This window comes from Falco punctatus (assembly GCF_963210335.1).
Source record: "Falco punctatus genome assembly, chromosome: 3".
NCBI lineage: Eukaryota > Metazoa > Chordata > Aves > Falconiformes > Falconidae > Falco > Falco punctatus.
Genome location: NC_137582.1, coordinates 99,259,300 through 99,547,657, shown reverse-complemented (window position 1 = coordinate 99,547,657; position 288,358 = coordinate 99,259,300). Strand labels below are relative to the sequence as shown.

At 42.3% G+C, this 288,358-nt stretch overlaps 1 long non-coding RNA gene across 2 annotated transcripts; it reads left to right on the top strand.

Annotated features, from left to right (window-relative positions):
- The first annotated feature begins 55,024 nt into the window (after positions 1-55,024).
- LOC308060149 lies at positions 55,025-236,286 on the top strand. 2 transcript variants are annotated; one of them, XR_013926620.1, is made up of 3 exons: positions 55,025-118,456; positions 180,701-234,064; positions 236,154-236,286. It is a non-coding gene; the product is annotated as an uncharacterized lncRNA (long non-coding RNA). The 2 variants fall into 2 exon arrangements; XR_013926621.1 differs by lacking the exon at positions 236,154-236,286 and having other exon boundaries at positions 180,701-228,358; positions 233,873-233,983.
- Positions 236,287-288,358: the final 52,072 nt, after the last annotated feature.

Below are 288,358 nucleotides of genomic sequence, written 5' to 3'. Positions count from 1 at the left end.
AAGCCTCTTTCCTCGGTGTCTGGGCAACTATTTCAAGCTCTGTCTGAGACCCCTGTCACCTACAGGGTAGGGCGGGATCTGCCTTTTTCATGGAAGACACAGTAGTGTCTGTTCAGAGTCTCTTACCAAGGTTTACTCAAAAGGTATTTGCTTCAGATTTTTCAGTATGCGAAAGAAATTTGCTCGTCAGGTGTGCCGTTAGCAAACTGGGACAGTTGTGCGCAGGGCAACAAGCAGAGAACCCTCACGTGTGGCTCCACATAGTCTGTGTGGAGCTATTTTAAGGAAGGTGGCCTGTCCACCCAACTAAAGCTGGTATGTTGATGTCAGCAGGTTGAGATGACACATCATGGCTATAGAGTTCCCTTTTCACATCCTACCTGCTGTCCTTCATACAGGGTTCACACTGACCTCCTTTTCCATATGTCATGAACAGCCCTGCATGGAACGCTGTTTTGGGAGGTGGTCTTAGGGAAAAGGGAGTGTGGGAGAGGCTCTATGAAACGGGCGGGATTTTAGATCGCTCTTTATTGTTGATTGAGAGTGAGGAGATGAAAGGAGGCCCAGGGCTGAGAGTTATATTCCAGGCTTTGAACTGGGATAAGAGATGAAAAATAGTACTTTGTTATTACATGTCATTGCATCCCTAGAGTTGCCCAGTCGGTGGGCTTGGGCATGAGCGGGTTCATATCAACTTTATGAACTGTATTAACTGTGTGAAAAATGTTCTTGTGTGGTGTGCGTGTATACATAAAATATCCACCCCCCCCCCCCGATCTGATTACTAATAACATCATTAAAATTAATTAATTTGTGGGAAAATTCCATTACTAAATAATGTACATCTCTCTGGAATGAACAGCAACAAGAAACTAAGCATTCTAACCTTGAAATTCCAGTCTATTTCTTGAACGTATATAATTTTAATATTCCTTTTTGGGAAGGTGGCCTGTCCACCCAACTAAAGCTGGTATGTTGATGTCAATGGGTTGAGGTGACACATCATGACTATAGAGTTCTCTTTTCATGTCCTACCTGCTGTCCTTCATACAGGGTTCACACTGGCCTCCTTTTCCACATGTCATGAACAACCCTGCAGATACAGTTTATATATAGTCAAGGCTAGTCCATGTGGCTCACAAATTATGGAAAATGGCTACTGGTGTTTAGTAGGGCTCTTCAGAAAAAGAACCAAGTCACTTTCTTCTGCTGGGTCTTTGTGTGTTCCACCAATCCCTACATTCTTCCTAGCCGGTTAGTGCTCCATGGATGCATTGGATATCTGCCTGGGACCTTCACTTCTGGAGTGCAACCAAGTGGAGGTCCCAGCAACAGAATACCCCCCCAGAATGCTCACAATTGGAGCACTACCAGCTGGACGTTCCCTCTGGTGATGGATTCCTGTCCAGGACCGTCATCATCTGGAGCACTATTTTCTGGAATTTCCCACCTTGGTGGCCGAGATAGGACTCAATGGCAATATGAGAGTACTGGCCAAGGTCGAGGAGAGGGGAGATTGCTCCCTGTAACCCAGCCAAAGAGTCAGTCCTGGAGGAAGGATGACTCCATTCAGTTCAATGCATTTTGAGTTAGAACCTCAGTCCTGCAAGATCCATTCCCTCTTCCTCTGGTCTGTCATGGCAGGTGGTGCCCTTAAACGCTGCGTTGCAGCACAAGTCAATAAAACCCATTGGTGTCCCAGGCAAAACCCATCAAAAGGTCCCTGGACACCTGCCCAACAATAGCTGTGGGCACAGACTCTGGGCTCTGATCCATACGATAGATTGCCAAAATTTCGTTTCAACTAAGAGAAAACTGTAAAGGAATGAAGGCAGTGGGTTGATTAGCATTGATAATATGTGGCCTTGCCTCGAAGGCAGTGGGTTGATTGATATGGATGATGTGCAGCTGTAGCTCCTTCCTGCTAAGTAGTGAAATAACCCTGAGGATGATGGGATAGGCATTTGGATGGAGGAGGAGCAGTGAGGGATAGGGTGTTGGATGGAGGAGGAGGAGGAGCAGTGAGGGATAGGGTGTTGGATGGAGGAGGAGCAGTGTGGTCTGGCCTCTGGAGGAAGGAGAAACCATATGGACAGTAAAAGCCTTGTTGCAGCCTCCTAGTTTGTTTGTGCTGCAACAATCGGTGCCCCGTGTGAGGCCAACTGAGTTGGACTTGGACTACAATAGAAAACTATGGAGTGATGGGTGAAGCCAGCCGACAGGGAGGAATTCCATATAACACTGGTGTGGAGGCTAACATGCTTACCCTGAGGGGCGTCCTGTGGGACCAGGAGGAACTGTAACCTCTGCAGCAGAGCCCAGTTAGTAACTGTGGTCCTGTCTTAAGAGAGTCATAGCTACTCCTTCCAACAGGGCCTTTAGGTGCTGAGCCCATTAGCAGTGTTGCTATTCAAGAGCGGAGGGAGAGCAGATGAATTTTTCCCAGTACAGCTGTATTTTATTGAGTAGGGTTTTATTTGTTAGTTCATTTGGATTTTTATAAACATTTCTTTTCTCCCTTCAGGGGATAAAAGATACTTTTCTTTAAGCCCTCAGGGACTTAATAGCATATATATACAGATGATGTTGTTGTTGTTTGGCTGACCCATGTTGTGCTGTTTTTTCCTAGGAACTACCATTTTTTCCAAAGCAGATTTAAAATACAGAAGTGAAAGCTATGTAGCTGATTATCTTACTGCATGATAAATACTGTGCTGGAGTTCATGTCTTCTCCAATGTACACTTCTTCCCCCACCCCTTCCCCCCACCAATTTTTCTTTTCCTGTGGGTAACACGTTGATAAAGGTGGTTTAGGGCAGATGGTTTGAGATTAATAACCATTAAGGAAGCTGGTCTATCCATAGTGCTTAATTTTAAATTGATTTATCTCCAAGTATGACCTTGTGCACAAGTCAACTTGTAAGATCAGAGCCCTCCTGTGGAACTTGCTCTGGATTTACATGAAGTTTTTAACCATCCAAAGTCAAGTTTTATTTTTCTAGCTATTAGTCTAAAAAATGTGTTTAATATTTTAAAGAAGTTTGTTTGATTTGGCCATAGTTTCTATAGAAAATCACCAGTATTATCCTTCTCTGTCTTCCTTTCAGATGTGGCAGCTGTGATTCCAGGCTGACTGACAGATAAGTCTAGATGATACAGAGGGTCACCTGATAAGATCTATAAACTCTCGGAAAAAGATAAGATTAAGCATGGTGAGTTCCAAGAGGCGTCTCAAGCTTTATCCTAGCTTTTGTGCAGACTTCTCTGAGCTAGTGTGTTCTTAAGACTGGAGTGAGAACAGAGGATTATTCTCTTTCCTAGGAGTTGTAATTAATCTTGATCTGTTGAAGACTTTCAGTTGGCCCAGCTGTCCTCTTCAAATACCTTATTTGTTAAAGGATAGATTGTTCTTTGCTACTGTGGCTTTGAATTTCCTAAGAACTAGACAGAAATCTTACTTCAGTTGATGGTAGAATTCTCATTGAGTCATTTGGATAAGACAAGCTTAGGACCATACTTTTGTCTAGAAATTCTTGCTCTTATAGCACAGCCTTCTCTGGACCCAATTAACTTCAGCTTGAAACTACAAAAAAGGTAGAACTGGAATTAGTGTGTGTTTGCACATACATACATATACTTCTGAAGGACATAAGTTTATAATATTTGTCTCTAATTTCCCCCCAAAATGTGTTACCTGTTTGGTTTTGCAGTAGTGCCTCTGTTCCACAGAACAGATTTTGCAGTGCTCATCCACATGCTTTAGGATGGTTAACCTTTTCTTATAATTGTGAATGCTTTGACCATGACTTCCTACTCAGTATCATTATGATTTATTAGATCTTAACCTATTGTTATAAATTTGTAATCTTTAATAATTCCTTTCCTTCCTAAAGCTTGCAGGGGGAAAATAGCTGCACTCAGTAGATGCACTTACAGAAAGTCATTCAGAAATTAGATGTACTCATAAGATGATATTTACAGATTAATTGTCCATGTGCTCTTGGCACATGTTTGGTGGAAAACTGAGAACCTCTAAGGTGGGGTCAGTTTGGGGTGATTTTACAAATAGCTCACACATTTGTTGTGGTCAACTACAGCTCATGTAGTTGCGACCTGTGATCCTTATTCAATGTAGTGCTCTGAAGTCCATCCTAATAGCAAAACATCCATTGTCCTCAACAGTGGAAGGACTAGTGAAGGTATCAGAAGTGAAGCGTGTGTTTAGGACTCTATTTGCATTTTTTCAGACTGCAGAATCTAAAGACGTGGAGTGTATTTGCATGAGTTACATGTATGTGTACTTGCACTGTACATGTGTAGATGTAGTATAGTAACAGTGCAGTCACAGACTGAAAGTATTTACCATGCATCTTGGATCTTTTTTTAGCGTTGGCTGGCTTTTGTCCACCGCACCAACAAGACCAAGTCACTTGATATAAATTGTTAAGAACTTAAAGCAGAATTTGGATGTCTGCCAAGTGATATTTGGATAAGTATAAAGAATGAAGTCCTTTTTGGGGGGTGTTGGGGAGAATGCCAAAAGTTTTTCCATGGACCTTAGGCATCACAGCTTTTTACTGGGGTGACCATTCATAAAGTGTTCATTTGGATATCATGAAGTAAAGTGTTTCCCTCTCTCCTACCTCCAGTTTTCATGCGTCCTTGTCATATTTCTACTTCTTCCTCTTTTTCTGTCTTCCTTTCCCACAACTCCTGTGTGTACAGGTTTGATCTGTAAGTGACCCAGGCCCTAGGTTTGTGATTGACAACTTAATAATTTGCAGTTTTAATGGTAGTTTTCTTCAATCTCTAAGGAGACAAAAGGTGGACTATGAAATGCCACAAATATTGGAAGGGGAGATTGTTAAATCAGCCCTAATCCCATTGCTGAACTCAAAATAGCTTTAACAGTAAACATGAAATGTGTGACTTCGCTGCGTGAGACATATTACTTAATGCCAGGATTTGCAGTGTTTGCATGTGTGTTGGGTTTAATTTCTTTTTGCTCTGAGAACTGAAAACTTGAACTGACAGGAGCATCAGAATTTAGCTTCATAAGTGGTGAGACAGGAGAAGCACTCCTAATCTGCAGTGGAGAAACTGCAAGCTGTAGGGCTCTTTTGCCCCGGGGATGACTATGTTACAGAAGCAGTACGTGGTGACACGGTGCTCTTCAGGTACTTGTTCGGCACAAACTGCATGGCTTATTCATATTTTTTCTTCTTTGAATAAAATACCTGTTTTGAACTCATTGACCTCCCCTGCGTTCTATACCACAGTATCACAGACTGAGGTGGATACACACATGTCTGCGTGTAATAGTTTCAGCCCTGTTCGTATGTATGTACTCACATGTGAAAAATGGGGATGGGGGTGTGTGTTATCACAAATACAGGCATGATCTGGCGTCGTCGTCTATGAGCAGGCAAACTCTAAGTACTGTACTGATGACCTTTAAAAAAAATGAGAATTTTTTATGGTTAGCAGCCATGACTTTCAGAAAAAAAAAATCATAGTGTTGCTGTTAAGGTTATTAACTGCTTTAGAGATTTGCCAGTGTGGATAAACCAAAAAACCCTCTTGTCATTTGGCATACTAGCAAATGCCAGTGACTGTGCTTTCTTTGCACAAACTGAAGATAATGCCAAATCTCGTGACACCCTTGCATACCTCTCTGTTATGCTCTGTGAGGATACCGCATTTTTCCTTCAATCTTTGCCTGATTCAGAATAAGGATTTGTATACTAAATACCAGGTTTAAATACTTAGAACTGCACATGATGCTTTCGGTAATGCGTGGATCAAGCTACTGGCAGCCTCCAGAACTCTTGCTTGCTCTGCCTGGCACAGGTCTTAATTGTCTCCGCGCATTAATCAGTAATAGCAATATGGGAATTAGTTAATGGCCTGAAATCAGCAGCGATTTTTCATTGGGAGACTCATCTCAGCATTTTGTGATGGTTATTAAGTGTACTCCGTGTATATGTATATGTGACGCTATAGCTTCTGATTTTTATACAGATGTATTATCGATTTTAGACTCGAGGTCGCTTTGTATCACTTCAGGGAATTATTGCTTATATATATGCACCTGTGGAAGGAAAGCAGTTAGGTGCTCAGTTATGAGAATAGAGTCTAAAATGAGTCACACTGGAATTTGACTGTTTCTTATATTAACTTGTCAAAACACTGGATTGTAATGGAAAGCTTGCAGGAACACTTTCTACAGATGTAGAATGTGCTTTCCCTTTTGTTAATTTTCAAAGTAGTGGAAGAAAATAAGATGGACAGTCATCTCAATTTTTTCTTTAGATCAGAAAATGTAATATTTTGTTCAAACATTTTAAATAGAACAATTATTCTTTTGTTTTTAAATATAATTTTCAAGTGAATTAACTGCTTGTGACAGGCACTTTTTCAACAGTTGTGGAGAATTAAGTCCTTTTTTAACCAAATGATATAACAGTGTCAGTCAGAGATTTCTTTATCTGTTCTCTTTAGGCATCATGGCTTTCTTTTGGAATGACCATTCCCAAAAGTAAAAGGAAAGTAGTAATTCCAGACACCCCCTCACTCCCCCATTCCTTTTTTTTTTTTTTCCCCTGAGGTCAGTTATTCTCTGCTAGGGTGATTGATGCTTCTTCACTTTGAACTAAGCTGGGATTGCTGGCTCACTTCTTGCCCTTGAAGAGCATGATGGTAAGAACTTTTGACCTGGATTGCATCTTGAAGTGGAGGACCAATATTAAGATGCCATTCCGCTGATTTTTTTTTACTGCAGTTGGAAGCTAAAATATTAAATAAACAGTTTTCTCCCGTTCTTTTCCTCCTGTGTCTGTCATTAGCAGTGTACAAAGGTTCAGTGCAATCTTGTTTAATAACAGGAATAGAAAAAGGAAGAAATAGCTACACACTCATTAGAAACAAAATCAATTATTACTTTTAAAAACTACCTGCTTTCAATTAAGCAGGAAATTATCTAACCGGTTACTTAATTTGCTCTGGCTGGCAGTCTCTCAACTGCTTTATGCTGAGTGGAGCATGAAATTAAATATGTAACAACTGTCCTAATGGTTATGTTTTTAGAAAAGCAGCATTTAGAAATGGCATTTTGCATAGTATCAAAAGAAATAATGACATAAAATAAATTACTGCTGCTTCGATGCATTTGATACTGAAAAAAATAAAAAGAAATTACTTATTCTCTTATTCTGATTAATAACAAAACAATCTTTGGTTTGAATGATACAGATCTGTATTGGGGAATTGGGTTATTTGTTTAGGTGGTTGTTACCCTTCCCTGCCCCGCTTTCAGGTTGTGTATAACGGGTAAGAGTGTTGGTGTTAACCTCTTGCTGCTTCAAACGTTAAGCTCCACCCTGTGAGCATCTATTCTGTGTACAGTATGCCTTTTGGTAAAATTATCCTAGGAATCTTTGAGAGATTTTGAAGTTTTCTCTTGGATTCAGTTTGCTGGAGCTTTCTCAGGGTACACGCTGTCTGTACCTCAGCTGAGCCCATGCTGTTCTTACCGCTTAAGAGAGAATTTCGGAGCCATATGTGGCAGGTCATTATCTGATTTTCAGAGACATCCTGTTGGAGTCCAGTACTAACCACATGTCTTTAAAAAAAAAAATTGGGAACCTGGTACAGAGTGCATTGCACATTAGGAGAGGGGTCAAGCCAATGGTCCAAGGTCAGGTTTGTAAAAGTGCTTGAATCATCCAGTTCTTTGTGTGTATTAGCATCACCTCACAGCCCTCTCCCCTGCCCCCCAAATTCACAAGCATTTACAATGGCAGAATGATCCACAAAGCTGTACTGTGTGAACTTGGCTATGCGGCCATCCAGGAAAAATATATTTCAATTTGAATGTAACACCTTTGATTTGATTAATTTGGTGACACAAATACATAGACTTCACTGTATTTATCACTTTCAGTTTTCTTTAGATTTAACAGGAGAGAAATGATTTATACTATGATACTAAGTTAGAATGAGTCTTTTTTAAAAAAAAATCCACAAGTATATCGAAGTTATATAGATCACAGAGGTTTTCCTTTTTTAAGAACAGTTATATAATTTTTATATATATAAAATAGATAATTAAAATTTTCTGATGCCATAATTATGACGTGAGAAGCAGTAACTCATTACATTTCCCAATACCCATTCACAGACTATTTTGTTCTCAGATGGGTTTTAATGCTATCTGGCTTCCAAAGAAAATAAGTGTCATTTTGTGTATTCTTTAATGAACACATTACTGTTCTCTACAAACTTGTGAATTTTAGCCACGAAAGCAGTAAAATTGTCAGTCTTTGCTTTGGGTCATGACTCAGACATTCATTTTCTGCCACAGCTTTTGAAAATGCTTTGAAATTTTGGGGGAAAGTGTTGGTTCATCCACCAAGTAATCCACCCTCATCTTGCAGAAGTGAAGGCTGTGGTGATCACATCAAAAACTCATCAAAACTCATCAAAAAGCTGTCTGCATCTCAGGAAAATTATTGTCAGTTGGCCATTAGTCTGCCAGGCCGTTGTGTTTTGTTTCTTGGATGGGGGACAATTTGTTAATTGTCCCAAATAACAAAAATAATAAATAAAATTGCTCCAATTAAGTTGGGTCAGAACTGAAAAAGAATGTCTGGCTTTTCATTTATGTTTAGGCCCCTTTACCCTGCTCTGGCATGTAATTGAGAATCCGTCTCCAAATCTTCAAGAATATAAAATGACTTTTATGTTCTAGTGACACACTTAATGAAGAAAGTGGCAAAAAGAAAACAACTCAAGGAAATGAGCTCAGATGTTCCAAGTACTTAGAACAGCATCCCTAGATGTCACCCCAATTTTCTCAAACTCCTCCAGCCACAGTCTTGGGCAAAAGTCATCTTTCCTTGTTCCTGCCATTGACATCGGTTTGCTTTCACCATAGCCTGCAATCGGAGTCACTGATCTGGAAACCCACCTGCTTGCTTTCTGTGATGCCTTCGGTTGGAGCTGGTGGTGTCCTGTCAGCAGCTCAGCCAGACAGAATCACGGCGCCATCTTCGTTAGGGTGAGAGCTAATTATAAACAAAGGCATTAGTGTCAATAGCGGAGCGAGAGCTTTGCTGCAAAATGTTTTGCAGAGTCAGTTGCTACGCCTTTAGTTTTAAAAATATATAAATGTTAAATGAATCTCAAATCCGCCTTTATTTACATAAAATATTTATACATCAGGCAAGACAATTTCACAACTTTAAAATGTATTTTCCTGTTAGATTAATCTTTTCATATGCTAACCACATTACAAGTAAACATTTTCATAGTCTCCACTATATGAATGTGGCTAAAAGCTTCCTTGTTATTTTATAGTTACAGCATTTCAAATGTATCCCTTTTTGACGTGGTTAGGCAGCCTGCCAGTTTTACCACTAAATTATAGCAGAGAAAACACTCAGTAGAATTTGATTAGATTTCTTCCTTCTCCCCATGAGTAAGGCGAAGCAAATTTATGTTCGAAATGCAAGCTGGGTTCTCAAGAATTGAATGTAGATCCATATTTGTAGAGTTAAAAATGCATGCGAGTTTTGTGGTGGAAAATACATCTTGTTTATAGTGCTGCTTTATACTGCTGTTGTGTTTTGTTCTGTTTTGTCACTGTCGTCTGTAGAATGATTGAAAGGCGTCAGACTACACTAACGTTAAGGTTTGTGTTTCCGACAATTAGTGATTAATATGTCTTAATCTTTGCTATTAATAAGTGACTATATTAACAAAGTAGCTATTAAGCCTGGATTCATCCCAACCACTTGCAAGCATTTACCTTAAGGGATCTAATTTACAAGTGTGTTATCTACAGGCTGTACTTGTGAGGAGGAAGGCTGTAAGTAAACCAGCCTGTGTGTACACGGTGTGGCAGGTGTCCAAGCCGTGAGATTGATTTGTCCCAGTGAGGGATCTAGCTGGTGCTGATGGCAGTTCCTCTCTGTCCAAGGTGGTCAGATTGCCTTGTAGTAACTGCGGCAGAATGGGAGAATAGATCATGCGTGCCTGATCCCGACCCGATACAGAGTTGGAACATGAGCTAAGACAGCACCTGAAACTGGGAGCCCAAGCTCCATGTCTACATACCCTTGTCCAAAGATTTTCAGTGGGATGAACTGCCCCTATGGCCATCTTTTCCCATGAACTACAATCAGACCCATCTTCTAGAACTTACTCTCAGCTGCTAACTTGAATGCCTGGGTTGGATGGTTTGTGAGTTATGAATTCTGGTGACCAAAACTCCCTCAACAAACATTTCTGAAAGACCATATGCAGTGGTTTGTGATCACCATCTATTATACGTTTGATAGATGCCTGCATGTACAATTCGCTCATGAGTGTACGATCAGTACAACGACATGAAAACAAACTTGGTTTTATTATAGTTGTTACTCAGTAGCACTGTTTTCATAATATATTTATGTTCTTTAAGGACAGGCGAGACCATTGTGAACCACTGTTAAATAATATAAACCAAGAAATTTTAGTCGTCAGCCTCTGCAGAAGCCCATTCTGATGATCAGTTGAGTTGATGTATTTTACAAAAAACGTAGTACAAAAGCTAAAGTGGATGTAACTGCTTATTTAATCCCCATTCTAAGAGGCAAGCACAATAGCTGGGTAGGAGCCTCTTATATTCTGTAAATCTTTTATAGGAACAGAAGGGTTCAGAATCTGACATTGTAAGTCCAGCACATTTCACAAGTGATTATTAAAAACGTACACTTGTTGCTGCTTGCAATGTGTGCTTTTAGTGTTAAATTGAACTGAAACATGGTTCCATCTCCTACTGCCAAGCAAAGGGATTAAATGAATAATTTTAATATAATGATTTAATTGTCTACCATATATAGATATGACATTAAACAAATCTTTAAAATTTTATGTGTGAGAATGTACCTAATAACAAAATTTAATAAAGGCGACTGTAATGCATATGATTCAATTAATTAGGGAAAAAAACATTCTGTAAAACATGAGTAGTTGATGTAAAGATGTTTCATCAGGATTAGCTTGGCTGTTAGGTTAATAGAAACTAGCGTAGGAGGAAGAGACGTCCCACCTTATAATTTTTATTTTTTTTTTAATAAACCCCAGGAAAACCTTTGGTTTTTCAAATCGAAAAAGATTTAAAAATTTGGTTTTGGAAATGTTCATCAAGACATCAAGGGGCTGTGCAAATGGTAAAAACAGTGTTTCAGTAAGCCACAGTAGCCTAACTATTCTGAGGAGAGAGGTAGTGTGTATAGCACAGTGTGGATTACTTATTCATTCTTTATAAATGGCTTTCATAATAATGGACCAATTCAGAGCCCGTTGGCATCAGTCAGTGCACCCCTGCTATTATGATCAACTTCCATTCCAACTCGGAGCCTGATCCAGAGCCTATTGAAGTTGATGAAAATGTTGTTACAGCTGAGGCAGTGTAAGGACCTAAGCAAGGTGTTCTGAAATTAAATATACTACCTCTTTTTCCAACCTTTTTCTCAATTCTTCTGCTAATTTTGACAGCATCCAGCTCGAGAGAACTTCAATTGAGCAAATATTGTTTCTGAGTGTGGGTTATTCTACTGAATGTTGAAAATGTGTCCTGCCTGTAAGTAAGGAATAGATGAGATTGTCAGAAGAAGGAGCACAAAAAGTGTTGGGTGTGTTTATAGATAATAACATTTAAGTAGGGCAGCAGAACATTCATTTAACTTATGGTTTGTATACAAATAAAAGATGTAATTGACTTAATTTATATCATCATGGATCATTGGTAAATGTGACCTGAAAGGATCTATATTTTGGTCTGAAGCTCAATGTGATCTTATTCCCTTTAAAGAGAATAATAGTAATCAACATCTTGTAGCCTTTGGGGACTGAGGTACCATCTGTCCCCTAAAGACTGGAATTTTTCAAGCATTTATTGACATTGGTGTTCCCATTGACATGAATGGGATTGTTTGTGGGACGGAAGTTACAATTTCTTTTACCTGTAAGAGTTTTCAGAAAGACATCAGGACATGATTTATTGATCGATTTAAAAAATGTTAGTGCCCCACAAGCCTCACGACACGAGCAGTCCAAATATAATAGAAAGGTAAATAATGAGATGGAAAACTAATCCCTTTTTGCCATTGGTGTGAGACTGATCTAAAAGGACACTGCAAGAGGATGTAGGGTTACTCAGTGAAGATGCAGTCAAGATAGATGATCTTCACACCACTTATTAGTGTATTTGTGTGTCATCTTTTGGAGTGGTTGAACTCAGTAGGTATGAACTACAGTATGTTACTTATATGTGTCCTGACCAATAGTCAAGTTATCAGAAATTTTGATTCCAGAGTGGAGATACTCAAGAAAGACAGAATAATTTTTGTCCATAGGATGCTGTATCATACAAATGCCACTTCCCTTCCTCAGCCACAACAACTTCCAGTACAGTCTTTCTCTGTAACAAAATTAAAACGTAAAGGTTGTGTTCATACACTTACACTAAGTCCATGCACAAACTCTCTGATAGTCCTCTGCTAACATATGAGCTTGAGACTGGGCCAAACTACCCATTTCGCAGGGTGGGGGGAAAACCAGGGGCAGGGGTGGTCTGACTCTCCTTCGAGCTCTGCTCTTTCTCTGCATCTCTTGGTTGCAGTGTCTTAGGTTGACTGTGGTGCTTTTACTTCATAGAATCACAGAATGGTTTGGGTTGGAAGGGACCTTAAAGATCACCTAGTCCCACCCCCCTGCCATGGGCCAGGACACCTTCCACCAGCCAGGTTGCTCCCAGCCCCGTCCAGCCTGGCCCTGAGCCCTGCCAGGGATGGGGCACCCACAGCTGCTCTGAGCAGCCTGGACCAGCGCCTCACCACCCTCACAGTAAGGAATTTCTTCCTAATATCTAATCTAAACCTGCCCTCTTTCAGCCTAAAGCCATTCCCCCTTGTCCTGTCACTACAGGCCCTTGTAAAAAGTCCCCCTCCAGCTTTCTTGTAGGTCCCCTTTAAGTATTTCTTTGGCTATATGTTACAGCATCTGCTTGGTACTTTCTTGCTTTAAACCCAGCAGTAATAAGAACACTAGCCCCATTACATGCTATAGAATTGCAAAGAAAAAAGCCCCCAGTAGTCTAATAGCAGTGGGATTGCAAACAGATTTGTATAATCCCACAAAGTATACAAGCTATAAATATTATGTTTATTCTAAAGGAGAAATATAAAATGCAGTCACCAGGCAAAATATTTATTTTCTCTGTGTTCACATGTGTTTCTTCTTCCTTTTGTGACCTCAATGGGGTAATATCTAAATAGCTTGTTCTACAGCATCAGACATGCTGTGTGAAGAGGCAGGAACAGGAGTACTCACACCATGCAAGGATCTTGACTGGTTGATCAACTCTTGCTACTTATGATTAAGCAATAAAGTGAGAGGTACAGGGTATTTCCTGGGGATTAATAACCAATAGGGAGGAGTTAATGGCCTGAGGTTCAGCTGAGGGCCATTAACCCCAGCTGGTCATCAATCCTCATTAAAAACCTCTGCAACTCAGTTCACCAAACACAGTGAAGGACAAACCAATGTTTTAAGCACCTTTGTGATTCCCCTCTCTGTTGTCTCCTTAAATTAATTCTATTTTAATTTCTATTGTTTCCTGGGGTAGACTTTGCCTTTCTTACTACAGCAGAAGTTCTATTCAGCTGAGGGTTTACGTGATCAGGAGCTGCGCAATAACCATGGAGTTCAGACCTTTATGCGCAAATGGGAGCCCTCAGCACTACAGCAGCAGAATAACAGGCATTTTAGATACTCCAGCATGAACAACAAGGTAAATAATAAATTTCATAACATAGTGGTTTGCAAAACATGATTTATTTTTTTTTTAATAATGTAGCACTGGGGTGGGTTGACCTTGGCTGAGTGCCAGGTGCCCACCAAGCTGCTATGTCGCTCCCCCTCCTCAGCAGAATGGGGTGGCGGGAGAAAATAAGATGGAAAAAAAACCACTTGTGGTTCAAGATAAAGGAAGTTTAATGAAGCAATAGTGAAAATCATGTGTGCAGATGTGAAGGAAAATGTAAGATGTTATTCTCTCTTTCCCATCAGAAGCATGTCCAGCTGCTTCCCGGGAAGCAGGGCTTTGGCATGTACAGCGGATACTCTGGAATACAGACACTGTAAATAATAAATGCCCCCCCCCCCCCCCCCCCCTTTCTCCTTGCTCTGAGCTTTTTTTATCTGAGCCGATGTCATAGGGGCTGGAATGTCCCTTTGGCCACCCTGGGTCAGCTGTCCTGGCTGTGTGTCCCCTGTGGCCCCCACTCTTCCCAAGAGCTCGCCCACCAGTGCAGGAGGAGCCAAAGCACTGTGGTGCTGCCACCACCTCTCCAGCAACTGGTACCAGCACAGCGCTGCTGGGGGCTCTGCCAGACCCTGTACAAGCACGACGTTTTCTGTTACAACAAAGAAAATTCTTGATGGAAGGGCCCTGGTTCTTCCAGTTTTGAAGCTGTTTAAGCTTTCTTTTACTGTGTTTCTAAATATTTGTTTTCCTATGCTTGGCAGTTATTTGATACATAAAACACCTCCTAATTCTGCAATCCATATTGATAGACTTAAAAAGCCAAGTATTGCAAGTATGTTTCATACTAGCTGATAAGCACTGGAATATATGTCTGTTATAACTGATTTTGGGGTTTACTTTGGTTTTGAAACCTATGTGACTTTTTGTTATGCTAGATATCTCTAGAAAGTTAATCTTGTAAAAGCAACACTATAATGGTCAGCATGGTGTTTACTATATAGTAATTTTGTAGATATTCCATTACTCTTAGTTATTCCAAAGTCAGATTATGTTAGTAAAATATGAAGCTATGTCAATATTTCTGAAAGTATTTTTGGAAACTGATAAAATCTTGAAGTCTTTTTTTCCAGGCTCTAGCCCTGCTTCTGGTGGTACTAATACAATACCCCAGTAATATCTGAGAGCTCAGTTGGCTGAACCTAAGGATAGCTGCTTCTGTTCACCTGAAAATCAGCAGAAAAGTCTCTGCAGCCCTTATAGCTTTGCAGAGATGCTATCAAATGTGATTGGTAGGGTTCTGGGTACGGGAGGCAGAGAACAGAATGAAGGGATGTAATGTGGCAGCAATGCAGTGAAATCAATGAACATTTTTTTTTTCTTTGATTCTAGTGAAAGCAGATAAACTGATGAACTCTTCACCCTGTGCATGGGCTAGTAAAATGAGAAACCCTCCTCTTCTGGGCATACACAAATACCTACATGTTTGAAAGAGGGAGAGCACAGGATACTGCAGATGAGAAATGTTGTTTGTGTTAAACCCATTCCTGACACTGTTGAAAAGATCCTCCTTTGCAGAGGAGAGTGTGTACCTGGTGAAGAACGCTGCTGTGATCCACCACCTGGAAAAGTTCACGTGAGTCTGCCAGGTGGGAAGAGGGCAGTGCTGTTTCCATGCATCACAAGGATGTTGGATGTGCAAGTCATGGGAACCGTACAGGAGAGACTTAGATCAAAGCAGCTGTTCTTTGAACGTGGTTATAAAAAGTTTGTCTCAATTTGTCTTCTATTCAGAAGACTCAAGGCAAGTAAACAAGGTGACTGTGATAAGTCTATTTCCCCTGCACGGTTTGAAAACATACCTTCATATGTTGCAGGACTTCACTGTAACTGTTCCTGGGTGTGAAGGCAGGCACTCACAGGGTTATTTGCAGAACCATCCCACTAATAGACACATGTTCCATGGCAAGGTTGAAAAAAGTCACCTGGGCCTTTCTATGCTGTATTGTAACAGCTGAGGAGAAAGTGTCCTGTATTAACTCTCAGCATCTGGGACATGAGGAGGATTCTTAACCAGCCCAAAAGTGTTTTGAAAGGAATTTCAGAAGAAAAAGATGCTTTGAAAAAAAAAAAAATTCACTGTCTACAGTTTTACTTACATATATTCAATATACGTGGCAGTTACTCTGGAAGACAGAAGTCATAAATAGCAAAGCTTCCTGACATATATATATATATATATATATATGGATATATATCATCAGGCTTCTGAATGCTATTTCACTATATGCCATGACTTGGACTCCATTACTAATCTTTGAGGTTGCTCGTTAGATACCTTTGCTGGAGCACCTGTCCCCTCTCCTATACCCTGCTCACGTGGCTGTTAGTCTCACCAGGGCTTGTATTTTCAGTTTCAGGTATCAACAGTAGAATCCCATGTACCAGGTCTGCCTGCTACTGAAACCAGCAAACTTGCTTTAGACACACATTTTGAGACTAATGCGTGCTGTAACGTTTTTTTGTGTGAAGCGATGTGCTCTGTAAGGCAAAATATGTGCATTTCTGTACTTCTGCATATCTTAAAATCTGCTACTCTGTTTCGGATGCTGTTACTCTTCTGTTTGTTTCTGTTTTAAGGGATGATAAATAGTGCTTCAAAAATACAGGTACTAGGGCATGCATTGAGGGTCCAGCCCTCTATTTTATATACAAGGCACCTCTGTTCGTTCACTAGGTGCTACAGAGAAGACCCTACCTGTTGAAGGGAGAAAAGCTGGCGCTTTATTGCGTGGGGAGCCTGGGCTGCGCAATCGTGGCATTGCTTTCTGAAATCTGTAGTGCAGAACCAAGCATAGTGCAGCAGAAGCTGCATATGAATGTGGTAGGTGAAGAGCTGTGTTTGTGCATACGGGATAGCTGAGGAACAGGGAAAAGTAGTTTCCATTTGATCATGACTACTGAGTGAGGGTACATTAGTTAGATTGCTCGGAGGACCCAGCTGACTGGCGTCAGTGTGGGTTAACGTTCATAATACAAACGGGAAATGGGAGGTTTCAAGGAGACATCAGAGTTGTGCAGTCATGTTGATTAGCAAAGAATTGAATCCTTATTTTTGCTCCTTTTAAGTCCTTTGACATCCCTGTCCAAGTCTGCAAGTGAGCTGAGAGATTCCAGCTTGTACCCCTATAGCCTTTGCTTCACTTACCACTTACTGATCCGTATTAGAGGAAACTAATTTTCCTTGTTTTGATGTGACTAGGTGAGAACCTTCAGCCTTTTTCACATCCTTCAAAAAGGCCTTCACCTTAGCTGATGTCTCAGCAATTTATTTACAGCCCTACAGTGTCAAATGTAGGGTTTTTTTTCCCTTTTGCTGAGTTCCAGTGACTGTGCTGCAAAACCTTCTTTTTAAGGCCAAGACATCTTAATGTTTTGTGTTGCTGTTCACTTTTTTCAGTGGCTGGCCACCAAGTTGTGGGTTTTTTGTTTTTTCACCTTCCCCCTAAATGTCTGGCTTGAAGGACCGCGTGTGGCTTACGGCTTAACAGCTTCTGTGCTTTTCTGATCAACTGACCTACTATGTTTCTTAAGTATGAAGTTTCAGTGATTTTTATATTCATCCTGTTTCAGACTGGTCATGGATTTGCTGCAAAGTCCTTTTTAAAAGAAGAAATATTTGGTTTACACCTTATCAGAAGCTTATGGTTTCTTCTGTCTTGTTCATCTCTTCCTTTAAAGTAATTTTAAGTATTTTTTCTACTTTAGTGTCTTTATGCTGAGTCATTCTTGCCCTTCATATTCTGATTATAAAATGCTGGTATCATTATGGTTATCTTTGTTTGTTTGTTTGTTTTTTTGTTTGTTTTTTATTTCTCAACTATAGCTTTCAACTTGGGGAAAAGTTACAGAATTTTGGTCGGTAGTGGTATGCTTGTGCTCTCTGGCACTGCTATGCAGAATCACTTCAGTGAAGTGATTCTTCTTCACAGAAGAAGAAACACTTCATTCTAGGTTTATGCTTATAGTAACAAGAAGAGAAACACAATCTATGTCTTTCTCTAGCAAAGTGTTTTAACATGATATGTCGTTAGCCTAGACAACATCACTACTTGTAACAGGATAGACAACTATGTTGGGATACATGTGGTTCTGCTACGCTTCCTTTTCATACTCATGAAGCTGGTTTTTTTATCCCATCAAGTCAAAGGACTCTTCAGAGGTTAGAATTCTTCCCGCCACTTCTAGCTTCTATGAGAACGTGTTGCACTGGCAATCTTAGCAAGAATATGATTTGCTATCAATTAGTTTAATGAGTGCTATACAGTGGATTTATTATAATCCCCAAATAACATCTAAATCTTTTTTTGTTGTTCCGTGTCTCCCAGCTGTGTGTAATACTCAGTCCTATACCTGATAGCTTTGACTGGAACTCAGTTGAACAGAGTGAGTGTAGCTCAACTCAGTTCATGAGTATTTGTTAGGAAACTTTTTTCCTGATTGCAAAGATTTATTTCCTTCTCCCTTCTGCTCAGCATGGAGGATGAATGTGCAGAAAATGAGGTGCTGAGACAAGATGCTGCTGACTTTGGATGAATATTTAGAGATGAACAGATGAAACTGGCTGTGGGCAGAAGAATGTCACCTTCTTTAGCCTGGAATGTTTTCTCTTCAACATTTTTAGATGAGCAGGATTTCAGATCAGCAGGATCTGAGACAGGGTTGATGTGAACCCTTGTGGTGTTAAGGTCAGTTGCCCACCTCTTAGTTCTGCTTTTGAGCCAGGGGTCTTGAAAGCCCTGCATCTTCAGTCTTGTGGCGCTTGGCTTGTTGGGATTCCCAATTTTTGTTGCTGTGCAGCAAACCTGCTACGCAGACTTCCTTAGGGATGACAAACCTTTGCAGAGCTATCAGATTGGATAGCTCAGCTGGAATTCCCACACTTTCTTCTCCCATGCCAGGCACCATATGAGACTGGTTGTCACATAGGCTTGGCCTTGTCCATGTAGAAAGGAACTTGGAGGTCTCGGAGGCAGGATTTGAGGAATGGCAAACCCAGGAAGTGTTCCCAAGGTCAGTGATTCTGGGACAATATGTCTAATGGGGCTGTTTGAAAGCTGTAGGTACTGGGACCCTGTGTAGCTGATGATGAAAACTGAGAATAATATTTAATATAATAGCAGATATTTAAGGAGGAGACAGAAAATTAACAACGCTTAATTTTGCTGAGATCCTGCAGGCAGTCTTCACTGGGCAATATGACTGAATTTTTCTTTGTGTGTCTGGTTTGTAGAGAGGTTAATACTTCCAGACTTTAGCCTTGCTCATGCTGAAGTCTGGCATTTTCTGTGAATGAGGAGCCCAGCTTTTCAATTATTCCAGATGCCACCCAATGTCCAAATGTGTTGCATGTGAGACCATTTTTTTTCTCCAAGTTTCTGTAGGGATGCAGGCACTGTAGCAATTCCTTCTTGTTGCTTTTGTGGAACTTCAGATATGATTTTATTGTGTCTTTGACATGTAAACAGAGAATGCACCTGCTGTGTATGGTAAAAAAATTCTGTAGGTACCTATGGGGTGAGGTTGCTGAGATGCATTGTAAATAATTACAGCTGTTGGAGGTGGAGACATCTGCTGCGGAGAGCAATGGAGAAACTTCTTGGTAGGATTCAATGGCAGATGTAAGAAAATGCATCTTTTTGTCTAATTTTTTAATCAAACTTGCAGAAGACAGCCAGGATTGCTGTATGGGTTGCACCATGTAGCTTCAAAAAGGAAAAGAAATTATCTCATTCCTTTGTTTCTGGAGGGCTAAGGGAGTAGGTGACTTGCAGCTTTAACTAAGCGGAAAGACTGCAATTTGTTAATGATGGTAGCCAATAAAAAAAGAAAAGAGAAAAAAAAGAAAACGCACATCAACAACCCAACAACCTCTTTACTGTTTTTGGAGAATGCAAATAATCTGGTATTACTACATACCTTAAAACATACGTGATCCCCATAATGCTTCATATAAAATCAGAGGCTTTATTTTAACCTACCCCAGCATAAATTGGGAGTCTATACACAGACAAGGGAGTTACTGTCATATGAAACTAACACGAGATCAAAATAAGCTCCAAAATATTGTAAATATTAGAAGACACTGATGTATATTGTTGATTATAATTCCAGTCACTGGTTATAAACCTCATGAAATGAATCACCTCATTTATAATGCATACCATGGGACAACATCTAATTTGGTGACAAGCATGGAGTCTAGCAAAGATTCAATAGAAATATCTGCTTAAATGACTATGTTGGCATCTAATTACATATATTTTCTAAAGCATTGTTATTTAATATACCTGTTATTAAATTTAATTTTCACACCTTCAGAATATTCTGGTAAATAAATGCCCTTTTGTCTGTGAAATGCAAGGTTAGTATTTATTTTAAATTGTGACTGGTTTTGTGAGAAAGATAAGAAAATCAACGTATACTGTTATCACTCCTCACTTTTGAAACAACAAGGTGAAGGCTATCCTTGAAAAGTAATTGATATTCCTGTACAGGTTGAAACTGATATATAAACAGATAAACAGAATGCTTCCAGTCTGTGCTGTAGCAGCAAAAAGCCATGCCAGGGATTGTCTTATATGGCCTTCAGCTTCAGACCAGGTCTTGGACCTTTTGGACCATTCTGCTAGTTTATTCTGACCACTTCAGATGCCTTTGACTTATGTAATTTTTAGCCACATAAGTACAATATAAAGCTATTAAAGTGATGCTATCTAAGTTAACTCGTCTACTAAATGATTGTAAGAATAGGTGTATAAATAAGGGCTCAGTTGCATGTAACTACTTTGCACTAAAATGTCATCTACACCTTGGATAACGTGCAGCCAAGAAATGCACTAAAATTGCACTCCTTGTGTAGCTGAGCTTGTAACAGTTGCACAGTCTGGTAGAGGATTTTGTAGTGAAATTTGGTCTTTGCAGATTGCTACGGCTAGTCAGAAAGCGTAAGGAATGCTTCGGTATTGTTGGGAGGTAATATAGTGGTGGTTACTGTCTGAAGTAAAGGCTATAAAAATATAATGATGCTAAAAATCTAATTCCTAAACTTTTGGAAATTAGTTTTGGTCTATAGCATGACTATAAAATTCCATCATCTGTGGTCTGGTATAAAAATCACATCTTGTAATCATTTGTTTCTATGTAGTTTTGGTCATGATTCGTGGTGGTGGTGGCAATGTGAGGTAACTGCTGCTATTCTGGCTGCGGAGTCGGTGCTGAATGTGACCGCGGCAGAGTGAGCTGTGGGGCTCATTCCTTGTTTCCACCAGCAGTGTTTGCTCTCTTCCAGTCTGTTTTACCCGTGGAATTTCATTACAGACAAAATTATTATACTGGTGTTACCCAGCACATATTTTGAAGATAATGGGGCCGTTGAGGTGGAACAGACCAATTGTTTGTGACTTGTTGTAAGGTGGGGAGAATGCTTTTCCTAAACGGGTGCACAAAACCTGGGACTCGGGGATCATTCAAACTTGTTCACATGGGGGAATCTTACATTGCTGTTCTTGCAGAGTCACTCACTGGGTGAGATTTGTGCATGTTCTTGGAGGCTGCAAATGTTTTGTCTTCTAATCGAATAAATAGTAAATATCCTTTGTGCTCCTCATACACCTGTATCAAGTCTTTTGGTTGGTTGGTTGTTCTTTTCAAACAAAATCTGTATGAAGGGAAATAGTTCTTTCATTTAATTGGTTACTTATCTTCTGCACTATTCTGAAATGCTCTCCCGAAGCCCTGAAATTCTGTACTTGCTGCAGGCTGGTGCTGCAGTTAGAGTGGGTGCAGTGCCCTGGAACTGGGGGAGGAAGGTGACCTCCCTTAAGGCATGTGTCGGAGATAGATGAGCTTCAAATAGGTTTCTACACAAAGGGAAAGAGGAGGGTGATAGCTACTGGAGGATCTCTCGTGTGTAGGGTGGAGGCACCCATCTGCTGTACTGACCTGAAGTTTTAGGGGGTTTTCTGCTTACCAGGTGCTTAGAGCCAGGATGTTGTGGAGAGTCTGTTGAGGCTGGTCTTCTGAACTGTCACCTCCTGCTGTGTACTGAGCACCAACAATACTGGCAGGGAGACACTGAGCATACCGAGAATGGCCGCAAGGCTCTGGGGCTCCATGGTGAAGGTGAAAGGCTTGGGAAGAGTTGATGGATTCTGTGAGTCAACATCTGGCTGTGCAGCTGTGGTCTTTGAGGGGGATTTGGCTTTTGTAGTCATGGAAGCTTCTGGGGGTTGAAGACTGCTGGGAAAATATGAGATCCATCTAAGTGGGGCAAGAGCGTCTCTGCCAACAGGCTGGAAAGCCTGGTGGAGACAGAGCTGTAAACAGCAAGGAAGTGGTAGACAGGACCAAGAAGAAAATGGTGCAGGGTGACAGTTACACGAGAGTGACCTTAGGAATGGTTGTGCAGGGTGAGCAGAGGAGCTAGAGCTCTGTGTGTGGTCACGCAGCTACAACACTCTTTGAATTACTTCAAAATGGTGGGACAACTTGCATGACGAGTGCTGCAATGAACAAGTTCTTCACAAAAGATGGGAGAACAGGGATTGAGGGAGTTTCCCTCTCAGTGAGGAAGCAGTTTGGATATATGAAGCTCTTTGTGGGGCAGAGGACAGGCATGTCGAGAGCTTGTCGGTCATGTTAAAGGGATAGGCCATTAAGGGGTGCATCGTGATGGGAGTTTGTTACAGAGCCTCATCTGATGATGATGAGACATACAAAGTCTTTAGACAGCTTGAGGGAGACTGGCTCACAGGCTGAACCTCTCTGAAATCTGCTGGGAAAACCGTTGTGGTTTAACCCCAGCTGGCAGCTAAGCACCACTGGCTGCTCGCTCCGTAGGAACAGGCTGAACATGGAAGGATGGGATTTGCTGGGTGGGGTGGGTGAATTAGTGGCAAGGGACACAGGTAAGCCTGAGGTGATTGTGCCTCAGTCCTCACTAATGAGGCCTCATGGGCCTCTGTGCTTAATGAAAGGGTTCAAGAAGGGAAAGGAGTCCCATCAGGGGACAGCAACAGTCAGGGCTTGAGAGAACTTGACACATAAAAGTCAATAGGACATAACTAGGTGCATCCAAGGCTCCTGAGAAAGCTGGTTTGTGTCTGCGCAGGGTTGCTTTCAGTCATCTTTGGATGGTCATGGAGACCGGGGAAGAGCCCCGATGGCTGCAGAAAGGCAATGCAGGCAATTGCAGGCTCTGCAGCCTCTCTCTGCTCTGTGGGAAAAGCATGGAGGGAGTCCTCTTGGAGCACATCTCTGCACAGATGTGGGAGAGTGTGTTTGGGAACCATCAGCATGGACTGGCTCTGAGGAAAATCTTTTCCCTTTTGAGAACAGTCAGGAAGTGGAATAGGTTGCTTAGAAAGGATGTGGAGCCTCCATCCCAGGAGGTTTTCAGGACTCAACTGGATAAAGCCCTGAGTAAGCTGGTCTGATTCTAGCTGACCTTTTGAGCAGGTGGTTGGACTAGAGGATTCTTGAGGTCCCTTCCAACTTGAATGAGTCTGTGATTCAATGATTTCTATAATGCACAAGATGTCAAAGATGGGCAGATTAATCCTGTTGTGCCGTTTGCGTGTGTGGCATGGCAGAGTAAATACACCAGGCAGAGGCATTACCTTGACTACATGAAGATGCAAGCCTGATGGGCTGCATCCATACTGCTGTTTAAGTTGGGGAATCACTCGAGCCTGTTATGAAAAGAAAACTGCAGGTGATAAGAAGCTGAGGAACAGAAGTCTTGCTGCAGGGTCTTTTATCCAATACTTTTCTTTGTGTGATGATTTTTTTTTTTCTCCTAGTGCTTGAATTTTGTTCTTTAGTGGCCATGGCCCATTGTGTTAGGGATATAACTGCAAACAGAATGGCAGCAGATACATCTATATGGGATTTTTAAATGGAGTGAATGGCATTAATGAACATATGACATGTCCATTTGTCAGAGTTGGAAAGGAGGAAGACAAATCACAGATTTGTAACTTAGAAATTAATGCAGTCATGCAAAACTTCTGTTATGTGGACTCCAAGGATCTAGCTACAGTTGAATTTTTATACTGTGATTGGCATTACACAGATGGGAAAAGGGGATAATATGATGAAAGAAGTGTCAGGGCAGAAAAGCACAGAAAAGTGTGCTAGTGGGTTTTCTGGTTTTGTGCTCTTCCCAAATGGTGCTATTCGTGGGTCATCTGCATGAAGGATTTACTTGACATTGCAGAAAATGTTTTCTGCATTCAGTGTAGGAGCATTCTCTGTAACTCTATTGTAGCTGATAGCAGCTTTGGACATAATACAATGATAATTTAATTGTTTACCTAGTATGAATCTTGCATGAGAAACTCAAGTGAAGACAGCTTGAACTGAAAATAGCATCACTCTGGTTTCTTAGAGAGATGCTTTTTAAGAAGTAAAAATGTGGGGACTGCAAAACAGTTTTCAGTTTGCACTCCTCAGTGAAGACTCTGAAAAGGCTATTCACATTAGCCTAGTACTGTGCAAAAAAGGATTCCTTTCAAACTAGGATCTGAAAATAATCTGGAGTTCAGTCCTTGCACTGACTCTGGAATGAAGCTGTTTGCCAAGTTACTTGAGGAGAGTGCCTTTTCTTTTTTTTCCTTTTTTTCTTCTTCTTCTGGAAAGATGTGTGCGCTGCAGTTAGGCTCTGCGTGTGGGAACCTAAATACATGATGCAGCAGGGAACAATGTGAATCTGAAATGTATCAGAGCCGTTGCATGACACTGTCAGAGCAGTCTGTTTTCAAAGAACCTGCTCCCACCCAGAAGCCTGTGACTTCAGAAATCCTTTCTTCAGTAAAGAGCAGTTCATTGCTTCCCACTATATGAGAGGAACAAATATAGATGATCTAACTGGTCAGTTTTCTTAACGACAGTGACAGTATAGCAGGCTTATGTGGTTGTGCTATGGGATGGAGGGAAGGGGCTTATGTACTGTGGGACTTGATTGCTGCAGCTCTGAGGGAACTCACGTGTCATTTCTCCAAGTGCAAACACCTTTTGTGGAGTGGTGCCGCTGGAATAGCTGGAAAAGATCCTAATGCTGCCTAAAATGGGATCTTGCTGAAAAGGCATGTGTTTACAGGCAGAGGGAACTTTCTGGAATAACAAATTGGTTCCAGATTGTTTCAAGGAATGGGTAAAGAAAGTTCATGCAAGTCCTTAGTTTGGTTCTGTATCAGCACACTAGTGTTGAGTTTCTTGGTAGCTCCAATTGTTGTTACTCCTGAGGGTCCTTAAGGTCTGCAGCCCAAAGACACCATGCTAAGACAACCTGCATTATGCCTTTTTTACAGGTGGAGCAGGGGCTCTGGAAGAAGTGACTGGTTTGTAGTAATGTGAAGTCTGTGGTCAAAAAGGAAAACAATCTCAGATTCCTAGTTACTACCTTAACCGTCATTTTTCTTTGAGGAAAAAATCTTCAGCCTTATCCTATTTACTTAGTACTCTGTTGGCAGAAATGTTCTTTTGTAGCCATGTAGATGTTTTTCTGATGTCAAATTGGATTCGGTGACACTGTATGTTGGGACGTATCAGTAGATCCCTCCTTCAGGCCTGAGCTGCACTGAAATGTTTTCCATATTGGAATATGAAGTTAGTTGAGGCACTAGTGACATAGTTGCTGCTATGGCCCAAGGCTGCATGAGTGGCACTTGAAGTGTCTTATGATAATGGTCAAAAGGCCACAGGAGTGGCCTTAACACAAGACCAATAGTTTATGGCTTTAAGTTACGATATCAAAGGCTTTCATTGTTGCATGCCATTTCATTAGTACATAGGTATTAACACAGCAGTGGGGGTGTAAGTGCTGATAGCATCTGATAGCATGCTATTTATTCAAATAACACTTAGCTTTCTGCCTGTAGCATTTGGAAGGATGTTCTTTTTAGCCTTGGGGATCCTTTGTCTCTTACTCCCTGGGTCTGTATCCACTGGTTTTGGGGAAGCAGGGGGAGGCCAGAAAAAAACACACCACCACAAACCCAACCAAAGGTAATTATCTCCACTAATAGTCTGTCTGCTTGTGCTTGATTGAAATGCAGCCTGGCTCTCCTGTACCACTGATTTATTCCCAAAGAGAAGTTCCCATTGCCTACTAAGCCAACACCTTTGGACAGGCACCATCTGGCCAACTGCTTATTAACTCCCATGGTCCTGCCTGATTCTACCAGTAAAGGGACCAGTCATGGAGAAAGCAAACTAGAGGGATGCTGCCGCAGGCCCCAAGATCTCTCTTTCCTAAAGAAAAATGAATTCTATGCAGCCTCCCTAGCACGTGCCATGTAAAAATAATTAAAAGGGTACGGAGGAAAACCAGCTAATTTAAAAGGCTAAGCACAGAGTCCTCTGATTCTTTAGACTGGCCAGGCTTTTCCTGTGGGGAGGTCAGAAGTCAGTTGTGTCTTTATGCTGTCATTTCAGTTGCCCTGTTTTGAACCTGTGTGGATGTTCCGCTGAATCCATGTGCAAGTCAGGGCAGCCGTGGTTTCCCATGCACGCTCACACCCGTGGGATCTGCTGCCTGGCAGTCCCCAGTGGCTTCCCTCCTCCTACAGCAGCAGAGGTGGATTCCATCGAAAGGCATTTTTAACAGATTGACTTTTTTTTTTTTTTCTAACCCTAAAAATCCTATGAGGGCAGAGTAGGTTATCCAAGATGTGCAGGTTTGAAAGGTGGTGTCCCATTTCTGCCATGTGTTTGAATGGAAGCGTAAAAACCAACAAAAACTTAAAAAAATAATATGCTATAAGGTAATCTAAAATTGTTGCTGGCTGGAAGAAGTATGTTCGCTGGTGGGCTCGTTTCATCAGAGCACTATACACTAGGGGCTTTAGTTTCTATTGGAAATTCATATGAAATAAAGGAAGAATCAGCTTGACTGCTGTATGCTGTACCTGCCACCACATGGATCTTACTGCATTTTTAAGTTGAAGGAATGTGATTGGCTTTAGGAAGGCAGTAGAGGGTACTTGTAAACTTACAGAAGCCATATAGCATCTCTGAAAATTCTCTTGCCACAAAATTTTCTGAAAGCTAGGAATCTGACAAAATAGAAGAAATTACAGAGTTTTCTGTAATATTAATATGAAAAGTAGTATAAGTAACTGTTACATGGTCACTGCCTTACTACAATTTAAAAAAGAAGATATTTGTTTCTGTAATCTGTAGCTAGGTAGTTTCATTGCTAGACACTGTGATCCAAAAATGTTTTCTTTGTTTGAAATTCTCTGCCAAAAATTTAATATGGATCCTCAGATATTTCCAAAACTGTAAGTCTGATAGAAAAATGTATGTTCTTTGATTTCTATTCCTACGGTCAAGTATTTTGGAGATTGGGGAGGAAAAAAAATTAATCGGAAACAGCAACTGTCAGCTTGTCGTGCCATAACTCAGTGTATACACACACTTAAATCCTCCTATTTTTCTGCCTTATACTTAGGACTGTACAGGACTTGTTCTCACCTGCTTGTACTTGGAAACTTGTTCTGAACAAATACAAAACCCCCATGTAACAGACTCGGGTACCTTCTTTTCTTTCCACTTCCCTTTTCTTTTTCCAGAGGGACTTTGCTATTTTTGCCAAGCAAAACACACAGCAGAATTTCTGGCACAGTTTCTTCTGCTGGGGAATGAATGGTACAACTCGTAATCACTAACATTGGGCACAGATGCTCAGAGAGATGATAAAATGGAAAACTGACCATAAAGCAGATGCATTTTGGTGTGATTCCCCTAATTCAGGGTACTTGGAAATTTTCTATTCTCAGTAATTAAACCAGAGAATATTACAAGGAGAAAGGGAATGGCTAAAACGACTGTCAGTAAGTTACCTTCAAAAGGTGTGGGTATGTAAAATATTTTGGTCTGCAAGTCTGGTTATTCTCTCTCTCCCTTATCTGTGGAACCACGTTTATCTTCTTTTTTTTTTTTTTTTTTTTTAATAAAAAAGTTACCAAATAAAGGTTGATAAAATTGGCTTCCTCTTTAGCCTATGCCCTTTGCAACTTCATTTTTACCGTGCTTTACAATTGTGCTTGAGCACAGGTGTGGGCCAGAAATGTGCAACTGCAGTAAACAGCCATTTGAAGTCACCAGGAGTTTAGTCTGTGTGAGATCACTCGGGCTCAAGCAACATATTGGAATAATCTCGGTAGATGTTTGGTGTTAAGCAGTTCCATTATATAGTACATACTAGGAAATTTCTTAACAGATCTGCAGAGATGAGCAAACTACAATTATTCAGCACAGCCAGATTTATTGCTGAGCTAATCTTCCCGTTTAAGTAAACAGAAAGTATACTTACCCCGCTTTGTTGTTTCTTTCGAGAACCTATGCCAATATATTGTCGCGTCATCCCCAGAGTATTGCTGGAGCATCGTTGTGTGTCATGGGGACCAAGGAGACTTGAACAAGTGTGCTGTGGAGAATGTGATGAAAAGGTTTTATTGGAAGGATGATTTCAGGAGGGGAAAATGAGAATATCAGCTTGGTAAGAACATTATATGCTTGCTTATTTTAATACTTTGAGGCAGTAATTAGGACCTGGAAATCTTGCTCTAAAAGAAGTCGAGGCTTATGGAAAGAGTGTGTGTGTGTGCATACCTATACGCAACATTTATATTTATAGACACAAATGTTCCTGCTGTCTCTGTCAGCAAGGTTAACGGTGTTCACAGTGCAGTATTGCTTGAGGAGTCTATAACTGAACAGCTAATGAGCACTAGGAAAAAAGGCAACTCCTTGTTTGCTTTTAAACATCCATGCTAATGTTTTGCCCACAGAACTTTTCAGATACACTTTTTTTTTCACCTTCCAATCTAGACGAGCATTTTGGAAAGATAATATTTCAAGCAAGAGTAAGTGCAGGATTTTTACTTCTCCTTTCTTTCAAAAGCACATTTCAAAGCAGTTTTGACAGTGCTTGCTACATATACGAGTGCATGTCTAGATAATCTGCTGTTTGCTACCACAGAGATGTTAGTGAGTGACTGTGTAACTAGAACCATGCCTGGCAAGGCCTAGTAGATGTAATTTTGTGGAAGTTCTATTGACTTGGTAGATCAAGTGTGGTTGACACTTTATTCTTTAAATTCTTTCCTGATACGTTCTAATATTAAGGGCTGATTCTGGAAAATTGGACTACTCAGATATACAGGTGAGACTTCAGGGTCCTCACGCTGTGTTCATTCCTCCCCTCACACTGAAGATCAGAGTATCCAATAATATATCTAATAACCTTGACAATCTGGTTAGGTCAGAGTCTCTAACATGTAAAGCTTGAAACTTCTTAGTTAATTCATTTAAATGCTGTGTTGCTCACAGACCTTGGGACCTCGGTGGCTACTTGTGTCCTTTCCTTGATCCTATGTCCTCTTAGATGCTTGAACCCACCTACCCAGCTACTCTTCTCCTTTCTGACCAGTGAATCATGAGCATCCTGTGGCCAGCTCTTGAAACCTGGTCCTCACTGTTCCCAGCAGTGTACTGAGTCTGCATTAATTCTGTTCAAGGGTTAAACTGTAAGGTAAGACCCAAGCCTTTGAGACCTAAAATGCAACTTTCATCTAGTTTCTTACACAAAGAAAACATTCTGTTAACTCCAACCAAGCCAAAACCAAATGCTCTTAACTCTGGCCAGTTTTCATAATCTCAGTGTCAGGGCCAGGTTTCCAGTGGCTGATCCAAAAAGATAAATGAAACACACATGAGATGTCTTAAGCCAACAGGTGTTGCAGCTGCTTTTATAATGTGAAGCTGAAGAAAACAAAATGCCTCAGATAATCATATATGAACCAATTGTTCTGATATGAAAGTGTTTCCAGTCTTCTAATAGCCTGCTTTGGAAGGCATCACAAAGCGTTGCGGAATGGCTTTGAGTGACAGTTACTCAGAGAAGTTACTGCCCTCGTAATGTAATTTTCCAGTGTCAGTATATAATTAGGCAGGATGAATAAAGAAGAGTTCCCATTGTGAAATACGGAGAAGCTTCTGTGCCCCTCCCAGTCCAATGCTGCTGAATAAATCCAATTTAACTTCCAGTTGTGCAACTTCTGGCTTTCTGAGCTTTGAAGCCTGTACCAAGTGTGCTGCACAACTGGTCCAGCTGACTTCTGCGTTTGATCTTCAAGGATCCCTTGGAAATAATATCTAAATTTTTAAATGTTCTTCCTCCCTCTTTGTTTCTTTTCCCATATTTTGTTAAATCTGAACCCTGTGCTTCTGAAACATGTCCTCCACATAGAGCTGAAAGACAAAGATTTCAGCAATAACAGCAGGACAAGCTGCTGAGAGTCCCATTTTTCACCACTGATGTGTCTCACACCCAACGTCCTCCTCCTTGGGGGATGCCAGTCTGTTGCATCAAGTCCTCTCAGATGATAGAGATTCTTGGCATATATATTCCTTTTAAAAGGCTGAAATATCAAGCAGCTGTCAGATGCTATTGTAAAAGACTAATTCTACACTGTGGAGTCAGCACGCTTCTGTAGGTGAAAGCTTCGGTTTGGCAATGCCTTCCAGTTGCTGTTGAGCTAAACAAAATTTGAACTGTGACTTGTGATGTAAAGCTTTATGTTCTATTGCTTTTCTTCTGAGAGGCTAAGTTTACAGGATGCTCATGGATTTATTTAAACTTCCTTAAGAACACTCCTCCTGTTTGCTGTCTGTACTGGTGACAGTTGGTGTGACCAGTCCCTCAGCAGATACGGGCATTTGCTAATTGCAGATCTTGGCAGCAGTTTTAACAATAGGGTTTCAGGATGGGAAGATCATATTTGGAGATAATATCTTTTTTGCGAAATGGGTAAGCATGTCGAACGCTTCTTTGTAGGAGACAAAACCATTCCTGTAATTGTTCTCTGTGATAGGAAATTAAATTCCTGTTCTTTATATGAAATGGGTTTTCACTGGATGAAAAACACTTGGTTCAGGCTACAGGTTACTGAATGAGATGTGGGAAAGGAACCTACCAAAGAGAATGTCTCTAAACAGAAAGCTTTTTGCAACTGGATGGTCAGAGGATGCCTGAGAGCACTGCTCCGGCAGCTGCAGGTTCTAAACGCCTCCAAAGACCAGCCCGCAAAGGGCAGGTGAGCGGCTTGTTTATGGGTCAGTAGCGGTTCATTGTGTTTGTGCTCTTCTGCAGAGGGAAAGCCAAACAACAGAACGCCCACGGAACTCTGCTGCTCTGCAAAGCTCTGTGCATAAGGCTTTGTGACCTCTGTGTTAGACGTGGCGGTGATGATGGTGGCCAAGGCAGCAGTCCTAAACTCTCTGGCAAAGCAGCAGCAGTGCAGCTGTTGGTAAAGCACATCGTGGGCTGACAGCGTGAGCGCTCGGGGCGGTTTTGCAGTGCCTGTGCATGGTGTTCCCTTGCAACAGGGCTGCTGTTTTCAGTCCTTCAGCCAGCTAGTTTTAAGCTTGCTTGGATGTAAACATCTCGTGCTGTGACGTAGAGCCACCTGCAGATGTAGCTTTTTAAAAGTTTGTGGATGTTCCTCAGGAAGGCTCATTTTCTGGTGGGAGAGAGTGATCATACTCTCCAGGTACCTGTGCAAGTCCCCCTCCCCCTAACTGAAATATTATTTTTAGGGTGAGATGAATCACTGTCTGGAGATGCTTCTCTCTCTGTTGAGGCAGCCTAGATGTCTAGTTTAGATTAGATACTTGACTTTTAGACAGCTAAAGATACCGAGATGAATGAAATTCTCTGGACTATTTCCTCTTTGTGCTTGGAGAGTATACCCACATGCCACAGGGGATCTTGTTCCTGCAGGATTCTGATAATAAGAAACGAGGGACTGATTTTTCTCTTCTGGATAAAACCCAGAATCAAGGTGGGGAAAAAAAAAATCCTGTATATATAAACCTTTTTTTCTAGAGCAGGCTTCCATTCTTAGTTTCCATATCTTTCCCTTTGTGTTGGGTGGGGATCATGTGTTTGCAGCTGCACTTAGAGGTTTTTTCCTAAATGTTTAAAAAATTTACACAAGTTATTAAGATTTAGAAGCCCCTGTACACTTAGAACTAGCAGGGACATACCTCAAAGGCAACTGCCTTGTATAAGCAGAGCAACTTGGTAATCTACAAATAGGCACAATATATGTAAATTTGGATCCTAAAATTAAGTTTACGAAGTAACTGGCATCAGAAGGGTATATGCCCTGGTTGATTTGCAAGAGCTCGTGTTCTACGTCTGCCTGGTTTGCTGGGATGCTTTTGGAAAGAACAAGCACTTGTTACGGTCTCAAACATAACTTTGATTTCTTCTTGATCTTTTGTAAAAAGTAGGATTTGCCTTATGATTAATCAGACATCGAAAAAGATTTAAATTTAAGAACTGCGTTGATTCCTTGGGGGAGGAGCATAATTAGAGCAGAATTTAACTCAGCTCAGTCATTTGAAAACAAATTATCCATCCAGAATATCAGAGCTTAAAAATAATATGCACACTGATCAGACATCAACAAATCTGGGAAGCCCTGCAAATGCAATCCACAAGGTTGCTTTTGCCAAGTGCAGCTTTTGTAGAGAAAGAGGAGTTTCAGAAATTCAGAAATTCAGAGTTTACAATCTTCCCTTTTTATATGTAGTAGTATGTGAGCACTGCAAGACTTGAGCATGTTTTGGTATGTTTGCTATTTGAGTATCTTCAGTCAGCTGACCTGATTGAAAGCAATGTGTTATATTAAATGTTTTGAAGAGTAATACATGACTGCGATGTCAAGGAGACCTGCTAAACTGTCTCTCACACTTTCATAACCGGGGAAGACTTAGATCCCTAGAACTAACCATGTAATGCACAGACTTACATATTAAAATGCATGCATATATATATATATATATATGCTTCTATGTGAAATATTTGCATACCATACTGTTTTGTCCCACCAGCCTCAGATGAGGTAGTCTGAGAAATGAGAATGTAACCTTTTTTTTTCATAGGGCTCTAATTCATGAGTGGTCGTAGAATGAAGTCTGTGTACTCCAAAATGTACTTACAGCAACTGCCTTAGAAAAACTGTTGGAATGTCTCTAGGGCTTGTTTCTCCATGTAAAACAAAACAAAAAACCCACAAGCAAACACCAAAACACTCAAACCAAATAAAGTACTTGATGGTATTTCAACTTGAGAAAGCAGGATCTGGAAAAGAAGAGGATGTCCAAGACAAGAGAAAGTGACCCAATGGTCTTCTGGCAGTGATGCTGTTTACCAAAGTCCTGCTTTGCCATCCTGGGGGGAAGGGTGGTAATGCTCTGTGGCTGTGGAAGGTGGGAGCCCCACTGAAATCCTCAGGACTGGGTATTTTGCCATGAAGCCAAGAAGGGAAATACCAGGTCTGCTCTGCTCTTACTGCCTTCTCCAACTCAAAGGTTGAACTTGTGTTTCTTGGAGAGCCTGGAAGATGTTTGTAAGTGTGAAAGAGAAGTTGGCTGGAGGGCTCGGTTCTAGTAGGAGGTTGCACAACAGGGAAGAAACTTAATGTTGTTTTTGCAGCTTTCCCTGTGCCTCATGGGACCACCCCACATGTTTCTTAGGATGTGTAATACAGCAGCAGATATATTCTCCTGGTCAGATTCTTGAAGAGTTTTTAGAGGTCTCTTGAGTGTCAAATCAACAGTTGCAGGGTCTAAACATGAATGAGCTGAATAACTGAAACACAACCTCCAAATGGCATTGGCATCATGAACTTTCAAATTGGAACTACAATCCTGAATATGTTTTGTGAGGAGCTACTGGGTATTCTTGCTGAACCCTGTAGGTTTATGTGCAGGTGACAAAGCCAATCAATTAGGCTTATGTGATTTGAATAAAGTTTTCTGCTCAGCCCACAACCTAACTAGAAGCTTTTGAGGAGTCTACTGATGTTTGAAGTTTGCCAGAGGGGATGATTTATAGCTGAATTTAACATTTAAGATCTTTGAAATGAGACATTAAGAACCAATGCTTGTGATAATGTGCGTTGAACATTGACTGTGAATTCTTTGGAATTTAGAAACCTGAATTTTCTTGTGTATCAACGCTGCCTGTGGGCTACCTGCGGGGAGGGGTGGGAGGTATGAGAGAGAGTGCTAGAAACTTGTTTTCCTTGGATTTTTGTTGTGTGTAACTGCAGGATAATGCATTGTTGTGCAAAGGTCTGAGCCAACTTCAGAAAAGAGAGCTTGTGCGTTGCAAGCCGTAGAGCTTCATTAACACTGAGTGCTGTGCTCAGGCTAATTATCCCAGCTAAGAACAGGCCACTCATAATGTCACCATTGTGCCAGTTCCTCAGTGGCACTTCAAGCCACCTGTTGAGAGAGGGACCAGGGCTGCCAAAGGGTGTCAAACTGGGAGGTTGCACCAGAGCAGAAGTCGCAGGCATTTGGAAACGCTGTAGATATTGGGTCTTGGGTGGTGGGAGCAGCTCTGCAGCCTTTATCCTCCTCTCAAACTTGACGTACCAAAAACAGCTGGACCAAAGGTCTGTTTGATCATCCAGCCATGTGCTTGGGAGGCGAGATCAGCAGCGCTGCACCTTGCTGGGTACTTCTCAGTGCTGAGTCAGTGAGCTGGAAGCCCACTGCATGACTCTCTGGGCTCCACCGTGAGAGTCTGGCTTGGTGGCAAAGTGAGCAAAATAATGGCAGATACCCGGGCACCATATACCTTTGAAAACAGTGGCTTCGAGGCCAGCAGGAGGCAGTGAAAACCTGTAGAACATCTCTTCATTCTTCTTGTTTTTGGTTTGGTTTTTTTTTTAATTTTCCACCCCCAAAAATTTTTTCCTTCCTCCTCAGGGGCAAGATGTCTGTAGATCTTGTCCTTTGAAATATACTGTTATGAAAAACTGATTAAGAGTCCTAGTAAAACCCAGTATAGGAAGAAGTATGAAGTTCAGTATAAACCCCCTTAGATTCCAAAGATATTTAAGCACCTTTTTTTGACTGAAGATCTGTGGGTTTGGAATAAAGCAGCCCCCATGTCTGCTTTCACTGTGAGACTGGGTGCACAGTGCAGACCCCATACGTCATACTTTGAGGGAGTCTTTTGGTTTAACGAAATGTTTGTAGTGTTCTAAATTGGGGAAAAAATGGACTTATGGCTTCAGTTAGGATATTGTATGCACTCAGAACAGTAAGAACTACACTACAATTGTAGATATTTATTTTTTTCCTTCTTCCCCCCACTGTGGATGGAAAAGCATTGGCTGCCAGTAAATGCAAAGGGCTGGCAGTTGTCCTCAAGGTATTAATGGCAGGGATTAAACCAATGGATAAAAGTCACAAATTCTTTCTTAAGAAATGTAAATCATTTGTTACAGGGTTTTGTTAAATTTCTAATAAGCTAGTGTATTTCAGGAAGGGTAAGGCTGTTCTCACATAAATCACATAGATTTTAAAGCCAGAAGAGATCACTAGAATGCCGTCGCTGTAGTAGAACAGAAAATAAAGTGTTTTACCCAGGTGTTTCTTCATGTAGCCTGTATCTTTGCAAGAAGCTAAGCATATGGTTTTGGAGACCTAGTCTTGATTTAGTCTTCTAGTAACAAAAAATCCTCTCCATCCTTCCCTAAGTGAGGTGTTACACTGATCAATTTGACAGATTAGTACTGTAGGTCCTTGATCTGTTTTATCTGGCATAATTTAATGTGACTGCTGAAAAGGGCATTCCCACTGTCATCTATTTGCTTTATTTCTGGGTCTCCCTTGTGCTAGCTCTGGGGTTTGTGCTTCCTGGGTGAAACTGAGGTGGTTTGCCAGATGAATTTCCTAACCAGCAGAAACAAAAAAAATTACTTGTTTCTCAGTTTTCTCAGTCCTTTGGTGTGGTTCCTCACACCAATGATAGTACCGATGCAAATGGAGATAGTGGAATGAATGGCTGTAATATGGAGGAGGAAGATGGGACTGGCCCCTTTAATCAGCAGCACTGAGTGGTGACAGATTAAATGGATTATGGAATTACGGTGTGAAACATAGCAAGCAAGTAGCCAACAGCTGACACTAGACAAATTCAGATGTGCAAAAGGTACTCGTGTGGCCAAGAAAGATAAAGAATCCTTTGCTATCTGACACCTTCAGTTGGAAAATTTTATTTCAGAGGCAGAGAATTTTGTGACCCTCACAGAGCATATAGCATGTTTGGGTTTGGGGTTTTTTTTGACAGTTTGGACTGAATTTAGGAATTGGAAGGACTATCAGTTTTCCTACAGAAAGGGTGGGTGCTTAGAAATGTAAGGATACCATACAGGGGAGCAGAAAAAAAAGACAGCAGAATCTTGAATCCTCATCCATGCTGTGAAAAATCTTACTCTACAGAGGACCACCAGGCTGTTGCATCAGCAGTTCAGGTTCATGTGGCTTCTAACTCAGTCAAGAAGCATTTTTCCAGGCTTGCACTTAATTTTCTTACTTCCTTGCTTTGAACCTTATTTATGTGACAAAGCAAGACTGTCTTGTGGGGTTCTTGGCTGGCTGATTCAATGCAGGCTGAGTTGAAACAACGGGAGTGTGTAATAGGCATTTGCAGAGAGATGTTTCTCTGCAATGTTTTCTTTTGCTGTAATAGGAAACAAAGTGTGTGAGTGCTGACAAGTGGAAGAGGTTGGACAAAATCTCCCTTCTTTATTTTAACCATCCATACCTTTGCTGAAGTAAACTGGATAAGATTGACTTCATTCTGAAGAACAGTTGGCAGATGACCAACACGTTATTAAGGAGCCCTGATGAAGACTACTTTCATCAAACCCATCGATTTCCAGCAGGGTCAAACTCCTATTACTATCAAAGCTGTTAGGTTAATCCTTACATAATAATATGGTTTATACCTTTTGTACTGCACCTGTATTGAGCTCGAGGCGTAAAAGTGGCGTGACAATGGGCAGACTTTGTTCCAAGGGCTCGCTAGTTATAAATCTGTGACTTTAAATACCCTGCAGTCTTTTGCGAACCATATTCTGTAGCTTTCATTAAAAATCTAGCTACATCTTAAGGGTGAAATCTTGGACTCTGAAGTTGCTATTGAAACATCTGGTTGGCTTAAGTGAGGCTGTGATTTCTCCAAGACTTTATCAAACAACAAAAGTTGCAGCAGGCTCAGTTAATTAAAGCCTTGTTTTAAATTTTTGCTGTGATTTACCTTCTGCAAGAGTATACCTTTTATTATCAGTAGTTGCTTGGCATCTTTTCTCGCAAGTCAGGGGAGATGCTACTAAGCAACTTTAAACTGTTATTGTCTGTCAGAGGATGACAGATAATGCCCTGATGAAACCTGGGCACTGAGCTCACAGGGCATTTTGCCAGCTTAGCATAGCTATTTTTGTGGCAATGTGTGTTTCTAGCATGACTCAGTATCAGCAATGGCAACTGTAGACTAGAAAGACATGCAGATGCATGCTTTGTGTTGGCTTTTTTTTCGTTTTGAGGTCCCTGAAACCAGCTTAAACTTCAAATACGTTTTCATCACTACTGCTGTCTGATTGGGTCTAACAGGAACCTTAATGTGTCTCTTTGAGAAACGTGCTTGCATATCTATGAATTTTAGTAAACAGGGTAGCTTTCCAATTTATGTATTTAAAGAATTGGTACCTTCAAACAGAAATTCACAGAGAGGCAGTATCAAAGAGACTGGAGAGTATGGGCCCCAATATATATATATGCATAGTGACGTATGATAAAAATGAAATTAATATCTAAGTGCCCTGAAAGCAAGTTATGAAGAAAGCATTCAGGTAGCTGCTTCTGTAAGGAAAGCTTGCATGCTGTTTGGCATTCAGGCAGGACAGGCTTGGAGAGGAATAATTATTTTGGAACTGTTACTGCTGCTCTGTTTGCGGCTGTGGTGGCAGGCTGCAGCATGCTGTGACTTGGCTGTTGGTTTCCACTTCTCCCTGTCTACCTAGGAGTTGTTACTTCTGTGTTGAAGGACCTATTCCAGTAGCATGAGAACCCCAGTGGCTTTGCAGGGATGCTTTCTGCAAGCTGGAAATAAATGACTAGTGTGTCATTAAAAAAAAATAAATAAAATTGCTGGGATTAAGTGGATAGCTAATCAAGACCCTGGCCTAAAAAAAATATGCTTGCAGGTCAATGCATGTGCTGAAGGAAGCGACTGAAGTGGTTTTGCAAAGTGGGCTGCTAACCAGGCTGTGAATCCACCTCACTGATGGAAGGGCTGGAAGTTTGTCACTTGGCTAGAACTGGTCCAGTGATGGAGTCCTGAAGCCCTGTTTCATTGGAACTAGTAGGACAAAGAGAATCTGAATCCAGAAAGCATATTTATCTGGAGACTGGAACATAGTAAAACACAGGGAAGCTTACAAACTACTTGCATTCTTATGTGGAAGCATTTTGCATTTTTGAGTAGGGAACTCACCCAGGTGTGTGTTCATAGATACTCAGGCTGGCAATGGAAGCCAGCCTTAAGGGGTCAGGTTTGTCAGTGCCCTTACCAAACAGAATTTTGGAATTAAAAAACCCCAAGCAAACGGTCGTTTCTCCCCAGAAGCCCACAACTCTTATTTCCCTGAGATATGCATGGTTTGGCTTTTGCTTCTGTTTTATGGAGAACTTCCTTATTTGTAGGTTTTTGCTCTTGCACGTATGCCTATTCTATACTGTGTCTCTCTAACAGTAAATCCTTAAGTTTCCAGAGCCTGCTCGTAACCCTTTGAGCATCGGTAGTGTTTTTTAGTCAATATGTAAGCAGAAAGAATTTACTAAGGTTTTCCTAAGTGAATCTTAGCTGTGTAGCCCCCTGATATGAAGGGCTACTATTCTACGTTCATCTCTGCATTTATAACAGATAAGATTAAATAAAAATTCTATGTCAACAGTTCAACTCTGAAATGGTCATGCTGAGAATACCTGTGGAAATATTCCTGAACACTGGATGTCCCAGATTTTTTTTCCTATAGTTTATGGTTAGTGTGTTTCAACTGATTCTGGAGAAGAGATTAAGGGCAAACACCTATACTGCGTTCAAGCCTGAGGACTGGATTTGTGCTCATACCTAGCATATCTTTGTCTCCTCATCTTCTGCAGACTGGTTCCAATCAAATGGACCTGCTCAGAACTGGTCATTGCTAGTGTCTACAGACAAGATATTTACATGCTGTTAAAAATGATCAAAACTTAGAGCACTTGAAAGTACTTAACGTGTGTGGCATGCAAGCAACACATCATTCTGTTGCCAAAGATTTTGGTGCCAAATGCTGTTACAACTTGATTTATATGTTCAAGTTGAACAGTATAGTTTGATATGTTCTGGTTAGACTAGCTATCCATATTGGAAATCTCACCACCCCACCACCCCCACCCCCCCAAAGGCAAGTAATGTGAACTTAAAGCATGATTTCCCTTTTCTATTCATTTTCCATTTGCAATTATTAGTGGACGTGGCAATGCAGTATTCTCCTGGAAGGAGCTGTGTGTAATCTGAAGTCAGTTACTCTAATCAAACAGCAGGTTGGGACTGGTGTGCTTGCAGAAAAACTCAATTTGCCTTTTCTCAATGCCAGATAGCATCCAGTGCTTCAAAAGGGAGTTCAGTTGTAAGCAGGCACATTGGCCAGCGGTTCTGTGTCTGGTGCTGGTGCTGTGGCATAGTGCTGTGCCCTGACCAGAGCTTAGCCCTTGGCAGTGGAGGTGGTTTGTCTCCAGGATCAAGTGCTCAGACATCCTGGAGCTTGCTGAAGTGTGTCCCCATCTGCACAACTGCCACCACCAGAATGTTCTCTGCTTTCAGATTCAAACTGATTCGCTTAATTGAAAGTAATTCATATTTCTAATTGTATGTCATGTCTGTGCCCGTGTAATGGAAAAGTGCTATTACAGACACGGTAATTAAAAAGAGCCTACATATTAACAGAGAACAGAAACTGTCTATTGAGGAAGGTAATTAAAACTCTTTGGAAATTATTAATATATATTAAACATTTATTTTTGAGTGATCAGAGGTGTACTCCTTTGCTCCCCTAAAAATAAATAAAAGACTTGTAAATGGTCAGATTACTTTTAATATGAGAAATATATGGGCAAGAGCTCCCAACCTTGAGTGACTTGAAGTTCAGCATGTGTTGTGACTTTATGGGGAGCTCCTACATACATGCTGATTTTGGAAAACTGTCCCTGTAAGTAAGTACTGAACTGTAAGCCACCAACAGCTGGAAAAAAATCTCAAACCCCCAAAGTGGGATCCAAATCCAGTCTTGAAGGTAGAAGGATGCAGGTTCTGTGGTCACTTGCTCAGTGGGGTTTTCCTACCTTGGTCTCTGCTTAAGTGTTATGAAGTTGCTTGTGCTGGCAAACCAGCCCAATGAGTGTGTAGAATTGCTGAGGGTATTCTCCATTAACTAGAATTCATAAGGCTTTAAAACATGATTTATCTAGGCTAAATACAGTTGGCTGTGCCAAGACAGGCAGAGCCACTTCAGTTCGCTAGGGGAGGACTAATGATTTCAGCTGTCTTGGTTGCAAATTACAATTATAATCTTTGTCAGGAGCAAACTGAGAGGATTTTATTACCTGCGTTTTTGAGGGGGGAGAGAGAGAGAAAGGAAGCCAGTAGATTCTCATCCTACAATGAGTAGTTGCTGAATTGCTGGTTGGGTTTCTTTATCCTATACAAAAATTGTGGAATTTGGGATCCCTTGATGAAGAGGAGATGAGCCAAGGAGGAGTCTGGGCCTCAGCCCTTTCTTCGAATCACTGTCTCTGAACCACGGAATGGTGCTCTGCAGGGCAGGTGTGAGTGGAAGCGCTGGAGTGCTGTGATCAGGAGGCCAGAGTAGAGTCAATTGCATGCTTTAAGTTCCCAGGTAGTAGATGACATGAGATTTCACAGGTCCTAGGTCATTCCTGGTCCCCATACATAGTTTGTAGATTGTTCCCGGAAGGAACTTCTTTGCATGGAGACCTTAAGAACATAGGAAATGTCCATGGGCCGTATCAGGGGTCTGTTGAATCCAGCAGTCTGTGTTGGAGAGCAGCAGGAACAATGCTGTTTAGAGAGAACATGTGATCCTGGCCACTTTCTGATGCCCATTCCTCTTGCAACCCAGCAACATCTGGAACTGTTGTATTAGGTTGCATCCCTCTCTAGTCTTTTAAGTATTTTTTTTTGTATATACTGATTTATTTTATTTTTTTTAAAAGGAAAAAGAAAACATAGGGGAATTGTGAATAGTCTTTGAAGGATATTTGTCCTCCAACTTGCCTGATTTCAAGACCATAGTAATACATTTTGCAAAATCCTCATTAGAACACACCAGTTTGGAGTGCAGTTGTTCAACTGTATTGCAAAAATAAGTGCAGTTCTTGAATTTGCATAATTCATCCATTGATGTGCTTTCTGAATTGATCCCAATGAAAGGATGAGGTTTTCTGATTTGCTGTCATTTTAGATGGGGTGCATCAAGTCAAGAGATCAAGCATGTTTTATAAATGTGCTCCCTTCTCCTACAAACACCAAGCAAAAAAACCGAAACCTATTTATGGAAAAGCTTGGATATTCTCCTTAAGGGCAAAAACAAACGATCCCCTTGGGGTCATTCTAATACAACTAATAATTCAAAAAGGTACGGTCAAAATCTTATCCAAAACAGCAATGTCTCTGCTGCTGAGGAAGAAACTGGCTTGTGTCTCTATGAGGTGGTCAGCTAGTGATACAAATTCCTTCTCCCTACTCCCAGAGCTTCTGTGTGGCACTCTTCCTTTATACAAAGACAATTTGCTTTTCATGTAGTAATGAAGAACAATGTTTTTTAACAGACAAAGGCACTTCTAGTGTATTATTGTGCTGTCTTTTGAGTAGCACTAGATGCTGGGAGAAATGGTAATTCACAGTGTGAATGCTTCTTGCCAGCAGTGTGGGTTAGAACTGAGCATGTACAATCTATGTTGCATAAGGTACAATGGTGAACATTGTGAGAGGGAGAAAAGCCCAAATTATAGCTCTTGCTGATGGCCAAGAAATGAGCTCTTTGTATTTTTTTTTTAAGACGAAGACAGCCCAAACAAAAACCCAAATATTTTCCTTCAAAGTGTGTATGTGGCTAAATTTAGTAACAATATGTTCATTTTTAGTGTTTGCAAATTCATACAAAAATACACAGCTATATTGCTGAAACACCTGTGTTCCTCTGTTTTTCCTTGTAAACTGATAAAAGGCACAGGTGGTTTCTCATTAACTTATTTCACACAAATATAAATCCGCTGCACAGTTTCTCTTGCTGTAACTATATAATCCAAGAAACATGATTGCTACTGATTTAATGTAATCAGTGTTGTGAGGGGAACATTCTGAGCCCTTTGTGAATGGCTCTATTCTGAGGGGATTTACACCCCATGTAAATCTGATTTAAATGGGAGAGTGGTGGAATGTGGCTTTCCTATTTAACCTATGCAAAAATCTATATTCTCCCACCTAGGTTTCTCACTGTGTGATGGGATACTCAGCTGGTACGTGGTGGGGGAGGGGAAGAAGGCAAGTTCAATAAGGACAGAGAAAGTAGGTAAGGGACTATCTCAAACAGGCAAGTTATACATTTTGATTCAATATTCTGATATTCTTATCAAGGCTTTCCAGAATGTGACACTGACTCGAACTGCAAACAATAAGGAGAAAACAGCAAACATGTATCAATGTCTTCAGTGTTCTGCAAGGATTTCCTTTTTTTTTTTTCTTTTAAAGGACCAATGTTACAGCAGAAATAAAAATCTAGAAGAAAAACAGTGAGCCATCTTAACACGTAAAAGCAAATGTGTTTTTAAAAATTATTTCAGCAGTTTAAAGATATCTTTCTGTTTAAATTTATTGAACTATAGCCAGATTTATTCAATTAAGATAATACACTTCAAGGTTAACTACCATTTGCTGTTCACTTAGGCAAGCTATTGTACAGTTATGTAAATTTCATGAACAGAGACACGACTTGAGTGTCTTAATTACAAGCAAAAAGTGTCATTTAAATATGAATAAGTGAATAGTTGCCTGTATTTCCTGTTCACATTCTGCTGTCATCTTTAAGACCAAGAGCTAACTAGCCATCTATATTGCACTTTCAGTTTTTCCTTCTGTTTCTAAAAGGAGAAAAAACCCAACAACCAAAGAACACCCAAACGAACAAACAAAACAAAGCCTGTCATATAAATGCATGTAAAGCAGATGATGCGGGAATGTCCTGCTCTTGCAGTTGTTATTAGCACAGTGAATTTTAATTTACCCAGATCACAATGAATAACAGTAAACAAGCAGTATTTTTCTGTGGCTTTCTCTGCATTTCAACATGATGTCTACATTGAAATCGTACCATCTCTAATTTCTGGGGAAGACCCTTTGGTAGTAACTTTCTGACAAGTCTGCTAAGGGCTTATTTTGTATGCTTCTATTTTCAGTGCTGAGCGCTATTATGAATTCTTCTCATTTATTTATATTCAGACAGTTGTGTTCAAAATAGTCTGTTTCCTTATTAATTTATAGGCAGTCTAAATTAAATTTTATGTAACAAAGTTTGGTAGCAATATTCCCTCATCATCTTTAGGACTGAATTGCCTGGGTTCCTATCGTGTTAACAGGGATTATTTTTTTTTTTTCCTTCCCATTGTTTTGAATTGTTTGCCTCTCCAAAAATGACCTAGAAAGAAATCTGTTGTTAATCACATATCAACGAGGAAGGGATGATTAGTTAATAAAAAACATGCCTTGTTTCTGTGGACCAAATGGCTAACTCTGGCTCTCAGTACGTACAGAGTCTCTTGAAAGACTGTTCCCATCCTTCAGTGATGTAGCTGCAGCTCTCCCCGAGGAATGAGAAGTTCACTATTCACCCTGTGCTTGCATCACCCTTTCCAACATGTTCCCACTGATACATTAAAGGAATTAATTGCTCATAATGATCTCACCATCTGTTAACAGAGGTTCATACCTACAGGCTGGTGGCATGTGGTGGTCCTATTCAGGCATCAATAGGCAATGCTGGGGGAACGCTTTCCCACATTGCCTTCCATTGCGCGCTGAAAAGGGGAGGAGAGCTCAGTGTTGGCCATCTGCTCCTTGTCTTTCTGTGCGAGAGACCTTGATGCAGTCCAGCCTGGCTCTGATCTGACTCCAGTCCGATTGGAATGTGGCTGATCTGAGAGCCTCTCAAAGCTGTGAAAGTGAGTCAAAAGGAGATCCCCATTGTCCGGCAGGGCTGAAAGAAAATGATCACTTTAAAATTCATAACTCCCAGGTGCCCGCCATCTATTCATGGGAAAAACTCTCTGAACTTCTCTTCATTAAAAAGAGAGGGAGCCGGCTAAAAAGAGAGAAAAGGAAGTAGTTTGTGGGAAATGTGCAAGGGATTTCAGGCTAAACAAATGAGGAATTTGGAATTTTTACTCGTATTAAAGGAACTGTGTAAGGAAAGGGAAGCATTTGTAAAAGCAGGGCCTCTGCATCAGGGGCCCTTCCCTGGGGTCCTTTAGCAAAATAAAAAGGCTTTTTTTTCCGCCCCCCCTTCCCCCCTCCTGCCCCCCCCCCCCCCCCCCCCCCCTCAGGAGTTTTTCCTCCCTTTTCCTCTTTCTTACCTGTGTGAATGAGTGACAAGTACATGAATTAGGCTGTCCCTGTTTTATGTGATAAATTAGAATGCAGTCAGCCTGCCCCCCTGCCCTTCTCCTGCATGTATTTTATTGTTTAGGCTGCATATAAAGCTGACCTGATAACAAATGTAAACTGAAGCCAAGCATCCTCGTGGAGAATTAGACTTTCGAGGGGGTGGAAAGGTTGTTCAGTCAGCTTGCTGCTGAAACTCTTTCCTGCCCCCATGTCCAGTAGGCCTCAGATTTGGGTTTTTTTCCTCTCCCTTGCTTTCCCCATCTCTTACCTCCTCTGAATGTGAGGTAGCACCGAATCCCTCCTTGTTCCTCAAGCATGTTACATGTGCTTCCCAGTTGTGTGCTTTTTTCCACGGGGCCTCATGATATCTTGAGTGGATTTATGCTTGTTCCTACAATGTGAAACATATTTTCCCTCTGATGCTGTTTATGTGGCCAGAGGTGAGGAGGACCACAGGGACCATGTGGCAGATTTGAAGGCAAGAATTGACTATTTGACCACTCTTTGCCCAATATTTCTGCAGCAAAGGCTGTTGAGTTGCTCCTGGTAATTCCAGTTTGGAGCCTGTAACTGTAGGCTACCTCCTGAGTATCTTTCAGAAACAACCAATTTCAATGCAGTGGTTTTCCCGGAGTTCATCCATTGGTAAAATGTGTAGGTTCTGATCTGGGGCTGGTTTCCAGGTAGGGTACGCATTTCAAGTCTTATCCCACCCTTTGTGGCTGCTGGGGTTAGGTGTATCTGGCCCCTGATAACACGAAGCAAGCTGCGCAGTGTCTCCAATCCACGTCCATCACCTCTCAGGGCGCAGTCTCTTACCTCCCACCAAAAACATTTGTGTAGTTTTTGACATGGCATTGACCTGCCTCCCCTATTCCAGGAGTCTTTTACCTTATGATGCACTGATCTCCTTCATTTTCCCCTCTTGTATCGTTTCACAAGAGTAGTAGTGATGTACAGCATCTTTTCTTTGTCATGAACCTTCCCACCGGGATGGTGGCCTGTCCACCCCAATTTTCCTTCAAGATATCTTTGAGATGGAGCCAGCTGCCTCTGATTGCTATTTATTTTTTGTTTATTCAACAGCATGGGAGGATTGGTAAGCACTGTTTACGCTCTCTTCTTACCCAGAAACTGCTGAGGAGATAGGCAGCCTTCACCAAACAGCTGAGAAGCGATGTCCCCCCAAGAGACAAGAACATTTTTGTTGTAAACTCATAATAACACGCTGCATCTCTGTTCTCTACTTTCAATCTCTGCGCCAGCATTTCCTTAGTGTCATCATTAGTTTCAATGATATTGTTTGTCTCTTCTCTCCACATCTTCAGTGTCACTGTGTGTGTATCCAGCAGGTGAAGCCCTCTTCTCACCATAACCAGAGTCAGCATTTGCGTAGTAATTTCTGGAAACAACTAAGCAGCACCTGACTCTGGTTTACCTTGTGGTGTTGGGAGGTGAAGTTGCAATTCACACTTAACAGTCCACACAAAAAACAAACAAACATGCACCAACCACCCCCAAAAAAACCCACCAAACCCAACCAAAAAACCCCTCCAAACCCCAGAAACAAACAAAAACCCCCCAAACCCCCACACATAAAAACCCCAACACAGACATTCAGACTTTGCTTAATAAATCGCTATCGTCAGCCTGAACTGTGCTGCTCTTTTAGAACTGATACAAGTCTTTAATTTTGTGACCACTTTCTCATCTGGAATGGCTGCCTGCTTTCTAGAAACTTTAGATATATTTAATATCTTGTAATATTTCATTCTATTTTTTTAAAACAGTCTGTTGTAGTTTGTACTGCAATATGCGATGATGTATGTAGCTATCCAAGTGATAACCATATCTTTTTTTTTCAGATATGTTTTTTCTTTTTGGTTTGTTTTGTCTGCGTTGAACTTCCCTCCCCCCCCCAGCTAGTGTCTCTTACCAGAAATTCATGAGCAGAGTGGTTAGTATCAGAGCTAACTGAGCAGAAAGCCTTAGTGATCTAAATAAACTAGAATATTTTCATTGCAAATAACTGGAAATGTAAAGTTGAGCACGATATTGATTCTTACTATTTCTTTACCTTCAAGACCAAGGAAAAGTAGGAGCTTCTGGTGCTTTACAGAGTGTACAATTGCTGTGTGTAAATGGTGCCTGCCCAACAGTTTATAGTCCAAATCTACAGGGCAGAGGATCAGTGTTTGGAAGTGGTGTGATGGCAGTTAGATGGAGTGTTCAAACTGATCTTGGGCAACATATGCCCAATCGACAAAAAAAAAAAAAAAAGAAAAAAAGAAGTTAATTACTACTACAGTTCTCTGGTGTTGGATAGACCGATTGACTTAGTATAAAGCTGTGTGTGAACTTTATGTTTGAAAGGTGGTAAAGAGCTATATAAACAGCAGCATGTTCAAACACCAGTTTTAAAGCTAGGAGTGGGGAGCACAATTCCTGCAGGGAGGAGTTTGGCAGGAAGAGTGCGCGATGATCACAGATGGAGGCAAGAAAGCAAGCGGCTTATAATATCAAGGCTGTGGTTCTATGCTAATGTTTTTTCAGGAGCAGATACAGTGTGGACGTTACACAACATACTACTGCTCAGTTTTATTTGCTTCCAGAAGTTGCTTTCTCCCTGTTGCACAATTCAAGTGTTTGCACTGTCATACTTTAAGGAAGATCTGTTAAGATAGTCTGTTTGTGGATTTGGGTTTTTTTGTTTTGTTTTGAAATATTTTGCAAAGTTGTTTGTGGTTGGTTTTGTTTGTTTGTTTTGTTGTTTTTTTTTTTTTTTATTTGATTTAAAAAATAAAAAATAAAATTAACAGAATCCTACCAAGGATACAGCTAGGCAAACACTTGAGTCAGCACAATTGAAGGATAGTAGCCCCCAAGAGAAGTACAAGTAAAGGAGATACAAACTTAAACCAGATCAGTCGCTGGTGGAATAATGTGCAGTCACAGCTAAAGATCACACATCTGCTAAGGAAGGTAGGGACAGATGCTGTTGGTTCTGGTGACGTGAATTTCAGCTTAATGCTTGTTTAATTTTTTTTTTTCTTTAGCCAGTGCATCAGCAACAAAATTTGAGGAGGCTTTTCACTGAAGTTGATTTTCTTTGGGACATGTTGTCTCATCCTGCCACGAATATTTTTTGCATAGTAAATACTTGATTGGAGAGGCAAAGTAATTCCATGATCATGACACAGAGTTTGAGAAGTGAATGTGTTGTACCAGTATTTCAACATAAAATCTTATGTGAAATCTTAAAAACATAAAAAAATCTTTGTTGTAGCATTTAAAGGGGAAGACATGGGAAGAATTCCTGGGAATGTCATTCCTAGAATCTGAGACACCTACCACTTTGAGAAAACGCCGTGTGGTGAAGCTTTACTGTCAGTAAACACCACGCTGGTTGCCTTGGAGAATTTGCTTGCTGTCCTCTACAGTGCCCGCAAGGTGATTCTCCCTCGTTTATAGAACCTATACAAGGCACTCAGGCACAGCTCTCAAGTGCAGAAAGACACATAAGGATAAGCACTTATGGGGATTTTTCAAGGACATTGAAGTGGTTTAAGTGTTGTTGAATTCCCTTTGACTTCGGACTCTAGCTTGTAAAGCCAGCAAGACTGCTACCTGCAACTTCAGGTCTCCGCCTCGCTGCTCTGAACGTGCTGACCTTTTGTATCCGATCCTTTCGGCCGGGTAGGATGGAGGGCGCACAGGACTGTAGGAGAGTCCATGGTCAGGGCACTGCCTGAACGATAGGTGACTTGTCATGTTTGGTGCTTTCTGTAACCCCAGGGAAGTGACCAAGCTTACCACTCCCCCCCCCCCCCCCCCCCATTTTTTTGTGGTACACTGCCTGTTATTGGTACAAGATATAGCAGCCCCAACAAGAAGTCTTGAAAGGGGAGATGCTTGGTGGCTAGATCTTCTGGTTGTGGTGAAACAGCCGGGCTGGGGACTTCAACTGGGATGTCTACCCCAGGTGAGCTTCCCAGTTACTGGGCTCTCATGAGATGGGGGTGGGAGGGAAGGTCACTGACCAGGAATGGCACCTGGACATGCGATAACTTCCCAGTGACTCTACATTTTGTTGAATGAAAAATGTGATTTTGGTAAGAAAGTTCTGCACGAGCTCTGTTCCAAGTCAGTTCACGGTAAAACTCATTGTACATAGCACACTACTGAAAGTGTGAATAGCAGTCAGACCTGAGCTCCTTTCCATTCTTCTCTTCTTCCTTAGCTATGCACTTGGAATAGCAGAGAGGGAAAAATGATGAAAATGTGCTGTTCCGTATTTGATATTTCAAAGGCTATTAACTTCCTCAAAACAAATTCCTTTTGGAGCATACAAAGGCTAATCCGTTTCAGCTTTAACTCTCTGCCGCATTCTGTATTGCTGGTTCTGATTTTATTTTGGATAAATAACTGGTACCTCTCCTCTTTTCCCTGCTCTTAAGTGTCAGCCCTCAGGTGACAAAGCCCAAGATTTTTGCTTTAAAATAAAAAGGGGAATTTAAAATACTAATGTTAAGTTCTTAAAATGTGGGGAAACTTTTAGTAATAAAAAATAATGAATAATTTAAAATATTGAATTATTTAAATTAATTTCCATGGATTTTGATGTCTGAGGGTGGTTTTTGCTGATGTTCTTCATTCTGGATGCATACAGTCAGTGGCCAGTGCTGCCTTAATCTGAAATACTGCACTTTGTTGGCAGGTGTCAGTAACTTTGTGAAAAGACAGAGGTGTTTATGATGACTTGATGATCATAAACAGTTGTTAGGTTAGTTCGAAGTCAGAATTACTGTTTTGGGAAAGAGAGGCAGTAGGCTGAATACTTTTACAAGAGAATTCTTACAGTAACTAAACAAGGTTGCAAAACATTTGGGATAATTTTGCTTGAACCAAATCTGTGGCAGGGATTGGCTTTAGAAACTTGTGTATAATGTTGTTGTGGTGGAAGTGAAGTATAAAAATGTATACATATGTAAATAAAATGTGTCATTTTGGATCTATTTTATATATGTATATTTATTTCAGGGATGTTCTTAAAGAAATAAATTGTTTGTTTTAATCTGTTTTCTTCACACTCAAAAACAGCTTGCCTGGTTTTGCTGGTGATTGAGAGGAAACTTTTTCTCTGTATTGAGACCACCTAAATTCAGTTTGAGGGGTCAAAGTGTTAGTAAGGTTTTATTTATATATTTATTTACAAATGAGAACAAGATTATAAGATCATGTCCCTCATGACCTCTGGAAATGAAGGTGTTGACTGTACTCGTGCCTTAGAGGAATCATGATCTAACTAAAGAACTGTGGCTCAAATGGTGCCCTCAGATTCCCTTGGTATTTTGGAGAACTTGCTTAATTGCACTGTGCCTCAGATCCCTGCTTGTAAAACCAGGTTAATTGCATTTCTTCAACTTACATGAGTATGGAAAGTTGGGATGTTGTTGTGCCGTGAGCTCCGTAAGTGCTTGAGAGCGGTGGTTTCTCTGTTGCAGAGTTCTGACAGGAGAGTGTCTGAAGGTCCATCTTGCTCATTGCTTGGTCTCCAGCAGTGACCAGCTGCAGGTGTCCAGGAGCGGTGTGGGAGCAGAGCAGGCATGCAGTGGCACTTGCCTAGAATACTCCCTGAGCCTCCAGTGATGCTCTTGGATTGCTCTGAGCTACAGGTGATATATTTCTGTTTGATAGCCTTGCTGAAGTTTTCTTCTACAGGCAACCTGAAGTCGTGCACTGCTGTTGATCCTCTTATTTTTGGGAAAAGTGCAACGAAGTGAGTCATTCCATATGGCAAAAATATGGAAGTTTATTAGGCATCAATAGGTATTTGTGCATGAAGTTTATTGGTGAGCTGGTTGTGGTTGATTACGAGTCAAGTCAATTTTTATTTTGTGTCCACGTTAATATGCATTTTGCATTGTGGTAGTTCTTGATGTTGTCCAAACACAGTCAGATTTATGGCCTGTTTACACCACAGGAGACCCCAGTCCCACTGAGCCATACCTTTCAGCCTGTGCTCCTGTCTGGGTAGCAGAGCATGTGGGACAGCAACTTGTGCTGGACCACTGCTGGTCACCTTCTGTGGACAGAGCAGACATGCTGACGGCTGTTCGTTCCTTTCAACAACTCACTGCTGCTTTACGTTGCACTACATCAATCTGTTGAAAGCAATTCGTGCCAAGCATGGAGTTGAAATGAATCAGTTTACTACATCTGTTCAAATTCCAGAGTACAGCTAAAGCATTTAAATCCCAGGTTTCCAGTCTGGCCATTTTGTCAGGCCATGGCCAACTCATACATAAATATGGAGAAAATTGCAACTAGAAGTGTGAAGGTTCTGAAGCCTTTAGGGAACAGTCACTTCCAAACAGTTATTTGCCAGGGTCTGCCTGTGTTCTCCAAAAGGCCAGTTTACAGAGCTCCCATTACCTCTCCACCAGCAGGTTTTGCTTGCAGGTGGTGCAGGAACCACTGCTGTCTAGGAAGGTTTAGTCTGGGATAGACAATATGGTTGGCCACCTTGGGGCACTTGGCCCTTCACAGAGTACCAGTAGATCCTGATACTTGCTTTCAGAAGTGGGTACTGATATGAAGAGGTAACCAGTGTAAAGCAGGAACAGATAAAGGTGCTTGTGAAGTGTTTAGAAATGGATGAACTGGACTTTATGCAGCTTACTTGGTTGAATTAAAGAAGTGGAACGGTTTTGTACAGGGAAGACATGGCATGCTGAGTGAAGGGGCGGTTTGGAAGGAAATGAGAAAATACTTATGGATCTGCAGCCTGCTCTAGGTGGACCTGCTTTAGCTGGGGGTTGGACTAGATGATCTCTAGAGGTCCCTTCCCACCCCGACCAGTCTGTGATTCTGTGAAGCATTGGATGGGGATGTAGCTGGTGGGACATGGTTAAAACATGGGAGTAGGTATGTTTCAGGTGCATTAAATACCAAATTTATGCGTTACAGTGAAGAATTAATGCTGAGCTATACAAGGGAAAATTTTAAGCTATTTTGAGCTCATCAGAATAGGGATTAAAGGCTTGGGAGGTGCTGTCTCCTGATTGTAGATTCTTCCTTCGTTGGGGTGATACAGCATGATTACCTGCCTAGCTGGGGTTGACCAAAACCAAAGGCAAAGGAAAATGAAAGTATACTTACACTATAAACCTTCAGGTATGCTTCCTTGTGTAAGCCATTTTCTGATGTGTGATTGTACCCAGTGATTTTGGGGATATAAACGCTGAGAGAAAGCTGTTCCACTTCATTTTATTGGGAAACCAACAAAACCTTTAGTAAAGCCTGGCAGCAAGGTTACTTCCCTCAGCTGTGTAGAATAGACTTGGCAAATCAGGAAGGTAAGTATGCTGTGTTCTGTGAGCAAAATGATCAGAAATTAGTCTGTAATAATTGCCTACTTTCTAAAAAAGCAAGATCTTTCATTAAGATTTGTAATACTAAAAGAAAAACAATAATATCTTGGCTTGATGCTTCTGGGGGAAAGGTATAAGAGAGAAAGCCCCTACTGTAGCTTGTCATAATGAATGCTTTGCTTATTTCTAGTGTGATGTTTTAAAATAACAATCACAAAATGAGGACTGTAATATTTCCTGAATGCACATTCTGTTTTCTTAAATTCAAGATTAATTTTATATTTTAGTGGTATACCCCTTCTTTCTTGCATATGGACTTCCTAAGTGTTATAAAGATGCTCAAAATTTTCCACACCATACTTCACTTGTTTGTGCAATACGGTGTAGAAATAAAATAAAATAAAAAGAAAATATAAAAGAAAACCCAACAAAACACCCCGCACCACCACCAACTGGAAAACCCCAGTCATTTTTGGAGGCTTTTCAGAACTGCTTTTCAGAGATAAGTGAGGAACCGAAGTGCAATGCATCAGATTGGTACTTTGACTCCCATGATAGGTATACTGAAGCTTCAACATTAGGTTTAGGACACTGGGGATAGTATCTAGTCAGACATTTATTCAGAACCTCATTCTGCCTCTGTCTATAAAGCCTCAATGTGAACATTGCCAGGTAGGTCTGTGGCAAAAAGAGTAAAGAAGTGTCCTCCCTTTTAGACTCACCACAGAGAAGAGCTGATTTTGGTGCCATGTTCTGGGGTTCACTAAGTCTGGGTTACTTTGATCTGGTAGGAGGAAAACAACACCTACGTCAAGGAATGTCCTCTTACCACCTTCCTGTCTAATGAGCTCTATCACTCTGTGTGTGTGTGTGCATGTGCGCTAATTAGCTGGTGAGGCTAAAGTGCATTGGGATACCTGAGTCTGCTCTATGAAACATACTTTATAAATGAATTCACTTTGGAGGGGAGACCTGAGAAGGTACTATTGGCAAAACAAGATGGTTTTATATTAACAGAATTAATATAAATTATTACTATATTAATAGAGGTATTAACTGAAATAGCTCTGGTTGCTAGAAGTATTTAAGTTTTGAGTCTAACTTGTGGATATGTTGTCCTTTAGTGACTTGGAATTTCCTTAAATTATATGTATTGTTGCTTCAAATGAACAAACACACCCCTCCCCCCAGATACCCAGAGGTAGAACTTGATCTTCCAGGCTTATTGTTCTGTTTGCTCAACAAACCATATTTTAAAAATGTTTCTCCAAGAAAAAATATTTGGCTTTGTAAGAATTTCTATGTAATTATTAATTCTGTATTTACTCGGTGTTGTGTTTCTCCACTGAGTAGTGTATCTTGGTATCAAAACTTTTAGCATAAAGGTTTGTTTTCAATAGGTTTCTTTGGAATAATCGTTCCTTCTTTATATCATATACAGAAGGTGAGGAATTATTAAAGAAGCTGGTTCAAACATGTATTTTAATTTAAATGCAGTCTGGAATTGCTTGTATTGTCCAAGAAAACAAGGAAATAATCATCAATGTCTTAGCTGGGATGTGAGTTAACATTTGCACCAGCCATAGATTTTTTTCAATTAGCACTCCCTTAGAAAACCCATTCCCCCAGCTTTTGTCAATGTGCTGTAGGAGAAGAAGAGCAAATAGATTGGAAATGCTCCGCAGCCCAGGCTCCTGGGAAAATGTAACAGGTGTTACAGCTCAGCTGGGTATGAGCTTTATGAAAAAGACCCTCTCAGACTTTACCCATAGAATTCACTTTCCTAGCCAGAGCTTCAAGTAGGAAGAAACTAATGACTTCATTACCATCTCAATTCTGGGAAATGCTTCGTCCAGACCTGAATCATTAAAGGAAAGGTATAGCACTCTGTGTGACCTTACAAGATCAAAATGTTATTTAGAGCAATTCCATTAGTCAAGGCTATAAACCTGAAAGAACACACCCTTTTGCGTTGGCTTTTAGGCCATAAAATGTGTGTGTCATGGGGGGTGGGGGGGCGGGGGGGGGGAAGTCCCCATATTCTGCACTCATTGTGCAGCATGATTTCCTATGCTTTCTTAGAAAAGCCTCTTCCAGCACTTCTTCCCTTCACCTCGTGTTGTGACACATTTAATGGCTCTTGTCGTTCTCACTCGTCTAGGGGTTTCTAATTGGGGATGATACTGAAGCCAAGAATGATGTCAAATTTTCAAGCCCTACAAAATGAAATATATTTCTTTAATGCTCTAGTAATTAAAACTTTTTTTTTTTTTTTGTATGGCATCTTTTGCTAGCTTAAAGAAAAAACAACAGCAGGACCTACAGAGGACTGACTTTGGGGTTATTTTCCTCTTCTCCATTACTGCTTTTGCAGTTACAAGGAAAAGAAACCTGGCTTGGTGACACTATATTCTTACTAGCTGGCTGGAATTTCTTGACATAATGCTGGATTTGAAACCCTGGTGCAACAATCTTTCAGTAATAGAGCAAAATGTTCACCTTTTGGGTAATTTTAATGGACTTGGTCAATAAGGAAAAACTAAATGTGTTTTTCCACACAAGGTGCCATGAAGTCTTTTCTCTTCCTGCACAAACATACCTCCACAGGTAAAGGTGGGCATAAGTTAACACGAAGTAATGTGTTATGCCTGCTTTAGGAAAAGATTCACCAAGAGGGAATAGAGGCATGGTGCAGAGTTTTGTAGAAGGTTTGAAGCCTCTGTGATATGTAGATGTCTGCAGTGCTTGCATCTTGTGCCCAGAGGGAAACTGTATGTCTTGTACACCAAACCAGTAATATCAGTCAGTCAGTCTGGCACTAACGGGTACACAAAGAGTGTTTGTTTTAGTGGACGTGTGTCTGTCTTGGTATTTCTTGGAAGTGAAGCCTTTTAAAAGGTGAGACTTGTGCAGTGCAGGACAGTTCACTGGTGGTCTCATAGCTTAACTTCATCCAGATGTGTCTCTTCGAGGTTGTTGCAGTGGTTCCCAATGCATTCTGGCCCCTTTCCTGAAGTATTCTTGCCTTGTAGCGATCCATTTCTGCAGTGAAACTTTTACAACCCATTACAGCAGTTGTTTTAACTCGCTCGAGAAGGTAAAATCAGAGATTGGAAGCTGGAGCTTGACATTGGCATTTCAGATGAAGTCTTGCTAATTCCCCCCCCCCCCCCCCCCCCCCCCACACACACACACACACTCATTAATACACCCTAGGGTTTCTTTTCCTTCTTGCTGCCCTGTGACATGGATTGCTCATTTTCATCCAGTGATCACCTGCTTTTCTTAGGTTCTTTTCCTTGTCCTTTTCTAGTGTTAAACCCATAGTCTCGAGAATGGGATTAGCCCTTAAATGTATGACCTTGCATTTCATACTGTTAAAGTTTCATTTCTATCTGATCCCTTTAATCCTCGGTGGATCCCATTTAGTCCACTTCAATGATCACATGAGCAAATGCAACAGACATCACTTACCTCGCGCGAGAGTACTGCTTGTGGCATTTTTGTAGCCTCAGGTTGATGCATACCTTAGCCCATAGTTCCTGGGCAGTTAAGCTGGCAAACACCATACGCTTACCAATGACAGTTTTGATGTAAGGAAATGGATCTTTGAGCCTGAGCCTTCAACAGTGGGTCTGAGCAGTACTGTGTTGCGTAGGTTAGGTGAAGCTGGGTGTAGGAGAGGTGGCAGTGTGTTAGTGGGATATTTCCTGAGCTGCTACCTGCTATGACACTGCTTTGTGATGCTCAGCTATAGCCTTAGTGTGTACGTCTTTTGAATTTGGCTTTGCTTACAAGCCCCTCTCATTCTGCAAGTATGATTCGGTGTTTTCTCTCTTGGGTTACTGTGGTGGGTGGCAGGCTGTTTTGTTGAGTTCTTAGAGAAGGATGAGAAGGTGGACGATGTAACATCTATTGTCTCCCTGAACTATGCTGATGTGGCAGCTTCTTGGACTGAAAATGCACGCTTCTGCTAGAAGCCTTCTGACAGGATAAGCAAGCAGTTTTGTCACTTAAAACTAGCACAAAACAAAACCCCCTTTAAATGTTGACCTGCAATACAGATTTTTTCTATGAAGAAAGTAGGTGGGTTATTGTGCACAAATGCTGAATGGACTGTGTGCTGTTGTTTGCAACCCAGAACAAAAATTCTCTTGCTTAGTTTAGCCCTCTAAAACCCGGAAGTACCCTTAGAAAATCCACATGGCAAATATTTGCTGTGGAGAGCACTGCCAAAACAAAACATCTGAGGTGGAAGAGAATTAGAAAATTGCCAAGTACCCGTTAAGAAGAAAATACTGATTGAGCCTTAATTATGGAACATCTATTGGCACCGCTGTGCTGGTTTGGACTTAATTTTTTTTATTATTTTTTTTTTTATAAAAAGATAAAGTTTGCCCTTTATCCAGGCACCTAGGAGGACTGTTCCAACAGGAATTACTTATCCGTCTCCATGGCAGAACAGTTTGTCAGGCAGTTCAAGCCCAGATGCTCTCATCCAGCCATTTTCCAGTGAATCAGTTCGGTGCACCTAAAAAAAAGTAATTTGCTCCTCTGGAGCTTTGTCATAGTTGTATGTTTTGGCTGTATCTTTTATGTGCAGCCTCATTGTGCGGGGTCTGGTTTGCAGATGATGTGCTTTACAGGTGAAGGTGAAATTTTAGTTTTTGTGGGTTTGGTGTGAGCTTTGCCGTGATGACTGCAAGCCTAATATGAGCAGAAGAGAAGGCTGGCATCAATAGTTTTTCTGGATGGGTGACAGCTGAGGGTGATTTAAAAAAAAAAAAATCCAGTAATACTGACCAGTGTTCTAGAAAGTGGATTCCTTTGAGAACCTTATCAAAATCCCATCTTCTAACAGCATGGCATAATATCTCAGACGTGATTGAGATGTTCACCACTCTGTCCCTATATTTATAAACTATTTCTGAAACTATTTTCTGACTCCCTCATGGAGCCCACTCCCTGACCCGTGTATAGTGCTTAGAGGCTGTGGGCTTACCCATCTTTGCAAGGCATGGCAAGCTGGGACCATTCAATTACTGCTCAGTGACTGGTACGCTTTGCTCAGAAGTAATCAACAAGAGATAAGCTGTTCATTAATTCCCGTCCTGGAGTTGATTTATGCCTATGGAAAGAACTTTTCTTCTGATAACGACAAATGTGTTGCTAATTCTCTCGCTCTGCTTGTTTGCAGCTCACAAGTTGCACTTCATGTGGTTTCTTACAAATTAGGTGCAAGCACCGTTCTCTTGTTCTAGGTGTTGCTTGTTAAAAATATCAGTACAGCGTGTCTCAGGCCATATCGCTGCTTGAAAGGTCTAGAATGTCTGTATAAAAGGCTACTGTAGGAGTGCTTTAAAGGATTTGTTTTGCCTGCCAGTATTGGGTTGAAGTCAAGACTTGCCTAACAGCTTTTTTTTTCTTTTTTTTTCCCACTTGTGAAAAGACAACAACAGTCTTTTCTTTAGCAGTAAATTATGATGTATATGAAAAAAAATAAATCCAACCCCAAAACAATACAAAAAACCACACCAGAAAACTAACAACCCTGGTTAGGAGAGTCTAAGTATTGACAGGTTTTTTTTTCTAATCAGGGAAAATCTATGTATCTGTGTGTAGGATCATTACAGTAGCCATTTTCCCTTCACCTGGCGGTGCTTGCAGTTTGTATCTCCTGACACCAGAACTTCATTGTATTTAATAAGCAACTTCCTATTGCATTAGCAAATTTCCATCTGGTTGGAAAGGTACCTGATTCTATTACTATATTTGTCTTCACGGCTGTGATGCAAAACATAATTTGCTTATAGCTTCGTAAATATGGCTAATGCAATGATATGTACCTCATCTTATCCACTAAGAGGTTTTGGTTTGTGCAGGGTACTTTTGAATTTATGAATGAACAGAGAGGAGAGGTTGTTGCTTCTATAAGCCTGGTGATGTCCCAAAACTTCACAGATGCTTTAGAAGGGAAATTAGAGGAAAGGGTGAAAAAGGGAAATAAAATTGCTGTCTGGAATATCAGTGCTCTTTCTGTTTGTGTGTGAGAGGGACAGTACCTATGTTTTACATGTGAGCAGGATTTGGGAGAGCTATCTGTCCTTTGGAAAAATCAGAGAATGCATGGGATTACGGGATGTCTCCCTGAAATCTTACTCTGTTACAGCTTGGCAAGACAGTCTAAAAAGTAGAAAGCTGTAAGTTAGTAACATCATAAAAACCTGTTTTGAAGCTTTATGAAAGGGCTGGGGAGGAATGTTGATTCAAACAGGATATTATCACCTGAGTATTACCAGTGCCCAAGAATCCTCAGCACAACAGTCATCTTTGTGAATTCTGTTACTAATGGGGCAATATGCACAGTGCTGCTCTCTGTCCATTTTGGAGGTGTTCAAAGGAGGGTGGATGGCCTCACTGACTTGCCTGTTGTCACATAAAAAGTCTGCAGTGGACAAGGAAATTAAGCCAGGAGTTCACAGCCTGAGACACTTCCAACAAAATCCCTTGTGGGATCTGTCATATAGAAATGTTCCTGCTCCAAAGAACATACGGGCTAGATGTGAGGGGAAGGGGGTGAAATGCCTTGCCCAAAGGAAAGGGAAAGTCGGTAGCAGAGTTTGAGGTTTTACTTTTTAAAGAAACCAACAAAAGAGCCAAATGCAAAATAAAACAGGATACTTGCATGACATCAGTACTTGGTCTTCTGGTGGTAAATAACATGGCACCGTGGGGTATTGCAGTCTAGTCATCGGGCAGCAGGCAGGTGGGCAGGCTGTCCCAGTGCCTTCTGCTTCTTCAGCTCTTCCTGCAGCCGACCTTGCTGTTACCGCAGAGCTGCCAGGTGACAGCAGTGGGACCACTCCGTGGGAGTCCAGCCTATTGATTTCCAAACGGCATCTCCCAGTTTGACACAGCCACCTTACAGTTCTGAATGGGACTCAGGTAGCACTCTATTACAAGGTAGTTGTGGTATCGCTTAAGCCGATAGCCTACCTTTCTATTCCAAGGGGATACCTGGCTGTTTTTAATTGTGATGGGCAGGAAACAAAGCAGACCGAACCATACGAAATGTGTTGGCCCTTGTTATCAACAGATGATGTGGGGTTAGCTTGTGACTTCCCCAGTGTATGTAAAGACCACAGAAATGCTGATAAATTATTTACTATGTGTTTTGTCACCACAAATTAGTGCATTGATGAGGCATCCTGCAAAAGCAGTGTTTGCCTTTCTGAAGATGTGCAAGTGTATTTACCAGTGAGCACTAATGAAGTGTGCTTGTGAAGGAAATGAAGCCTCGAGTGTATGTAATTATGTCCCCTTCCTTCTATGGTAGCTGCCAAGAGCTTGATAACAAGAGTCCACCACCTATAACAGCAACAGGGATTTTGTCTGTTGTCTGCCTTTTGCTCTCTAGATTAAGAACCCTGTAGGAACCCTCTCTGTAAAAGATGATGGATGTCAGACTTAAATTCAGAAGTGCATCTTTGTTGTTTTCAGGAATGTGTGAATTTAAAGATATTAAGTCCTATTGGGTGTGTCATGCCACACTGAGCATCTGGCATCAAGCGTGTCTAACTTCATCTGAAAGCTCTAAATACATTCCAAAGTCTGTTGTTAACTTCATTTTTAATTAGGATCTATGCAAGACTATCATGCTCTGGTTGCTTAAAACTGGAACTGCAAAGAAAGTATATGATAGGGTCACTCATCCTCTCTGGAAACAGAATGTCTGTTTCGGGTGTCAAGATAAAGAGCTTGGAGTCTGACTTGAGGCAGTAAAATTTGACAGCTTTGACTGGAGTTTCCTTATTTCATCAGATGTTTTACAGAATAGCCTAACTCTTAACACTGATGAAGTCCTGTAAGATTTCAGGTTGCAACCATACTATGTACTGAGAAAGAACGTAAAAAGCTACATGGGAAAGCACGTGATGCCAGAGTTCAGATTTGCCCAAATAGCTGCATGTGTTGGCTGCATAACTGATGCCCTGAAAAGAAATCAGCCCAGAAATAATGTTCTTTAACTCATTGTTAACGAGTAGGTATCGTATCAAGGGTATAGCCACGCAGTAAAAATCAGTGATCTGCTGATGAGGACAAATGGGTTTTTTTCCCCCAAGGAAGATGATTCTTCTCTTGCTATTAGGAGAAAGAGGGTGAGACAGTTTAAAAATCAGACAGCTTGTGTGTTGCAGATTCAGGTTCCAACCACACGTACCCCTGTACGTTCAGCATCGACATTTATCTGAGCGTGATTGTGTACAACTATCTTGTTAAAAATTTTATTCTTTGGTGTTTATGTTAAACTGCCACTAATTATATCTTTTGGGTTAAAACCAGTCAAACTAAGCATCTGTTATGTTTGTGAGCAGCTGGCTAATGCATCTGGAAAAGCGATCCCTGGATGTGGGGAGAGGTGGAGGATAGAATGGTTAACTGCCCAAGGAACAGCTCAGCGCCGCTGGGGAGCTTGGGCTCCATCCAAAGCTGTACCGAGGTGGGTTGGGTAAGAAACCTGGTGGGCACAGAAAGGACACTATGAAGTGACTATAATGCTGGCTGCCAGCTTCTGCTACTGCAGAAACATCTGGTTTTAGAGTCAATGGCCTCGCTTTTTGGCTAGTGACCATCGTTCCTGTATATATGTAGCCACGGCTTCATTACAGTACATCCAATGGAAAAGTACTCTGCTGTATTTGGTGCGAGCAATAAAGAATTTCCATTTTGCCTGGAACTGGACACCAACAAATAGAACAAAGGTTTTATTAATGAGCAGGTGGGCAGTGAACTGCCAGCACCCTGATCTGGAACTGGCAATAACTGTCACAAACAGGGTTGGCAAGGAATGGGGATTGAGAGCAAATGCTGAATGAGTTACTACCTTCCTCCTTCTTGAGCTTGTGGTGGTTGAACACCTTAGGAACAAAAACTTCAATAATTCAACTGATAAATATACAATTTGTAACTGATTTCTGAGCTATTGTAAAATGGATACTACTTGTCAGCTTTTTTAGGATGTGTACCTTTTTTTTGAGGCATTGCTAGGATTTGTGTCAGTCTAAAAGGGACCTTTTGCATGGAAAAAGCTCATGTCACCCCCATAAACTCCAAACCCCAGATGTATCAGAATAAGGTATTGTTGTATGGTGTATCCCAACTGTTAGGACATTACCACCTGCCTCCTCTCCCTTGCTTCCCCTAGCAATGGGTTGGTGAAATGTGGATGAGACTGCTGACTTTAGATCTCTGCCCTACCCGAGAAAATGGAGGGTCTGCAGCTGGCAGAGGCTACAGTTGATAAAACGGTACCTTCAGTACATATATACTGCTCGGTACAGGCAACACAAGCTATATAAATGCAAAATATGTTTCCACATGCTGGCATTACTCTCAGAATAAAATACCAAAAACTGGAGTTCAAATATAATTTTTTATAAATTGTAATATTTGCTGCTAGTCTAACTTATGCAGTAAAAATTGTTAAAAGTGTTATACTCCATCCCACGTGAAGAAGAGTTTGGAGTTTGTCATGCACCCTCTTCCAATGTGTCAGTAGGGAACATGTACATGGCAACTAAATCCAATCCAATGTCACATTTTCCGGTTTGTTGTTCTATTTATTGGGAGGGAGACAAGGAAATAGTTTACTTTTTGGTAAAGAAAGAGGAGAACTTGTCCCAAGGCTTAATGAATGTGTCTGCCCTTTTTTTTTTAGGATATAAGGTTCTTAGTTTTCTTCACATCTGTCCATCCTCCTGCTGAGTAAAGTTTTGTGGGAGACTTCACACGACCTGTACTTGTACAGATGAAGACAAGGTTTGGTCTTACCTGTGTTTAGTATCTTTTATGACTTCTCTAGAAGTGAAGTCAGTTTAAATCCCACCATATACCTTGGCCTTTATGAGATGAATTTCACTTTGTGCAGTCAAGCACAAAGATGATGCTTAAGAATGCAGGGCTACTGTTTTGGTGACCCTTGATGTCCTTTTGGGCTTATCTCATGTTTACATGTGCAAGGATACCTGGCAGTTCCAGGAAATCTCTGTGGAGTCCTCCTGGTAGTCAGATCTCTTGCTTGCTACTGTGCAGCCCAGGAATGAAACACATCAATTATTTTATCTCAGAGTAAAATGGGCAAACAGTATTTCATAATTGTCCTCCCTCTAGAAACGGGAATCTTCACTCAAATACAATCCTGAATGTTAATATGAAACGGAAAATATCAAGGGAATTCAGTCTATTTCTCATGTTATATGACAGAGTTGCAGTGAACCTCACTTGCTCGTTCAACCATCAATTTTCTCCTAATACTAACTGAAAATAAGGTGACAATGTTGACCCATTGCTCTGCAAGGAAATGGATGGAAAACAGAAACTGGTAACACAGCTGACAAACTCAGTTGTTCAGGCTGGTGGTAATCTGGTAATCCTTGCTCAGTTTCCTTCCAGTACAATTATTTGTGTTTGTTTTTGTTAGGAGAAAGTGTGTTGTCATAACTTCCTTTAGCAGCTCAAAATGTAACACCAAACTCCCTGCTGGCACGACTTCAAGAGCAAGAGTTGTGCCAGCAGATAATTTGGCCTAGATTATTTTTAAGAAGGTTGTCAGTCTTGTTTTTCTCTATTACATGCATACTGTGGTAATATCAAATATTTATTCTACTGATTACAGCTTTGACTCTAAACAGACGAAACGGTGTAATCCCTTGACCTGTGCAGTGATAGACAGCCCCCCTCATAGACCTGTTTGAAAACAGGAATGATTCTTCTTGTGAAAATTTTTATTTAAACCCCGTTACTAGAAATCTCAAAACTGGGGGGTGGGGGTCGTGCAAGTATTGTCCTTTTTGCCCTTGCTGAAATACTCAATGAAATTTCCTCATCACAAACCTGGGACTGAAATCCATGGCTCTTCTTTTTTCTTTTTTTTTTTTTTTTTTTTCTTTTTTCTTTTTTTTTTTTTTTTTTGTTTTGTTTTGTTTTGACATGGTTATGCTTGCTTACCTGTATACATATGCTCTCATGAGTATGCGTGTGCACGCACACGCAGGCAAATACCCCTCCTGGCTTCAGAAGGGCGCAAGAGGAAACATTAACATCCCATTAGCTGCAGGGTTCACACGCGGGGTCTATAAAGAAATCTGGCTTTGGGTTCCAGAACATGTTGAGAGAAAAACATAATAAAACGTAGGTGCTTCTTACGTTGCTCAGTGATGTATTTGTACCCCAGTTCCCTCCCCCCTGCCTACAACCTCTCACATCTCTTTGGAACACAGACTCCCCTCCCCTATAGGAAGTCTCATTCATTCATGTTTTGAAGGAATTTCTTAATTCTCTTTCAGCCAGATTACCGCCATCCGTGCCCCTTTTCCTTCTCTCTGCCTTTGCCACGGAGAGAGAGAGGAGCAGGGCCTGCCCAGATGGTTGAGGACCAAAAAGAAGGAGCATTTTCTCATGCTTTTAAAAAGACCACTTTCTTTCCTGCCTAATATTTAGCTCCTTCAAATGCAAATGGAGAGGTTTCACTCCAAGGTTAGCATAACAATTATGGGAAAGCTTTAAATCTGAAGCATTTGTTTACACGATGAAAGGAGTCCACAGTCCAAAAGCTCTGAGGCCAGGGCTTTTCAGTAGCTATTTTCTGACTAAGTAGTGAACTGCAAGTCAATTTTAGACCACAAAGAAAACCAATTTATATCAGTGTGTAAGCTAATTTTGGAGGGAGTTCTACATTATAAACGATGTTTTTGTTGTGTGTGTGTTTTTTTTTTTTTTAAAGTGACTGTTACTGAAATAAACTCCTGATTTTTCCTCCCCTCCCCCAACCCTGATGCATCTTGCTGTTTAATGAGCCCCCAGATGTCTTGGATGCTAATGACCATTCCCCGGTGCCCTTAGAAGAAGGGACACGTAGGATCTGGCTAATCGGTTTCATAAATACCCAGGTGGGTGGCTGTCCAAAAACATTTACTGATGCTCAGGAGTGAATTCCAGGTGGGAAGAACTCCTGTCAAATATGTATTTTCCTGTCTTAGTTTCTGTTTAACTTGCTTCCCTGGTTGCTTGCTGAGTGCAAACTCTTCATTGTGAACTTTTCATTGGTAAAATGCTCGGGAGCAACAACTCTTGGGATACAGTCATTCCATGGAAGCTGTAAGGCATGTCGATTGTGAAGCAGATTCATGTTTCTCCATTGCTGCTTTTAGTATGCCACAATCCTGAAATAATATTAATGCTGTATAATAATACTTGACAAACAGATATTTCCATTTCTTTTGTTGGTTAGAAGCTTCCCAAACAGCCTTTTTTGTCACTGTTCACATTGACTTTCAGTAGCATCAAAGTACCTGTAAATCCTTTGGGCGTTTTGCTGAATTTCTCCTTTGTAAGGTTGGTATAACAGCAGTATGATGCTGTTGCTTCTGACTGCAATCGTGTCTGAGATGAGCTTATGTGCTTCAGGGGTAACTGGCCAGTGATTGCAAGGGAGAAGTATGTTCTTGCCTAGGTGCCAAGGCATCAGCTAAAATCAAATAAGACCTCATTTTTTGATGTGAGTTCTCTGCTGCAAACTCTGTCTTGGGCTCATTCATGTAAATGTGGAAGGGGCTTCTGCTGGTTCCCAGTATCTGGAAGCTTTAACCTCCTCACTCTGGGAGAAGTTTTCTTTTGCAGAAAGCCACAGAAAAGGTTTTCAGAATGCATTTTTAAATTATTTTTTTATTATTTTTTTTTTACTGAGCAAGGTGGCTGCTTTCTTTCACAAGAAACTTTGTAAAAACGTCTCAAAATCCTTGTTCTTAGTACCATAAGCTATATATTGAGAAGCAAAGACATGTTGGTTTATTCTCCCTAAGCTTTCAAGAGGATAGAAAATGGAGAATCCTCAAAAGCATAGCTGGAGGGGCCCTCAATAAGCTATCCAGTCCATCTCCTTATCCTTCGGCAAGATCACTTGTACCATGCCTTTCCTGACAAATGCTTGTCTAACCTGTCGTCTGAACCCACAAAGTATTTTACAACTGTAGAATCTGGCTCCTAAATGATCACCTGACTTGCCTATTCCTGTGGAAACAGACCACGTATAGTAAGTGGTTCCCTTGACTGTTAACTGGAATTCATGCAACTGTATGCGTCTTGTATTTGTTGAGTTCATGAAATGCTTTGAAAACATTGAAACTGCAGCAAACATAGCAAGACTGGTCAGTAGGAACAAAGTGAAAGAAACCAGTGCAAAGCAGTGAACCAGCTTGAGTGAACCTTGGTGGAACCTCCCACTGAGGAAAAACTTGCAAAGTATGGAATAATAAGTACTAGGGTGTGAGAACCTTTGTTTTTCATGAGGCTATTTCTATGTGGTTCAGTCTACACTTAGTACTGTATTGTATTTAGTCTAATGAACCTGCCGATTCATTAAGCGGGTATGTTGTTTAGCAGAGGAGTGTGCATTTGGCTTCCATGACCACTTACTGGTTGGCTGAAAAAACTGTGATTATGTATTTTTAGTGTTGGTGATGGCTGGAACTTGGTATTAGAATAACTGTTACTGGATTAATAATCACCAGGTTGTTGTCCAGAAAATTGCCTGGTATTATTTCTCAGGTAGCTGTAACTGGTATTGTCTGTTGTTTGTTCTTTGGAGTTGGAGAACTTCTGGGTGAAAGGACTTGCTTTCTCTTCTGATTCCTGTTATCATAAGATCATGTCAGCACATGTCAAGGAATGCCTTACCCCTACAGTGGTAAAGATCGAGCTCTCTAGGTAGAGCACTGTAATCCAGCTAGCTCTCTCTTTCTTTAGTTGCTTTAGCAGCAGAACTGGTGCCTAATATCCAAGAGTATCTAGCATTTGATTGCTCACAGCAAGGCATGTGTGATGTAGTATGGGGTATGACACTGTTAGATCCGTTTTCTTTTTTAATAAGGTGTTTGGATTGTTTCTGTAGAGCAGAGAATGGGGCTGGTTCAGCTGCTGGCCCCGAAGCTGATAGCTCTGACAGGCATTCCTTGTTTCTTGCTCCTAGAACCCCCCTGGAGTTAGCTCTGCCCACTGTGTGAGCTGGCCATGTGTAAGTGAACTAGAATTTGGAAATAATAAATCTACATTAATGCAGTGCCATGCTGAAGCTTTTTTTAAAAAGCATTTTCTTTGAAATAATTTAAATCCAATGGAAAAAAAAGGTATTTTTTTCTTAAAAAAAAAGATATGCAACCTATATGAGACTCAAAGAAGTTATTTTATATCGTCATTGTATAATACACTGTAAACTCAAAGAATTATTAGACTAAACAATCTCTCATGCAGCTAACAAGAGCTAATAATATACATTACACTGCCTCAGTTGTAGAAGAGTCACTGTCCTTTTCCTTGCTTTTCATCCCTTGATGCATTTATTGGGCATCTAAACTCCTAATACAGATGAGTTAATGCATAACGCCACTATGGAAATGTTCACTACTTTGGTCCCTGACTGGGGCGCTTTACATTTATGATGTAAATGGCAAAGGAAGTTCTGCAAGAAGTGTAGTAAGTTCTTAAACTCTCTTGAGACTGCTTATTCCACTTGTTGCTGTAGGTAAGATCCTCTTTGCTTTTAATGCGTTCAGTAGTTCTTTCCTGGGTCTTCCCCAAGGTTTGCAGATCGTAATGACCCTATAGGAGTCAATGTAGCTTGTCATTGTAGCAATCTCTACCGTGAAGAGTGAATACCTGTGCTAGCCTGTTGTAGATCTGGAGTTTGTATAAATGTTTTGTAAGTTTTATTTTGATCTGCCCAATGACAGCTTTAAAAAAAAGCAAAACAAAAAAAAACAACCCACCCTCAAAGCCAAGGGTTCCCAGCCAACAGTGTGTTTTAAAGAAATGCTTACAAGCGCAGAGACAGCCTTCATGTCATTCTAATGTTTGAGGCTTTTAGCCCTGCCTTTGTAGCAATGGATAGGTTATACAGCTATTTTTTAACCTCTTAACCTTTTAACCTTCTGAGCTGGAACGTAAGACTGCTATGAAAGCTTTAGCTAGGAAAGTGGCCATAAGTAAGCCCATTTGTACTGCTTTAATACAGGTTCTGTATGTTAATTCTCTGGTAATGCAATCAAGAAAGTGCTGGCATTCAGAACAGCAAGTACCTAGTAGTCACTTCACCCCTGACCATAATGAATGTAAAATGCTGATAGTAATAGACTGAAGTGAAAAACTCCTTCATCTTGGCATGCAAGAGATTTACAATCACATTTTGATTCTCAGAGTGCCGCTTGATTGGGGATTAATGCGTGGGCAGATTGACCTCTCTTGCAGTAGCAGTTGTTTTTGTACTAACTGTGTGAAAAACAAATTTCAAATAGATGGCCTGTTGCACTTTTCTTGCAATACATATTATCGCCCCTTTGGTTTCTCAAAGGTAATACCCACTCTGAACTCTTCTGTTTTTTTTTTTTTTTCTTTCCATGTCTTTCAGGGAGGCAGGTGGATTTTATTATCAACAGAAAGACCAGCTTCCTTTTGTTCATTCCCTTTACTGTCATCAAATATGACATCCCCTGATTGACTTGCTTAACTTTAAAATTGATAATTTGTGCTTTTCAAAGCAGAATGAAGCTGTTGCTGTATTTTTCAACCGAGCTTTTTCTACCTTATGCTGTATGGATTGTATGCAAACAAATGGCAAACCCACTTCTGGTTCTATTAGTTGTATCCATTTACCTGGTTTTGACGCATCAACTTTAGTTTCTGGTGTTGGTTTTATAATGAAGATATTGCTTGGGCTAAATTTTCCAGAATTATCAAAACAGTAGTAATGTGAGCTTGTATACTGTAACTTTTGCCTGAGAAGTGATAAGAATATAAGCCAAGTTCTTATCTCATCTGGTTTTATTAAATAAAATTATAAAAAAAAAAAAAAGGTGAATGTGCTTGGCCTGCTCAGGTGCTTTTTTTGTCTTCATGCTCACTACTAAGTAACCAAAAAAAAAAAAAAAAAAAAAAGAGCAACAAGCTCAGGCCTATGTTTTGGCTGCATTTAGAAATTCCTTAGCAGACTTTTCAATTTGCACTTCTACAATCTTATGCAAAGTATAAATATGTTCCAGGAGATAGCAATCCCAGCTTATTTTTCACTGGTTGAGAATTAGAAATGAACCAGAAAACATACTGTTCTTCCTCATTGCCTTATATCTTTCTGTCAGCTTTGTGCATACGAAGTAGGTGATGCTGACTGTTAAACTAACTATGCCATGTTTTATATCCTTCTTTTCATTTGTCTTGATTTTAGAGTTATAAATTTTGGAAAATTGTGTAGGTGAAGAGGTGAGCTTATACTTTGAAAACCAGGTGAGGTATATTTAAGGTTACAAGTGGTGATCCTGGTTTTAGAGCTACTTTGTGCCGTGCAAAATGATTTTAATGTACTTAAGAATCTGGGTCACAAGCTGTGAACTGGGAGAGGGAAGAGGAGCTTTCAGTGTCCTACTTGTCTTGCAATAGGTGGGTTTTATCAAAGTGATCCCTAAGATGCTTTCATAACATAGGCAAACATCTCCCAAAAATCTGCTGTTGCAGACAAATCCTATCTAGAGTCATGGAAAAAATGAGGTTTGATTTGTGACAGCAGAAATGACAAACATCATCAGCTATTTCTTTTATATCTTTTGTTGAGTCAAAATGGTGAGAAATGGCGCTCTGATCCCTAATGGATGGATGAAAATGATACCGATCTCTTTGGCACGCTGTAGTGTTTGGATCACATTTCTTCCTTCACCAGCAAATACTGTTGTGATGTAGCAGTAGCCGGTGCCTCTCTTGCTAGCAGATAAGTGCCGTTTAGGGATGTTTAGCTGTTTTCTATGTTGAGGGCTCTCCAAAACTCCGTTCCTTCTGCCTATGGTTGTGAAGTGTTAGGTCACATATAGTAATGTTTGACTTTTCTTGGTCTTTAATGTATTCCTGCAATTATCTGGGATTCCTTGAATTATAAGCACTTGATATTTCTTTTAATTTAGGACACCTAGTGTTAAGATGCCTTGAACCAATTGCTTACAAGTCCTGTCTGTAGCAGCTTTGGTATAGTTGTTAAAAAACATGTTCTGCAGTATGCTGTGTCTCCTGGCACAGGGGGATCGGAAGGTTGCTGGATCTGAGCCCCTGAGTGGCATAACAGGTTTGTTTTAGTAGGGATAGTGGAAAAAACCCTGTGTGTGGAGCACTGTGGTTGTACCAGTCCTTCTGCCTGTTCTGCTCTGCACCGGAGGCTGTTCCCAGACTGGAAATGGAGCAGTGATGCTGCTCACTTCTGAGATTTGTGAGGAGTGCAGCTAGATGTGAAATGAGGTCTCTGAATCCTATGCCAAGAAGAGCTAAGGTCTGATCTGAAAACTGGCTCCTATAAATTTGTCTGTTTCCTATTACAGAGAGTACCGAGATCAAATTGTCAGTTTATAATGTCTAACCTACTGCTATCAGTATTAAATAGGATAGTAGCTCAGTAGCCTTAAAAGCTTTGAGAAGTCTATTGCAATTTTGTTGGGTAAATATCAGTGCTGATCTATGGAAAAGTTTTATTTCTTCATGTATTTCCAAACTAATGCATTTTCAGAGTGCCATGAATACTGACTACACATAACACCTCTACACCCTGCCAATTAGTCAACGCTACAGAAAATATTAATCCCTCTATATTCCATGAGTAGCAGAAGATTTGAGTGGGAAATGCTAGCACACAGAAGTCCAGCCTGACTGATGTTGGTGGTTTTGGTTTTGTTTGTTGTTTTTTTTTTAAAAGCAGCAAAATATGAAATGTATCAGAGTGGAAATATCTACCACTGAAGAGGATTTTTATTCACTCACAATATCCTTTTATTGCTGCTCTGGCCAAACTAAAAGTTGCCATATTTGAGGCATCTGAGATGCCCACTAACAAAATATAAAAATGACATAACAAGCGCTAATGTTGGTGCAGCAAATACACCTCCTTGCTTCAAATCTTGACATTTTATAGTAGATAATAAAAAGAAAGCAAGAAAGCACCCAAGCCTCCAAAAGTGAATTGCCAGCTTGCTGACCAGCACTTAAAACTAAATCTGTACCGGGAGTGGGTCTGCACTGGGTCCCTTGTTAATGGGCCTGGATGTATGAGGTGGGTGCCTACTGTCATCTGGAACTCTGTGCACTCAGAGCCACATTGCTGTCATTCAAAATATATCTTATTTTGATTAGTTTTGTGGTGAAAAGTTGCTTCTCATTCTAGATGATGTGTAGGTTGGCTAAGGAGAAGCCTGTGTAGTGAAGAACAAATATTTGCTTCTCCCTGTGCAGTGTAGGTCTATCACTACTGAAATCCAGGAAGGAAAGAGATAATCCACGGTGATGTAGCTCCGTACAGACTTACCTCCTTGCCTTGTATGTGGTTAACTTGATCAGGTATCTGTGGAGGCCCAGGACAACACACTGCCTATGCAGGCTGTATTCATCCTCCGTATTGAAGTCTAACGAATGATCTTCCGTCAAAGATGTGGAATATTTATGTTCCAGTCAACATAACTAGTATGTGAGTGAGTTGTGATAGTGGAATGAAGAGTTTACGTGCTCCTAAATGTTTTTGCTAACTCCTGAAAATGGACAATTGCACAATCTTCTTTAAGGGCTGCTGTACAGGTGGTAAAGTCGGGGAATCGAATGATGCAACTGGTACGTTGCCCATGTGTTAAGCCCTGTTCTGAGGGAATCTTGAAGTCCAAGTTTATCTGTGAGATTGGTTTTATCTTCCAAAAAGTAGTCCTGGGTGAATGAATCCTCGTGGCAGGTTTTTAATGTTCTGTAACACATTCTGTAACAACATGCTCCCATCTATCATGACTTACGTGAAGTTAGTGGAGTATGGTGCTAGTGCTAAATTGACATCTGCTCAGAACAATCGTATAATAAATAGATCGGGGAAGAGTAAGTGAAGCAGAGCTAGCTTAAAAGTTAACCTCTTAACTTTTGCATACCAAGCAAGCTATCCAAGATCGCTTTCCTCTCATCAGTTCTTAATTTCTTCAGGTCATAGATTCAAACATTTATTTGTCAAACACTGGGCTGTATTGTTAATCTTCTGCTCTAATATTTCATTGTTTAACTTAAGTGTGATTGTTGCTACTTGTTTTTGTTTTTATGTTTGTTTTTTTTTTTTAATGTTTTCAATGTCTTGCAGACTGATTTCACCCTTTGCAGCATCTTACACTCTGAGGTATTTCAGTGTTGTCTTTTGTGTCTGGAGGTGAAATGTAAGAGAATGAGGGACTTGGTGTGACTGAGTTGTCATCAGAGGAGGGATTTGTCTTCAAGACAAAGATTTCACACAGGAGAGTGGAATGAATTTTTTCTTGGTGCTCTGAGTGTAATTTAGCAATACATTGAGCATTATTTACTCTGGTGGGAGAAGTGAATTTCAGTATCATGGAGTACAAGTTTTTATATTTTAACCTTTTGTGAAGATTCCTAAATATGTATGTAAATATTTTTTTTAAAAAAAACAAGCACCTATCAGCCGTTTTATTGAAGTTACAGATATTTGATCTGTACTAAACATAAGGGTAAGAAAAGAAAGGAGAGCAATCCCAGCATTTGTGCAATGCGAATTCCCACGGTGGTATTCAAAGCAGCACAAGGATCTTCCCCTATTCTCATTTGGTACTGTTATTGTTTTTTAAAGGTGAATCTGGCAGGTAGTCTGCATTCCAAGTGAAAGAGAGCCCCTGGAGACAAGTGGCTTGTTTTGAGAATGGAACTCCATGAAAGAGCTGGTTCCTTTCACAGCGCTGCAACTTGCCTACAGCTTACTTCTCTAAATAGGAACTTCTGTATTTAGCACCGCTCGCCATCCCACCCACCCCCTGAAAAAAAAAAAAACCAAAAACAAAAACCAACAACTAACCCAGCACAAAACCCACCAAAAAACCCACAAAACAAACCAGCCTAAAAATGCTGCTACAGCAGCAGGGCGGGAAGTTTGTTGCCTGGCTCCATCCTGGAGAGATGTTTTGATGTCTATCTCCTTGCCTCTGCCCTCTTCTCTTCCCCCACTGTTTTTTGAAAGCAACTTTTTATTTTAAGCTTGCATAGCGACATCTCTGATTTTTGGCCTTTCTCACTGAACTGAGACTTTGGTTTCATCCTGTCATTAGGTAAATGGCCTTAAACCCTTCATGGTTTTGTCAGGGTAAAGTGGAGCTGAAAAGCATTACATATGTTCCAAGAGGAGAGGCAGCTCTTTTGCCATGTTCAAGCGTGTCTTCTCTGCCCACCCTGCTTCCCCTCCACCCCCCTTCTCCTATTAAAGGGCTCAGCTACAATGAAGCTTTAATCAGCTTCATTGATTTAAAGCTAATTTGCACTTGGCTTCAAGGCTAAGGTCTGTAGCACAAGCTGAAGACCTTTAAATCAGAAGTTGGAATGAAAAGCCTTAGGTATATCATATTGTCTGCTGTGCAAAAGAATAGCAGCTTCTGAAGACTGCAAATTAACTATAAGGAAAAAGCACAAAGCAGTGTTTTCTTCTGTGTTAATGTAACCTCAGCTTGCAGAGTTAGACAAGCTATGCTATCAACATTTCTGCTTCATCATGTACATTAATAGAGTGGGCTGAATGCATTTTAGCTCTGTAATGTTTTCAGCACTCCAATTCTGGTTGGTTTCAGTTGAATTTAACCTAATTGCCAAACTGATTCCCATCAGTAATAACTTTTAACATTTATTTTTCCCAAAGGGAAAAAAAATGTCTTGTCTGTATTCTGCAATTAAGAAGGTGATGAAATATTCAGTGTATGCCTCCACTCTGACTTAAATTCTTTTGTTAACTTTATCAGATAAACTATAAAATATTAACCAGCCTACTGTCTGAGCATGTGTGAGCTGTATACTGTTTATCAGGCATTTTAAGGTACTCATTTTTAACATTGACTACATCAGGGGAGAGATTGCATTATGCTGTTTTCAGGACCTATGCTTTTGACGGGGCTTGGTGTACCAGAATGTGTGTTTCCAATTTATTTACAGTAGGATCAGAACACACGGGATGGTGTCATTGCTACAAGCCTTTATTAGCATTAAACAGGTGGAGCAGAAATGATGTCTTTCCTTAATTTGTCCTTTCACAGTATTTTCTGAGCTTGCCGGGCCATAGTTCAGTGTTACTTGCTGCTGGTATTTTATAGCCAGTTGCAAGACTGGGACAGTCTAAATTATTTGTGGATGTTGCACACACCTAGTATATGTAGATAGGTGCAAACTTGGCAACTAGATTAATGTATGGCTGTGTAGATTCTTGCTTGGGAGTGATGTCTGAAAATACCTGATTTTTTGCATCTACACATCAACTTCTTGCAAGCCTGACATGCAAAAATGTAAGGAGGATAAACTTGGGTTCGTGATTGCTTGCTGTTGCTGTGTTTTGTTACATCTATTAAGAAAGAGAACACAATTTTCTGAAAGGCTCTGGCGTCTTCTGTGTGCATGGTTTTGAAACAATTGATGAACCAACTGCAGTGATGGAAGAATTTCAATGCATTCATTAAAAAAAGTGACTCTGTGCTCCTCAGGTCTGCAAAGTGAGTGCAAGCCTGAGCCACGGCAATAATGTCAAAGCAGTATTTAACTTGCTAGCTTCTCCACAGAAACTAATTCATATGTTTACTTGCTCTTACCTCTTTTATATTTAAAAGAAAATCAACAAACCCCCAAACTTACCAGTTGTGTAGCTGGAATCTGTGTGTTGATATTGAAAGCATGGTAAATTAGTGGCATTTAAAAGCTGGTGGGCACAGATGCAGTGAGAGGAGGAAAAACTGGAACGCATGGAACGCTGCGGGAGTGTTTCACACTGCCTGCTTAGGTATCTGCAGCAGGGAGGCGTAGCATTCCTCACCTACCCTGCACATTGACATGGGGCTGATGGAACCATATACAGGCTTCTCAGGATTTTTCTTCCTTGACAAGTGAAGCTCTGTATGGCAACTCATGTGACTACCAGAGGGCTTTCTCTGTCCCCTCCTTTTCTCCCTGTTCTCCTGTACCAGATGATGTGACCCAAAAGGGCTGCAACCAGGAAGAGCCTGCTTTTCCCCCAGGCTCCCTGTGCGTGCAGAGTGCTGTTAGGAGGCTTGTGTTCCCTGGTGCAGTGTCCTGCCCTCTTTGGAAGCCCTGTGCCAGCCCTAACTGCTCTGCGAGCCACGCAGCCGCATCCAGCCCCCGATCCTGGAGCGTGGCATGGAGCTGCTAGGGGTAAAGCAGCAAGGTGTGCAATGGAGACGATAAAGCTTGGACATAAGGAGTGAAACTAGATACGTCTGTGCCTAGAATATGTGATGCTGTGGGTATTTAAAAAGCTTTTCGTTGCCAGAAACTCAAGACGACAATTGCATGGGGAATAACAGGGGTCTGAGTGACAAGCATTTCTGTCCAAGCAAGCGGTAACAGACACTCCATCCCAGCCCACATTTGTTTAAGATATGGGTACCCGTTGGATTTGGCAAGGTATTCTGAGGTTGTTTTCCTCTGAAAGTGAAGGGCAGCCCATATGTCCTTGTGTTTGACAGTCTGGCACATATAACCTCTTGGCCCCACACTGTACAATACAAATTGATTTTCTTAATCAAAAATGGCTGTTTTCACAAACTATGAATTGCTTTGTGAACAGGCTTATTGGAGAGCTTTTTCAAAGTGAAAATCTTTGAGTGTGTGTGAAAGGAAGCGTTTGAACTGTCAAAACATCTTATATTGACATTTTCATAACTGAAAGTTGCAGCTTTTAGTTATAGAAACATAATCTCAGGTTGAAAAAGTTAAAGTCGTCAAAACCAAAAGCAGAATTTGTTGATCATTAGTCAGGATTTTTCTTCATGATTCTGACTTTTTTGAGTTTGACTTTTATCTTTACTAAAGCCAGGAGTATTTATTAATTCTTACATTTTCCTAGCAGAGCTTCTTCTTTGTGACTCGCTTGCTAGAGGTATGATAAAGGTCAAAGCAGTTAGTATTATACTGGAAATGCATATGGAGTTTATTCTTTTTTCAACTCAAATTGCAAAGTTATGTAAGTCAACAGAAAATAATAATAAGGGATAAACTACACTGAGACAAGACTGCCTCAGAAGAGTAGAGCAGACCACCAAGAAGGTCAAAAACCTTGAACGGGCTCTGCATAAGTATCCCAAGTGTTCCTATCTGACGTCCTACTGCAAATATTATTTTCTTCCTTTAAATTCCTCAAGTTATCTTTTTATGACACTAGCTGGTGTTTGATAAGATGCTATAAATTCATTTAAAAAAAAAAACAAACGGCTACAGAGCCAGCTGTTCCATTTGCAGGATAACTGATATGCTATGGACTTATTAAACTCCATATTGATTACTGCAAGGCAACAAACATATTAATGCAAAGGCATTGGAACAGCAGTTTAAAAACAGGAATTCATGAAGGAGTTCTCTAGCATGGTCCAGTGCCAATACCTTATCAGAAAATTCTTTTTGCTTTTGAACTTGGAGATAAAGGACCAAATGTTGCAAACAAATGCACGTTTAAGTAGCCTCAATGCCTCCTCTAGTATGTCCCCTGGCAGCAGAGTAACTCACCTATGGTGAGTAGCTGGTCTTACACTTAACATGTGCTAGACTCCTGTGGAAATCTGCTGTAAAATTATTCAGTACAAATTCAGTGATTTGTCATCTTCATAAAATACCCAAAGCACCTCTCAAAAAATCTTAACGCTTCCTGGTATCATTAAAAAAAATAAAATAAAATTGAGGAGGAATAAATAGTCCCAAGAGATCTGGGTTTCAGTAGCTAATTAGTAGCCTGGGCTACTGTTGATTTGGTTTGTGATGCTCAAGAATGTGTGTGTCCCTTCACATGTGTGAATATTGCACCAGCTGCAATGACATTGCAATGTAAAAGTTGAGAGACAGAGGCAGACTGGCTGACTTTAAAATCTGATGTTAAAGCTCTTTATGACAACTTTTGGTTATGTTTGGCTGCCACTGCCTATGAACGGGTAGGGAAGGCTGCAGAAAATGCCTTGTTCTGCGGAAGAAGGAAGCTAACGTTGTTGGGAAAGGTCTCATAACTTGGGGATGTCTGTAACTTCTGATTGCAGCGAACAGCACTCACATTTAGGACCAGGAGTATTTATAAACCTGTCATTTAGCAACTGCGGCATACTTTTCCAGTAGCATGAAGGAGCTGCAACCAACAAAGGACAAATTTTAGGATACGTTTTTCTTTTTTTTTGCTACATTCTTGGAGTAAATAATTATTTTCTTTATCTTAACATGTACCAAAGGCAAATGAGAAAATCAGTTGCTTTAAGTCTATTCTCAATGCTTAACCTTAGCCTAGAGAAGTTTGTGATCTTCTGTAGTCAAAGCGCCAGGTTACATCAGGACCCTTGAGTTAATCGTGGAATACCTCAAGCTGGAAGGGACCTGTAAGGATCATAGGGTCCAACTCTGTGCTCCTCACAGGACTGCCTAAACCTAAATCACATAACTAAGAGTGATGTCCAGATGCTCCTTGAACTTTGACAGGCTTTGTGCCATGACCACTTCACTGGGAAACCTGTTCCAGTGACTGACCACCTTCAGCAAGGAACCTTCTCCTAACAACTAATCTGAACTTCCCCTGGTGCAGTTTCATCCCATTTTCCTGTCTCTATTGCCTGTCACCAGAAAGAAATGCTATGCTTCTGTGTAGCATGTCCTTCTGGAGCCTGAAGGAGCACACCTCTCCCTCCTCCACTGACTGTATGTGGACTGCAAGAGAAACACCATCCAAGGGCTGGTGTTGGTGTCTGCCAGTATCCCAGTATAACAGAAGACCTGGAAATGAAAGCACTGCAAGGCTGAATCCCTTATTACAATACTGCATGCAAGACAAGAGCTAAGTGGCAATTAGGACGCTGTACTTAGTTATATAAAATATTGAAATGGGTGCTGGTCTAGATTTACCACATTTTAAGCCTTATTGGAGTTTGTGACGACAAACAAAGTAATTATTGAAAGTCACTGTCATTGCTCCTTTAGGACAGACTCTAAGGTCACATGTGCATAGCACTTTCCAGAGAAATATCTTGTGGTGGCTTTCTGGATTAGTAAAAATGATTGTTGCTTGTTGCTGGTGTGAAATGAGTGGGTGAATACCACACTGCTAACGCATTATTGCTCTTACCATTTAGCTAGATCACGATGACTGAAGTGACGTGTATCTTAATTGAAGATAGAATAAGTCCTTTCATCATTAAGGACTTGAAACAAAGCCACTGAAATTAATGAGAGAAATTCCCATTTGCTACAGTGTTTGTTGGCAAAGATGTGGAATCATTAGCTCTGCTTTGCAAGCTCCCCCCTCTAACATAGGAATTTGCCTATTAACAAACTGTTTTTTAATAAGTCATCCATTTTGCAAGGAGTGGATGTTTTTGGCACTGGTGTAGGACATAGAGTAGAAGACCTGTGCAACAGCATGGCATTCCTTGGCTCTGAGTGCCACAGAACTTGTTCTGCATTAGTCACACATAGGCAGCCCAGCGTACTTCATGCTTATTGATTCACCTGTTGATAATTGCAGTGTGCTGCTAATAAAGGAACCTGCTGAGGATTGGTCCACCTCTGTTGTATCTGCACAGTTATACTCATTGGTGTCAATTAAGTTCAAAGGGCACAGAAAGGCAGTTTGAATTCCCTTGAATGCTTATGATCTTTAATAAGTGCAAAAGAATGTTAATTTTCTAAAAACTTCAGCTATTTCATAACATTTACCTACTTCACTAAATATGTCCTGCTTTCTTGTTCAGGTTTGGTTGGTTTTTTTTTTTTTGTTTGTTTGGTTTTTTTTTTTTTTTTTACTTTGTATAAGAGAATTATATGGGGTTAGGAGGGAGAGAATGAAAATAACATGAGACTTTTAATTTTAATTAAAAGGGACTAATTTCCCTTTTACCAGACTTTTCTGATCCATGCAGAATGCTGTTGGTCAATGTTCCTTTTCACTGGAAATACCATGTCAATGTTTTCATGCTATTTGCTGCAATCACACTCCGACAAGTTTTCTTTGGTTTCATGATTTGCTATTTCATTTGGAAAAGACCCTCTGCACACTTTTTAAAGAACCGGGGGCCAAACTCTCTCAGGTATTCTCAAGCTTCAGCAACTTGAAGAGGAGGGTCACACCTGAGGCATTGCAGCCACAGCTGCTCAGTGCCACCCCCCAAACCACGGCCTCCTGCCCTGTCACTTGTGCTGATACAACTGTTTGTAGGGCCACGCGCTGTTAATCTGTTCAGTGAGCTGCTTTAAGTAGTCCTCTGAAAGTGAGTGTTTATTTTTAACCCTGACCTGACTCGCAACACATGTCTACAAGTTGTTTGTCAGCACAATGTGTGGCGCAGGACCACTACTTCAGGGGGGCTGAGGCTTCCAGACAGTGGGACATGGAGTGGTTGGATGTCTAAATACTTTAAAAAGATCTGCAACTGGATGGCTATCTGCCTTTGCATTCTGGGAGTGAGAATAGGTACAAAAGTTCTTGGTTACCACAGCCAAGGTCTACTGACAATAAGATCTGGAAGAAACAATGACACTAACGTTAAACTGTTTCTTTTCTCCTTCAAAGGACTTAACAAGTGAGGCTTAAATTATGATTTACAATATAGTGTCAAAGACATGCTATTTTGCTTGCATCCCAAATAGGGAAAATGAGAAATTCAGTTATTTGCACGCTACTAGAAGTTAGTCTGTAGGGTCTCCCCCCTATTTTTCTGATGTACCTGTTTAGCGAATATTCCAGCAGTCTGTTGCCTATCAATGCTGAGTGCCATTTTAGATGCCCAAGGTGAGCCACGTGCATGGCTCTGTGAGGTACTGGATATTACAGGATAGGCATGCTATCGAGGAGAGATAAGTAAAAGCTATGTAAGATGCTGTACAACACTTAAAAATAGCACTTTTTATGACTTCTAAAATAGCACTAGCCACCTGTGCTTTGGCAGTTGGGTGACACCCTGTGTAACTTGTGCCTTGAATATGAGAGACCTCTAAATCCCACTAGGTGATCACAAGACAAAGTGATTTCTGTCACGTTCATGCTTCATTCGTACTGCTGACTTGTGTCAGAAGGCGGCTCAGAAAATGCCCAGATGAGCCATAGCTCCTTGGCATGCATACCAGGAACCCAAACAGAGGTGGTACCTGCTTTATGAAGCTCATCATGAAATAGAAAGGCCAGAAGGGAAGTGAGTGGAAAAGGTACAAGGTGGCCAAAGAGTGACTGAACAGTTAAACCAGGGCAGAACTTACATCTCTGCATTTTGAATCTGCTGCTCCACCTATAAGACTGAAAGTTCCTGACCTTCTGTATTGAACACAAAAAATGATGCTGCCTGATGTGCCAGTGATGCATCTGGATCTGAAGCTGCACAGATGTCTGTAGCACATGTACTAAGTGTGATATGCCCTGAATGTGTCAAATTCCTTGAACATGTGAAGCACAGGAACAGCTGGTTTGTTGTGAGGTTTGTTGTCCAGGTAGAGTATAGTTGAAACGTGAATGCATGGTGGAGGTCTGTCAGAGTCATCCCGTAAGCTAGGAGTAAAAGACGCGTCTAGGGATAACTGGGTAGTTCAGCAACCTTAGTAAAATGAGCATAATTCTATTTACCTTCCTGTAAACACTTGCTCTTTTACTCCTAAAATGCTGGAAGACTTTTTCAGGTCTCATTTTTCCCTCTTGGTGAAATGGGGATGTATTTCTTGTTCTTATTGCAATGGAGAAAGTCTTGGTTAGCCAGCATTCATAGAGAGGCTTGTGCTCTCAGAGGAAGAGAGCCAAGTATTCGTGATACTGCAGCACTGTGAAACACAGTCTGTCATGAAGTTCTACGGACCAAACTCAATTCTGGGGTGATTGCTTTGATTGCTGCTGAATCACTGCCTGTTATGAATTATTACAGAGGTAGTCTGTAGATTATCAACCCCATTAAGTGAAGCTTCTTCTCACAGCACACATTACAGTTGTCAGTATGAGGCACAAAACTTTTTTAAGCTATAAAAAGAGCAACTGCTCTTCTAAGATCAAAATAAGCCTGCATGAGAAAGCAAATGCATGCTGAGTAAACATGCAAAAGCTATAAAGGCAGTATGTATACCTTCTAATGCTTGTGTTTTACCAGATTCTGTGTGAATACTTGCAGCACCTGGATATAATGAGATGAGAGGTTTTTCTGACCAAATTCTTTTATCTGATTATCAGGTTACCTACTAAGCCTCTCTGATAACTCCCACTGTGAATCACCACTAGGTTGTTCCATGCTGCTTCCAACTCTTTCATTGTTTTATTCTTGTATAGTATATTATGGCTTTAATAACAGGAATTTCTTTGAAGTATGTATGCCTTATAATGAGAAGACGGGAAAGATGTTATTTGTGCATAGTTATTATTGCTACTACTAACTAACTAGAGAGACTAATGTCTCCTGCTGTGGCTGCTGTCTCACTCAGGGCTTGCAAAAGGGGAATGGGAGGAAAGCATGGAATTTGATGAGGAACGCTGGTTTCTGTACTTTGATGGGGCTGATCTGTCTGATTATTGGGAACTGCACCGCTGATTGCCTGCTCATGCGCTCTCTTTTTCTCAGCAGACATCACTGAATCATGTGCAATTTGTAATAGTAAATTAGAGGTGATAAATAGAAACCCTTTGCATCTAGTGCTCTCAGAATTTGGGGAAATGAATTTAAAGTTAACTATCCCCTAAACTCTGACATCATATTTCTATTCCATTTATTTATTCTGTGGTTTATGTCTTTACCCTGTGGTTAATTTTCCTGACTAGCAGGTTGCAAATTTGCTGATCATAGGACTGGACCTTCATACAGTGCTACAAAAGTACTTACTTTTGTGTCAGATGCAGCTACTAATATGATTTCAAATATGATATAGATGACTTTTTAATCTAAATAAAATGAATGAATAAATTACTGACCCTATTCATTTTATGGGCTCTCTACATGGTTGTGGTCCAAAGGGAGGATGCAGGCAGCTCAAGAAAGGCAGATTTCCTATGAAAGAGCATTTGGCGATTCTTAGTTGAGGAATTCCTGCTGGTTTTGGTATGTCAGCACCTGTTTTGATAACAGTCATCTTGTGCTACAGCAGCATTGCTGTTTTGTAGGAACCGAAGGCATGCCAGACCTGTAACTGTAGCTTAATAGATACTGCAAACTGCTGGAAACCTGAAGGGTTCAAATTCAGCCTGTGGAAAATGTTCTAATGATGGTAAATAGCTCACCCTTAATTTTGTTCAAGCATTTCAGCTGTAAAACTGGGAAGAAAGACCACCACTCTGAAAAAGAGTTTCTGTATCTGAGGGTGAGAATTATCTTGCTTAAACGTTTTATTCAGAAGTACTTATTGGTTGGGGTTTTGTTGTTGTGTTTTAAGCTTTTTAGAAGCATTTCCCAGGTGCAGCAGAAAAATGACAAAATGTGGCTTTTGAAATACTGAAAGCAGTAAAAGAACAAATAAAAATAAAGGCTAGCTCATGCTGGAAAACTGTTGAAACAAAATTTCCCTTGGCTTTGGAGTGGAGTGGATAAAAAGGAAAGGACAAACCCATACTGTGACATGTGATCATGTGCTGCTTTCTGCTCACATACCCTATGCTGCTCATATGGAAGTTTAAGGAGACCAGTGTGGCTCCATGGCTCCATCGGCGCTCTTAACACTGGGAGATGGATTACTGCCATGCAGAATACCTCAAACTCATTGCAGGGCTATGCATTAGAATAGCATTAGATTTGAGCTGCTGTTGTGTGTATTTTATTGGATCAAAGCTCTTGGACTGAAACATAGAAGCTCTACATGCCACCCAAGGAATTTCTAAACCTATATGTAAACCCACCTGGATTTTTGACACGGAAAAATCTCTAGAAGAGGGATCTTTTTGCTGATGCCTTTAAAAAAGTTGTGGGATTTGTTGCTGGTGGAGCCTGAGAGAGCTGGGAATTAACTGAGGTCATCTGCATCTTCTGCACTTGTGCTAGACATCAGGTTGTCAGCCTTGGTTTGGAGCTGTACTTGCAAAGGGGGCAAGTTTATTTTGGCTGCAGATTTTACCATTAATTCAAAAAGGCTAAATGAATTTTAGCATAAATGTTTGATCAGTGGTTCATTAAAATGCCTCAAATGCTTCAAAATAAAGGCTTGGGGGGGTGGATACAAAGAAATCCCAAAAGGGCTGTAGTATAACTCAACCCACTTTTAGGGTCTGTGAAGTGCTCTGAAAAAACCCTCTTAGTTGATCTGATAATATGTTTCACACCTGATATTCTTAACAACAACTCATTAAATAAATTAGTTCTGTTTTACCAGAAGTTTGAGATACTGGGCTTGACTTGTGTGGTAGGCTGAGGTCACCCACTGTTGAGTGCTACGGGCTGAAAATGACTGGAGAGATTATGCTGTTACCATCATATTACACATTAAATCTCTCTATTAAATATACCATCTATCGTTGTGCTAGCAATACAAGTTTAACAAAGCCCATAAGCGTCTCTTAAAAAATATTGCCAATATGGTAAAAAACTACGATTGATTTCTCTGATTTGGTACGTACAGTGGACTTAAAATATTTATAGTCTTCAGCCTGCTGTACGGTAACTTAATAACACACTATTTTGAAGAGGGAGAGATGCTGTGAATCTTGCGGTACTGCTAATGGATTTGAAGAGGATGCTAATGCATTGTACCAGGAAGTGAATTGAGCTTTCGTGTGTAAAGGGGGGATTAGAAAATATAATTATGAAAAAGCAACAGTCACAGGCTTGAAGAAGTTTCATTGATGTGTGGCTGCTACAAACAACGTTTTGTTGATGAGAAAGATGACTTTGATGGGTGTATGCTGCAATAGTAATCTTCTTTATGAAGTAACATGGAATGAATTATAGAAATAGCCGTTTTGTGAACTATGAAGGGAAAATTAAATATAAAGTCTTATACTGACAAAAACGCATGCAGCTTTTAATTTGAAATAACAGTTGTCTACAGAAATACTAAGCTTTCATATCAAGACCTGCATGAAGGCTTTGGGAGAGAAAAATACAGCATGATACAACTGTCAAGCCAAATGAAAACTAGGTCCCCCTGCTACACACACAAAGGCAACCAAGAAATTAAATAATTCATGGTCTCCAGCTGAGTATGGGAGAAGGATCTGAGCTTTTTTGAATATCATTCTCTAGTTCAGAAGAATGAATGGCATGTTGTTAAGAGTTGTGAATATATTGATTTGGATGTCATAAATCAGCCACCTTGCGTGTAAATGCTGCTGCTGAGTGCTGATGACCCTAAATATTAGCTGTCATCACACTTGGTGGTTCAGGTATCCATTTTGTTGGGCACATTTGGTGTACTCATTCCCGTGTGTGATAGTTGCAGTTCTGGCTTTTCAGAAACAAGCATTAAGGCATCTTCATCTGAACAGATTTCTCTCGTGACTGAGGTGTCTTGGTAGGGGAAGCGTATAAATGACTGAACTTCCAGACTCCTTGGAAGAGCCCAGAATACCCAAGTCTTCTCAGTTTTTAACATTAATCTGAATGTGTTACTCCCATATGTTTGAAATAAGAAGTCATTATCATGTTGGACATGCCCACAGCCCTTTTCAGGGGGTTGCAGCAGAAAATGAGATCTGGTTGGGTGGTAATGCCCTTTTCCTTGGTGAGAGGAACTAATGCCCATACCAGTGCATGGTCCTACACATGGAGAAGCATTTCTGACTTGGCACTGGCTACATTTAGCAATTTAGACAGAAATGTTGTGGGTCATAGGCCATAGCATACTTTGTTTTGAAACCTCTTTTTACTGCTGAGAGTGGCTGTGTTATCCTGTAGTCCCTTTCTATGGCAAGGAGATTTATTTTCTAAAACTGATGCCTTAGATGATGTATGACCCCAAATACCTTAGAGGGCAGAAGCATTTGACCATCTAAATACTAAACTACTTTACACAATAAGACATAAGATATAGACTTCTGTAAGACATAAGAACCTGCCTGTAGAAAAGAAATATGCTTCAAGAGGGGCAGTGATGAACAAGATAGAATTAACTTACTGTCCTTACCCTCTTTTTCAACATATACCAGTAGATGTGAATTTCACTGAAACTTCTATACAGAGCGCATTTCCATGCTAAAATATAATTCTTAGCTCTTTTTCCTTGGTATAAACCAGTTTGTCTCTTGTAGAGTGTCCAACGTCAGGAGTGTCAAAGACAAGTATGTCCCGCTGTTCCTTTTAGAAGACCTGGTGTTACCATTCACACCAGGGAAGGTGTCAGCAGCGATACTGACTACTGTCTCACCCATGGTATTACACCATTTTCCATGTAATACACTTATCTGGAGAGAGTCAGAAGCAACAAAAAACACTGTAAATGGGATCTCTGCTAAGTTTGGGTAGGCTGTTCTTCCTTCAGGATGTTTTGGATTTACAAAGTTATTTGAATAACTGAGTTTCTTTTTGTTTGTTCACTGTTTCAAAATTTGGAGACAGAAAATTATTTCAGATTGGATGGAACAGGTTTTGTGTTTGTCAGTTTAACTTTAAAACGGCTGAAACTGTCATGTTTTGAACATGTTTCTTTGACTTACTGGGAATAAAGCCTGTTTAGTTTTCAAGAAGTTTTAAGTGTTTATACAAGACTAAAACTGATGAAAAATAGTTTACTTGATTGTTTTTAGCTTTTATGGCATTTTTTTTTTTTTTTTTTTAGATTTAAAAAACAAAAGCATCCTGTTTAAATTTGAACAAGCTTGTAAAATGTCTTGCTGGTGCCCAATTTGGAGTGTTTTTACTGAAAATACGGGTACTTGCTTGTGTGTAATCCCACTAGTAAGGTATGAAAGCACGGCAGTTCCAGTTTGCACTAAAATGGGCTGGACAAACTTTCCTGTTACGGTAGTTCTAACTTCCTCCTAGCATTATTCAGTCCACTTTTTGATACTTTCGGTCCCCCACGTTCCTTCCTTTAGACACCAAAACTGTGTTTGCAGGCAGCAGTGTAGTGTGAGAGTATAATAGTGACCATTACACGCAGAGCAGCTCAATTATCTAAAATATGCAAAGCCTGTTACATGGTGCAGTGTTTCCTGCTTAAAAACTCATGTGAAACAGCACAATACATTAATTTGTGCTTTTTGATTTTTAAATCACTTTTAAAATGTAATCTGAGGTTGGCTGTGGGAGTTGAACCACAATTACTGCTGGTTACAATATAAGTCATTAGTTTCAGAAGGCTGAATTGTTGATATCAGAGTTCAGATTTGGTTGTTTGACCAAGCTATTGACTGGAACTTTCAAAGTTCCGTGCGTTGTACCGTGAAAAGCATGAATGAAGGACCTTATTCATGAAAGAAACTGGATCTACTTCTGCTCCTTCCTCATGTTGCTTAAACAAAGAAAAATTGAGGTATGGATTTCTGAGACAAATTCTTAAGTACATATATTCCATGGAGATAGGAACACTATCGCTATAATATGCAAATGGATGAAGATTTCGGGGGAGATGTTGGAAGCAGAAGCATCTGTCCTCTTTCACTTCCCATTTCTCTGTCAGACATGGAGAATGCTCAGCACAGAAAAACACACATTTACAAAAATTAGACTGTAGGATTTTTCATAATGGAGGGAGCATAAATACATGCAACCATGTGCTTTTTTCTTCCCGAGTACTTGCTTAATTAAAACTCTATGATTCAGTAATTACAAGGTAATGACAAATTCAGTATATATAAACTGTAATATGCGATAAAACATGACTTGGAAAAACAATCCACTTAAATTCACCCATAATACTGATATAAAAATCACTGTGCTACTCTATATTTTTGTCCAAGTCATTCCTTTCTCTGTATCTTTCCTCCGTCCCTTCTTTTCCTATTGTATCATATGTAAGCTGTTTGCATTTCCAAGGCATTTTGGGCTTCTTATAGGTTCTCTTACCATCTCTTATACACTACTGAAATAGAACTTTTGCTTTTCCATGGCCTACATCAGTTTCTGCATCCTTCTTATTAAAGGCTCAATAATTGCCTGTGTTTCTTCCACACTGTGCAATTTGGGAAGAGTTCTTCATAAACATACACACTGTCTTCATACATTCCTTTTTCATGTTGTCCATTTAAAAATAAAATACTGAAAACTGAGCAAGCCAACTTGTCAGCTGCTAGTCCGCTGGTGTCCTAACATATCCTCTCATATTTACTAGAGTTACGTGCCTGTTCCTCTCTTTTTGTGTCACCCAGGGTTGTTTTTTTTCTTCTCTTTATTAAGAATGAAAGTTCTTTGGGACAGCACCCATCTTTTTTCCAGTACATTTGTATAGTGCCCCAGTTGAACAAAACTCTTCCTAGAACTAAGACTATGAAAGACTTCTAGAAGCTGTTGCGTGGACTTCCTATAATGATTACCTTTGCAGTTTGATATCTAAAATGTTCTCTAAGCTTTTGTAGCTGGGGCATTTATCCTGGTGTTCATTCAGTTTTAAGAAATGACCATTGATGACTGCAGCTGTCTGGCTACCTGATATCTAAAAAGATTGTGCATATGCCATTAGGGGTTTTCATAAGCAGATAATGGCAGGTGACTTTGGCTTGCAAGGAGAACCGAAAAGAGAAGGCAGGGTCATCTGATAAAGTCTATTCTGGGATTACTGCTGCTCTACATGCACCTATTTGTTGCCAGGGTTCAGTTTTGTTCTTGCTCCTGATTTAGCTGGGTGCTTGAGGACTCTATGTCCTTTTAGTGTAAAACAGGTCCCTTACCCTGTGGCTGTTACTTCTCTGAAGGCTGGGCTGGAGCAGCTCTCCCGTGAGGACAGGCTGAGGGAGTTGGGGCTGTTCAGCCTTGAGAAGAAAATGCCTGGGGAGACCTTACAGCACCTGCCAGTACCTAAAGGGGGGTACATAAAAGCTGGAGAGGGACTTTTTACAAGTGCATGTAGTGATAGGACAAGGGGGAATGGCTTTAGGCTGAAAGAGGGTAGACTTAGACTAGATATTAGGAAGAAATTCTTCACCATGGGAGTCCTGAGGCACTGGGACAGGTTGCCCAGAGAAGTTGTGGATGCCCCATCCTTGGAACCGTTCAACAACAGGTTGGACGGGACTTTGAACTACCTGATCTAATGAAAGATGTCCCTGCCCATGACAGGGAACTGGACTAGATGATTTTTAAAGTTCCCTTCCGACCTAAAGCTTCTATGATTGTTTTACCACATTTCATTGACAGTTGTGTCTGGTAGGTGGTTCTTCAAACACATCATTTGTCTGATTCTGCATGTCAAAAGTCGTTTACCTGTGGGCTCTTCATGGAATGGGTCAATACCTAGGGTCCTCTGGCACGTATCGCATGGTGAATCTAGTGTACGGATGTAAAGGTGCTCGCTGTCCCTTTGATTTAGTGCTATTAAGTGCCCGTCCCCCCGCGCCGGGCCCTGTCGGGGCCGCCCCTGGAGCCCTGGGCTCAGCTCTGGGCCCCTCGCTGCCAGAGGGACGCTGAGGGGCTGGAGCGTGTCCAGAGCCGGGCAGGGGCTGGGGAAGGGGCTGGGGCACAGGCTGAGGGGGATGGCAGCCTGGAGAGGAGGGGGCTCGGGGGGGCCCTGATGGCTCCCTACAGCTGCCTGACAGGGGGCTGTGGGCAGGGGGTCGGTCTCTGCTCCCAGGGAAGGAGCGACAGGAGCAGAGGGAACGGCCTCGAGCTGCGCCAGGGCAGGGTTAGGGTGGGGGTGAGGGGACATTTCTGCCCTGGAAGGGTGGTCAGGCACCGGCACAGGCTGCCCGGGGAGGGGGCACCCACACTGGGGGTGTTTCAGAAACTTGTAGATGCTTGGGGACAGGGTTTAGTGGTGGCCTTGGCAGTGCTGGGTTAACAGTTGGACTCTATCTCAAAGGTCTTTTCCAACCTAAATGACTCTATGACTGATATGCACGTAGTTTTATTCATGAGGAGAAATGTGCCATGCATGATTCTATAGGATTTTGATTTGGCATGCATCCTGTCTTTGTTCAGGGCTCTGGAGGTCATATGGTCTTTTGGCACAATAAGGAGAATGGAGTCAAACTTTGTGCAACTCGGCATCTTTTTTGCTGGACTGCAAAGTGTTGGGCAAGGAAATAAACAAAAGCAACATGTTTTTTTTATGGTTCTCTCCAGTTTCTCAGGGCTGTGAAAACAATTTCAAGAGTTGATTCTTAGTTTATTTTAGGGCCTAATCCAATTTTCCATTGGAATTAAGGCAGGAACATCCCTTTGTCTTCAGTGAAAGCTGGATAGCATCTGTAAGAAATAGAATTCTTTGCAACACAAGCAAGATCTGCCTTTGCTGATTAGTACTTGGCGTTCATCTCAAAGGCTACCTTGCTAGCTTCGAAAGATTTTCAGTTTTGAATTTACAAATGGTAAATTAGGTTGTTGACTCTCTGTGGGGCATGAGCTGTTCCCCCTAAGCTTTTTAATTCCCATCTTCATCCACCTTTTTTTCCCTTCCTCACAGAACATTGTAAACTACACTACGACACAGACACAGTCATCCAGGGCTTCTTACAGTGACAGAAAGGGAAACATTCTGTCTGTGCAAAGTTTTCCCCTTGTGTTACATTACCAAGCATTTGGTTCAGTTTGGGTTTACAAGTTCCAGTGTTAATGAGCTCGTTACAATGATATCTGAGAAAAGCCTTACAGGTAATGGGGTTCTGCCTCAGTTCCTGAGAGAGATCATTCCACAATGAATGGATCTCATTGTTGGGACATTTGCTGTTTATTTGGCCTGATTCTGCTCTGCTCCCTCTCAATTTCACACCTTTCCTTCTAGCCATGCTTTTCAAAACCATTCATTTTCCCTACCCTTACTTATTTTCTTTCTCCTTTCTTTTGTACTTTCCTAACTTTCCTGTGTTTTTCCCCTGGTTGCTGAGGAGGTAAAAATCTATATTTTGAATAATCTCCAGCCATTCCAGTTTAAACATATATTTGTCTCAGGCTGGTTTGCCAACTTTTGCTTGTCTTTAGCACTAGTAACAAGCCTCATCTGTCGTTCCTTTGGGATTTCATAATGGCTATTTCTGAAATAAAACTTTCCATAATAGTACACATAATCGACACATTATGTGTAACTTCTTTCTCTTCCAGGAAGAGATTTTGCTTGAGTATGGTCTACAGAGGATGAAATCTGGCTGGGACCCCTGCAGTGGCATACCAGAGGTGTTCTTATGACGGTAAGTGATGCTGTGATAGGGACGATCTCTTTAGGTTAAGACACGAGTCAGTGCCTTGCATGAACTATCAGTACAGAGTCTCTGCAAGCCCTCAGCTGCAACCCTGCTGAGAAAGGGGAGTCCCCTCAAAGTTGTGTTGGAAAGAAAAATGTCTGAGGAATTAAGATCCTTGTTGGCAGTGTTACCTTGACTTGGGAGTCCCAGCTGAGGAGAACCTCTAAATTATGTTGGACCATCCTTCTGCAAAGGACAGGTTAATGTGAAATACTTCATTTCCCTCTGCCTCCAGATTTTGTGATTGATTTTCCTTGTTCTGCTTCTCAGTGGAAGAGATTTTTTTACTTTAGAGTTTGTCTCCTATTAAGGATTGGTTTCCAAGGGGCTGGCAGATATCACATATTTCTTTCCTATTGCCGTGGAGCTCTTGAAACTGTGATCCAGGTTTGTTCTTGCATTGTCCGCACTTATAAACAGGACTTGTGCACCCTGAGCTGCAAGACCAAGTTTGGGAGCTTACAAGTTAGAAGTGAGGGAAAGGAGCCTGTGGGCAAAGCGGTAGCCAGAGCATGTGTCAAGCAGGATGATAAGGCGAATATCTGTGAAACGTAGGAGTCCTCTCAACCCGCTCCTGCCTCAGTATGCACCAAGCCTTTCTGTCAGGGATGGATGTGATACATGTTCCTGAATGTGCCAAGTGAACCTCTCTGTCTTGGTGAGTCTTGGCTCCAGTTTTGCTAAGTGTAGGAACTCATCTGTTATGTGCAACTTCAGAAATCATTCCGAAAGCATATTTTTTCTGGCAAATCTGCTTGAAATTTTCCCTCTTCAGTTTCTTTTCCTTCTGATCTTGGATTTCAATGACATGAGGGAAGAAGAGTCCCCTGAATATCAGAGCCTCAGACTCTGCTGCTGAGACTGCAGACCTTTCCTTGGCTTTCTGGAAGAGGGGTCTTGTGCTGATGAGGACTCACAGGGGCTTACTTATACCAAATTTGTCTCTTATTACTGTGATGAGGCTGGCGGGTTGAGAGGGAGCCTAGATGAGAGCTTGTAGATCAAAGCTGTGTGTAGACTTGCTTGTAGAGTCAAGGCAGTGGGTTGCTTCTGATGGTTGGGTGGCCATATATATGAACTGGGATCATTCTGGATCACTAGTATAGGCTCAACTTGGACGCTTGATTTTTGTGATTTGTCCTTTAGGAAACATACTTGGTTAGCCTTTATTGAAGACTTCTTAGTGAGGAAGGAAGGGTTTAGGAAGATGGAGGGAGAGAGATAACAGGACTGAGGATTGGAAGTATAGTTGTTCTTTAAAAATAATTTTATTAAAATTGGGTTATGTACTTCACTACAATCCAAGGTCATTTGCAAAGTGTTTCAAAATGACACAGCAGTGCATGTAAAACTCTTTGCACCCCAAATTGTCACACATAATAATAATAATATGAATGACCAGCAAAACAGGTTAATGGGCATGTTGAACAGAAATGGGAAAGGAAGCCACGTCACTATTCATATTTTACATTAATTCTTTCACTGACTGAAAACGTTAGGTCATGATTCCCCTTCATTTATAGCTAAAGTTGCCTGTTCATGCCTATGTGTTGAAAAGCATTGATGCACTATTGAAAGAGCACTCCACTGCTCATTTAATCAGTGTTGGCTGTGTATTTTACATAGAGCAGATCAAATCTGACTGATTTATCACAGACTTTGAGATAAATTTTCCTGTCGGTGCAGGCATATTGCCCATTAATGAGAAAGGGAGTTAGACATGTCAGGCAAGAGCCTTCTGTTATCTGCTTACTGTAATGCTTCTCCAGACATAGTCCCACCTATAAAGTCAGGATATAGGTAGGAATTTTGGTTTGGAGGGTTAAACTGGTGTAAAGCTCTACAGAAGTAATAGGTGCAAATGAAACTCTATGCTTAGGTCAGAATGGAAGACTTCTGCATGCATTCCAATGTGGATTTATAAATAATTGATGTAGCAGTTTGTCTTCCCCATGCCATTTCTTTCATGAAAACTTACAGATTTTTATGTGGTGGTTTTTTTTTAGGATGTAGGGAAAGAATATAAAAGTTATCTTTCTTCATTTAGTTTTCATAAAAATGCACAAGCTTGCTTGTGCTGCAATAGCACTAAGTACTCTGTCATTTATCATCACTTTGCCACTATGCGCAAAGTGGTCACTCGGCATTGCCTAAAATATAAGATATACACATGATCAAAACCTGAAAATTTCTGGGTACTGAGCCTGTAATTTACTTAAAATGTTTCAAGTGAACTGTAGTGGTGTGCTTGTGTATTCATGGATAACAAAGTCCATTTTGTCTTCTTGTGAATATTTGCAAATTAACGTAGTCTCTACACTTAAAGCCCTATAAGAGATTTTTTTAATTGTATTTTCAGTTGGGTCCATCATCCAAAGAATGAGATTTGCTTAGTCAAAGCAAATGTCTTCTATCTTGTGCCTACAGCAAAGTAGATACAAGCTGATCTTTGATAGACTGAATCCCAAAATTCTGACTGTGGGCATTTGGGAAATTATGCGGTTATTAAGTGATGACAGCAAAAGAGACTTCTTCTGAATTTTGTCTGTAGTTGATGATGAATAGAAGTTGCCATTTCCTAAAGATTTCAGTGTATTTGCATGGCTTGTGCTACATGGAGAACTGAGTAAGACAAATGCTTAGTATGTGCCTGAATACCCTAAGCCAAGGATGAAGAAGGGTGTGTGTCTGGCTTCACTTGAACACAGATAGGGTTAGAATGTAAAAATTATCCATTTAATTCAAAAGCCTTCCCAGTTACGTACTTTCTAATCAGTGCTACCTGCAGTGTATCTGACTGTTTACAGCACTTCTGTGAGAAACTTTGGGTTCTGTTTGGAGCTTTGTCATTGGCCTGCCAACAGCTTCAAGCCAGTAATCTCACTGGGTTGTGCCTCATTTTATCTGTAAAACGAAGATAACGTCGGTGACTAGCTTCATAAAGAGGCTGTGATCTGCTCAAAAAAACAAAACAGTAGATGAGAATGGGCTGTGCGGTAAAGCTGTTAATTTACTTTTTCCAAGTCTGTTTTAGTGTAGGTCTCAAGTTAGGATGGACTTCCTTTTAAAAGATATTTGCATGAATCCCTTATTGCTTCCAGAACTTCCTATAAAGTGTTACTATCGAACTTCAGATAGGTGACTGGCAGGGGAAATCTCAGAGCTATATGTACCGTGGAGTTAGTGAAATACTGCTCTTAATCCAGGCCAGCTCTGAATACATGCTTTTAAAGGCTAATGGTTAGTCTTTAGTAGGAAAGGGTCTAATGAAAGCCAAAGCATCATCAACAGTCATGTAAAAGCCAAGCTGTTACTCTTGGTATCTTCTTGTGTTCTCTCCTGGGAGTCTAAACCACACCACTGTATATTTTCTATATAAATTAATTGGCTAAAGCATAGATCTTTACTTTCTACTCTGAATGCCAGTGAAATGAGATCTCTACTTAGTCCATAGAATATTTTAGAACTATTCTGGATGGAAGGTGTTAGAAAACTGCAAGATGTTTTCCATATATAACATTTCCATTACTTAACACAAATATACCCTACTTGTAACTGCTGTTGGTATGCAAATTCAGTGTTCCATGTGTTGAGAATTACCAGAATTATTTACTTTCACTAGACAGTAAAGCAAGGGGAATTAGGGAACGGCATCTAACAGCTTTTAGCCAAGGTACATCTATGCCTCTTGAAGAGGTTTATGCCTGTCCCCTGGAATATCCTCTCCTTAGACACAATTGCTTTTAGTGTTGAGCAGGGGTGTACCTAGGGATGCAACTGTGACAACATCCCAGGGCTCTTACCAGTGGTCCTCATCCCAGGGAAAGGAGCAGACTTGGAGCGGGGACACCATGCGACGCTTCACTAGTTGGGTGCAATGCAGGAGCCCTGCAGAGAGCATCACAGCGCTGATACGCTGACCTCACGGCACCCTATGATTCCAGTGCAGGCAAGTTTTTGTCTGATTCCTTTTACCAGAGGAGAGGAAAAAAAGTCTGTTTCTGGACGCTCGAAGGAAATGGGACCACGTAGGCTCCAGGTTGTCTTTGGAGAGCATTTTTGGGGCCAGTGCTTCACTCGTGTTGCCTAATGACAAAAATAGTAGAAAAGAGTACTTTTAGGTTTGTGGGGTTTATGGTAACTTGCACTATCTGCCAAACTGTTTTCTAGACTTTTAGCATCAAAAGGTGAGTAATGCTGCCTTAGAAAGTTCACTAGTGAAATCCTCTGGTTGAAAGAAGCCCAGGTGAACACAACGCATGCAGCAACTTTCTTTTCCTACTTCTGTTTGTTTGTTTCTTCTGGTTTATGAAAGGACAAGATGTAGTTCCCTTAGCAAATTCCATGGATATCCTAAATCATGCTTGCTATTTTTCTTACATTTTTTTTTTTTAAGCATTTTTGGGCTTGCTTGTCAGTAACATTCACTGAGCTGCACTAATTTTGAAAAATTCAGAATAGAGTTTTGCCACTTTAGAGATAATCCATGAAAGCTCTCTTCCTGCAGACTGCAATAAATCATCCCCTCCACTAAAAGCCTGGATGTCATTTGAAATTTATTGCATGGAGCTGGTATTGGACTTAAAAGCCATTTCACATGTCTTATTACTCCAGTCATCTAATTTATGGGTTTTAGCCACAATTGTAGTTGGAAAAGTATTTTCCTTCAACTGATTAATATGATTTCTGCTTTTGCATTCATTTTCCTTTTTATAATTTTCTATAATCATTGCCGGAGACTTTGGCATCCATCGCTTAGATATGGAACTGAAAGGTGCCAAGACAGACTGATGCAGATTGACTAAGCTTTACTGGCTCTTAGCTGCACTCGTCAAAAGGTATCTTAGTTATTGTTAGTTGAGCAATCTTGCCCTAGGAAAGAGAAAGCTGTCAGGAGCTTCCGTGTTTAACATGAGAATCTGTAGCTCTATGGAGGGAGTTTGAAGGCAACCTATTAAACGCAGATGAGGTAAGCATAAGTAGCACACTTAGCACAAAGAATAATAAGGTGTTGGCACTTTTTTCTCTCCCCTTTTTAGTGTGAAAGCTAGTTTGCATTTACTGTGCTAGGTAAGAGTGCTTTTTGATCCTCATCAGGCCGACTACCAGAAGGAAAGACAGTATGGACATGTGTCACCTGAATAAAAAGAAGTACAGAAGTTAATCCCAAGGTGGACCATATTATCTATTTTAGGAGTTTAGTTTTATGCTCAGTTCCATTGAGATGAGTGCTATGTGACTTAGTAATTCTGCAACACACATTATTGGTGTATGCATTCTGTATGTATGCTAGCAGAAATTGTTTATAATGTGTATTATGAAAGCATCACAAATTCTACAGGCACCTTCCAGAAGAAATACTGCATAACTCTTGCTCTGACTAGCTTATGCTGTTCTTAAATGTGTCCCAGCCTATATTTGTACCAGCATGTGCATGTGTGGTAATGGATAGCTGGTGAGGAACAGCATCAGTAACACCAGTTACCTCCTACCATCAGAGCACGCTGTGAGGAACTGAATGGTCTCACTGAATTTACCTCATATGTAAGTCAGTGCAACAGTGACATGTCAGGCCACAGACTCATCCAGAAGAGCTTAAAGACAGTCTGTGAGGCTTTGGATGAAGTTGCCTGCAGCACAGACACAGCAGTCCTTCCCCTGTCCGGTGCCCATAGCCTGAACGCCCACAGAGAGGCGGCTGAGGGCAGAGTCAAGCGGTGGGTGATGCTACTTTGTCAGCTGGGCAAGCCTATGATTGCTGGCCAGAGTGGGGACTTTACTACAGGAGTGAGTGTTGACATGCTACAAACAGAGGTTTGAAACCAGAATGTGCTTTACTACATGTTTGTATAAATACTGAATCTAATGAGGAGGAGGAAGTCGTACAGCTCTGACTCCCAAGTACCCATTGACTCTGTTTCCTGAGAATTTGAAAAGATTAAAAACAAGATTGGTGTAAAGAGAATCCTACTGTGGTTTCTGCAATGCATGTTTTCTGCTAATAACACCTGGGAGGCAGTGCGAAGTAACAGCTGAGGTGCTTAAGGGCACCTCTAGTGCCATCTACCTCCTGTGCACATCTGTGGATTTGGGCATGCATCCAAAAGGAGGCTGAGAAGAAAATCAGGCAAAGATGAGCCCATTGCAACAGGAGGAGGAGGAGATAGTCCTCTGCCGCTGAATCTGTAAGTTTCTGGGTGTAACTTGGGCACTCCAAGGTTCAGGCTATTTGCCAAGTGTCTGAGTAAGTGCAGACCTCAGAACAGCAGTTTGATGCAAGGGAGCTGAAATTGCTTCTGGTGCTACCGGGAGGAAATACTGCACCTGGGGTGCCTCATGTGCCCCTCGAAACAAGCAGTTGCTAGTAGAGAGGCTCTGCAAGACTGAGGTGGAGATGGTGCTACCTCATGCCCCAGCCCTGCTGGGTGACGGTGTGTGCAGAGCCTCGGTGTCTGGGTCTGGTACAAGCGGGTCTAGCAGGTCCAATGGTGGTTTTGTAGGGAATTTGTGCTCGGGTACCACTGCCGAATGGAAAGCTGGTGTTGTAAGAGAGAATACAACACTGGAAGTCCCAAGGTGATGGAAGATTAATGAGTAAGGGTTAGGCTTGCAACAGCTGCTTCTTTCTTTCCTGCATATAGACAGTAATGTTATGCAAAGAGAAACATATTAACCAAATATTAAGTCTGTCTTTGTTTTTTTGTGGTTTTGTTTTTGGTTTTGTTTTGTTTTGTTTTTAACACAACAAAAAGCAGCATGTGACAGGTTCCTACATCTAAACCGGAATAATGCAGTTTTCCAATTTCAAGCTGAATTGAGCTGCTACTGGAATTTCAAGAGAAGATTTTGTACAGCACCATCAGCTTGCATTAGGATTTAATAATGAAACAAAGACTTGGTTTCCATGCAGAAAAGTTTATCTAGGAACAAGATCTTGAGCAATTAATGCAGCTACTGCAGCCACAAGACCTAAGGTGATTTACCCAATTTGAGGCTTGCAAAGTAAGCACTGCATATTTTCTGTTGTTAATTTTTCACAGTTCATACTTCAGCATAATGATCTGTCTGTAGCTGGAGAGTATTTTTGGGAATGTTCAATCTGAAAATTAATTTGCTTCATCTGTAGTGACGTCTTCTTTGTGTTTGCTTCCTGCGAATGTTCCTGCTGTCAAGTTTTGCTGGCACAAATACGTAAAGACACCAATTTTTTAAACTACATGCACAATTATTTGTGCTGGAAGTGCATGTGCACTCTTTCATTCAGGAAACAAAAAAAATGTGTAAATACTCTCAATTAACTGATAGAGTTTGAAAGGAAAATATTGAACTGTCTGTGCTTGCACTTGCAGAGAGTTGAAATAGAGATTTGCCCTCAACTCAATTGGATACTTTCAAGTGAATTTTAAATTGCTGGGGGAGGGGGTGGGTGGGAACTGAATTAATCCAATAAATTCCTTATAGTGAGTTATTTGTTTAACTGTTTAATATGCAATTCAAGCTATTACATTTTTGTTATTTGATTCTTCCATTTGGCTTTTGTTTTTTAAAGCAACATGGTCTTTTTATGAAATCAATGGCTTTCATTATCTGGTTCCTTTTTTTTTTTTCTCTCTCTTTTTTTTTTTTTTTCCCTGTGAGATGCTAGGTATCAAAGGCAAATGTACAATCATTGTGCTATTTTTTCACCTTGCCACACTGAAGGAGCCTTCTGTACGTTGCTTTCTGAGAGAGACAAAAGAGACCAACTGGGAAGCGAGGCCCCAGAGCAGTGCAGCTCAGCAGACAGCAGATTGCTAATGGCACCTGTATTTCAGTTTACAGTAGTGACTGCTAACAACAGTGTGCTCTGCTTGATTTTTTTTTTTAAACCCCCCTGTTCTTTCCCTTACTCCCACATGCTTAATTAGAAAATCTGATGCAGCCAGAGACGTTATCTGCCATACTGTGTATGTTAGTGAGGAATGCAGTCTTTGATGTTGCTGATAAGCTTTTCTGTGTTGTGGGTAGTTAATTGGTAGTGGAAAGGAAATGTCTGGACTGGTGTAAAAGGAAGCTTCCTAACTGTCTCTCATGCAGCTGGTCTCACTGGTTGATGAGCCAAGGTGTGGTATTGATGTAGCAGTGTTGAGGAGGTCCTGCCAATATTGCCCACCCCCTAGCAGAACTGTGCAGAGCACCTGCACCTTTGGAACTGGTTCTGAATTCTTCTCGTCTTTCATCTTGGTAAGGGAACAAAAATAGGAATAAAACCCAGTTCCTCCCAAAACCTGGAGGGCCAGATTTCCTGCTGGTATAAATCAACATGTGCATGTGCACTGTATTCTCTCCTCAGGTCATGCTAGTCCATCAGCCCTTTGAGAGCAGGGAATGTGGATGATGAAGCATTTGTAAAACAGTGAACTAAGCCAATGGGTTAGATCCTCGCAAAACTCAAAATAAGATCCTCGAGTTTATTTGTGGTTTGTTTTCTGCAGCTTTCAAGCCTTATTTTGGTTTTTTTTTCAACATTATTTTGCCCTTTAATAGAAGACAACTACAAAATTCTAGCTCCCTATTAATAATCCTACAAATTGTAGTAAAATCTTACTTTATTCTTCTAGTTTAACTAAACAGTGGAAGGATCACTGTCTTTCCCTGGAGGGCAGGGCATATTTGGGGATTTTGTTTTTGGTTTGTTCAGCCAGTATTAGATCATCTGGCTCTTTCTTAGATTTCTAGCTTTTTGCTATTATTGCTCACAAAACAACTTTCTTCATCCAGTAATAGATTATTGTCACTGTGAAAGGTCCTTCTGTTCATAAAGAACTTTAAAGTATTTGTCCTGGTTCTTTGGCTCTGTGGGCTATTGGTTTGTTCTGTCTTTTTGCTTCCCTTCTCCATTTTCTGCAATGTTTATTTTCTGTTTTATTCTTATAATTTTAACTTTCCTCTTTCTCCCACTTGTATATATGCATTTGAAAAATTACAGATGCTTTCACTGCCATTGTAAGCCTGGCTACACTTCTGTAACCGGCATGATTCTTTTTTTTAATCATTACACTGTGGCTTTTGAGGTACCTACTAAAATATTTTTAAGCTCTTGCCAACTGTCATCTTCCCATTTTATAAATATATATATATATGAATTGTTTGGGTTTGGTTTTTTTGTTTGTTTGTTTGTTTTCTTTTTTCTTTTTTCTGCTGGCTGGACCTGCCCCTAATGGTATGACCTTTGAAGAGCACCAAGTGGGAAGGTAGCTGGTCTGACTGTGCTGTGTGAACATAATAGATGTAATGGAGCCGTGCTCGCTTGTTCGTAAGCAGCACTAGATTTTAATTCTGTTTCTGTTCCTTCTCAACTGCCAAAATGGCATGTAATATAGAATGAAGGTCCTCAGTGAGACCCAGACACCTCCACCCCTCCTTATTTTCACTACATTACTATGATGTACTTTGGTTGTTTTCTTACCCACCCACCCCAATGTGGAATTGCCAGGCTGGCTAATAATTGATGCTTTTCTTGCTGGGAGTTCCATGGTGCGTGGGTTAATTGAAGGGCTCTGGCAGAGCTGCCAAGCCCAGTACTGACCCTCCTTGCCATCTACTGTGCGTTGGTAGCCCATGTGGTATGCAGGCTGCTGCTTTCTCGGCTACCCTGGTGCATGGATAGCAATTACATGAGAGTCCAGCTATGTAAAAGAGATCCAGAGCAGCTCAGAACAGATTTTCTGTGTTAAACAATTAGCAGAGTACTGAGACATTAACCAGATGTGCTACCTTTTGGGCCAGTTTTTGCAGTCTGGTTCACAAATGTATGGTAGGAGAAGAGATTCAACCTGTTTTCCCTCTTCATACAACGGCAAGGGAAAACCGTGATACTGAGAATGCCAATGAGGAGAGCCAGATGGTTAGCTATTCTTGGTCATGCGCCTTTCACAGTGTTGTGCTGCCCTTCTTGCTTTGTTCCCATCTGTATCTGCAGTGTTACGTTCCATGTTGAAGGGATGCTGAAGCATCTAGAAAGCATGGGTACACAACAGAGGAGAAAACCTCGGTTTTGTCCAAAATACCACATTTGGAATTAAGGCTGAAGAGGATTTCACTTCCATGATAACTGGGTGGTTATAGTGTCCAGCTGAGTTAGTGAAGCGTGCAGCATGATTTCCTTTATCGGTGGCAGTAAGAGCACCCACCAAGAAACGTCACCAAACTCCCAGGCTCTGCCAAAGGGTAATGGAGCATGTGGGAAAAGGGTTCATCCAGATTAATTCCTCTGAGAAGACAGGCTGAGGAAAAACTTTGCAGGGAAGGTCTTGGAAAGGACAAAAGAGAAGATGACTTAGGAAACATCTTATTCTTTCCAATTCATCCGTCTGGTCCCTAGCTCAGGTAGAGGGATGCTACAGTGCTGATGAGCATGAATGCCCAATTCCACTTCTTGAATCCCTGTGAAACAGGAAAGTGGGCAGCTCAGCTTGCATGCAGCGAGGGAAGCACATCACAGCCACATCTGTGATCAACCTCAAACTTTCCCATCATGACAAAGTCTTAAATCAGTGACTGCACACAGAGCACGACAGGCCACACCAGTTGCAGGGTGTATGGGATGATGACGTCTAATAGCTAGTTCAAGGTGCAATTTTTCAATTTGGAATACAAATGGCTATACAAATTGCTAAGTTCTGCATTGCACAAGCTATTAGTAATTTGCATTTTGGCTTGCTAAATACATACAGCTAGCAGCATGCATTCACCACAGATTGGTAACTCTTGCTGGTGTTTGCAAAGACCACAGCCCTCTTAAAGGTTTTGCAGTCATCACTCAAGAGCACATCTGAAGGCTGGAATAGTGTGACAATCCCTGCTAGGGCTGACAGTGTATGAGGATGATTTTTGCATTTTCTCTTCTTTTTTTTTTTTTTTCTTTTTCTTTTTCTTTCCTGCTGCTACTGACTCATCCGCTCTTTTTGCTGTCTGTTTATGCTCATTTATATGCACTTACTCAGCTGACTGGTTAAGTTCCACCACCCACTTAAAACTGCAATGAATAATGTTGTAGGCCTGGTGTCTCACAAGTGCAGGCCCCTCACACATCAATGTCATTACTGGAATTGCTTTCACTGATAGCGGCCACATGGCAGGTGTACAGAGAGCAGCCTGCAGAATGAGCAGCACGAAGAGCATCATTCATCAGGTTTGCTTACAAAAAGTCATTTTGTCTGCTAGTGTGAAAATGATGTGGTTCCCTTACTCCTCCATTCTCTTCCTTCTGCTGCCCATGATGGCAACACATGTTTTTCTCACTCTCTGGATTTTTTTACATGGTGGTTTTAAGTCAGGACTCTCCAGATGGGACTAGGTTGTGTCTTGCTGTTGCGTAGAACCTTTGAAGAAGGTTCAAGGAGTCGCTGGTGCTTTTGCAGCAAGCTTCATTACTGCCACATGCACCAGACCAGTCTGATACATCTCTAGTCAAAGACATTCTTATCTGCGTAACTCCAAGCTGGCTGCTCAACTTAAGCCATTGCTTAAATTTAAGGACATGCTTAAATTTTGCCTGAGCTGGACCTCACATAGCGCCATTGCTACTCATTGGAGGGTGAAGTCTACTTCTTAACAGGACAGGGTAGCAGTAGCTTTGCTCTGGTGGGGTTTCTTCTTCTGCATTATTATTCTTTCATCTACGAGGAAGGAGCCTTCACCACACGTGCTACTGTGCCCAGCGACTTGATGGGGATGCGACTGATTGGACTCAGCCTGCGCTTGCTTTATTCTGTATGACTTGAAGTTCCTTCTGGGTATTGATGGTTTATTTGAACTTTTATTTCAACGGAGTGCCTCTGCTTGCATGTAATAATCACTACGATGAATCTAGTAATCTTTTGTGACCTTAAGAAGGGCAACTGAACATCAGCGTTAGATTTAAAAGGGTGAGTTGTGGTGATTGTTCTTAATTGAATCTGAAAGACAAAAAAGACTTTAAAGATCTCAGCTGGCATATGAAAGAATGCCCTCTTCTTGTTCTAGGTTGTATTGTCTCATTAAAATGCCCTCTTTCCTGTAATCACTATTTCACAGTTCAGCCATCTCCAGATACTGTGAAACAGCTGTGCAAAGGTCAAGTACAAGAGGGCAATGGGAAAAAAAAATGACACCACAGCTCCCAGGGTTTCCAACAACCCTGTTAACAAATTTACTGAGACAGGGCATAATTTTTACTGACGCTGCCCATTTTTTACTGACACTGACTCTTAAGACTCCATAGGGAGCAGATGCTGACATCTCTCTTGACTTTGAAAAGCTCATTGCTGAAACAAAATGGTTTTATGCAAAGATTTACATATAGTGCCTAAACATTAAACAGGGGATCAATAGTTCTTCAAGTCTGAGTAATGATCCCACATGGCAAAGCTACATTTTAATTAATAAGAACGCATCCATACTTCATCTCTGTACTTTTTTTTTTTTCCTCTCCCCCTGTCTTGGAGGGAATTGGTGCATCTAGGGTTGGTTCAGGCACATCCCTGTTTCTTACCACATACTAGCCCGAGTCTCCTTGGGCTCTGATTCTGCTTTGAGACTTGGGCAGACCGACCTGCCACCTTTATGACTCTTCAGTGAGGCCAGTGGGGCTTGGTGCAGGTATCTGTGTAGCCTTGCAGATCTTACTGTAAGATCAAGCCCTTGGTTGAGAGATAAGGGTGGCTGATAGATCTCAAAGAGCTTGTCACCTCCTGGATAGATTGCATTGAAAATAGACCTCATTATTCAGAAATGAGTCATCTGTTTCAGCACCTTGCTTAGCTTTTGTCTCATTGATTTCTCTGACTGTTTGCTGTTGACTTTTCAGTCCTATGTAAACATGGTTTTGTCTGGTTCACCTCTTAAACCTGACCAGCAAACTGTGCTCTGTGTGGTGCACTTGCAATTTTTTTTCCCCTTTTGCTGCTTGTGTTCCCTCTCAGTTGTTGACTGTGACTGGAAAATAGGCGTACAAAGCATTTTGCATTCTCTGAATGTACCACACAGTAATTCTGCTGTCTGAAAACTCTGTAATGTCAATAATTGATGCACTTGAGAAGTGGTAATTAAATTAGTTAATTATGCTGGTAAAATTACATGCAATTATGTGACTGCAGGGTATGTTTAGTAAATTAGGCTTTCCCATACTCACTACATATTGTGGTGCCAATTTTGTTCCTTGATGATTAGGTAGCTTTTGATACTTCTTAATTGATTTAATACCTGGATCTTCATTAGCCCTCGATTGCTATGCAATGTACGTCTGACATTTTTCTCTCTGATATTTCACAGAGTATCGTTCATCAAAAAAAAATCAATCTATACATATATACATATTCCTGTCAGATGTTAAATCATCAGGACTTCGGGGAAAATACTCTCTTCTACAAGTGTCTTGCGGTGACTTGCCCACTAGTGTGAGATGCCAATCAACTAACTGTCCCCAGGAACCCTCTAATATAGAATGACTGATTTCATTTATGTTTCTCTTGAAAGATCCAAATAAATAGGTGTCTCAGGGAAGATTGGCACGGTGACAGCTGTTTTAATGACACCTGTTAGCTTTGCAGAGAGCAGTGAAAGGTTATTAAAAGGTAACATTAATTCAAGTAAAAATTTCAAGGGGGGTCGGATTTGATTGTGTCTGCTGCATAGGTGGGGTTTGCTGCTCTTCATTCATACTTGCTCAATATTTTACATGTCAGAATCACCTCCCAGCAGATGGTTACCTTTGTGCGGGCTGTGTTTACTATTACAAACCTTTCCCAGATCTGTTTGTCTCCACACCCCATATTTCCCCCTACCAGCACATACTCTATTGCTGTCAAAAATGATGCTTCTGGGTATGATCCTTGTTTAGGGATGTTAGTGACAAACTGTACTGAAGGCTAAAAGCCAGACCATGTAGATTGAGCTACAGTCTTTTCTTTCTGTTCACAGGGCACAGGCTCTGTGGGAGAAAGGAAAGGGTAGGGTAGAGCAGTGGCTTGTTCTTTGGCTTTGGAGTCATGAGGAATGTAACACTGCCTTTACCTGAGCCCAGCCTGGCACTGTGCTGGTATCGGACGCGGTGGGATCTGAATGACAGAGCAGTGAAGCAACTGGACTGAACTGACCTGAGAAGAAAAGGTCCTGCTACTGCGACGACTTTAGAAAATGATGGATGGCTGTATTGTGTTGATGTAATGTTTGTGGGAACTTGGTGCAAATATAGACAGGCAGGACCCTTGGTTTGTCAGTCAACTTTTTTGGGACAGACAGACAGACAGACAGACATCCCCCCTTTCTTTGTCCCTGTCCCTCTGCAGTGCCGTTTGCCAGGCTGCTGGGAACGTGGAGCCAGCGCTTGTGCCAGAACATGAAAGGTGCCCACACTGACGACGTGGAGCATTTCCACCCAGGGAAATGCCTCCTGAGGAAGGGCGTTCGGAGGCACGCAGGTGGCCTTGTCTGAGCTCTGCTTCTGAAAGGAAAACCAACTTTCTTGTACTTACCTGTGGCTGCTGTGGGGCAGCTCTATGTTGGCTTTAATATTAATCCAGGGGGAGTCAGTCCACGTTGCTCCTGTTTGTTTAGTCCTTTACACTGTTTTCCATTTTCCTGCTTCCTCTCAATGTTCATCAATAAATCCCACCCTACAAACTGTAGGTTTGCCCAACTCTTTATATAGTGAGCGTGCATCTCGGGCTTAAAACTTTAATGGAAGAGAATTTCCAGTATTTCCAGAGTGCTCAGTAATGCCTAGAGGTGGCAAGCTAGCTGGCTTCTGAATCCCTATAGATCATGGCTCTTTGGACTTGTTCGTCTTGGGGACTGAGGCTGTCTACTTTGCAAACACAAGGAGACTTCTCAGAAGAAGGACTTTGTTTCTCCGGACTCCTAAATCAGTGCTTATAAGGAGGTTCTTGTCTCTGTGATTACAACAATATCACAGATTCCTGAGCTGGTTCTGTAATTTTCAAGCTTACAGTAAAATTGAAGTTAACGGAGTACTACTGGATGTGAAAAGCTTCCTATATACTTGCTGTAGCAGCAAGAACTGTGGCTCTATTTAATAGGCTAATGGATACTTTGAAAAACTATACTTTTTTTTTCTGTGAGAAGAGCTCCCCTTAAAATATGAAGGAATAGAGACAATTACAAGGAAAATGGTGAAGAAATGTGCAGATTTAAACGCGAAAGCTCTCTCCTAAGGATGTTAAGAGGGATGTAGAGAGAGAGAGATAGGACCTCCTGCAGGCATGTAATGGTCTTACCAGTGAGTCTGTTAAAATACCACCTGCTTTGCCTGGCAATCTCTGATATTCAACAACTTTGTTCAGATTTCCGTGTTTGGAAAGGTGCTTGAATATTGCAAATGAAGGAGAGATCAAACCTAAAATAACTGTAGGAGAGCTGGCAATGTGCAGAAGCTTCTTGTTTTTTTGTTTTTGGTTTGGTTTTTTTTTTTCTCTTTTCTTTAGTGGATCTACCTGGTCCTTGCAGTCTTCTGAAAGCAGTGCATTCAAAACAACCTATCTTTATTTGGCACGTTTGTGCTAGTGAAGCTGGCGTGCTACCTTGTTAGCTGGCATAATGCCATCCCAACAGATGGACAGGAGTATAGACAGCCAGGAGACCATGTACAAGCATCAGTATGTGTGTTGAGGGCAAGATCCCCTAGCCAGAAGTGTTGAAATGCTGTCTGTCCTGTGTTTCTGTGCTTGCGGCTAAGATGATGTACCAGCCCTGAGTGGAATTAGCTGCACTGGCATGAGCTCATCCTTCACCTTCAAGGCAGGAGTTGCTCTGACCACAAAGAATTTGGGTTACTATTCTACCAGGTATTCCTGTGTGAACTCAGGGGATTCCTAAAAAACACTAATGCTTTCTACATAGCAAATAGTTTAAAGTATAGTGGGGCCAACTTTTAAACTCATATGTGCAGTAGGTCATACCCCTAACGGCCTCAGAGAACACAGAGAGCTCCATCAGCTGTGACAAAATGAGAGGGGTAAGTGGCCAAGTCCAGTTCTGCACAACTCATTGCTCCAAGATTTCTGCTCAGCTTGGAAAGTGGGCAGAGCTCATCTGTAGATTGCAGCAGAAATTTATGGTTAGACTTCTCCGGACATCTTTCATGCTGTTTGTCTTTGCCTGAAGAGACAGTATTTTCCCAGTGGGACACACAAACCCACATCTGTTTATGTTAGGTACTTCAGTAAAGTCAAGTAGTTGCTTGACTGCATTTATGGAATCAAAGAAGAAGAAAAGATTCATCTAATGTGTAGTCTAAGGGGCAGAAGGAAACCCACGCCTCCATAAGAGGAGGCAAGTTCTTGTTGAACTCTAGTCAGCTTGAAATTTGGGATTCAGACAGTGGCTGTTTAATTTGGGAATGGCCACTTTTGGTTTAGTTCAAATTTGCTTCAGGGTGCTGTAGGGTAAACTGAAAAAAACCCCACCACCCCTGCTCATAACTGAAATGAGCACTTATTTGTAAATGTATTGCTAAATTGGGTTACATTTACCAGGATTAAACTGTAATCAGAGTCCAAATATAGACTCTATCTAGATTCCTGCTTGAATTCAGTTCATTTAAAGAACTGGCAATCATTTCAGAAGAGCTGTATGGTATTTTTAAAACTGTACAGAAGACCCTGATAGGATGCTATGAGGCAGCCTGCAAGGAACTGGGGTCTGCAGTTCAGGGGTCTGCACTACTGTGAGTAAAGGCAGACAGCAGTATTAGCGGTATCAGATTTACGAAGCCAGTGCTGTAGTATTTCGTGTTTGAAAAAATATCTCTGCAACCATAGCGTGTGTTTAGATTTCTCTTCCACCAACAAAGTCTTATATTCAGCTTAAGCTGAAATGTTTTCACATGGAAAATCCTGTCTTGCCATAGGTGACTAGACAAACATTTTTGTCCCAGACTTGCTGGGGTCAAGGTCTGCTTTGGTACACACTAATCATGTGATATCTCTTCCTCACAGTGTAGTAACAGATATTTTAGGATAACTTTGTATGAAAAACCTGTAATTATATTCTGCTAATTTTAGCAAGTAGAACTAGTGCTGAAATGGCAATATTCACATTTGTACACAAGCAAGCCAACAAATGAATTTGTTGCCTAGAAATGTGTTTAAACATAACACCCAGTACCCCCTGTATTAAATAGCCATTGGCAGCCTGAATTGCAAACGGTCCTGCAGATAAGCCAGCAAAGTCACCAGTCAGGGTCCAGGATCATGTTAGCTGGATGAAATATTGAATGACTTAGTCCTAGTTCACTTCCAAATAGGTGTATGTGTGTAGGTAGAGGAAATGTCTGTTGGCCTGAGCGCAGCCTTGTTTTTCTTGCAAGATTGTGGAGATGTCTGTTAGACTGGGGAAGAGAAGGCTCAGGGAGGATCACATCAATGTATATAAATACTTGAATGGACGGTGCAGAGAGGACAGAGCCAAGCTCTCCTCAGTGGTGCCCAGTGACAGGATCAGAGGCAGTGAGCACAAGCTGAAACACAGAAGGTTCCCTCTGAACGTCAGGAACCACTTTTTTACTGTGAGGGTGATCAAGCACTGGCACAGGTTGCCCAGGAAGGTTCTGGAGTCTCTCTCCTTCAAGCTATTCAGCAGCTGTCTGGATGTGGTCCCGAGAAACCTGCTGTAGGTGGCCCTGCTCGAGCAGGTGGTTGGACAAGATGACCTCCAGAGGTTACTGCCAACCTCAACCATTATGTGGCATGAAGCTAATTGCTGTTGAGAATGAATTTGGATCATATGTGCCAGACCTCTCAGCCAAAGGTAATTTAGTGCTTCCCCACCCCACCCCTGTGCCTCTTGGTTATCTTCAGAAGGTAGTTAACATTATCTGTATTCATCTTATCAGCATACTCCCTCCTTTTACCTGCAGGAAGTGCTTGGGATCAAAGCATTGCAGAGCAGCTGAAATGGGCTCGGCAGGTCCTTGGTTCTCTATTAGTGCTGTTAGTGAGTTCTTGGTAAAACAGGTTCTTACGTGAAGGCACAGGAGAAAGCTGTACCTGTGATCTCTGATCACTCTTTCCAAGTGTCACAGCTTCCCCTATGGGGCTCTCTGGGTGTATCCCAGTGAGAGGTTTGGACCTTTGCATGATAATGGTCTCTGTTCCATCTCTCACTCTGGAGGGAAGGAAGAGTGCCTTGCTCCCTAAGAGTCCTCTAGTGTGCATATATGCATGTAGATTTCTCTGCTTTCTCTCTTCAGATGAAGCTTCACATCCTCCATGTCACAGGTTAATCAGTCTCCCTCCATCACCCCATCACCATTTGCAACTGAGTTACAGCCATAGGTTTAGCTATACCTGAGACCGGCTGGAAGCTTTCCTGGGCAGCCGGCACTGCGTGCCTGCTGGGGTTTGTAAGGACATGGCAGTGGTCACACTAGCTTCGAGCAAAGGTCCGCCTGTCTCAGCAGGCTCTCTCCAGCTGTGGCTGCGGGCGGGCTGTGTAACAAAGAGCAAGGGGAGCGCAGGGATGCCTGTGTGATGCTTCACCACAGTAGCCCCCCATCCCTGCCTTAGCTGGAAGTGTTTCCTGTGGCCTTACTGACCCTCATGGGATTTATCTTCCAAAAACTCACCAAATTTTTCCCCGCCAGCGTTTAGCATCTGCAGAATCCTCTGGAAAGTGATCGTACGTGTTTCTTTACTGTTGTGTGGAGAACCGCATAGTCACGTGTCAAACCAACTACTCTCTCTCCCCCCTCCCCCCCCCCCCCCCCCATTTTTCTAAAGAGACAGAGAATGGGAGAGAAAGAAAGCATCAGAGATTCCTGTCCCTTCTGTACACTTGTGATTTTACAGGCCTGTGTTACCTTATCCTCCCTCAGTTTGTTTTTTGTTTTTTTTTTTTAACCTGGCTTGAATTACTCTCAGTAACACTTTCCAAATGAAACTATCATCTATTTGTCAAGGTTCTTATCAAAACTGGGCAGAAAAAGGTTGAAAATGTGGAAAACATGAATATACCTAGGAATCGGGCATGTCTGAAGTGTTAGTCATCTGTCCCGATGCAAACAAATGCTTTTTGTTCCTCTCTTTTCTCCCCTACCCGCTTCCTCTTCTTCAGGAGATCGTTTTAGGATGCCTGGGATAATTTCTCTGTGTGTAAGTTCTGAATGAGGCTTGGGAAGAGCATTCTCCCAATTAATGACATAACCATTGTGGTTCTAATTGCTCCTGTATTGTTCACCCAGAAATGTCTTATCACTGGCTGTATTTTAATTTCCCACTGAGTCTTTTTAACTGGGTGAGTTCAACTTTGAACCTCTGTCTGGCCAGATAAAGCAACGTCATGCAGATGAATTCAAAGTGTAAATACTAATGTACCCCACTTCTTACATACTTGTTCTTTTCTGGGTGTATCTTTTGCCATGCTGAGGAACTAGGCAGGAATACTCTTTGCCTACAGTATGCTATGCACCATGACTTGCAGTGATAATGTGATCACTTGTATATCCTTAAACGGAAGAGAAAACCCACTTAATAAGTATAATCTTCTGTACAGATCTGTGGGGTACCAATCTGATTTCACTGACTCATCCCAAGTCCACACAGATTCATAAAGCTCCACATACAGTGCAACTGAATAAGCAGACGAGTGCTAGTGCATATTAGCTTGCACTATATATATGTACACTAGACATAAAATCTTAACAGTAGGCTTAACAGCAGGCTTTCCACTGGTATATTCTTGTCCTTTGCATGTTACGTTTTAAATTATAATTAGTAGCAACAGGTGCAAGCTAGATTCTAGCTGCAGAAAAATAAAATGCAATTGGGTAGCTAGCAAGGGAAAGGAAGGCAGGCAGCAAGGGAGAGGAAGGCAGATATCGGAACAGTGCTGCAGCAGCTACAGTACAGCGGTGTGCTGGGCTGGCTGTGGCTTTCCTGAGCCATCACAGGTTGTCTGTTATTTGTATTGACTTCAGAGATGGTTCCATTAGAAAGATGGAGTGCAAGCGCTCCACACAAACCAAAAATGCTTGTTTACTCTTACAGCTTTCCTTTCATCTCTGTTACTTAATGATTCAACTCACAGTGACTCCAGGATCAGACCTTTAGCTGTTCAGTAGCAATGTGGGTGCGTTGCAGTAGCTTTGATGCACTGGCTGGCTTTTTCATCGTTCAGATAACCTTTCCTCTGCTTGTCACCACTCCGATATATGTTTAGCCTGTTGGACACCTGTAAATATGCTTTACTACAGGTCTGGGGTTTTTTTTTTTTTCAGTCTGAGATTTGATGCAACCGGTTTTCTGTCACATAGATTCCTTACATGAGTCCTGTCTATTGATTTCTGATGGGAGATAGAGCAGGAAAGTCCAGGCAGAGGGTTTTCCATAGGTCGAGATTACACAGTTCAGAGTAACTATAATGTCTCAGTTTGCCACTGCAGTGGAGCAATGGCAGAACTGTCTGGCGTTCAGAAATTATGGCGTCTAGGGCAACTATATATTTGAGGTTTAACTTAATGCTGTCCCAAAGGCTTTGGAAACTGGAATTTGGATGCTGCCACTATGCTAATATATCACAGTGATACCTATAGAAATTGGTGGCTCAGCTCACAAGTACTGGGTTCTGTTGGCTTTGATAGGGAGAGAAGGAGAGTTGGAAATTTTGCAGGATGAGGTCTCTAGGTAGAGTCTTTGGGCTGGTATTTAGTGTCTTGTCTGGGTTCTGGTGCCACCAGTCCCAGATATTTAAAAGATGTTAAATTAATTCTACAAAAGGTTGATGTTGTGAGATGCAGAAAAATAAAGCAAATTATTAAGTGATAAGGGTTGTGTGTGTGTGGTATGTTGTCTTTTATAGTCTCTTCTGGGTTTTAAGTTTCAATGAGCCAATTGGGTCACGATTTCAAGTGTGTGGGTTGTTTTTGTTTGTTTTGGGGTTTTTGGACTTTTGTTTGCTTGTTTGGTTTTGTTTTTGTTTTTTACACCACTGTTAGTTTTAAAGAGAAGTTGCAGGTCTCACAACTGCTAACTTTTGAGAGCTGGAGATTTAACCAAAGCATCAAATACTGTAACACTTAGGATTGAAACCATCAGAGCTGGTAAGACTGAGCTTTCTTATTGCCAATGTATTTTATAGGCATGATCAATTGTAGTGGGCCATCTAAAATGCTGTAAAAAATAAAATGTAATAGTATGTTCCTTCAGTCTGGTACAAAGTAGTTGAGAACATGTTGAGAATCAGCTATACCTATCGAACATGTCCAGCCAAACCCCAAAAGTGTTATACATGTTAATCTGTTTGTACTTGCAAAGCGAGTGTATATATACAGAGTATTAGAGTGTGAGCTCTCTGTGAGTATTTGAAGAGAAAAGATTTTTGTTTATTTGCACAAGGAATACTTTTATTTTACAGTGCATGAAAAGTAACCCTAACTAAGCCATATAAAGGCATATCACATCCTTCAACTTTGAGACTCGCTTATTTCTTGATTATATGCCAAACACAAATTCTAGTTCCTTGTGTTTTACTTACAATAACATTAGTGTTTAATTCTACAGACTCAATCAAAGCTACACTTAATATAAAGAAAACAAGTTCTCTATTTTATAGCTGCATTAAATACTTTCCCCTAAAATGGTTTAGGGGGGTGGTTTTTTTTATTTATGGATTTTTTTTTCACAAAGCTAGAGACTTTGTCTTGGTTTTAGTACTTTGTATTTATAGTGGTGGAATGATCATTTTCTGGTTGATTTCACATCGAGCTCTCTCAAAACTAGTTGTAATAGTTCCATGCTCTTTAAATCTTTTTCTTTCTATCACTGCTGTTACAATACATTATACTTTATATTCTTAAGCTATTAACTCTGAGCTCAGTTAATGATTTGTTGGTGGTTTAAAGGAGAGTATCTGGGTCGTTTGTATTGGTATTAGCTTTTATTTTTTTTAAGAATGGCAAATAAAATAAAGAATTCCAATAGTGGGAAGACAATAGCAAGGGATTTGTTCCATGGGGCTTACACATAATGTAGTGATCTTGACCTAGTTTTGGGTTTGTTTTCTAACTTTTTTTTTGGACCAAATGTTGCATGGTGTTTAGTAGTTAATGGTGATTACTTTTTTCTTGGAAAGGTGCAAAGGATAAATGGGTTTGGGTTTTTTTTTCCTGGATACCTTGTCTCCGGTGTTTAAGGAAGTTTGCAAGTTACTTGTGGGCTGTTATCATTCACCTTGGCACCCAATTCGGGTTAAAGGTGCAAAATCAGAGACTCTGAATATCTCTGCAGGCTGGAGAAGTAGGATCTGCTTCCCAGCAGTTGCTGGGATATCTGAAGTCCCTGCTCAGCACAGGAACAACTGAGCAAGCCAGGCATCCCCCTGAAGAAGCAGAGTGCTTTGGGGTCTACAGGCATGACAAATCAGAGGAAGAAACCTGTCTCCTCTCAATGACGGCAAGTCAGTAGTCTGGATTTTGTATCCAATTTTGAAGGCGGGGTGTGGTCAGAAGTCACAGCTTTCCTTTGCCCTTCCTTTACCCAACACAGGCACATGCACACTGATTTATAGGAACAGAGATGGACAGAAGCTACATTGCCACAGCTTTTCTGGAAGCGTGGGTATGAGTATACTGGAGTGCCAGCTGGGTTTGGGCTGCGGGGTGATCTCTAAGCAGATGATGGAGAGGGAGTAGAATAAACCCAGGAGGGGGAAATGAGGAATGGAAAGAGGGCTGTTTCCCCATCCTCATATTGTGCTGGTTCGTGAGGCTTTGCTTAGATAGGAAAAATCTCTTTGCTGTTCCTGGACTCCCAAAATGATGTGATGATGTGTGGCAACATTACACCTCAAATGGTGCAGGACCCAACGCACTCTAAGCATCCTCAATTAATCCTTGCATCCTAGGTTGGGACACTGCTGAGATGCTGCCTTGAGGCTTGCTGAAGTTTTTTGACCTGACTATAGATATATGGAGTTCCTCTGTTAAATATGTTAAGCTCTTGTGTCCAGTGCCTCATTTACCAGGTGCTATTTCAGTTTCCCTCTTAGCTCCACTTTCACCGCAGGACAAAATGCCATCTATCCTTTCTTACTCTGGGACTGACTGACACTTTACTGCCTTAACTAAGTGCTGGTCCCCCTGTGTTTTAGGCCTCTGTTTTCTGATGTGTAGTTTCTTCTTTCTCCTTAGCAACTGTACACACACAAGGTAGCGTCACAACCTTGGGATGAAGAAAATACATTTTAGATAGACCAAACTGAGGGCAGAGCTGCACTGAGCCACAGACGTGGTTTTGCTTTTTACTTGAGGAGCTGGATATGGAGGGGTTTGTTCAGGCTTGTGATACTTGGTACTTGCTGCACATGTGCTTCCATGCAACAAAATAACCCAAATATTTATATTTATTGAATATTTCTACTTTATTATACTTCACTGTACTGGTCCATGTGTGAAAGTCATATAAGAGCACAGATGATCAGATCAAAGGTTTAATCTCAGATTTCTTGTTGCGGAGGATGTGATTCTGAGGCGTGTGGTCTGAAGGACAAAACCCCTGACTCATGGCACAAATTGGGAAAGATTTCACAGTGAAAGGTCAGAAAAGCACACCACAAAAAGGTGGAGGCAGAGGGAGGAATGGGCTGTTGAAAGGTCTGGGTTTTGGCTGAAGGATTTACGAGCAGGCAGAGCAACTGAGCAAAACCTCCTAGAGCAGGAGAAAGAAGACAGTGTCCTTTACTGCAGCCTGTGTTTTGGCACTCCTCTTTCTCCCCATTAATAGATAAATAATTCTATGAAATGCAGGTTTTCTGCTGAACTCCTCCAGGATCTGGATCTAAGTACATCTGGGTAGGATTCTTATCGTCACCTACCATACCCTGCTTCTTTTGAAGAGAGATAGTCTTCCTCTCCACCTGCTGCAAGTATCCTATATGTGATGAGCATGCACCTGGAGTATGCACAAGGAGTTACCATCTACTGGTTTCTGACTGTAAGCAACCCAAGAAAAGGTTACAGCTTTTCACCTGTATCAGGTGAAAAAATCAGGATTTTTTCCATCCTCCATGGGCTACAGAGGTCATGTTGGTGCAGGTATTCTTTTGAGTCAAAATCTGTCAACTCAAATATATATATATATATATATATATGTATGTATATATATATATATCTTTAAACCCCATAGTACTGTCATAAAAGAACCTTTGCAATTACATGTTTTGCATTGGGAAACACTTCAGACATCTGGCCTTGTCTTCCAAAGCCTCTAAAGTTTGTAAGCTATTTCATGTTAGGTATGTTCAGGTATGGATCTAGTCCTTGCTGTGCTCTTCCAGGGCTTTCTTAAACTGCTAAGCATGTGTGCTTAGGGAGGATTTAAAGTCTAGTGCTGTTTCCAAAGCAGAGCCACCAGGAGTTTACTACTCCATACAAAACTGTTGCTGTAGGTGTTTTGTCAATGGGAGAAGATATTATGATGCTGTTTTCTGGAAGCACTGAAATCTGACCTATTTTAGAACTATACTTTCCCCACCTTAGCAGTCTCTAATCTTAGCATCATTTTTTTTTTTTTTAAAAATCTTAATATTGCAGCTGGATGATACTTTTTGTTTTGTAAGGCATCCCTCCCAGAGTATCTGCCATCACTGTCGGGATAAACAGGATACTGTATGCACTCTGGTGCAAGTGTAGAGGTAACTACATTGAGTAGGAAATGGAAAGCAGAGTGGAAGTGGAGCACTTTGTGCGGTGCTTGCCTCTCTGAGTAGACTTTTGCAGTCAGGATAGCAGAGGTACCAAGGCAAATAGCAAACAGTAGTAGGAGAGAGGAGAAATTGAGGGGAAAATAAGGTGGAGAAAGGAGATTTTGTGGGAGCAGGGGTTTGCATTCTGTTGCTGTTGAGTTCTGTTTGTGCAGGTAAATCGGTGGATCACAAAGCAGGTGTAGGGAGTAGAGAGAGAGAAAGAATTTTTGCACTGTTAGAGGTGAGAATCTGTGAAAGGATGGAAAGAAAGCCAGTACTTGTTGAATACAGTTCACTGGCTGGCAAGAGTAAGCCCGTGAAGGGTTTTAAAACAAGGCAGTCTATTTTGATCTGAATCCCACAATGAAGTGAAAGGCAGCGTAATAGTCCAGCACTGTCAAATCCAAGTCTTTAAAGCTCATGAGTTTTCTCTCCCTGTTTTATTACAATATCTTGAAATTGGTTCTAAACGCCACAAAACTTTCAGAAATAATCTTGAGTGATTTTTGTTTCTTTTTTTTAAAACTTCATTCTTTCTTTTCTTCCCAACTTGTCAAATTTCAGCTTTCTCTGAGACCTTGCAGAGCACCAAACCCAGCAGAAATACTTACGCTCACGAGCCTGTGGTGTTTTAATTCAGTCTGACAGATTCAGCTCAGATGTTACACTGATGACTTTCTAAATGTCATGTCACAAATTATTTGCTAGAAGTATTACTTTTGTTTCTCTCTTCAATTTATACAGAATCTTTCATCCTCCTTGATGAAGGCAGATTGGGTGGTTTGGTTGGTTTTGGGGTTATTTTTTAGTACATTAAGAGAATCATCTACAGCACTATTTTTAATAGTCAACCTCTACAGATTCAGAGTGAAACTATGGAAGTGTGCAATGGCCTGACGGTTCCTAAGTTGCCATCAATAATGTTGATCTATGCTTGGTTTATTTTTTTTTAAATAACTTTAGCGCAGGTAGCGTGATGACAGATTATAGACCTCTTCCGTCCAGGTAGTGAATCTTTTTACAAATGTGACTGGTGTGTGGTTATAGAGTTCTGTAGTAGCATGTCTGGAGAGAGCAGCGATTCAAATGCAAAGCAGTTCTGACCTTTTTCAGTAAAGATGTCTCTGTGCAGTCCATCAGGCTCTGCAGCAAGTTTTATAACTAGCACATCAAAGTCAACTCGCTGCTTTTAATTGTCCCTGAAACAGTAGTGATAACAAATCACAATGAGGATAAACCTTTTCCTTTGTGTACATTACGTTGCATAACAGCTGTTGTCCTTCATTTCCCATTTTGATCTCTATTTTCATAGAAAGTCTCCTAAAATCCATGTGCGAAAACCTGGCTGTGCGTTTCTTAGGGCAGGCTGTGTGCACCTTTCACAGGTCCTGTGCTGACGGCAGGAATGACTGCAGGAATTCCAAAGGTGTGTTTGGCACAGGTGCGAAACTTCTGATTGTGAAAGGAACATAAAACCCCTTTTCCATTTTAAAGAGAGGAAGAAAAAAATTAAGAGGTGAAAAAATATTAACATTTCCATGGTAACTTGAAAATTAAGTACTTTGCTCTTGGTCTGTTCTGATTTCACTTTGAAATAAAACCTTTAGAGCCCAGGCTGTAAGTTTCCTGGTTCAGCAGCAGCTCTGTTTCTCAAGTACAGGCTGCTTGCCAGTCCTGCAAACTAAAGAGAATTTGGGAACCCAGAAGTCCTAGATCATCTATGCCAGCTGTGAGATGTTATAGAGCTTTGGGTTCTACTGTAGTGCCAAGAATGGGGACAGAAATTTCCTGATGTGCAGGGCAGGCAGCAAAACTAGCTCTGAGTTATTTGGGGGCTAGATGCCAATTTCTGCCTTGGTTTTTTTTTGCACCCTGCTTCCCAGCAGGGCTGGTGGTTTTGTTACTTTGTTGTGCCCCATAGGCAAAGAGCCCGAGCTGGTGCTGAGCCTCCTCAGGCCCACAGAGCCGCCGTGTTACCAGTTCCGAGGCAGCAAGCCTGCAAGCTTGGGAGGCCCTGACTACGGATGTGATTTGACTGTGAAAAGGGTTGCTATAAGGCATTACTGAGGCCAGAAGATTTAGCAGAATTAACCAAGGGATTGAATGCTTTTGTATAAATAACCAGAATATCCAGAATTGTAGTTGTTAAGCTAAAAAAAGAAAACAAACAAAAAACCCAAAGCATTTTGGATGGGTATAAAGACCTCAAGGTTTAGCATTTAACTTTTAGGGATCGTGACGAAAACCCCTTCTTAAGGGGCGACGCATCTCAAATTCCCAAATATTACCTCTAGTAGGTTTCCTTGTTTCTTTTTCTAAGACACTTTGTAGACGGCTCGGACCAGAGGCAGGGTGTTAGAACAGACGGGTCGCAGGTAAGATCCTGTGTGTCACTGTTTATCTGTCTCCAGTGGCTTCCTCTGTTCTTATTCACCACTAGAAGACTAAGAAGTGATTTTGGTACGTTTATTTATTTGCAAAGCATTATCCAGCATTACTAAGGAGATGTGCATGTGAGTAAAGTGTACATTGGCATGAGCCCCTCTCGTTAGTTGGACATCAACAGCAGGTGCTCACTGGCTGTACTTGTTGTTCCACTGATCGGGCATCTTCACAGAAACATGTCAAAGGGTGGCAAGGAAAAGAAAAATCTCACCTTTCATTAGGTTTGCTTCTGTGGGCTGAAGTTATGACTCGGCTTGCAGGCACAAAAAACACCCAGAGTACCACACCTCCCTGGCAAATCCAGGTGCATGAGCACTCCAGAGGCTTATTCTTGAAGGAAATCCTGGAAAGGCACTCATTCTCCATGCCTGAATAACATCTCCAGTTGTTACCTCAGGCATTTTTCTGTCCAGCCCTGTTAATAAAAGTGTGTCATAGTGAACCGTTGCTTTACTTGCAATAGCATTGCAGCACATGAAATAAAGGTCAGTAGCTGCGACCTAAAAAGCTTAACAAGGGAATGCACAGATTTTTTGAAAGCAAATGGGCTTTAGGCAGTGGTGCCCAGTTCTTACCTCTTTGCAACTGAAAACTTTCCAGCATCCCTTTCCCAGTTTGAGTGGGAAACTGAATGCACTCAGGGAAGGGAAGTGCTGGAGACCCCTGTGCCGTCTAGCAGCAGAGTTGGCAGCAGAGCTGTGCCTGCTATGGCCTCCTGCTCTTAAAAGAAACAATCCTCATTCTTCAGGATTTCATACGTGTGGATGGGCTCCCAGTTCTATTTCTTCATGTTTTGTTTGTTTCTGATGATCATCTTTCGAGCTAGGGTTCGTTGTGGAAGTACTAAAGTATCCCAGAAACATGCACTTTATAGGATTGCCAGACAGGTTTTGTGCTTTTAATCAGCTAAAGTAAACATCTGGTTCTTTGAGGGATGGTTCTGCTAGCTCCTGAACTGTGAACATGGGCCAAATGTCCTCAGACTGGGTGGAAAAAGACTCATAAAAGGTAGAATTAATGAGTTCCTGTAATCTGAGCAAGGCTCATTGACTTGCCAGATCCTACATAACCATTGATTTAAGCAGCATGAATTACAGAGGCACTATCAGCGCAAGTTGCAACTTTATTTTGTCTGGTATAAGTTGCTGCATTTCTTTATCCTTCATTTAATGAGGGACGCTTTGAGGTTAGAAAGTGCACTGGAAGGTGCTAAGCAAGTGAAATGCTATGATTCCTGCTAAAACTTTGACTTCAGACAAAGCTTTTTCTGTGTAAGACAGAAGAATGGGTCCAGCCATCATTTCCTTCCTCTTCTGTTCTTGTGAATAAGAAAGCGAGGATATTGCAGTGTTTCATACACACACACATGTGTGTGTATATATATACATATATGCAAGAGTTCTACCTGCCTGCAAGAGCAGGGAGCTGACTTGCGCTGCTGCTTGTTCTGCTATACCACAACTGCAAATGTCACAATCCTTTCTTTGTCTTTTGTACAAAGATCTGCGGTTAGCTGTCAGTGACAGTCACATAGTTAAGCGACACTCAGATAATAAGCTCCAAAGCAAAATCTTTTCTTTATTGTAACTCCTTTAGCTATCCCTGCTCACAGCAAAAGCTTGGGGAACTTTAGCAAGATTTTTATTTTTTTATTTTGCTATAGTGTGTGCTGCTATACATTAAAGTATATCTTTGGTGCCAAAAGGGACATCCATTGAGATCTAAGCGTATTTCCTTTAAAGTGATTCTTTGTACACATACCTACTTTTTCCTGTCATCTTTATCTGCTCCCTCTGCATGAGAAGAGAATGCAGATTTTCTTTTTTTTACAGGTCAGGAATTTTAAACCCTGTGGGACAGCAGACAAATGCACTCTCTGGGATAGCTAATGATTTTGTTCTGTTGCTCACATGAAAAGCTATTTTGCCTTGATTTCAGCTTTTGTTCTAGGAGATGCTCGTTCCAGTAAAAATGGTAAATAATGGAAACATTTTTCTTTTTTGCAGATTCATTAATGGGCACAGGCCTCCCAGTTAACTGCATTACTGGAAATAAGGGGAGTATCCCACTTGCAGAATGATGCTGGGATTAGTGGCTGAAAGGTAACTCCCAAGTAGGCAGTTTCCTCAGAATTTGTTCAACTAGACAGAAGTAGTAAATCAAGTATTGATTTTATTTCATATGCAAACACGGCTAGGAGGATTCTAGCTAGAGCATATTTTGTGCACATTTTCTAATTGTCCATGTAGCTGATGGAGTGATGTTGGCCAATAAAAGGGAACAAATATTTTCCTAATTGGCAGTTGGACTCTAATGCATCAGAGTCATCTTTTGTCTCCATTGCTAATGTCCGGTGCCATTCCCAGTTCCACGTTCATTTCACATTTCACAGGCTGTAGCTTTCTGAAAACCTCTTTCTTTCCCTTGTCCAGAAGTGTCTGCAGGAGCTCTGCCAAGGGCTTGATTTGCTGGATCCAGGTCACACTGATGTGACATCTGTGTTTACAGATGTCCAAAAGAACTCCTCCAGTGAGGTGATGCAGGCAGGCGAGTCAGGGCAGCAGCTCCTTAGACCTTTCTCCTGCGTGACCTGGCCTGTTTAGTGCAGGTGTAGTTCAGTGTGATCTGGCTGTCACGCTTCCAGTTTCAGAACTCACCCACCTGCAAGAATCTCTGTCCTGCTCTTTCCTGTGCAGCAGGGACATATCCCAAGCCAAAAGACCATCAGCTCTTTTATTAAAGGTCCATTGGCTAGTTTTATTCTCTTGCAACCATTTATTAGATTTATAAAATAAGTAATAAAGTTTCCTATTCATTTGAATACTTAAGTGGATGTGTCCTCTTGTAGTTTATGATGCTAAAATTGCTAGCCAATTTTTGAGCCTTGCATACAACATCAGGGTTCTCTGGGTAGCACGTCCTGTAGTTCAGGTAGCACAGTGTACTGGTATGAATGGTGTTCCAAAGTGCATGAACTGGTGTCAGGTGTTCTCTGCTGTATTTTTGAAAACATATGCACAGCTGTGACATCTTTGACTGTTATTGCCAGGTGAGGCACGATGAGGCTCCCTGTGCAGGATAACTCCAGTGATAGAACTGGAATTCTGAGAGCTAGACTTTGTCGTGGTGGTGTATCCCAGTTCAAAGTGTCTCAGTTAAATTAGGAGGGGACTGAGACAGACATATCAAAACTGAATTCTGCCTTTGAAGGATTAGAAGTAGTAATTATAATCAGACAACCATTTAATTGTATGCAACTTGAAACGGTGCCTGTGTAATTCTTTGGCTTGTGATATATTAAATCTTCTGGTACGTGATGCCAGTTCAGAATAGATATTGTTTTGCTTTGTTTTGTTTTTGTTCAAGGCTTCACATTAAAAATGAAAAGCTTCCAAAAATCTTCTTGTTGTGAGCTGTCCTGTGAAGTTTATGATGACTAGTAGTAATATGTAATAGATTATTCTTACATTAGTATGCAGATCCACCTGAGCATGACCAGAGGAGCTGGGAACTTGCTGCTGTCAAACTTCCTTGGGAGCCTGCTGGAGGCATCATGTGCTTTCCAATATCTCTGTGTTGCCATGAGGTGTAATCTGGAGGGTAAAAAAGGAACAGGAGGAAGGACAGTCAAAGAGTCCTCAGAACCAATTGCGTGAAGCAGTTGAGAAAGCTGACAGCATAATTGCTGTGGGGGCTTCTCTTCTGAGCTTGGCCAAGGCAGTGCTTTTGGCTGGGCTGGGGGTAGTACTCTAGGTCAGGTAGGAACAGGGAAAAGGGAGAAAACCCTGCCTGTGGGTTTCATACATAACAGGCAGCGTAGAGTAGGGGCAAATTTAGCGTGCCAGGAAGCAGAGATGAAGCTTGAGAAGAATACAGCCCCAGAGGTAGTAACCTTGCCATGACGAGATCCGACAGAGTTGCAGTCTTCGTCTGCAGTGACTGTCCTGCTGCTTTGGCCCAACTCTCTTGCCTTGTGCTCCCGATATTAAAGGAAACAAATGAAAGGGAAGAGTAGAGCTGTCACCTTCCATTTGTTGCTAATGACTAAAGGCTGAAGAGGTGAGTGCCTGGAGGCCGGACAGCTGGGGATTCAAGAAGAGACAACCTTGGGTTTTGCTGCTGCCTGGGGGCATGTCTCATTGTGCTTGTCTGTGCCTCACTAGTCTGCCAAGACCTTTTTGCTTTATCTGCCTTATAGAAGTCTGCCAAGGAGGCACGTCACTTCCTAGCGTGCCTTACCTGATAGCTTGGTGGACCCAGAGAAAGGTTAGAGGCTGAAAATTTGTGCTTTCTTTTAGGGCCCTATACACTGATACCTTGTGTTCTTGGCTGTAGCTCATATTCGCCATCAATACTCCCCTTGGACATTCTTCTTCTCTTCTGACCATTTTCCAGATGTGGCCCTGAAACTGTCCATTTCTTCACCTCACTGCCTTATTTGTGACTTTTTAGTTCCTGAAGACATATCGAAGTTGGGGGTTTACCTCTGATCCCTTCTATCTGTAAAATAGAGGGCGAGCTTTCAGGTGCTTACACTTACCCTGCTTGTAGCAGATCCTCAGAGGTCAGCGACTCATCTGATATGATGGAGGAGACTGTATAAAATGTGATGTATAACCTCTTCATCTGTCCATTGAGTTTAGACCATATCTTTTACACTGGCAAGTGAAAACCACTCATCCATTAATCACGTTGCTGATAAATATGGGCAGCTTTGCAAGGATGGTGGGTTTAAATACTAAGGGCCTGCCCTAAATTATTTGCCCTAATAATTAAGTTTTTTCTGCTCTTTGAAGCATGTACCCAGAAGACATTAGCATTTAACCCAAGACTGAATATTTGGAGTTTGTCTACAGGCCAGATGTATAAAAAACATGGAAATGGGTGAATGCTTCCAACTAAGGGTTGGAGGTCTGGTAAGACACAGAGATGTTGGGATAGGGGATAAATGTGTATATTGTAACATTGTTTATATTGACTGGTTCTCATGCTCAAATTTGTCAAGTATTTTATCAAACTTCATTAATATTTTAATGTCACTATTATCTTCAAATGTAATTTTAAAATCTAGTAGATGTGATGCTTTTAGCCTCATTTCCCTGTGTTTAAACAATCTCTAAACACTTTAGGGCTTTCATGAATTTATTCATCATTTGAAATAGGCTTGATGTGTAGATTGTTCTCAAGGAGCTTGTTGACTACACAGGATACAAAATTTGAACTGTATTGGTTACTTTGATTGGATTAAACTAGTGCTTGGAATCAGGATTATGGGTGCAGATACTTACAATTTCAAGTCCCAAATTTGATTTCCACAAACATTTCCCAATATTCAGATTGTTTCTGCCAACGGGTTTGCTTGCTTAACTCCTCACAGAAGCAGCTGAAAATATTTGCTAGTTGTTACTACTGCAGTTATTTTTGAGCTATTACACTATTTCAGTTATTCATAGTCCTATTTTTACATGAATAATCACAAAAAGAAAACCAGAAACTATACCTGATCTAGTGTCTGTGAAGCACATTGAGACCCTTCTTCTGGAAAATGGAAAAATAAACAGCAAGTGGAAGATAGCACTGCTTTAGTAAACACGCTCATTTGTATGAGTAGGGATTTCTAGAAAAAATAATCTTATACATAAGGTGATTAAGACAAGTAAACCCAGCATTGCTTCTTTGTTGTTAAACAAAGATGTTATTCTTGCACTTGTAAGATTTAGTAAGACATTAAGCATGTGTGCATGATGTCAAGATATTGGCTCTAGCATGTGTTCTTACAGTTTTTATAGTTTGTGATGACATAATTAGGTACATTCTGTGAAAGTAACTTAAAATGTTACTGTCTGTTCCAATGAATTGAATGTGTTTGGTCCAGGATATCTTGCTGGAACATTTGCACAGCCTTTTGTCTGGAGGCTCAGAGAGTTCAGAAATGAAACCATCTTTCTTTTGTTCAGTGCAGTCGCATGTCTGTAGGTTTCCATATGGTTCCAGCGTCCAGAGATGCTGTCACCACTGAGTGCCTAATTAAAACCCAAGATCTCTGGCTAGAATCATCCTTTGGATTTTCTGGTCCAATGAACAGCTGTACCTCACAGCAGTGTGCAGGCAAACTGGTGCTCAGTCTGGAACCGAAACTGCTGGCTTAGACATTCAGAGGTAGAGATCACCAAGCAGCACTTTGCTTGCGAAGCCCAGGGTCTCTTTTTGTTTTTTTTCCGCTCATCCTCTCTTGCAAATGTCTTGCAACTCCTGTGATCGGTTTACCCTTCTGTTCCTGGCTCCCAGTTATTAAATACTTTACACTTGGTACATGGCTGTTCTTCTCAGGATCTCAAAACACCTGAAGAACTTAATTCACACCACCTTCTGAAACAGATACTTAGGGCACCTATTTTAGAAGTAGCTCAGCTGGAGGGCAATAGGCTAGCTCACCCAAGGTAAGACATGCACAGAATCATAGAATCATTTATGTTGGACAAGACCTTTAAGATCATCAAGTCCACAGAATAGGCCATGCATTTTCAGGCCCCAGCTTCTCCTATTGTATTATTATTCTTTGGGTTTATAATAACATATACAACAAATGTATTCTAACTTAAATCAAAGAAAGAAAAAAGGGTGGGGAAAAAGGGAACCATACAGTTAATAAGCTGTTGTTAAATTCCTGGTGTTCCCTGCCCAATGACACCAGCAAAAAAAGGTGACTTGAGTTTTGGTTTGAAATCCAAGCTGAGTTTATGTATGTATGTATATTAAATCATGCTGAGAGTACATATAAGAACCAGATACCCTGCCCCCCACCCCAAGCTGTCTCTACCAGAACTATGTTTTGGGAAACTAGCAGGTTTTAGGACAGAGTGGAGAAAACAGTAGTAATAAGCCGCTGAGGTCCTTCATCAGTCTGGAGTTATTTTAGCTGTATCAACTCCTTTGTTGCTATAAATCCATTCTACTTATTCCTGCTCTGTGGTTGTGCTCAGAATGAGCAAGGCTAGTTGTAAATGTTCTTTTTTTAAAATTTCAGACTTGGGACTCAGCAGGATCTTGACACTGCACTATTTATAAAACAGTAATTGTGGTTAGATTTCATAATATAAGAGCTTGCGTTGGGAGGGGAAGTACAGTGAGGTATGTGTGTGTGGTGCTTCCTGGATCCCAGATGATGACTGATTCAGGCTGCTCTTTCAAATATGTTGCCACTCAGATGAGAATGGAAAAAAAACCCAGAACGTGCTCCAGTCTGGACCTGGCCATGGTCTTTCTCTCTTTCCCTCTCTCCTGGCCTTGTGCATGTCTTCAGGGTGGAGACTTACCGCTTTTTCTGGGCTCTCCAGCAAGCTGTAGCGGGGTTTAGTTTGAGGGTTTTTAAAACCCACAGTCATTGTACCAAAACACCTGGGCCCTGCACACAGGAGTTTCCATCTCAGGTCCTGAGCTGATATGTTCAGAGTTCTGGATTAATCACTTGCTGCCTGCCCGGGAAGGGGAGGGACACACAGTGCTGAACTTGAGTCATCCAAGATGGGTGATCACTCTTGGAGGGTGGTCTCTCTCTCTAGGTTGTGGTAAGAGGTAGTGATTCAGGCTCTGGCATCGAGTCACCAGCTGTAGGGACTGCCCTTGCTCTCTCTTAGGTGAACCTAAAGCACAGCTGATCACCTGGGTTAGGCACCTCTAATGCACCTTGTGTGGATCGCCCACCCAGAGCTACTCTGGAAACTGGCAGGATTCAGTGTAGATGTTGAGTTTTCACATGCATGGAGCCAGATAAGTGATCAGAGTCAAAGTTTGGAACGTGGCTCTGTGACCTGGGACAATAAAAGGATGCACAGAGGGGAATATCATGGGGGGGGGGCGGGCGCGGGGAGTGAGAACAAGGGGTGAGTAATATCATGTGGCTGCTCTGAGAGACACACATGCCCTGCCAACATGCTGGTGTTTAATTCTCTTTCAGTTAAGTGTGATGCACCTGGTAAAAGGCAGAGGGGTAAATAAATGTGGTGAATGCCTGGGGTGGCATGCCCCAAACTCCACCTGACCCCAATCAGCCCTTCTTCATCTTCTGAAACCTGTTGTGCTGTATTCAAAACCGTTCCATTGCTCCACTGACTACGGTCCAGTTCCTGGCTGAGGACCTGCTCTTGGATCCAGAGAGAGCCTCAGAGAAGTTTGCATCTGGATGCTCGTGGCTTGGGGTCATGTCTAATGCTAAGCAATGATTCTTTCTGGTCCTCAGCTGCAACAGCAAACTGATTTAAACTAAATTATAGCAGAAAGTAGTTTTTAAACTACCACTTTTTTCTCTGCTACTTACATAGGGGTCTGCATGTGCCTGACCGCTTGACAAGTGTGTGGCTTTCTCCTCTTCTTGACTCCTAACAGCAATAAAACACAGCTGGGGTGGTTCTTTGCCTTCCCCAAGCCACACAGGCAAGGAGAACAGATCAGAGAAGGACCCATGGGCCAGCATAACTAACCAGAGGAGGAGGAGGAGGGAGACTTTCACATCCTTGGAGAACATCTGGCACAGAGTTCCCTCCTCCTAGTAGTTCCCTATGTGACAGGGCTAGGCGACATAGTCCTGAATGTTACGTTACCCGTGCCTTAACAGCCCGGCTGAGCAGTGGTTTGTTTTGAATATGGTTGTCCCATCTGCTCCATGTTTACTTGAATGTGGGATGATGTTTGCACAGGAAGGAAAGTTGTTGTTTTAAAATAGCATGGCATCAGATTCTGGTTTTATAAAAGGCAGGTAGAGAGGATTGGAGGGATGGCTGTGGCATCTTAGAAGCAAAAACTTGCATGCAGCTGGTGTGTTTATATTTGCGCAAGGAGCTATTCTCCAAGGTGCCTGCCTTGTCTGACTGTATGTCTAATATAATTCCCTTAAGGCTGACCACTGCTTTCAGCACAGAATGCTGTGGGATTACTGCTGTAGCTGAAATATTCCATGCATCCAAGTGTCCTGCTTGCAGAGAAATTTGCTAAGCATGTTCTCACTGTGGGAACATTCCCAATTCTTTCAATTGTTAAAAAGATATATTGCTTCCTTCATCCTTAGATCATCCTTTGGCCCACGTAGGACTGCTATTAGTTGACTTTCTAAATTTAGCAATGTCAGACACCTCAAATTATGAATTTAGAGCCCAACAAAACTGCCACTCAGAAGGAGAAAAAAAATATTTTTCTCTCCTTCATAATAGATTCTGTTCAAAGTGCTTTTATTTGATGAAAAATGTTTTCTTTAAACCATTAAAAAGAATGGAGAAGTATGCCAGACAGCCTCACTGGGACATACTGGCATGGAACAGGACAAGAAGAGAGAGGAGGGAAAAAAACACATGGAGCACTACAACTACCAGGCTGAGAAACAGTACGACTTTACACTAAGAAACTAACTGGACCTTGAGCAAGGGCACAGAAAATTGGCAGAATTTTAGGTCTTAATACAGAGTTGGTGCTTTAGCGATGGATGCCTGAAACCTGATCATTGATGTAGTGATGATATATGAACAGGACGGTTTTGGGTCTACTTTTAATTTAAAAATAATATAGCTTTATATCTAAAACTAGGTACAAAACACGCAATAGGACAGACATTTAAGCTACCATCTTCTCCTTTGTAACTAGCAGATGGTAGGGCAAGTAAAACCCTTTAATCTGTGTACAGGTAAACAAACTTCGTGTTTTTCTGGGTAATAAAATACCTCACATAGGAGGTGTAATGACGTTACTTCATAGCTTTTACTTCCATTCTTTGGTTTATGCATTGCAGCACAATAACTTCTAAACCTATAGTAAATGTGGGGCTCTTTTCTACTTTGGTACCCACCTCTGCTGTGTCTGGTAGACTCTTGGAATCCCCTGGAAACCTTCTGCCATGCAAAGTGTTGTAGGATAAACATGAATCACTTCCTCTGTACTGGTTTCCTGATACTTTGTTGTGAGTCCCAAGACACTGGTTTTGAGACCTTCCTGGTAGACATTGTTATTTCTGAATTAGTTTGACTCTGGCTGTACTTCATGTCCTGGGAGACTGTTCCAGACTTTTTTTTTTTTTCCCGCTTAATCCAGTAGTTATCCACACTATGTATGAGTCAGTAGGTGCCAGGGCTCCCGTTTGACTCCATCCATGGGAAATCCTGGGCACTGAGGGTAGAGACCTGCAGTACTGGCCGTGTTATTCCCCCCACTGTGGGTGAGTGATGTGTGCCGGCAGGTCTGTCCTCTGTAAAATGTGGATGTAACAGGGTTGTACCCTCAGGCTGGGGAACTGATGTGGCGAGTTATGAGTGTGTCCTCATGCCAGAAAATCCTTCTTTCCTGGAAAGGTAACCACTTTTTCTGAATATGTAGGTTTTTTCCTCTAAGTACCCCTCAGCACTTTCAATAATTCTGCTGCAAGCCTTTCCTTGCTTTGGACCTGCACTTAGCAGGGATCCAAGCATGAGATGCAGTGTAATCAGCACCTGCTCTCTCCCATTTTGCCACCTGCAATGTATCTGCAGTAGCCCAAGGGGCTGTGTTCACGCAACCGTGCTGCAGTAGGGGAAGACCAGCTCTCCTCTGTGTGGTTGTCTACATGCATCTCACACATTCTTGTCCCAATGGCAGTGGTCCAGTGCAACTTCCAGCTACCTTTTCCCACCTAGCTCCTGGGAATTAATTTGGCTTCTTTACCAAGTGCTTCCAGTCATGCAGTTGAGTCTTCAAACCATGGCACTTCAATTTGCTCTGTGGCCTGGATTTTTCTTCTACTTTTTACACAAGTGCTTACTAGGACTTTGCATTTAACATGGAAATAATGCACGACTTCTACAGTGCTTTCCATCTCTTAGAGCCCGTGCGCTTTAGGAAAGAAGACAATGTTTCAGTACCATGCTAAGCATGTGAAGTGCTAGGAATGAAATAGGGCTAGAATGCTTAGCTATGGTTAAATAACTAGTTTACAGGTGATCCCTCAAAAGATTCTAGTTATGAATGCAGGAGTTTAGGAGGTGCCCTGAAATGGTGGAGTTACAAGTGGCTCTTGGATTTCCCTGTAGACATGCAAATGGTTAATCCCTAATTGCCAGTAGATGGCTCCCACGAGCATTGTCTGTGGGATATTTTCCCAGTGCACACGAAGCAGAGTTTTTGCGCACCGATAACCTCCAGCGCTCCATGATGGACCGACTGGAGTTCAACATCAGGACGCCTGTCACCAGGCTCATGTCATCATCCTGTGGCTGCAGAGGCAATGCAGATGCCGCGTGCTGTATGGTGAGAAGTCTTGTCTCCCAAGTACGTGGTGACGGTGGCGTGGAAGAGTTGTGCCAACGTGCACAAGGAAGGTGATACGTAGATCCTGGAACAGCAGCTGTGCTGTGGAATGACTCAGCTGGTTATACATCAGGAATGCTGACTGAGTGGAGGCGATCAGCATGGGTGCAAACCCTTCGGAGTGTCTCTGTGCTGGCAAGCAGAACCTGACTGCTTGTTGTATTTGTTGAATGCCTCCAAGAACGAGGGCCCTGATTTCTGTTCCAGAAATAAAATGATAAATAATTGTTATAGCTGCCTCCTTTTTATAATTACCTCCAAATGGATTTCTTTCTTTTTTTTTCCCACAGATTCTAATTAAGTTTTACATTAATTATAAGTGTGCAGCATCCTTTTACCAGCAGAAGAGCCTTGTGGGAATTTCTGCTGTGTTGTGGCTTTGAAAGCTTGGGTTTAGTCCGTTTGCTGAGGCCTGTACTCCTTGAGGCTACTGTTCCATTTGACTCTCTCATTAAATATCCTGAGAACTCTTTTTTTCCCCAGGATTTGAAATCCTTAATAAGATTTGTATTTTTGAAGGCAAATGTGGTTCCCTGGGAAAGCTGGGGAGATATTCTCTTTTGGCATTAGAGGAATTCTCCATCAACTGAAGTCAATCAGCGATACTGGCAGAAGAGGTTTTATTTGTGCATGGGAAATCTGCCATTATTAAGACAGCGGAGATGGACTGAGATTCATCAGCTGGACAACAGTTTTCTCAAGGGTGGCTCTCTTTCAGTCTGACTCCTGTGTCCCAAACTGCCAAAGAGATGCCAGCTTGGAGCGTAGGACTACTTGGTCAGAATGAACAGAGAGGACAAGGGAAGAAGCTGAGGCTGAAGCACAGGCAGTTCATGGCACGAGTGCTGTGGCTGCCAGGTCTGTAGAGGATGATTTTTCTGTTTGTTGTGAAAATGATGAGCACATTGGCATGGACAAACTGCTTGGGGCAGTTTTAGTTCTGGGACTCTGCAGTGCTTGGAACAGTAGGGTCCTTCTCTTTGCAGGTAGTTCCTAAACAGCGTAGTAATATGATGCAAATCTGAAAATAGTATGAAGAAGGGACCTAGAAATGAGGTGTTCTTGGAAGAGAACCCCAGGCTTTTATTGCTACAGTTCTCCCTCAGAAGATGGTTGTGCTGATGTACCCACATTGGTGCTTTTTTTTCTGCTGCATCATCCTTGTGGCTGATGATGGGTTACCAGTAAGAAGCATCACCAAGTTATGCCACACTGCACACACATCTGTAGTACAGTGTCATAAGACACACACATCTCCCTGGGACTTAGACAACGCTGCATGAAGTGAGCAAATTTCTGGACTGTATCGGTGATTTATAGGTATATATGCACAGCAGCACTTTAAAGTTATGGATACAATGCATGTGAGTGAAGACCAGTGTTCTGTTTTATGTAGGATGCCAGGTTAGAAACTTTCAGATGCCCCTCTGGCGTTCTAAGTGAGGAATTTCTCCAATCTTGATGTATATTGGAGGGTGGGAGTAGCCATATTTATATCTTCTTGTTCTTATAAGTGCCTTCATACATACATATACCTTGGGTGTTTAAGAATACAGATAGTGCAGCCAGTGTGGAGAGGCATTATTTCCTATACACATATATCCAAGCAGCTGGATGAATAAAAGGTATTGCTTACCTTTGTTCAGTGGTAAGTAACGGCTGGATATCTCTGACAGGTTTATGTAACGATTTAATGAGTTTACATGGGATGCATTAGCCTTCAGAAGTTTGTTTGCTGCTGACTTTACAGGACTGCAGTCCAACATGTGTTTTAGGTACATTATTTCTGAAATAAACCAGCCACCTGAGGGCTGTTATCTTCTGTGCAGTGTCTTTTTACATCATGGCATTTTAACCACAATATGGGCCAGGAAACTGACGATAGGAGTTAAAGAGAAAGAAAGGTAAGCGCTAGGTAAACCAGCATGTTTGTAGTCCTTCCCAAATAGGTTTATTTGCTTTTCAGTATGTCTGAATAGGCTGGTGGTTGTAGCAGTTCCCTTTGGCAAGTAGCATGGTCCCAAGGAGTGAAGCAGTCCCAGCACTTCCTGCCAGTTTCTGTCACTGCCAAGTGTGGTGGGGTAGAGACTGTGAATGCTGCTGCTCTGGGATCCACGGGAAGGCTGAGAAAGTCACTGTAGGTCCAGCAATTCAGATCTCTCGGTATTCTGTTGCATCTTCTTTGAGCAAGTATAGGATCAAGGGAGCTTGCTGGAGCCCCTCTCCCATGGAGACAGGCTGAGGGAGTTGGGGCTGCTCAGCCTGGAGAAGAGAAGGCTCCAGAGACCTTACAGCACCTGCCAGTACCTAACGAGGCTGGCAAGAAAGCTGGAGAGGGACATTTTACAAGGGCATGCCGTGATCAGACAAGGGGGAATGGCTTTAAACTGAAAGAGGGGAGATTTAAATTAGATACCAGGAAGAAATTCTTCACTATGAGGGTGGTGAGGCACTGGTCCAGGCTGCTCAGAGCAGCTGTGGGTGCCCCATCCCTGGCAGTGCTCAGGGCCAGACTGTACGGGGCTGGGAGCAACCTGGTCTGGTGGAAGGTGTCCTGGCCCATGGCAGGGGGGTTGGGAATAGGTGATCTTTAAGGTCCCTTCCAACCCAACCCATTTTGTGATTGCTCTGGGTGCTTTGCAGTTGACTATTGCTTCGTTCTCAAGTTTGATGATGGCACTGCCTTTCAAAAAAACATCCTGTTCCTCAAACTGTTGAAGTCCTGCTCTTACTGACTTACTGAAGATGAGTGAAGTTCTTACCGTAATCCTCAGATACCTCCACTAGAGTATGGTGCATGAAGACTCCTCCTGTTCTGTGCTGGAACACCTGCCTGTGTGGTGACAGTGTTACAGTAGTGGAGAACATTGCCATAATTGACCAAAACTCTTTGGAAGATAACAGGTACATAGAAAAGGTTGGGTGTTGGTTGGTTTGGTTTGTTTGTTTGTTTGTTTTGGGATTTCTTTTTACATACAAATACAAAACTGATACCTATTTTCATTTAAATACATAACCTCACCACATTATACTCACTGGATATCAAATAATTAATTGAAATTCTCATCTGAAAAATTTGATCTCCAATGGCAAGGTTTTAGAGTAATAATTGCATTCTGTAGCCACCTTGGAAACAGGTGTGTAAGTAAGTTTAGTTTGTGGTCATTATGGCACATCGGTTCAGTAAGCACAGTGTATGCATCTAAGTTTTATTCAGCTCTTTTGGCTTTGGTGTAAGCTGATTTTAAAATTCTTCTTTACAGATATGGAGAAGGCGCATAATGAATATTTCAATTATTTATCTTCCATGAAGACAAGCTATAAACATTACTTATTTCTGACTTGCCATATCTGAAATCAACTCTAAACAAAAATAGACCAAGTCTAGATCTTTGAGGAACGGTTTTGATGAATAGCTCAAGATACGATCATAAAACCATCAGACTTGATGTACTACACTTTGTTATATAAATCATCTAGTTGCTATAGTGAAAAGGTTATGGCTGATTGCTAGCTCTTGCAGATCACTGAATTAATAACTTATATCCAAGTCCACCTTACAAGTTGAGATCTAAGACCATAAATATACAGTTCAGTCATATATTTGTTGTCATTTATATGAATTTGATGCATTAATGAGAGGTCAACCCTATAAAGTAGAAGTCAGAGCTAATGTTGCCCAGGTGAGGACTTTGGACCTAGTGTTAGTGTTCTCTGCTAAGCTAAAGAATAAATGGCTAATTTCTGAATCTTTCTATTTGGACAAACTGTTTTGATTAAACCGTTTGTTTGACCTCTCCCATAGGAATAGATACATATGTATAAATGAAACTCCTGTCTTCACGTGGGTGTCAAAAAGATAATTCCTGTTGTCTTGTGGTTCCGCAAATCTGGTGTTTGGTGCCAGGGGAAATTCTTGCAGGTGAAGGCACCAGTCAGCGTGGGTCTGGGCCAAGGATAGATCTGGAAAGCAGGCAGTTTATAGTGGAATAAGTTACTCTTCATTTGGGATGCAGGGATTTCTGGGAAAGACCCTGACCGGGGAAGAGTAACCTGCCAGTCTAAGCACATGTGCACAGCTCCCAGAGGAGAGGGTAGCAGTGACAGAAGACCTTGTTAGAGGAAAATCAGCATAAGCCTTCTCCACGCAGCGCTGCTGCAAGTTAGCTGTGGCATATTAATGAATAAGCACTCCTGTAACTTGGTTACAGTCATTATTTTTATAGAGCTGTTATTTTCATTCACTTTTGTATGTTTGGATGGGTATCCCCGTTGGGTGGAGGGAGGCACCAGAGAGTAGAGAAAAAGTAGCTTACAAAACTCATAGTTCTGGCGCTAAGTTTTTAGTAATTCGTGAAATGCAGTATTGTCTGAAGATTCCTTAGAGGGAACTGGTGAGAGGGCTGAACTGTAGCTGATAAGCATTTTTAGATTTGTGGGCCTGCATTGTTTCAGTGCAGATTGTCTCTGTAATGCAGGAATAAAAAGCTAAGTGATCATAATTACCCTGATGGACCTTAGGATGGGACAGTCTTCCTAAACCTGATTCTCATTCATTAATACCAAGTCACCAAGCAGCACAAATATGATCTGGATCAAGTGTCAAATCAGGCAGAACACAGTGTTGAATTTATGCTGGGTTTGTGCCAGCTGCGGGAGGACAGACAATACCTAATCCAGCATAAAGTAGCTAGAAATGAGATACCCCTTCAGATTTGCTTCTTTTTGAACATGTTGACGTGGAAATAAGTTTGCCATAGCTCAGCACTTTGCTGATGGGTTTGAACCAGTGCAGATTTCCTTAAAACCAAATTTTCTGCTATAGAGAAGGGTGGCCTTGGTCAGAAGCTCTAGAGAAGTCCTGTTAGTCATAGGAATTAAAGCCTGTGGGAAGAACTGTACTCTCTTCAGTTTTCAAAGGGGTTTTCCATTTCTCTTGCTGGTTGTGGCAGTGCAGGGGTCAGGGGGTTGTCAGCAGGGTTGTACCACTCCTTCTTTAAACTCGGTTTCTTGCAGTTAGCCGCGGCTGGTTCCACTCCCTGCATAAGTGTTGGGAAGGCATTGCCTGTGGATTCTTTTGCTTACAGTGATAGTACTAACCCATGATCTTGCAGGCACACCGTAGTGCTTGCAGGAGCCATGTATACAGTTTGTTTGTCCCTCCCTCACACGTGATTTTTACACTGAAAGTATGTGGCTAAACTTAATAAATTAAATGTCAGCCTTGCAAACTCGGAATTGGAGGTCAAGGAGTGCTGGAAAAGAGATAAATGATTTTACAAGTATTTGGCATGATCATGTGTTCTGAGCTTCTGGTGAACATAAAACTGAAGGCTGTTGCTCTCTTCTCATGAGTTGTGCCGCTGAAGTAGGTCCCAGACTACTGTTGCTGCTTGAACAGAAAATGTGGAGTCACGTTGCCTGGCCCGCATCTTGCTTTGCAACTGCGGGCTTGCAGCTTAGAGATAAAAGTTTTCTCAAATAAATAATCTCTTGAAAATGTGGATTGTACACCCTTATGAGTCTGTCTGTACTGTGCTTGTCATGCTCTCTTTCCTGAAGCCTTCCCTGCCATTACAGAATTGTTATTTTTGATCTGGCAAAGGCATGGATCAACTTTTCCAAGACGAAAGCACTATGAAAACAAGCTGCTCTCATTTTACAGTAGGTCGATTTACAAGTGACAGATTCAGGCAGGTATGAGATGTTGAGTTTTCTTTATTTACAAGTGAAAGTGAAAGAACCTTTTTGCCAATTTTTTATGTGAGGGATAGCTCCTGCTCCCTAATCTCCGCAAGGTTACTATTATTGCTGCTTTTAGCTGTGAAAGCAAACCGTACATCTAATGATAGAAGGGCATTTTATGTTGCTTTTGCTTCTCAAAAAGCTTGTCTTTTTCCAAGTTGCAGGAATACGTGCATTGCTAAAGTTTAGTTTCCAAAATAGGCTCTTGTCTTACATTTGGAGAGATGAAGTTTGGCCGGGAGCAGGGAGAAACAGCAACTATATGCTGTTTATATGGGAAGTATTTATAGCTGTTTATGAATGCAACTGCATTCCGGTAGTTTAAAAAAGGCACGCTGAACAGGATATACAATGTATCTCCTTATTTGAACTAGCTTTGAAAAAACCTACCGCCATACTCCTTTTTTTAGCTTGATTTGCTGAGGAAACTTGGCTTAGAAGATCATGTTTTGTGTCTGTGTGCACACATATCTCCTTCTGCTCTTAACTTCTTGGTACTTTCACTGATTTTAACCTGATTTGACAGTAGTTCTAAGGAAAATTAGTTCCTATAGAGCTTGCAAAACTGCATGACTCAAAAAACTAAGTAGAGGAGATATAAAGGCAGCAATGTAAATGTATTACCAGGCAGTGGAGGTCAGCAGAGGAGAGTGACATTACAAATGTCCCAAACATGGAGGAATATCTGTGACTCAAGCATCAATGGCATTAAACGCAGAAAGTTGAGCTGTGGAGTCCTGATTGATAGGAAACCAGCCAGTTTTCATTAGTTTTGTTTTTCAAGGAATTTTTGTACTGCCAAAGAAATGGTAGTAAAAATATGTCAACAGATCCCATAACCATCTATTCAGCAAATTAATGTTTTTATGTGTGCATAGATCTAGAAAAATTAGCATTGTATTCAAAATACATTTATATTTTTAGCTGATGTTTTCTGATGAGGTCTCTTATGTTTGCCCTCAAAAGAGCTATACAGCTCCCCATGTGAAGCTGCAGTATACATGACTTTCCAGGATAATTGCACACTAAATAAAGTCAGTTTAACTAAAAAAAGCAGACATTTTTTATGAAAAAGATAATTATTTTTCCCCCCCTCTGGAGAAATAGTATAATAAAAAAAATCTGATCTTGCTTCAATGTGCTCAGTACAGTTCCATATGGAGCAAAGAGATACATCCAGACCTTGGTATAGGTTTCCATGACCCAGTGTGTGTTTGCAGTGGGTTGCTTCTTTCCTTCCCAGGGCAGAGTCATCTGCAACTTTTCAAATAAAACCAAGTGTCACATCTAAGCAGTAGATCCAAAGCGCTAGGCTTTTAAATAAGCATCAGATACCCTGAGACCAGGGATAAAATTGCAAGAACTGGAGAGGCTGTATGGCAGACAACCCAGTTTCTAGTTTCCCCCTGTGAGCTGGCATAGCCAGCACAGAGACATAAGAAGATGGATTGTTCTCCCAGCCTTCCTTTCAGTGCTGTAACTGAAATTAGTTATCTACTGCTAATTTGGGCAACATGGAGTTTAATCATTTCTCGCTGCCTGACCAAGAAATCTGGAAAGCTGTGTTTTACTACCTTTTAAGACTTACTAGGACCCCAGTGAGGTTCTCAGTTTTTCATTTTATAACCAAAACGTAAAAACTTGGTTCAGAAATAGAAACCTGACAGTGTGCAAATCTACCTCCAGCTGAACTCCCCAGCCTTTGCTGTTTTCATTTCCTTAAATTCCTTTAATATGAAAGCGTTTGCCTTCTTTGCGCACACGATGGCAACCCATTTTCATCTTGCTGGGTGCTGACACTGCATTCCTGTCTATCTGCTGAGTTATTGTCTGGATTAATATTCATTAATTATGTTGGTTCAATGAGGTGCTCGGTAAACAGCTTCTTAAGGACGTTACACATTTTCCTGTGAGTGGGGTTTAGCGTCCAGAAGATTAAAGTGTAAGACTATGGGTATAATCTGAATCCAACAAATGCTAACCTTTCTTAGCGTGTCTTAGAGGAGAGAGGGGATGGATAAGGGGAAGGGAAGTGGAAGGAGAGAGGAAGAAACCATGGAATTGCTCTGGCATCAATAGCAGGATCTGCCCTGTCATGTTGAGTGGCCAGTACTGACAAACCCACAGTATCTGGTATTGCTCAACTGCAGATAAAGGGAAGCATGCTAAACCAACCTTTCCTGCTACAACTCCAAACTTTAAGATACGTTTTCTAATGCTATTCATCTTAATTTGCATAATCAGTTCTTCGGAAAATGATTCAGGCATTAAGATGCATCTGAACAGGCCTCTTTCCTGCCTGCAAAGGTAAATCCCTCTGGTGAGCTGAGCATTATAAATTTAAATCCAGGATGTGGGCTTGGTTGACATACTGTACTTAGCAAGACAGGTACAAATGATTGGGAAGAAAAACTTGCTCTGAATCTCTCTGTGTTCCTATACCCAAAGGGTTTTGCTCTAAAGAAGATTACTAGTATTTTAGAGATTATCTTAAGGTAATACATAAGTAATTAAGGAACCATGAGAAGAGGAAATTTTTTTGAGCACAAACATTGTTTGACGGTAATCTTTAAAAAGAATAAAGGGTCCTGATGATGATGAAAGTTCAAGCTGAACTTTCCTTCTCAAACAGAAGATAATTGAGTAGCCAGCACTTGTTGGTATGAGTATGACTTCTTGTGTGACAGTAAAAGTTTGTAGCAGCTGGAATCCAGAGATTTTAACATCTACAGGTGTTCTAATGGTTGTTAGAGGTATGTTATTCACAGTGCTTATGGAAAGGGAACCCTGCCTAAATCTTTCCTGGTTAAATGGACTTTGTCTACTCGGCAAACAGAGGGGTGGGTTGTTTTGTTGGTGGTTTTTTGTTGGTTTTGTTTTTGTTTTTTTTTAAAAAGGAAATGGTATTTCTCTATTTGTTTAAAAATAAGCTTAGGTCTAAACTCAGTTGTACTTTTAAGATTGTCTTTTTCAAATGCATTCTCTCTAAAGGCAGTTACTGCTGGGAGGTTGCAGCTCACACTCTTACAAAAGTTAAGTACTTGACTCTGTGTTTGAAAGTGGTTTATCGCTCGATCCCGGGCCAGCTAGCCACCTTCCACATAGCAAGAGTCATAACTCTGTACAATTCACTGGAAATCAAGCAAGCATTTTGAGTTGCACTCAAGGATTCTGTGTTGTCATTAGTTGTATTTGATTCTTCAAGTGTACTAAAAGCATGGCTATGTCTGGTACAAACCTTTTGTCAATAGCTGGCCTGAGGAAATGGGTTACTGTAAGAAAAAGGATCTTCTGAACAGGCCATCTCACCATCCTTTCATGCACAAGCTCTGAGTAAGAAAGGTTAGGCATGCAGAAAGCTCTTTGCTTGCTCTGAAGAAGAAAGGGCAAAAGCTAACTACTGGCAAACTTCATTTACATACAGTGTATGCATACAGTATTATTTATATACAGTATATATATGCAGCAACATCATATTTGAGCTTTGCTTTGCGGAGTGGTGCGTGTTGCATTGCATAACCTTTTGTTGTGCTCTGATTTTAGGGAAAAATAGCAACCTCTTTCACCTAAACCATGAAAGAGATGCTCAGCAGAATGCAGGTTGGCCTGACTTAACAGCTAGTGTGTTCATGGTAATTAAGGTTTAAGGAAACGATGTAGGGCAAGTAGAGTCTTACAAGTAGGGTGAGTGCTTCCGCTGGTCTGCCTTGTGCTGGAGAGGCCGCTTCTGGGGGGCGTGAGCATTCAACCCCAACAGCTGGCACTGGGGCAAGCCTGCTTTGGTCACTTTTGTATCTGTAAGAGATTATTTTTTCATAGGCCTTGGTTTCATTGTGTTTTTCCATAGGTTCCGAAATTGTTTTTCCAATTTGGTACCACTGGGATTTTTAAAAGGAAGTGATCTTGTTGTTCCATAGCTTGGGACATGCATCACGCTGCTTGACTGAGAAAGTGGGATCTTATGTGTTGTTGTTTAGTTTTTACTAAATAATTTTTGTTTACTTCATTTCAAAACCTTTCTTTTTTATTTCTAATATCTCTTGGAAACTTGGTGAATGAGGAAGAGTATATGGATAAAATAACTAGACGGTTTGTCTTTTGTTTGGTTGTTGTTGTTGTTTTTTAACCTTGAAATGAGTACTATTTCAGGTGGAACTTTGCAGATTAAAGTTACTTGAAAAGGGACTTACTCAATGTACCCACTTAAGAGACCAAAGGATTTTGCCGGTAGAACCCTGGCGTGGTTATTGCTGTTGACATCAAGAATGTGCTTCATAGGTATTGCGAGGCCTGGCATGAATGTGCAGTCCTTAAAAAAAGGATAAACCTAATGTTGATTTTATGTTAACAATTAAATCCCTCAGGAAACTTTGAGCTCAATTACTGTTATATATATGTATTTAAGTTCTTTTTATTAGTAACAAAAGAATGAACTTTACAAATATTTTTTTGTTTTCATTTATTTCTTCATATATTTCTATTTATTTCAGTTTGACCAACAAGGTAAAAACATATCAAGAGAGTTATGATGGTTTGCTGTTCTCAGAAGCCCAGTGCTGGTTGGGAAATAGGCTAGAACTAATGTTCTCGTGCTTTTTCCCCCCCTAAACTCCATTTATGAGCTCGTTGTGACAGGAACTTGTTAATCTTCCGAAGAAGTAGTGTTTACATAGCTAAGATGCTTCATAGTTTAGGCAAAGGATGCTAAGGAGCCTTTGCAGCTACAATTTGGGATATAACTTCACAGTTTGTGTTTGAAGTGGCTAAAGCTATTTAGCTTTTGTGGGCAAATCCATCAACCCAGGCACAGTTCTGCCCAAGTAACTACAATACCTAAAACTTTCCTCTGGCAATAAAATCCTTTTGTGTAATGCAAGGAAAACAAACCCCTGTATAAATAAACCGAATTGTTCTGAAGTCTTGACTATTCTGTACAGTAGTGCATACACTTGATCATAAACCCTGGAGAAAATGAACAAGCATTGTGCTGCTGATGCTGTTGCGTAGTGGCATATAATATTTTGCTTGTAAACCATTTTGTTGATATTCAGAAAGCCAGATCTCAGTTCAGTTAGACTGTCGGGATAAGAGTCTATCTGGATGATCTCATCTTCTCAAAATAATACGAAGGAAAAACTTAAGTAATGGTGAGGGTGGGGGCATGTGTCCATTGGGATGCTTTTGTGAGTAAAACGCTCGTTGCTTTTTGCCTTTGAATAGTTTCAGTAATGAACACTAATCTTCAGTAATAGTGTGGGTGCCTGCATGGAGTAAGCAGCGCAAGACAACCCAGTCTGTGTCTGAAGCAGATGGAACCTTTTATAACACCAGCCGAGACAACGTGGTAGCTGAGGGTAAAACCACTTTCTCAGGGCCAGAAAGAAGGAAAGCTCTCTTCTTCTGCTTCTGCAGGAGAAGGAGTATTGTGTTCCCTACCATGTCCCTCTCAGTCTGCACTCGAACTCCCCAAAGGACTGCTTGGCAGTGCAGAAGCTTTGGTTTATTTAATACAGAAGGACCTTTCTTTTTCTTCACCAATAATGTTTTGATGTTAGCTAGGATTGAGAAGTGCTTCATTCATTACAACTGCTTGGCAGTGACATAAAGGCATCCAGTGTTTAGCAGGTCTTCTGAATGTACATTGCTTGGAAAGAAAGCTGAGCTTCATGCGTAAACATCTGTCTTAGTCCTGTAACGCCTGGACAGCTGGAAAATATGCAGTACATTGTAAGTGTGTGCAAAGCTTCATCCCTTAATGTATCTCTTCACAAAACCCAACTCATTCCACTCCTGGAGGGTAGAATTGCTTTTCTTTGACACTTGAAGGGCTCTGCCATGTGTGTTCCACAAGCCTGGGTCTTGTGCTAAGTTTTGTTTTATCATTTCTGTTTGTGACGGTGTCAGGTCTTGCCAACGGCACTGAGAACGGTGGGGAATGTGTCTCCTGTGGTTCTTTGCTTTAGGGCTGAGCTCGATGGAGCAGGCTGGTTTTGGTGAGGTCCATAAAGCATCTAGTCTATCTGGGGCATGGTCTAAAATAGATCAGCTTATGGCTTGAGCAGAAAAATAAAAAACATGGTAGTGTCTGTGGGTTTTGATTTCACATATAGAGAGACAGCTGTACGCAGTGGTACTGTTTGCTTTTGTTGGTCCAGGCAGCAGCGTGTTCGTGCATCTTTTACTCTGTGCAGTATGGTGCGGTCACTTTGCAGTCATTTGTAGAAAAGGGTATTAAATAGCCCCAATAATATTATCGTTAGTGTGATTCCATTTCTGGAACACCTTTTGTCTATCCTTGTTCAGGACTTATGGGAGGTTAAAAGACATCATTTCAGCAAGGGACATGAAGTAGTTGTGTCATCTCGTGGGAAGCTGCAGTGATTCATTGCTGCTGAGTGGTGCACCCTGTCAGCACGTGTTGCCTCTTTCTTCCCATTTTGCTGATACTGGCAGCTCTCAAGTGTCCTAAATATCAAGGATTTTCCTTGCGCCTAGTACCTTGATGGGATTACAAAAGAGAGGGTATTGCAGATGTCCTCCCTGCACTTGTGAGCACGTATGTATCAGACTAGCTGTTTGTGATTTATAAATGAGTGAAAATGCTTAATTTTTCACACTTCTTCTGAGGCTGCATTTAATGCGAATGGAATTGCAGATGTAACCCAAGAGAGTGAATGTGATACAATATCTTTTGCAAGACAATTACAGGGAATTACCTGGAGGATGCCTATAGAGTATCTGCGTGAAGCACTGCTGTCTGCTTCCCGGCAAGGGCATGCGCTCTGCATGGTGCCCGATCCTCGGGATGCATAGGTGAATTTTTAGCACACCTACTGGGCTGGACTTCTCAAATGATTGGGACTTCATTTCTAAACCATACTGGGCAACTGGGGGCATGTGAGGCAGAGATTACTGACAGCCAAGGTGACTTTTGACAGCGAGGTACTTGCTCAGCTCGTGCGGCAGTCTGCGGAGCTCTGTTTGTTTGCGGGTGCCTGAAAAAGGACATGGGTGTCTTGGGTGCCTGAAGTCTGCTGACTGTGTTTGGTTTTTTGGCTAAATCTCCTCTGCTATTTTCCAGCTTCTTAAACCATCCTAACATCCACTTTGTAGAAAACTCTAAGGTTTTTCTCTTCCTGCCTTACATCCTTGATGTGACACTTCATTTTGGAAAAAATTGGGGATTAAGTGGCATTTCCTTGAAGTTGCAAGTTCTAAAATAGTAGGTATTTCCTTGGAAGGAATGATGTTAGGATGTCTGACAGAAATTGGTAAATCCATTGACCTTTAATTAAAGCCTGCAGCTGTACAATAATATAGACAAAGACAACTTCGAAGGCAAATTCAGAAGCCAGGAATTTAGAAAGCATTTTCAACATTTCAGCCTACACAGCTTACTAAATAAAGGATTTCAACAACAGAGGCAATGTTTTTGTTTGTAAAAGTGGGCGCTTAGTGCAGTCGGATGATGAATTAAGGACAGCCGGAATATATCAGAATATACTTTCCCACACATCTAGAACGATTAAGCATTAATACATTTTCATCCTTTTGTAATTATATTCTCTTTGCAGTTATTTCCAGATTGTTACCATCTGTAATTGTGACACTTTTACAAGAAAATTGATTTAGTCAATTCAGTTTCTGTGATTTTTATTATTGTTGTCATTGTTTCAAATCCAGAACCTTCTAACTTGGCTTGAAGTCTTCAGAACTCTTTTATGTTGTGCAACCAATAATAAGCTTATTTTTTGTCAGAAACCTGCCCCGTTTTTTGTTTGTTTGTTTGTTTGCTCTTACAACTTTAGATAGAGTTAGACCCTCCCTAATAGACAATGGTCGAATGCTCTGGTGACATTCCAGTAGAGAGATGAGCAGGTTTGCAAGTTAAAAAGATTGTGAGCTAAGGAGGAAGCAATTTAATAGCTGTTTTTGAAAGTTATGCACTGGACAATGGGAGAAAGAGCTTTACTGTGACATGTATTGTATGAATGAGACAAGCTTCGGGGCTGACCACATGGAATTCTTCCAGGACAAAGGTAGTTTGAGAAACTTCGTCCTTTGAAAATCCAGTCACGTGAAGTACCTGTGAGATGCTGAAGTGTGTTGCTCCCATTATAGTCTATTAGTACCCTCAGGAGCTCTTGACAGAAATTATCATAGGTTTAATGAGACGATTCAAAGTATGGGAGGTTTGTTTTTTTGGTGGTTTTTTTTTGGGGTGGTGGTGTTTGAAACAACCCAAAACACACCATTTGAAATGGATCCATCTTCAATCAACTTCTCTGTGCTGTGTTGCACTGAAAACTAGACTAAAACCAATTTTTGAATAATTTTCAAAATAACTTTTGAAAATGCCAATTCACAGCAAACAGCAGGGATTACATTCTTGTTTAGTGAAGGCTAAGAAAAGACTGCTTCTGGTGAAATAAAAATGTCAGCAATTTTGAAAATTGCTTCAAAGTGATGTGAACATTTTAAATAAAATAATGGGGAAGCATTTTTTTTTCTGAAAGAAGAAAAAACAATCAGTGACAATTTTCCAGTAATGCTGTTTCAGTGACAAAAAAATGTTGTGGGGAGTAGTTTAATGATAAATGTGTCCTCTGTGTGTGTGTGGGGGGAAACCTTTTGTGATGCTGAGCAGAATTGTGTGATTGTTTTGCTTGCTGATGCATGTAGCATAACACCTTTAAAGAAATATGCTTGTTTATCTGAGTCATGTGGATTTAGCTGCCTGTTGTCCAGTTGTTTTCCAAGTCTGTCTAAGCCACTATCCCAAATCAGTAGCTTATATACAAGCTCTGGATTGTAGTGAACCCCAGGCTTTTGTGAACTTCTAGATTTGGCCTGGACCAAGGTGCTGGTGGATTTGCAATTTCCCAAAAGAGCTTTCCTGCACAAGCTGGTGTCTGTTGGAAGAGGTAATTGTTGATTGACCCTCATTCCAGCAGCAGGGTATGAGCACCAGAAGATTTTCACCTTCTGAAATAGCCAGTCTGACAGGTAAAGAAAAGCAAGACATTCTCTTACATAAAGGTATGACATGGCAGATGTCACCTGCTATGCTGATAGATAGGTGACATATTTCATGTATCGCCAGTGATGTACTATCCTTCTGCTAAGTAGGCTTCCTGGTCAAAGCGTGTGTTGTTTTTACCGTGTTGCACTATTGAAAGTAGTGATTTTAGTGGGAGGTGAGCATTAAATGCGTGTGTTTACATCAGACTTTACGTTTGTAGTGGCTGAACATGTGAAAGTCAGACATAAAAGCAAATAATGGAGTGATTTACAGAGAAAACCTTGTGATGTTCTCAGCGGCTTCAGTGACGAAGCAATTGCTGTAGATTAAAACAGTGGCTAAAAAAAATGAGTGTACAGAAGTCATGATGGAAAAACAAAGAAGAAAGAAGAGACCTAGGAGGTAATTTATTTGGAAATAGAGGAAAGATGAGGAGGGAGCTCTTCAGCTGCCATGAAGGGGCACGTATCTGGCAAAGTGGGTAGGGTTGCTGTAAAAGTTGAAATTTATTGTCTTGTTGGCTTCAGTGGGAAGGAGGATCAGCCCCAAGATCAGGCAAATAGCAGTGGCATCAAAAATTATTTGAATGGTGAACCTTCCTGTAAGTGATGAATATAGAATGGCTTGCCAATGATTAATGCATATTTTATATTAATAAATCATATTGATTGTTCTCTTCCTCTTTCCCTTTGCATTTTATTTCTCCTTGCATACGAAAAGCACTCTATGTGTGTCCAAAACCAAAAAGATGTTTGAGATGATTATGCTTGGATCTACACAACATTGAAGGAGATTTAGACCAAGATCTTATATTCCTTGTAAAACTACCAATCTGAGTTAGGTAGATGTTTGAGAATATTGTCAAGTTTCACTAAAAGCTGGTTGTTTCCAAGTACAGTTTTCTAACACGTGGCTTTCATATCTTCATACTGTTACATGACACTGCATTATTTACAGCCATTAATTGCTATGGATATGACTCATATATCTCAAGGGGACATAGCATAGAGATAAATATGAAAAACTTTAAAGAAAAAAAAAAGAAAAAAAAATAGAAAACAAGCATACTTTCCAGAATTTTTCTGAAACTGTAAAAAGATACAGGCTAACAGAAGCTAGGCCAAAAGTAGAAGAGGTACTTAGGAGCAGATAATGTAAAATATAATGTACATAACATGGTTTAAGTCACTGAATATTTTGGAGTCAGGGTAGAGTAATAAGAAATTTGAAACAAGTCTGAAGATTCATCTATTCATCCAAGCCCTGAATTGGGGGAATGCTTTAGCGTGACCTTCTCCCCTAACTTTTCAGCTTTGCCTGTGAGCAAACCCTTGAGAGAAGCTTTTATTTTGGAAGTTAAGCATCTGCTGAGCTCTCTTCTGAAATTCATAAAGGCACAAGTGACACCCCTTGGGGGAAAATGGAGGGTAAGGCAGTTGCAGCGCTGGCCTGCGGTGACCTCAGATTTGTTTCTCAGTTCATCCTCAGCATCCTGAGGGAAGTTATGTGAAGTGATTACCCTCTTTCTTCCTTGTGCATTGGGGTGGGTGAATAGCCCTGCCCTGGTCCCTCAAGTATTTTGAGAGTGATTGTTGGGCACCAGGCATGCACTTGCCATTTCTGTCCTAGAAAATTATTCCCCTTTATTAACTACAGTGAAAACACACAAAAGACAATTTGCACACCTGGTTTTCATCAGAGAACATTCCACAGTCCTGCAAAATATGCACAGTCTTGCAAGCTGTTGCTCATGTGAAATTTTACATGAAGGTCAGATACTCACATTATTAAGAACAGGACATATTGTTTGAACAGGACGTTGCAGAACTAAGTCCTCGGTCTGCTCGCAACACTTTCAGCTGCTTGGTGTTAGTTCAGTGCAGCTCCCTTTAGTGGTCATCCCCAACCACCCCTGGGATTCAGAACAGATTTTGTAAATTGAGATACTAAGAAAAATAGAGAAAAGCAGAGAAAAGCAGATTAGAATGGTCTTGTTCGGAACATACTTCCACCATATTTTTGTTACTCCTCTCCTTGAGGAAGAGTGTTTTAATGGAACCTAAAGTCCAGGTAATATTGTAGATTTTGATGTGGGGTGGGTTTTTTTGCCATCTCTGTGACTTCATCTCCAGCAACCCTGTAGTTCTAGTTCTAAAAAAAATTAAGAAGGCTTTTTAAGGAGATACTTAATGGTAAAACAGGTGAACATAAGGAAACTATGGCCATTTTCTAGGCAGCTGGATCATTAAGGGAAGACCTAGATTTGGAAGTTCAAGTGGAAAAATTTCAAAGGGTGATAAGAATTCCATGGAGAAAATGTCTGAATAATTTTCCCTGCGTCCTTGAAGCTCTTATTTCTCAAGGAGTCTCTCATTCAAGGACTGATGACACCTAATTCTGATTAATCTCCTCAAATGCCAAAGATTACAACGGGAGGTGGCAAAACACAGCCTTAGAAGAGTGAAGCCCTATTTTATTTCTAAGTGGTGATGCATTATCAGATGCAGTAATTTAGATTTTTCACTACTGTCTTTTCTGTCTCTTGATAGGAGGTTAACTACTGGAACTACCTCACCCGAAGGCAGTACTCAGGATGGTCTTCTGCAAGTAGCAAAGTGCTTGAGGTTTTGAGGCTAATGGAGAGTAGTGGGCATTTTTTTTCATCAGCAATGATAATGATGTTCTCAGAAAATTTATGAGTTTATTGAAACTGTTGAATATCATTCCTCTATCATCCAGGAGGAGGAGCAATATAAAATCTATGAATATAATTTTTGTTAATCTTGCTTTTTTTCTTGTTAGCTCTGAAGTAAATTTCCAAGTTCTTTGAGTTGTTCTAAAAGATATCAAATTTGTGTGTTTAATTTTTTATTGGTTTGCTACTATCAAAGTAGACATTATTTTAAATGTGCTCTAGGAAAGAGATCAGCACCCTGAATTATTTGTTGCAAATAAATTATGCAATAAACAACCTACTTTCTATTGTTTGCAAACCAAGCCTGCTATCTCTGACTGTGTCTGTTTTAAGCATTAGGTGCATCTATTTTGGTTTATGGATTATTCATGACAGGTTCATTTCAGCTAGACAATGCATATGATATATAATGGATTATCGAGTTCATATGTTTGGGTTTGGTATTTTTTTCACCCCTGTTTCCTCATTGGGTGACTGAAGCTCTTTTTGAAGAGAAGAACTGTCATTAAAATTTGTGAAGTTATCATGATCCAAAAGTATTTTGCAAATGACCTGGTAATTTTCTGCATGCATTGAATACTGCAACTCAGTGAATAATATCAGAGCTAACTCATGTAATGACTTAATTCTGAATTAGTTCACTGTTTGACCAGCTCTGCTTATTTTCTCCAGCTAGCATGGGATGATTCCTCCAACTAGCACAGCTGATTCCCTTTTCTTCTTCACTGTGGCTATATGTTGGTCTGACTGACTCCACTGATGCCGACAGAATTCTAATTCCCATGCAGAGATGTAAATGATGACAGAGGCACACTCTCTGCATGCAACTGTCAAACAAATGCGATCAGGCTCCGTACTGGGTATTGTATTTATGCTACTCTAGTGCAGTAATGACAGTTGAGACTGGCTCAAATCTTGCCCTAATACCACAACGGTATCCCAGAGCTCAATTAAGTAGAGTGGTTTACATGCAAAGTTAATTTAAAAGAACATGAACAAATATCCCAAATGTTTTTGGACTATTAGGTACTGCTTCCTACTGACTAGAGTGGTGATGTAGCACACAGATGACCCACAAATTTCTGTTTGACCCATTGATGAACGCTTGAGATTTGGAAGAATTTGAAGTTGTCTATTTTCTTGGCATTTACCCCACAAGACTGAGATTTGAGAAAGCTTCTTGATGAGAAAAACTTAAGCAATGCTTACATGAGAAGTGCCTGTCATGAAAAATCTTAAAGATTTTGGCTCAGTGGTCAGAAAACAAACCCGTTTCCTGTTAGTTTAGCAACTCTGTCATGAATTATCTCAGTTTGTTTAACACAGTTTTCAAAGGTGTGTTTTTTGTTAATACTGTGTATGGTAAGTGCTACAATTCTCCTGACAGCTTGGATAAGAAGTGATGAACACAGTGAATAAGCTCCATCAAATAGGGCCAGGAATTATATCTGTTCTGGTAATGTCAGCTCATCTTAATAGTGCATTACTTGGCACCGTACCTTTATCACATTTCATAGCTTTCTTTCCCTCTTCCTTCTTCTCCCTCCAATCCCCCCCGCCCCCTCCCCCATCCACACCTCCCCCCCCCAAAAAAAAAAATAAAAAAAATAAAAAAAAAGTCAAGTTTTTTCTGTATTTCTCCTGGTAGGATCCAAACAAATACCAGTACTCTTGAGGTATGGAATAGATGATCAAGTTAGTGTTTCTCAAGTTTGTTCCTTAACAAAGCTTCATCTTTTAGAGATTTGCAGTAGATCTGCTTTTCATTTTTCTTTCTTTTTTTTTTTCTTTTTTTTTTTTTAATTCATCATTTCTTGGCAAGTTACTTGTTTTCCAGTGAAAGCTGTTGCCTTTACTGTAAATGACCATTCAGAACTTTGAGCACAGCAAGAATAATGTGTCTGTTTGGCTAGAAGACGTGAGCTTAGGGATAATCTTCTACCTCTTCTTGTACAAAGAGATCTGTTAATGAGCCAGCGCATTACTCAGATGCTGGCAGCAGACAGCCTGCATTTTAGAATGAGATCTAACTTAAAAAATATCTGTGAGCTTGATAATATGTCAGGTATCTGTACCTTATTGCAAATAAAAGTCCAGTTTGCTAGGTCCTGAAGAGTTAGCTCTTTTAACACAGATTGTTCTGAAGTTTCAACAGCCATTTTTTTTTTTTTTTCTTAAACACAAAGTAAAATCTCTTGCAGGTTCCCTGTGTTACTGGTGAAAAGGCTATTGGTAGGAAGGAAAAAGTTGGTTTTGTTCTGTCTTTCACGAACTAAAATGGAATTGGTTTATGTCCCAAATGGACTAAATCTTTCAGCAGACTATTAGCAGAACCAAGTACAGTCTCAGCCTAGCTTCACTGCTTGTTTTCTCATGTGTGGGCGGCAGGAGCAGGGGACATGATACAAAACTGCAGAAATTTTCCACAATATATATGACCCCTCAGCTCTGAGCTAATTTCGCTTTCTAGTTGTCATGCACTGATGCTGAGCTGTTTTGAGGTCCCTGTCAGTGTAGGGAGCTATTTAAATAAATACATCAATTTGTTTAGGCAAATCACAGAGCAGCAGTAGCTTGGACAGCTTGATGTGTATTTCAGAAGTGGATCTTCATTGGATTCGTATCCATAGTTGCACATGAACGTAACTTCTCTGTGTGGCTGTCCCTGCTAACTGGGACAATGGTAGAGAAGTCTGCAGGATTTATAGAGATTCTCTTTTTGAATTTGGGAAAAAATTGTACTAACTTAAGTAAAATGTCTTCATTTTTGCAGCTTTTAATAATGTGTATTGTATTCCACATGCATTACCTAGCTCAGCTGCAGGTGCATGCTACGTCTAGAAGGCAAGGAGCCTTTCCTTTTGTCAGGAGCCACATTAGGAGCAGAAGATCCATGGAAGGATCCTCGTGGAAGGGGATGGTCTTTAGCCAGCATTCACCTGCTCCCGTTCTGAGAATGACTATGCACAGAGGTGTGGCTGTGCCGCTGACTTGCTTCTCTGGAAAAGACTCGGGTAAATTTTCATTTCCAGTTCAGATACTCTCACGAAGGTACTAAATGAGATGGTGATCCGGGCAAGGCTGAGAGAAGCAGTGCCGAAATCATGGAGTCACTGTACTGTTAATGGCATGTTGCGCAGCTTTACGGTCACAGTTTAACCCATCACCTTCTGTTGGGAAGATAAAGCCAGAAGTGCTTCTGTAATCGAACATAAATTCCTCTTCCCCTACCCCTGTGCTGTAGGCAGCATGACCACATAGCAGAGGTTCTGCTACCCCAGAAAGAGCTTCAACATTTGCGTTAGCTGGCAGAGAGAGTCCAGACTTCCAGTGACAATTCAAATGGATCTTCTGGCTGGAGAACCTCCCAACGCATCCGAAATAGTTGTCTTTTGTCTGAGCTGAAGTCCTGTTTTCTTTGAATAGGACTGTTCTTTAACTGCTACACAGTCATTGCTGTTTTGGCATTTTTCCTGATGTTTCTATGATACTCATTTTAATGTACTGCACATTTTTCAATTTGGGACAGTGCTCAAAAATTTGCCCATAAATGCCACTTCAGCTGAGTGAATAGCGCTTTTAATCACTGTGTCGCTAGAGGCTTTTCTGTTGTTTTCCCAGACCACTGCTTTGTTTCATTGGTGTCGAAACCAATTTCAGCGCAGGCACAATGGGTTAATGCTTTCCTTGTTTGTGTAGCGATTGCAGCTCTGAGACCAACCTGTAGCAGGCAACAGAATACAGGCATTTTGTGAGATACACGGAAGGACCTGTACATGTTTTTGAGAGGAAAATTTTAGGGACAGAGGGAGGCAAGATCGGAAGAAGGAAAAACTATGGATGTTGTCTGATGAAATACAGTGGATCAGGAGAAAGGTTAATTTTTCCTATTTCGTGCCCTACACCATTTTTCACTGTGCAGCTTCTTGCTGTATGGAAAAGGCCTCTTTGTTCCAAGGTGCCTGGATAAGGAACACAACTTTCAAGGGACTTGGCTGGGATATGCAGCCCAGGAACCTGCAGGAGGGGTGGCAGGAGAGGAGGCAGCGCACACCCATGTTGTCCCACAGACAGTAACAATGAACCATTGCATGGCCCATTGCTATTTCTGCTTTTGTAAATGGAAATTAAATGGCAAGAGCCTCCTTTTTGGTCCCTTAAATTTTATCTCCTTTCCAGTTTAGCTGTACCGAACGGTGGGGGTAAGGAGGCAGCATTGTCTCCGCTGACCCACCTCTGTTGGAGGCTGGTGTGGGAAGCGCAGGAGAATCTGTGCCCTTGCTTCACTGTGGGAGCCTGTCAGTGAGATGGGTCCAGTGAGATTAGCAACAGCAAGACTGGTCCCTGACAGCTTTAGTCCACACTGAGGTTGTCTTCAACCCCAGAGGCTGCTGAGATTTTTCTTTACGAGCTTCTGTATAAAAAGCCTCACCACAAAAATCCCTCTTTGTTTTAGAAACTAGCTTGAGCAGATATTTTAATTAAAAACTACCAGTGGCAGCACAGAGCAGGGCACTGGAAACCCTTTCTCTGTGGCAGTTTCTGAGCACAAACACTTCTGTGTGGTTGTGGTCACATGTTTGATTGACTTGGTTCCCAAGCTGATGTTCACAGTGCTGTATTCATCTTGTTCAGATGACTGTGACATGCTGCCTGAATGCACTGATGCTGACAGTGAATGTGAGGAGAACCAGACAGTTGACAGCATCTCCATTTTTCAGAGCTGATGTAGGATGATCTGTCACATGATGCTAGGCCGCAGCCTGTCATTTATACAGCTACAGCTGTAATGTGGGTAAAATGAGCAGAAATGAGAGAGAAGTGACAAGTGGGGGGAAAAAAAAAACAAACCACAAATGGGAGAAAGACTGTTTATGCTTACTTCCTCTCACAAAATTGCGCAAGCATTTTTTTTTTCTTTTGTTTGAATGAATGCTAAATTGATCCCATATCTCAGATCTACCTGCTGTTTCTACAGGTGGGTGGTGGGTTGACCTTGGCTGGACACCAGGTGCCCACCAAGATGCTCTTTTACTCCCCTCCTCAGCAGAACTGGGGAGGGAGAAATAAGATGGAGGGGGGGGGGTGGGGGTGGGAAATTGTGGGTCAAGATAAAGGCAGAGTAATGAAGCAACAGCAAAAGTTGTGTGCATACAAACAAAGGAATACAGAAGATGTTATTCTCTTTTTCCCATCAGAGGTGATGTAAGGCTGCTTCCTGGGAAGCAGGGCTTTGGTGTGCGCAGCGGTTGCTCCAGAATACAGACATTGTAAATGACAAATGTCCCCCTTTCCTCCTCCTTGCTCTAGCTTTTTTATCTGAGCAGACGTCATAGGGGCTGGAATGTCCCTTTGGTCACCCTGGGTCAGCTGTCCTGGCTGTGTGTCCCCCCCAGAGCTTGTCCACACATTGCGGTAGGAGCCAAAGCACTGTGGTGCTGCCACCACGTCTCCAGCAACTGGTACCAGCACAGCGCTGCCGGGGCTGCTGGGGGCTCTGCCAGACCCCATACAAGGTTGGAACAGCACTGGCAGCCCATCTATACCTGGTGTTCAGGGTAACGTGTCTGCCCAGGGCAGGAGTCAGAGATCTCTTTCAGGCAGTGCCAGAGATCCTTTGGGCTGATATTGTGCCCCATCTATTACAGCTGTTAGGGAAGCCAGTCTCATTGTTGCTTAGAGTGCACAAGCAACAGCAGCTGGAAATGCGGGAGATTAAAAAAATTATTTATCTTGAACTAAATAGCCATACTCTCAAGCTGGGGGCTGTAACAGCCTTGTATATTTTGTAGGAGGTGCAGAAGAAGGAGATCCCTAAGGACGTATTCAATGCTGCCATTCAGCACCTAAAATGGATTAAGGAATCTCTTCTGGCAGGAGATTAACAGGTGATTCAAGCCACCCTTCCAGGTCAGGCAGCCTGTGATGTCTCTGCACTTACTGGGAAGACAAGTTTGGGAAACAAGTAACTCTGTGCATATGGATCTTTATCTGGATTTTTCCCTGTGCATCATCTAGTGCTGTTCCTTGTTTGGCTGGTCTTCCCTGTAATTTGGGAATAATAGTTCTTGTAGCACTGGGCTGTTTGGAGCTGTGTAAAGTAAATGCAGCTATGTCACAAGTAGATGCATTTCAGCATGTGCCTTCCACTTGCTGTCTGCCTCCTTCCCAGCTGTCCCCATATGATGCCAAAACAGGAGGTTGAACACAGTGGCAAAGGGGTGTCGTGAGCTGCACTGTCCCAGGCTTTATGCTAGGAGCTGTGAGCCTGAGCAATGTCTCGTGAGTCCCAGTTGCCTCCCTGCTTCACTTTTCCTCTAGGACATGTGTAATAAATTGCTGGTCACCTAAATGTACAGGGAACACGATGTGCACTTGCTACCATGCTGGGGGCTTAGGAGAGAGACGGAACAAGGCTGCTGTCCCTTCTTTGTGTTCCCTGTTCACCTTCTCACAAGCGTGTGGGAAGTCAACGCTGCTCAGCTCACTCCTCTCTGGCTACGAGGGTCAGCCAGCTTGCATGGGGGGTGCGGGGGGTGTATAAGGAAGGTTGTTCTTCTGCATCCTTAAAGTCTTGACTCTGTAAATTTTATTCTTGTGCCTAACTTGGGTTAAAAAGAAAGCCCCATGATGTATGTGTTACTTCTGTGACAAATGTTACATTTTACTTCATATCATATACTTCTGTTGAGATGACTGGGGCACCACACTTGAAAATGATGAATTATTTACAGCAGACCGACAGCCATTTATCCTGTGGTACCATCTGCCATAAAGATCACATTTTGTCTTTAGCAGTTTCCTCCCTTTGTTATTCTTTGAAACAATATTTGAAGACGCAGAAGCAGCGAGGAATGGATAACCACCTCTGGGCCATGGTTTCAGTGGTATGTTCAGATGCTCCTGGACAACAGTGTTAAAGGTTAAAAGCTCTTGGCATTTGATGGGAAAAACTCTAACAAAGGTGAAATGAATGATGCAAGCCTAGCATGAGCTTTAACTGTTTAGGATGTTTCCCATGTGCATCCTTTTGCTGGTCTCCTTGGTATAAGGGTCATGTTGTGGGCAAGGAGGAGGTGTGACTGGAGCAGAACTGGCAGATGGTCCCTTGAAGGTCGTTTCTTGTTGCTATCTCCTGTAGTGATGCCATATGCTGTGCAGGGGGATGTTTCCTTCCTCTTCATGGAGTGTAAACTCATCAAAACAGTAAGTGCAGCATGCCATCAACTCTCGGCTCTTGAAGTTTCTGATTAGGTCTGTGCCTTTAAGACATTTTTTTAGTATGTTGGCAAAGAGGATATAGAATAAGTATGTTTGAAAAGAAATTTAAAAACATTTTTTCATGATGAAGGTGGAGAGTTTTCTCTTTAGTGATTTAGATTTTTCTCCTGGAATTCTTTTTCTGCCCATAAGATTTTTTTTTTTTTTTTTTTTTTTTCTGCTAAGATCTTTCCTTGCAACCTGTGAATATTTGGAGCATGGACAGCGTCATCTAAGAGATTTGGGGGAACTGAATGCCACCACTGCTTCTGGAATCATAGCTGCTCCCCTTAGCTGTTGGTAATGGCAAGTATTTCCACCAGAAAATACCTGAAGCAAATGTCCACAGCAATTGGGGGGGTGAGCAGTGTATTGGACAGACAAAGTTGTCTGTGTCTTGAATGCAGTTAGTGTCTCTGAGCTGCTTGTGCAATTTTACTCCATCTCACGGAGGGGTCTTTCTAAAACTGAGAGTCCCGTGGTGAAAGCACATGAAAACTATTGTTGCTCTATGTAATACATGATCTCTAGAAAGATTTCTTCCCACCCCTTTTTTTGTTAGTTGTGATTAATACCATCAAGTTTTTTATATCCTGGAAGAGTAACCGGAGCCATATATAAATTTATAGAGGTATCGAAAAGTACAGCAGAATTTGTATATATGTATTTTTAAAGCAAATTTATTATCAGAGGGAACGATGTCTGAGTGCAGCAGTAGGGCAGGATGTGTTTGCCCATTCAAATGACCTGAACCCTTTAAGAAAGGGCTCAACTGTCTCAGTATTGTACCACTTCATGCCACCGGCACTGGTGTGTAATATCACTCACTCATCAGTGCTGGCTATGACCTGGGTGACTCGAACAACGACTATAACCCCAAACTTCACAACTCCTCAGAGGGAGGAAAAGGTTTTGTAAAGTGATTCCATCTACTTTCCCAGGGCTAAGGTAAAGATCCAAGAGTTTCTAGTAAGCAGGCCACCAAGGCTCAAAGTGGTATAATTTTCCTCTGTTTTACTCTTCTCTTGCTCTTTAGGTTTCATTGACATATCTCTGTCAGCCTGTTTACAATTTGCTATTAAAACTATTCTTTGAACACAGTATTTCATGGGCTTTGTATTCTAGAAAGCTTATCTGATATTTATGCAACTTCCTTGGCCACTTCTGCCTCTGCAGCAGGGCCATACTTTTGTACATTGATAAGATCAGACACATGGAAACTGCACAGATTAAAGGAGAACAATGGTCAAATTAAACTCTGCTTTTTTTCTTTGACCTTGAAGGATGATTATCAGGGATATTCATGTAGATGCAATAGGCAAAAACATAGAAGGTGTGGAAATGTGGAAGTTGCAGACTGACTTATGTTTGTTTCATTTCCTTACTCTAGAATGGCAATTTGAAGCACTGATGTGCTGGCGTTCCTGACCACTGAAAGAACTGTTTTAGGTACTGCATGAGTGAATGATAGGAGAGTACTAGACACAACATGCCTCAGCTTTGCCTGGTCATTGGCTTTCTTGGGCTCCAACACTGCTTCCATAGACAGACACTTCTCAGTTTTGGCAGAGAAGCAGTTCTGAGAGAGGAAAAAAAGGTAATCAGGACATTTTTGTGGGAAGCAAGATGAGATTGGTAAATTACTGCTGTCATCATAATGGTCACGTTTCAGGAAGCCAAGTAACTGGTTTATACCTGCAGTAGAATCAGCACTATAGTGCTGGACTTGTATAATGTGTCCTATGAGATGTTTCCTTTTGTATTGGCAAAAAGCCAAAAGCCACACTGTAAAATGTCCTTTTCCAGTTTCTCCTAACCTAGGTGAGCCTTGTTCTTGTTTGCTGTGTATGTGGATAGTTAATGGTTTGTATATTTAGCTGCTTATGTTAGGGGTGAGTTCAATTCACTTTAATTACTATTTTGTGTGGGCTGATGCAGAGCTCTATTACTCTGTTGCACTGATTTTCAAGTGATACTGGATATAGAAGTCAGAAGAAGAATCAGCAAGATTGTGTCTAAATAACAGCATAATTAATCTCCTATTATGTGGCAACTTTGTCCCATCCCACAGGATGCACAAAGCATTTAAAGAGCTGGTATTAGAACGATGCAAAAAGGATTCATGCACATGTGGTGACTGCTTCTGGGACAGAGTGTGGCAACTGTGTAATATCATGTCACAAGTGCATGACATTAAAAACTAATTTTTTCAACAAAATCAGCAGCAAGGTTTTTTTTTCCTCAGGTGGCAGAATAGAGCTACCTGAGTTGGTATTTGGCCAGTATACTGGACTTGATGTGTAAATTCTGGAGCAAAAATTCGTGTTGGATATTCTGATTCCATCAGTCAGACCTTTGAGAGCTCATCTAAGAAGTGAGGTCTTCGTCAGTATAGCATTTACTTCTGACACAGCTTGCTTGGTAGTATTTTTGCTGAGGGGAAAAGCAACCTCCTTCCTATGAAGGAAATATGATATGGCCTGGCCTTCCTATCTTTAGGAATAGGATTGTAGCAATAGCTGAAGCTACGTTGTTGAGCTTTCCTTAGGTTTCAGAAATGTCGTTCTTGGAAGCAGCTCCTGTGCTTAATTTGGCTGGCAATGTTGCAAGTAGTAGAACTGGCATGGGATGGTGGTGGTGGTGAAGGACTATAGAAAGATGCAGAACACCCAGGTATAAAGCCCCGTGCAGAAGACAAGTGCTGAAAGCTGGGGAGATGCAATTAATCTGCAGTAGAAAATTCACTTCCCTGGCTGAGCATGGCAGTGGAGCATCCCAATGTGAAAAGGCCACCTGTAGCACCTGCTCCCTATGCCTGTATTCTGGAGCAGCCTGTTTCTTCATGAAGTGAAGGTCTTTGTGTTAATGGGAGTCTATGACAATGTAATGTGACTTTTCAAAGGGTTACAGCAAGTTCTGAATGATATATGACATTAAAATCTCTGCCTAGTGCAGAGAAAGCATGTACAGCGCTGGATGATACACTGCCAAGTGTTCTAACAAGGGGCTCCTTCACAGATTTTTCCACCTCAATCAGCAATGCAGTTGACATCCCCTGAGCAAAATCTCTCCTCTACTTTTTCTTTTCTCTGTACAAGCGAAGAAATTCTTCAGTTTTATAGCTTACCCACTGCCTAAAATACTCATTCAATAATCTTTCTCTGCTTCCAGTTGTGACAGTCTCTATAGGCAAGCATCCTCTCCCCGTAATTCATTCGGGCTTTTTCAGGTACTTTTATAATAAATTTATTCTCCGTACACTGTGAGGGTGGGGCAGGCAAATCTTGATCGGCAATCTAGCCAGTGATGTATAACACCTGCTGGTCAAGTCTGATGCAAAAATTAGCAAGGACATTAACAATAAGGCCAGGTAAAGAGTGCTCACCTAGTTTAATGTTGCTGTTCCAACAAAACAGAGTTTTTTAATACAGTCAAGCCCTATCTAGTATCTACTGGAATGAGGAATGGAGTAAATCACATTGTGGAAAGCAGTGCCTTGCAAAAGGAGTTAGATGGCATCACAGGTAATGTCTTTAACTTGAAGTTTTGCTGCTGTGCTGTGACAAGAAAGAGCTGACGTGATCCATGACACAGAAACATATAGCATTGTTTGCAGGCTTCCTCTTCAGGCATCTGTCCTGTTCTGCCCAAGCTGGGCTATAAAATGAGCTAAGGACTGGAGAACAAGTATTGGGATGAGGGGCTCGAAGAATTTAATGTACACGGCTAATTTAAGACCAGGCTGTGAGGTCACTGTGAAGATGACACCTGACAGCAGAGGCTTTTCCACCTGGTTGACAGAAGCTGAAGTGCAGCTAATTTGGTCTTGAAATAAGAAGCTGCTTTCAGGCTGTTGGACATAAAAGTGTTCCTCTGGGGAAGAAACAGAGCTGTGATGGCTTCAAGCCTTTCGAAAAGGCTGGGCTGGATGGCTGCGCCCTGTGCAGCTAGCCCTGCTCGTCCCTTCCCTTCAGGGGAAAGTGTTGCACACAAGAGCTTATAGCCAGCACTCCACGTTAAGACAATTAACAGACCTGGATGTCAGGGCTCAGACTTTCACTGAGCTGTCTGCAGATGATCAGTGCAGATTTCTTTTCATCTTCTCCCTTGCGCCATGAACAAAGATTTCTGTATGCTGCTTCTTTTCATTGTTATTAATTGCTTTCCCCTGCAGCATTAGAGATTGGCCTCAGCAGGAGATCTCTTTGTAGGTGGCACAGAGAGTGATTACGGATTGCCTTAGTTGGTTTGGGAGGGAATTTTCCCTGGGTCAGGTTGGCAGGCTTCGTGGATCTTTCATCTCATATAGCATGAGGTGTGGTTCGTCTGCTAGGATCATTTCTGTATCTCTCACATGATTAATTCCTTGCCATCGCAGGGCTTCCTCAGGTCTTCCCAACCCCGTATCTGTGGCAGAGAGTTTTCTAAGCACAGAAGTGCTTTTCCCTCTCTAAAGTCTTTGGGCATCTACTAGGATGCTTTGGCTAATGTTAATGGTCTGTGAATACGTAGCAGGTGCATTGGGTATCCCTTTTTGGCCTTAACTTTTAGGGAATGATATCTATATGCTGCCTGATCAGTTAGGGCTGGGGTGGTTATTTAGGAAGGCATGGTCTTCTGAAAAAAGGCTTGCCTCCTTCAGGGGGCTTCTCCTGGCAGTCTGAGAAAAGCTTAATCTCTACGGAGCAGAAGTCCAGCTTGCTGTACTCTAATTGCAGAGACCAGTCAACAAATACCGTTCAGGTTGTGCACTTCTATGTGTAAAACCACACAATTCTGTAGATTGATCTCAGCTAGGTACCTGCACCGCCTGAAAGGATATCCCCTTCGATTAGCTTTCTGGCTCTGTACAGAAACAACCAGTGCGAAGGAAAAGATAACTTGGAGTGTTTGTCTTGTAGTTAAAGTAGCTAGATAGCCAATGAAGTCCTGTTTTCTTGTGTGCTGGTACTATAGGAGTATCATTTCCACAGGGTCTCTTCAGTGTCAGTGAAGTCAATGAGGTATTCCTGATTTTTGAATCCTTTTTCAAAAAAAGCATGCAATATAACCCTTAAGTCTGTCTACTTCAGCAAAATAAGAAAGCCTGCCTTCAAAATACAGGCTTTGCAGCTTCAGGGGGGCTGTGATATACATGACACAGAACCTGACCTGCTCTATATGCAGGCAAGTATTTGTGAATGTTTATGTGCATAATATTATGGTATAATATGCATTTTAAGAAAACTTCCCTTTCACTTGAGCTGGAATTTCATGATCCAGGTATATGCAGGTGTGCAAAGACAATGTGTGAATGAAATGCTAAGTTGAAGTTCTGCTAGTTATAGAAAGCATAGCAGCACAATGGGAGCAGACATCATATAAGCAGAAGTATTTGATAGCTGTCTTTCGCTTCCTGATCAAAGAGAGAGAGATTTGTATTTTTTGTGAAATGGCCTTTGCAGGAATGCCGTAAGCAATCCATATTCACCCTGTGCGTACCCAGAGAAACCACGACACTCGCACGTGTCTGGCTTCATCCCGTAAAGTAGAAAACAGCAAGCAATTGTGTGACTCCATTCAAATGCTATCTGTTGTTCTACATCTTTCTTCTTTGCACCCCAAATGAAAAACTTTAATATAAAAATAATTGAAAAACAGAATACTGTATTTCTAGCTGAGTTGTCCTTAAAAATTCGAATGAGTCATTTAGATAACATTCACAATACCAGCAGCTTCAGGGCACTTTAGAGAATACGTTTCAGCACAGAGACATTTGAAACAAAAATTGTAATGTTCTAAGTGGAATTAGATGAGCAAAACTGTGTCATACAGAGATGAAATATAAATAAGTGCTTTAGGCCCACTCCATGAAAAATGCATGCATTTTTTAACAAACATTTTTCTTCTGCAATGGTTTAATTTCTGTAGAAGCCAGTGGTTGGTTGTGGGTTGTTTTTGTTGTGGTTTTTTCCTCTTAGTGCATTCTCCTAGAATGTGCTTTTGCCACTCAATAAACCCTTCCTTCCACTAAATGTCTGTCTCTGTATTAAGCCCCCAAGGAACTGTACAAGCCAAAGGCAGATGGAAACAATAGGCATTCCGTGTTCAAACGTACAACCTACAGAAAGTTCATTTGTCAAAAGTCTGAAGAACATTTCCAAGGAGGCTGCTTCATAAACAACATCCACATGGGGCAGATCTGACTTGTGCTACTGCTTTTCATGCACATATTCCATAAGAATTTAATAGGCTGTTTACTCTTCAATTAATAGTTAAAGCAACATTTACAGAATCTTGTTCCAAATCCCCATCTTGGTTCTTCTCTTCTTCCCTTCCCACCCTACTTCTTAAATCTCTCCATCTATTACATGCCCCAACTACTTTCCTTCATTTTACAGAAGCCTTATTCTAGTCCCTCTGTTAAGACCAAAGCACTCTGAGACTTTTTTGAACTCTATTTTTGTACCTGTTGGAGTTATGCTCCTTCACTGGTAAATGAAAACACAAACTCTACCATGGTATCAGTCTTTGAGATATCAATCAGTAATGCCAGTATAGTAGTGTTGAAAGTTAACCTAACCTTCTGACTCATGCCTGGAGGACAAAAGTTATGCTGGCTGGTACTATCTAGCAGACAGCATACTTGCTTTTTAAAGCTCTAATTACTTAGGGTAAATGTTTGCCTTCATTCCTTGGCTTTGTATTAATGAAATATTTTTAATGCGATTAAGATGCTGATTCTGTGAAGTTGTGAAATCACTTTGGCTCCCATGGATTTCGACACCTTCCCTGATCAGACCCCAGATTAGTGGCAAGGAAAACAGGGAAGACTATTGGTACCTAGATGCTGCATGCATAATTCTGAGCTTGTTCTGGTGTGATCCAGAGCTGAGACCAGCAGAGCTACTCATAGGTCATGCATCATGTGTAGGACACATGTTCTTACGCCAGGACCCACCTGTGCACATTCAACCCAAACACCTCCTGAATATATGGACTGTCAAAATAGGCTGCTGGTTGTATGAATAGAAGTAACTGGTTTCTGGATTAGGCCAATCTGAATTTACCTAGGACACCCAGATCCTGTATGTGGTGCCTAAAATCCCAGGCAGTAGTTTCTGGTGCCCAAGGAAGATGATTACATAGTGTCATTAGAGAATCAGTCACCCACAAATGCAAAATTCAGTTTTGATCTGTAGTTAATGACCATGTATTACTCTTCAAAATTATAAAATCTTGGAAGGTAACTTGAAAACAGAGGTGTATTACATATGTTTCTATATGTAACCTCCTAGCACTAAAAAAATGTATAACCAATTCTTAGCTTCTGACTGGATTTCAAAAGCATTTGCAAATAATAGACACAGAAGAGTGAAAACTACTCAATGACAGTTTATAATGTGCCAAAGAACATCATAGTTTCCTCCGAAGTGACATCAGATGCATCGGAATGACTGCACCCTGGCCGGCAGGGCTTGGGAAGAACACAGATGTCCCCCTTGCCGAGCCGCGGGGAGGTGCTGGGGGGGGTGAGTGAGCATGAGGCCGATGGCATGTGGACAGCCTTGGGTAAGGCTTCTCCTCTGGAAGGACTTGCCTCTGACTCCCAGGTCACCAGTGATTTTCTGTCTGTTTATGACTATGGAAGCTACTAGCTTTGCAAGGCTTGACCAGTGCGAGAGGAGAAGTTGCAGCCTGATCCTCCTCGTGTGATGCTGGGCAGGAGCACAGATGGGATATGGTCTTAAAATGGATCCGGGTCTCCTCACAGCAGCTGCTAACTGTGTTTATGGCTAACACGGGAGCTTTTAACTTCCCATACTGCGGGGGCAAAAAGCTCCATCTAGAAAATGCCAACATGACACAGTCCATGTGCTTCATTGCCCTCTGGTGGTACGTCCACCAGAGTATAAGGTTGTTGCTGTTTATGGTTGTAGGAGTACCTGTTGCTTGTGTGAGAGAAGCAGGTACTACAGGAAGCAAAGAAAAAATGAGCAAATACTGGTGGGAGCCTTATTTTGTACGAACTGTTGTCTGCTGTTGCTTTAGTTTAATATGAAAATTGTAAAACAAAACCAATGGGTCAAGGTCTGCTATGGGTTAACCCCATGCAAATCCAGAGACTTCTGCTGGAGCCAGGCTCATCGCTCTGGATTTATACCTGTGCAAAAAGAGTTGGAAAGTGGCTTGGAGGACAGGGAAACCTTCAAATCGCTTGACCATTAATCTATGGTAAAGTTATGAGTTTGCCCTTGCAGCTTAAGCGGGAAGCCGCTTAGAGCACAAAAAAAAAAAAATCTCCATGGAAATCCAGGTGCGTTCAGTACCGTGTAGTCACTACGGCAGAACTTCACGTGGGCTGAAGCTAAGAACCCTTTTCCATTGTAGTCCCCATCTGCTCTCTGAGGTTGGGCACCTCACCTCCCAGGTGCTGCAGCCCTAAATCATTTACTGCCCTCGATGTGTTACATTGGATTTTAGCTGCTTCTTTCACTTGTACCACTTTCACTGGTACTACTAGAGTAAACCTGTACTTACGCCCATGGGTCTGCTGTCCTAGGTGTGGAAGAATATGAATATTTTAGCGTAAGTGGCCTAGTGCAAACAAAACAGTTACTTTTTATTCTTGTTAGAAATGATTTCCAGGAGAAAGATGCTGTGAAAGGGAGTAACAACCTGGGCATCAGATGTTTTTTGTTTTGTTTATGTTAGTTTGTTGACTTCAGTGGCTGTCTACATGTATGTTAATGATCATTTGCATGTCTGTGGTATTTTTATAGGTGGGAAAGAAGTCAAATCTATTTAATAGTGTGCTTCCAGAAATAGCTCCTTACAAGTCATGGCAAAAGCATGGTAGGAAGTGAGCCAGAAAAGCAATGCTTTTTCCGTTTGTGCTGAAGAGTTTTGGCTCTGCAAGGTTATCTGTTATCACAAAAAAAAAAGGCCGGATCAGGAGAGCCAATGGAGAATTTTCTTAGTGGATTTTTTGCATCCTAGCTAGTTTTGCTTGCATTTGTCATGGAATATATTAAAATAGTCATATTCCACAGTCCACACAGCATGTCAGCTTTGAGACAAGTACTCTGAAATGTGCTCTCAGATGATAAATTGCACACTATGTCAACTACATCTTTGTCATGAGATCCTAGTTTCTATTTATAGTTGAAATGAAACACTTGAGAAAAATTCTAAACCAAAGCAATTTCACAGAAATCTCGTAAATTTTTCCTTATGTGTATAACAGTGAAAAGACTCTCCTGCGCTATCTTTTTGCTCTGTGGGGCTCCAACAATCAACTTCTGAGATCAAAGTAGGATGCTCTCAAGATTGTGAAACTTATAATGTGTCCATGTAATCTAGCAGTGTGCCTTTGGAGTATGTTCCCTTTCAAACATTAAGGGGAAAGAGCACTTAACCATAACAGGGTGTGAATACATACAAAATTTGATACAGTTTTTGGGAATCAAAATCCATTATCTCCATAACAGAAGAGATTATTTAGTTAATTCTTCAGTTTGTTGTAGTAGTTTGTTTGAAGATGCCAGTGATGTCTGTGATGTAGTTTGCACTACTTTGCCTTTTTTTTTTTCTCTCTCCTTCTAAGACAACTTCCTTTTCACTTATGCATCTTAAATACGTAATCTGCTGCAACAGAGTTGTGGGTAGCAAAAACTGGAAGATACATGTTTGGAGGTAGCACTAGGTATGCTTTGAAGCTAGAAATGCAGCTATGTGGGGGTTTTATTTACTTTTTCTTTTTCTTTTTTATTTGTGTTTCTGCGCCCCCCCCCCCCCCCCCCCCCGATGACAGCAGCCTTCTTTAGGAAAAGCCCTTAAAGCCCTTCTTTAGCTTCTTTAGGAAAAGCCTGTCTGGATAGCAGTAACGATGCACTCTGACGGGAGATCTTCCAGCTCACACTGGCCTAGACACGATAGAATGTTCTGCAGTGTGCTGGATAATTATTTAAACCAAGTAGATCTTGTGATGGCTTCTTCCTGCTTTGCACACCCAAGTCTTCATGGGATGCACTAGGTAAGTTTCTTGCATCAGAGAGAATCATCCAAGCAAGGACCTAAGATTAGTGAAGTAAGTGCGGGAGAGAGGTGCTGCTTTCTCTCTGGTCAGCACCCTCTGTATGGGATTCAGACAAGAACTTGCTTGAGAAACATCTTGTAGTTGTCAGCATGGTAAGATGGGCATTTGGCCAGGGAGCAAGAGCAAGGCACAGCTTTCTTACTGTTGTGGAACTGGCTCTTTACATGATACCTATAGAAGTTTTATAGTTTGTGGCTTTCCTCTACTGCTGGGCTTCCCAAGGTATACTTTCTATGCAGCTCTGCCTTTTTGAAACCAAAGGGAATTTGGTGGTTTATTCCAAATTTACATATATGTAACTCATTTTAAAGGTAACTTTAACTCGGACAATAGAATAGCTGGCCTGTGAACCCAAAGGTATAGATACTTCTTCAAAATGATGTGTTCCTGCATCTGACTCCACTCTGAAGCTGTAGTGTAAGTAGGGAGGTTCTGGATTTAAATTTTCTTCAGCTCTGTAGCCTTAGCTGTCCATCAATGTGAGTGCTGTGATCTAGCTTAGAAGTGTATATGAGGGACATTAAATGCAAAAGAAACCATTGCAACATCATACTGCACTGGAAATGTTGAGATAGTTACTGAAACTCAGTTGGACTAAAGAGGCAACTGATCATACTTAGCAGTGTTTTTACAAATAGCAAGATAATAACTTGTGCCTAGTCTTGCAAAATAGCTACATCAACTGCCTTTCTTTGAAAATTGCTTTATGGAGGAAGGGACCTTTAAAAGCTACATAGAAAAAAAAATCCTGATGTTCTTTAAGTTAATAAGACCACCAAAGAACATGAAATCCACTCTCCTTGCTTGGACACAGCACCATAAAAACAGTATGCTGTCACTTTTCTTTTTTTTTTTTTTTTTTTTTTGCCCTTTCTTTTCACTGTTCCATCTCTCCTTGGTCACCACCAGCACTTTCCTTCTGTTCCTATTCAATGCACTTGTTCTATGCGCTCTTCTTCAAATTCTGGATGACCTTGGAAAGTGAACCTCCCTCAGCTGCAAGTTCAGCCTGCTCATACTGCCAGCTTTCTGCCAGTACTATGTTTAATCAGGCAGCTTCCTCCTCTGCAGCTTGTCTGTCCTGTTTAACTAAAATCTTTTCACCCCGAGCAGAAATAGTGTTTTGCTTAACCGGTGTGCTGGCAGAGTTTACTAAAGATATCTGTCTGGATGCTGATGTGATATGCACTTGGGTCAGTATCTTTAATTTTTACTACAGTGCTTTGTTGTTTGCCTATTTGTTTAAAATGCTTGACTTTTATATTTGCAGTGGTGAAAAATAAACTAACTAGCATCCAGTTCCAAAACTGTTTGGGGGTGGGGAGGGCTGCCCACTTGAAAACAAGCAAGAAGTCTTACAAATATTTGGACTGATTAATTCACCGGCTTTTCTTTACAGAGCTCTTTTGTGGTATAAAGCCTTTCATTGACCAAAAAAGTACATTGCCCATTTAGTTACTGTTTTGTATCTAGTGTCAAACAAAAGCCACTGCCTCCTACAATAGTAACAGCTGAAAATTTTCACTGCTCATGCAGTTTCCTCTTCTAGTTGCTGGATCATCAAAAATTCTAATCAACTCTGATCTAACGCAAAGTACTATATGGCATTCATCATCTGTTTTAGCCTTTAATGCACCATGCAGGTTTTAATCAAAGGTATGCAACCATTAGCAAAAAAGAAAGACAAGAATTATGACGGTGCCCTAAGCAGAGCTCTTAAGCCGACATCACAGGCAGCAGATAAGTTCACCTCCCCCTGCCGAGTACAAATACAGGAGAATAAGATGGGTCTTGTTTGAAATAATTACAGGAGAGCCCCACTGAGGTTTCAGAGCCACAACTTCTGTTGTTTTGTTTTAGTACCGAATGCTAAGACTTATTTGCTTGGCTTTCCTCAATATTGAAAACAAATGTTGGCATAGCTGCCTTGGTGTGTGGGGGCTGCTGGATCATCTACTGTGTTCGGTCTGCGCCTGTATCTTCCACTCTTGTCAGAGGAAGCCAAAGGGATTGGCAGTGACTGGCAAAACTGAGCCTAGTGCCATTCTTGCAGCCGCCAGGCCTTTTAGTGTTTCACCCCCTCCTAAGTGAACTCCATTAGACACCTCCTCTCTTTTTCTGAAGTGCAGGACTGGCTTGGTCACTTTTGGCTTGTGGGTAGAATTAGATCCATGTGCCCTACTTGCGTGCAAGCAGCAAACTTACCCTGTTTCTCCTGGATTTGGCCTCTATTCCAGCACCTCTTGCTTCCCTGCCCATTTAATCAGACGTGCATCCCCAACAGGATGGCAAACAGCCCCCTCCTGCCTTTCTCTGACTCACTACTCACAAAGCACCAGGGTTTCATTCGACTGTAAGGAAGCACATCCAATACCAGGTCAAGAAGTTTCTCCTCCTGCTTTCCCACCTACCCCAGCCCAGTAAATCAAAGCAGTGACCAGCCACTAGCATGGTATCAGGCTTTGAATCCAGCTTAGCATGGGGAAGAGGCACTGGTCCGTGCTGCAGAATTGTTGAGGTAGTTGAGGGTAGGGTGAAAGTAGTTGTTTTAGGGAGGGGGGCAGGCTGCGGACACAATAGTGTGATCTTTCTCCTGCCACATGAATTCATGAGTGTACCAGCAAGGTACATGTGAGGGTGAAGGACCTCATGGTCCCTCATGTGTCCTGAGCAAAGCTGCCCTTGATTTGGTTCAAGGTTGGCCACCCCTAAGACAACTGCAGTTTGCTCAGCCTTCCCCCTTGCCCTCTGCTTCCCCCTCCTCAGTTCTGCTATTAGCAGAGCTGTTTCAGGGCCTGACTTAGGAATAAGTGGCTGTGACCTGTGCCAGCTTGTAGCACTTCCCTGAAGCCGTGACAGCAACAGGGAATGAAGCATTGCTCTCTGGCCATGCCCCGCATGGCTGGCAGGGGCAAGGTGGGGAGCCCAGGGAGGCTGATGGGACCAGGGCCTTTGGGCTCGCGAAGCCATGCAGGCGGTGCGTGGGTGGAATTCCTCCTCAGGCCTGCCCACACAGAGTATGAACTTGGCAAATGACGTTGATCTGGGGGTTTGCAGCAGCATTTCCCCACGTCCCGGCAAAGGTAGAGGAGAGCGCTGTGGGCTCAATTCCCCCTTCGACGTCATACCAATGGTGGGAGCTGGCCCTGGGCAAGCATTAAAAATTGGTCTTTCTAACGTGTTATCTGGAGGCTGGGGTCTGATTTTGCTCATGCTCTCTGCTCAGTGCCCGGCCACCAGCGGGGGGGTGGCGTTCGGTGGGACTGTACGTGTCCTTGCTGCGCGGGCTCCCCTGCCCTGCCTCCCCCAGGCTGAGGTCCCAGGCGTGCCTGGGCTTTCCCTGCGTGCTGTGTTGCTCTTGTAGCAGAAACCATATTGAAATCACTGTCTTTTATTTTGACGTGGCCTTTAATGTGCAACATGTGGGTCTTTTAATGACCACCTCTGGCAAAAGTGTAATTTGGTTGAGGGAATGGATGCTTTAAACCTACCTGTGCTTCCTGCGTCTGGCCTGTGCCTAGCTATGCATGGAAGCCAGAGATTTTCCACAGCACCAAGGCCCCAACAATGGGAATATATTTTCAATTTCCTACTTAATGAGGCTAAAAAATAAACAGTTTCCTGTTGTTTTAACCCAGGTAGGTCATTTGCTTTACCCTGTTTGTAGGTGTTGGTTTATTGTTGCGGTGTATTGCTGTGGGTTCCAGACGTGGGTGATCAGCAGTACGGTATCGCCGAGATCTAGGTCCAGGTCACAGGCGAGTAATGAAAAAACAGCAGTCACTGCGGATTTGATTTACGCATGCAATGACTGTGTGATAGCTCCTTTTGTGAGAAGGAAAGTCTCCCTTTGGAGACCACATTCTAACCAGCAGCAAACATTCAAGCTCCCTGGTGCTTCAGATGTCAATTACACCAAAGCCTCTTATTGTATAATGCTGGTCTGTTATAATAATACTGTCTGGAACAGCAATAATAATGTGAATGAAATCCAAACAGTGGAGATGGGAGGGGGAGATTGATCAATACAACACTAATGATGGCCTTGTCTTTCACTGAAATAATTGTGATAGGGTTTATAGCACTTCCTTCCTACACCATGCTGTGCGGCAGTGTTGGTTTACTACCTGCTGTTATTGCTTTTGTATAAAAAGGTGTTAAAAAGAAACGTCTGTCAAGTTTTAAGGCTGTGAGTCTTTTTTAATGCAGAGGGGTTGTTGTAGTCAAGATGGTCTGGGGATAGGAGAGATGCAGTGTTTGCAGGGAGAAGTGAAATCTTTTGTTAAGCACGCTGACACAGTTAGGAAAAAAAAGAAGCTTTAGGGCTCAGAAACCAGTAGTAAGGTCCCCGTTTTTGTAGGGAATTACTCATACTTTATCACAAAGATGCCACTGGAAGGCCAGAGGTTTTTTTCCAGGTGAGCTCATTCTGCTTGCTTGGACATACAAAGTTCTCTCCTTTGAGAGAAAGTGTAAGCACTCAAACATGTAAGGGTGCAAGAGAAAATTGCTCTGGCACTCTAAGCATGTTTGCTGTTGGTGTGACTCTATTTCTTGCCTGATAATTATGCAGGATTTTCTCTGTTATTCCACCACGTGTATAGCATGCATACTGAGACCCGTTGGAAGAAATATCCATTGAGTCTTCTGATTAAAAAAGATTATTTCATTTAAGAGAGTCAAATTTTTGCATTAATGTTGGTATTCATGCAATGGGAAACCACATCCTCACAATGTGTTCCTGAATGTTGGTGGAGAAAGCAGGGAAAACCCCGTTAAGGAGGAAGATAACAGCATATTGGAAGTTATTTGTTTGTTATATATTAAGTCCTAACATTTTCTGCAGTATCTCAGAATTACTTTATTTCTCAATATGCTGGAATGATGGATTCCATACATTTTGTTTTGTGAAGTGAGAGAAATTGAAAGAAAACACAGCCCGAGTCTAATGATAAAAATCCTCTCTGTTGAAGCTCTTCATTACGGTACTTTTCAGAACAGAAAAGACGAACTGCCTTTGCAGTGGCACAGGTCCAATCTCAAACTAGAATCAATTGCTTTGCCAACGCTGAACACAAAGGATGTTCATTGTTTGCAAACTGAATTTTTCTTAGTGCGTGCAAAACCAATGATCAGATTTTTTTTTTCTTTAGAGAAACCCCTGCAGTGAAAAAACTGCAGCTGATTCTGTGCTTCCCATCCTGGTTTGCAGGAAGGCTTCTTGCTTCACAGTGTGATTTCTTCATAATAGCTGCATGACAACAGCATGCCAATATTTTGAAAAAGCAATGGCCAATGTTATAAAGCAGTTGCTTATGTTAGCTAGTCACGGCTGGTTTGGGTTTCTTTCCTTGAGAAAATAAATTTGCCTTTGTGATCTTACTTTGCTGAGGCTCACCTTGCTATATATAACAAACCTGTATCTATGTAAGTTTTGGCAAGAGTAGAGGGGACCTTCCCAGGCCTGTCCCCTCCTGTCACAAGTAACTGCATTGTATTGTGCTTGGTATCAACTGATAAATTTCCACGTTAAAAATAAGGACAAGGTTTTTCCCTTGTTTTTTTTATGCAAAATCTGCCTCAGAGACACCCTTATTTCCCTGAAGCTTATGACTTTTTTTTTTTTTTTCCTAATATCTAAACATACTTCTGGCTGACTTCTCCCTATTGCTGTGCCAACATTGTCTTTACATTCTTCTTTCCTCCTCTCATGTAATTCCTCCGTGGTATATTTGTAGAAACTAATCACATCCCTTCCCGTGTCTTTTGCTGTTGAGCCAGCATCTGACAATGGTCCTTATGGAGCACCAGAAACTCACCCAGACATTCACATTTAACTGCTGGGACATGGTGGATATGGCATCTACCTGGGGTCAGGCTGTGGCTGCGCTATTTTGTACCTTGGGGACAGGATTCCAAGTGGAGGCCGGTGATGTTAATTTTGCAAAGTTGTATTTACGTATTGGCCATCCTTCCCTGCAGAGCATAGCATAGAATTCCCTGATACAGAAAGCCGCTGCGTGCCGGAGCACAGGCTGTATGTGTTCCATGGAAAACAGTCCCACTTGCTGACACGAGAGTGAAAGTAATCTAGATGCTTCATTAGCTACGTATGTATTAAAGCTGAATCGATTGCTTGTTTGAATCTTGCCTACATGACTCTTTATGCAACATCTCCCAGTTGGCTGCAGTTGCCTCAAAAGTCTTTGCAGCTGAATGACGTGTTGTAAATGACTTTGTGGTTTGTGGAGGTGTTCAATATTGGCAATTCAGGCTGTGCTGCCTGTTTATTATCGGTCACGTGGCATAGTTTTTCTTCCCTGACTGAATGAGCTTAGCGGGTCAAGATTTTTTGTTGAATCCTCACAGGAAGTGATTTGCAAACTTTCTGCAGAATATGCAGAGTTACAGATTTGCTTGCTCTTGCAGATTTGCATTGGTTTACCATGACCACAGAAATGCTGGCAGAAAACTTAACGGGGGATTGTGTATATAGCAGCACTGATTTCTTTTAAGGGGTCCTGCAGAAACTTGTTTGCAGTACTCCTGAGCCATCATGTCAATACATCAGCATAAAACCTCCCTCATTTGCCATTTGCTGGTATGTACCTCAAGCTGACACAGCTCTTTTCTGAGAATCTTTGCTAAATATTTAGAAAAGTGCTGTAATGAGAATTTCTTTCTTGTGTGTCATATATTCTTATATATTTTCCAATAGCTAGTATTACAGGATGTTCACTAGTTCTTTTGGTAAGACGCTATACAGTATGAGTGATGACATTTATCAAATAAAAGAAATGGCATACATTTTGTGAAGCATCCTGCTTTACTTGTATTTACAGATATATTTTTTCCTGCTTGTTCACTAATTGGCAGCACTGAGTAATTTGTGATCTGTCTTCCCAGTGAACCAGTAAGTGTTCTATGTGCATATGCATATGTTTATAAAGTCTTAGGATTAGTCTACGTGGTAACTAGAACCAAAGGAAATAACTGCATTCTCATTCATAATATTTTGATTAAGGTCTATTTGTAGACCCTGGTTTTGCTGTAATTTAAGCTGATAAAAGAAATCACATTAAGCTATACTGAAATGGCTCTGAAATCTGTGTCTCATACTAACTACTGCTGAAATGCTAAGGGTGTGATTTACAACTGATTTAATTGGATTGGTTCCATTTACCATCTAAACAAGCGCTTAAATGTTGAAGTGTTTACCACCTGTTGTGACTCTTACCTTGCAGAGATCTTTGTTCACAGGCAGGAGGGTGTACACTGTAATGAGAGAGGAAAAGGAGGGCTATAAATGTGCATCTCAGCTTCTGTGTGCTATTACGATTGCTCCTGGAAAATGTGATTTTTTTTCTAAAAATTACAATTAATTTCTTCAGTATGTTGGTGGTGATTTCTGCCTAGCTTCTGACAGGTACTGCATTTCCTTCTCATGAGCCAGGATAGTTAACATGGAAAAAGGTCTCTTTGCAGTTGTAGTAGATGATGCTAGCTCCTCTTATGCTGCTGCTGTACAAATCCAGTACAGCAGTTTTGTAGCAGTTTGTGAGCAACTCTGGTAAACAATCCTGAAAAAGATGAATAATTCTTAAAAATTTAGTTGAAATGTGTCTTTTGGGGGGCGAGTCTTTGCCAGAGTCAGTGGGAAAGATATATTTAAGACAGAATGGTCCATAATGGAGAAACCCTGTGAGATATTTTGATGTAACCAGGTTGGACTGTTGACACCACGCGGTCACTCTGCTCCCCTCATTGTCTTCTCTGCAAATGTGATAGGCTGTGTCTTCCTTTGCTGATCTTCCGCAATAGTTCTCTCTTATTTGCTGTTCTGGAGAAGGAATGGTAATTAGAGACTGAAAAAAAAATTCAATGGGACCATCTTTGAGCATCAAGGACTGCTACAAAAAAGCAGGATCCACCTACAGCATCCTTGCCAACAGGCTGGCCAACCTGGTGGGGAGACCAGTAAGCTAGAATGACTGGGGAGGGACGGGATGACCCACAAACAAGTGAGAAAACCTGGATGGAACCAACCATCCAGGCTGGTAAGAAAAGGGTGCAAGGTGATGTGGACAAGAGAGACCTGTTAAACCCAACAAAATAGAACCCAAGGAATCTCACCCCAAGTGTATGCACACTAAGGGAGTGCCTGCAGGACAGCATGAGTGGGAAGCACTGGTGCCTTATTTTGAAATTCGGTACAACCGGGTCCCTGTCTGAAATAGCTCTACACCAACACACACTCCCGGGGGAGCAAACAGGGAGAATTACAAGTCTGCATGCAGCTAGAGGTCAATGGTCTCCTTTGGGATCACAGAGATATGGTGGGATAAGTCTTACAACTGGAGCCCTGGCATGGCTGGATACAGGCCCTTTTGTAAGCACAGGTCTGGACAGCAAGGAGGGGAGTTATCTTTTACATGTGGGATAGCAGCAAGAGCACATGGAGCTATGCCCAAGGATGGACAAAGCCAGCTGAGAACTTGTGGATCAGGACTGGAGACAGAACAATGTGGGTGACATTGTGGTGGGTGTCTGTTACTGCCTTGCCTGATCAGGAAGTAGTAGGTGAGACCTTCTTCATACAGCTGGAAGAATCACCACGTTTGTGAGCCCTGGTCCTCATGAGGGACTTCAGTCACTCTGGTATCTGCTGGAAGGACAACACAGCAAGGCAAAAGCAATCCAGGAGGTTTCTGGAGTGCATTGATGAGAAGTGTCCAAGAGAGCTGGTTGATTGTCAAGGATCACCTCTGGAGGCTTAAGACTGGTCCATCCAAATGTGCAAGAAATCAAACAAAGGTGCCAGGAGGTTGGTATGGATGAACAAGGATCTTCTGACTCAGACGTAAAAAGGAAGAGTATAAGAGGTGGAGGCAGGTACAGGTGACCCAGGAAGAATATAGATACACCATCCAAACATGCAGAGATGGGGTTAGGAAAACCAAATACCACCTATTGAATCTGGTAAAGGATATGAAGGGCAATTAGAAGAGCTTCTACATGTATATCAGGTGCACAAGAAAGACTAGGGATAACATGGGCCTGCTGCTGAATGGAGCAGGGGACACAATGGTAAAGGACATGGCAAAAGGCAGAGGTACTGAATGCCTTTGCTTCGTTCTTTACTGTTAAGATTTGCCTCAAGAAATCCCTGGTCTCTGAAACCAGTAGGAAAGACTGGAGCAAGAGTAACTTACCCTTTGTGAAGGAGGGTCACCTTTGGGAACACTTCAACTGGTCGTACACAAGTCCATGGGGCCTGATGGGATGCAGCCATGAGTGCTGAGGGAGCTGGCCAGTGCCACTGTGAGGTCACCCTAATAATGTGTGAAAGATTATAGAGCCTGGGGGGGGTCTTGAAGACTGAAAGAAAGCAAATCTCACTGGTATCATAAATAAGGACAAGGAGGATCCAGGGAACTACAGGCTGGTCAGCCTCATCTCAGTCCATGAGAAAGTGGTGAAGCAAATAACCCTGGATACCATTTCCAAACGTATGAAGGACAGCAAGATGGTGGGGAGTAATCAGCACGGCTTTATAAAGGGGAGGTCATGCTTAAGCAACCTGATGGCCTTCTACACTGAGATGATTGGTTCAGTAGATGTGAAAAGAGCAAAATGTTGTTTACCTTTTCTTCAGTAAGTCTTTTGACAGTGTCTCCCATAGCATCCTCACAAACTCAGTAAGTACAGGTTAGATATGTAGAGTGAGGTGGACTGAAAACTGGCTGAGCTGCTGGACTATGAAGGCCAGTCGGTAGTGGTGTACCCTAGGGGGAGATACTGGGGCCAACGCTGTTTAATGTCCTCATTAACGACCTCATTGATATGACAAAGGACATCCTCAGCAAGACTGCAAATGATACAAATTTGGGAGAAGTGGTTGGTAGTCCAGATGGGTGTGCTGCCATTCAGAGGGACCTCAGCAGGCTGGGCAAATGGGCCAAAAAGAACCTCATAAAGTTCAACAAAGGGAAATGCCAATTCTTGCCCCTGGGGAGGAGCAGCCCCATGCACCAGGATAAGCTGAAAGTCAATCAGTTGGAAAACAGCTTTGAAGAGAGTTAGTTGACCAGGACAAGTTCACCAAAAGCCAGCCCTTGCAGAAAAGGAGGTCAACAGCCTCCTGGGCTGCATTAGGTACAGCATCATCAGTAGGTCAAAAGAAATGATTCTTCACCTCTGCTTAGTCTTGGTGACAGTCACCTGGAGTTCTGGGTCCAGTTCTGGGCTCCCCAGTGAGACATGGACATGCTGGAGTGGTTCCAGCAAAAGGCCATGAATATGACTGAAGTATTGGAGCATCTAACATATGAGGAGAGGCTGAGAGAGCTGGGACTGTTCACCCTAGACAAGAGAGGACACAGGGCAGGTCTTTTCAATGGGTATACAAGAGGTAATAGGCACAAACTGAAGCACAGGAAATTACACTTAAACATAAAAGAAAACTTTTTTTACTCTACAGGTGGCCAAACGCTGGAACAAGTTGCCCAGAGAGGTTGAGGAGCCTCCATCCTTGGAGTTACTCAAAACCTTACTGGACCAACCTGCTCTGGTTGCTCCTGCTTTGAGCAGAGATGTTGTATTACACAATCTCCAGGGGTCCCTTCACACCTCAGTGATTCTATGGATCAGTAATTTCTGCACTGTTCTCTGCTTAAGGTAAAGTTGACTGTGGATTCTGCTAGATATATGCTTCTATAAGGAAACTAAAATGAAGCCAAATAAAAATCACTTTGCACTTAAACTGAGATAGCTCAGCCACACCACCACCAATAGATTGGGGATATGTATTTAAAGAAACACAACAACCCAAAAGCAGGAAGCCAGCCACCTTTCCTTCAAGGCATGTTTACCCCTACTTCTACCAGCAAATTCCTTCCTCTTTGACCCCAGGTAACTCATTACTTTGGCACTTCTTTTCCTCTTTGGTGTTGCACACTGTTCTCTCTCTTCGAAGACTTGACTTAAATATTACCAGCCCATTAGGCTCACCATTTCCTGCTGGCCCAGCAATCACAATTAAAATGTCTCACACTAGAGTCTGATTCAAGCGGAAAGCCCTACTGGGACATGAGCTCAGTGGCAAAAGCAATAATCAAGGTTTCAATAGGATTTGCTTGCAACCTTATTGCTTTCCTGAGATACTGGGAAATCAGATGCCTTTAGGCACCAAATTCTGTCTTCTTATTGGTTCAGACTTTCACTTCTTTCTTTGCTCCTTCCATTTTCCTCACTGTTTAGCCCCAAATTCCCTGTGATCTCTAGGATGCCATAATATAATAGCCACTTTCTTTATAATTTCCCAGAGTTCATCAGAATTATGATCTTTCTGCCTACAGATTACTGGGGTCATTAGCGTTCAGCTTTTAACCACCTCCCCATTCCATCCAGACTAATGGTGTAAAACCAGAACATATTATTTGGGTGGAAGTCTGTGTTGCTCATATGCTGTCATCAGTGAACAACATCTCAAGTTGCTTCATACATTGGTTTTCAGAGAATTCTTCTTTAATGGCTTCCAGCATCTCTGTTTTCAAACAAATCCAGCAAATTCAAAATGCTGCATTAAATCAGTAAATGAGTCTCTAAGGCCCATGTGTTTTTTGAACTTCATGTGCTCTCTCTCATCAAGGTCAATGTTTGTCATCTTCCTCTACTGAGAAATGTTCTGATTCATCTGTAAGATGAAGAGTAACCTAGATCATATCTACCCACCTTGGACACATTCTGCGTTCTCCCAGTCTAGCCCTCCTCTCCTTTTCCATTCTTTCTAACCCTAGATGTGTACATCATACATTTTTATATGTATTTTATTGTACTATGTAGTTTATATTTGGTAGTCTCTTTTAGCTTTTAGATGCCAAATGGAGTCTGTAACTGGATGCCCAGTCTGTGTCTGCAAGTAAACAGGCTGAGCCTCTATAGAAGCAAGTAGCCCTTTTACACATGTAGCCTGCTAAAGCATCAGCAGTTTCTTGCTGGTCTAGGAACCATAAGCAACAAACCAATCCAACTTATAAATAGGTTATTAATTCTACTGAAAAATAACCTTCCCATGTCCTCCTCGTTCTCAGAACACTTCAGTTTTGTGTTGGTGTTAAAAAAAAAAAAAAAAAAAACAAAACAAAAAAAAAAACCACAACAAACCAACAAACCAACCAAACAAAAAAAAACCAACCCCAACCAAACAAAAAAAAAAAAAGAAAAAGAAAAAATAATCCCCAAACTTGGGAAGCAAGACCACACTATATTTGTAAAAATGTGCATACACTGCTGGGTTTAAGTACTATCCAGTGTGCCCAGAGCAGTGTGTTCTTTCTGTAAGAGAATACGTTCATATTTTTATGCTTTTAAAGCTTTTAGTAATATTAGGTAAGTTTTTGTGCCTGGTGGTATTGTCTCTATTTTGTGAACCCAGCAAACACCAGAATTCCTGGAATGCTCTCCACGTTGATGGGTAGCTTCCCTCTAAAGCAAGAGCCCATCATCCCAGCCTTGATTTGCCATGAATTTTCTAGAGCCACCTAGAAAGAATTATATATATTTGCCAAGGATTTTACTTTAATAGCTCAATCTCTTACTCAGAGCCTAAAAGCACCTTGTCCTGTCAAGGTAATAACGTGTTAGTCTTTGACAGACTTTTTACTTCTTGTACTCTCTGGCAAAGAGGAGGCAGGAAAAGTGTTTTTTTTCTAATATTTCTAGAAACAGCGAGGTGTTTCATTACATTTGGTAGCAGGTAGGATTTCTGCTTCTGAAGGTTATACTGTGGGGATTGTGCCTGCTGACTGAATTGACGGTCAGTCTGTATCTCTTCTTTGGATTAGGTTTTGCTCCAGTACGTCAGTCAGTTAGAAGTCATGGGGAGACTCATGTTGTCTCAGCGACACAGGTGGAGCATGAAGATATTAGGGCACTGGAGGTAAAACCCTAAAAGCAAACAAATCTAAGCAATAAAGCCCACTGAAACAAAGGATAAAGATTTCTTGGACTAAAGCAGGATTTTGCATCAGGCTGCTGGTAGCAATTTGATTTTGCACACCTACCACGTAGTAGCAGTTGGATCCCCTTTTTCTTCTTTTGAATCAATGGTGCAGTGTATAGAACTGAAATCACATACTTGGCAAGACTGAAGACCCTGGAAGCAGAAGAGCACGAGCATGGCATGGCATGGCATGGCATGGCATGTGTAGTTAGGTAAACTTGTTTTTTCCACAGGCATCTTCCAGAGATCCCTCTTGGCTTTTAGTTCTCCTCTACAGGCAGCTTGTAAACATTTCAGCAGAGATTATGTTGCACTGAATCTCTTGCAAATTAATCCTGATTTGTCTAAGTTAAATTCTGTTTCCAGTACTGTTTTAGATTTAGGATAATTAATCACAGTAATGATAAAATCAAGGGAAGTTGCATGCAGAATGGGAATACTACAGTAAAGAAATGAACACCGTTGCAAATATTGGAGGAAATCATTGCCTGGTGTATGTAGCCAGAACTCGCTTGGACTAGGATCTATCCTAAATGACATACTTAACTTCCCTAAACCTTTGTTAAATCAATTTATTTTGAAATTGCAGGAGGATTTGAATGTTTGCATCACCATTGTAGCCAATTGATTGTAACTGACTTTCCTCTGAAAAAAACATATTGTGTCTAAAAGCTTCTCCCTTCCTCAGCATATTTGTAATTCTCTTGTTGTTAAAACTCTTTAGACTGCTTTTGCCAAATCAACGTGGAAAAATGAACAGGGTCTGTGAACAGAAAGTTGAATTAGTGGGAACTGATCTATAGAGAATGCTTCTGTAATAAGTATGATTTGTCTCATGCCTTTTGTCCTCTGCTAGAAAAATCCCAAAACTTATTTAAAATTTATATAAAAAGCTAAATAGAAATAAGATAACAAAAACAACCAATGCTGTCTGGCATGTTTCTGTTTGTCTGTCTCATAATTATAGCATCAATCTGGATTTTAGTAAATGTCTACCCAGTACTGAAATTATCTTAAATGCACAGAAAACACACAAATCTGTGTATGGGGAAAATGGCATTATCCAAGGTATATCTATACCTTGTGGGTTTAAATATCAGGCTAAAGGGAACAGGCAAAATACTGCCTGTAAGCATATGCTTCTTCAGATGTCAATATGGTTGCTGACGAATCTTCTGTTGGTATCTTCCCTAAAAGCTGTTGCTGCACTGCCAAGTCACAAGGAAACAGGTGTACGTGAAGTCCTACACATCAGATGCAAAGAAAAGTATCTTCTTCTTTTTTTTTTTTTTTTCTTTTTCCTTTCTGCAAAGTGTCTTGTGCTCAGTCAGTACGGTTGACGCTCCAGGTTGATGGTGTTGAGAACCACTGAAAGTTCATTCCCATGGCTCTTCTTCCATTTCGTCCCTCTGCCTTCAAATCCTGCAAAGCCACTCACGCCTCTGTCTACTGAGAGGATTTACGGTTAAATGATTTTTCAGGCTGGAATTTGGCACATTAGACTCCCATCCACTTGCATATGGACAACACTAATGAACGGCCTTTAATACAAGGTGGTCTTTGGATTTTTGAAGGTCTACGAAACAAACCCAAATTGTTTTTTAGTGCAAGTGAAACTGTGGACGGTAAGGCTCTGTGCATTTTTACTGTTGCTCTTAGTGGGGATGGTTGTGGCCAGGTAGAGAAATACTAATCCTTCAGAAACTCTTTTAAATGATCTGATCCTCTCTGGAAGCTGCCAGTTGTACACTCAGCCTTGCGCTCCATGTACATCTAAATGCTTCATTGACTTGTGCCAAGAGATGGAAACTGGCCTGCTTGTTTTAATACATTCCTGATGATTTTGATGGGAAATCTAAATGTGTAAAGAACACAAGATCCTGCCCACTGCAGCCAAAAGGATAAAATTTCACATCTGTTACTCTGGGGAATCAGGGGAAAACAAACAGTAAGAGCAAACTCGTGAAATTACAGAGAAACCAAGGAGGAAAAGCTGAGGTTAAGCTGAGAGCCATCTGTCAGAGGAGACCTTCCCCTCTCGCAGAATCACAGGACAGCCCAGGCTGGAAGGGACCTTGAAAGGTCATCTGGTCCAGCCTTTCACAGGAGAGGGATTCTAGATGAGATTATCCAGCACCTTTTCCAGTATTCTCACGTGGCACAGCATTCTGTTCCCCAGAGGAGCAGATGTGAAGTTTTGGTGGCTTTCGATCTGATTGTTAATTATTCTTTTTTTATTACACGTTTTTGTATTAGATACTCAGCTCTTCTTTGTAATTAGATGTAGCGATTATAGTATCTTTTTATATTACACTGGTGGGTTTCTTTAATGCAGAAATCAAATAAAACAAAACACATAAATGAAAAAAAGATTGCAACAGCAATGCTTGGGTCCGAGGGAGCGAAGAAGCAGGGAAAAAGCGAGTTACACTTACTGTTTTTGGCTCCAGCAATGCAGTTCCTTTTTTTTATTCTTCTCCAGCTTATGTTTATTAATTTATTACAATTCACTGAATGAATTAAATATAAAACTAATCCGGATTTTTGAAGATAGACATGTGTTGTATTGAAATGCAACTTTTTTGTTGTTGTTCAAGTGCTGGGAAACATTATTCTTCTTAGTGTAAATGTTTCCTGATGAAAGGATTACGTGGGGTGCAAAAAGAACACTCAGGACAGAAGAAGTAGTAGTAGTAGAGTATCTAATAGCACAGAGCAGATCTGTGCTGTTCCTTCGTGGCAGCATCACACAGTGCTCAGCAGTTTAACAGCTTCCCTTTATCTAAGGAACAACACGTGTATTCCAGGAGTACTGTTCCACGTGGCCCCATCTGGGAATTTGTTTCAGAACAGTTACCTTCCCCATGATAAGAACTTTAATCTCAGGAATTATTTGGAAAAAGGCCATCTACTGGAGGGGGGGGCGGGGGGGAGGAATATTTTAAAGTGCATGATTTGGAGAATAAAGCTTTGATTACTGCTCTTTTAGGAGGATGGGTGAGGAAGCAAGGGTCCAAGGAGCTGTCCCTGGAACACGTTTTAGAGCAAGTTGTTGGGTTTGTAATGTCATGCAGAGGCTGGTTGCGTTAGGTATGCCAGTCAGTTGGCTCCAAGTGAATGAAGCAGGTCTCCTTCACCAGCCTTGGCTCCGGATGGTCCCTGAACCTTCCTGAACATGAGTAGCGAGGAAGGAGATTCCTGCCTGGCACAAGCATCGTCAGTGCTTGGTGGCATCTAGTGTGACTGGTATGACAGAGTGGGATAGAACTGCCCTGAGGAGCAGTGGGTGAGATGTCATTAGATGTCTGCTGAACCTAGGATGGTTCAGACTAAGATGGTTTTACAGTAGTCCAGTCGCTAATTCAAGAGTGCCTCAACAGAGACAGTAGTAGAGAGATGACATTTTATCAGTCAGATATTTGGCATACATTCTACAAAATCCCTAATCCCATTCAACATAGGGTTCCGTACAATATAAGATTTCAGTCCAACAAAACAAATCAAACCCCAAAAAAATTTAAGTGAATGCTCTTATTTTTACATGGTTTTAAAAACTGCTTTGATTCCCTCCATTGCTTATCAATCTGGAGTAACTTTTGGAGTGACTGCAATTCTAGAGGAAGGTCTGCAAATGAAATAAATCCTCCACTTTGCTGGAGAGCTGGGTGGAGGAGGACAACCGTCCTTTGTAAGACCTGTGTTTGAAAGTGCACAGAAGATAAGCTGCACCAGCTGTGTTAAAACAAGCCATTTTCATCTCCCGCATACACCCTGCAATTCTACTTTTTAATTCCTAGGCAATCACGCTGCTGGAATCTTATTCAGCCATTGAGTAAAATATATGTTTGTCTTGCAATTATGTAAATAAGGTAAGTAGTTAAGATTTAGACCTAGAATAATAATGTTAACGTCATTGTCCTTCAATAAACAGCAAGCTTTGGATGTAATGTTGTTTTTGCTATATGTGTTCCATACTGCAGAAAAACACGGGCTGACACAGAGATGATGTGCTGCTCTTATTGTATTTAAAACAATATTTAGGCAGGGTAACTCCTACTTCTGTTTACATGTGTTTGAAAGAAAGCCTGTTTCATCGATGAGAATGCGTCAGAATTTTGTAATAAAGCATGCTGTGTAATATATTTAAACACAGTCCAAATTAGTTAAAGTGTAGTGGACGTGAAAGATACATACTCAATGTGACATTTCAAATAGGGAGAAAATATGATAATGAGCTATTTCCATGTGTTGCCATCCTTCTGGTTAAATAATACTTCTGTTTTCAACGAAGCCACTGAGCAATAACACTCATTTTTGGAGTTCCACAGTGGTTAGAGCTGATTGTATACAGGCTGTAATCATTATCCTAATTCTGCCCAGGAAACCCTCTCTCCCCACCATGGAGAAATTTGGAATAAAAAGTCTCGTTCCAGGAAAAAGAATTTCCAAATAATCCTGGGCACCAGATCAAAATATGAGCTCCAAATCCGTTCCTTTTCCTTAATAAGAATCAGCACTTTGAAAAATGCTGCTTCGCAAAGAAATAATTGCATTAGTCAGCCTCTTGGCACTGGTGTGGGCTGGAGCCTTCTCTCGAAATGAGGCCCAGCCTCGCCCTGCAGTGCATCCGCATCCCCCAAAGATGTAAATAGCCCCAAGACCCTTCGTTAGCAGGGACGTTTCTTCACTGCCAGAATTCCCATCGCTCTGGTGTGCAAACGGCTGTGTTCTCACAGGCAGGGAATTAAAACGTGGGACAATGGGACAGAAAGGGATCTGGAGTCATAGTCTGTCTGTACTGATGCTTGAGGCAGCCTCGGGTAAGATGGACATCATCTTATGTGCTGAAGAGTAGAAGCCAAAGGAGCTAGAAATAAGAGGTGACTGTCCCCATGCTGTCCTTTGCTTACAAAGGAGCTGATCAAACAGATGTCATATGTAGCTCTGCCTTAGGTGCAGGGCCTTTGGCTAACTGTATGGCCCAAAGAGCTGGTGATATGTGATTCTGTCTTTGCCCCTCACTAGGTCTGTTCCTTGGATTGCAGAGCTTGCAATCAGGACGACTCCAACGTTCAGGACCTGACAAGCATTGACAAGATTCTTTGATTGCTCTAGTCTGGAGAGATCCTGCATTTATGCACCTTTCACTTGAGTGGTTTTTAGAACCACCCCAAAAGTTTCCTTTTTATTAAGTCTGTGATTATCTGATTTTCAACAGCAAAAAGGTTGCATGACATTGGTGAAGAATAAAAGGCAAGCGGCGTGCGTTACTGGATATCAAAGTGTGATGCTGGAGCCTTGATCTACAGGAATAGAAACAAACCTTGCCTAGCACCGACACCTTAAACCCTCCAAGAAACAAAGCAAGCTGGCCAACACACCTGAATTCACTAGGAGGTAAGTGTTGAAGTATTTTTCACGTGCTTACATTGTCCTTATGTTGTTCTAACTTGTGCATTTGAGTCCTCCATCCCATCACCAACAGAATTATTTCTTTCACAGCTGCCCTTCAGTTAAAAAAAATAATCAGTACCAGTTTTAAGTAATATAGAAGAGCCTGTAGTGGAAACTGTTAAGATTAGTATGGAATAGAATGGACAACTCATCTCTTTTGTTCAAAGACTACTAAGAACTATAGAACCATGGAATGGTTTGGGTTAGAAGGGACCTTCAAGACCATTGAGTTCCAACCCTCCTGCCCTGGGCAGGGACATCTTCCACGAGCCCAGGTTGCCCCAAGCCTCAACCAGCCTGGCCTTGAGCACTGCCAGGGGTGGGGCACCCACAGCTAAATAACATCCAGCTAAACAACCACAGTATGCGCCCCTCTGTTGGCTGCCATTGACCCGACAGGAAAATACTGTGCAGATGTAGCTTTCAGTCGAGGTTTCAATATAGTCAGAGAAGAAAGATTTGTTAACCTGATACTGTTAAAATGAAACATTGGAATGTGCGTGTGTCAGTAGGGAAAGCATATAACCTCACCTGTGCCAAATCAGAGCTTGTCAGAATCCTCATCACCTGGTAAACTGATGGATGGAGCCAGACTCTGCGGTAGATTGAGCTTCACCCCTGCGCTGCAGAAAGAGTGCTGGGGCACAGGAGAGGGGGAGACTTCCAAAGGTGATGATGCAAATTAGTTGCAACACTTTTACAGGCTTTTGTGCATCTGTAGGAGGGGGGCAACTGCTACTGGATAGCTTACTTTGTGCCCTTGCCAAGGTACTACAGAAATGCCATGTCAAAGGCAACAGAGGAATCCAGACCACGTGCTTTAACTGCAATGCAAATCTGCATTTAAACTTAGGTCTTCTGGCTCGGGAGTATTCTAGCATTGTGGTTTCAGGGTACTACAAGCTGTCTGAGAATTAGAGAAAGATTCTTCTGCTGCCTGGGAGATGGTTGTCTGAAAAAGAAATACAATGGATAAATTTCAGACCTATAGGATCTAAGCTGGACTTACGGCTCTGGTGTGCACCAGCTGCCTGCACTGCTGCTTCGGTGACAGACCCGCCAAGGGGTACGGGTGCTGCTGGGCAACGGGCTGTCCTGTCATCTCCTGTCCTGTCCTGTCTTGTCCTGAAGAAGACGGGGTTATACTTAGATAAAATACACATGTATGTGTGGTGGGGAGGAAGGAGTGGGAGAATGAGCCAATAACAAAGCTGGTGTCTTCTATCACCAAAGAAAGGGTAAGTCAGGAAGAATTTGGAAGGGGACAGCGGCTGTCAGCATGGGCTGTTTATAATAGGCACTGAAGGAGGTGAGACATTAGTACCAGTTGGAAATTTTCCACCAAAATGTTTTTCCTGAGGGAAGGATGACCCATTAGTTTTAAAAGGGGTGGGGTTTTGTGTGAAAGGGGCTCTCATCCTCGTATTCAGAGTGGGCTGAGTGTGAGAAGGGCGTGTGTGTATCTTAGTCTTCTCCTTGTCCTGGTTTTGGCTTCCCAGTACCTGGACCATAAATCTGAGATTTAAGCGCTGCATACTGAAGTATTCCCCTTTGCCTCCTGCAGATCAGACGTTGATTATTCAATCCAGCATCTCCTGGATGATTGTCCTAGTGAACGGGAGCTATGCTGTCTCACGCTGAACAAGGACAGTTGTGCCTCTGGCTTTGCTAGTTTAGAGATCTCTGTTCTTTACCAAATGGAGAATAACAAAAAACTGCCGAACTGCAAAATCTGTTATGGAGTATAGGGAAAACCATATCTGCTTGTGATCAATGCAGTTATCGTTGGCAGAGGGATGGTGGGAGTTGGTTGTCTGAACAGCAAAAAGAGAAGATAGTGGGTTGGAAGGCAAAACCAAGAAAGCTGTTTGATACAGCAAAGGAGGGAATGCTGGTGGAATGATGCATGGAGGGAATAGTGTTCAAGAGTGGAAATAACATGCTGGGCAGTAACATTGATTTGAGGGAAGCACGCAAATGCCAGCTCTACAGCTCAACAACTTGGACAAATTAGAGAAACTCATCCAGGATAGGTTTAGACAGAAGCAACCAAGTTGTCTCACGTTATGCTTCCAAACTGTACAAGAATGGCGCTGTCTTGAATATGGCCTGCAAGAGCCCAGAGGGGAGCTGTTGATAAAAACATGTGTGAGAGAGAGAGAAGGACCAGGGCAGGGCTGCTGGGCTCAGAAAAGGGAGGGCTGAAGCAGGGTGTAAGTGCAGCAGCTGATCTGGAGCATTCTGCATGTGGGGTAAGATACAGAGAGTGTTGTAAGGGCATCACATGGGTGAGACTGTAAGGAAATAAATCTAGGGGATGAGAATGAAATAGTACATGACCTGTGGTAAGTGAGGGAGTGAGAGGACATGATAGCTAGAGAACAGGCAGAAAGGAGACAGAAGGAGGGGGATTGCCTTACTAATTATGGGTATCTGTAACTTTCCTGAGATATAACAGGCAGAGGATGACTAAGAAATGGCTGAGTCACAGAAACCGTGTGACTGAGAGTCTAAATTCAGCTGCTGAGGGGCTTGAATACTCACATGAAACTTGGAAATTTTCCTCTAATACTATTCTAGTGCAGGTGATCCTAAACATCCTATAGCAAAAAAAAAAAAAACCCTCTCCAACTGCTGTTTGGAAACATCTAGCTCAGTAAATAGGTCAATATTCCTGCTGGCAGGCAAGTTTATTATCCAGTTCACCCATGTGTGGTGGGGAAAGACACTTTTGGCCAACTAAACAATTGTTTGTCCATTTTCTACGCATAGAACCATTTGCAGGAAACTTTAATCAAATGCTGTTTGGGCCTTCACCATAACAATTTAGTGAATGATGTTGTTTAGAGTTGGAACAATGCTCTGCCAGTCTTTGTAAGCCAATTTATTACCAATACCCATCTACTACTTGTAGAACTTCCAAATACTTGACGCTTCAGGAAATAAAGAGAACACGTGTCCTCTGTTTCAAGGTGCTTACTATTGAAAGTCTTTGTTTTATGCATCATTAACGCTGGCGTATATTGGTAGTGCCACCAGAAGAAGTGACCCACGCCTTCCACTCGCCCTCCTCCTCCCACGTGACCCAGAGTGGGGAACTGATGTAGGTTAAAATTATCTGTTGTCCCAGTCAACTGCTGATTAATCAGGTACAATCATGGGTGTCTGAAGTATTTCAGACAGTATGTTCAAGGAAAAGAAATAAATGTGAAATACTCCCCAACCCTGAAGAATGGGATATTTTCCTGATAGCAATTACTGAAGAAATGCAGGCTGATGGAAACCAGAAGTAATGTCGCTCCCAGCTGAACTGGAGTTTCTGTGTGTGGAGTAAGGAGATCTGGGCAGTAGTGGGTTTTTGTGGGTAGTGTAAATCCATGGTTTACCTTCTTCTGACTAAGCAATCTGTAGTTTACTTGAGCCAAGTGAGTTGAGCCACTGCTCCCTTGCCTTTTTGTCATGGGGAAATGGAAAGAAAACAAGCAAGTTGTCTACTGAGGGCAAATCTGGAGTAAACAGGTGTCTCGCCTCAGGTCTCAGACTTTAGTCACATGCAGATCGGTGATACACCGGTGCCACACGGCTCATGAAGCTGCCTGGGAAATCACTGACCGAAAACATGATTTTTAAAAGCACACGATCCTTCCGTCCCTAAAGAAACAGCCCTGCCTGACCTCCCTGCTCAGCAGCATTTTTCAGCACAGGAGCTGGACTTTTTCACAAGGTTTCTAAGTTCCACATGGGGAAAAGGGAACCAAAGAGTTACCTTACCCCTTTCCCTGAAGCAGTGTTATACCGAGCGTTTCTTTAACCTGTGGAATCATGCCCTCGGTGAGGAGGGATTGAATGCATTTGCTTTTTGATGGGAGTGCTCCAGATGAAGGGAACTCGATAGAAGGAGGGATGGTGGGTTTTCTTGCATGTGGGCTATGGCTGGGCTGCCTTTTGACCATAGTTCCAAGTCTGAAGGGCTCCTAACCTTTCCTTAGTGCTCTTCCATCCCTTCTTCGTAACAGCCAGAGGGTCTCAGCAGCTGATGCTTTTATGAGACAGCAGAGAGGAGGTGGTTCTGATTTTGTTTCGTTGTGAAAAGTTTCCCTGTCACAATTCCCTGGATGGTACACAGTGCTCTGGGCTGCTGCCTGCACAATAGCTGGTTTAAAACATTTCTGTTTAATCAAGAGTGAAGCAAATGTCAGAGATTCAATGTTCTAGATCAGCAGTTTCCAACACTGGTACATCTTAATCAAGCAATTAGGTGCTTTTTTTGTTATTGTTTGGTGTTTTCCACATTGGAGAAGGGAACAGATTTGCTGCTTTGCTCTGATGACTGCTAGCAGCAGTGTTTGTTGTTAACAGAGACATTTACACCTAACCACCAGTTGGCAGGTGTTAACACTTTGTTACTTGCTATTCCCACATGCTGAGGATTGTGGGAAAGCTGTCAAGCTCTCTGTCTTGTGTAACACTTCGCTTTTACAATAACAACAACAAGAAGCTCCCAACAAACGCAGGAGCTCTGTAGGCATGCAGCGCTAGCAAGGGAAGCAACAGGGTGGATTCTCAGGCCTTACTGCTTCCATGGGAGGTAATACAGGGCTTTGTGGAATGTTTGAGATATTTCCTTATCTTGGTTTGGAAGCGGGTAGGTGGAGGTTGAGTACTTTTTTTTTTTTTTAATCATTATTTATTTTTGGAATTGGTGATATGGTCTGATCTTTAGGAGAAAACAAGAATGTACTGTGTGTGCCCCAACATTTCTAGTCTGCCTTTGACATTTGTACTCTAGGAAAAAAGGTATGCATACAGCATACAAACTGAGAAAATAACACAGAAAGAGGATAGGAATGCTTTGATTTGTTTGGGGGTGACTGGCAAGCAAGAAATGAGAATTTCTATTAGTACAGCCCTTCTGGAGAGCTCAGATGTGGCCAGAGGGGGAAAAAAAAAAAAGACAAAAAAAAGACTCTCTGTGAACTATAGCAAATACATATATAAAATACTTCTTTCTCTCTTTCACTTGCTGTCATCCACGTGCTCATGCATACTCTGCCTTTGCAGCCACAAGGTCATTGTTTTATAGTCGAGTGATCCAAGTGATTGATTTATTACTGATGAAGTGAGGTTTGATTGATTTTTTTTTTTTTTAATTTAAATGAAGACAGTAAAGAAGAAGGAGTGGGAGGTGCAAGGCAGCTGCAGAGTCAAGTACAAAGCAGAAACTCACTAGGGTAAGTGGGTCAAATGCTGTGATGGCTTACATCGGTGATGAGTTTATCTGGCTGATTTTCACAGGGCTGCACTGCATCATTGCACTCCTTCCCCTAAAAGTGTTATACCAGTCATTTCTTTAACCTGCAAAATTCTGCCCTTAGTGAGGAGGGATTTCATGCTTTTGCTTTTTGATGGGAGTGCTCCAGATGAAGGGAACTTGATAGAAGGAGAGGTGGTGGGTTTTGTTTGCATGTGGGCTATGGCTGGGCTGCCTTTTGAGCGTGGTTCCAAGTCTGAAGTAATTCTTCAGTGCATCTCACATCCAAACTGAACACTCATTTTGGATCAGCTTCACGATGTGGTAGGGAAGAAACTTATCCTCTCACTATGACTAGACTGGCTTCAGGATAGGGCATTTCTTAAGATACACCCACTCTGGCTTGTATCCATCAATGCCCATCCTGTCAAACCTGACGAAATGTCACTGACAGGTGGGTTGCCCAAGTTCTTTCATGGAAAAGTTCCTACTGCATGACAAGAAGCCCTGTGGGATTTGGAGGCGGCTGAGCAGCAGGTTGTTGGCAATATGGTTGCACAGTCGTGCTGTAGTGGCCTGCCCCCCGGTCTGTGTTACACAAGGCAGTGCTGATAGAGCCTTGAACTCTCTGAATTTAAGTTGATTTTAACTCTAGAAGACAAGTTTGAGATTAGTCAAAAGTTAGGGGCTAAATGAAGGAATCGCTGAATGAAATCCCATGGGCTGTGTTTTGTACTGGGTGGGATCCCAGGGGTCTCTCCGGAATTCACAAGTCTGAACCACTGCAGTAAACAGGGTTTTTAATGGAGTTACCATTACTTTCTTGACATGAAAACCATCCTCGTACCTGTGCATTACTTTAAAAAGCTTTCATGTCTGCAGGGCCATCTCCTGCAAGCTGGTTCTGAGAGCTCTGCTTGCCAAATTTGGGTGTGTGTGGGAGGTACTGGCTTGCATACATCTGCATGATGTATTTCCTAAGTTCAGACTTCTCCTAAAAAATTATTTGCTCTTGCTTGGCCACAGGAAGAAAGTCAGGGGGGTCACTAATATTGGTAAAATCAATATGTAGAACAAATATTCATAAACGTATATTGTGTGTAGACATGGTCCTCAATCTGTTCCTGTGCATTTTGAAAACCCTAGGTGGAAAAACCTTGTAGCTTAGGGAAACCACAGTCAAAGTGAGAGGATGGAGGACAGGTCATTTTGTGAATGGGACTCAGCGGGTTTGACTTCTGCCATGCACCCTCTGTTGACTTAATTTGTTCGTGCACTGCTTGTTTTTTGCAACTGGGGACAGGTAGTATGATACGTAGATTTTCTAGGGCTTGAAAAGCACGTGCTGCTTGTTTTTGAGGTGCTCAGGTGAAAAGCAGGTGATTTAATGCAATGAAATTGAGGATCTGAATTGAAGGTATGGCTCCAGGCTGACAGGAGACCAACTTAACAGGCAATAAGAAGGTCCTTTCCTGGGGGCTGGAATTCTGCCCTCCCACCCAGAGGCCAGGCACAGCTGTGAGCACAGCCTCAGCCACGGCAGCACCGAGCAGAGCGGGTCGTCCCATGAGTGGTTAATGCCATTCATTGGGCGGTGTGACAGGCTGGGAAAGATGCTAGCAATCCCCTGCGTCTTCCTTTGCTGCGGGGAGGGAGATCTCCCTGAAAGGTGGCAGTGGCTTTGCTGTGATCATATGATCTCATCTGCAGTTGCTATTTTCTACTTGTACTGTGGAGGTGCCTAGAAGGTCCGCAGTGAGGACTTGGATGTAGCTGATTTGGGCTGTAGGCACACACAAAGGTCAGCTCCTCCTTGAGGAACTCTGTCTGGAGTGCTGATCCTGCAGACATGAGACCTATCACTTAAGCTACTTGCTTATATGAATATGTGAAGGACTGGAGATAAGCTTTGTGGCTTCTCAGCACCTTAGCTACCCTAGTGTGGGTAAAGCCACCAGCATTTTGCAAGGGGATTCATGTTTAATTTGGATTATGTGATCTCCATAAGCGAAACAAGGAAGGAAAGATTGCCTGAATTCCTGGCAAGGTTTGTGTTCTTTTTTTCCCCTTCTTTATAAACTTCATTTATTTCTGTTGGGGTTTTTTTCCCCTTCTTTCTTTTTCCCACCCCACCCAGGCCTAAATAGTACCAGGAAATTCTGTACTTACCCAGCTGTACTGTCTGAGGAAAGCCAAGGTTGGGGGGGGGGGGGGGGGGGGGTGTCCATGCATGAAAATCATAATAGTTTGAAATGAGTTATTAACTCACTGAGTTTCCCAGAGAGAAGAGAAGACGTCAGAGACTTAACTGATATGCCCCTTTCACTTAACCAGAAGGCCAAACAAAGGTTAGGGCAAGTGGGTATACATGACTTCTTTATCCAAATCCTTGAGGATTTCCCATTAGCTAAGTCAGAGGGGGTTTTTTCTTGGCTTTTGGGTTTTTTTTTGGGAGGTGGTGGTGTGTTTTTTTAAGAAAAAAATAATTAAAGTGGATCAAATAAAACAGGTTAATTTATTTTCATCGCAGCCCTCTTCCTGGTGCTAACTCTGCAGTCTGTGGACAGAGAAGCTATAGTTGGTTGCTCAAATGGCTGTCTTGCCTGAAAAACACAGTGATCGCCTCAAATAGCTCACTTCAAATTGGGTCATTGCTTGAGAATGCATATTATGAAATAGTTTTAGCCCAAGTTGATTTTTGCATTAGCAAATGGATCAAATGAACATTTCCTTGCATATAGCCACTGCTCTGTGTTGATGACAAAACTGTTACGTGTACTTCTGTGCCACTTCACAGCAGTGTAGGTTTTTTTTCTTGCTACTACTAAATGAAGTCCTAAAAGACTGCAGTTCTGGGGGTTAGTACTGTCTTGCTCTGCTAGTAATGGAAAATTGTTTGTTTGGACTGGCAAGAAACACTATTATTTTCTTTACCATGCTTTTTGGTGGGCACATTGTATGATCTGAGTCACAGCAAGTGATCACACAGTATATAACCATGCAACACTCACAAGCATTCACACCCAGATCAGGATGGTGAAACCTGTACCAGTAAAAACATTTTGAAGAACTAGAACTAAGTGTTTTCTGCATCTGGAGTTTCCAAAATGCCCAGAATGCTCGTGCAACAAGAAATAGTGCACCAAAATAGCACCATGCATGAGAAAGCCTCCAGGCTGCGATAATATTTCCTCAGCCACACTTACTGTTAGACACTTCCAGGCGGAGCTGGACCGCATCCACGAGTCATGTTGACTTTGTCTGGATTGATGGGGTTTCAGCAGCTGTCCCCTGCTGTTTTCAGGGAGTCAGGTTGGGAGCTGTTAGGTGAAACAGCCCTGTAAGATTAGGAACGAGTGCCAGTGCCTGGCTGTGAGTGGTGGTATGATTTGTGTCCGAAAGAATAGTACCCAGCAATATGCACTGGGTCCCTACCCATGCCTCGGCGTGTCAGAGGACTCCATAGGAAGAAACATGGAATGTGGAGGCAAATTTGGGGCAAATAAGTGTCCAGTTCCCTTGCTCTTCTTGGCCCCATAGAAAGCTCCAGCTGATGTGGTGCGTGACTCCTGCGTCATTCTCCAGCGTTGCCTTGTGATTGTGCAGGTCCCTTGGTGGGCTGAGATCTACGTCCAGCCTTGCTAACTCCAGTGGCACACAAGCTGTCCTCCCTAATCCAGTTTGCTGTGGTCCAAGTTTCAGGAAGGTATCTGAGAAGGAGAAAAAGAGGTCTGGATGTTCCCAGAATAGGCAAATTAGTGAAACCTGCTGAACCGACAATAACACCTAAGAAATCTCTCCCTTTTCCCTGGGTTTGTTTATATCCTACTTGCACTTCACTGCCAGGCTGGTGGGGCTTGGGGCTGGTAAGAGGTTTCTTATGGGAAACAGTTTTTTCAAGTCTGAGGTGTAGGACTTGGGGAGTCAAGGAATGGTCTCTTCGCATCAAAAGGTCACTCCTGGAGTACGGATGTTTTGCAGACTTTTGGTTTGATGCTAATAATTATGTGGATTTTTGAATAGTTGGAACCTAGGCAGCAAATAGTTGGATCCAGGTGGTAACTGGTACAGATAGAAGAAAGTGAACAGCAACTCTGCTGTTCTTTTCTTTTTTTCTCCTTGGGAACTTAAAAATTCCAATCTTGCTGCATTAAACTAAGTCATGCAGAAATGTTCCAGCTGTTCCTTGCATTGTGGAAGCCAAATCCAGCATTTTGATGGGTTTTTTTCCTTTGTTTTTGAGAGACCAGTTGTAAAACTATTTGATGTGTTGAGTAACAAAATCTTACCTGTACTCTCCTTCCAGTTATTTGGATTTTCCTAATGTCTTATTTAAGGTGGAATCCTTCCAGTTCGTGGTGTAAAAATACCAAGTTCACCAGAAGGTAAACTGGCCAGCCTTCTTTGGGAACTGGAATGTGTAGTGGAGCTGGTGGCCTGTTAACCTTTTAGGCTCCCTCTTCTCCTTCACTGAATGTTCTGATGGCAGCTGAACTCACAGAAATTTTGGTCAAAAGCAGCAGAACATATCAATAAATAATTTCTGTGGTATGTTTTCTGTTTTTAAAAAGAGCTTTATTTGCTATGTTTGCTAAACCCTTGCCAGCCTCCTCAATTTGCAGGAAGAGGCAATCCTTCTTTTAATACTCCTAAGGGAGAATCCTTTGAAGTTTGATGGCGGGTTTTTTATTTTTGAAAATAAGATTTGTGTCCTGTTTTGCCCAGCAATTTTCAGGTGCGAGCTCTCTCTGAAGTGCAGACTGTCTTAATCATGAAGACCTATGTCTCTGCTTAACAATGAGTTGCCTGCTCTCACTTCACACCCAGTGTGTGAGGGAGCAGGAATGCTGATTTTGGGAACGCTCACCCCACAGCATTAATCCCTAGAGCAATGGGTCCCTGTGTCCCTTTTGGGGTGCTGATGACATTCTGCATTTCAGAGGCCTGCTTTTGACCTTCTGCTGATGCTGTGGTTTCTGGATGCACGATCAGGAGAGCAGTACGTGCTGTGTGGAGCAGCTTGCATCTGAGCAGGTCAAGGATGGATTTGGACATCGGGTAACCTCTTGCTTACACGCAACATGGGACAGTCTCCCTTCCCTTAAGCATGCATGGACTTCCAGTGCTCAGCTTATTCTGGTTTAATGGAGAAGAAGAAAACCTGTGTCTGTTACCAAATTACACAGAGTCCTCCCCACAGGACTTACAATTTCAATGTTTTTCCTCTTGTTTTCAGTGAAGCTGTTTGAGGATTTCCAGGGTTACTAGCATTTTTAATCGTCAGCCTTTTTAACTTAAAAGGTAGTCAGCTCCCATAAGGCCAGAGGCAGGTGACTGGTGCAGGTCACAGCAAAGTGCCAGGTGCAGTGCTAACTAGCCTGTTATCAGTGACTGCACCAGGCACAGTTCTCTACCTGACCATACGACAGCACAGTAACCTGTTTTGATCTTCATTTTCTCCCTTTAATTGGGTGGCCTTTCTTATGTCTCTCCCTGCCTCTAGTCTTGTTAACTCATGAGCACAGAATGGTCTGGCCAGGATATCAAAAGACTGGGTACTTAAAACGAACAAAACCATACAGCTGTTCATAGCAATGCAAAGAATATGGAAGCTTTTGCACTTCTGATACAACCTGCTTTGTGTGCTAAGGACTGTAGTCGGACGGAAAAAAAAAAACCCAAAACTTTGAAGGTTCGGGGGGAAAATAGCCTTTTATTGGGGTGGGTGGCTGATCAAGAAAAGGGCAATAGAAGTTGTCTTGAGATGCGAGTGAAACAAACATTTGTCACAAACCGAGTGAATGAGGTGGATCTAATTACTGTGTAACGAAACAAAGGAAGATGGCTTAGCAGCCGTTTAGATTTCAAATACTTAGTGCTACTGCAGTGCTACAGATTTGACAGCTGTAGGTAAATGTGGAAAATGTCAGTCCAGTCCTTTTCTGAGCTTTGCCAGGATCACAGAGGTACTCATACAGAAATCCATCAAATACTATTACCTCCATATATGTGTTAATAATATTCTTAATCTTCATTATATTTTCTCTTGGGCCTATATGCTGCGTGAATATTTCTTGGCATGCCTACAGATCTCTTAATTGTTTGTATATTTGACTTGCCTCAAGCCAACTTTAAATGAATGTGTACAGGAATCTTTGCTGTGTATGGGATTATTTAAGTACCATTACTACACCTGTGTGGTATTGTTCATCATGTGTCATCCCATTCAAAAAAAAAAAAAAAAAAAAAAAAAGAGAAATGCGGAAGGGGAATCCTGATGAGTTTTTGACTGAAGTGATATATTAGGGAATCCGGTCAGTGATATTCAAAGGTGTTAGGGCTACTTCTGCACATTTTGAAATTCTGTTGGTAGAAGCAATCGGGTTTTGTTTTTTTCAGGCTAGCTTAGAGGGAATAAGTCTGTGCTTGCAGCTCATCTAGAAATACCTGGAGTAGCTCAGAGGTCAGCGTGGGCAGAAGCCTTGCCTCTGACACTTGATTAATACACCAGGGACATCTCCAGGTGAGCTTGCTTCTTAGTCTGAACCTGAACCGAGCTAACTGGGGGTTTTTTGTCTTCCTCAGCAGCCCATCCTTTGGATCCCAGCACTAAGCACCGTGCATTAAGCACGTTGCACGAAGCCCTCTGTTTTACGTGTGCTGGAGTGACCTAGCTGCCTCTGAAGATGGGAGCCAGAAACTTCAACAGACCCATGGCAGCGGAGACTGCAAGTTTCGGAGTGAGTGCCGGTGAGCGGGGAGGCAGAGGTGGGCATAGATCAGGGAGCTCGGCCCACAGGATACCGAAAGAAGATATGAAATATGGTGCTATCAAAATTCTTCTTTGGGGTCCTCAAACCATTTGCATGTGTCTGTTGTGGCTTATAACATTTCTAGCATGACAGAGGAGGACAACCCTGTCTTTCAGTGCTCAGGGTTATTTACCACGTGTCATTGCCTTTGAGCTGGCTGTTCCAGGCAGGTACTCTTGTGTCCTTTCTCTATTCCTGCACTGTTGCTCCGCTTTGCTTGAGGAAAACAAAAAAGACAGGGTGAGACAAATGTGCTGGTGTGTTTGCTGGAATGGCACACTGTAGGGGCCAGGTCTCTCAGAGAACTTTTGTGCCTCTGTGGCACCGACACTTGAAGCAGGGTAGGTAGGTGTGCCCAAAAGAGCATGCAAATGCCTGCAGAAATCTGGCTGGTCATGGCAACACACTGGTGCAGGCACAAATGCAGATTATGAGGTTCAGTGTTCCACCAGTGGCACAGTGAGAAGTGTTTAGCAATGGTCCTGAAGGTGTCAGGGTTGAGGCTACGGCAAAGAAGGTAGAGAGCTGCATGGATTTGCCCCATAGACATACGTGGCCCTTTGTTGTAGTTTAACCCCAGCTGCAACTAAGTACCACGCAGGTGTTCTATCACTCCCCCCACAGCGGGATGGGGAATAGAATCAGAAAAAAGTTAAAACTCGAGGGTTGAGATAAGAACAATTTAATAATTGAAATAAAATAGATATAACAACAATAGCAGGAAGAAGAAGAGGAAGAATGAAGAAGGCAGAAGGAAGAAGGAAGGAGAGAGGAATAAAATCCAAAAATCCAAAGGGAAAGGGAAACAAAACAACAAGTGATGTGCAATACAATTGCTCACCACCCTCTGACTGATGCCCAGCCAGTCCCCGAGCAGAAATCGGGAGACCCCGGCCAACCTCCACCCCCCACCCCCACCCCGTTTATATACTGAGCACGACATCCCATGGTATGGAATACTTTGCCTAGTTGGGGTCAGCTGTCCTGGCTGTGTCCCCTCCCAATTCCTTGTGCCCCTCCAGCCCTCTCGCTGGCAAGGCCTGAGAAATGGAAAAGTCCTTGACTTAGTGCAAACATCACTTAGCAACAACTAAAAACATCAGTGTGTTATCAACATTATTCTCATCCTAAATCCAAAACACATCACTGTACCAGCTACTGAGAAGAAAAAATAACTCCATCCAGCTGAAACCAGGACAGCTGCCTTTCAAAAGCCTTGCACCTTCCTCTTCCTCACTTCTGCAGCAGGGAGTTGTGGTTTCTTCTCCCTTCCACAGACCTGCCCTGTCTCTGAAGCTATCACAAGGAACTTGTCACATCTCTCTCTGCCCTGACACCAGCATCTTAACCCTCTTTCTCTGTGTTCCCTCAATTTTTGTTTTCCTCCATTTCGTCTTCTGTTAGGCAAAAATTTCGCCCACAGAGCTGTTCTGCAATAGAGGCTGCACATGGGCCAAGAGAGGAGAAAGGTTTTAGACGCCTTTAAGCGTGGCACGTCTTCATGACAAACAGCCCGGTTATTCTGGGTGAAGGAAGAGAAGCAGATCTGATCGTTAGCCATCGCTGCCGAACCCTGCACTGCTGCCACGCTCCAGGCAGTGCTCAGTTCCCGTAAGAGGAGCAGGTCGATGGGAAGGTTTCTGCGGCTGAGCTCCAAAATGCTCCCCGAGCGTCCCTGGGAGTGTCAGCAGATTTCTAACGGAGCCAAGAGAAAGGGCTTCAGTGCATCCACCGCCTGGCCATCTGACAGCACCTCTGAACTATGCGTGGGATTAGCTGCTGTCACACGCACAGCCTTCCTGTAAACTCAGGGTGTTGGGCTCCGTCCACCCCTCAGAGCATTGCCCAGGAGAGGGGCTGCGAGGCGCCGGAGCTGCAGGTGCTTGGTGCAGTGCAGTGGTTAGCGTGGCGTCTCTGGGTGGTGAAAGAGAGAGGGAGAGGTTCTGAAAGAAGCTTTTTGATTTCATTACTTTCTTCCCCGCATCCTGTATCCTGCCTGCGGAGAGCACTTACCAGATTCACAGACCTGGATTGCCGTGTGAGTTGGAAAAAAAAAAAAAAAAAAAAAAAAGAAAAAGTGAGGGAGAGTGAGAGAAAACCAAGGGAATCCATTAAAAATTGCCTTTGCTACCTCATTAATCTTTTGCAGCAAATAATACATGCAAAACTTGGTTTAGCAAAGTCTCCAAAGAATAACATTTCTTTTGGTGAGGTTTTAAAAATTTAAAGAAATAAATTAAGTCACTAGCACAGCAGGAAAGTGCTTGAGGCCTCCAGGATTTGTATGTTTTACCATTGTTCTACAAATAAACCAGCAAAAAATTTTGAAAGTCTTTCAGTTGAAAAATAATATTTGCTTTAAGTGGCCGTGTTTGGGTTTTGGTCCTGCCTGGCGCTTCACCACCTTCCCCGGTCCTGCAGCCAACTTTTGGGAACAGAAGGTGGAAAATGGTAGGAGTGGAAGTAGCAAAGCCATGTGGTGAAGGGACAGGCATGCTGGGTGTACAGCAGGAAGGATGTAAAGCAGTAATTACCCCCCCAGTGCCGCACCCCACTGCAACTGCTGAGACAACCCATGTGTTAGAGATTAGCAATCGGCTTTCTGGCACCCCCAGGGCAGTGGGAAAACTCCTGGCAGCTTTGGTGAGTTTTGGGAGAGAGGTAGCCGGTGCCCCAGACAAATGGCTGGGCTGGTCCTCTCCTCTCCTGCTATATTATAGTCTGGTCACTTTTTTAATGAGCAGGACAAAGCTTCCCAGGTCACCAGAAATCAGAGGAACGAGAGCTGCCTTCTGCTTTCCCTTTTGCATGCTGCTTTTTGTTCTTTGCAATAAAGTGCCTAGAGAGAACCCCTCTATTTTCTCTTCTCCCCTAAAATTGACCGCTTCCCCTCCCATCCCACTGCTGCCTCTCCTCCCTGGGCTACCTCCGCTGCCCATCTGCTGCCTGCTGTCATTCCTTCCAGCTCCACCCAGGCCTTGCCTTGGGGAAGGATAACTACACTCACTCTCTAGCCTGTCCCAGAAATTGGAACAACTGTTTTTTATCAAAGCCAGCTGAGCTGAGTGATCTGCAGGAAAACACAGCATTCTGGAGGAGGTTTTTTAAAGGTATAAATGATGGGTAGGTGTCTAGCTTCCCACTAAAGATTATCACTAGAAGCCAGGTATCATGAATTTCTCTTTCTCTAGCCATTGCTCACACTGAAGCTGAATGCATACACATTGAAAAAGAAATTAGTTAAAGGATGCCTTCAGAGGTGCAAAGGCAAGGCTGCTTTTCTGGCAGGTAATCTGCAACTTGACTGTAATTGCCCCCCTACTCACCTGAATTTTGCATCCGTGGGAATTATTATGTGCATAAGCAGTATAAGGGAACATCAGCTTTTCGCAGATTTTTGTGCTGCTGGAGCTCTGACACTTGTTCCTCCAGCCTCAGTTCCCTTCCCTGTAGAAGCCTTTCAAGGGACTCGGCCACCCATTTTGTGTGGGTCACCTGTGTGGGGGTAATCAAATGTGCACCGCGTGCACACACGCATGTACTCATACACACATGTGCATGACACTTCCAAGTCAGCGAATGCCTGAACTCCAGTTACCCCTGGTACCTTCAGTTAGTGAATATTTTTCTGCTGTAACCTTTAATTACATATCCTTCTGCTGTTTCCCCCTTCTTTCATCCCTGCCTTATTTCGTGCACAGAATGGACTGTGCTCAATTACTGAGCAGCAACTTAATATTTAGTTTTCTCCTTACTGTTTGGTGTGTGTGGCCCCCAGTCTTATTTTCTGTGCAATTTTCAAGCCCTGCTCTGATGACACAATGGCTGATTTCTTCACAGGTTTCTCCGTCCTCATCCTTGTATGTGTATCTGAGGCTACACGAGTGATTTATGGTAGAACTTGTTCTGGTATTGTCCCCAGACTCCTGATGGGGCCCACTCCTACTGCTTTTGTTCTTGGGATAGTTTTAGGGTGGAAAAATATGACAGAGAAAGCTGTCTTATTTGCTGTGAAGGGAGGTAGATATTTTGTTTGTTTGGGGCTAGTGCACGTTCTGTTTTGTTGTAAAAGCTGTGGGTGAGCAGCAAAGAGGAAGGCTGTTTTATTCCGCCTGCTTCAGTTCTGAAGAGAGGAGGAAACTCTCCCTTCTCAGAAGGCCATGGGGAGGGCAGAAGAAATATTACAGAGGGTGGTGTGGGGCATCCCCTCCTCCTGACACACACCCCTAGACTCTGAGCAGAGCTCATGGGAAACTCCTGAGCATGGCACCGGGCCATGACATCCCCACGTGGCCCTGGCAGAGGGTCTCCTGGGAGCCAGTGGCAGTGGTGCAGGGCTTGGGGCTGAGCACAGTGCACTGAACACTGTTGGGCTGAGAGAAGGACTGGGAGCTCCCTAAGATGTGAACATGCAGCAGCCAGGAAGATGCAGTGGGGAAGGGGTGGAGGGGACTGGTTTTTTTTTTTTTTCTGTTCTAAGATCAGTATTCTTTCTGTTTTGAGTAGCCTGGATTCACATCTGTGCAGATCCTCACCCCTTTGGCATGCTGCTTATGTTAAGGAAGAAGTGTGAGAAGACCACCTCAAAGCACTGGCCGGCTTCAGACCCAGTTGCACCCAAAATGCAACCAGCTTAGCAGCAGCTGGATGTCTTTGGCAACACCTGCCTGAGCTGTACCCTGCTAGATCCCAGTGGCAGTCCTGGCTCTGGGTTCTGTAGAAAGCTTCTGGCTCTTGCTGGTTGCTGTGCTAACCCCTGAGCAGTTTGGGGAGGTAGGCTCCTTGTGGTGCTGGTGTTTTCCTCTGAGGAGAGAGGAAGTACATGTGGTTCCTACAGGGCTGCAACAGCAACCACTGCCAATAAAGAAGACCTGAGCCACTGTATGGTGTTGGACTCATGTGACTGACAAGGATGGTGTCTGCTGGGCTGAGGATGACAAGGAATAATCCCTCTTTCCCTGCAGTTAGTAAGTCAGCAAGGTGTTTAAAGGTATTGGTGGTTGGGTGGTACTGAGGCTAGATCAGTATTTAGCATAAGCTTCTAGTAGGCTGAGAAGGTCTCTGAGAGTGATGGGCAGTTATTGGTGTGAGGCTTGGGATGAAAGAAACTGGTGAGGAGTTTCACCACTGCCAGGTGCTGACTGAAGGAGGAGAAATCTTTTTCCATCTATAATGTCTTGTTAAATTTCTCCTTTACCTAGCCTTAGGAGAACTTTCAAAGGCCAGCAGAGGTATCTGAACCAAGAGATTGCTGGAGGTACGTGACCCGACCAGTTTTCCAGAGCAGGTGACAAAGGGGCTTCCTCATCTTCCTGAAGTGTGGGGGACATCCTTAAACCGCCGTCATTTAAAACACGGGGAAAAGTATCTACACGAATGATGTCTTAATTCCACCACTGTGGGAAAAAATACATCCTTACTCACTGCCCCCATTGCTGTGGTGTGAGGTGCAGGTTTGGCAGGGACTTGTTCAGTGTCCTCTGAGTTGCCAGCTCTCTAAACAAACTGCATGTTAGTGAAACGGAAGAATCTGTTTTCCACTGGGACCTAAAGTAATTTGTATTGAGCCCTGGGAGTTTCCAAGCTACCAGATTTTGAAATTGTCTTTGTTAAAACAGGAAAGGGATCCTAGAGCATGGAGATTTTGAGTCAGCGGTCTGGAGCTGCTCCTCGTGGGAGAGAAGGGGAGATCTGCAACTAGTTTCGGTATCTGGCCAGCAATGTTTATTGAGGTAGGAACAAAGATGCCGGCAGCCTCCCCTGTGGCACTCACCACGGGAGCAGAGAGTGGCTGCACGCTCCCCTCATCGCTCTGATGGCTGGCTCCAGCGCTGAGTACCAAAAATCTGTAGCAACAGGTTTCTGGCCATACAGGGAGAAAGGGGAGGAGATGTGTTTGTAAGAGACTTATAAGGTCACATCACACTGGAAAACCAGCTTTTGCTTTTGTTTGCTGAACAGCACATACTGGCTCCAGGAGGCAGAAAGTATGGAGCAAAAGGACAGGTTCCCTTGAAGTGGCCGTGGGATGGCCTGCAGGGAGAAAGGCTAAATTGGAGCGAAGGAAAGTTTTATGGGCAGCAAGTTTAGAAAGAGATTTAAGTGTTTTGTTTCTTTTTTTAAAAGAGGGCAGCTTGGAAGTTGCGGCTCGTTTTGAACCAGGGCTTAAGTGCTGTCATGGGCAGGCATGGGGTTAAAAGGGGCTGACCCAGGTGGAGGATGTTCCACATCTGGCATTCCATTTGAGTCTAATTTCTATGATAAGAACCATCTTTAAAGCTGAAAAGATAGTATGAAGATGAAACAGTTGGAAATAAAAGAAGTATGGCCAAATTTTTCATTTACATGGGCTATGTAAACCTCTCTCTCAAGCTGTAGTTACTGATCTATTTTTACTTTCTTTGCTTCCCAGAGGCAAAAGTAGTGACTCCATGCCAAAAAGACCAATTTTCCCAGCATTTACCAAAAGCAGCATGAATTCCTCAATGGCCAATGTCACAGAAGTGGCTCGTCTGACAGATTGGAGGGTTTTGTAAGCACTGACATTGTGAAGAGAAAAGGGCCAACTAATCAAATCACCCCAGGCCCTAGATACGTTTGGATCTTTATCCAGACTTGCTATCTCATTGTTGTGATCCAGGTTCCTCTCTGCTTGATGTCTTTCCAAGATTCCCCTGTATTTGTTTTATCCTTGACAGGCTAGTGAACATCTACCGGCACCTGTATCAGAAGGTTTGGAAAGGGAACAGCCGAGCATAATCTCCAGATAAATGCAGCATGCCACGACCACAGAGAAACGGGCTTTCCCATGAACAGAAAAACGAAGCCTGTGGCTCTGAAAACCTTTTGATTTAGATTTCTCCCTAGAGAGTAGTGATGATCGTGTTATCACAGTTGTGATCCTATAGTGTGGTGAGCTGGGCTGTGGAAACTCTCAGGTATTCACTTGCAGCTTGGCTGCCCCAAGGATTTTGTGGCTGGGGTCAGGAACACCCTATCAGGTGATATGCTGCTAGGGCTCGGTGGCTTGAGCCTTCCCCAGATCAGCCAGAAGAGATGAACTTCATATTCCACTCCTGATGCAGTAGAAGTATACAAACAAATGTATCCGTCTCTGCTGGGCCACATTCACACGTACGTGTTGGTTCCTCAGTGCCAGATGCTGCTATGAACTCGAGCTCTGCATGCTGTTACAAATGGCAGAAAGAGATAGATATCTGTATCTCTACACACGCACATACATATTATTTTTTTTTGACCTGTAGCATATGGTGATGTTTGCTTAATCTGTGGAAAACTCACATACCCATACATGATGTGATAAGTATTTTCTCCACAGTCTGAAAACCAGTTTTACACTGGGTTGTATTTGTTACTGGATCCTCAAGTCCATTTCTGCTGCATAGCTAGGTAGGTATGTTTGGTATTTCTGATAGGTGCGGGTGGGGGGTGGTGTTCTTGGTTTTTTTTTTTCTGTTCCTTTTTTTTTTTTTAAAAAAAAAAGCCAAATTAAAAAAAAAATCAACACACTAGAAAACTCATAAATAATTCAGAACACATGTTTTATGTCAACTGTTTCACTGTTACTATTTTATCTCTATAAACAGGGCAGAGGCAAATCCCATCCAAACAAGGAAGGGGAGGAAGATGCATTGCAAAATTATGGCTGGGTCACATGAGTCAAGCATACATCCACAGATCCATTTCTGACTGGAAGGCCCAGCCCAGAAACAGGGTGCCTACATTTTAGTGTTTGTACACTGTGAGTTGCTGAATGCCCTTACAGGAAGGTGTGTGCACTGAAGCTACGTCTGGCTTGTTGCACGTGTGCAGTCGCTATTTGTCCGTAACTTTGGGTCTCCAGGCTTCCAGAGGTTCAGAAACCCCACGCAAATGTGCTGTAACAAGAGACTCCTTTGGAGGGTGCTAAACTTCTTGGCATTTCCTAGGAATTCAGCCCTTTATAAAATATGACGTTTGGGTCAGTTTTTGTAAGGGGAAGCCGAGTCCAAGTTTCTGAAGTCGGATGGGAGTGCTCTGCTGAATTAAAAAATGAGTTGGTCTGGACCCATAGCAGATCTCATCTCCCATGCAGATGCGGCAGTTTCCATTTGCGTTTTCATCCCATGGGTTCTTGACGGATCAGCTGCTGAGAGTTCCAGAAAGTCGCTTTAATTTCCAGCACACCTTACATGATTCCTATAGTCCATGTTAAAGTCTCTTTATATGGAGATGTTGCCTCATGTTCCATTTACTGTGGTGCAGCGTTGCTGAGGCAGCCTGTCTCTGGCCCTTTGTAGCTGCTTGATTTGTTTTAATAGCTTGGTGAGGTATATTATTTTGTGTATCTTCTGACCCTAGAATTAGACCCATCCCTATTTTACTGTGGTGATAATAAATGTCACCATCACTTGTCTACCACTCCAGTTCTGATATGCACTGCAAAGCTAAAGATAGTGCAGCAAATTAGGTAATATCCCAGGCTGTCATGTCCGCAGTGCAGGACACAGCAGACCAGTTCTTTCTTTCAAAAGACCCATTCCTGAGAATTATTTATCAGCCTTTTCGTAAAAACCTACACGAAGGATATGCCACAGCACTGCTGTGAATATCCTATCACAGTTCTTCATCTCTCTGCAGTCAGAAGATTTCCCTGGTGTCCAGCATTGTTGTCTTTGATGCAAATCTTGTCCCCTCCTCAGTGGCCACAAAGGCAATTAGTAACAACCTTTTATGTACCAGGCAGATGGGGGACCCTCCAACATGGATGATTCTGCTAGGGTTATGAGGAACCAGAATTTGGGGGGGCCTTTCTCTGCCACATATTTCCCATCTGACCTCAGACAAGTCTGTTAATTTTGCTACCTCAGAGGATGCTGCCAGGGTAAATTCACTGGTGTTTCCAGGGGTGTTCAGATACTGCACTGACAGGGCCTACATAGGTGAGTAGGAGAGAGAGCAGACATACATTTATTAATCTGGTAAAGGGCTGATATTTAACTCAGCAATGCTCCCAAACAAATGTCAAAGACTATATTATCAGCATGTCTCTTATCTCTGGAATTTTGTTTTGTGCTGCGCTACTTTACTTGTTGGTTTGTGGTTTGTTTTGCAGCTTCCAGGAAAAGAGAACTTTAAAAACATGAGCAGAAAACGCCAGGCGAAAGTTGTAACCAGCTCTCAGCGTCCGTGGTGCGACAGCCAACAACTAATCACCTGCTGCTGATTTACAGATTCCTGGGAAATGTGGTGCTGAGTCTCAAAGAACTGGAACAAGAACAACACCCAATATGCTTCTCGGCAAACAGTGTAACGTATCCACCTGCTTCGCGCTCTCCTAATTTAGGCCATGTGGAGTGTGTAATGATGAACTGGCCAACTGGTTATGTTGCTGTAGATCTCATTCCCCACCTTACAAAACACCCCCGGCTGACCCCGTCTTTCATGAAAGCTCAGCCCAGGGTTTCCAGTCTACCTCTTGGGAGGGAGACAGCTCACATCAACCCTTCACAAACACACTTCTCTAGAGAGAAAAACACAATGTTGTGTTGTTTTTATTTTGTTGGGCAGCTTTTTCAGGTTCTGTAACCCACTTTTCCTTCCCTTTAAACTGTGACCAGTATTTATTTATCCCTTTTTACACACAACAATTTAATTAAGAAACTAATCAGCGGTGTTGAAATGATCCTTGAACTACACCCCTATCACTGAAGGAAATTTATGAATGCATTATACAAGAAAGATCCTATTATCTAAAAAGCTTTCCACTAAAAGGATTTGGCATCTGAAAAGTAAGACCTGAAATTCTGCACTACATTTATAATGTAAAGATGTGAACATTATTTATAGAGTCTGAAAGGTATTCCAACTGATTCTGACAAGTTTGTCAGGATTGTTTATTAAAAATAAAACTGCTCCGTGTTCAAAGGATTTCCAAACTGAGTTGGCCATTTAGGAGTCTGAAGAACAGGTCGTAAAGGTACCTGTGTAACAGACAGAGGTTTAATGGTCTCGGCTGCCTCTTCAGTTAATAGAGAGAGATTGGCATGTTCCAGTTATGTTCCATTTCCTTAGGCACTTCTCTTTGGATGGGAATTTATTGGCTGATCATCTCAGCAGGGCATTAACAGGACATCTGTAGTTAATCATTATCATCATCTGCCATTGCGAGTTCTCTTGGCTTCAGATCAAGAGAACATTTCTGAAAGCTACCTGGAACGTAGGCACCTTGGGCAGAACGTAACCAGATCCAAAAAGGAGTCCCACCTGTGCGGTCTCACTCAGCCCCAGGAACTGAGCTGTTGCTGGTTGTGTAACAGGACAGATTCAGCAGGATTGTCTCCACTCCACCAGCTGTATGCTAAATGAACATACAGGACCTAGTTCGTAAGTCCCAAATGGCTTCTGGTGTACAAAGGCTCCAAGACTTTTGACCCAACATAATCAAGACAGTTATGTTTCTGGACGTCCTCTGTAGAAGAAATAAAGGTGCCTCAGTAAGTGCTCTGGAGGGGGACCCAGTTAGGGGAGGGACAGAAGATCACTTACTTGCTGCCAGGCCTCTCCACGCCATCCAAGTAGCACCGTGGGCACCTAACTGCAGGCTTAGATCCAGTCCTTTGTCCTCGATGGACTTGAAGTGGCAGGCGGGAGATAACCAATTAGTTCAGGTCTAGAATCAGGGTCTGATAGCTGGAATTAATGAGTGGAACATGTGAAAGCCTGGTTTTCTGCGGCTTTGGATCTCATGACTGAATTATCCAGTGTCTAAGAAGGTTATGAGCTCCACTCCAAGGTACAGCTGTGGTTGGGAAATTCCTGAAAGTGCTTGCCTCTGGGGATTCTCTGGTAACTAACAAATATGATAAGAGTTCTTCTTAGAGGTGTCCTTTGTTAAGAGCACTACAATTATTTCCTCTACTGCCTTCTTACTTTCACAACATTTGCAGAATTTCATCTTTTAACTCTTTGTCCTCTAATAGGTTGACTTGGAATGTGCCAACAGGTTCAAAAGGCTTTGGTGTGGGGTGAGAAGACAGATAAAATACAGGCTGACGTGTAGCACTTTCCTGAGAAAAGTAAAATATAAAGGGCATAGTGTCTGTCCTGTGATGCTTACTGTACCTCTAAAGGATGAGCAAAATAATAAGAGCATGGTCTGAGGAGGGTAAGGTATATTAAGGACTCATGTTAGAAAGGCCAGGGAATTCTTTTAGCAACTTGATGAGATCCCTGGTTAAATTTACCATTACCTACACTGCTGGAGTCTATTGACATGAGCTTGCTTAGAGGTATGATGCAGGAATTAATATCCTCGCACTTTCCATTGCCTCATTTGCTTAGTTATGTATTATATACTCCACATGGGTTTGCCTCATTTGCTTAGTTATGTATTATATACTCCACATGGTTTCTGTAGGGAGAAGAGGAATAAGGATGAGAATAAAGATGAAAAGAGAGGACTGCCATTTTTTCTATGAAGTGCAGATTGCAAGAGTGTGGCATTTTTCCCACACATCTTGAATAGTTTTGGGCTTGGGCTTTTTCAGGAGTTTTTAATTAATTTATTGTCTAAGTAACTGTAATAAGAAGAGCCCCTGCCACACTGATTCTAATGAGGATTGCATGTGCTCTGTGTCTTTCTCATTGTGGCCTGGATCGTTTCAATATTTTAACCAACATGTGCCGTGGCATATTTCACTTATATCTGCTTAAATTAAAGCTTGTCAGTTTAGGAGCTAAGAAACATGCTAATATTTGAGAGAGATTTGACATTCACTGCTGAAAATCATCACGCTAAATATCTGGCATCAATGACATTACTTGAGAAGGGTTAGGAATTTTGCTGTGTTCTACAGGCTGGACATTCTGGACTTAAAGAAGAAAAATGTACTTCGCCTTCTGTGTTCATAATTAAGGTCTTCACCAAAATTTCAGCTTGTTTTTCTTCTGTATTTTTTTCTGAGCAATATGTGAATATTTGAGTTCCTCGAAGTTGCTGCTAGGAGAACAAACAGTACCAGTATCTCAGAAGTAGTTCGAGTAATAGCACGATTTAGCTGTAAAAGGAATGGCATTTCCTTATGTTCTCATCTCCCAGAAATGCAAGGGAAGATGGCGCTGAGCTGGAAGAGTCTGATGGAACCTTGGATATTTGAACGGCTACAGCCACAGGAGATGAAGCTTAATTTCCCATGTGCATGTATTTTTTTTTCTTATGGGTCACCGTAGCAAAACACCATGCTGTAGGTAGTATGTACAGTGATGTACAGCATGCAAACTCTTCTGTGCTGGAAATTACTTGCTTGTTGGCACATGGATGTTAAACTCGGGTATGAACACAGAGGTACTACACATCTGAGTTTAATCTCAATTGTAACGTAATTGTAGTGGTACTTAACTGGCCATTAGAAAAGGGAGCAGAACCCAAATACTTCAAAACTAAGAGTTCTCGCTATGTGTTGTAGAGTTGCTCTCTTGTGCACCATCAGTGAATATGCAGTGGGCAAACACTTTCAGTGCAGGTAGAATACAGGATGGTACAGGTTGGAAAATGCCTCAGGAGGTCTCTTGTCTAATGTCCTGCTCTAAGCAGGATCAGCCATGAGATGAGACCACATTGTTCAGGGATTTATCCAGGTGGGCCTTGAAGACCTCCAGGGAGGCTATACAACCTCTGGCCAGCTCTGATTGTCCTCAGGGGGGAAAAAAAATACAGGGAGTCTGAACTTCTCTTGTTTCAATTATGCCTTGTCTTCCTATCACACACCACTGTGAAGAGTGTGGCTCTGTCTTCTTAATGACCTCCTCGCTTCACCAACTGGGTGCCCCGCTGACCACCAGCTTCTGGTGACTGAGATGCAGGGAAGAGGCCCAGACAGTGTTCTGACATCTTAGATGGCATAAAGGCAAGTAATGGATGTTAAACATAGCGTTTCCTCTTCCAAAGCCTGTGTAGTGGCCTACTCCCTTGGTCACACCACTCCTTTTAAAGCACTTTTTTGGTTCAACCTCAGACTGGTGGGTTTCCTACTGTTCAAAGATTCTGAGATTTGGTGGGAGGGAACAGTTTATTTGATCTGCATTGGTTTATCTTGTTTGCAGTTAGGCACAGGAAAAACCACTTCTCACAGAGGCTTTCAGTGTCCCATTTTCCACAGTTTATGCCTCATTTCCTTTCGGATCTGACTTCTAGCCATAATCAGCTGTAGTCATAACTTGTCTGTTTCAGGCTGTATTCCCTATTTATTGTCCTTTTTTGTGCAAGCGGTGTTACGCGCCCTGAGCACATCCTGCTCTGCATAGTCTCATCAGAGCCATGGGAGAAGAGTCATGAACTCAGGTCCTGGCCCTGCTGCCTGTCCATGCTCAGTTGTGTCAGCTCCAATTATTGTCCCTTGAACTGACATAGAGCCCATGTTCACGTCCAGGTCACCGGCTTTGAAGGAGCACTATCCTGCCCTTCTACCAGCTAAGCTCAACCTAGGTGAAGGTCAGATCCGTCATGCAGAGCTATTTATAATTTGAGTGAAGCTGCAAAGGAAGTGGTGGGCAGAAGACAGGAGGGGAAGGTGGGGTTGGTAGAGCTGAGCCAGCTTTTGTAGCACTTGTGCTTTCTTGTAATGGAATTTTGCTTTGTGTTTGAACCCAGGACAGGCCCAAGAGGAGGTGTTGCTCAATCCAGCAGAAACCATGTGGAGGAGTAGGTTCCTGAACCCTGAAACATTGTGCAACTCTACCTCTTTGTACTCCTCAATGCTGTGGACTCACGTCAGTGATCCTCTCCTTTTCCTCCAGCTTGCCCAGTTTCAGGAATAATCCCTGTTGGCAGCTTCCTATAGCACTGCAGTACTGACTGTTTCAGGCTAACTGGTAAATCTTCACCTTTTTGATAAGAGAACTGATATATAGACAGATGAAATGATGTGGTACTGCTCCCTGTGCTTTGCAGAACTGGTATTTACTGTTGCCCAGATCCCTGTTAATCCACAAGTTGAGGAGGGGCTTGAGAAGTTCATATACTTGGGGTGCCTCTGCATTTTGCTCTTACTGGTTGTATTCCATTAATCTGTTTTCTTTGAAGAGTTGGACAGACTTTCTCCAGCTTTGGTGCGGCACATTAATACTTCTGCATAATATGGCTTAAAGAAAAGATGAATTGGTGAGTAGCCTGGAAAGCTGAGGCACATTGCCCTTTTGAGTAATGATTCTGCATATGGAAGGGGGAGGAAAACACTGCCATAGGGCCTGTATGACCTGTTCATGGGGAAATAATTATTCAGAAAACATTGATTTGGAATGAAAAGTCAGTTCAGAGACCTGACGGTTATACAGCAGTCCACAGGGTTAATCTGGGTAGGTTGTGAGGTCAGTCAAAAATACATCCCTCAACAAAAATGCCCTGCTTAAGTTTTTATTTCAGAAAATAGAGAGAAAACCAAAGAAATGTTGATTGCTGTAAGCGGAAAAAAGCATCCTCCGGGCTTGTGATATTTTTAAGACACAAATTTTTGTACATCAGATGGATCAAGCCCAATGTTCTGTATATATGCACATGAACAATATCCTTTTGCACAATGAGTGTGTAAACTCTGGCAGGGTTTCCAGCACATGAAAGACTTTAAAATGGACTCAGCTCAGTTTCCATGGCATGCTGTGTAAGCCAACAAAGGGGGGCTGGAGAGTCAGGCAAGGCACTGGGGGAAGGCAGAGGTCTCCTGATAATCTTTATTATCTTGGGTGTCTCCTCTTCTTGGCTCCTGTTTCCCAACTGGAAAATGAGAATAATGCCAAGGTCCAATGGACAGTGTCTTGTTTTATTTGTTCTCAGTTTATAAGTTAGATTTCTTTTTAAAAAGACGAGGTTGGCTCATCTGCAGCCCTTGTGAGAAGAAGACAGGTCCTCCTACCCTTTATGTCCATGCAGTGGTGTCAGCAAGGAGGTGATTTCACAGGAGAGGTAGGGTACGGCAAACAGGGAGGTGCAACCACCCAGTAAGAGGCCTCCAGCCCAGTTGGAAGGTAGCAGAGATGAGCAAGGAGCAGGTGCACAATCAGGTGTCTTTGGGATGGGAAGAGGAGGCTTCACAGGGACCAGAAGGGACGACGCATGGCTTGCTGTGGTCCAGATATTGACTGAATTGAATGAAACCAGACTAGAAGGCATTCTTGCAAGGATGCAGTGGGCAGGGAAAATGTGTTGTATGTTATCCATTTCATGGCGGTTGTCTTTGACCTAGCCAGTCCAGTTTACACTGCTTTGAGAAGTTAAGGATTCTAATTTATATTCTAGCAAAATTCAGTTGGTTTAGGTTCAAAAGCCTGCCTTAGCTCTTTTGAGAGCCTAGATAAGGGAGGTTTGCCTGCCAAATTGGGATCTCATAACATAAGGATGCTTTTTCTTTGCAAGGTGATTGGGGTTGTGGGAGTGAGAAGTACCCTGGAAGAGTGAAATCACGGTTATTGAATGGCCAAATACTCATTCAGGTCTTGAAGCCTATTACCTGCACTCATGTGCAGCTTCTCCCTGCTGATGAGTCTTGCTGAATTCTGCAGAGATGGTAAGAAGTTACTCCTTGAAGGTATGTTATTGTCCTCTGCTGGTACTGAATACAAGCAAAACAAATGAAGATTCTGCTTGTCTTGGCTGAGGTGGAAGCATCTTCAGTCAATTAAAATATTAAAATTTTCTTTTGTTCCTTGATCCCTTTTTGGTCCCATTTGTCCCAGTGCTCCATCCTTTCTGATGCTGAAGGGAAGGCTGTTTGGAGACAGGGCCACCTCTGCTTTGTGTCTCTGGAGGTGGGCAGGTCACCACATGGTGCTGCTATGGAATGGTTTCCATCAGCTCAAGGTCCCAGTGGGGCATGCAGTTCTCCATAAATGGAGAGGCAACTTTCAAGGCTTTATCCAAAAGAAACACACAAAAGAAAATTGTGCAATGTATGGCGTTCTTTCTTTTGATCCATTTTTCCGTAGATAGTGCATGTCAAATTTAACTTGAATGGTCCCAGTGAGATCTGGTTTATTAACTCTAATAATTTATATGTCTTACATATACATAAACATCCCTTCTTGCCCATTCCTGCAGAAGTCACTAGACTAAGTTCCCAAAATATAGTCTAAGCCTACGCAGACATCAAAATCCCAGTGACTGGAACATGTTGTTTCAATTGGTGGGAATTCTGGAAGTATCTTATCACCCAAAGTCAGCTATTAATTTTAAGTAAAAATATTCATTCTTATTAATTATGGTTATAGAATAATGTTGGACCATCTCCATTTTTTAATGTTTTAGGCAATGCTCCATGACACTTTGACCAACATTTAGAAAAATGGCCTGTACGTCTTTTTCTCAGAGCAAATAAATTATTTTTTATGGAATGGAAGTGGAAGGTAGAACTGAATAAGCTAGCTGCAATGGAAATAGTCTTTCAAAACATTGGAAAAGTTAGACACTCGCAATAGCATGTGGTCTAATTTCCTGAACCTGTGAGAAAGGACATGAGTTATTATATAGCTTACTGCGGAACATATGCTTGCTTCCTCATGTATGTAGCAGGCAAGGGTGGAATACGTGTGTGAGTCAGGTCCAGCACTTCTCATCCCGTCTTGTACAAGCTCAAAAGCAAAGCAGACCCTGTAAGTGACAAAAAGGCACGCCAGGAAGTCAGACAGGGAACTTAGAGCAGTCTGGGGGCTTCTAAACCGGACCGGACAAGAAGAAAAGTAACTTTGGCTAACAGATACCTTTCTAATCTGTCAATCACTTATATTTTGTTTTTTAAAATCTTGTCAGAAGCTTTGGCGTTACGTTTTTTTAGTGTGTACCAAAATAGTTAAGGTTGTCATTTTGTGTAAGAACCACGCTCGTGCACTGCGCCTCTGGCACCATGGTCTTTCTCCAATATCCTTGCACTCTTTTCACAACACTTCCAACTAAGTTTACTGAAGCTTGAAGCATAGGGGTAGGGACAAAGGGGGTGTGGTGGGGTTTTGGGGTGTGGGGTTTTTTTAATTATTGTTATTTTTTAAGGCAAGAAACATACCCCTGAGTTTAAAACTGAGAAGTAATCTTGGGTCCTTGAAGGCAACATTGAGGGTAGGGTCCTGCAAACATAGGCTTGGTTGCCACCTAGGGAACGTAGTGCATTCACAATTCGTATTCTATTTACTGCCTATACGTGAAAGGATTCCGGATTTCAGAGCCTGATGGTGGGGTGACATTGAATACAAGATTGTGTAGCACTTTATAGAACTTTTCTTTTATTAGCAGCTCTATAATCACATTAAGTTAGACTGAAAATTTGAACTAATTCTTTCCCTTGAGGCCCAGGCTCTAATAATGGTAAAAATCTGTGAAATAGGATAAATACAATTCAATAATTATATTGATAAATAAAATGAAAATCAACTAATTGTGTCATTCAGTCAGTTGCCTGCCTCTGTTGTTGCTGCCTTTCTGCATCAGTGACTGCTAAACTTTTTCTGTCACACTTCAATAAATTTAATTGTGCAGAATAAATGAGCTAATTTTTGAAGTCACAGGCTCTGTTTGCAAGATAAGGATGGTGATTTATTGACCTTCTCTAACTCTGTAAGAGTGTCACCCTCCTTTTTACTGACAACCGTAAGAAGGGGTTTTGTCCCTCTTCACACAGCGCCTTGCTAAATCCTACTTTGTATATTTACCTTCCCATCTCATTTTCTTGAAGTCACATAATACACCACAATAGACCAAAGATCCCTGCTTCAGTCGGTGGTTATACAGACTATTCCAAGTGATTAGCAGAGCTGTGGGGTTTTTATCTTTCTTTTTAATGCTATTTTCGTCCGATGATCATTTCGTTCTCTGGATTTTTGAAGGATGGCTGCTAAGGGGAAGTACAAGAAAAGGGGCATAGATTAATACCTGTTTTTTCTGGAAGCTCTTGTCTAATCTTATTCATGAATCATGAGCTCATCCACCCTACCAGAATGCACACTCATTTCAGTGCTCATTCACATTGACAGTTTAACCATGAACACGGGAAAAACACAGATATTAGGTGTTTGACGTGCCTCATGAAAAAATTGCCTGCTTTTTTAACTTTTGTTTCTGTTTCTTGGGGTTTGAATTTAGGTGCTGGGAGGACGAGGAGAAGATGCTGGTTACCTTGTGCTGATATATAAACTAATATAAAATGGTAGGAGTGAACAGGCTGCACCCTTTCTTTCCCACCTCTCTGCTTTGCTTTAATTTTGAGTCAGGGTTTTTTTAACAAAACATCTGTATGACAGCCACAACTAACCTTTTTCATAAGGCTGGATCGTTTGCTCTCTTCTTTAAATTAAAGCCATAAAATATGCATATATATCTATATACATATATATATCTATATGGATATAGAAAGGGATTATTAGATACCGTGGTACAACCCTTCTCTGTTACAGCAGACAAATCATTTGTCAGGCTGTAGCAATATGAGCCCTGGACCAAAAATCTTGGTATTCTATCGAATCAATAAAACTCTTTAGAGAAAAATTAAAATCAGCATCAACACATCAACCATGTTAAAAAATGGTGTCAAAGTTCTGCCTCCCTGCCTCTGGAAAATAAATCCAATAAATGAGAAGGATGGGGACACCTTGGTATTACTGAATGGCTGCCTGCTGAGGTGCGTAGGCCTGTGCAAACCAGTTTTCCATCTCAGTGTGCGCTATGCTTGCTCTTCACAGTGCGACTGAGTCTACTCTTCTTTGACTACGATGCTAGGCAACATAACAAGTCAAATACATATGAAAGCTAGCTAGGCTTTGACAAACTTGGCCTCCTAGAAGTGCACAGCAAAAGACTTTTTATGGAGCCAAGATTTCAGCTGGGCATCTAGAACACAAACTGTGAGAAACCTTTTTCTCATGTTTTAGTTGTTATATTGGACCTCTTTCTGCTGTAATTTTCTTCTAAAGAAGACTTATAACCTCCTAAATATTTCCTGTCAGGTGTTGGCTAGGTGAAATGCATCCTAGGGAATTGCAGCTGGAGGAATCACAACGTCTCACACGCAGAGCAGTCCAAACTTCTGCCAAACTTTTCGCTGTGTCTTTAACTCAAACTGCTTGCACCCTTGATGATTGATGCTTGTAGCAAAAGGCAGACCTAACCCAGCAAATCCTTCCACATCATGGCTTTGCCTTCCTTCAAACAAAAACTTATGTCCAATTTAACAGCCTGCCCTGGGAGCTGCACGCAGCCCTAACACAGGCAGCCTTTGCATGAAATGGTGGTTGCTGTTCCTCCCCATTTTCGCTGTGTGGTTGGTGTTTGTGCCTTGGATGCTGTGGGTTGCTTAATTGACACTATCTCAGGAACCTGTCAACCTGCACCTGAGCAATGACATTGATTTGGGGGGGTATGAAAGTAAATTAAACCTGAACAAAACTTACTCTTTGGTGAAGAAACCTTTGCCAACTTTAACAGGATAAAATTCTGCCAGCATGTAATGTTTTATTGGGCTGAGGTGAAATACTTTGCAGAAAGATTTCCAGTTCATAAAACACTTCCAAAATGTCAATTGAGCTTATATTTTGTGGGCCGTTATCATTTTTCTCTTTGCAAACCAAGTTCCAATTGTTCTTCAGATTCCTCACGAAGAACAAGAAGATAAAGTTTGTACTGAGGAGCTGGACCATGTAGGAGATACAGGAGATCTCTGAAAATGCCAAGTCTGATTCAGATCAACATTTCTAAAACCATGACTTCCACTGAAGGAGGACTGTGTCTTCCTCTGAAAGAGGAAGTCAGCAAATTCTTAAAACAAGAATAATGCTCATTTTCCAGTTCAGATTTTCTTTCTACTGTGACCCTTGCCAGATCTTAAATTGTAAGTAGAAGAATAGAACATATTTCCTAATTAATCCAAATTGAACACATTCATCATGCTCTATAAATCATAACGCAATTCTGCCCTTCTTTATCCTTCTTCATTGATGCTCTGGTTATGTGGGTATGGCTGAGAGTTGCTGGTCTGATCTGGAAATGACTTGGGAAAATGCCACCCGCTTGTTGCTCCAAGACCGATTTGCAGAGCAGCTGAAGGGTAGAAGCTTTGGTGAAATGTGCCACCTGTAGATGAAACCAGAATTAGGCAAATAAGGACTCTTCATAAAAGAAAGCCTGCCTTCCCTGTTGCTGAAGGTACAAGCTGAACTGTCCGGGTGTGGAGGCAAATCAGAACTGAGTACAGAGATGAGACTTCATACCGCCTGGGGGAATTTAGGTCTTTTCCTATAATACCAGGCTTTTGGTTTGCTGTGCTGAAAAAATGGAAGCCAGCCCCGTGACTGGGGCAATGTATGCCCAAGGCCAGGCTCGAGATGCAAGATCTTCTTATGTTCTTTGATGTATGAAAACTAAGGTGGCAATAACAAAAGCATCCAACTATGTAAAACTGGGGAGCTTGAGGGTGTACTGAAGACCACATGGAAACAAATGGAAAACACTGGAGACAGGAACCATTCTCTGTCCATGGCTCACTGGGTCCCTGTATCACCAGACCACTTCCAGTCCCCAGGAGAGACCTAATGTGATTAGATCAGAGCATCCCCTACTTCACAAAATATGCTTACTGCAAGATACTTGTTTCCAGTTGGGATTTTTTTTTCTTTTTTTATGTTGTAGTTTTGAGACTGTCTCGGAATATTTCATTTAACATCCGCCACTGTGCAGATTTGTGTATTGTACTGTAATTACTTAAATAAGGGATTTTGTATGCTACAGCCAGTGATTCATGAACTGCAGGGTATCTGCAAAAGCAGGCTTTCATTGGGATTATGGGATGTAAAATGCCTGAAGGTTTTTGCCTTTGATAGCAGACCTGCCATTGCATCCACACAGGGTTTGTCTAATAAATTGTATATGTGCTTTCCAGCATCCTGATAACTTCCCTCCCCCCAAGTCCTTGCTATTCTGAAGTGTTGTGAAAGAAAACTGTTTCTCTGTGAATTATTGCTGTGGCAATCATTAAAACGTATATTCAGCATGCTTGTTGTTGACCATGCGGCATAAAGAGAAGAAAGTTGAAAAGGTTCTTCAGGAAGGACTTAATAGTGTGATATTTGCAATTACATGGAAATAAGGGAGTTGCAGAGGGTGTGGGGAAAAGACCACAGTTGGATGTTCTCAATGTCTTCAAGGGGAAGTAGTCACTTATCTTCCATCTGTTTAGGGTTATGTAGGTAAATCCCCTCCCTGCTTTTGGAAATAGTCTCAGCCACTGAAGAAAACTGAGCTGCTGTTTGATTTAAGGTTTTGTCTAATTTGGCATGTCAAATTATTTCGAGCCCACGAGAAGGAGGAGGACATGCTGATGACAATGTGCTCATGCCTGTGTATCCAACCAATGTGTTAGGCTAGGAATCCTTGCAGACACAGGTGAGTCTAAAGCTTTTTCCTTCTGTAAGGGAACTGGGTAAGAGGAATCATAAAAACATGGTAATGGCTTGCTGCCTGATCAAAACCTTAATTCATCCAGGGGACAGCAGGTTTCTGGTGAAATTTCCTTGCTGACTTTTCTATCAGCCCATTTCTAAATTTCTGTAAGTTTCATGCTGTAAAGACCAGAAGCAGAGTTGTTTTGTAGTTGCGTGTGGGTTTTAATTATAGCAGGCACAGTATTTCAGACATGCCAATGCTTGTTTTTATGTTGGGATCCACATGGCTGCATTTTCTTTCCAGGGGTTGGGAAAGATCATTTTCTTAGTCATATTTCTCCCAGATCTACAGCTGTGCAGATGAAAAACAAAAAACAACCCACAAAACACCCCTTTACTGCTGCTAACTCCCTTCCTTCTGAAGCCACCGCAGCTCAGGTAAGTTCAGTAGATAGCAAGTGCAAGTCAGGGTAGGTAAAATCATAGTGCACGTTTGGTGCCCATGAGATTCTTCACTGACCCCCATGCAGAGAGGTCGTGTCAGTCATTAACAACAAGAAAATCCAAAGCCTCCCAGTCTCCACCCCCCTTCCCTTTTGGCTGTGCCTGTTTCAAGCTGCCTATTGTACAGCAGGTTGTTTGCTATTTTAAAAACTCACTAAAAATATGAGGGCAGCAAGCAGCGTATAGCTGTGTATATAGAGACAGAGCTGTATGTTCTTGGCTCATATCTTCTGTTCAGCAGAGGTTCTTTGGGGTTAGGTGCTTTGTAAAGATTTGTTTTTGTTTTCAACACCCTGTGTGCTTCCACTCCACTCTGTGTTGCAGTGCTCGGCCATGCAAAGTGATGTTTCCGAACAGGGCACCGGGGGAGACGCAGCCCAGCAAAGCTGCAGGTAGAGCAGAACTCCCTGCCACTGTTTTCCATATGTTCCTCTCTATGGGGGCCTGGCTGGATCTCGACCCAAGGAGGAAGCACAATGGAAACTTATTGGAGAAGTGAGTCCCACCCTCAGGTATATGAAGCAGCCAAACGCTTTTGTTCTTATTCTCTCCGGTTTTATCACGTTTCTGTCCGGGGGAGTGGGGTGTGTGTACTAGAGACAGCACGTTCATCCCCTGCTCTGCCTAAGTCCACAAAAATATCTCCTAGTGCTCAGCCTGAATTTGCAGCTCTTCAAAAGAACCTTCCCCTATTTCCTCCTTTTTGTTGTTGTTTTCTTTTTGTTTTAAGTTGGATTATATTGATTAATCATTTTAGAAATGTTGAGGGCTGGGATTGTGAAACCTTTGCTGGCAAGAATTTTTCCCCTGGAGTCAAGGAGACTACTCATTAGCATGACTACTTGCCAGCGTGAGGGAGGGATTCACAATCTGGACGTTTGTAGTTTTAAAAATATGTCTCTATTTAGCTGATTTGAGCAGCTGAACAGGGCTGGTTATGGAAATCAGACTAACAGGCTGTCACACTCGGGTGTTTTACTTCAGAATGCATCTATGGTGAAATAACGTATTTTTACGTAACACACACGTTTAAAGAGCATTTCATTTGCCTGACCGGTGTCTTCAACCTTGCTTACACGCATTGTGTGATACCCTTTCAGCATAAACCAAACCCGCTGTTGTTAAACACCCTCTCCATACCCCTCTTAGCTTACACACGGTGTAAGGGTGTCTGAGGGTCAGTACGGGCAGTGGGGTGGCACGGGGCAGCAGGGCAGATCTCCCACAGCTGGGGAGTGCTGGCAGGACACCGGGGTTTGAGCCCAGTGGGGTGAGGGGTTAGCGAGTGAGGAGCTGGGCAAGGTTGTGTCTGCAGGACACGAAGGTGGCATGGACGCACCTCTTGCTCCTGCTTGCAAGAAACAAAACTCCGAGGAAAGATGTCTGGCTCTCTGACAGAAAACCCTGTGGTTTATATTACACTGGTTCCCTACTGTGAGTCAATTCCTCCCTCTTTTTTTTTCTTTTTTTTTCTTTTTTTTTTTTTTTTTCTGAGGACAATTGAAACAATTCTGCCTCTGCTCTGCATGGCTAACAGCAGCAGTGACCTTCAGGCTTGCCACTTAAAAGCGGTGTGGGATCATCGCCGTGAAAATTCAGAACAACGCTATCGTTCCCTTTCCCCCATCAGCTCCACCCCGCTCCGCTGCCCTTCTCCCTCTGCCTAGCGGGGCCATCCAGCCCGGGTGCTGGGCTGCTGGAGCACAGGAGTCCCCTCTTCTGTCTGCACCTCCCTCCACCTTGCACAAAGCTGACAGGGGGATTTTTCACCTCCTCGCTTTCCTTTTTCCTCTTTGATTAACTTTGGACCAGATGGCCAGTCCCCAATCTCTCAGCATGCATTTGACTGACAGGAGCCTTTGATAAACCTCATAAGAATGAAGTCATCTTCAGGTCACCTCCTCTGCCTGGCCTTTAGCATCCTGCACATACCACCATTATCTGCTGAATAGGAGACAAAGGAAATTAGCTCCAATTCCCTATCATCCCCATTATTTCCACACTGATTTAAACAATGAGGCAATGAGATGCCCTTCACTTTCCTTAGAAAGGTACAAATGTCAGCTGTTAAGAAATGCAAACAAGAGGGTTCCCATGTTAATGGATGGGCTTCTTTGTAAAGCCATGAAGTGGTAAAGTGGATTTATTCACCGCCTGCCTGGAAAATGCTTAACACACTTCTAAACAAATTCTTTAACCACTTTTATTTTATACACAGTGCAGAGTGCTTGAGAAGCCTCATTGTTTTGGTCTGAATGTATATAATGAGGTGATACATCGCTCTTGGTTTTTTTCCATATGCAGTTATCAGAGCTTCCTTTGAGACAGTCCTGACCGAAACCTTGGAATCCACATTCCTTGATATATAAAAAGGTTTCGCTGTGTACGAATCCAAGCACTGTGATGTAGGAAACTACCTCCAATTTCAAGGGAGGAAAGGAATTTGGATGCTCTGGACAGAGGACAGAAGAGCGTGAATAGGAACGGAATCTCTCCAGGGATTTGTAAGCAGTTACCCAACATCCACTTGGCTATTAACCTTTTATCTGAGAAGAGAAATAACAATACACCATAAGAAGTGTTGCCCCAGGGGTATTTCAAACCAGGTATGCTAGAAAATATCTTTAAAAATACTCCTTTTGATGACATTTCTTTCCCAAGATTGCAGTCTTCCACTTGAGTTTTGACTGGCAGTTAATTCTGGATTTTTGGCAACTGCAAGTACCTGAATGTTTGGGCACTTGCATGAAACCAGCCTCCAGATCACTGGCACACCCACACACATTGCAGGAGATTAAAACAACAATGATCTCCAAATTAACTCTTGGGAAAACTGGCCTGTAAACTGTGCTTTATGTGGAAATTACTTTCTTTTTCTTCTTTGCTTACTCGTGTCTCTCTCTCGTGAAGCAGTCAGGATCTTGCCTTTGAAATGGGGCTCACTATAGAGTCATCTCCTGGGGTACAGCTGAAAAGCACCACACAAGAACACTTTTTTTTTTACTTTTTTTTTTTTTTTTTTTTTTTTGCCACAGAGCAAGGATCGTACTGCAAGCTAGAAACTGAGCTGTATTGCCATTGCCTGGTATGAAACATGGGAGCAATGACAGCACGTCAGGTCTAGAGCCTGGTGAGCAATGGTGACCACCTGGCATGCTAAGTTCCTAGAGCTTGCCTTGCTGGGCAGTCAGTGGGGAGAAAAAAGTCATCTTGGTACCCAAGTTAGGCATGCAGAGAAGTCCAGGCTGCCTGCTTGATGTGTTGTGACTGCTGCTCACAAAGGGTAGGGTCTGAATCACTCCTTGCCCGCTGATCTTAGATGCCATTGTAGCGGGGTTTCTGAGTTAGGCTCTTGCGTCAGGCAGCCCGAACATGGCTCTTTCTGTTTTAGAGTCCCAGGTAGTGTTTGCCACCTGCCTTTAGCCACTGATAAAGGCTGGTCTTTTTCTTCTCAGTGTTATCACGGGTACCTGCACTTCACCAGCAGCAGAGAGAATTCTGATGATGATCTTGGCTGATCTGTGCTTCTCAGCACACCTGGATAGCCTTCACCATAAACTCTGTGTCTAGAGAGTGGTGGCAGAACTGGAGCAGAAGAGATTTTAAATAAAGGCTCTGTCCATTCAAATTCAAATGTACTCTTGCTGCCAGAGGAGGGCATTAATATGGAAGTCAGGTAGCACCTTTCTTTTCTTGCTTTAGAAGAGTCTTTTTTCTGGCTTCCCTTACTAGTATAAGAAGATCTATATTGTGGCACTGCAGTAAAGGATTCCCATTCAAAGCTGGGCATATAAGAAGTCCACTAGTTGAGAGAGGGCTTCAGAAAAGTAAGTTAAGCCTAATTAATGAAAATATTCATTCTTCAACCATTCCTGCAAAATTCAAAAGAAATGTTTTGCTCCTTTTGTCTTTCCAGCTGAAAAGCTGCCAGTGCGGCCTGCACCATTAAAGGACTCCACCCGCTTTGCCATTATACCTTGTTCCTCTTTCCTATATATTCCATTCATAGTGGTGAATCTTCAATCACCACAATTTTGTTGGTGCTGACAATAAAAGGATGGTCTTCTGACAGCTCTGGAGAACCTGTAATTCATGTTACTTCTTGAAGTATTTGATTAGCTAACACGAAAGGCCAGATGCTTGCTTCCATTTATCAAGTCTCCCCTTTTCCATGCTGGTGCTTCTATCTTGATAATGACTGACTTTGTCACCAGGCTGACTTTTTTCTGACCCCCTGAGATCAAGCTGGTCAACTGCCTGAAGATGGGCACCAGGCTTAGCTAGCTAGAACATGGCCTAGTCTTGGGATTTACAGAAACAGATGGTTTCTGCCCCCGTGATCAGCAGCCTTGGTAGTATTTTTAAGACGTCTTAAGGCACCTTTGCACTAGTAAAGGTGGGAAGCTCAACACATTTCCATACATCCTGCTGCACGCTTTCTGATCAAAATCTGGAGACTAATTCAGCTTCTGGCAACAGTTATGAGTTTGGCAGCCACAAACCTTCTTTAAAAGACCCTGCTGTATCAGGGTGCAGACCAAGGTGCAAAAGCATTCCTCTGAAGAACTTCTTTTCCTTAGATAGGGAAGACTGAGTTGTATGGAGCCAACCTATGGTAGTGATCAAAACTTGTCTGCAGTACTAAGTTTTGTGGGGTCATTGGGGTTTTTTGAGCACAATTCTCTCCCATGAATTGTGTTTCACATAGAGCCTGTCACTACTTGAGGTGTTTGGCTGTCCACCTGCAGATAAATGGACAGACCAAAAATGTGGACACATCTACTGGCACCAACACAGTTTGACTTAGGTCACTTTAGAGTATATAATCAAGTCAGTCTGAGGAAGCAAGAACACGGCAAAAACTCTAATCTCAAGGTTTTGATTTTTTTTTCTTTTTAAGCAGAAGTATCAACTATCTGCAATTCAAAGCGAGAGGTTGAGGGTGGGGGGCTTATGCTTCCCATTTTGCTTTTAAGAAGGTCACAGTGAAAGCTTGTGATTTAATATTTTGCAAGGAACTGCCTATGACAAAGACAATGACGAGGGGTTTGTCAGAGTGCTATGAAAAGAGAGAGAGAGAAAGATCTGTGTTAGATTTTTAAGGTATATTTGAAAGAATAAAATAAAAAAAAATGCTTTCAAATCCTCAGGGACTTTCCAATTTATCAAGAAAGACACATTCTTCCTAATGAAAGGTTACTGACCTTCATGAATGTGACAGTTCAATTACAGCCCATTCATATGCAGAGCAGCCGTTGATAAAGGATTTAGGAAATGTGACTAGCATAGCAAAAAAAAAAAAAAAGGGGGGGTGTGTGAAAATGTCTAGAAAATTATTTTTTATTGTGGAGCAAGAAATATAAATAAGATTCAGTCAAGTAGTAGAACCTTTTCTTCTCTGGCCCAGCAACCCATTAGATTTGCTTCAGTGAATATATTGACTTTTCCCTCTTCTTTTTCTACTAATATTTCTGTCTTTTTAATCCTCTGAACTACTAAACCTAACAAATCATAAAGCCCTTGGGGTGCTGAGATGCAGGGTTTCAAACATTTTTTCCCTCTAACTGGCAGAGAAAGCTGGAATGTGTCCTAATGTTATTTTAAGTGCTTGACTAGTATTTAAACTCTTAAATGGATGGAAAGTTAAAGCAGCAGCAAATGCACATGCACATACATGTACCCCCCCTCTCCCTTCCTTTTCCTTCCACCTTCTCCTCCCCCCCGCTTCCCCCCACACACTGAGCTTGGCCTCTCTGAGGCTGTTAATAGCCAAAGCAGATATTGGCTAGACTCTCTGGAGCCAGCCTTCAGCCAGTGGAGGGTGACACCTGTGAGCTGATGTTTGTTGAACTCCTCCAGGTGTAGGAAAGATGCTTAAATTGACATAAGGCAGGAGCTGCAAAAACAGGCAAGTATGTCACTCATACATACAGCTCCCTGGAAGATCCCAAGGCCAAGTTATTGCGAAACAACTAGAAAGAAAGAAAGATGTTTTACTTGCTTTGAAATAATTCCAGATTATCTGTTTATCTATCCGCATGCACACACACACTCGTGGATCTAGGGCTACGCGTGGTGTGTGCACGTGAAGTATGCATAGAAAATACTGTAAGGCGAATGTCCCCACATACACAGCTACAAACCTACCTCGTATTTTAAGGTGCTAGCAGGCTGAGCAGTTGTGGAGTTAGATAAGGACAGTCCTTTGCTCAGTGTAAGCTCCCACAGGCGGTCCCAGATGGAGCAGCTGTGGTGGAAGTTCAGTGCTCACCTATATTTAAGTTAGGTCACGATGATATGGAAGGCGTCGTTCTTCCACCGAGCAACCAGATTCTCGACAGTGCTCAAACCCGAGTGCAATCAGATGGGTATGAAGAAGTGCTAAAATGTCTGCAGAAGCCAGAGCCAAAAGACATTTCCTTGACCTCTGCTCAGTAGATCTGGGAAACGACACATGAGTTTCTGAGAAATGAGCAGCTCGGTTAATCGGCACTATCTCCGCCCAGGTACAGGGCTGAAACTTTGTTTTCAGGCTGGGAAGGACTGCAGGGATGGAGACCATGAGATCTCTTCTTCCCAGTGGGGCAACCGTGGGGAGAAGAGGCTGGTGCAGAATATTTCCTACTTCTCTCATGACCGATTATGGTTTCTCTGAGGAAATTTCAAGACCTATCCCCAGTGGATATTTTAAGCACCTTGCTGACTGGGTGCTGACATTTCTATACATTCTCAGGAAAGTCCTGAGGGGCCTTTTCTTGAGGTCATGAGATTTTTCATCACTGACTGCTCTGCAGACTTTCAGCCTCTGCGTCTCATGTGGGTTTAGGTGATCATTGTAGAGGAAAGAACACTTCCTTGTCCTTAGTCTAATTTTAGATCAAGGGCTGGCATGGAACTGGCGTTGGCAGCATTGAATGATAATGTCTCATAGCGATGTATTCAAATAAAGTAATCAATCTGTCTTTATTGGTTCTTTCAGATGACTTTGAAATGTGTAATTCTAAGGTATTGAATTATGGAAATCATGGTAGAAATTACCAGGATCCCTTTGGAATGGTCACATCCTGGCTTCTCTTTTAAGCAAAAGTTATTCTGATCAAAGGACTTTGTAAGGCAGAATGCTTTGTTCTCCCTTTTGTTCAGCCACATACCTGGGACTTTCAGGAGGGTGTTAGGAGGCCCCAAGAGAAATGAATCCAATACCTTCCTGCAAGATCTGTTTCCAAGAAGTCTGTTGATGCAGTGTAGCGGGCAGCTCATCATCTGTTTTGGACACCCTGGAATTTTTTCTTATTTTTCTTGGTAGCATGCCGCACTAGAAGCTCTGGGCAGGCTCTAGCAAACGGATGACCGTCTCCCCTGTCATAGCTTTTAGCTCTTTCATAGCATGACAAGATTAGTGGCGAAGCCTTTTGAGTACTGGAGAGGAGCTTCCTAGTAGTGTGCTCACCACTTGCTTTTAATGTTGAAAAGAAAAACAAGATAAAGGGATTGAAAATGTTGACATTTTTAAGTCTAGAAAACCCCTTTGAAGTCTGCCTGTGCAGTTACGAGTCATTGTAGGTAGGGTCTTAATGCAGCAGAACAGTTAAACACTGACACTGGAATATTATTTTAACTGAATTCAGGACTGAATCAATTATATTTCAAGAGGAGAAAGTACAAAAACTAATCCAAGTACATTCTACAAAATTCCTTATGTCATTCCTCAAATGTTTTCTGCAACCTGCTGTAGTCTATTTTGACTATGATATGATATAAAGGGTTTATTGGAATTCATCTGGGATAACCTTTCTGCAATGTTTTGTCTTTACCTCTTGTAGATAATGCATGCCATCAAGGCTTTTTTTTCACCCACCCACCCTTGTAAGAGCCACAAAACAAGACTATAAAACATTTGGCACAGAAAAATTTTACTATCTTTTGAAATTAGGCTTACTTTTCACTACTAGTAAAATGTATTTAAATTCTGCCAATGACCAGTGGACAATTTGATCAACTCTAATTTTTAGATAGCTTCATTTTCATGACAGATTTTAATATTCCATTTCAACTAAAAGCTATCTTTGCCGAATGCAAAACAATAAGAATAATTATCAGTGCCAGCATCACGAGAACTTTTCTGATCACGTTTGCTTTCATTAAAAATAGAGTCTTTGTTTTCTGCTTACATTTAATTGGCAGAGTTCCTTTAAAGTTTACTCTTGGCCCTGAGACTTGAGAGTGCAGTCAGGCATGCGGGGAGAGCAGCCCTAATAGGCAGCCTGCATAACCTCACCAGCTAAAGCTCATGGGCTGTGCGGGGGCTGTGCACCGGGGGAAAACTACCGCCCGCCGCCGCTCAAGCTAGCATGAACTTTACATACCGCACGCTTTGCTGATTGATTAAAAGTGTAGTCATCCTTAAAGGCGAATCAGCGAAGGACCTACAATAAGTCACAAACACAAAGATGGTTTTATGTAGCGTACTTTTATGGAACAGGCTCTTTCAGGATGAGGGCTTTGTTTGCAGGCGGTGCGAGGTGGCTGGTGACTCCTGTGAGCTTACTGGTTGGGGCAGGTTCTCCTGAATCACTTCACGTGGAAACCAAACTGCACCTGAGCAAACATTGGAAGGTGGGGAAGGAATTGCTTTCAGTTGCAGCCACAAAAGTTAGAGTGACTTATGCATGTTCCAGTAGGGAAAACTTTCTCTCACAGCCGATTGTTTGATAAGATACGACAGCAATTAATTTTAGTGGGGCTAGTAAACATGAATTATTGTACAGCTGCCCCCCTTCTAGCTGGATTTAGAGGTTTACGTGGAAGAACAATATTAATCAGAGACTGTCTCTCAGTTACTCTGATGGCCTCAGTCAACTGGTATGACAGGTAACAAAAGCATTTGCATGTATATTCTCTATATATCTAGATAGAAAGATATCTAGATAGAAAGATAGACAAATAGATAGAGAGATAGGTAGGTAGGTAGGTAGATAGATAGATAGATAGATAGATAAATAGAGTGAGAGATACCAAGTAGAGTGAGCCAAGAGATGTATGTGACAGTCCATATGTTTCTTACGGTAGGCTCACTGGTTTGTAGCCGCAGTCTCAGCTCAGCCTGGAGAGCATCAGGAACAGAAGAGCAGGTCAGTGTAGAAAAGCACGTTGTGGCCAGCCGAGCAAACTGGCCTCTGAAATGGATAGTCACTGGATCCGTTGACAGATTTCCTTGTGCAAAGTAAGGGGAGAAAAAAAATAGAAAGTTCCTTTTCCAAGCAGATGTGACGCACTGCCAACGTGTGCTAGCAGTCCTCTTCTCACTTAGGCAGGAGATTCCAATATGGGCATAAATTCTGTCAGGTGCTGCTCATTAAAACTGTGACGAAGAAGATAACAGCACAGCAAGTTGTCTTGCCATTATCTGTCTGGCCTAGCTTATACTCTACGTGTCAGGGTAGAGACCACTCTGTCTCGTGTCTCAAAACATATTGATAGTAAGAACTGGATCCAGACAGGCAATGTTGGCTCCTATCCAGAAAGTGTTACAACTATATGTGTATATATCAAACTTAAAGTATTTAAACAGACCCCAACTCTGGCGTATCAAAGTGTCTAGAAAACACGTTTCTTCAAAAGAGCCTTTTCTACTTTGGAATAAGCAAGAAAAATAGTAACAGGCAAGATATATTACAAAATCTGGGCCTCAGTCCAGGAAAAGCACAAGTTTCCAAGATCCTCGCATTTTTATATTATGGCCTATATTGAGGTCAAACCTTTTTAAGGTGTGGATTTTTCTTCTGGGTACTTCAAGAGGAAACAATGTGGGTTTGTTTCCGTTTCGTTTCTTTATGGTGCGTAAAGGAATCCTGTGCTATTTGTTTTTTAAAAGATTGCAGCTTCTTTTTTATTGCTAGGTTCTATTCTTGTCCTCTCTTCTGGTCTGCAGTGAGTCTTGCTGGAGCTCTTAGGGCTGAGGATTGTGGATCCCTCCTTGAAGAGGAAGGATACTGAAACTTTAACAGACTTCCTCCAACATGATTTTAGCAATCAAAGAGCCTATGAAAGCCTGAAACTTCTGAGTCCCTGTTAATTTAAAACAGGTTTTGCTTTCTTTGTGTCTCATAACCCTACCAGTTTTCCAGTCCTCCAGTGTCTCACTATAGCCGTGAGATAAATAAAGCATGAATTGCTGTTGTCTGAAGACAAGGAAAAAATATTTCAAAAATAATATTAATAAAGAGGGGCAAAAAAGCTGAAAAACTATCCTATCCTTTTGTATATGATGAGGATGGTCCTTAAAACTTTTTGTAGGATAAAGAAAACTCCCCTCAGTGGGTTCAGCAGTTCATCTCTTCTGACCAGTGAGGGAGGGTGTAGCCAGGGGATTGCTGTGCTCCAAGTGCCATCCCCTTGGGGAGCAAACTGGTATCAGCACAGGTCAGTATCCAGGGCTGCTTCCCAATCCCTCTCTTTGCGTTCCTTTGAGGACAGTGCTGGGGTGACTCCAAATTAGGACTGCGTTCAGCCTGTTGGTCATGCCATACTGGTTTGTACCAGGTAAGGGTTATAGCAGATATATTATATATTACTGTTTGCCCTTGGCCTTGCTGCGTAGACACTGATGAAAATCCTTTGCACTCATCCCCCTGCCTGCCACAGTTAATCCCGTGCACCCATTCTTTTTAATACCACATGTGTATACATGCAAATGTCATTACTAATGTGCCTTGTCTGGGTTTATCTTACGTTCTCTTTGCCTTTGAAGGTAAAGGAGCCCAAGGGATTTCATACTGGGGCATGTAGTGACCATTCAGCAGTGCTATTAGGAAAAGAGAGGTAAGATACAATGGGGATGCGTCTCGTTCTAGCCAGTCACAGCAGTATATAGTCAGTCATACTATACACAGTCTATGTAGTGTAATGCTAGTGCGACTTTCGTGTTTTTCATGGATCACTGACACAGTATCAATCTTATGAAAGCAGGTAACAGTGTCATGTGGCTGCTCTATACCTTAGTAATGTGTACATCCATTGCACAGGCTCTGTCTGCACACAGATACTGTTTGAATGTTTGCATGTATTGACAGTCGGGCAGATGGGCAACACATTAGACCTACCACGTATGTGCCGTGCTGATGCCCATACGTCCATCCTGAGCTCATCCAGCCTGCTGTGTGGGCTGGCTGTGGGCTCAGTGCGGTTGTGTTGGCCTGGCTGGGCAAGGCCAGTGCTGAGCTGTGCTCCTTGGTGCGCCCAGCATGGACGGGCATCTGCAGCCTGGTGAGAAGCCTGTTGCTGCTCTTGCTCAGACCTGTCTGTGGGGCAGACAGCAAGCCTAGGCAAATGTCCCAATGCTGTTGTACAGTCAGACTTCTGGACAGGTACAAGAGGGCATCTGTGGTGAAAGTGGCCCCTAGAGCAGCCTTAGTAATCTATCAGTTCTTGGCTGCCTCTCTGCCAGTTTAATTCACTATTTAAGAAGTCTATGCAGTTCTGGAGTGCCACAGAACTGGTCTGCCTTTGCTCCATGCATCTCCTCTCCTCCAAGGAAGGCCAACAGAAAGGGATATCTGATAGAAAACAGGCTGTCTGATAATCCTCAGTAACTGGAGTAGCCCTGCAACCTCGCTAGAGACACCATCATTTATAATGGAAGCTGAACTGGTGCAGAAGAGTCAGTCCTGGACTGTTTCAGGATGAACTCTGTATTTCCAGAGACCTTGTCATTTCCATGTTGGTTTCTGGCTTGTCCTTGAATTAAGGAGTAGCTGCTAACCTCAGCATCTCATACTGAGAAACCTGGAAAGTCCATGACTTCTACTTTTGCTTCATATACAATGAAAGATAAGGGCTTTATTTTTTTTCTGCTAGAGAATGTGTGCGTAGGAAAACATCCAATCTGTCAAACTCTTCGTGACTAATAAATATTAACTGCTTCAAGTCTTCTAATTATCTCAATTTTTAAAAAATCTGTGGCCAACTACTTAAATATTTAACCATCTGCCAAAAAGCACTCTTGGAGGTTTATTCTACAACATACAGGCAATGTTGTTGAAAATGGAAACTTTTAATACAGTGTCTAGATGAACATGATATTGACTTTTTTCTTAAGTCAATAAAGATAGTGTGGTAAATTTTGTCAGGGTCTCCACATAATGACACCCCCAGTCTTCTCTCAACATTCCTCCATTTGAACATGCCTGAAGATCAACTTGGCACAGAAAGGTTGAAAAACTCCCTGTGTTAAGATATTGAACCGTTAGTTAACCCATGTCAAACACAATGGAGCTAGCCACAGGCCGTGCCCATTGCCTCTTCTATGTGATTCAATAACTAAACCCAGTAGGATGCATGCAGAACAAGAATAATGATACTCGTTTTCAATTCAAGCTTAGCAAAGCAGATGTATGCCAGCTGGGCTCCCAACTCGTGGTCACTTTCACTTCCTTTTGCATTCTTTGCTTCTCTTGATCTGGCGATGTCTGTAAGACTGATGCCTTGGGGGGAAAAAAGGGAAAGAGAGACACTTTGAAATCCCAGGCAGCAAGCAGGAGCAATCCAGACAGCAGGTGATATTTCAAAGCTCCGGGTCAAGATGAGTCATCAAGCCCTGAGGCCTTATATCCCTTCAGATCCCCAGAAGTCTTCTGAATTCCAGAAGCTTACTGACCTCTTTAAAGGTAATAATGAATAATCAATACTACATTTGATCCCTTGCATAAAGGTATTACAACAAATGCACTACATCTTTTGAAAGGAAGAATAACATTTTGATCTTACGTTGTAAAATTGCCATGCTCAAGTCTACCTCCTGGCTCATATGCTTAATTAGGTAATGACATCCAGCTGGACTACAAAGGCTCTTGCAGAAAGCCAGGCTCCTCTGGGAATAAAGTGTCTGATAGGAAATGTTTAGACTTTGAGATCCTCTGACACAAACTGATGTTTCTGAGGAGGATTCTATGTCATGTCCTTTTTATGGTGTTCAGCTTAGTACAGAGCAACCAAAACAAGCCCGTTCTCAATACAAAAGACACGGATTTTGGGGGGAGACAGAGCAGATTCCAGGTCCAGTTTCACCAACTCATGAAGAAAATGCCATTTGGTGAGATTTGGCAGAAGGTTATAGAAGTGACCTGTGGAAGGTCAGACTTACTTCCCTCCTTTCCCCTCGTTCCTCCTTTCCCACCGATTGTACTTTCCCTCTGTTTTTACATTAGAAGTGTCTTGTGAGACATAAAGGGTGAATGACATTGGCTTGAGCTGTCCCCTCACTAGTCAGGGAAAGTAAGAAAGTCTTTTGTCTATGGAATATAATATGTTGTTTTACAGATGTCTGAGCACACACAGACTATGAAACTTCATTTGCTACCCAGCCAAGGCAAGGAGCCCTGCTGAATTCAGGAAGAAGTCCTGGAGAGGTGGATGCTTCCTGGATGCTTCCTTTCAAGATGTTGGGGTAGTATTTAATTTCCTTTTCTTTTTTTTTTTTTTTAATTTTTATTTTTTTTATTTTGTCAAAGCTCTAAAATGCTCATTTTATAAGTTAGGATGTCGGGATGCCTGCCACATTGGCTAATGTTTCAATCTGAATTACATGTGGGACTTGCATGTCTTTGCTGCCTTCTGCGTTAGGGTACGTACATCTTTATTGGTTTATATAACAGTTGTCTCTTGTACATAATGAAGTGCTAAGAGAAACAGTATGTACGGCTTTGGGTCTGGAGCTTGAGACTATAATATTTCCACTTAGAGTGCACCAAGGGCATACTACAACAGAAAATCTCTAGTATTGATCATGACATCGACCTGACACCATCCCTGCCAGCAGCAAAGTCCGTTAGCGGGGCTCTGACTCTGGGTGTGTGCTGTATTAATGGCCAAAAGCTCTTCATTCTGCAAAGCGGCAGAGCAGCTTTGCTTCCCATCGCTGCGGCTGAGGACAAGGACTGAATGATGCTTCACAAGCAGCAACTTCATAGGTTCTCCAGATGACAAGTCTTGCTTTTATTACCTTTGATGTGACTAACGATTCCGTGCTCTGTTTATGAGGTACAGCAATTACTTGCAGGTGATTTTTATTTATTTTCTATTCATTGCATTTGGCACTGACTAGGTGAAAATGGGAATGTATTGTTATGACTCTTGTAGACATTCCTAAATGCAAACCAAGAGAGAAGAGTCTTTTAAGATGATCAGAGACCTACCGTTTTCTTAAGTCTTAGGGATGGAAGGACTGACACCAACTCTGATGGAGTCCTTTTAAATCATGTTTCGAGCATAGTCTGCTCTCCCAGTCCTACCCAACCCTTGAGTGAAGTTTGTATCCATATGGCTATTATAAGCAAATACATATGGAGGGAGGTATTACATGACAATGAAACTATAGTGCAGGAACAAGTCCTAATGTTGGACCAAAGCTCCTTGGAGCTGGTGGGGCCGTGTACCATGGCTTCACAGAGTTGCCATTCTGGCACTGTTAGCTTGAACCTATTTGTGCTTTCCAGCTCCACCCAAAGGCAAAGGCTCCACTATTGCCACTCTTCACTGACTGTGCTGTCATCTAAACTTGACTTCAGCCTTGCTCTTTTCAGTCACTTGATTCCAAAGTTTTCTCTCTATACAAATAGTCAGATTGTTTTCTGTGAGTATCCCAGTTCAACGGGATCTTCCAAAGGGCTCTCTTCCTGAAGGATAGGTAAACAAAAAGAAAACATCATAGTCATAGAAACAGAATTATGACAGGAAAAGGAAATGTGAAGAATATCTAATGTCTAAGCTGTAATACTTCATAATTAAGAGTTAGTTTTATCCTGATTCTGAATATGCTAGGTTTTTCCTCACTTTCCAGTAAATTCTTCTATTCACTGTTGGGCTTTGTAAATGTATATGTATGTATGTATTTGTGTGTGTGTCTGTATATATACACCTGTATGTGTGTGTATAAGTATATATAGAGATATATGCCACAGTTAGCTTTAAGGTAAATTTATAGTAATTGCTGATAGCTGAAGCAATAAAAGGGGGGAAATTAATAGTTAAAGGAACAGAGTTCCTAATGGTTCTATAAGGCAACAATAAAGGAGCTTGTATTGTCTTTCTACTTCATACGAAAGTCCATGACTGTGCATCTAATAAACTCATGAAAGTTGGGACAGCGAAGTGCTGGAATGCACTGACAATGAATGCAGCCCTCTTTCAACTGGTGATGGATTTTCTGTAGATGGTATCAGTAGGCACAGCAGAAATGAGATGCAGCGTATTCCTTCCCTGGAAGAGAGCTGTGGCTTCTGACTTCTGTCTGCCTGGAATTTTTGACTCTCTTTTGCTTGCTTTGTTAGTCTGGTGATGCTATCAACTTCACAAGAGCTTTCGTTTACAGTTGTTTTTTTTCCTCCATCTCTCCATTTTCCCTCCACTCCCCCTAAGCCCCAGTATTTCCTTTCATGCTTTGGCTGAACGTAAATGAAACATTCTGACAGCCAAGAACAAACCCATAAATAAGCACAACCAAGGCAAAACTTCATTTAAACGTTAAACAAAAACTCTGGTCTAACCCTAGCACAGTCATGCCCTCTGGGGTTGTCAAGTTATTAGCCACGTGCTAGCTTTCCTGCATGTGGCAATCACAGTGACAGCAAGCCAGCAGAGACACATCCAGGAAGGTTTAAATTAGTTGAAAAGTGCTGGTGGCAGTCAAGTTACAGCAGTGCAGTACTTGGCACATGTCAGTTAGCCATACCTTTTTCACGTAAGTTTGCCGAGTTCTTTGTTGACACAACTACTGCTGGTCCACAGGTAGTTTTTGAGTCTAGCTTGGGGTACTAGCCTGCGCCACACAGCAGCCATCGTATGACTGCAATGTAGACATAACTTCAAGTATGATCAGCAGGCTTGTGTTGAAGGCACCTCGCTGTTCTCCCTTCTCCCAAGGGAGAGCAGTAAAAAGGAGGCAAAGTCACAAAGGGAGAGCGCCTTGGCCTGCGACCAGGGAGGAGGATACGTACTGCAGTCCTTGTAGAACAAGCAGCTTGCTTGTAGAACCCGTTTCAAATCTCTGTAAGTCCAGATTCAAGGACTCAGTTATCATTAAGGTCCTCATCTACCGTCTGTTAAAGACTTCCACTGACTAAATGGGCAGCTGGAAGAGTCTGAAAAGCTGGAGTCTGCAAGCAAATAGTACTTTTCCATGGGCAATACCTTTGATTTCAATGTTTACATCTTAAAGCACTGTTCAACCATTTGCAGGCTCTGACCCAGATGGCTCCCTGGCTTGAAGGACTCTTTCCCAAGAGATAGCCTTTCCCTTCTCTGTGATTAACTGTCAACAAACATATCAGGCTTTTCTCCCATGAGTCATCTCTCTGAAGTCTTATTTGGACTAAAAAAATTAGCAAACAATGTACCGAAGACAAGATTTTCAGTAAACAAATATGTATCTTATAAGCAAAGGGTTGAAAGAGTTAAAGAAAGTAAATCAGAGTCCATTCCAAGCCTTTACATTTTGAAAACATTGATGAAATTAGCTTTTCACTGTTTTACCAGCACTACTTTCAAGCTTCCTTCCCACGCTGCTGGGCAAGTTACTTGCAGAGTACTCAGGGATACGAATCTTCACCGAGCCTGACTCCTAGTTTGTCTGACAAATGCTCATGCTGTGAAAGAAGAGGCTTTCAGCTGCCCTGGATTGAGGAGGCTGTCAGACATCCCCAGAGAAGTTCCCGTGAAAAGAAGCTTCTTCAAAACTTTGTTTAAAGTGAGGGCTGTTAATCAAGGCCTTGGTGCTCTCATTAGAGTGGGGGGGGAACCATTTAAAGTCAGGAAGATGCAGTATATGAAAGTCATGAAATTGAAATGAATACATCTTTTGCCAGCTGGTTTCACACCCCCAGTTGGCAATCCACAAAGGTTTAGAGGGGGAATTAAATCCATTTTTCAGCAGAAATAACTATTTTTGTGATTATCATATAGATTCCATGAGCTACACTTTGGTCCTATCAAGACAGGCAGGCAGCTGCATGAGAGGTGGAAAGAGAGAAAATGATTGAGATGAAATCACCACCAACAGCTAGTGCAGGCAGGAAGGCAGCGTTGGATCCCAGCCACAATACTTCTGCAACCTGGTTTGAATGGTCCTGGTGGGATGCCATAATGTAACCTACACCGAACGAGTTACGTGGAAAGCCGTCTGACATGGGGCTCTATTTCAAAGAAAAAATACAGATTCCTTCCAGGCTTTAATTGCTTTTATTTTACTTGTTTTGCTCTTGGGGATAAGATTGCCTTCAATAAAATGAGATTAAAAAAAAGTAGAGTAAAATAGCACTCTAAACCAGAGTCAAGTGAGAAGAGCTTGGAGAAGAAAGGGTTTTTCTCCGTGTGAGTCTTTAATGAAATGGGTGACTGAAATGCTTATCTGTATGTATGCTTATCTTATATGTACGGGTACAATCCTGTTCTTACTTGGGTTTTCTTCCCCAAATGACCGACCTTCAAAGTCCATTAAGTGTCGTTAGGGTGGAAGCGATTTTGGCCAGATTGCTGCCTTACTTCAGAACTGATGACTCAGCTTCCACCTTTATTGGCTCTGGGCACAATCTCACCCTCCGAGCACGAACGCTGCAACCCAGTTTCCAGCTGCAGAGCAAATCTGTTTTGTCTATCAAAGGTCAGGATCAAGTCCTCAACTGTGAACCGCAGGAGTATAAATACTTTCTGGCAATTGGACTTTTGTTGCCTGGTGTATCTTCCTAGCCAACAATTGTGGCGCTTGCTGTTTCTGATAGCAATTTCCCCATCCCCTTTTGGATTACTGGAAATTCATCCCTCTGCAAAGAGCACATGTATCTCTTGAAGTCCCAATTTATGTCCCGTTGTGATTATTTAAGAAGTGCCTGGGAGCCTTGTAGGGACTTAGCCCTGGGATGAACTGAAGATTAGCTTCTATTTACTGCAAAGTACCAGAAAGTGTCATAGCCAAGCATCCCTGGCAGGAGAGCAGGGAACAGCTAACTGTGGCACTCCAGCCATCTCCTGGCTGGGTTGACCTGAGCGCTCAGAATGGCTCTGACCACACGTGCAGGTGGAAGATCAGTGTATTTTTGTGTTAAAACAGAGAAAAGGGAGGCTGAGAAAGAGAATAAAATAAGCAACTCTTTTGAGCTCTCTTAAAAACTGCACTAATTTAGGCAGCAAAAAGTGAGGAGGGCTCTCCATGAGTTTTAGGCATTGGTTTAGCACTTACTAAATATTAGTGAGAAAAATGTTTTTTCTTTTCTAGAAGGTGCCATATCAGTTCTTGAAGGCTTACTAGCAGGACTCCCTTGCACCACCCCATTCCTCAAACGATCCCATCTGTGAATATTTGTTCTGTCATGAAATAGCAATAAAAAATTGGGCAGGTCGTGGGTTTAGAGACTTTTTTTTTAACTCTGTCTAGAAGACTTCACTCATTTACCTGGAAAAAGTCAGAGAAATATCCACAGTCTCTTGTTGGTTTGCCAGTTATGGAATACCATACCGAAACTGCAGATCAGTAGTACACAACCTTTTCAGAACCCATGTGTCATTCTGACAACTTTCCAGGACCAAAGGGGGCAGACTTAATCTCCATACATATTAACATAAATTTACATAGGAATGGAGTCAGAGATGAATGTGCGAAGTTGTTATTATTGTGTATTTACAATAAACTTCACTGTAAGTGTTGACAGCACTTCACAAAACAGAGAGGAAGACAAAAACATCCTTTGAGAGTCAAAGAGTAAATGAAGCAATGTTTTCCTGAAAATGGTTCCTTGTGTCTTCCCAAAAATTTGACATGGCCATAGGCATCAAGAAATGCAACTTTGAGGCTGTCAGATGGCTACTGCATTTGTACGAATGGCAAAATAAATCTGATCTTCCACAAAGGAACGTGATGTGATCTGTGGTTGGAGGGACTCTGATTTTTTTTTTTTTTTTTTTTTTCCAGGTATGGAGATAAGGATTCTGGAATCCCTGCACCTTCCTCCAACACTGTATGTCAGCACCTATTTTTTTTACTGATCCTACGTGAATTCCACCTCTCTGAGATCTGTATAGCAAGAGGAAAAGTGTCATGTATGTTTCTGTCGACTTGCTGATTAACTGTTTACCCCCTGGAGCTGGCACATATGAGTCAGAGGTGAGTTCTGAGCCCGTGCTGGAAGAGGGGTTGCAACACTGCTGCAGATTTGAGGACAAGACAAGGAAAATTTGCTGTCTCCTGGTATGGGAAAGTCAGTGGCACACAGTAGGGTTACAAGTACAACTCTATCGTGCTATTTCACTCCAAGAGAAAGGACTCCCTCTGAAAAGACCTTCAAATAGATGTGCTTTTGACGTGGAACAAAAGGAAAACAAATATTCTAAGGCTTATTTTTTTCAAAAATTAATCAGCAATGGGCATTGACATTTAATAAAATGGCCTGTAGCATCCCTGGCCATCGAAGATCCTGGGAAAAACTCCAAACTGCCAACACAATTGCTGGATAAGCCAGCTTAAGGGACCTGGAGGGCACTGCCAGAAGAAATATCCCCTTTAACTTTCAGCCACAGTGATGTTGTGCATTCATTACCAAAGAGGTGGAAGAACAGCACGATGTGCTCAAATAAATTGTTCAATATACTTGATTAGATCTTGGAGTTAACTCTTATTTAGACCTTTATACTAAATGCTTTTTCTCTTGAGAAAGTGCAAAATAATAAGGGTAGGATATACATGTCCAGCACAGGGCTCTCTGTACCATGTTTTTGGGGGTCATGTGCAAGATAGGGAGGGAAATTAATTAAACCTTAAAACTATACACCCATCAGTTCAGATAAATCTGATTTAGACCCAGGGTTGAAGGTGGCAGCTGGGGATTTTTATAACTAAGTGGATGCCAGTGATCGTTTGAGGGTCACATGTGGTACAGGTATAAAACAGAGTAAGCCCCTGCAACCTTTATGGGAAATGCACCAGTGTGAGAGCCCAGTGTTGTTCAGAACATCCTTTGGCAGGTCTGACCTCCCTTTGGACCTTGGGAATGAGAGAAAAGTGGCTGTGAGTAGGGGCTCGCAGTCCCAAGTGGTTTGCCATGGCAGCTTAACTAGTCACCCTGCACCAACTACTGCTTGTCTGTGAGCTCATAGGCTGCGGCAAGTATGAAGTAATGCAATTTATCCTCATCTTTTTTGACTCTAAGTTATCTCTGTGAGCTAGGTCTGAAGACGGGAGAGGAGCAATGGCCTTTTTAGGTATTTCTCCAGTGGTTCCAACCTCAGGCTGTAACTGCACCTACAGAAGCAGGAGGCTGAGATGGTAGCACAGGTCTCTTCATCAAGTTTTTCTGGGTTGACTGGTTCAAAACTTCATCTTTTATACTGCTATGAGTCACTTTGCTATTGGCACTCTAAAACAGGAAAATGAAACAATCCTTCTGCAAATCTTGGGACAATTATTGGCCATCCTCAAACATGTTCATGCGCTATGTCTGAACAAAAAAGTCATCAATAATGTTATCCCTGTGAATCAGAGTAACCCAACTCAGGGCTTTTGCTTACAAATCATCTCATAAATTAGTCAGCCAGTTCCAATTTTGGGTGACTTGCTGAAGAGAATCTGGGTCATAAATTGATATATTCTAAATTGGGCCAGTGACAGGGTGGATTATATAAGGACTTTCACTGCAGAGCCCCAGGTCCTATCCCCTGCTGCAATAAATACTTAATTTTTTTATGGAGTATGGAATAAATCCAAGAGACCGGCAAAGCTTTGGATTAAAACACACTATAGCCTAGTGGTTAGAGATGTATCCTGGGAGTGACAGGCTCAGATCTCATGTCTAACTCAGGCAGAAGAGGAGGCTGAAACTAATCTCCAGCCTCCCAAGGGACAGATCCAGCTGCCAACAGACGGGAAGGTGGTCGTGTTCCCTCCCGGTGTTTTCTGTGAGGCACCCCCCTAGGAGACAATTTCTGGGAACACAAAAGTCAGGCAGAGGAATGCTTAGTTTGTGAAAGTGCAGACACAAACATCAAGCTCCTTAGAGCCAGCGTAATGCATATCTTCAGCACCTGAGATGTAAGGTTATTCCGTCGGTGACATTAAGTGACTGTAAACTTAGTTGACCGAATGGGAGGGGTCTGGAAGGTCTAAATTGGAATTCAGGTGCCTAACACGACAGCCTGTTACTTTAGTCCATTTAGGAGTTTAGGATCATGTGCTTTTATGTTTACTATAATCTTTTCAGCTCTTTCCCCAGATTTCTATTTTGAGCTAACCTCAGCACCCACAGAGGGATCCGTGACCCATCCACCGACTGCTGAGTTTGCTATGAGACTAACTGCAACTCCGAGCCTGGTTTTCCCTCCCATCTGGCAGCAAAACTGAACTGCTGCTGACTGAATGACCACCGATTCTCTTGGAAGCAGAGCTCTGCGAACAGCAACAGCCAACTCTGTCACCATTTGTGAGGATTTGTAGCTTGGGCCCTGAGACATCTGGCTGAGATATTTACGCGGTCCCGTATTGCACTCACTGAGACTCTGCATTCACATCTGGAGTCTAGACTGAGTGACTCTATGGGCTGGCCTTCAAGCCTCCAAACAGCTCACGTCCCCCTTGTTCTTGCACTTTTGTCTTTTTATTACTTTATTGGTTTATTTATTTGCTGTAGGTGCTTCAGTCTCATCTCCTCAGGCATTCCTGTCACGGCCACTTGAGAGCTTCGGTGAGGGATGGCAGTGGCTGAGAGAGACCTGGTAAAAGCAGACGGGTAGGGGGAAAAGGCTGTGATGTGGTGAGGCTGCAATTGCGTGGTGATGGTGATGGGGATGCCTGGCGCTTGCTTACGCTGTTTCTTCTGAGCTCCACAGCTGTGCCTGTGGGAAACGACAACGCCTGGCTGCACGCGGTTTGCATTCAGCGCATGTGACAGGGAGAAGGGCGTTCTCTAAGGCATCAGAGGTGGCCGTGTGGTTGAGGCAGACAGGGAGATGTGCTGCCCACTACACGGGGTGAGGTCTGTCAGCGATCTGCAGGTGCCACCTGGGTCATCATGGAGCTCTTCTGTCTCAAGCTGGTTGGAGCTGGTCCCCGTTCGTTGTCCTGCTTTGAGGATGAAGAGCAGGGCGTCAAAGCCTAAACCAGGACGCAGTGGTTAGTACTCAGTAGCCTAAACGTAGAGATTGGAGGTGTCTGAGACATCAGCACAGGGCTGGTAGATGCATCGCAGGTCCTGTGGGAGAGACTTTGGGCATCTAAAAGAGACATCCAGGTTCAGGAAATTAATCCCTTCGGCTAGTCATATGTTCTGTCTTGGTGCCTGGTTGTGTATTGTTTTGAACATGGCATGCTAAGAGCTTTAGCCCTGTGCTAGTGCTGTGCAGTCACAACAGGTGAACTCCTGCTTGACCCAGCACTGTCTCTGGCCACATTGGCACCTGCTGCTGCCGCCTGCGCTGGGGGGAGCAAATCTTCCTGGCTGTTGGTGTCCTTATTCCCAGCCTCTCTTCATTTCTTTCCCTTGGGCCTTTAGTCTGTTAGTTCCACTCACTCCTCTGCCTGTCCCATATTCTCCTTGTAACAGTTTTCCTTTGTTTTAGATTTCCTTGTTGCCTAACAGCCCTGCCTGCCACTGCTGAAGAAATACTGCTAGGGAGTCAAGGGCTAAGTATTGCTGACAACAGCGGGGTTGTGACCTGGAAATGTAGTGGAGAAACTGAATGGGCTAATAGTGAAAATGTATGTAGTGCCTGAAAAGATGGCTGCTACGGTGGTACCCATCTGTGTAGGTGGGTGTGTGTGTATTTGATTGCGGATAAGCCAGACTCTACATGAAGAATCTACAGAAAATGTCACAAACTCTAGAAATTCAGGCACTGCCATACAGCTCAATTCACCCTTCAAAGAAGGGTAAAAAGAGATTTCAGATATTCTCAGTGCACTCCAAGTAGCCAGCAGCAGCATGATGGCAGTTCTAAGTAAAGGCCCTTAATCAGAGCATATAAAAAGACTGGAACGATGTTTGAACAACATGTCCAGCTCCCAAGCATTGTCCCTTTCCTGCTATCAATGACACCCATTGTGCAACAACAGCAATTTGCGCAGAGATACGTCCTGTTTTGCGCACAGAGAATATATCGAAGCAGCCATAGGGCTGCACCAGCCTTAGCTAGAAAAGTCCCCGAGGGCTCGCCTGCCAGCTGCTGACTGATGTAGAGCCGCTGCTGCTGATAATAGGGTACATGTGCTGGCTTTGAGCTGAACTAGGCAATCTGGGGCACAGTCAGATGTGCTCAACAAGGATCAAGTTCAAACCTGTTTAAGAAGTTAGTTCCCGTCAGTGGTGATTTAAGCTAAGTAGTTTTGCTGTGTATTGGAAAGGGCGAGGAATGCTCACACAGTCAGCTACTTCATCTTGGCTGTCACAGCGGTGATTTCAACACAGCCAGGGGAGTCAGAAAGACAACACAGCTAAGATCTGTGACATCCTAAATCACAGACGCAAGCTGCTAAAGGTGTATTTCCATTAGGTATTTGCCTGCTTGTACGCAGCAGAATTATGCTACATACTTCACTCTCTCTTTCCAAGTAGTTGCAACCAAGAGGTGCCTAGACTTCTCTGAAGACATAGATCATTGCTCCACACTGGAAACGGCTGTTGTTGGTTGCACGTTGCTGATCCATTCAGGAGCTCAGCTGCAGCAGGCAAAAACGTCCCTGGGGTGAGGCAAGAAAATGCAGATTTTTGCCATAGAGATTGACGTACCGTCATTGGAGAGCAAACATAAATTCCCCCACCCTACTAAATGCTCTCACCAGAGAGGAAATTAAAAAATGATCACTGCAGGATTCAAGAAACATCAATACAGTAATAATTAGGCAAAAGAACATTGTACATGACATCTGTATTAATGTCACCGGAGTTTATCATCAGCCACATTTCTTCTAGGGATAGCCCACATGTGCTGAGAAGGATATACTGTTGTGTGCGTAGCGTTTCACACCCTCCGGAATCACAGAGATCAGTTATATTGTTTTCCAGGCTTGGGAGCCAGACTTGGCCTTGTATCAGAACACCCACATTGTGAAGCTGCCGAGCATAGCTCCTCTGTGTTTCCCCAAATCATTCAGTTTCTTCATCAGAAGAGCGTGCGTTGCACAGCAGGAAACACAACTTAAGATCTTCCTAGTGATTATTGCCTCCTGGAAGTATTAATGCCATATTCATCCTGGTGGAGAAACGGAGTTCTGGAGCAGCAGTTCAGCTGTAACTGTTCAGTTTTTTCCTGGGAGATGCCCACCGAGGGCACCTTCAGGCAGATCCACAGAACTGTTTAAACCCTAGGTAGGGCCCTGAGCTGTAAGTAAAATCCAGTGTCAAGACTCCTACTGGTTGCATCAACTGGGGTTTAGATATTAAAAAAAAAACAAAAAAAAACCCCAAAAAACAAAAACCCAAACAACAGCACAGTAATTAAGTACCTTTCTGGTTTGTACAAACTATGGTTGAAACAAAGGTGATTTCTTTCTGGAATAAACTGTTCTGTTTGCTAAGCAATCACTATTTTATAGCGAAATGGAAGGTGAAGAAATACAAGGAAAATGGTTCAAATCTTCTTACCCTGGCAGGGATCCCACTGACCACAATAGTATTTTACCTTTGCACGGGTTAAGAGAACAGCAGGATCGGAACAGCTGGTCACTTAGCTGGGTTGTTGGTGTTTCTAAACCTATAATAAGGCAGTGCTGAATGCAAATATCTTATATCTGAATGCAGAGATCTTACAGCATCACTTAGGACCTCTCGAAGGCAATGCATACAACACACAAATGGAAGCTGTAATCTATAATACCACAAATCCTTTATGAGGATTACCTCTGTTATCTCATCTGACGTCCAAGAATTACATGTAATATAGATACATAAATGGCTTAGTCACAGAAAGATCCTTTAGAAAAAGGTAGCAGAGAGGAAGTTTTGTTTGTTTCTAACCCAGAGGAAAAGCTCTGCAAATGACAAGTGAGTCAGTGCTAAGGTCCTCTGCGTGCATTGCAGATCTCGTTCACTTGGGAGAATTAGCCGAGGGAACCGAGTCCCCACTCTCTTGATTTGACGTAGTCATTTGTGGGCATGCAAAGCGTGGATGCCATACATGCTGGTGCCTCCACTTCCCTTTAGCTAGGTTCAGCCAGTTTGGATGAGTCTCAGGGGCTATGGAAGGTGTAAGACAATCAGTGATTAAATCTTGTAGCTCCACACTGGCCAAACAAAAGCCTTAGATTTGAGTAACTCAAGCTCAGGATAGGACTACTTGACTTATGAGGCTCAGTTGCATAACTAAACAGAAGATTTACTTAGTGCAGAGCCAGCCTAGATTCATCTTTGGTAGTTCTCTCCTACTGCCTTTACTTATTTTTCTTTAGAGGACCCTGCTGGTTTCTCCAAAGAGAAAACTGATAAAGTATTATGAAGTTTCCCTGCTCTTTGTGACTCTCCTCATGCCTCCTACCTACCTTGTCTCTTTTTCCATCCAGATGGATGAGATTCTAACTTAGCGTTGTAAGCTTGCTCTAGTTACCTTATTCCCCTCCCCTTCACACCTGCGAATCACCCTATTTTTCTTCTTAAAACCTCACTCTGTCTCTTTTTTACTAACAATAAAGCGGATTTTGTCTTTCCCTTCTTAGAAATACTTACATATCAGCACCCCTCCCCTCTCCAGTTACCAACCAATTACCAACTCTTTCCTTCCTTTCATCTGTAATTGCATCTCTAACAGCACTGAATGTGTTGTTTATTGCCTATAAGCCAATGTCAGGTGCTGTCTTAGACCCTCTCCAGTCCAGCCTCTACACTCCTCATTCATCTCAAACCACTCTCACCAAGCTCTCTAATGATGGTAGGACAAAAGGAAAAGGGAAAGGACATGTTGATGTACCTTGTAATTTTAAATACCTATTTCATATTCTTCTGTTTTGGAAACTGATTAAAACCCCACTAAAATTAATTAAGTCTTCCCATTGATGTAATGATCCTTAGACCAGGACCAGGAAAATCATATATGATGTGAGTCAGGGTTCAAGAAGGGATTCCAGTATTTTTATTCATAGATGGCTCATTTCCTGTAGCTTTCACACTGTCCTTTCCACTCCACTGACCTCTGTCTGATCGTATACAATCTCCTTTATATTCCCTCTTACAGGGTAAGTAGTTGGATGTGCACAGAAGAATGTTCCATTTTCTGAAAGAATTTCTTCGATTCCCTGAAGAGATTAGTACAAAATTTTAATTAGGGGCATTGGCAGAGTTCCCAAATGCTGGTATATTAGGCTGTGGTTTTCATTTTCATCGTTCGTTTTGGTTCCTGTACAATGCATAGGATTTCTGATGAGTAGTTTACTTTAAATGATGCACGTTTTGTCCCTCCAGTTTTTGCCCATCCTGTTGATACAGATGAGTCATGATTAGCAGCAAAGCCTTGTCTTTTCCTTCTAAAGACTGGGGACGTTGCCCAATATTCTGAGGACAATTGTCCAAAAGATGTCAGAGTTTGAAGTGACCAGTAAAATTTCCACTAAAACTCTGGAAGGCATACAGGATGCAAGTGTCATTAATTAAGCTCTAAGAACCTACAGTACTGTGGGAACCTGGCATAAAATACACAAGCTGAACTTTGTTTGCAACTTCCTTCTATTTAGGAATTCATTAAAGGGCTGAAGCATTTGCGGAGATTTCAGGACCCAGTGCTAGAATGGCTAATTGCTGGCTTGGTCTTTTGTATGCCACATAGCACATAAAAGGACTGTGATCAAAGAATGCAGGTGCTGCTGAGGGCAGTAGGAATGCAAGTATGGTGGTTGCTTGCCGGATACAATATGTAACATTTCATTTAGTTTTGCTTTGCTTTGGTCCATGATAGGATTTTGTAGGAAGTGCTGAAAGGTTTTGACTGAAGTGATTTAATAATTGTATTGTTTCAGCAGAGCTAAACGTTCATACTTCTTTTGTCTTCCACCTGTTTTTTCTCCCCTTCTGGCATTTGAGTGAAACATAACTACTAATGCATGTCTAACTCAGATGAAGGCTTTAGTACGTTTAAGTTGGTTTCACCTTCTTCAGTACATTAGAGCAGGCTATCACAGCTAATTTTTGCTGGCTCCATGGTCTTATAGTGGAGGAGAGTGAAGCAACACAGTGCAGCTCAGCTTACATACCTTCACAGTGAGAGCTAAAGAAATCACAAATAATTTTTATGACTATATTTACTGTACCTAGATTTTCTTTGGTTCCTGTTCTAACTGTTCTCATCTTGCCAATCTCCTCATCTATCATTCTCATCAAACAGCAAGGAGAAGGCTGTGGTGAAGCTTTCTCCTTTTTTAACAACCATCCTATTTGATCACCCCCCAAAAATAGCACAAGCCATATGAAACAAGCGGAGCTGTGGACCCTGTCTTGGAGACCATGCATGAGTAATTAAATAATATGCCCTTCTGTCATCATTTTTGCAGGGGAGGGGGATTAAAATCTGTGTTCACAGGCTGAGAGCAGGTGTCTGTGATGAGATCCCATGCTGTGACATGCATGCAGCACATTCTTACATGAAAAGCCCTGGCTGACGAAATGACCACAGGAAGACAACATGGAACCCTCCCGGCACGATCAGAAGTTTAATTAGGCTCTGTGGTTAATTTTAAAGTGAGTGTGTTCCTGTTTTAGAAGAGTATTAAGAAAACTGAAAACATAGCTGTTTTTTAATTATATTCTGGTCTTCCTGACATTCCACAAGCAAACTGTCTTGCTTCTTGCGTGGTCAAATGATACAGTGACTCAGAAGTGAACACACACGTCTTTACGTAGATGGGATTTAGTAACTTGTCCAATGTGGTTTTAGAATCTGTTTCTTAGTTGTGGACATTTTTTTCTTTAGCAGAAGGCAGCACTGAACCCACGGTTTCTGCAGTTATTCTCAACACAGTTGTTTTAGTTGTAATTATATGACTGAAAGCAGGGAGAGAGTACAGATTCCTTATAATGTTGTCAGAACTTTCATTAGAGAAGGTATAAAAAAATAATGGGGCAAGATTCAGAGAAAAGATGAATGTTTGTGCTAGAATGATTGGGAAAAAAAAAAAAAAAAAAAAAGACAGTAGTACTGATGGCAACTGTCATTTGCCTTGTATTACTGTGCTTTTCCACTATGGAACTTAACATGTTTTCCTGATTTCTCTGAAGTAACTTGAGAAATTCTTTACATGGGCATGACTATGGCTATTGCAATAGTGGTAAAGCTGAGATGAAGCCACTTGCTCTAACAATGCAGTGAATCAATGATGAAACTGGGAAGTCAAGACTAAAGTACCCATGTTCATCTTAATGCAGAATATGTCGTGAAAAACTGTGGCCTCACTATATGTGGATTGATGGAGGGACAAAGGAAAGCTTCAGGCTTCATAAACACCTTTGCTTTTCTCAATAGCAGATTTTGTTCTCTCTTCCTGGTCTTGTTTTGTGGTTTTCAGTTGTTGGTGGGTTGTGGGGTTTTTTTCTTTCTTTTAACCTCAATACAGGCTAGGTTCTTCTCAAACATGAAAGAAGGCTCTGTCTGAGAAATTCATTAGCCAAATTAGACATGAAAAAATGAGGGGATGAGAATGAGGCAGCAAGAGATGGGGGTGGGAGGGGAAACATGGACAAGGATAGCTAGAGACAGTTCTCTGCAAGGGTAGCTGATTGAAACAATGGTACAGTACCTTGACTAATGTAGAGCTAATTAAAACTGTATAGGACAAAGCACTTCTAAATATACTACAGGGAACAATCTTTCTATGGTAATTCCATCCCCAATGAAATTCCATTGACTTCAATGGGTTTTCTTCTGGGATGAATTTGGCCTGATAACCTTATAAGTCTTTTCTCTCTCTAATTTCTAAGGACCTTTTGTCAGAAACATAGCAAGCAACTCCAGTCTGGTTTTCAAAAGTGTCGAACACCCAAACCTCCTACTAAGGTCTCCGAGAATTACAGGAGCTCAATATCACTGCAAATTAAAGCTGAATGAACTGTTTCATGTTTGCTGTGAGTTGGCTGTCTGGACCATGCCATCACATCTGTAAAACCCTCAGTTAACCTCCTAAGCCTTCCTATGCATAGGTACAGCATCTCAAACAATGCCACACAGAGCTTAGCAAAGGCCTCTAGGCACTAGTACAATAGAATTAATTAGTAGAAAACAACAGAAATTATAAATGAACAGTATCTGTATTTGCAGGGCAATGGGGAACACCTGTTTGGCTGGTTATGTATAGATGGGCCCCCTTTTGTTCCCCAGTTTGCAACTGACTGTCCGTGGTCTGATTTGTTGGACAAATTATATCCAATGTGTTCACAGTTTTTGTGAACTTAGAAAATTTGTCTTTTTATGAGCCTGTAAGAGCCACTTTGAGAACAGTCAAAAATAAATGAATTCATCTTTTTACTGCCTTCAGGACAGAACGAGGGACTCCTCCCTTCACTATTGAAGCACTACAGATTCATGTACTTCTATTAAATCCTCGTGGACCCATTAAATTTACAGTGGGAGTTACAGTTGGCATCTTCGAGGTGACCAGGACTATCACATAAAACCACATCAGACTTGCTTTGAAGGGTGCAGGTCAAACACAGGACATGCACTTTGGAATATTTTTCCTTTTACTGCACTACTAGTGTCAAGTCTGTTCTGCTTTGGCTTCCACTCCATGGAAGATATGCATTGCCTGGATAATGATAGTGTCTTAATAACACACTTCTTTCACTTAACTTCTTGGTTTTATCTGAGAAATCCCAAGCAAACAAATTCCCAGCAACAGAAATCCCCACCATTTCATAAGTTGTGGCCCTTGTTTTATTCTAAGGGCTGTGTCTGAGAGGGGGATTACTAGTTTACCTGTGTAATGTTAAAAAAACAGATCTGTTCGATTATTCAGTGTTTGGTTTTTTCAAAGGCCAGCTCCTGGGGATCTTAAAGAAATCCATAATGCAACAGACAAGGAATATAATAGACTGGATTGCGGGGAAAAAAAAAACAACCAACAAACAAAACCCATCCAAACCAAAAACAATGAGGGAAAAACGTAACATACATTCTGTGTGAACTTTTCCCAGAAGATTGCTTGAGCCTCACAGTTCACTTACAGCCAGAGTACAGTGATGCTGGGCAGCCTGCCAGTGCTTGTTATTGTAGTACTGTGTGAGCCAGTTCCCTGGTGAAGAAAGAAAGGGAGAGAGAGACTTTTCTTTGCCTTTCATAGGTGTCCCACACTTTCCTCTCTGCTCTCTCTGAACGCCCTCCCGTTCTTTACATCGCGGTGCTTTGGTGCATGCTACACTGTGCAGATGTCACGCTCCTAGTTTCGCATGTGGTACTTTCACAGTTCAAGAGGACTGACACAGGGCTGTATCACCTCACTGCACTGGAGCTTTCAGATGACAGCTCTGCCTGACAGTCTAACAGTAAGGCACCCGGCGATACGCATAGTGAGGATGAGTAACACCTTGTCCTCACAACAGAAGTATCTGGGAAGGGAACCATTCCTAGGAGTGGGTGCCAGGCTAAGTTGCATGTCTACACTGAATTTTGCAGTCAGATGTGAGCCAGGATAGCTTGGGCTTAATACCACACTACAGATGCCAGGAAGGCATCTCTGTGTTGTTCAGAGCACTGGCAGACCTCATTCACGTCAGCCTACAAAAGAGTGCACAGACACAGATGAGTTAAAGGCTCACAGTCTGGCCCTGAACATACAGCAAAACTGAGTATGGATGGCGGAGGCCTCCCACATTCTTGTATCTATATTCTACCTGGAAATTCATCCAAGAACATTTCAAAATCAGCAAACATGGCATGGGGTTGTTTTTATTCCCCCCCTCCACATCCACACACCTCCTCTTCATGCTGGTATGTTGCCTTGAACCCTGAAACTACAGCACTCTGGGAAGCACTTACACAGCCTCCATCAGAAGCATGCTGGGCTCCCAAATGTGATAAGAAGCTGATAAAAATGATCTGGGCGTTAAAACAGCCTTAGTGGAAGAATGCTGAGCTAAATAGATACCATCTGTCCCTTGAAGTGAGAACGTCCTTGTTCTGCCCTGGCCTGACCACTAAGAGCTGTTGCTTTTGTGGCGCAGTCCATGTGTGGACTGGCTGTTGTTCCCAGGACCTGCGGCAACAGTTTATGCAATGTGGACTTTATGAGAAACAGTTTCATTTGCAGGGATTTTTTTTTTTTTAAAGGATTAAAGATTGGTAATGAAAACAACATTTTTGCCTAATACAGAAAAGTACTGGACTGGAGCTCAGCTGAAGGCTCATATTAGCCCGTACAGCACATTTCTTCAGGGAAGCCAAAGAGGGAGGGAATCCTGAAGAGCTAAAATCAGCATACAAAGTATCAACTTTCACATCAACAACAAACAGTGCAAATATTTTCCAAAGGACACATCCAGTTAGCACACAGCACTGACTTCAGTGTTTTAAAACGCCTTTTCTTTACTTGATCATGACATAGTGGAACAGCTTGGATGGACTGACACCACAGACAGTTCATTAAGCTGCTATGCAGATACATGGGAAAGAGGTTAAAGACAAGAATCAGAGGGTGACTTGCTCTAAGAAGGACTGAGCAAGCTTTGGGACTCACAAGATTAAAGCGAGAGCGGAGTCTACCTAAAGCAAAATCCTGCAGAGCGTGAGGGCCCCAAGAAGCTTCTGCAGAGCAGGTCAGGCAGTGGGTCAGGCAGTGAGGCCTGCACTGGGATCGCCACACCAGCCAGCTAATCTAAGCACACCCACACTCAATTGTCCAAGTGAATCTGAATATCTGCCATGGGTGATATAGGGAGGTCAGCCTAACTGACGTGCCTCACTGGCAGACCTAAAGGTGGACAGGTCAATGCCCCATGATAGATGTCAGGGCCCTGAGGGCACTAATAGGTCTTAATGGTCATGACCAGCCTAACCTGGGACCTCCTTTCACACATCTTCCCAGGGGCCCAAGAGCCCCCTTCCAGCTCAGGCCTGGGATCCACCTCTGAGCTGTGTGGTAGGTGGAATGGAATAGAAGAGAAGAGATGAGTTGGAAAGGGCCTAAAACAATCGAGTCCAACTGCCTGACTGCTTCAGGGCTGACCTAAAGTTACAGCATGTTATTAAGGGCAATGTCCAAATACCTCCTCAACACTGACTGGCACTGGGCATTCACCACCTCACTAGGAAGCCTGTGCCAGGGTCTGAGCACCCTCTCAGTAAAGAAATGCTTCCTTGTGTCAAGTCCAAACCTCCCCTGAGGGATACAGCTTTGAGCCATTCCCACATGTTCTGCCACTGGATCCCAGGGAGAAGACATTAGCATCTCCCTCTCCCCTTTCCCTCCTCAGGAAACTGTAAGGGTTTCTAAGGTCAGGAAACTGAGGTCACCCCTCAGCCTCCTTCTCTCCAAACTAGACAAACCCAGTGTCCCCAGCTGCTCCTCACTGGACATGTCTTCCAGCGTCCTCACCAGCTTTGGTGCCGTGCTCTGTATGCATTTAAGGGCCTTAACATCCTTTTGAAATTGTGGGGGCCAACTGATGGGATTGCACTCCCATACGGTGTTCCCTCACAGTACACATACAAGGAATGCAATTAGTACAGCTACAGCAAATTATTTCAGGATGTGCTACTTCAGCATGCATTTGCCTTTTGGGGTCCTTTGCAAAGAGGAACGCATGGTCTGAAAAAGCACTGGCTACCACTTCATAACTCAAGGTGTAACTCAAAACACAGGTTTTAGCTTACAAACTCCACATCGTTTGAGCTCCCGGCCCCTTAAAGCCTGTCTTCTTTCTAAAAGCCCTCTGGACAGGGGGCACCCATGGCAAGGGCATTCAGCTCTAGCCTTACTGCCAGCTGATCCACCAGATCCATGTTTGGGCCGGTTGTTTCTTCCCACTGAGCTGGCATCAAAATGTTGAGATTCTTTAACCGAATAGACATACGCTGGCAGCTTTCTGCACTAATTGCACCAGTTTTGCAAACTAATTACCAAGTGTATGCTAGAAGAGTGTTTTTTGTAGTTTCATTTATCAATTTAAAAAAAAAAAAAAAAAAAAAACTCAACAAACAAACAATGAAGTTCCTTTGTATCTGAATAACATCATCAGTAATTTCATCACACTGACATTCTCAAGTGGTTTCAGGTGGGCGTATAAAAAGCCAAATCCTCAGTCCTTCTTTGCAGTTCTGTTACAGGCACACAGGGACTCTTATAGAGAGGCAGCTGCCTTGTAGTGTCAGATGACCACCTGGCCAGCCAACTCCTTACCAATATCAGCATGATCAGCAACAACTTCCCTCTTTATTAAACACCTGTAGAATTCATTTAAAACCTCAGTGACCTGTCTTCACACTCCTGGAGAGTAACACTTATCCCCACAGGCAGCAGCATCACAAACTGCATCACACCAACCCTCCAGTGTTGCATCTCTTGCAGCTTTTTCAGTGTCTGGGTGGATCTGGCACTTTCTCCAATGACACTTCCAAAATAAAAGTTTTGGAAGTTTCAATTTGGCAGCTCAAGTAATGCCAGCTGTGGTCATTTCCTTTCCTAGGAGAAGATATCAATTTCTAAAGTGACTAGACTGAGACCACCAGCTTCGTGCTCAGAGCCCACCCACACAGTGCATCCGTTGCTCACCTGGCCAGTGGAAAGCTGGATCTGCTTGGTCCTGACTGCATGGAGCTAGACTCCAGCAGGCTACTGATGAGTAGAAGCCTCCTTGAACACATCTCTCAGGCTCTACCCTTCATGCTTTGATGTCGTCAAACATACAAAACAATGAAGTTTATGATGAGGTATTTTAAATTTAGATTTTAAAAAAATAAATTGTTCAAGATATGTAGGTTTCCTTCATTGTCCCCATCATATTCTGGATTTGATGCCACCCATGAACCAGAAAAAGCTGTATCTCATGTTATACTTCTGTGGCCACTATACTCCATACCAACCAAAGCTCTGACAGAAGAGATAGCCCCTACATCAACCATGCATGAAGAACTGCAGGGTAGAAGTAGGTAACACAGTGTCAGGTGGAGCACCATGACTTTCTGCTCCACTTTGGAAACACAGGAGTAGGTAAGTGTTCTTGGAGGCATAAGTAGATTACAGGGGGGTGACTACAACCCACCAGTGTGATACAGGCAAATGTAGAGGAATGAAGGCAGTGGGTTGATTGACACGGACGATGTGCAGCTGTAGCTTGTTCCCACAAAGTGATTAAATAGTCCTGAGAAGTGTGGGAGAGGTGGCTGGATGGAGGGGGAGCCTGGAGAAGGAAACACCTGGATGAAGCAGAGACAAGGAGGAGTATGGAAAAACAACATGGACAGTAGAATCTGACCAATGGTAGGCAAATACCTTCCTGTGTGTCAGGCAAGATATTTTTGGAGGAAAGGCAGCATTGTGCAAAGCCCTGGTGAGAACTCTATGTACTGCTACTGGTGTTTCTCATTTCTTAAGCTCAAGAAAGATAAACTTCATCTGGGGTGAAGGCAAAGACTAAGCAGTCAGTTAGGGGCTTGGAGGGCCTATAGAAGATGACTGGAAGGAGCAAGACAAAGGGTGAGAGAGCTGCCATTGCTTTCAAGAAAGATATCAAGCACAAAGGCCAAAGGAAGAAAAGACTTCTTGAAGTGAAGGAAAAAGTCAGGAACACAAACCAATACTTCTTTCCAAGCAGAAGACCTCACCATCAACAGTGTGGCAGCAGATGTCCTTTAGTACATTGCTAGGGAATGGTGAAGAAATTGTGTGTGCTCCCTACACCTCTGTGGAGCTAATGCAGAAGGAAGCAAACTCTGGTTTTGGCCTTTGGCCTCCCCAAAACCAAATGAATGCCTATGATACAAATGTCTGTATTTACACAGTCTGAACATACAGCTGAATTAACAGGGACACCCAGCAGCTGTGCCCTGTGCATGGCCACCAAGGGCAGGGACAGCCCCCTGAGCCTCCAGGGAACAGGGGCTCTCTCTAGGCCAGCGCCCCACAGGCCTTCCTCCCAGGGATGCTAGGCAGAGGGGCAGCAGGTGGGGTTGTATTAGGGGGGACCGTCATCCCCGTGTCAGTACCACCAGCTGGCAGCACAGCAGTCACAATGCCCAGGGGCAGGATAAAGGGGGCATCCCACAGGTATGCAAGAGGAAGCCCTAGAGGAGCCATTGGAATTACTTGGAGGGGGCTGAGGGAGGGAGGAAGACCAGAGGCTGAAGAAGGCTGCTGGAGAAGATAAGAACCAGCAAGAGCTGGAGATGCCTGAGGCTATCAGGCCTTCTCAGCTGGAGAGCAGTGGCAAGAGCAAGGGAGTGCTTTCTGGAGGAGCACTGCAGAGCTCTCCATCCTCATCTCCAGCAGAGCCAGTGGTAGCAGCCATAAGAACTGGGATGCAGAGCTGTTTCCAGGGTCCCAGGTCTTTGGAGCACCCACTGTCAAGACACAGGTTTGGTGCCATGCTCTGGATGCATTCGAGGGCCTTAACATCCTTTTGAAATTGTGGATCCCAGAACTGCACACAGTATTCAAGGTGAGGGTGCACCAGTGGTAAATACAGTGGGAAACAAGTGCCTGCCTCTAGTTTTGTCCCTGGTGCTGTCTCCTGGATGGAGGAGACGTCTCCTATGTTGTAGGTGGTTTGTTTTCTGGATGGCTTTCCCAGCTGTCATAGTTGTTTTGTTTTTGTTTTTTTTCCAGTCTTGTCTTTGGTCTTGTCTCTTTTTTAACCTGACCTGTGATGACTTACAGGGGTACGATCGCTGCCCTGGCCCTGCTGGCCATACTATTTCTGATACAAGCCATGATGCTGTTGGCCTTTTTGGCCACCTGGGCACACTGCTGGCTCACATTCAGCCGACTGTTGGCCAACGCCCCCAGGTTCTTTTCTGCCAGGCAGCTTCCCAGCCACTCTTCCCCAAGCCTGTAGCATTGCGGGGAGTTGTTGTGACCCAAGTGCAGGACCTAGCCTTTCTCCTTGTTGAACCTCATACAACTGGCCTTGGCCCATTGATCTAGCCTGTCCAGAACCTGCTGTAGAGCCACCTTACCCTCAAGCAGATCAACACTCCTGCCCAACTTGGTGTCATCTGCAAACTTACTGAGGGTGCACTTGATCCCCTCATCCAGATTGATGATAAAGATATTAAATAGGCCTGGCCCCAACACTGAGCCCTGGGGAACACCACTTGTGACCAGCCGCCAACTGGATGTCACTCCATTCACCACCGTTCTTTGGGCTTGGCCATTCAGCCAGTTATTTACCCAGTGAAGTGTATGCCTGTCCACACCATGAGCAGCCAGTTTCTCCAGGAGAATGCTGTAGGAGATGGTGTCAAAAGCTTTACCGAAGCTGAGGCAGGCAACATCCACAGCCTTTCCCTCACCCACTGAGCAGGTCACCTTGTCATGGAAGGAGATCAGGTTCGTCGAGCAGGACCTGCCTTTCCTAAACCCATGCTGGCTGGGCCTGATCCCCCAGTTGTCCTGCACATGGTGCATCATGGCACTCAAGGTGATCTGCTCCATGACCTTCCCTGACGAGGGTCAGGCTGACAGGCCTGTAGTTATTTATGAAATAGAGGCTCTTCAGGTTTCCTGCAGTTACTGTTGGCTGTGATCTAGCTGAGGGAGCAGGCAGGTGCTGTGACTTCGGTGCTCTGAAGCTCTGGACTAGCAGCAAATGAACAGTGCCCTTGGGTGTAGAGGTGCACTGGGAGGAGTGATGCTTACACAACACTTGTGCAGGGCAGTGCTTATAATTAAAGTCTCACATGGTACCTCACCATCACAGCTGCTGTGGGGGTCAGCAGCGGTATTTCTCAGAGCAAAAGATTTGCTAATCAGGGCAGGCAGGCTCAAGGGAACTGGTTGTTCCAGTTTATCTGCAATGGGGTTTGGGCTTTAATTGCCTGAAGATGCCGAGAAGCAGGGCGGTTGGTGTAAGAAACTGAGATCTCGGGAAAAGGGACGAGGTTTCTTTCATTCTGTGCCTCAACATCTGCAGTGGCAAGGAGGTCCCATAGACTCCAAAGAAGAGGCCATTGACACCGCAAGGATTATGAAAGCTTTTTATGATCTACTGGAAGAGCTGTAACACTTGTGTGGTTTGAGACTGAAGTTGCTGTGCAAATCTGTATTCCTTTTTCTCTTAATTACTTTTGATTCTAAAGTGAATCCATCACCCTGGAGGTGCATGGTTTTGAGCAGGTTGTTCAGGCATGAGTGGTCTCGGTAGTGCTTGCAAGGCCTGGAGGAGAATTGGGAAGAACAGCCCAGAAGGGGATCTTCACATACAAGCTATCCTGTGGTCCCAGACTTAGAAACACTCCCAAGGTCAGACCTCGACTCAGCTGGCTTGGGCAAATGTGGGATCCCTATTCAGTCCAATTACACTGACTGGAAAGACTGAACAGTACATGCAAAATTTGTAGTGGTTGTAAACATGTGCAATACGTTATGTGTTGGAAGTATGTTACAGGATGGAAAGGATATTTAGTTCTGAATCAGCAGGTGTTTCTGATGTCAAGAACAAAAGAATAAAGTTCAGAATTCAAGCTTTTTGGGATATTTTGTTTGGTTTGATTTTTCCCTTCCACCTCCACCACAGACGATGGCACATGCAAATAGCTTGCAAACAGCTTGGAAAAAAGTTGCCACTGATTTGAATCCAAAGGGATGCAATGGTTAGAAAAGTAGATCCTTCAAAGTGGTTTCAGTTCTGTGACTGCATATGTAAAAAGCCCAGAAGGGCTCTTATGAGTGTGGAAGTGACGACATTTTGATAAGTTTGGGTGACTGCAGCAGAGCACTAACAGGTTGTGCTTTATAAACAAGATGTATAGCAGTGATATTATTTGGAGTAGTACTTTGATTAAAGTCCTCTTTTGATTAAAGCTCAAAAACCCAGGTCTTGGGATGGGGTGCAGCAGCTGAAGCCTGCTAGGCAGTTGACTGTTCATACAAGAAAGTCTTCAAGCGTTCGTAACTATAGTCAGAGGACAGCCAGAAGAGATAAAATTCAGTTCTGTTATTCTGCTATTTAATCTGAAATTTTCAAGATCAGACCCTAGCGAGCACATTTCTTCCTGTTGTGGAAGGGTGAAATGAAACTTCTTGTTGATGGATGTTTCGGCTCAGCCTTTATGAGCTGGTTAGAAGGGCTGATCTTAGGACCTGGTCTATTTTCATTGCATGTGTTACGCAGATTTCCTTAAAAAGGAATCTTGTGACTTAGCTAGGAAGATAAAGAATGAGAAAACATCTGCTATTTAAGCTCTGGACTGGCCTATAAATCTTAATGACGTATGTAATCCTAGAAGCAGAAATCATCTACAGATTGCAAAATTCTCTCACTCTCTCTTTTTGGTTTTCCTTTTATTCTGTTTGTTGGTTTTGTTTTGTTTTATTTTTTTAACAATTTTGTTGTTGTTCCTTTAATTCCTGGTAATTTGGGAGCCCAACTGTGGGTTTTTTTCCCTCACTGTTTCATTATAACTGATAGGAGCTGCTGAGAGGAGGGCATGGCAACCATAATAACACAAGAGGGATGGAACAGACAGCCCCTACAAGGAGCTGACAGGCAGAGAATAATGACAGAGTAGAGGACAGATAACTAATAGTTTGGATGATTTACTCTTGAGAAGCTCTGGAGGGTGGGATGCTTCTTTGCCTGTTTATTTCAACCTCACATGCTGAAGAAATGAGTTTGCTTAGCTGCCTCAATCCTTTGCTGCATTTTCTCCTACCAGGGGATGGGAATCTGCTCCTTTCTTCAGTGTTTCCCTGTGGCCTGCCTCCCAAAGATGAGATTGCTGTTAAGAATAACAAGAGGCTTCTCTCTCCTTTTGCCTCTACAGCTGCGACAGAAGAGGCTCAGCAAACATTTAAAACAACTGTATCTTGCCATAACCATGACATTAAAGAGGTTAGAATTCAAAATGCTGTGGAGAATGTCAGGTTCACTATTCCGAGAAGGCTGTTAGTGTGGGGCATGGCTTACCTGCAGCACGAGCAAAGATAAGGAAACTCTCGTCTTGAATTTGCCTGAGATGCTGAATAGAACTGGAGGGCCTCTCACACAGCAAGTCATTCTGTTATCTGTTTGTTTATTGCAAGGTCAGGCTAATTGTATTCTCCGTTTCACGTTGCTTTAATCTAAACATTGGAAGAGGTAATGTTGGGGTAAAAGTCTCAGGAGATTGTGAGCAGCATATGGACCATTTCTCTTGATAAATCATAGAACCATCTGCCTGCAAGTGGGTAGGGATGGAGTAATTCTTCTCCTGAAGCTGTTAAGAGATCCCTGCATCCCGTGAGTCGGTATCCTCACCCTGTATTTCACAGACCAGTCTATGGGTAAGACGCCTGTGGAAATCACTCGCTTACCTGTTCCAGACTGGGACAGGAGGAATAAGTAAGCTGGGCTGGAAGCTCAACCACCTTCTGGGAGCAGTGCTCCCAGGGCAGAAATTACCCCACTCTGAATTACACTGGAGGGGCATGACTGCAATGCTGGAGTGGCAAGGGCTGACACTATTCAGGCACACAAGCAGACTAAAAATAAGATAGTGTTTTATGGTTGAAACAGCAATTCAGGGAGTGAGAGCTAAAATTAAACACATGGTGATACTCTGTTTTGTTGTTTCCTGTGCCCTGAATACCATCTGCTTGAAAATCAGGTGAATCCAAGTGTTATTCTGAAGGGCTGTCCTTATTACATTGAGATTTTTTTAAAGTAGAGCAAAGAATTTTGTCTAAAAGAGGAAGTAAAGAGGAGTCTAAGAAGCAAACACAGAAGGGACTGCAAACTGATCAGCGATCAGAGGGTGGTGAATGGGTTTGACTGACATCTGGAGTAAAGCGGTGCTGTGCTCTTTCAATTACAGGTTTAAGACTGCCACAATTGACAGATTAAAGGTGTTCACCCTAATCCAAAATTATACTTTCCCCAGTCAAATTGACCATTGTGTCAGCTTCAATTTGTTCAGATACGTCACCCACAGTGACTGATTGGACTGATTCACTTGCACACTCTTTGACAAGGTCCCTGTTTTGTGTTCACTTCTTACTCTTGCTATTTCCCTTGTCAGACAGATACTCTAGAGGCATTTCCATTATCTCCCATGTAGCTGTACCTCAGAAATGTACTGGACTGGAAAGAAAAATCCTCAGGCCAATTATTCTGACATAAACTCTACTTATCAGAAAGCGCTAGAATATGAAGCATAAGTTAAAATAGCTCAAAAATAGGACACATGCATACGTGTGCATATACACACCCCAGGCGGACACCTAAGTAATGCTGTGCTCAGACCTGCTGCCGTGACTGAGAATGGATGAGCACTTTAAAATAAGAAACAACCCAAACATTGCTTCAACATCCAGATTGAAACAGTCTCTCTGAGAATGGAAGTGCTTTAATTTAAAGCAAAACCAACAGTTAGTACAGATCTGCCCTGTAATTTTTCCTGTTAGAAGCAGGAGTAGCGTCCTGCTTGGGGAGCAGTTACCCGGTAATCTTTTCGACTTTTAGAAAAAGGAACAAATATAAACATTTACAAATTTCTGTGAATCACGCTGGTGCTCTTTGGGTGAGGAGACAGGGAAGAAGAGATGTGTTGTATTTCTCTTCCACAACCTGAAGGAAGACAAGGTACTCATAAGCATAAAGATGTGAAGTGGCATTCAGATCAGTGACTTTTCAGCTAAATTCATCAGATGGGCTCTTAGTTGCGAGCCAGGCTGAAAGCATGTCACATCCCACTGCAGAAGGTTCCCATGGGGAGCTTTCGGAGGGCTCTTGGGGGTGTGCCCTAACTTTCTGCAAAAGCATGGGCAGTCCTGCAGATCCCAATGTGTTAACAGTGAGGGGGGGTGGCAAGGTGAAGCCTTGTGGGCTGTGGACCTGCAGCAGTGCCACCAGAGTGATCAAAGTTGAGGCAATGCAAAAGGGATGATTTTGCTTCTCTTGCATCCCTTGAGCTTCATGTAAAAAAAGGAAAATCACTTCTTAGCTCTGCATACCAGCAGTACATGCTGGTGTGACTGGCACTCAAGCCCCAAGCGTGATTCCTGCTGAAACTTCACTTGAATCTTATTTCAAGGTGATGTAGATGTGTGTATGATTAATTTCACTGTCCTCTTGGATTCTTTTGCATCTCTACTAGTGTTTGGGAGTGGGGGTGTCCTATTGTTTTGCTCTTTGAAGTTATCCATGGATATAAAAATGAAAAATTTTTGATCAGGTTACAAGAACGTAAAAATGTCCAGCATTATCTATCTCTGTAATCCATCTGTCACAGTTTCACACACAGCCATTAGTGGAGTTTCCAGACACTGCAATATATAACATTTAAAAGAGCTACTACAGCCAGAACAAACATTACTTGCTTATCCACCAACGAGGGCTTGCACCAGAGCTGAAGGAAGTTTTGATTGCCTCTTAGCAGTGCTGAGTGGGATGCATGCACAGGTTCTGTGTAGCTCGCAGGATAGGGCCATGCTATAAAGGCTTACGAATCAGGACATTAAGTACCTGCTTAAGTGTCTTAAGAACCTTAGTACAAGCAGGACTATGGTACCATGTCTTCATGTGCTATCAGTGCTAGAAAATCTTTTGCTTTACATTCTGGAGACCCCCATAGTTAAAATACTTCTATTCTACAAGGCATTTGCAGAATGTGTATCATTCTGTCAACATTTTGCCCAAAATGTTACATATCCCTTGAAGAGCCCAAAGTGAAGTTGCTGGATTTTGGTTTGTAAATAAGTTTTGAATAACAGAGAATGGGGGGAGGAAATACACTTTCTGTTACATTTTTTAGGCAGTTCTAACACCTTGGAGAATTGGTGTAGATGTTTGAACTTTGGCACATACATTAGCCCAACCACAGCTCTGCCTTTGGGTTTTCTGAGTAGTTAAGTTATCAGGCCAGATATGAAATGTGAAACATAAGAGCAGAGCAGTACCTATTACTGTCTAACAGTTTCACTTACCTCTATGAGTAAATGAATATTTATTCCCTCATACATACCCTCAGTATTAGTGTAGAGCAGCAGAATTTGGTTTTAATTACTGATTTTTCAGCTTTTCATAGTCATGGCTCACATTATATGGAGGTAAGTAAGGTGGGAACAATTCCTTTTATCTCTTCATGTATGCTTGCAACCCTCGTGCATGAGCAGGCACTTTCCATTAAGATATATGTTCACATGGGATGCCACCTGTGAAGGGAAGTCTTGGAGCAGCTAGTGTCCTAGCATGCTCATTGACTGTAAAATCAAAAGGTACCACTGGAACCATTTACGTGACTCAGGGTTCAGTTTTCATGGAGATGAGATGTAGCTGTCATTCCCACTTTAATCTGGAAGTAAAGAGATTTTTATAAGCAACTAAGCCGTGCAAGGCAAGAAGGCAGAAACAAAGAGGGACCACAGAGGTGAGCTTGTTGAGTCAGTACCAGTTAGTAACAGTTTGAAGCAGAGAAGTAAAATCATCAGAGATTCAGCAGGGGAAAAAAGCAGAAAACCATCATGGACTTGACAAGATCTAAAAACCTTATGAGAAGAGGCAGAGAGGAGGAAGGCAGTGCGTCAACAGGACTGAGGATCAGCCTATTCTAAGGAGAAACAGGGGCTGACATGTCTGCTTGATTGACAGCACCTTGGCCAGCAGAGACTCACAAGGTGACTGCCTGTGGATACTCAGCATATGAATGCTTAGCCAAATAATGTTAGTCCTGGCCCACTGTTGTGTGCGTTAGCAATAAATAAGACTATTTTTATTGATGTACAGTCATGCTTTTGGGCCTCTATGCCAGTAGGAGATGTCCAAAACATCAAGAGTTACATTTAATGTAGTCTCCTATATCACGCAGACTGCAGTACTGGCATCAATTAATTCCTCCTTGAATTAGAGCATATCTTTTTGGGGAAAAAAAAAAACACCAAAAAACCCCAAAAAACAAAAACCAAAAACAAACAAAAAAAACCCCAACAAAAACCAAAAACAAAAAAAAACCACAAAAAAACCCAAAAAACAAAAAACAACACACACACCATTCTCTCTTGATTGTAAGGTTTTCCAATGCTGTACACTCTATTATAGCCCTTGGGAAACAATTCTATTGTTTCATTATCCTGAATGTTAAAAATCTGTATGTCACTTCTGAATTTGACTGGTTTCAACTTCCAGCCACAGAATGTCATTATATAGCTGCTAAACCGAAAAGCTCACACGTTTTCAGGTTTCTGCCTCCTGTTTTGCTGGTGAATAAATAGGTCTTTTACCTTCTCCTTGACATACTAACCACACTCTTGCCTTCAGGTCTGTACCCTAGTCATGTGCCCTGAGCCCATCATTCGCCTGAGTGGATATTTTTGGAATGCTCATCATGCCTTCACAGCCAGGAACAGACACAGTACTGCAGAGATCATGCCACTATTACATACAAAGGAGACCTACCAATGGCAGGAGAAACAATATTTTCTGTTAATAAAACTAAGCACCACAATGGCTGATGCACCCTTAGATGCCACCTGCCATGTCACCTACCACACCTCTGGACAGTGACCCTTCGGTGCGAGGAATGCTCTGTTAGCAGATATAGGCTTGTATCATCAGGCATATCATTTGCTTGTACCTGATTTAGCAGGTGCCTTAGACTGGTGGTCTGCCATCTTCACCACTCCCACTGACTTTTTGTCAGGGTAGACTCAGTTGGTAATGCAGCTGTGTTTCCATCAATGCCATTGATAAAATGTTTAGCAGCAAAGAGGCAAAAATTAATGTGTAGGAGAGCTCGCCCAAGTCTTACCTCCTTGCCTGACATCACTCTGTTTTAGTTCTTCTGAACTGACCCTCGCAGTAGGCACTGCTCTGCCTACCTGGGTTTTATACAGCTCGGAGCAGCATGTCTCTTGATGCCTGTTGAAGCACACATGGAGCCGTGGCAGGACAGCCCAGGCAATGCAAGGGCACCCCATTGTAAGCCAGGCCACCCTGGCCACCAGACCAACGAGTCTCACACAGACCAACACCCTGCTATTGGAGCTGCTTCTTCTCACCTCTGATGCTGCTGCTCCAACCCTTACATTGAAATAGCACCAAGAACTGATCCTTGGAGACTGGCACTCACAACTCATCACCTAAGTGACTCCTGCTGCTCTTACGTATGCTGGTGCCAGCAGGCTCGCTTCAAGGTTGCTGGCTTATGTTCATGGGGCAAACAGCAACTTAAAGTTTAATGTTTCCTGACTTCCCACTGCTTGTTCTTGCAACATCTATGTTGTTACAACACCTGTTGTAAAACCAGAATGATACATAAACATGAAAATCATTCCTATAAACCGGCAAGCAATATAGAAGACAATGAAGTGCAGGAGATTACATGTTTATCATACAGGGAATACATTGCAAACTAAATACAAACATACATTTTCTTGGGTTTTGTCTTTTGGAATGAGAAAGAAGGGGACAAATCAACAGAACAGGGATACCCTGGTGAAACTTCACTGAAGTCAGTAGAGTTACACCAGGGATACATTTGGCTTTTCTTTCACTAACGGCTGTATGAAAGCCTTAATATAGAGTTTCTGCATGTGTGAAGTGTATGCCAAGACAAACGCAACGTGCTAAATGGAACCTCTTGATTTATTTAAATAAAAAATATGTTACAAAAAAACAGTGGATAATTGGAGTGGAATGGATCCAGACTGGAATCGTCTGTCTCCTGTCTCCAGAGTGTCTGAGGGAGGAGCAGTAAGGAATATCTTACTGGTATGGTATACCTAACCAATGTAGAATATGCAGATAACAGATCTTGAAACTGCTAAGATCCACCAAGGGACTCAGAGCTCTTTAGAAGACAAAGGTGGTAATCAGATGTAAAACAGCACTTTTGGCTGCAGCTGATACGGACTAAGAGATCACCAAACACAGCATGTTCTCAGCTGTTCATCTGTTATCTTCCTTACAGGCATTTGCCTCCCTCTCTCCTTCCAGTTCAGAACTGCTAGTACCTTTGTAACTCCCTGCCTGGCCAAAATGGTCTAAATATTTTATTTAATAAATAAATAAACCCCCCAAAACAACAAACAACGTTTACCAAAAATGTTAAGGCTAAACAAGCTTGTTTTCCCTTAACCGGGTTGGAGTATAAGTCTTGAGATGTGTTATGGACATGGTAGCCAATCAGCCACGCCTGGAGCTGGGCTAGAAGAAGCAATATTTTGGTGTGGACCAGCAGCAGCCTACACAGCATCTCTGAGCATGGTCTAACCTCAGTGTTTGAACATCACGGACTCTCTCCTTACAACCCCTAATTGCCTGCTAACTGTGGAGGTACCTAGAGCCCTCCAACGGCCATGCTTGTTTGTGCTGACCTGCAAAACCATTTAAGCCATGTAACTGTTGAGCTGCTTGGAGACCTACCTCACATGAAAGGTCTGGTGGGTTTCTCAAGCTCTGGGGTCCCTCTGCCTTTAATACCTGGTATGCCCAACCAAACAGGCACTCCCAGAGCATATCTAACTTGCTGTCGAGGGCTAGTGCTGGGAGGAGGGAAGGGGAGAAGTGACCATGCTAAACAGTACCTTCAGATGTGAGACCCAATTTTGAAGGAACACTAGAAGGGGCTCAAGGGCTCCGATGTGCACTGTTGGAAATGGTGCAAAGAAGCTTCCTCAAGACATGAAGCTGTTCTACTTAGCGTGAAATAATTATGCAAATGCCTCTAGGAAGAGGTCAGAGTAATTGTAAAAGTTAATTCCCATATTAGCAGCACATCAGGGACATGGAGTGTCTACAGTCCCCATGAAGGAGCACAATGGAATAAAAATATTCAGCAAAGTTCTCAGCTGAGATGGGTCACTCTTAGGAATAATAAGGCAACTTTGTGTCTACATATGCACTCACAGCTGGTGGCAGACTATATTTTAAGGGGCTGTCTGTGATAAGAAACAACTAGTAAGAGGAGAGTGAGAAACTGGAGAGAAGCTAAAGTACTCCAGGAAATTCCATCAAATCCCTGGATAGATGTTGTCTCACATGTTGAGAAGTGTGATGCTGCAGCACTGGAGGAGCTATCTTGGTTACATGGGTGTTGCAGTATTGCTGTGTTTGGTGAAAGTACCTGTTAGAAGAGCAAGATGGAGTGACGGTGCTTCCATAAATGTGTTGGTATGGAAAAATACTAAAATATGGGCCACAGAAAGAAGTCAAGGTGAGATTTTAAAAACTAGTTTTAGAAAGCTGACACTCAGTTGTCCCTCATTTCTAGTGGGAAAAGGGTAGCCAAACTGGGCACCTCTGAAAAGGCCTCCTTTTTTCAACGGGAGGTAAATTCATTTTAATTGTTTTGTATCCTTCAGCTGTTTAAGCACTTTAGAAAATGTCACCATGAGTCAACAAAGATGTGCTAATCCATTACATTAGTAAGTTTAACATTAGCATCCCAGTATTGAATTAATTCCTCAAGGTTTATTGTATGGTCTCTAAAAGTAGTTGTCTCCTATTGGACTGAGTTATATGAAAACCAGGGCTATCAGATCCAAACGCCTCGGGGCAGTGTAAATAGCCTAACTTTGACATCCTGAAGTTTGAATACTGACATGTGAAATCATCATGTTCTTTCACAGCCTGATCCGCAGCATCCGCAGAAGTCAGACAGAAAATTTCTGATGACTCAAACAGATCTTGACTCAGGCTTCTAATATGACATTTTTCCAACCTATTTAGTGTCTGACCTCATAGGGCTTTGTTCCTGTAACAAAACGAGAGAATCTCATTCTGTCCAGTACCTGACTTCCGACTCATTTCTTAGAAATAGCAAGGTCGATTGCTAGCACTGTTGAACTCAGAACAAAGCCTGAAGTCTGCTGAATATGTAACTTCTTTAAACACATACACATCTAGACAATAAGGTTTTATAGAGTATAGGGTTCGTTTTGGCTAATACTGAGCAGCTCTGGTGAGAGGGTGAGAGGTTACAGGTTGTGAGACACCAGACTTATGCACATCTTAAAACACTAAACAAGTGTGGTGCAGAATGAAGCCTATAATAACTTTTGATGGTGGGAGCCCACCCTGCAACAAGGTCACCCACTGGAGGGAACAGCATCGCAGCCCAGCAGTTGATGTGCTGGTCCCAGTCCTTGGAGCTCTGTGCTTTACTCCTGGCCTACAAACAACACTGTATGAATTAAACAATTCTGCCAGCCTGGATTTTCCTCTGTTTCAAGGAAGAGAATGATAATTTTTTCACAGAACTCTTTGGTAGGTGCTTGCTTTGTTTGATTAGGACGGGCTTGATTATTATTACTCAGAAACTAAGAAAAAATCAAAGAAGCGAGAATTTTTTTAGATGGTGCCATTAATTTTTTTTACGGCGTGTTTTGCATTGGTAGTATAACAAACTGAAAAACCACAGCTCTCTTTGAACCTCTCTTCCTGCACACAGAGTTTTTCAATTTCACAGCACACCACTGACTCCAGAGGGGGGGCAGAGGGGAGAAGAGAAGTGATGATTTTGGCAGCGACACCATTATGATTTGCTAAAATAGCAGCTTGGCAAATCTGGTTTCTCAAATATCTCATGTTTTGTTAATTACTGACAGCTTTGTTTTTAACTGAACGTGAAACAATGTGGAGAAATGGGCAAGTGTGGCCCCTGACTCACCACTGCCCGGCTGAGCTTGGCAGGTGGGAGAGGCTCCAGGAAGGGGTCCAAGCAGCAATTGCTCGATGCTCAGCAGACAGATGGAAGGCAAGAGGTCCTGGCACCCAGCTATGAGGTGCCCAAAAGGAGCGCTTTCCACCCAGGGTTTGCTGGGCCAGGAGGAGGTTGGAGATCTTGCTAAAAAGGAATGTGAAGCAGGGTGCTCAGCCCTGGTTTCCTGGGGAGGTAGCCCCAGCCATGGTTTGATATGAAGAATGATGAGGCATGGGATGGTTGGGGGAAATGTTGGCCTCAGTTCTGTCCCATGTGGAGAACTAGGGGGGGATCTGGCTGCTTTAGACCACCAGTGACTGGAAGCATCCCTTCAGGGGCCAGTGTGTTTCCCTGGGAATACCTCTTCAGGGGTAGGTGAAGCCAGGCCACTTTACCCATGTTGACTTTGGACTAGGGACCGCATCTCATGAAAAGCAGCAAAGCGTGAGACAGTTGTCTGAAGTAAGTGTGGGCAAAGTGGGACAAAGTAGATGCTCCTCTTGCCATTCATCTGTCAGCATTTCCTGGCCACCTGGAAATTCACATGGGGCAGTATCTCCACATTGATCTCCATGTATTTTAAATGATGTTTGGTTTCCCTGGGTCAACCAACTCAGGGCATGCACAAAGCATGGACTCAACGGGTAAGCTTGAGAGCTGCACTTTGGGCTGGGGTCTCCTACACAGAAGCACGGGAGCTTTGTATGAGCAAGTAGCTGTTCCACAGCTCCTGCCTTGCCTGCTCCTCTCCCAGCGGATGCGATGGGACCCTGGTACCAGAACACCGGGAAATTCAAAGACATAGGAAAGTGGGAAAATGAAAGCTAATGAAAGACAGGTGATTTATTATGCCTGCATGCAACTAATCTATTCACTGCTCCAGGTGATCTCAGGGACCAAGAACATAGCAGATTTTTATTTTTTTTAAAAGGACCTGATACCTCACAAGATAACAGAACTGACAAAGGCAAAAGAATCTCTTCAACTTCAAGGTTTATACCCATTTCTATTGAGTGGTGCCTAGGTCTAAAATATTCCTGGGAACAAGGGTTCATAAGGGTGTTTGTGTGGTGACAATACCCTGGACTAGCAATACTGCTGGTCATGTAAAGGTCTTTATGTATACCTGTGCTCCCAATGATCCCATGGCAACTTATTTTCTGACCTATGTTTATTGTATTGCGTAAATGTCACATCCACTTTATGCCTCTTTATTAGCATAGCTCATCAGGCGCTGTGTATGTGTGTGTTTGTATATGCACAACACATAGACATAATTACACATAAGTCCTTTGGTGTCACTTTTCCCAAAGCAGTGTAACACTTTGCATATGAAATGAATTTTTATAGAAATAATGCTACAGAGATATTTTTTTCCAACCTTTTTTTTTTTCTTTCTACTAATACATAAGAGAAATAGAACTAGTGAGTCAGAATATATCTGTAATCACATGGCACGAAGAGAAATTAAATTTCAGAAATGCTGAGCTTTTTGTGTTGGTGCAGGAGGAGTCTGCAAACTTGAGCTGCACCACACATCACAGATCTGGCATTTATGACTGACAAACCTGTTCTGAGAAGCAGCAGCATCTCAGTCCTGATTAGTCAAAGATATTTTGCAACCGTCTTCTCACTGAAGTTAACCGGAGCTAAGGAAGTGTTCTGGGAAATCAAGCCTGTACAGTGAAAGCAGAGCGCTGGGAATACAGGCTGCTAACTTTGGCTCTTCCACAAACACATTGCTTGACCTTCAGCATGTCAGCAGGAGGACAGGAGTCCATGAGTGATCTGGGGCTGCTTTTCTGTCACTGGGCTGTCCCTCTTTAACTAGCACTTGGTTGTCTTGCTATCCAGCAGGATCTCACTTCCTCAGCCCAAAAAGAAAAAGGCAGGGCAGAAAAAAAATCCTCTATACAGGGACCGTGAGTTAGGAAGTCCAAGCCCCAGTCCCAGAAAACCCCACTGACAGGTTTCTCCCTTCTTACACAATGCAGAGGAGGAAGCATCTCTGTGAACTGAGATTTTACTGGGTGCAGCACCAAATGATGTCTCCCCTTGCCATAGCCTCCCTACGCTGCTCACCCTCCCGGCCCCCCTGTAGCTGTGCAGATGAGAAAAGCAGTGTTCCTGACCCACAGGCAGAGAAACCTCCTCGTCCCACTGCTCGCCCGCTGCTCCTCTCGGCTGCTGCTGCCGCTGCTCCCCCTGCAACCCAGGCACTCACCATGCTTCCTTCTGGCAAGCTGTTGCCTTGACCTCTAAACAATGGGACTATATTTAAAGAATGAAGGGAATAAAATTAAAAAAAAAAAATAAACTAAGTGATGGCTGGGATTAAAGCAAAGGAAAAATTACAGGAGTGCAAAGTACAAAGGGGGTTAAAAAAGGAAAGAAAGAAAAAGAGACGGGAGATTTGAATAGCATTGAATATTTGAATTTCTTTTGTTTGAGAGGGCTGGGGTTTTTTAAGCCCCTTGGAAAAGTGGAGGATTGTGGGGGTTTTTTCATACAGGTGTTGTGTATACTTTTTTCCAATTAGAAGAATCTCCTTTATATATTTAGCACTATTTAGAGGGGACTGGGAAGATAAGGCTGCTGAGGAATGCTTCAGGCTAAAGCTAGGTTCTCCAAACTGGCTTTTGTTGCGCCAATGCAAATCACTTAATAATTCATATTTCAGAATACATTAATGCAAATGATAATTTTAGCTTGCTATTGAATTTTTAAACATGCACTACAAGCAATTTATGTTTCTGTTCATTTTCCCAGGTAAAACTGTTTAGATGTTTTTAACATATGCTTGGTTTCACTCACCATATATCATCCCTTTGTTTTAATTTGGGTTAATTAAAAATTAGGAGCATCGCAAATAATACATGGAGTCCTATGTTCATGAAAAAATAACATGGAACTGATACTCAGACTTGCAATTTGAATGAAAGAGATTTTTCAGTGATGTTGCAGTAACAAAATAGCAGTGTCCTGTGTTTATGCAGATCATCTATATCTAAATAGTAATTACTGTGATTAATCTGTATCTATCTCCTTCTTTAAATCTTTAGGGGGGGTCTGGAATTTTTTTTAGATTTACAAGGAGTATTTGCTGTAGGAAGGACAAACATGTTGTTCCTCTCCTACTGAGCTGGCTACATAATTAGATGACTGAAAATCGAGGGTTATTTAAGATTCGCTTTCTTTTTGTTGTTGCCGTTTCTGGAAACTGTCAGTTTTGACCCCACTTTTCAGAAGTGGGAGCTCAAGCAGCAGGTGAGCTGTGAGACCCAGCGGGCCCAAGCTGGGCTTTGCCCGGGGAAGGGTAAGAAGCCCTGTGCCCCTCGCATTGCCCCACATGTCTTCAGGCTCCCGTGGGGCAGAAGGCAGTCCCACCTGCCCAAGGGATGATGGTCCAGCAACACGCTGCTTCTCAGGGATGTATTTAAAGCAGCAGTTGGGGACAGGGACACAGCATCCTGCAGTATCTTGCTCTTCCACAAACAGTCTTGTGCCCTCTGTGATGTTACAAAGAAATAAATACCCACAGAGAGGGCCGAGGGTTGAGGAGGACGTCCTGAGGCCCAGCTGTCCCTTCTCTCTTCCTCACATCTCTAACAGTGGCCCTCCAGCTCTGGCATGCCTGTGGGATGTTAGCTCAGCCCTTGCCACGTTCAGGGGGTCAGGTAACTTCTCTCCCATCCAACCATGCCTGTAAGGAAGGACAAGAAAGAGACTTCCACGCCCTCTTCTCCATTGCCAGGGGCATTGCACCACCCCTTCGCCTTCCCACTTTTTCGCCCTGGGCAAGAGATTTAAAAAATGTTGCCTTCCATCCCTTTTCAGGACAGCAAAGCCATCCTTTACCACAGTAGTGTCAGGCTGCATTCCAAAAACACCCTCTAGCCCCTGGCTTCCACTTGGCCATGACTGCTCAACTGTGATAAAGTGGTAGCGTTTCCTAGATATGAGATCTACAGACAGATATGACCCACCTAACTGCTGGACACATCCCTGAGCTCCCATATGCAAATCTCATCCTGTACTTAATCGAATATCATCCATCTGAGGGGGAAGGGGGGGTGGGGGGGAGTAGAAAAAAATGAAGGCGCTATTAGAAAGGAAATGGTAATGAGAAGAAAAGAGATATCAAGGAACCAAAATAATTTGTTATAAATTAATATTACAACCTGGGGATATAAATATGTCTGGTTATTGGAACGTACATTCTCCCCCTTAAACCATCGCTAGAAGCATAAAACTTCCCACAACATGCTGTATTGGTCAATGTATCTCTGTAAGAAGGTGCTTTGTATCTCAGAGGTAGCATAAGAGCCATTAGATGTGGGTGTTGCTATGGTAACTGCTCTTTTTTTTAATTGAATAGCATAGTAAGTAGTCTTGTAAAACCCACCAACCCGTAACTTGCTGGTGCCCTGAGGCAGCATTAATGCAAGCACCTTTTCTTTGTCTTATTTCCTTCCTAGAGAGACGCAGGTATCTCAGCATAAGCTTTATCCTTCCAAGGGTGATAACTGTGCCAGGGGAATATGTCCACCTGCCTCTTAGCGAAGGGATGATAAACAGAAGGTCAGGTGAGATATATCAGCTTTATTCCAGGCCACTTTATATACCATGGGGTCAGGTAGACAGAAGACTCCCCTTCTTTTGCAGCTGAGATGGGCAGCCAAAATCTTTTGCTAATGTGCCATCTTTCACTTCTTCCACACACAGGCCAAGACTGGCCACCACCACCGCCCGCCCCAAGCCACCGGGCTGTGATGCAGCCAATTAGTAAACCATCCAAAGGAAGCCTTCCAGTACACCAGCCGGTTGGATGAGACAACTTTTGTTTGGTGTAAAATTTGTTTGTTTTCTCTTTCTCTTGTCATGTGTCAAGTGGACATGCATCAAGCATGACTTGTAAATCTCCAAGACCTACTGCGTCCATAGTCCTCCTCCTCTCAGAGCAGTGGTCTATTTGACTGCTGAGCTGGATGACCCGCCTCGATCTTGGATCCTGCCTGTTCTTGCTGCTCTTCATGTTTCAAGTCAGTGGGCAGAGTATTTTTATAAGTACAAGAGTACCAGCCCTCCTCTGAGCAGGGAGATTGTCTGCCAGGTTGAAGTAAGGCTTGTTTCATTCTGTAAAACACATCAGTTTTTCACCTTCACCTCCAGAATTCCCCTTGCTGCTGCTGACAGGCATGCCCTGCCACAGTTCTGCTGGGGGATGCTCTGCATGGGGCTGTATCTCCAGTTTCATTGTCCTTGGCACTTGCAGCTCTCTCCTGGAGTCACCACCAGCCTGTACTTGACCTGACCGGTGTGCCCACACACCCATTCAGAAAGCTGCCAGCAGCTGGAGGGGAACAGCTAACACTCCCCCTGCCTCCCCTCCCAGCCCAGCCCCTCGGCCTCTGCACAGCTGTGATGTTTTAGGTGATACTTCGGCAGGTCCTGCCTCTGGCTGATGAGAAGAGCTCCCACTTGAACCTGGGACTGCCAGCTTTTCTCTCTCTGTACATTGCAGTGCTGTGTCACCTCTTTTATGTTTATAATTCCCCATGACCAATCATCCTGACGCTATTCTGTGCAAGCACTTCGTCCTGATGAAGTAGAGATAACTGGCTTTGAAACTGGCTGTGATGCTGGAAGAATAACTATCTGTACAGCTTTTGTTTGGGATATTCGTTTATGTTTCCTGGGACAATGACCACAGCTGAGATCTTGGGAATCCCCATTCAGGTGCTGCCAAACAAGGGTGGTGTTGACACAGATCTTTGAGAAAAGGATGTTCCCACACACACACACTTTAAAAGTTTCCTGATCATCTAAAAGTTCTGCTTCAAATGTTGCAGTTTCAGTTTTGGCAGATCAAACGGATCAGATCCAGAACTGTGGGTTCTCCTACCTAAGTGTCCCAAGAAGCCCTCAAAGCACCTGACACATGCCAGCAGGATTGAGCTGCCCACATAATACTGCTTTCTTCTAAAGCACTGTTGAGGGAGTGGGCACTCTCCCACCTCCAGGCTGTACCCCAGGCTGGGCAGAGCAGCCCCCCCCCCCCCCCCCCCCCCAGTTCTCCTACCCAGTTGTAATGCTGCAGGAAAAACAATTCAGGACTTATTGGGTTAGACTTTGCTCCAAGGCTCCTGACTATGTGTTTTTTTCAATGGCATTTTGATGTCAAATAAAAAAAAAGATAGACAGAAATGATGCCAAATACAAATCTCAGCTTCAGACAGCTGTAAACTATGGGTATATTGGAGATAGGAGCTGAGCAGAATGTCCAGAGCCCGTGATGTATTTATGAACCAAAAGTGAGAAAATCCATCCCACATCAGAGAACTGAACTTTGGGTGGCACGTAAACCTGGTGTTGTTCTGCCATTTAGGAAGTTAATTTCCCCCTAGAAGGAAGTTATGGTCTTTAATCAAAGTCTTGTGAAAAGTGACTCATTTGCTAGGGTGGCAAAGGCTTCCAATTTTTTTTTGTATTTTTGCTCCTATCTAGGGAATGTCCTTTATTGGAAAAGACAGATAAAAAAAACCCAACAGATAAAAAATGAGGGGGAAATGCTTGATGTGCACTTGAGGAGCCTGGATTTGTTCAAATATGAACATGGAAAGTCTGAGTGATCTTCACATTCAGATCACAACTTCGCTATAAAGGAAAGGTCACTTTTGCTTGTGTTCTGGGGCAGCTTTTTCTCTTTTGTCCCCTTGGTAAGATCTCTCCTTTTGTATTATTATGGATGTACCTTGGTTCTGAACTTTTCCTTTTTTTTTTTTTTTTTTTGTAGAGAACTGATATTTCATCTTTTAAAAGATTTACAAGAGAAAGAAATAATATATGCACCACTGTGGAAAAGCATGTCTCTGTTCATACCTCTGCATTTTACAGGAAAATAGTCATTCCTTTCAGATCCATGAATTAAGATGCACTATTTTTTGCTGAAGGCTATTTTAAATTAGGCTAATAAATTGCTGCTCTCTGCCTTGCGTGATAATGCATTACATTATCTACTGATGTACACGTATTGTTTGACTCTAATGGTGTGGAAATTAAATGTTAGACATGGGCCAGATGTTCCTATAGATGAATATGAAGTATGACTCTGTCGTAGCCGAGTCTCAATGGGACAGAAGGTAGACAGTGAGGTTTTCTGAACAACAGCAACAAAAAATCTTAAGTGGGTCACTCGCATCCACACCCAAGATCCAGCCCTAACACTGAGCTGTTGAGGAGCATTATCAGCCTGAGCTCTGCTACTATTCCTCAGCCAGGGCTAGCGCCTTTCTTATTTCAAATGCTCCCGTGCTTATAAAGCCACAGAGAATGGCTCGTAGAGATGGTAAATGTTTGCTGTCCCTGTCAGACTGACAGAAACAGCTCGGGGTGCACCCCTGGCTCCTGTCTTAGCTGCAAACATTTTTAAGCTCTCCCTCTGCCCTTCCCCCTCTCCCTGTGTATTTTCATGCAGTGGCTGAGGGGGCAAACAGATGTACATTACAGTGAATATTAATGAAGGTCCCCCACTGGCATCTCCTCTCTCGAAAAGACAGGGGGGGAAGAGCTTACAATCTCCCTCACAGGGCTAAATTACCCAGTGACTCATAATCTAAGTACCAGCAGAACACTGCTGAACACGGGTATTTAGGATATTTGATAATGATGGACAGGGGTGTTTTCAAAATTGGTAATAAAGCAGCTTTGCTTTGGGAATGTTCTGACTCGCTACAGCCCACTAGCACCTAAAAAAATAAAATCCTAACCACAAGATTAATTTAATGTTTATATCTGTGTGCATGTATCTGCGTGTATATTCATACCGTGTGTGAGGCAGGAAGGAAGGACAATTTTTGCATTACCAGTAGACGTCTGTGAGCAAACCAGAAGGACTCTCAGGAGTAGTCAGTTGGTAATGCACAGATGCTTTATCACCGAAAGGAAGAGATGAACATTCTTTTCTTTTCACCAACCCTGCTCACAGGAGTGGCCCCCTTTGACCACTGACCTCTGTGCAACTTTGCACCGAGGAATTTTTAACCCTGACCCAGCACACAGATTCCCCAGACCGGCACAGGAGGGAGGGTGGTGAACTGCAGGGTGGGTATGGGAATGAGCACTGGCAGGCGGGAAGCAGAAACCAGCTTTGCAGCCAGAGAAAGGTATGAATCACCTCTTCTGGAGAAAGGTGCTGTGCATGCCCTGAAGAGTAAAGTCAGGTGAAGGAGAGCTGGCTGTGGCCGCAGCACCACATTGCTGCTGCTTGGGCAGTGGTGCTCAGCTGTGTCCCATGAGGGCAAGCAATGGTCAGCCATTTCTGAGGCAGACACACATCTGGCTTGAGAGCTCTCAGCTGCTACTGCCTCCTACCCAGCCTCCTGTTGGGGTAACGCTTCTGCAAAGATTTTGGGAATAAGCTTGGTTTTTGTGTGCCTGAGCTCACTGAAGGCCAGGGACTGTTAGGAATTGTTATCCCCCCTGCTGAATGCAGCAGCCATCCCCAAGAGCCATGACGGCAAGCTCTGCGTCACGCATCTGTGTCTCCCACAGCTCCGTGAGCGGTGTGGCGTGGTGGTGGGAAGATGCCCACGAGCATCGCTACCTGTGTCATGGCTGTAGGAATCACCAAAGGCACCTTGCCATGAACAAGCCAGAGCCCACCAGGGAGAATGCCACAGCACTGACCCCAGGTGAAAGCCGGCGTCAGGTCTTCACTGTACTATTTGTAGGAAGCAAGGCTCACTCCCCATCGAGATGCAGTGTTTCTCGGGCTTCTTCAGTGGCAGGCACTGTCGGATATACTGGAGAATGTTTTCATCACAGCTAACAGAGGGCTATCCAGATTGCTCGTAACTGTTTTTAGCACAGTAAACATGTAAACCAAGTGCCTGGGGAAAGAAGAAAAAAAAGAAAAAGCCTGTCCTTGCAGTAGCTGATCATTTTTAATTAAGTCTCAATTTATCAATCTAGTTACTGTGTGAAAGGGAGAGAACCAGCCCTGAATGATTTAGGATGTGGGTGATCTGAGATGGGTGCCAGCTCTGTGGCCCTGTGCAGCAGCCAAAGCCAGCCAAGGCACTTCTGCTGCCAGCATGAGGACAAGGCACAGGGGCAGGATGGTCCCACCAGCCTGGCCTCCATCATACAGCTTGTGGGCCAAGAGAGCCTGTCAGAGCCTGGAGTGGATTTCTGTCAGGAGGTGACCTGGTCCCGCAGCTCATTGAGCTCCCATGGAAAGGAGAGTTTGCAGCAGTTGGGTGTCTTTGACAGTACCACAAGAAGCATGAGGGCTTCTGCCCATGCTGCTGCAGTGCCAGCTTCCTCCTCAGTCGGGTGGTGCTGAGCACAGCTTAGGAGTGCTGGATGCCACGGCAGGTGGGCACCGTTTGTGATGGGCACCAGAGCATGGGGCACTCTTCCTGGGTACCCTTGGCACCTGCTGTCCCACCCCTCCCTGTATGGTGAGAGGGAGGAGGGGGTTATCTCTTGGTCTCTGGGCTCAGGGATTTACCTTTTCTAACGAAACTGGTCCAAAGTACTTTAAAATGTGAAGGTAGAGAGGATTCATTTCACAAAACGTGACATTTACTGTCTTCACATCTTTTCTCTCCCAGAATCAATGTTAGCCATGTTGTTCATGAAGGAAGAACAAAAAAAGTAAAGACAGTTGCCAGTTTTGGGTCTGAGTGGAGGCAGGAGGGGGAGAGAATGGCATGCGTTCATCTGCATTTCAGGAACAACAAACCTCAAACCTGCAATAATTTCCTATTTGAAAGTAATGCTTAGACAGTTATTGACAGAGCCAATGTAGCTCACTGTACAGTCCCCCACACCTGAACTCTTGCAAATCACCTGCAAGCTTCTCCTCTTCTCTACCACTTGCACAGCAGTGAAAATTTCAGAGTATTTCAGATTTAACTGAAGCTGATTACCACGCAGCTGAAGAAACATCCAAGAGGAAGAGAGGGAAAAGAGACTCAGGGACTGAAAACATGCAGAAGTGGGAGAAGGGTTTTAAAACCTGAAACCATACGAATCTTTCTTTTTATCTATCGAGCATTTAGATAGCAAAGGCTACCTAGATCAGCACATTCATATACACGTGCTCACACGTGTATTCACAAATCAGCAGATATCACCTGAACCACTTATCCTCCCCACCATGGACAGCAATAGGTGAAAATTGCTTCAGACGTGATTTGATATTCTAGGGTTTTACAAGCTGTTCCTGCCACTGAAGAGGACTGTAACAGCACTAGGGTTTGTACTGCATCTGTATCCTCCATAAGAGGAAACGTTTGCTCTAGGTCTGACTACACATTACTTTTGTCCTTTGTGGGTAAAATATGTGGTCTTAGCAATCTGATCGCCATGGCCTGCTCACAGTGTGCTTTATCTCTTTTGCTGTCTGTTCTCATGAGTGCACCAGGACAGCCTGGGGGCCACCTAGCTGCAAAGAAACTTGCAGAAAAGGACCTGGGGTGTCCTGGTGGACACCAAGTTGAACATGAGCCAGCAATGTGCCCATACAGCAGAGAATGGAAGTGGTATCCTGGACTGCATTAGGAATATTGCCAGTAGGTCAAGGGAGGTGATTCTTCCGCTCCGCTCAGCACTGATAAGGCCATGCCTAGAGCCCTGTGTCCAGTTCTAGGCTGCTCAGCAGAAGAGAGACATGGACATACTGGTAAGAGTTCAGCAAAGGGCCACAAAGATGACTAAGGGACTGGAGCATCTCTCCTATGAGGACAGGCTGAGAGAGCTGGGGCTGTTCAGCCTGGAGGAGAAAAAGCTCAGGGGGGATCTTATCAAAGTATATAAATACATAATGGGACCATGTAAAGACAACAGACAGGTTCCCTTCAGTTGTGCCCCAGTGACAGGACCAGAGGCAGTGAGCACAACCTGAAATGCAGGAGGGTCCTGCAACATCAGGAAAAAGTTTACAGTGTGAGAGTGACCAAGCACTAGCGCACGTTGCCAAGAGAGGTAGTAGAGTCTTCCTTCTTGGAGATATTCAAAAGCCATCTGGACATGGTCCTGGACAGCGTGCTGCAGGTGGCCCTGCTTGAGCAGGGGGGTCAGACAAGATGACCCCTAGAGGTCCCATCCCACCTCAACCTTTCCGTGACTCTGATCTCAAAGATGTGACAAAAGGTGAATAAATGAAGCCTCTGAGACCCTGTTTTGTTAAGAAGTGTGCTGTTCCAACAGGGAACTCAGGCATGTTGTCATGTATCTCGGTATACAGTGGACTGGTTGCTGTGCTGAGAAGCACCGACAGGATGACTTGACGTGCAGCCTTGTTCCCCTACACAAGCAGCCAGAGCTTGTCACCTGGCCTTTGACACTCGAGGTCAAGGCAAGAGTAGAGACAACCTTACCTCATCTATAAGAGTGCCTGAGGTGGCCTTGATTACATATTGAGGCATCTTACTCCAAAAGCACATTTCTTACGTATCCCATAACACCTCCCTTGGCTTTAAACTGGCATGTGCCTTATGTACTAATTGTTTTCCAGCAACTCACATTTCAAAGGACTGTAGCTCTTCAGTGGGAGTGCTGCTCTGTAGCAAGTCAATAGGAGTTATTCAGATACTATGTCTCAAGAAACCATCAGGTTTTCCACGCTCATACAGTAGCAGCAATTTTGGCAACAGACCTTCCATTTACTGCAGTGGAAGAAATGTCATCAATTCTTAATTCAGTGGAAACTACTAAATTAAAAACCCTTAAAGTATCTGGATCCAGGAAAATTCAGGAATCGATTCTGCATCTACAAACTGAATGGGCGTATTCCTCTTGTATTCTGTGGGACCAAGACTAGCCCCTGGTTACAGGAGCTTCTGGCTAAATAGAAGCAGTATTTGGGGAGGGGGCGGGAGGGGGGGGAGCGGGGAAGGGGGAACGCCACAACTTAGTTCTTTTCCTTTTCTTACAAAGGTGAGTTGTTATTCTGGAAGCCCTCACATTGCTATAGGTCTCCATATGCAGCCTTCCCTGTCTGGGTAGGTCTTTTCTACATATTTGCCTCAAAATGCTGCATCCTTGCTGGCTGCATAAATTAAAGTGATATGATCACTGTCTTTTGTTGTCATGATTTCTTACAGCATGAAGGGACTCCCATGGCAGCCAGGCAGTAACAGAATGTCAAGCATTTTCTGCCCCTTCACCAGAAGAAGGTGCTCGACAATCCTACACAGGAGGTTCTCTCCTACCTGTGACACATCTGTGATGGGTTTGCCTTCTGAACGGCAAGTTCTCACTTTGTAGGATTTTCTCCTTTACGTCCGTGCTTTTGTGGTATCTGCAAAGACTTCCACGGAAACTCTTAAATGTGAGCTTGTCCTTCCTTTTTGTGCTATGAACCTGTGGCCAAGGAAAACTGGGCCAAGATCTCGAACTCACACAGGCTACCACCACAACCAACATCCAGTTGGAACTATTACCATACAAAGCTGAGCACATTTCAACTGGTGACCCAGCTGACTGATCACTGCTCACATCAGCCAGCCAGTCCTCTTATTACTAACAGCTTTAGCTGGAAATGTTACTTAACTAAAAAACCCTTGACCAGTCCCAACAGTGTGGAAAGCCAAGACCAAGATGACTTCATAAGAAAAGCCACTGTGACTCCAGATGAAAAACTTACTCTGCTTTTCCCCTTTGCTCTTTAATTCCCACTGCAGATTCATGTCCTGGTGAGTCATGACATATGCACAGTACATATGTATGAAATAGGTTGTCTCTTCTGCCCTTCCCCCTGCTACAGCTGCTTTCTCGCCCCCACACCTCATTCTTGTTTCTAGACCTTATTCACCAAAACTTTCTAAAAAAGAAAGAAAGAAGGAAATAATTTTCCCATACCACCAGTGCTGTTACGACAGTACAAGCATTTAGTGTGGATTTAACCTGCAACTTCAGCCCAGGACTGTGAGCCTGAGCCCTGACTGATGATGTGAGCAATCTCTGCCACACTAAGCTAATCACAGCAAGCCAGGTTGAAGTGTCAGTGCAAGATGGACAAATGCTAAATGGTAAAACAGATGGGAAATAATAAGTCTTTACTTTACATTGTAAGCCTACCAAGAATTGTTTGCTAGTGATGAAATCTCCGCAAACACATCCCTGCAGATAGCTTGAATATGGCCTCATTTCAGAGCTGCTAAGTGAAATACTGAACAGTGGTTTCCTCTTTTCAAATACACTTTTTGTTTAAAAAAGGTTGAGATTAAACTGTTCAGGAGTACCAAGTTCTTCAGGTTGGACCCCGGGCCCAGATATTGGAATTTTGTCCCATTGAAAATGACTTTGACAAAATGTTCCCAAGCACCATCCTCCTGCACCACAGGGAGAGCAGCCATGGCACACAAATAAAGAGTGGTTACCTCTGAAGCAGAAAGCTCAGTGAGCTGGCATAAGAGATGCCACCAGAGCTTTGTTTGTTGTATAAAGTCTGAGGGCCTGTTTCTGGCCAAGGAAGTAAACAGAATTTGTCTGCAAGCTTATCCTCCTACAGTGCTAAAATATTTCTTTCCTGCACTTTTTCATTTCTCTATTTTTGATTAAATGGCATGCCTGTGCTGTCAGCTGCTCCCTTCTCCAGTGGTTCTCTTTTCTTCAAGCTTCTCTTCTCACCCTTGCCTTCTCTCATTGGCTTTCCTTTTGGACATTTTGTGCAACAGCCCACCATGTACCATCACGTTTTACCCTCTGTCTAGTCTGTAGACTCCAGCTAGAACTTGTAAGCTCCCCTGGCAGCTGTCCTGCAGCAGTGTTTCCACACTAGCACTTCCTTCATCCTTTGCCCCTAGCCAATTATGGGCATTTGTTTGCATTTGCACGAGGCACAGGCACATTCTTTTTTAAAGATCTTATCCCACAGCTATGTCAAGTTTCTAACACCATTTGCATCATCTAAAATGCTGCATTCTTCACAGATTAAATGAGAGCCTGCTGGCTTCTTACAGTGACTGATAAAATGGCAACCACAAGAAGCCTAAAATATAAAATGAATCTGTGTGGGCTGGTTCATGACCCTGACAAAGCATCCATCCATGCAATAATCCTTGTCTTTGGTCTACCGCTGGTCTAAGCATGAAGAAATTGGCAGATTTTTGTTACCTAACAGCACCATTTTCTGAAGGTTATATAAGGAAACTTAAATAGCAGGCCTCCCTGGGAAGCATACGGTATAGCAGCAGAAAATTGTGACTCCAGCAGTGGGACTCTGCCACCGTAACCTCACTGAACATGGAGAATACTGTACCTTCTCCCAGCTGGTCCATGCTTTCAATCTCTTTTAAAGAGATAATAATTTACTCAGGAATGGTTTCAGTGAAGAATTCCTAATGCCCACATGAAAATCCTACAAAGTCATTGCAAAGAGAGGTCACTTTCCCAGGGCAGGGCTGGATGGTGTCGACTGAGGCTCTGCTGAGGCTCTACAGGAGTGTGGATGGTTCCCTGGTTCATCTCAGGCTCAGAGAAAACCTGTATTCACTTTTTGCCAGATCCTGTTGCTCAAACACAAACTCAGACACTTGGCTGGCGTTGCTCATACAGCAGCAGCCAGCATCTTCTGCAGCCTCTGACATCTCTATTATTGGTGTTCCCATTCTTCCGAGGGGGAGAACTGGCAGCAGGAGGCTCAAGAGGGGCAGAGAGCAGAAGAAAGAGGAATTCCTGCCAGACACGGCAGGGATGACGAATTCTCCCTTTGGGTCTTGGCCTGCTCACTGCACACATGTCAACCTGTGGAGCAGGGTTCACAAATCAACCCCTTCTCAGGTGCTTTGAGCAAACTTATGAATTTCAGAAAAAGCCATGCTTGGATAACCAATGTAAGGTGAGGCAGCCAACCCATACGATACGCACCAAGCCACGCACATGGACGTGCCAGGCAGACCTGTTTGGTATGGGATGTTATTTGTAACAGGATAGACATGTATGTAAACAATGCTAGCAGTGTCTCACAGCCTCTATTGTGACAACAGTGGTGATGGCTGTGGGGAGACCAGGTATTGCTATTAGGTCTGCTCTAAGACCATGTGGATGAGATGACCCCTTACCAGTCTCTCTTCCACTTTTGATAGATGTCTCAGAAGTCTAGGTGTCTTTCCACACACACCAGTGACATTCAGCTCTAGGGTGTCACATTGCTCTGCAGTGGACAAAGTTTGCAGGCCAGACTGAACTGGCCCACCTGATGGATAATCCTGCTTCAGAGGAAACACAGGTCTTACTTTCAACCATGAAGGTCTTCCCATTGCAACATGCTGCTTTCATGTTCTCAGAACTTTATCAAAATTCTGTTTTGTTTGAACAAAATTATTGAACGGAATATTTTTGTTTTCCTGTTCTCCATCCAAAGATAAGGATCTGGGAGAGGTTCAACCAAAATACTTCATTTTTTTTTTTTTTTTTCTTGAGACTGAAATCAAGGAAGAATATTTGTTTAGGAAAAAAGAAAGTATACAATTTTCATTAACACGCTTTAACACTGTGCTACTTGAAACTTGGTTACCTACTTTCAGGATGTTACTGTGCATATGCTTGTTTGCCATTTTAGTGGACATTTTTCTCAAATGTGGCAAATTATATAAAAATGAAAATCACCATATGTTCATGTCTGGAGAAGACTTTTTGAAGCTTAGCAACTGAAGTATCTGGAGTCCCACTTTCAGACCCTTCCAGTGAGGACACTTCATCCTCTCATGCCTAAAGACCAAATTACATGGTCTTGCTATGAATTGACTTGGCACATTCCAGCCAGCAGTACAACCTAGTCTTCCCTTCCAGTTGCTGAAAGTGTTACTGTCACTGGAGCACAAAGCCAGGGAATTCTCTCTTTCAATTCCTAGTTCTCCATCTGCTCATGCTTAGAAAAAGAAGTGAAAAGGATGAGGTAGACTTCTGGGAAAAGGTTGAACAAGGAAGATAATCTCAACCTTAATTCCAGTATTTCCTTGGGTTTTAATCTGTTTGACTCTGGTACCTTCATATTCTTTCCTTATGATGCAATTACTTGGTATCCATTTAAAATATCCTTTTCATTTACATGCAAGCATAAGAGTAAAATAAATGCATAATTTTCTTTGCTCTATAGCTACATAAAAGGTTTATGAAATTGTCTGTGACAGTTCCTTGACAAGGAAAACCAGAGATATTACTATAGTAACATTCAAAGGTGGTTGCAATGAAAATAAAATAATTCAAACGAAGACAATATTTGCTCACATAACATGAGTCATTTGGATTGTGAATTCCTGACAATGATGAAGAATGGGAAGGTTGTCAAGAAAGAATGACAACATGTCCCCACTACATACTGCAGAATCCAAAGGTTCTCATTGTCAACCAAGGAAAAGACAATGACACAAAAGTGGAACATATATTCCACTTTAGCAGACTTAAGATGTGCACTAACAGTGGGACAAGTTCTGCTTTCACATATGCTTTGGATTGCCTCTTGATTTCTGTACAAGTGCCTGTTTATAGCAGTGATCTATCTGCACAGAGAGGGACTCAGTGCCCTTTGGATCAGGCTGTGAATACAAAAGACACCACAGAGATCTTCACAACAGATCAGTGAGATGCAGAGGGAATCTGAGAGCAGATTTTGCCCTGCACAAAAGCATGGGTCCAAATGTGTCATTCCTGTGGTCTGTGCCCCGGAAAGTATATATAATAATAAAAATAAACGCAAAGTCTCAGTGCTCCTGAAGACCTCTGAGCTCTTAAATAAAAAATAGTTAAAAACAACGTGCCAAATTCTGTTTCCCTGTGCAGCTCCATTGACGTGCCAGGGATACAATGACAGAGTCTTGACATTAGGACTTTAGCACAGTGCAGTTGGGATCCAGAGCACCACAAAAAGACAATATTATGATTTTTCTATTTAGAAAGGCTGATGAAGGACTCCTGCTCTAAGCGATTTCACTTTAGATGACAGACAAAGGAAAAAAATGGAATAGAAGACTGTGTGTATCTCTCCAACATGCTGTAGCACTGTGGCTTGATACAATGGCAGATGGGAGTTCGGGGAGGTACTTCTTGGAACTGTGAAGGCATAGGGAAAATGCAGTCGTATCAGACACAGAGCCCTCCATCGCACAGCACTGCAGCTACCTGCCCCTAATATACATTACTTTTACTTAAGAGTGGCCAAAACACACTTGAGATCCCATAAACACCCCAAAACAAATTGCATCTTGGAATAGTAGCCTTGCCCCATAAAACAAGGGGTGGCGGTGATATAAAGTTGATTTGTCTGACTGCCATTCTTAGCCTACCAGAGAACCTGGGTCCAGGTGAGGCAATTCCACAGGCAGCTAGCTGCTTTGGTGGAAGGGAATGGCATCCATTCGTTGGGGAGGAAGAGGAGAAGAACAGGACAGGAGCAAAAAGGAAATACTTTAGCTTTACCCTCTAAAATCCAATCCTCTCCTTTAAGAACAATTTATTTCAAAATCACCTTGACAGCCAGTATAGCCAGCTTTGGAGTAGGAAAGTTCAAAGATACTGTGCTTCTATTCCCTACATTTTAATTAGTCTGTGGGTAAACAGGGAACTGACTTTGAAGTTGTCTACACAGCATTTTTCATGTGCCCTGTTGACCTGAAGAGACCAAAGACTCCAACAACATTCAAAGCTGTCCTCTGCACACGTGTAAATGGTTCCAAAACGTGCAAATGTGGTGATTTAGGTTTTAGCATGAAAGATATTTTTAAGGACATGCATGCTAATTCCAAAAAGAGACATTCCACGGAGACCGGTAGGTCTCCAAAGAATAGCTGCAGAAGTGCTGAGAGGGGCAGACCCAGTACAGACCATTGTATCTTCGTTTAGCCCAAGATGTTCTGAGTAATAAAATAGTGTAAGCAATAAAATTACCTATTTTGTAGAAAAATCAGGTTGTGTTCATTTCCATGAAAAACCCTGCTTTGGTTGAGCTACTTTTGACTTACAATGAGAGATGAATTTGACCTGCTCTTTCTCATCTGTTGGGCTGCAGCTGTGCCCTCTAGCACTGTATAGTATTCCAAGCTCATCTAGATGTTGAAACAAAAGCACAAATTAGATGACAATCTTCCATTCTTTCTGTGTGCTGCCAATACCTGTTTGTCACTATAATGGTATTAATCATCTTTTTATTTATAGCTGAACATTGGAAGCTTCCATTTTTTCCTTTTGATTTATTTGTAGGACAACAGGTGCACAGCTTAAGCAGGTGTATGGATGTGTGCATATGTTGTGAGTTTGCTGATAGCCACAAAACATCTTCAGTAAATTATTACTTGTATCAAAGCTGCCATTATTTTTATTTCATTCCTAAACTTAATTCCACAGCTGTTAGCTCCCACAGTCCGTTATCTGTTCCATATTGCTACTGCAGTAATGCAACTCATAGGTGCAAGACCTCTTCTCTCACCCTCCAAAAACCCCCATAAACAAAATATGCCTACACCATACAATGTTTCCAGTTTCTGGAACTTGGGAAAGGTACTGAAAATGTATCAACAGTTTCCATTGGCAACTGCTGCAGAGTAGCATGATATCGGTTCAACAGCTGACATGAAATGCCTTTCCATATGTAAAGCTGTGCCTTAAACACACAAGGGACACCAAGAATAAATTCTGTACTTTCCTTTTCTTTTGTCTAACAGCAAATGGGTTGTGAAGAAGTGCTGGATGCTTTAAAAAAATGTGGTTATAATTTTGGATCCAAGCTGTGAGAACACTCATTGGAGACAACTGTTCTCTCATGGGCTAGCCTTGAATAAACAATCACAGCTCTGTGTGATATTAGTTCTTAACCAAATTCTAGCATTGAGCTGTTGCCTTGCCATGGTTACTTGCCTTTTAAACCAGTTTCTTTTCCTTCCTTTTTGCCAAGATTCTTGCTTGCTTGGCAGTGGCTCGTTCTTGTTTGAACTTTTGCCTTATTTTAATCTCCACCAAATTTTTACTCTAAAAGAACCTTTTCACTGATATCTTTTTGTTGTCCTGAATCTCTATTCTGCATGTGAGAACTTACTTGGGGACATGGTTTATGGGAAAAGAGCCCAAGAGACTGTCTTCTTCTGAGTATCCAGCAGCTGGCAGGCATCCGTGAGATTAGAAAACAAAGCCACAACAGCACAAGACAGTAGCCACTCCTGAAATAAAATTAAATAGGAAAGAAGGACACACACATATACACACACAAACTACCAGATCATTTACTTGGAGATTTATTTGTGCTTGTCAGCGCCTGAGCTTGCCTCACTTGAATTCCTCTGAGGATAACACTGTTAAAACCCATGTAAGAGCATCACTCTGCCATGTGGGGGTCCAAAGCAGAATCTCTCACTTGTGTTGCACCCTTGGAGTTGGCAGAGCACTGGGGTCCCGTGGATCATACTGAAGTACTAGGAAAGGGGAACACATCTCTGGTTGCTTTGGGGTAATTCTCCAGGCAATCTGGAAGAAACAAACCAACAGCTTCTATAAAGTAGCTAAAATTCCTCTTAGATGAGGAGAAGAGGTCATCTTGAAATATCTTGACTATTTTTTTGTTATGTGTTTTGTAGAAAATAAATGGCAATTTGCTGAAGGATCTCTCCAAAATATTTCTGGCCACATAGTCGAGTAATATTATTTCCACTGCTGAAAAAGAAAAAAACCTACAGCATTCTCTTACTTGCTCATTCAGTTTCTTATTCATCAGAAGACGTCATTGTGTGGTGACTTAAACCAAAGGCAAGTACATGTGTAAAATACACATGTGCATATGTGTATACGTACATACATATGTGCAAAAAAACAGCAACAGTATTTCTTACTAATATTTGTTATTGGTAAAATTCATCTTTTCACCAGAAGCATAACTGCCAGATTTCTGGTGTTAGTGAAAGCACTGTTATTACTATTTAAAAATCTCTCAGTCTTAGGCTGCATCATTTTTTATTTGAGTTTTTAATGTAAAGTAAAACCTAGCTCAGGCTTCTAGGACAACAGACCTCTTTGTTGTGCTGTATGATAAATGAACCAAAGTAACACGCTTCTGGTATGTGCATCAGATAATCTGACAGGCAAACCAGAAGCCAATGATTTAGTCATCTTTATTCACAGATTAATAAGGAGCTATGTTCATAGACTAACACATACCCAAGACCAACTTTTCACCATCCAAAATCTTCTAACTGACACTTAAATGTAGGAAAATAAGACAGTTACCTCTTTCTTTTAAAACATAATCTTACCAGCATTTTATATATTAGAAGATTCTAAATTAAATCATACAATCAAAAGTCACTCCTATTTATTAACTTTTAGGGAGCAATTTTCTCCACAGTAGCAAAATCAATACTCTGAGATAAAATTTCTAACAAGAATTTCCTTTCTTATAAAATTTTATTGGCAATTTCATTTTTCATTTGTATTGAGATGCTAAAATATAAAGAACAATGCTCTTTTTTGGCTAGAAAAGAGTATTTACTTTGGAACAGAAGCAAGAGGTACATTTTCAGCTGAGTTCAATTGTTGTCTACATCCTTGATACATCTTCTTTTGCACCCAATCCTGGTTGACAGAAAAATCACTCGCTAATTGACTAGAGCATGCTTTGTATGCGAGTATTGGTTACAGTCTGCTTCTCAATGTCTCAGCTGAAGTGGGCAAAAGTGCCCATCCAAACACAGCACTGTACTGCACAGAACCGAGCTGGTACCTTGGGGCAATTTACCCCTTAATACCTGATATACAAACTTTTAGCTGAATCTAGGTGAATTACTGTTTTGCTGTAGCATACGTACAGCAGCAAAACACTGCACCATCTTGGGATATGGAGGGGAAGTAAAAGGGCCCAACGTTTTCACTCAGTCCAGGATGGGAACACAGATGTTTCGATGAGAAAGACAATGGCCATTTCCCATAACAAGTCAGGAGACAGAGAAGGAAGGCTAGTCAAAGCCTTGCATAGAGTTTGGTCACACAGTAACGCTTTGCTCCATTCTAGGCTCTCCTATCTGATGATTTAAAAACTATTTGCATAGTTTGAGTCATCAGAAGATGCCAAGGTGGACACAAATATTATGCCCACACTACGGCAGGGAAGTGCTGACACAGAAAAATTAGGTAACTCAGTCCAAGACTCACACTGAGACCCACAGCTCCTGCTGCATGCTTGTTTCTTGTGCTACAACTGGTCTTTCGGGCAAATGGAAGCCTGCCTCCTTTTATACTTGGCTGCTGCACGGTAAGCAAAACCAGCACAAATTAGCACCTTGCAGAAGTGTGGATAAGGGCACAGGCAGCCATGCTCTGTCACCAGCTGTGACCAGGTAGCAATTAGCACAGAATTTGCCCCACAATATGTAGATGCAATAATTTTAAACTCCTGGCAACCCCCCTCGTTTGGCGTCAGAGCTATTCTGGTATTAAATCAGGCTCACACAGCCAGGGTAGCTCGGCCTTTGGGAAGGAGGTTTCTCCCCATACAATGCTGACATGAGTCCCAGTGTGGAGTGTCACTTTCCCACACTGAGTAGTCCCTTGATCTGTGAGTAGGGCCTATGACTTCTACAGGGACTACTTGCAAAGGACAGGGCAGGGCAGCTCAGCAGCCTCTTTGTAAATTTGTGGCCGTGACACATTCATCAGCAACAATGACCCCTCTAATCATTTACAATGCCTTTGGGCCTCCGTGTGTAAAAAAAAAATAATGCTGCTATGCCAAGCCAATGGGAGAAAAACGTGTGTAGTGGTGGTGGCTTTAAAACCAGAATTGTGAAGGATTATTTGTATCGAGAGATAAAATAACAAGAAGTGGGAAGGGTGAGAAAACATGAAAGGAAATAGACTTAGGGAAACAGAAGCTGGAAGTAATCAATAAATCATAGAATAAAGTAAAGAGAAAGAACCTTTAAAGTGCCCAAGCTTAAATGTCAAAAGTATTAGAACAAAAGAGCTCCAAGCAGGAGAATGTGTGACAGAGGAATATGCTGAAAGTGACAGCATGCTTTCTCCTGAGCAAGAAAAAAAAGAGTATGGACATGAAGGGCAGCAGAGAAGGACAGAGTAAGAAAATAGGAAACTGCGTAGGGTCCTCCTCCTTAAATAGTTTGAACACAAAGGATCAATATTAAATGTTTCTAGAAGATTCTGAGGAGTAAAACAGGAAAAAACACCATCACAGTAGTGGAAAAGATCAGTTTTAAACTATATAATATTCTGGAAATGTGCTATCACATATGCAGGAAGGTATGCAGTCCATATTGCAGAGAAATAGGATCTTGCTTACATTGCACTACACCAAAAAGAAACACAGCCAGGCAAGGCAGAGCTATGTTACATTTACCCCTAGACAAATCCATACAGCTAAAATTTTGGGGTTTTTCTAATGACATTCTTTCAGTGATGCACTTAAATCACACATAGCTCTAGGCACATATGTTTACCCCACTGAAATCTATACGTATAAACATACACTTAAGAGTCAAGCTAGTACCCAAAATGTTTTTCCAAGCTGAAGCCTATGTGCTGATGGATTACCTAGTTAACTATGAATTGTATGGTTATATCTGGTTTTGGCTACTGGCTCAGAAACAGATACCTATTCTGTTTGAAGCGAGCTTATAATGACTGTTATTCATTTAATACAATAGATCCTTCTGGCACCACACACGTGTACACTATGAAAGCAAAATTTTCTATTCAAATGGGGTTTGTAGGCAACTGAGAAAAGGCTGCTTATGCTCTCCTCAGCAGAAACCTGTGTGGAAAGAAACTATGACACTTTGATGCACCTTGAAGAGCAAAGTTTGGGAAGCCCTTGCAGAGGCTGCTGGAACACACCTGTCCCAGTGAAAGACAAACCAACCTTTGGCCCTGTGCTTTGGGTGATGGACTTCATCGCGCATGGCAGATGCAAGGGCTCCTGCAGCTATTGTGCCAGACTGATGGGCAGCAGAACTGGGCCACAGCTGTTCTTACAAATGCTGGTGGCATTGCCTACTGCACAAGCCCTCTTGTTTGGGACAAAGGCCAAATATATTGCAAAATGTGTGAGGTCAGGATATGGCTGTAGTAAGAAGTCATTAAAATCCACACACATAGGGTATTTGTTGTGGGATTAAAGCATCACCTAAAATCCATGTGGACCACTCACTCCATCAGTGGCAGGGGAGAAGAAGCACATTGAATTGGTTGTAAAATATTGTAAGTTTGAATCAGATGGTGGTACTAAAAGGAAAATAGAGAAACTTAGTCCATTTTAAAAAGTCTTCATTAAACTATCTTGCCATTTTGCTGTGTCCACACAAATGACAGTACTGCTGTGCAACAGTAATGTCAGCAGGTAAACTGAGTGTTAATGCTTGTGTTAATGCCCACTATAAAAAGACATGTTTCCAAAAACCCAGTGGGTCTTGATGTGAGCAGAGCGTTGAGTCAGGAAAAAAAAAAAAGTTACTGCAAGTGTTCCTTTGACAGCAAAGGATTTTGTGGTATGCCTCAATGAGACATTTAAAATTTCACTCATAATTTTATGAAATGTCTCTCATTCAAGCTGTCAAAGCCTGACAGGCTTGCTAACAACATCAAGGGGTGAATGGTCCTTCATCTTCTTGCTCTTGCTCAACTGAATGATCGATGAACAAACTAAAACTGACAGCTGTTGTGAAGATATCACAGATTAAAGGAGATACATACGTTGTTTCTACTCTTCTCTGTCTAATTCAGCCTAAAGAAGTTGATATTCCATTCAAGAAAAGGTTGGAAAAGCAAGAAGAGCAGTAGCTTGATTCCTGGCCTGAATTCTGGCTGTCCTGACTACTCCAAGCAAGATGGCTATAGTGCCACAAGGCAGGGCAGCTCACGAGACTGAGGGTCATTAGTCACCTTCTGTTTCCAGGAGTCTACTTCCACCAGGAACCAAGGAGCTGGGAACCCACTGAAGGAACAAACATGAAAGTTCTCAGAATGTCCCCAGGATTTGCACAGTATTTTGACAAATTTGACCCTAAGAACAGCAAAACAAAATCTCAAGCTACAGTCTTTTTGTTAAATATTTGACCTCCATGAAAATTTCAGGTTTTGATGATGTTAGCTCTCACTTTAAGTTAGTCTTCAGTCCACATCTTAGTTTCCCCGAATTTTCCAGTAAAAATATAGTGATGTACATGGAATGCTGTGATTTTTCACTGCATATCAATACTTACTGAAAGCCAATTTTGACCAGATGTACTTGAAGCCTTATTCTAAGAATTCATCAGGGAACCAAAGCACGCTACATGAATAAATGGCCACAACAATCAGCTAAGGTTTTGCAAATTGTCTGAGCATTATAACAAACCATGTGAATAACATGCAGATCAAGAATAACTCCAGTCTCAGTATGTGAAATACATCGGGGGGCAGGGGGCATGGAGGATGAAGGAGACAGAGATATAGTCAGCTCAGGGGCATTTTCTGATCAGGAAGTCAGATATCACTAAATAAATGATTCCTTAGAAGTTATTCAGCTCTCTCCTATCAAGCCAACAAGGTCTACACTGAAGTTATTGGATGCTTGGCCAATCTGGCAGACTTTAGACTTCAATGATGAAATGACAGGCTTGGTGTTTTAGGGGAAAAACAGTGGATGTGATTTCACTCCACTTTAGCAGGACTTTCAGCACTGTCTCTCATAACACCACTCACATGACATCCAACAAACTGATGAATTACAGCGTAAAGAAATGGACAATGAGGTGGACTGTAAACTGGGAGAACTGCTGGGCTCAAAGGCTTGTGATCACTGGCATGTCCACCTGGAGGCCAGTCACCAGTGGTGTACCCCAGGAGAAGACATTGAGACCAGTACTATTTGCCATGTTCATTAACAACCTGAACAGTAGGACAGAGTGCATCCTCAGCAAGTTTGTAGATGCTATAAAACTGGGAAGAGTGTTAGACCAGATAATTGTGGCTCCATTCAAAGGGACCTTGACACACTGAAGAACTAGGCTGACAGGAATCTCATGAAGTTTAACAAAGTGAAATGACCTGCCCCTAGGGAGGAACAGCCCTGTGCACCAGGACAGGCTGGGGCCAACTGGCTGGAAAGTAGCATTGTAGAAAAATCCCTGTGTGGGGGTCCTGGTGAACAACAAGTTGACGAGGAGCCAGCAATGCACCCTCAGGGCAAAGAAGAGCAACATCCTTCTGGGCTGCATCAGGCAGAGCATCACCAGCAGGGTGAGGGAGGTGATCCCCTCTGTCTGCTCAGCCCTGGTAAGACACAACCTGGAGTGCTGGGTCCAGTTCAGGGCTCCCCAGTATAAGTGAGACATGGACTTCCTGCAGCAGGTCCAGTGAAGGACCACAAAGATGATTAAGGGTTTAGAGCACCTGATGTATGAGGAGAGACTGAGAGCTGGGACTGTTCAGCCTGGAAGAGTGAAGGCACTGGGGGATCTTATCAGTATATATAAACACCCAACAGTAAATAGCATGGGAGCTGCAGCCAGATTCTTAGTGGCACCCAGTGACAAGGCAAGAGGTAATGCGCACAAACTGAAATACAGGGAATTCCTTTTAAAGATAAGAAAACCCTTTTTTACTGTGAGGATGACTGAACACTGGAATAAGTTGCCCAGAGAGGATGTGGAGTTTCTCTCCTTGGAGATATTCAAAACCTCAG